Below are 288,358 nucleotides of genomic sequence, written 5' to 3' on the forward strand. Positions count from 1 at the left end.
AAACAAATATAAAAGAAGTGTGAAGGTTCTGTCTTCTGAACATTGCAGAATTCTGACAAAAAGTCCAAGCGTTGAAACTGACCTTGCTCCTCCACCAACCCACCCCTCTAAAGTTCTAAGAGGGTAGTTTTGCAGACAGATTTTATTTACATGGTTGGTTAACTTTTGGGAATGTTGTTTTCCATAATGTTCCCATGTTATTGTTGGTTTAATGAGCAATGAGAATGAAACTGCATACAGTTACGTTGAGTGGAGTGAGATTAATCATTAACTTTAAAATATAAAAAGGAACTTGGGTTTAATTTTAGATAAAAGAAGAGATCTCTTCCAAAGCCGTTATGTCTGAATTTCAAGGGTCAGCTTGTCCACTCTTTAAATTCGTTTTAAATGAAGTATTGGGTCCATTCATCATAAAGGTAATGCAGGAGATATCATAGATATCTACAGTTTATCTTTCTCTCCCAATGTGGCTCGCTGTCCCCATACACTAGTATTGGGACCTAAATTCATCAAGCTCTAACAATACAATATTTTCAGAGCTTGACTGTGGGATAATTCGCCATCTTCAGATGGTGTTTGCTTCCGTACACTGTTACTGCACATCCGTATAGGAAGGAGTCCTGGGTTGCAAATATGGATCTTTTTGGATCCCTCTGCCCCTCTCCGTCTCCTTACACCAGATACTGGGGCTTTGTGCGCCTGTGTGAACTCTAGTTCATGCAGGCACACTAGCACTGCGAGTAGACTCGGCAGTGCTAAGTTTCACTGCTCTAAAAGGAGCAGTGAAAACATTTGGGGAGACAGCTGATTTCGGGTGAATGATGAATTGGTGCTCGCCGTAAGTGAGATTGTTAATTATCGGGGTCCGCCTGGACCGCAATAATTAACATAATGAATAGACCCCTAAAAGAGCTAAATAAAGGTGAGAATATGGTACAGTAGTTAGTAAATGGTTGACACCATAGTAAATCAATTGCTGATAGGAATTGGTACAATCATTTTAAGGGGTCAATCCAATTAGATACGAGTTGTGACTTGTGAGTTTGTTTCATGAAACTCACAGGGCCAAATGTAATAGGGTGAGCGTTTAGAAAAATGTGAGAGTTTAGCAGTAAACTCTCACACTATTATTAATAATAATAATCATCATCATCATCATTTTATTTATATAGTGTTTTTCTCACATAGAACTCAGAGTCACTTTACAGACATTGGTCGAGTTGTATTTTCAAAATGGGAAAGCATCTGGATGGGAGTTTAAATTGTGAGAGCTTTTTGGGTCAAATGTAATAGCGTGAGAGTTTAGAAAATGTGAGAGTTTTGTAACACTTTTTAAACTCGGCCAATGTAATAAAGTCCGAGAACAAAGCAACAGAGCAAACTCACATATTTTTCAGACTCAAAAACTCTGACAATTTAAAATCTCACCTAGATGATGTCCCAGTTTGAAGATAAAACTCAACCAATGTGAGAGATTCCTGCTAATCTCTCACATTTTCTAAACTCTAGCCCTATTAAATTTGGCCTTTTTGAGCCTGAAAAACGTGCAAGTTTGTATGTTCTTGGACTCTATTACACTGACCGAGTTTAAAAAGTGTGAGAAAACTCTCACATTTTCTAAACTGTCAACCTATTACATTTAGCCCACAGACTTCGCACGAATGTGCACTCCCAAGAATTCTCAAATCCAATTAAAAATACCTGTAGTATTTGCAGAACTCACAGCGGAGATTTGCGAATTGCCAACCAAATACGATGTGAGAAAAGTGCATGAAAAAGTGGGGTGATGTTCCTGGACTCCACAAAACTGACAATTTTGTTAGCAGAATCATATAGATGGCTGTTAGCTGGCATAAGGAAAGTACTGGAGTTTTTAAACGGTATTAAATGGCTGATTTGTTATTTTTTTTTTTTAAAGTATAAAATATGATAAAAAGCAAACTTTTTTCATTTACTTTCATACAAAGAAATGCAACGAAAAGTAGGAAAAAAGATGCTTTCCAGGTACCTTGAGGTGACTAAACATGAAAAAATATGTAAACGGCAATTATTGAAAAATAAAATATATATACTCTAATTAAATTTGGGGTGCATAAAGAAACGCACTAGTTGATTTTTGGGTAATTTGAGCCCATTTTTTTACACCCCAAAATTTACATGTAATTATTGGACTAATTAAGATAATTGTTAACTTCCAATTGCCTAATTAGTCTTTGGGGGAGTTGTTCTGCATGGTGTTCTGACATTTTAACCTTGAAATAAAGATTTTTCCTACCAACTCCCACCCTCAGGGAAGCGTGAACAGAAATATGCTAGTTTACTCTGACTGGTTCAATGTGAGTTGCTAATTGGATTACAAAATTAATTCATATAGGGAATTCTCAAAGAAAATGGAAACCTCACATCTCCCACCTAATTGGACTCACCCTTAAGTGTCAGAGAAATCATAAGAGGACACCACTATATAAATATAGGGCCTGATTTTAACAGCTGTGGATGTGTGAAGATACGCTAATGCAACAGCGGGTGGGACTTGTACTGAGATGCCCACCTGGGCCATCGCAGCTGTCCACACATACGCAGCATCGAAGGCAGATCATGCAAATATCAACTTCCTGAGTGAGTAGATGGTCACTCAGAATGGCTGCCATAACTGAGACACTGGAGCCATGATTACAATGTACAGGATTGCAGTCGCCGACTGGTAATGCCCCGAAAACACTAAAAAATTTTCTCTCCACTCCTTGGTACCTCTCACAAAACATCCCCGGCCTGTCAATCACTTGCTAATAAATTCTCTAGGCTAGTGTACAGTATCTGCAATTCAATCCCTGCACCTGCGCTTTGTGGCTGTAACGCATGTGCAGATGGCTGGTAATTGTTCAACTCCGTGAACTTTGGCTTAGCATACAGCTCTGAATCAGGTCTATAGACAGGCAATCATTTCTAAATTTTCAAAGTAATCTTTCTTTGCACATAATAAGTAATAAGGAGCAATAACAGTAAAGTGGTCACATAAAGTCATAATGTTGTAGAATATATCAGCCAACATAGCTTAAATACAAAATCAAATTGAGATGACCACCACAATATTATGGAACGTTGAGCATAGAATAATCTTCTCACATCCACCTCTGAAAGCAAACCTTCATACATAGGCGGTGAGGTGATTTCCATACACAGTGTAATAGGAAAACCAACATGACCCATAATATATCCTTGTGTACATCATGACTATAGACCCCTACACTTGGAACGATATTTTAACCGATATTGCCATTTCCGACCGATTGGAATGACAAATTGTGTAAAATCTGCCATGTGTAGTCAAGATAACAATGCATATACATGCTCCCTCTGGTCGTTGGTAGGGGTCTGTGATCTTTTGAACATGCAGAAAAATCATGCCCTGTTTTTAATGATTTGCCAGACATCGTTCCGTATGTACACACGATGAACGATTTCATGGACAATGAACGATTTGTCGTCACTTTTCCTGGTAACTCCCCTCCACCATTTTGTGCCAGCCGATGGAGAGAGAGAAGATGCATTGTGAGGATGTTTGCTGCCAAACGATGTATCACTAACGATTTGCTTGTGTTAACAGCCCAACTATGTCGTTTGATCGTTTGTACAATCGTTCCATGTGTATGCACAATATCGTTTGATCGGTGGTGTTCAGGATTTCAAGGGAAATCGTTAACGAGATCGTATCATTGCCTACATCATTCCATGTGTAGAGGCCTTAAGAATGTGCAAGGACTAAGACACCCACAGTATCCATACACACGGTAATACCGATTGCTCAGTTCTTAGATACCACCAATGGACACACCATCAAAAATTGCACCAGCCTATGGCAGGTATAGTTTCGCCATCTGAGTATGGCCTCCTATATGAGCAGTAAAACATCTGTGTACACAACCACTTTTTCCGGAATGCCCGCAACATTACAGTAACTGCATTTTTTGGGGGGGGGCAGCATGTCACATCTGTATTTACATTTGGCAAACGCATCCAGCTCTACTTGAGCCACTCAGTTTATAGCATCATAACAAATGGATATAGCATTACATTAACAGATGCAGCTCAAACCGCTATGCTCTGTAAGTTTAATTTGACTAACATGAGGTTTGTTTATTAACATGGTTAAAATATAACAAGTTTGCTATTTGTCCAGGAAGTAAAAAATCGAAAAAACATTAGGAAAAGCTAATCATGTGTAATAACATATACTTCACTGCATAACACGACTATGTTTCAGCCCTCTGATTTCACGGTCACAAGGAACACAGACATTAAATGTGACACAAGAGGCTGGTTAATCTGAGACAGTAGCAGAGTGCTGATATTATCTCACAGAAGCACCAACAAATTAAAGATCAGCTGTCAGAAGACTACACAGGTTAAGCAAAATGTGAGTCCATCCCGATCATAGTCTTATATTTTTTAACATTTTTATTTCTTAGGATAAAATACACAGAACTGCATGGTGAATACTGTTAAATTCGAAAGAAATATATATATATATATATATATATATATATATATATATATATATTTCTTTCTTTTTTATTTTATTTTATGATTGGCCATTCTTCTAGGTATGTAATTTTTTAATAACTACAAAGTTCTGTTTCTCATACTTCATAAGTTTGATAAATGTTTATGTATTGCCTACTTGTTCTTCTATATAAAGAATAGTATCACTTTGTTTTGTGTGCTAGACATACAGTAATCTACAGGTCTGGTTTTTATTACATATACATAATCATATATGAGTATATATATATATATATATATATATATATATATTTATTTATATACCGACTTATAAATTACACATTTTTTGTGGTCACACTTTCTACGGCACTCTAATTTCCCATATGTACAGTACAGTAAGTCAAATTTTGTCAGCTTACTACCCAAGTGCTCATTAACTGATATGCTTGGGTATCATTCTGTCACTTTAAGCCAGTATCTAAACCCATGGAAGATACATACTTTGTATTTAAAATCTGTGTGATAACTGCAGTCAAATGAGGCAGAGCAGTGCTCATATTTTGAATGTAAGTGTAGGGAGTAACCTTGACAAATTAGCTTGACAAATTATTGCAATATTTTGGAATTTACATTTCATGAATTTAAATTAATTTTTAAGTTAGAGATGTGAACCGAGCCCCATGTTTTGGTTTTGGAACTATATTCACCTTTATGTTTTTGTTTTGGATCTATATTGAACCGCAGGAAGATCCAAACCAAAGTGAGACTGAACTCGGACTTGGTTCGACTCAGAACCCCTAAATTTGGTTGTTGCCAATTCTTTGAGAACCAGACCTGCATATCTCTAATTATTTTTTTAATTTAAATAGTGTGGTCACATACCAAAGGCACTACAGATGGTTGAGTGCTGTGGACTGTTTAATATATATATAGCAATTCTCCGTATGATTTGACTCTGTAACCAAACTAACTTGTGTTTATTTCTGTATGTGGTCCTGATGACGGGGTCTTTACCCTCAAGAGGTTTGACCACTACACTGGTTTGTTGCTACATGCTGTCTTCGAGTACCATTTATTTTGAGTATATATATATATATATATATATATATACATGTCCCATTGAGTGCCCTCTCTCTGTTTTCTACTTATTTAACCCATGGTTGACTGTGGCACCAGGGCTGTTGATATTTTGAAGGAGAGTGCCGGACTATTATTCTTACATATATATATTTAGTTCAGTACAAATGTCCACACTCTGCGCAATGGTGTCATGTTAAATCCAGACTTTTTCTTCCTTTTCTCTTAAGATGTATTGCTGCTTAATCCCAGTCCTCCTTATGCTTGAGGAAGGTATACACAGACTAGAATGCAATTACAGAGGGAAAGCGCAAACGTGAGAATAGTAAAAAAAAACACAATGTTTAATAAATCATCATTACCTATACTCTCACTCTGTAAATTCGTAGTTAGATAATCATTAAAAACTTTATGACTATCCTCATATCGTCTAATCCTCTTTTCATCTCTAAACATATTTAATTCAGAGGTTATTCACACACTGGACAGGAATGTGAATACAATAAAATCAAAAATACCTATAAAAAAATCTCCTAAAGGAGATACAATATATACCAAATCCAGACTCCTGCAGCAAGTAGACGAATAAGCATAAATGATAGTTCAGGAGTTACAGGAGATGGAAGTATTAGACAGCCCATGGAATTTAAAAAGAAAGATAGACCATGTAAAAGAGGATGGATAACATTTGCACACATTCAGAAAGATTAGCCATCAAATAAATTAAATTAAGCTGGGAAATCACAACATTGGAGAACTATTTAGAAGCAAAAAGAGTCCCTAGAGGACTTAGGGCCTGATTCAGACCCACTCGCGAGCGGCTGTCCGCTCGCAAGTGGGTCGATGTTCTGGACTGAGCATGCGCACGACGGAGGGAGCTCCGTCGTGCGCATGCGCCAGACGCGACGAGCGAAGGAAAGTCCTTCGCTCGTTGTGTCTGATCAAAGGGGGCGTGCTGTCGATGTTGATTGACAGCACGCCCCCTTTGGTGGGCGTGCTGGGGGCGTGCCTCCCTGATGGGGGCGTTCCCATGGGAACGCCTCCCGTCAGAAGCCGGCCCACTGACATCACTAGTGATGTCAGTGGGAGTGATTTTGGCTCTGATAGAGCCAAAATCACTCCGGAGCTTGCGGTTGAAAACCTCAACCGCAGGCTTCGGCTCGCAGTTTCGATGGTCACGACCATCGCGGCCATCAAAATGCACGCTCGTATAGCCTGTGGGTGGTGACCCACAGTTATACGAGCGTCCAGGAGGACGCTCTGAATGAGGGCCTTAGACTTATGAAAAATCCCACTTTTGGTAATGATAGAAAATAATTTTTAGATAATTGGTATGGAATTTTAGAGAATTGCTCGTTGGAATTAATGAGACTGATTATATGTAAAAGGAAAAGAGAAATGATGGAAATAGATAAAGAGATCTGTATTTTGGATGAAAAAATAGAACCTATCAAACTATTACCTGAGTTTGTTGAGATTAAAATGGAAAGTAATAATAAAGTAAAAAGATTGGAGGAAGAAATTATAGTAATGAAAGTTAAAAAATTTAAGCGTGATGCTTTGGATTATAGAAATGGGCAGGTCAGAAGTTGGCCAAAATTTAGGAGAGAGCAAAGAGATAAATATAGGGAGAACAACTACCCTAGATTAGAGACTTGGCAAAAACTACCATTTAATAACAATAAAAATAAAAACCGATACCCTACCCATAGACCAAATATATCAATTCAGAATAGGTATGACACATTTAGATCACCAGATATCAGGGTTAATAAACCATTTTTTTTTTCAGAGAAGGGAAAATTGGAGAGACAGGAAAGGATTACAGGAGATGGAAGTATTAGACAGCCCATGGAATTTAAAAAGAAAGATAGACCATGTAAAAGAGGAGGAAAAAAGACCAAAAATTAGAAAAAAGAGTTAAACTCAATTACAGGTATTTTCAATATATCAGATCATAACCTGGCTAAAGATGAGATAAGATTATTATAACATGGACTTTCTTTTGCTCCAAATATTGAACCAAAACCTTTTGAATTATTTATAGATACCAATAAATATGTAAGGAATTTAACGTTAAAACGTAATTTTGCTAAAACTAAAAATGAACTGGCAGACATAGCAGCATTAGATAATGGCAAATATACAAATTTAAAGAAGAAGTGTAATTTCTATCCTGTGGAATCTAGGGGTAGCTATATAGATACCTTTGCTAGCCTTATAAAAAAAAGATTTTGAGGAAATGTGTAGTAAAAATCAGAGCAGATATAAGGAAAATTTGAATAGAGGGGAAAGAGGTGCTATTAAAAGTTTGGAAAAAAATAGAAATATTGTCATCAAAATTACAAATAAGGGTGGGGGATTGGTCATATTAAATAGAAATGATTATGTAGAGGAAGCCCATAGATTACTCAGCGGTGAATCTACTTATAAAAAACTAGATCATGATCCAACTGATAAAATAATAATGGAAATCAGAAAGCTATTGGAAGAGGTTCTTCAAAAGGGCAGTATAAATGAAGCAGGATTTAACTACATATTTAACTCCCATCCAAGAATTCCAATTTTTTATAGTTTGCCCAAGATACACAAACGATTCCAAAAACCCCCTGGACATCCGATAATATCGGGCATAGGATCAGCTATTGCTAACATGTCAGAGTTTGTTGATATATATATCAAACATTATGTGGTGAAATTGGACTCATATGTTAAGGATTCAACACAGATCTTGAGGGAAATGGATGACCTCGTGTGGAGTGCTGGTTTTAAATGGTGCACCATTGATGTGGAGGCACTGTATACCAGTATTCCACACAAGGGAGGTCTAGAAGCCGTAAAGTGGTTTTTGAATGATGATTCTAATATTGAGATGCATAAAAAAATGTTTATATTAGAATGTATTAGATTTATTTTGAAAAATAATTATTTCAAATTTGAGGATGCATTCTATATCCAGCAATGCGGAGTTGCAATGGGTACTCCGTATGCACCGAGCTTGGCTAGCTTATACCTTGGTAGATGGGAAGCTAACAACATACAGAAAAACAATCCCTTCATTCAGCAGATTAAAATATACAGGAGATATATAGACGATGTGCTTATTGTATAGGATGGAGATGAGAGTTTATTTTTTGAATTTGTGGAATATCTAAACAAGAACGATTATAATTTACAATTTACGGCTAAATGTGATCAATTTAGAATAGAATTCTTGGACTTGGTAATGGATTCTACAGGCTGTAAGGCTGGTGAAAATTAACACTTACACACATTTTAAGAAAGTGGACAGCAATATTTATGTACATTTTCAGAGCTGTCATTATGACAAATGGATCCATAATATTCCACACTCACAGTTTATAAGGCTAAAGAGAAACTGCTCGATTGATACTATGTTCAATGAACAGGCTAAAATATATGAACAAAGGTTTTTGCAGAAAAAATATCCATCAAGAATAATAAATAAGGGCAAGGTGAGAGCAACTGATAGAAATAGATCAGAATTGTTGGAATATAAAAATAATGACAACAATTTTGAGTGTAAATTACCGTTTATTACTACGAATAACACCAAAGCAACGGATATTAAAAAGATTCTGGCAAAACACTGGAACATATTAAAACTTGACCCTTTTAGTGTTTAAGAGAGCATGTAATTTCAAAAATAGACTGGCACCTAGTAACTTACCAAGGATAAAGGGAGAAAACTGGCTTAGCCAAATAAGTGGTTTCTATCCATGTAATATATGTAAAATGAGCAATTCTGTATGCAAAGACGATAAGATGTTTTATAACTTGCAACAGGATGAACCCTGGGAGATAAAGTGGAAACTTGGCTGCCAGACTACACATGTGATATATATGCTGAAATGTAGGTGTAACAAGATCTATATAGGCAAAACAAAACACCAATTGAAATTGAGAATATTAGAACATACCAGAAATATATTACATAAACTGAAAAATCACAATTGTGTACCTCGACATTTTGCTGATTGTTGCAATTCGGATCTCTCAAATTTTAGTTTTAAAGCTATTGAGGAAGAGAGAATGGATGAAAGAAGGGGCGACATTCTAAAACAGCTATCAAAACATGAGACGTTTTGGATTTATAGGTTAAATAGCCTCGCACCCCATGGGCTCAATGAGAATTATGACATCACTCCTTTCCTGCCCGACTAGCCCTGAAGGCTGGGACCCTTGGATAGCAATTGTTGTTGGAAATTTTTTTTCCCTTTTGCTCTCTTACATGGTCCTGAGCTTTTAGGAGCAGGGTGTGGGAACATGATGTATGTTTCTCTGAACTTATGAGGTTAACAGTAATGAGACTCCTGTGTGTGTATATGTATATATGTATATATGTATATATATATATATATATATATATATATATGTAAAGAATCAAGGTTGGCTTGGGTTAAGTAATATCTATAACAAGGAAGGGTGGAATCTTTCTCTTGTCTTGAGCTGTTAAAATAAATTGACCCTGTTAATACGAATACAAAAAGATCTTCTGTGAATCCCTTAGATAGTTTATTAAGGGTTAACCTTGATTCTGTGACCAAGCTATGTAATGAAAATGTAGATTATATGAAGTATCTATTCTGATCTCTTCTTCTTTCTCTTTTTATATTAGGATTTTAATATATATTAAGATTATTGCTAAAGTCTCTGTTCTGGCTGTTAATTAATAAAACTGTTTATTAAGATATAGACCATTTAGGTTGAAATTTTGTCTGTGAAGTGTGCTAATTAATAGATTAATTGAAAGACATCTGAATGTGATATATGATTGTAATGATGTATTTAATGCTATCCTCTTTTATATTCTGTGTAATGTAATTTTTAAAAAAAATATATGTTATGTATTTGTATAAGAGCTAATTTTACTAGACTGGATCGATATAGAAAGCTATTATTGTAAGCCAGATATGTGTATTAGATGTGAGCCAATTAATGCAGGATTAAGTAAGTATAATAGAAGACCAGTATAAATAAGTGCTGGTAGAGGTTGCAAACCACACCCCTTGATGAAGTCTCTGACAAAACTAGTTGGGCGTGGCCAGGAACTGTGAGACTGTGGAACAGTCATCTGTCTACTTCAGAGGCAGTGCGGTGTGCAGCTGGTCGCTGAGTATAGAAGATGTCTTGCTAAGTTTACAGACCCACCAGATCACACGTGAAACTTCTAACTTTGATGTATGTGAGCAGATTTTATTAAATATTGTGGTTTTTTTTTACTACTCTCATGTTTGCGCTTTCCCTCTATGATTTTATTTATATATATATATATATATATATATATATATAATCCAAACGGTGGAATCCAGCACTCAGAAATAAACAAACTTAGGTTTCTTACCCCGTTGCCCTCTGATGCAGGTACACAGCACATATACCACAGACAATCGTAGCATAGACCGCGGCACTTGAGGATTGAAAAAAGAAGCTTGATAACAGTCAAAGTCGTCGTTTCAATGCAGAAGCAGTTTCATCAGGACATAAAATATTACACAAATACTGACCTTAAATAAGTGATCCCCATCACCATCTCTGCGTGCTTCTTCCGGTTGAAGCCATGCTGGTACGCGCACCACGATGACATCACCAACGTGCACCCATCACCCTAACAACAGCTGGATACAATAACCAACAATACAAACAGTAATCAGCCATATGCTGGATACAAAAGGCACGGTGGAAGGAATAATATATAGCATGGCATACAGACATATAAACATGTGTACAAAGATGAAAACAAAAAAGGAATAAATGAATAATGTATACACAGACACACAGCACTAACACACACGTAACCAGCCTTCAATAAAGATGGTATTTAAACTACTAGAGATCGCAAGACTACACAACTGCTTATAAATAAGACCAAACAAAAAAAAGGAAAAAGAGCAGAAAATACAGCATCCTGCTCATAACCACATAGCCACAAGCCAAATATATGTAAACAAACAATTTATAAAAAACAGTGCAATTCCATTGTTTCATTAAGGCTCATGCTGCCTTGCATAAAGATCCACTTAGCCTCTTTTTGGAGGAGGATCTTAGATCTGTTACCACCCCGAGTCAGGGGGGGAACATGGTCAATGACCATGTGTGCCATTGCTGTCAATGAATGTCCTGCACTGGCAAAATGTCTGGCCATGGGTTGTTCACCAGTCCCGGAGAGAATGGCAGCATGGATAGATGATCTGTTCAACACCATTCTCTCCTTGAACTGGCGTTCAGTTTTCCCAATGTAAAATTTACCACAAGGGCAAATCAAAACATATACCACAAACTTGCTCATGCAGCTGAAATGGTGACAAATTTTAAATGATTTGGCAGTATGTGGATGTTTGATTGCCAGAAAGCATATACCAACAAGTAACACAACATGAACATTTAAAACATCCCTTTTTTAAGGGTCCCAAAAGTTTCTTGAGACAGGTTTACCAAAGTTGGTCAAATCAGAGTGTACCAAGAAATCGCGAATATTGCGACCACGAGAGTAACATGTAAGGATGTCAGTTGATTTGACAAATAATGACACACGGATCTGGTTTCCAGTCATACTAATAGTAACATCGAGAAAGTCAATACTCTCAGTCTCAATCCTGTAAGATGATTGAACAGGGCCCTGTTTCTCATTATGTTTGTTAAGGATAGAACAAAGGAGCTCCCTACTACCAACCCAGAGCAGTAATACATCATCTATGTATCTGGTATAATAAAAGATATTCATAGAAATCACATTATTTAGAAAAAAATAGATAATCTTAAATGCCAAATATGAATGCGTTCACGTAAGATGGGGCCACAGTGGACCCCATCACGCATTCAGAGATTTGAAGATAATGACAGCCATCATACCAAAAGAAAGTCCTGTTTAAGACTAGTTCAAGTAATTCACAGAAGAAATCAATGACAGGCCCAGTATAAAACTGGTTAGCAGAGATCAACTTCCTCGTGGCATTAATACCTAAGTTGTGCGGAATACACATGTATAAAGAGTTTACATCAATACAGCATAATAAACAATTATCCGGAATTTCACCAAGCTATCCAAGGCAATAAGTAAAGCTGTAGTATCTTTTAAGAAATAATTTTTAGCTTGCACACATGGCTGCAGATATTGATCAAGGTATATAGAAATGGGTTGGAATAATGACCCCTGGGCAGGTGACATTGCAGGTACCTGTGAACCTTGAGTAAGGTGTACAGTAGGAGTTTGACTGGAAAATCCATCGTCAGATATTTTTTAGTCAATTGAGAGATGATACCAGAGTCACAAGCATGTGGTAGAAAAAAATCAAGCTCCTTCTTGAACACTGGTGTAGGGTCAACAGACAAAAATATGTAGGTGTTAGTATCGGCTAATTGTCGGGCAATCTTGACCTTAAAATCAGATAGATCCTGAACCACGATTGAGCCGCCTTTATCAGCAGCTCGAATGATAAAGTCCTGTCTTGCACTAAGTGATTTGAGAGCTCTAAATTCGCCAGCAGACATGTTGGAAAATTTTTGTGGAGTTCTGGAATCCTCATTATCTACTTCCATATCGATCATCTGTATAAATGATTTGATAGAGGAGTTATTCAATGCAGGGTCAAAAACAGATCATGAAGTAAGCTTTTTTAATTTTTCTGGAATCAACTCAGTAGTATTAGCACTAGGGTGAGAAGAAAAGTATTCTTTGAGTTTAAGTTGTCTCTGTAGCTTAAAAATTTAAGTTTTCTAAAGGAACAGATCAAATCTTGTAGTTGGTACAAAATTTAAACCTTTCTGTAGTACACTAAGGCCCTGATTCAGAGCCGGACGCTCTGACCAGAGCGCTCGCTCTGAATCAGGGCCCACCTCCATTAATATGGAGCGTCCTCCTGGATGCTCGTATAGCTGTGGGTCACCACCCACAGCATATACGAGCGTGCAAAATGATGGTCGCGATGGTCTTGACCATCGCGACCATCGGAACTGCGAGTGGAAGCCTGCGGTTGAGTTTCTCAACCGCAAGGCCAGGAGTGATTTTGGCTCTATCAGAGCCAAAATCACTCCCACTGACATCACTAGTGATGTCAGTGGGGCCGGCTTCAGACGGTAGGCATTCCCATGGGAACGCCTCCGTCTGGCAGGCCCGCCCCCGGCACACCCACCAAAGGGGGCATGCTGTCAGTCACCATCGACAGCACACCCCCTTTGATGAGACACTCTGAGTGAAGGAAAGTCCTTCGCTCGTCGGGTCTCGCGCATGCGCACGACGTAGCTCCCTCCATCGTGCGCATGCGCAGTGGGGAACATCGACCCACTTGCGAGCGTACTGCCGCTCGCGAGTGGGTCTGAATGACCCCCTAAGTTCATTCTGTGTCAAAGAAGCAGAAGAGATGTTAAACACTACTTCTTGGGCACTGGGGGTTTCTTTTGATGGGTTTTGTCTTTTCCATTGTACGCCTCTGCGGGTGAATTGGCATTTTGTGTGGTAAGCTGTGCCCTGGTGCGCATCCCTAAAGGGAGAGTACTATATTTTTTGCCATGTCATGATTTGTTATCTGACTCAATGGCAGAAGTGCCGGAGTCATTAGAGGAGTCTCTTGCTCACTCGTGTTGTATTATATTGAGTACCACCAGTAAGCCAGCAATAGACATTGTGTGTCTCATAGTCTTGAGTTACTTTAAAAAATTTCTCACACTTGAATTTAATAAGATCTGATCGATAGGACTCAATTTGGTCCTTAAATTTACTTAACCAATCACAGGTTTTATCATCTGACAGAGTTTTCTTATTACAGCTTTCAAAGGAGGAGATCTTGTCCTTAGTCACATTAAGCTCCCTGGTTGACTCCTCAATAATGAGGAGCATCAAATCCAGGGAGCATTTGTTTAGGGTTGCAACCCAACATTTACAAAACTGAATGTTATGTCTGCCGATGGTGGGTATATTGCGTACCCTAAACCCCTGTGGGAGATATATATATATATATATATATATATATAGTACTTTTTGATAGATAGATAGATAGATCTGTTGGGAATGCTGAAAGATTTTTCATGCCCTACAAGGCAAAAACTGCTTCTTGACCACGGCCATACACTGCAATATTCGGCCTTATCAGATGTTAATTGGGCATAGTGTATGACCGTATTTAGAGTAGGTTAAAGTATAAATAATCAACAATAGTGTTGGCTTCAAATAATTTATTGTGTATACAGTACATATACTGTATATATTCTTCTTTGTATCATTCTAATAATTTTTATGGTCAAGACTTTGGTTTAAAAAGTCTATAGAAGGGGAGGCACTGCCTCCCCTGAGAATTTTTTCCACACATCACTGTTCAAAACTCACCACATTTCCAGCACTATATACTGCTGCACCTTTGAATAATACCAACATGAACCCTCGGGTTCATATATGTATGTTTAAATCTGGCTCAGATACTAGCCAGTGCCTTCTCAGCTATTTACCTGGCTGGGGAGGCACTGCACATCACTGCTGCCTACCTACTGTATGCAGGGTCACAGGCATGTGGTGGGAGCAGCTGTGTCTCATCTTCATATTGGGGCTAGTCTGTCTCCTCCAGTGGGTGCCCAGTCAGCTGCATGCTGCCGGAATCCTCTTTCTGTAGACCCTATCTAGAGTATGTGTTTGACAAAGAGCTGTCCTGTGTCTCTTCCTCTTGGTACTACCACAGCACCTCTGTGGCTCCTGCTGTTTCCTCATGTGGAGGTGCTCAGCAAGCTGTGGATGGGACCAAGCAAAACCCTCACTGTGCACATAAGTTTCAGAAATGTCAGTGGGTGTTTCTGCGATGGGTGGATCATCCACAGCCTAAGAGGTTGGGGTGGGGGTGGATGCCCAATCAGCTTCCTGCCACTTCTAATGTTGCAAATGTTAGGGCACACTGCAGTGGAAGGTGCATGTCAGGATTTGGAAATGTTAGGGATGTTGATGTCTTTGCCATTAATTTTACAGTGGGGGTATGGGTGCCAGCTGCCTGCTGGCACTTAGCGTTCCACAAGTACCAAAGGGCTGGCATGCTGGGACCTGTAGTCCCACTGTAAAATACAATACTTTTATTCTATTTTTCACTTTATTATCCCACGTACCCACCGCTCTAGGGGCGCAGGGAAGAGACCCTGGCTTCAGACCAAGCCTGGGATTCAGGAGAGGGGTGAACCTCTTTTTTATGGGGTCCCCACCTCCCCTGAGAATGCTGGCTTTGTCAGAGCAACTTGGGGTGAGAGTGCTTTGGCCCTGGAGACCTCCGGGCTCTGGCATTACACCCCAGTTGTTTTGGGTCCGGTGCTGGTTTTAAATATAGGGGTCCCCTACGCAATTTTTTCCACCTATATTTAAAACCAGGACTGGCCCTGCAGCCTGGTGCTGGTTCTCAAATTACAGTGGAACCCTACTCATTTTGTTCCCCATAATTTTAGCAACCAGGACTGGCAGACAAGTCCACGGCTCTTTAGGGCTTTTGTGGGGGGACCCCACATAAATTTTTTTTACCAAAATAAACCCTTGCAACACACTTTACATTCATAAACATTCACAAATCACACTGATTTGTGTATGTTGGATTGCAAATCGCAGCTCTGGAGGTGGTGATTTTAAAAATTCAATTGAGTCCCTGATTTGAGTGTAAAACGGACAAAATTTGTAAAACGAATAATGGTAAATTCCTGATTTAGAAGAAATTAATGAAAAGTACTTCTGAATTGAGCCGACCCCCATGTTTTGGTTTTAGATCTGGATCTCCCCTGGTTTTGGATCTGGATTGGTTTTGCCAAAACCTCACTTATGTGTTTTGTTTTTCAGTTTTGGACCTGGATTTTTCCTTAAACAATCATAAAAACAGCTAACATCACATAAAGTGGGCCTGTTTTTGTTCCTACAGTATTATTAACCTCAATAACATTTATTTTAACTTGTTTCAAGTCAATTTTGACCACCTCACAGCTCACTATATTGTTTTCATCTAGTTTAGGCCCAAAATTTGCACCAAGCTAGCTGACTGACTAAGCTATGTGGCAGTAGTGGGCGACACAAATACATGGCAGTTCAACTTCCAACATGGCACATCAGGAAACAAATGTTTTTATTATTCAAGAGAGATCTGAGGGAGTTGGAGTATGTATGTAGTTGAAGCAGGGACAGGAAGGGTTTGGTAGTAAATTTTATTTCATTTTTATTCTGAATTGAATTTATGAAGGAGAAGGGGAGGGGAGGAGGCATTTACAAAAAATATTTGACTCATTCACATCAGTCCTTGCCCCAGGAGAATCCTTGAGGACCATGCTTGCTGCTGCTGCTGAGAGTGGACTTCTCATCCCAGAAGGGGACCAGGAAGACTTCTAAGTAGTGCTTTCCACATGAAAAAGCATTTCCCAACCTGTAAAGGGACATTAAAAAAAAACACATAGTTAGTGGCCTCAAAGTGCCAGTTAACCAGCACAGATATGTGGACAAGCATAATATCTATGATTTAAGGTAGGGGTAGCCCACTCTGGTCCTCAAGAGCTACCAACAGTGGATGTTTTCCAGGTCTCCTCACAGAATCACAAGTGTAATAAATAATTAACTCCAACTGTGGATCTTTACAAATATGTTGGTAAGTAATGAATACACCTGTGCACCAGTTAGGTGGTCTGGAAAACGTGAACTGTTAGTAGCTCTCAAGGACCGAGATTGGCTACCTTTGATTTAAGGCCTTACGTTGTATCTTTCTTAAGAATCCTGAGCCTGCTTCTGCGGCTAGTAGTGGATTTTCATCCCCGAAGATGAACAGGAAGAGGAACAGGAAGAGTGCTTTCCAAAAACAATTGACTTAAATAATCATTTGCAAACCTTCCATAAAGGCATTTCCCAACCTGTACAGGGACATTGAAAAAAATATACCGTAGTTAGTTAGTGGCCTTCAATTCAAACTGCCATTGTAACCACTGTCCACTTAACTGGAGCAGATATTGTGGACAAGCGGAACAGAGTAGCAATGCAACATTTAAGATTTAAGGTTTAAGTCTTATGTTGTGTCTTGAGTGCCATGCCTGCTGCTGGAAGTGGTTTTTTCTTCCCAATGGACACAGATCTTAAGAGATGTAAATAACTACTGACAGGAAAAAGAGGCAATTTGGAGGCCCTTACACAAAACTGCCTTTGCTTTACTTGAGCTGCCCACCTTCCAGTATGTACTGAGAGTTTTCTATTTCAGCACAGCCGGGAACCTTGTCAGTGATCGGCCTGAGACTACTTCCCCAAAATGTGAAAAAGATGATGCCCATCAAAATGAACTACAAATTCTTCAAGAAAGACCTTTACTGTCAATTACAGTATGTGCAAAAATTACAGAGGCACCTGTAATGGTGGATTCCAGTGGGGACAAATTAATATTGTGTGAAGAAGATGATGTACACCTTCCCTGGTGTACATCCATGCATCTGAATGTGTAAGGCCTGGGACACATATTTTACTTACCACCTCTTTAGAAGTAACAATCCTGCTTGGTGCATCTTTAGGTGCCACCATCACTTTGCACCATAGAAACTTGCACCAGCCCCAGCCTAGGTGCAGAATCTCTATCAGAGTACGGCTTCCAGTGTAAGTGATTAAGCATCTGATGGCCTAATTCAGAGATGGATGCTAATGCCGCCTCAGCTGCGAATGTGTATGCTTCAGTTGTGCGAAAATATGCAAATGCCACGGCCACTGGGATTTGTATTCAGACTCCCACCAGCGGCTTCACAAATCCATGCAACTGTGCAAAAGAGCACAACATCAGTCGCAGATCAGTCAATAATAGTCATTCTGAGCAATCCTATGATCATGCAGAATGGCCCTGAAAATGGTCGCGGAGCGCCCAGAACATTACCACCCACAAAGTCCCTGATTGCAAATCACTTTGCAAATAAATCCTCAATGTGAGCAACATCAGTAATGCAATTTGACAGAGACACCAATAATGAATAAAAACTGAATAATGAATAAAAACCCTTTTACACCCAGGACTGGGTGTAAAAGGGTTTCTAATTGACTCTATTTGTTCACTATATTCAAATGTGTTTAATCTATGAACATTGTTTCAATGTAGATAATAATACACACTAGAATATTATTGTTTTCAAGAGTATTATACAATTTTTTATCTATTTACCAATTTATTTCATTTATTCATTAATTTACTTTGCAATTGTTGGTAAAAAGTTTTTTACTTGATATATGAATTTTCTATAGAATAAAGGAAAATAAATATTATATACTATATAATTATTTTTGGAGCCATGACTGATTTTTACATATGAGTGGATTCTGCTATTTCACAATAGGAGCATAATTAGCGCAGTCTGAGTTTTTATTCAGTATTGTTCGTTTATGGGTATTCACAAATCCCAACTTTAAAGACTTGCTGCTCTATACTAATTAGCTGAAGCTAATTGCACATTCTAATTTATTACATGTTAAATTAGCGCCAGGATCATTATTTAATTTGTTGAGAGACACCAATAATGGCAGAGATTACCAATAACCACTCAACTGTGTAACCATCGGCATTGCGTCCATACCTGAATCTGGCCCTGCCTGCAACACTCACGTAACATGCCCATAAGCTGGTGCATCTCTGTGCGCCTGAATAGCGACTGTGACTCTCTATGCACTCACTGTGAGACCCATGAACTGTGCGACTTTTTAGCTACTCAGACACACGCTCAGTTGAAAAACAAGGACAATTTGAGTGAATATCGGCTTTACTCCAACTAAGAATCAGGCACTATAAGACAGTTCATTAGCAATTTAATAAATAAAAGATGGTAAATACTTTAATGATAATGAACACAATTTTAGATTTATTGTAGTTGCTCAGTTTCTAAGGCCCAATAGCATGTAATGATTTCTTTTCTCTCCCAGTTTCTATCATGTCATCGCATGCAATCAATGAAGCCACAACATACGAAACGCTAATTCATGAGACTTCATCAGAAACAGCCTCTTACCATGATGTCAACCCTACACAACTTGAACGTAATGTTCCTTCTGCTATACAGGAAAGGAATGTTCCTCCTGTGGAGACACAGTGGATTATCACTGCTGTTGTGCAACAAAATAAAGATTTATTGCACCAATTTTACACGACATTTCTGAAAGGCAAGCCTAAAGCTCTGGGGGTAAGTTCTTAAAGACAAATCATGACAAAAATGTATTTTTGAGTAAGCAACTTTGTGTATAAAACATAAGGAAAACCAAACAATTAATGGCAGCACCTCTAATGTATGATAAAGAAAATAGCAATAAACAGTCACAAATAATTAAATAAATTAGAAATTCTAGTAGAATTCACGGGACACCACAAAAAGACAGTACTGTACATTGGGTCTGATTCATTGGTGGATGCTAAACGCAATGCCGATATACTGTACACGCAGTTGACTGATGTTTTAAGTCGTCTGTAGAACAAATTTGGATGCAGGGACTATTCATTTTAGTGGGCAGTAACAGGAGGAATAGCTAGGCAGATGTGGAGGATTCACAGGCATGTCACAGATAGTGGCTGCATCTAAATACGCAGAACTGCTTTCACAGGTTGCTATGTTGAAACAGAGAAACTGCACCATCCATGAGGCTGATGCAAGTTTTGATGGGGCATCTGATGGTGCACCGATGGTGCGTCTAAAAATGCACCGAGATGTATTTGCGCCGCTACAAGTGGGCGTCTCACCATTAAGAAAATCAGTTGCGGCATTAGCATAAAGACGCAGACATGCCTGTGGCAAAAGAGGCAGCAGCCACCACATCTGCATTGGACTCTGAATCTAGCAGATTGTGTGTTACCAATATAGAAAATGTTTACATTTTCATTGAAACCACACTACACATACACTAGCAAGGGAATCGCATGGCCGGCAGTTCGAATCCCGGCAGCATCAGGCCGACAGAGGAACAGATCCCGGCAGCAGCAGCCTGACAGCGCTGGAAATCCCGATCGTCCCCAGGTAAGTACTAACTAACCTAACCTGCCCCCCTAACCCTAACACTCCTTTAGGGGTGCCTAACCCTAACCTCCCCCCTCCAAGTGCCTAACCCTAATCCCCCCTCTAAGTGCCTAACCCTAACCCCCCTTCCCCGCTGCCTAAGCCTAAGTCCCCCGGGGGGATGCCTAGCCTAACCTCCCCCCGTGGGTGCCTTACCCTAATCCTCCCTCCCCCTAGCCTAACCCTCACCTCCCAGGGGGGTGCCTAACCCTAAGTCCCCCCCGGGAGCCCTAAACCTAACCCTCCCGCCCCACGGCTGTCTGCTCACAGCGCCCGGCATCCCTTCGATCGGGATGCCGGGTGCCAGTCTCCTGGCGTCGGTGAAATGAGTGGCAGTCATTTCACCCTCACCGGGATATGACAGTCGGGAAGCCGGCTGTCGGTATAATGTCAGCCGGCTTCCCGATTGCATCCCCTAGCAAGACAATCCAGTAAGTAACATTACTAGAGAGAAGGCTCCTTAAGCCTGAAGGAGTTTAAACCCTGAGTCTCAGAAAGTTTTTTTTATGAGGTTATGGTGTTCTTGGCTCCTTTCATGGTCGCTTTGGGTTCACCAAGAGTCTAGTATTTCCCATCCTTGTTTTCTAGCGATGGTGGATTCACAGTGGATGAATGCCAGGACTAGAGATGTGCGCCGACACTTGTGTTTTGGTTTTGGATCTGGATCCCCCTGGTATTGGATCTGGATTGGTTTTGACAAAACCTCACCTCTGTGTTTTTTGTTTTCCTGTTTTGGTTTTGGATCTGGATGTTTTTCTTAAAAAACCATATAAACAGCTAAAATCACTTAAAATTGGCCTGTTTTTGATCCTACAGTATAACTAACCTCAATGACATTTATTTCGAGTAATTTCCAATCAATTTTGACCACCGCACAATATTATTTCTAGTAAGGCCAAAAGGTTGCTTAAATAAGCTAAGTCTCACTGTGGGTGGCACTATCATGTGGCAGTTCAGCTTCTAATTTCCAACACAGATACAGTGTGTTATACAGTGTGGGTTGGACAAACCAATAGTGCACTTACTTTGACAGCAATGTCAGCAGAGCGGGGTTGCTGACGGTGTCCTCAGTACATGGAATGGCAGTTCTGTGGTGCTGGCAGTGTCCTCAGTGAAGGGTACTGGTGATGTCGGCAGTCCAGGGGTGCCAGCGGTGTCCTCAGTGCAGGTTTGCTGGCTGTATCGGCAGTGCGGGGTGCCAGTGGTGTCCTTAGTGCAGGTTTGCTGGCTGTGTCGGCAGTGCGGGGATTGCTGGCAGTGTCCTCAGTACATGGAATGGCAGTGCTGAGATGCTGGCAGTGTTCTCAGTGAAGGGTACCGGCAGTGTCGACAGAGCGGGGGTGCCAGCAGTGTCCTCAGTGCATGTGTGCTGACAGTGTTGGCAGTGCAGGGGTACTGGTGGTGTCCTCAGTGTGGGAGTGTCGGCAGTGCTGGCAGTGTGGGGGTTGCTGATGGTGTCCTCAGTACATGGGGCAGCAGTGCAGGGGTGCCGGCAGTGTTGGCAGTGGTGGTGTTGGCAGTGGGGGATGCTGCCAGTGGGGGTGCCGGCAGTGTCAGCAGTGGGGAGTGCCGGTGGTGTCAGGTGGTGTGGGATGGCAGGCGCCATCTTCTTTTTCTTCTGTGTGCATTTTCAATGGGCTTAACACTGGTTGGCTGAGAGCTGTGACAGATGGCTCTCTAAGCCAATCAGCACTAAGCCCGCTCAATACAAAACCTCGAGACCCGACAGCAGTTCATTAGGTTTTGCCTCTGTCATGGCTACACTCTTGAGACTCCTGAGGAGAAACAGGCTTAACAGGTGGTACAAACTAATATAACATGTTAACATTTGTAACAAGTCAAAAATAACGGCATGCAATGTTAAAAGTAAACAAGATTTATTCAAAGACAATACTGTGCTGAAAAGTTCTAGATACTTAAGCATGAAGTCTCCATAAGGCAAAGTTCAGATTATCACAACAAGCAGGTGTCAGGATAGTCACGCAAGAACTAAAGTTCATATAACACAAACTTCACATCATACCAACTAACAGGTGTGGAGTTGAACTCCGTAAGGTGACAAAGATACTGTATGGGGCTGAGCCCCAAGACGTGACAAAGATCCGGTATGAAGTGGTGCGGGGTTGAGCCCCAAGACGTAACTGAAAATCCAGTATGGAGCACTGCAGGGTTGAGCCCTGGGACGTGACTGAAATCCGGTATGGAGTTGAGCCCCAAGGTGCAAAGGAGATCCGGTATGAGGAGGTGCTGGGGTTGAGTCCCAAAGTGTGACAGAGGTCTGGTGTGGAAAGGTGCAGGGTTGAGCCCTGAAGTGCAGTGAAGATCCAGTATGGGGTTGAGCCCCAAGACGTGACGGAGGTCCGGTGTGAAGAGGTGCAGGGTTGAGCCCTGAGATGAGGTAGAAGTCCCGAGTGAAGAGGTGCAGGGTTGAGCCCTGAGATGAAGCAGAGGTCCGGAGTGAAGAGGCTTTTATGATGCAGTTGACAACTGTTAGTTGAAGGTAAACATGAATAGACCATGAAACGGCAGCAAAGCTAGGCAAGTAATACAGCGGAGACTACCAGCAGAGTTAGGTTTAGTATTGCAGCAGAGAGTTCAGTAGCAGCAGAGACTTCAGTAGCAGGGATCTGTAGTGTAGTATTTGTAACAGAACCGGGCAAAGAGAGTCCACAGCATATATCAAGTACAGCGAGGATCTGGCAGGAGTCCAAGGAAGAACCTGAAGGTAAAGTTGCACAGACAACAATGCTCAGTTAGTAACAGACTTTTATACCAGATGCATGAAATCCATTGGAAGTGTTAAAGCATGTGACCTAGACAGAACCAGGTTTAGAAAACCAAGTACTCACAGACCCCAGCAAGCAGATGATGCCCAAGGAATAGAGGATCACTTTAAGTCTCTGTATACTCCATGCAATACACGCCAGCAGCCCGGAAGGATACTCCAGCGACAACAATGGAAACTTGGCAAGTGTAGTTTATCTTTAAACAGGGATACAGTTCAGGTTCTGACAGCCTCGGGTGAGGGATCCGGGGCAGGCAGGGAGATCCGAGCTGCGCTCAGATCGCCCTGGATCCCCAAAATTCAGGTGGGTTTGGATCTCTGAGATCCGAATCCGCTCATCTCTACCAGGAACCTTTCAGATTGTGCTGCCTCCTGCTTGTTGGTTGAGGAATAGCCTGGGAGATCTGGTGATATTGCTGTTGGGCTCCCTAATGATTGGGTTCAAGAGGATTGTTCAGCACACTCTGAAGGTATCCATGAAGGATATTGATAAAGGGCATTGTGCCCAAAGGCCTTGTAGCTATGGTAGGAATAGTGTTGGCAGCAGTGGCAGTACCAACACTAGGATTTACTATTGCAACAACACATCTGTATTTAGGGACAAACACCCATTGTTTCGGGCTAAGATCAGAGCTGGCAAGAATGTATGTGTTTGCCATTATGGTCAAGGGCAAATAGGATCTTGCTGTGGCTAAGGTCAAAGGAAGCATTGGTGAAGAGGTGTACCAGTCCAAAAACACTTGGCTGGATAGCATGTATGTCTTCATGGCCTGCTACCTTGAGACCCATCTAGAATGCACCAACATAATCTGGTATCTTCACTTTCCAATTCAAGTCTCATCCGGGCCCAGACACGTCTACTTTCTCAGATTCTAGATGGATTAGATGAAATGGGTCTTTGTTTGGACGCACTGAAAGACAGCTTGATAGCAGGGGCCATTGCTTTTTGTGTCTCCAGGATAATTGTAGTAGGACATCCTTTGACTTGAGGGTGACAGTTACTCATGATCTATAGTGGCTTATAGTGCTTTTGCCTTGGTGTATGGTGCTGCGGTCAGATATTGTGCCCCAACAATTTTGGTATTACCATTACAGTGGGGTAGTGATAGATGTGGCTCAGCACAAAAGTAAATGATGCTATTGCCCAATTTTGTAGTAAAAAGAAGGTTTTGTGGTCTATTATGATTTTGTATGCTTTTGGGATGATCATTTTTTTTTCAACCAGATGGTGTTAATCTTACTTAGTATGGTGTAAGTGTTTATGGGCCTGATTCAGATAAAAAGACATTGCCAATGTTTTTGCAATTGACCAATATTTTTTGTACTGTGCATGTTTCGTAGTCACACTGCGCATGTGCCACGATGGTCTTGCGATGGTGGTCGCAAAGAGGATTTATTTGCAAAGGGATTGACAATCAGTGGTGTTTGTGGGTGGTAAAGGGGGTGGCGGTTCAAACGCAGGTGTGTCACAACCATTTTGAAAGCGTGACACAGCCTACAACTGCAATACTATATGCAGTTGTTAAGGCGCCAGTTGTCTGTGTTCTGTTGGTTATTCTGCATGACCATAGGGTCACCCAGAAGTCCAATGATCAATCGATGTGCATCCGATGGCTGTGACCTTGTCTGCAAGCGGTGGATCTTCGAGGCCGCCGGTTGGTGCCTCAAAACAAATTTCAGCAGCCTCGACATCTGTATATTTTTAAATCACCATTCATGTATAGGATCACAGCAGCAATGGAGTTTGCAGGATGCTAATGAATCTGCTAGCTGCTGGCTCCTCCATTGTGGTGGGCGCTGGTAGTTCTGCCTTATACGATAATGACGCTAACTCATAATCTTTGGAACTCTGGCATAGAAGACTAGGTTATTTTAGGAATAACAGTGTTCAGAAACTTCTTGATGGGATGGTTACAGGAATATCTGTGAACAACATTGAAAGACCAATGTGTGAAAGCTGTGTAATAGGCAAGAAAAGCTGTTTCCATTTTCAAAATCAGCAAGCAGAGCAGAGGAACTTTTGGAATTAGTGCATACCGATGTGTGTGGTCCAATGGAAGCAAAATCGATTAGTGGATACAGATACTTCATTACAGTCATTGATGCATTGTCTATGTGTATATTCCAAAAGAGAAAAGACATAAGTTGGATCCCACATCTGTGAAGTTTATCATGCTTGGATATTGCCAACAGAGAAAAGGATTTAGACTCTGAAATAATAAAAGAAGAACACTCATTAAATCAAAATATCTAATATTCCAAGAAACAGCATTACTTCAGACATAGCTGTAATTAAAGTTGCAGAGTAAGTATGTGATATTAGATATGCCAGCAGATGGAGACATGTCTTAACCAGAAATTACCAGCATGGACATCCACCTAAGGAAAAGAACTTTTGTAAAGCCAAAAACCACCTAGAAGATATCATGAGGAGTTTGCAAATTTCACATTGTGTGAACCCCAGAATATCCAAGAGCCAAAGATAAGTAATGACTGGTGTGAGTGGAAGTCAGCAATAGACAAGGAAATTACATAACCAAATGTCAACAATACATGGACTGTAGTTGAAAGGCCATTACACTTTAAAGAGACTTTACATGAACTTACTGCCTGATTTGGGAATAGAGTAAGATATAGCAAGTAACTATACATCTTGGTAAAACTATGCTGCACTGCAGGCGGGGAATTGTGTGTCCAAACTAAAATCTAAACTGCATTGTAAAAATAAAGCTGTCCAGCATTTGTGGGCTACCTGTAAAAGCAGCAAGTATTTACACCACATGAATTAAACATATGTATGTATTTGCACCTCTTGCATTATAACATGGTTTGTCCAGGTACAGATGGCCTGATTCAGAGCCGGACGCTCTTTGAGAGCGCTTGCTCTGAACCAGTGCGTCCCTTTTTTTTTTTCAAAGACGGCCCCCTGGCCGCTCGCATAGCTGTGGGTGACCACCTACAGCTTATGCGAGCGGCCAGGTGATGGTCGTGATGGTATCTCAAAACAGAAAAAAATCCCAAGACTTGAAACGAGACCCTTGTGGTAAGGTCTCGTGACCGCAAGCCCCAGTGGACTTCCCGCTCTAATAGAGCAGGAAGTCCACCTACTGACATCATGAGTGATGTCAGGAGGGCCGCCCACAAACGGCAGGCACTCCTTCGGGAACGCCTCCATTTGTGTAGCCACCCCCCTGTCCACAAAACCGAGTGAGCTGTCGATCAACATCGACAGCCGCCCCTTTTGTAGTGAGTCCCGGAGCGAGAGAATTTCTATGCTTTTCACCTTGGCTATTCTCTGTGAGCTGTTTCAATTTGATCCATGGTACCGCTTTGTCCGTCTGGTTCTTACTGACTTGTCAACTATGTTTGTACACCTTCATTGTCACTCCACTCCATTATAGAGTACACCAGTACCTGTACTAGGGAACCAAGTCTGAGGGCCGCGACCTGCGTGTTGGATTCAGCTTAGTCCAAAAGTCCTCAAAGTGGCCCCTGGTGAATACCGCCGGCACACTAGACTTTGCACCTCAGTACTGACTGTCGCCAATCCCGAAGTATGGGCTAGCATCTACTATCTATCCGTGAGTTTGCTACAACTAGATAATACTGCACACATCTCAACATCACTGACTAGTGCACATACACACACATATATGTATATTGGGTAGCATGGTGGTACAGTGGTTAGTATGTTTGTATGGGCCATCTATGAGCATGTTACTTTCCTCCCACACTCCAAAAACATGCTGGTAGGGTGTTTGGGTACACAATACAGCATAATTTGTAGTGATGATGATAATGATTATAATAATTTGATAAGCTCTATTAAAGGGTATCGATTCAGATGATAACAAAAAGTGCTTACGACAAGGTCTGTACGGGCAGGATGCTGTGAGTAGAAAATGTGTGTATGATTGGTTTGCACGCTTTCGCAGTGGCAAGGAATCGGTGGAAGATGAGCAACGTTCGGGCCGGCCGTCCACAACCAGGCAACCAGACATGATTGAACGTGTGCGAATGTTGCTAGCAAACAATCGGCGACTTACCAAATTTGAAGCAGAACTTAATGTTGTGTCGTTGCTCCATTGCTGTTCGACGCACTCTGCTCGAGACACTGTTGAAATGAATGCAATGGCAGTGCGGTGGCGGCCTCGGGCAAACCCTGACTGGGGGCAGGTCCAGACATGTCCATGCATGTCAGCGCGCATGAGCGACCTTGTTGCGAGCGTTGTATATAGATATATTACACCATTCACTAAACTTTTTAGACAAACCTCATATACCCTTTGGATATGGAAACTTGTACACTGTAGGCAGGGTTTGCCTAATGAAGCTATAATGATTTATAATGCAGGTTCCTACTAAAGGAATAAAACACAGAAACGTTTGATGTCTATTGTGATATACATATATTATACAAAGAGAAGGTCTTTACTGTCTCCCAATACATATATAAAACAGCTTTCATAAATATTACACAATTGGCCTAATCCATATTGGCCGTTTATGTACAATAATATGCATGCAGAGTTTCCTATGATGCCAGTTCCCTTTCAACAAATGCAAATGATTCTTGCACAGTGCAAATTCTACTCTGGTGATTCTTACATATTTGCCGACATTCTGGCTGACCCCTCCGCTTTAGCGCCATTTGTTAGCCTCTCTCTTGTGTACAAGTGTGCACATAAATGTGCAAGGACTGAGACACCCACTTTTTACGTCTTAAGACTAAACAATCAACTTGGTGCATGTCTAGAAGCAGTCATTGCTTGCACCATGCTATGTACAGATTTTCCACCAGAATATGGTCTCCAATATAAGGGGGTATATTTAATAAAGTGCGTTTTTTTAGAAGTGGAGATGTTGCCCATAGCAACCAATCAGATTCTATCAATTATCTTCTAGAAGGTGCTAGATAAATGTTGTGTAGAATCTGATTGGGGCAACATCTAGGAGTATATTTACTAAGTGAGAGTTTTTAGAGATGTTGCCCATAGCAACCAATCAGATTCTACTTAACATTAAATAGCACCTTCTAGAAGATAATAGCTAGAATCTAATTGGTGATGGGCACCATCTCTTCTAAAACTCACTTCTAAAAACTCTCACTTTAGTAAATTTACCCCCTAGACTTTTAAAAAAACCCACTTTAGTAAATATATTCCTAAGTGATTAAGCATCTGAGTTGGCAATCCGGTATATATGATACACCTCTTACACTCCCATAACATAGCCACCTCCCAGTCATTGCCGAGGAATGCCCAATAGGATTCCAATACATTTCTGAGACTAATAGTCTCAATCGCTACTGCAATACACACCATGGGTCACGTGTGCTCTGCGACCTTTTAGCAACTTAGATGCAAGCGCAGTTGAAAAACACTGACCAAGTGCATGAAAATCGGGCATTGTGTACACTTCACTCAGACCCATAGTGCTGGCTTGTTATGTATGAAACTGAATGTAGGATTTCTTTAAATAAATCTAAAAGTCTTAACTTTATTATCTTATCTTCCCTTAGATTGTGCTGATTGTTACAGCCATCTTGGAAATTGCCATGGGTATTGGACTGGCTTTTAGCTCGTATTATTTCTTATCTGAAATAGTTGGTATACAATTTTGGGGGCCAGTGTTTGTAAGTACTGAAACCACTGTCAAAAATGAATCCTGAATACTTTGATTATAAAGCATTTAATAATGATACTTTAATCTTGTTTAAGTAGTTATCAAAAAATATTTCAGTTAGGTATTTCAAGCAATTGGGGGAGATTTATCAAAGTATTGATAGATGTAAATTTGAGAGAGATAAAGTACCAACCAATCAGCTTCTAACTGTCATTTTTCAAACACGTCCTATTAAATGGCAATTAGGAGCTGATTGATTGGTACTGTATCTCTTTCCAAGCTTGATAAATCTCCCCTATGTTTGATAAAAAAATTTCAACATTAACTTGTCTTTCCCATTCAGGTACTGTAGAATGCTTATTAAGTACATTATGCTGAAGGGAAGCATTAATACATAATGATGAATGCACTATTATAGTTAAGGAAAAGTTGAAATGCTTTTTCCACACTTTTAACTAGAGATGAGTGGTTCAGTTTCCCTGGAAACTGAACACACCTGAACTGCGTCATTTCACATAGCTGAGCAGAGGGAGAGAGTGTGGTACTGTAGGCTGGAGAACTGTAATATAAATAAATTCCTTTAGCACACCATCAGGACACAAAGATGGCACCATTAGGATTGAAGTTGGAGTCTGTGTAGGACTAGGACAAAGTGGATTCTGGGAAGGGTTACTGTTACTGCAGACATCATTGTCAGTGTACTGTATGTGTGTTTGTTGTTTGTCAGTCACACACACTGACTATGAACTCACACACAAGCTATTGTCTGTGTGTAGTTTTGTTGATTGTTTTTTAAGTCACCCATTTGATTTATTACCTTTTATTAACTTAACTTAACCTAAACCTAGAAATAATCACAACGACACGTAAATGGAATTTATAGAGGTCACAGCCAGAATTGAATGATCTAATTGAAATTTAAATCTGAAAATAGGTGGCAGAAAGAAAGCAGTGCTCCGAGGCTATGGCCCGCTGGATACAATAACTATATAATAGGGGCAGATCCCCGCTCCATGCAGACCGACCTGAGGCAGTACCATTCCACCTTTATTGTCATAGCCTTGGCTCCTCCCTTGGATGGAGACCAGGCTGCCCCTTAGGCGTTTAACCAACTATCCAACTCTCAAAGAAAAGATGCTACCCAGGCACTCCTGAGTATTTACATGCTTTTTTGTTTGTTAGTGCACATTTTTATTCCCTTAGGAAATATATCCCTGCGGAATACTATTATATAATATATATTGTTTATCTGTCCAAAAAATCCTCTACTGTGTTTGAGGCTGCTGTACCTCTTTGTTATGATTTTTTTCCCAGTTAGGCCATATTTAAAAAAAATCCAAAAAATTGTCTAAAACAAAAAACCTGTAGTCTTTTCTAATTGAATTTAAAAATAATATTGTGTATTTCAAGAAGTGTGTGTTCAGACAAGTGACAGTTTGTATATTACTGTTCTGTGTGTGGTTGTGTAACCCCATCAATTGCACCCAAAAACAATTCTCACAAAGACCTGTTCCTCCAAGTATGTGAAAACAATCGCCAGTGTTGACTGTGTCTGAAAAACAAAGACATTAGTGCAAATACATTTCCATAGTGTGTTATCCTTCCAGTATAAGCAACAGTGTGTGTGGTGGTGTCAACCCATCATCTTACACCCCAAAACAATTCTCACAATGTAAGGTATGGTTGAGTGTATCTGGGCACAATAATGGGTATAAATAGCAGCCTAATCAACACTTTAGCCTCCCCAAAACAGGAAAAGTAACTAGTATAAAGGATAAAATAAGTGAGGATCAAAGGTGCTTTACCTCAATAGCAGCCAAAAACGAACAACATTAATACAAACAATAAAAAAGCCCCAAAATTCAGAGATGGTCACATGGAAGATTTCTTCTTATATGAATTCCAGACCCCAATTCCACTTCCTTGATTACTTTTATCCTCCACAGTAGGTGACTTCTAAAGAAGTGTATTTATATGTATAACACAGTTTCTCTAACACCCGGGAATGTGACGATATTCAATCCCAGCACCAAAAAGTAGTAAAAATTAGCATACCTTACTCACTTGGAGCAATTGTATCAGAAGCTTATAAATGTTTCCTTATGGCTACTGACAAAACACGTACCCTACTCACGTAAGGGTAAAGCAGATCTCTCACATCTGGGTTTCTTTAAACCTTCACTGTGATGTCGCTGACTCCTCAATAATCAGTCCATTATATCCATAGTGGAAACAATTTAATTAATATTTAAAAATATAAAATATAAGACAATAAGACCACAACAGACAAACAAACTCTTGACACTGGTGGTAAAGGTCTAAAGTTTGCTCAATGCAAAGGTCCGGAACAATATAGAGCAATATGAATACCTCCAGTGAACAGGATGGTGAGGGTCCTCAATAGATAGATCCTACAGCTCAAATGCATTTCGATCATTAGATTTTTTACGTCACCTTCATCATTAATCTCCTTATAATCTGAGTTATAACTCCTGCAACCAATTTGTAATGACTAACTGACTCCTCCCCTATCCAGGATTCCCAAGAAGAATCCTTACACACTAGGGAGCTCATTCAGAGCCGATCGCTCGCATCCAGCGTATGCAAATTCAGTAAAAGTGACGCCATGGCAGGTGCTTGCTCGGAAAGGTATTAGCACGCCCACTTTGACTGTGCAAGCAATCACTTTGTATATGCAGACACCCATAATCGTATGTTGAGACACCCACTAGAGCACATCATCTCCAGGAAGTGTTTTAAAACATTGGTACATCGAGGACCATCGGAAGCTAACACAGTGCTTGTGGTTGCCTTACCATACCGCAAGCACTACGAGGACTTCAGTGTAAAAAACAGGCATGTGACATGTACTATGATGGTGCCTGTTAATTATGCACACCTTTGAAATGGCATTGGTACACTCAGGCATGCCTGCGTTCGCACCTCCACTCCCCCGTTATTAGTGTCCTGTCCCTGTTACCACCCACAAATGACCTCTCCTGTCACTCATTTCACTGGGCTGTCTTTGCTTGGCGAGCAAGCGGTTTGCGATCGCATATAGTAGTTCGCGCACATGCAGAATGAAGAGTGCGCATGCGCTTTTGCATACCATCGGGTCGCTTGTGAGCGCATAGTGCTTGCAAGCGGCTCTGAATCAGGTCCTAGGGCTGCTGCTGGGGGTAAATCTTCATCCCAGAAAGGGACCATGAAGACTAGTAGTTTCAAAGAACTATTGACTGTTAAACAATAATTTGCAAGATAAAGCAGCAGTAGTAGCTTACACATAACACAAGCTTATTCACAGACAGGCTACTCTCTGTATCAACATCTTGACTAAGAGGCATGCCATTGTCAACTTGTTGAAAAAACTCAGTGATGTGATAGCAAAATAGCTTACCCTACTAAGACTCTCATAAGGATTTGTCATTTCCAATAATGCAAGTAACATTATGCAAGCATTACAACTGGGTGAATTTGAACAAATACCATGTATTGCCCACACAATAAACTTGGTGGTTCAGATATATTTTTAAAAATGACAGGTGTGTGCAGGACATGCTTTTTGTGGCCCATAAAATTTCTGGGCATTTTCACCATTGAGCAACAACATGTTAAAGATTGTAGCAATTGTAAGAATAGTTCACTTTGCCATTCCACCAACTGAAGCAAAAGGTAGTAACCAAGTGGAATTCCACCCTTTATATGCTTCAGTGACTGAAGGAACAACAAAAATTAATCCAAATCTACACTACAAGCTATGTAATAGGGAGAGGAGGGGGGATAATCCTTACTCCAGCATAGTGGAGAATACTGTCCATTTTATGCAAGATATTGAAACCATTTAAAATACTGTAGTAACCAATGAAGAGAGTTCAGACACTGCCAGCCTGAGTCAAGTGATTCTGTTAGTTAAACTCCAGAAAAAGCAGCAAGAGAAACTAAAAGAGGAGATGAAATCAAGTGATTCCACTATGCATGTTGGATTTCTAGATAAAGTTCTTTATTCCCTTCATCAGGACCAAAGGGCAATCAATCAATCGCATTTGGATTTGTGTTTTTTAATGGTTTGTTCCATTTACATTTTTTTTATGTATAGTTATTTTCTGTAATAAACCATTTAATCAATTAGTCAATCAAATAAGTAATCAATCTACGTTTTGGAGAAAGATTAGTACATAATTAATTAATCAATGATGCACTAAGCCTTGGAGAGAGATACAGTAGAGAGAGAGAAAGTACCAACCAATCAGCTCTTAACTGTCATTATTCAAACACAGCCTGTATAGTGATAATTAGGAGTGGATTGTTTGGTCCTATCTCTCTCCAATTTATCTCTCTCCAAGGCTTATTACATCTCCCCCTTGGTCTTTATACTGTTATGCTAGTGTCTAGTAGCCAATCATGAACAAAACATGATCTGGCTACTAGGGTATGTCCCAGAAGGTGGGAGAAAAAAGAAGATAATCATGGAAAACATAGAAACATATAAAAAAAGGTTTTATATGGTGCTAAGACTTCATAAAGTTTAAAAAGTATATGAATGTGTCTAAAAGTAAAATACCACAGGAAATAGTCAGAAAATTACAGGTATGGATTCTATTTTTTTCCTCACAGCTCCTGAGGCTAATTGAATTCCCCCTACATTGTTAATAGCAAATGGAAATAAATGAGGAGGCATTTGTAAAACATCCTGCATTTATCAATTTGAAGACTGAATTAATATAGAAAAAATAAAGATTAATATATACACCTCATCATAAGAACATACATTAAAGTAATAGCAGTGCTGATATTTGGCAAAACATTGTAAGCTTCAAAATATTGGATCCCAACTCTTAGGACTAATGGTACCCACATTTCTCATGCTGACAATATTTTCTTACATTTTCTTGTGATTTATAAGAGAGATGAATAAAATTATTGCCTCATTGCAAAGGGTGGCAAAAATTCCAAGGGACCACTAGGTATAAGTCTGAAGAGAGGACTGAAAGATATTTTGGTACAGTCGTACAAGGAAAATTACAGGTATTGGTGATATTAAAATCCCCTCCAACATTAAGGTGGTGTCCATCCCCAAATGATCAATTTCTAGAGCATATTCCATTGAAAATATAATAAAGGGAAGATGGGGCATAAAAATTGTCTAGTGTGTAATTCACGTGGCAAATAACAATATCTGCAGTAATAAAACCTTTATCTGAATCCAAGCAGAATCTTTCTGATGTATATTGCAATGACTTACTGAAAAGCCCTGCAACACTTTGCTTCTTTGTATGAAATGATAAGAGGCTTCCTTCTTGTCCCAACAAGCAAGTCAAGGTGGTCCTGTAGAGACTAAGTCAAATCATGTGAATAAAAAAAATAAAATCATAACAATTGGTGAAAAAAGAAAATGAAAAAATAATGTGTGGTCAAAGGGTGGCCAATTATGAGGTACAATGATCTAAGTAAACAATGGAGATGGAAACCTCTAATAGAGAATTACCTCTAACTGGAGTGACAACAGTAAAGCCAAGTGAAAAAATTAATGGCACATAAAAGTAAGGACTGTGGAACTAGATACATAAATTGTCCTAGAAGAGCTTTGCATTTTGTTACCTTTTTATTGTGCACAATGTGCAACTTGTCAAGGAACAACAAAGATAATTTAAATTTGTTTTCAATGTTCTGTTTGCAAATCAGATTAAATTCCCCACATCTGTTAGCAATTACTGCATATTTTAGAAGTCTTGAAAAAATACCTTGATAAAAGAGGTTAGAACATTTGCATTAGCGTTCCTAAAGATTTACTTTCTTGGTACAGTTCATGATTCTCATAATCACAGGACAAGGACCCTCTTGCCCAACATGAGGGAGTGATGAAGGGGGGAAGCATTCAGTGAGAAGGACCTGAATGGTTCCATGTAAACTTTTCGAGGATTCCAGCTGGTTACAGCAAACATGAAATATGTGCCTATGATAGGCATTTGCAAAAAGTACAGTTCATCAAGCATTTGGGGCAACCTACTAAATGTGCTGAGATTGTGTCTCAATAAAATAATTGGCAGATTTTAATTCAGTTTCCATTTGCAAAATGCGATGTCCCTGATTAGTTGATCTATGGATTTTTTAATTACTGCAAGTTTACCAACCAGAATTGATCTAATTAGAGTTTAATGATCCTCCAATTGCCCTGTACCAATTTATAGGCATCAAATTTATTAATATGCAAGGGATTACAATATTTTGCACCTTTGAAATGTTCTGATTTGGCATGGCTGGTTAGACCTTTCTTAACATTTCTAGGATACTCAGCAGATCTTACATTTAGTGGCCTTGATGTCCCCACACACACATTCAATAAAATATAAAGCATTCTATAAGTTGCAGTAAATACATTAATTGATTTTTTTATTTATGTTTATAAAAACTAACTTCAATAATTTTCTTAGTGCCTTCCTTTTTATTTGTACACATCAGACACATTCTTCATCTATAAAACTCTTTAGATATCATTGTACTTGATGTAGTGGTAGGTTTCATGGCACTTTTAAATAATTTAGTCTTTAAATTTGTAGCTTTTCCATAGATAAAAGCTGGTTTATCTGTTAAAGTGGATTTAAGCATGGAACGTCTTAAAAAAATATAAGGATGTTGTTGTTTAAAAGCTTTCTCTACATATCAGTGCTAAAAATTTAAATTAGAAATAAAAGTAAAAATTAAAAAAAATATAATATTTTTTTACTTTAGGGATTATCAACATGCTTCTATATATCTAACTTATTTCATAAAGGGTCTTACTCAATGTCTTATTCAACTTCCTTATAAACACTGATTTTAAATAGCTTTTTCATTTCTACCGCTTGATGTTAAAATTTCACGTAATTATTAGAGTTAATCTTTTTAATTGGACTTTGGGGGATAGATCCTAGAAAATTGTTATGATGCCATCTTCTTATATCTGTAGGCTCCTGTATCCATGGGTTTTGTGAAATTATTTAGTTTTAATAATAATCACTTTCATTATGTATATAAGTCAGGGAAATTAAAGCAGGGTCATTAACTTCAAATACAAATTTATTATTAAAATAATTGTTTTTCAAAAATTATTTAAAATATTTTAAAATTCATAAACCCCATTCAAGATAAATAAAATATAATTTATGTTGTTATTCCAGAACACCAGGTTTGCTTCATATGTGTTATAATGAAGGGAGAACTGGTGACCATTGCAGCAACCACTTTCTGTAGGTATAAGTCTTCCTTAAAATTAAAAAAAATATGTTAGAAAGAATAAAGAAATGCCTTTTTAAAGAATTATTTCAAATTGGTAGTAAGGTTACTTTTGTCTAAAGATTGTGTCAATGTACGTTCAATTATTGTATATAAATAATAATTAGTCATTACTAAAAGCTAGCCATTATTCCATTAAATTTCTTTCAAAAGATTAATTACATTACTGGTATCTTTTAAATGAGACTTATTCAATGTAACCAATGATTTCAAAAAAATAATCTATGAATTGAGAAGATTTGCAGTAATAAAATTCACCCCAGCAATAATTGGTCAGTCTAGGGGTTTATTAACATTTTATATGAACTTTTTGTACCAAATATATTATAGGGATTGTTGGATTATTATTGATTCAATTATTTATCAGCACTAGTTTTTTTAATATTTTTGAAGTCTTCCACCAGAGACTCTAATTTAATAGAAATAGTTTATTTTGGGTCCCATCTTAATTTCCTTTAAGTGACCTTATCATCAAATTGCTTTAGGATTTCATTTTCCGAATTACATAATTTATCCATAAGGAGAATACCACGCCCTTTATCAGCAGGTGTGATGATCAATTCTTTATTATCCCTTAAACCATTCAAAGCCATTTAAACTGTGTACAGGATCACAGTTGCAGGCAGAGACAGAGCCAAAAACCTGTCACTACATGCTTGCATCTGAGTTGCCACTTCCCCGCATCTGCCCACAAATGGCTCCTGTCTGTCAATTACTTTGCAAATAAATCCTCACTACGGTTGACACCATAGTGCCACTGAGCTTCATGAACAGACCACAATAATCTTTTAACACTTGATGCATGCGTAATGCCACTCAGATGCATGATAATCTCTTACAGGCATAAACATCAACACTGCATCCATCTATTAATCAGGACCATAATGCGGGCAGTGTGTAGCCAAACAGTTAATAATCAGGCTAATTGTGCTGGTATTGTAATACATTTATATAAAATATGCCTTTCAACAGCACTTTGAAGTAAACCTGTTAAATTAATAGAGCCTATTTAATAATACCCCATTATAGAATTTATTAATAAATATAAGAAAATCAGTATTAATAGTTTGATATAATTGTAAAAAGTATTTAGTATGTGGCTGCAGAACCCATGTGAGCCATTGACCCAACATAATGAAATAAACACTGAAACATCTGTTTGTATACTGACAGTTTGGAGATAAATCCCTTTAGAATGGTAGGATATCTTACGTGTTAAGTTATCCTCAAAAGAGTTCAATGAAATGTAATGAGATTGGCTGTATTGTTATCATGATAATGAATTCAGCATGACAACATGGTAAGCTGCTGGCATATGGATCACAATAATTGAATAAAGCACACAACAACAACAGTAAAATAAAGCTTTCTCTAATGTATTATAGTAACAGGTCCCCTAAATTATCCTACGCAGATTTTGCCTAATGCTCCCTTTCTCTCTATTATTAAGATCAACTCAAGGACCCACCAGGGGAGAGGGTATTGTGTAGAGGGCTGGGCAGCTGCAGTAGAATGGCAGGAGAGTGGGGAGGCAGACTAAGTCTGCTGAGGGGCAGGGAGACCATCAAGAAGAGCAGGGTCTGGATGGGACTGCTGACAGACCTGCACAGCCCCATTCCACATCCACACCCGAGAGTCAGGCAAGTAAAGGGGGAGCCAAGATTAAGGCAGAATGCTAAAAAACAATAGCAAACGAGAGGGAGGAAGAGCTGGAGGCATGCTAGAGCAGCCCCAGCAGCAGCCAGATTTTGCCCATACTGGTGTAGGGGACTGAGGCTATCCCAGTGTTATGAGGGGGGTGATTTAAATAAGCTAATAGGGTTAAAATTACTGACCAGAGAGAGCAGAGCCAGGTGGTGGAGTGAAGAGAAGAGGTGGGAGGGATGAGGGAGGGGCATCAGTGTAAACAAAAGAAAAGAGGAGTGGAACTCCAGTTGAAGGGCTGTGAGGAAAACTAGAAGAGGAAAAAGAAGAAACAGGGAATGGAGCATTGGGAGAAGGGGAGGCATGGAGGGAGAAGGGGTGGAGTTGGAAGCCAGAGTAGAGCAGAATCAACTACCAGCAGTACTGATATGATGGCAGATGTAGGAGGCATTAACATGTGCCAATCCAGGGGCTGCTGTGTCCATCCAGGGGCTGCCACAGCAGCCATTGCCCCTAGATGGACACAGTATCCCCTGGATGGACACAGCAGCCACTGCCCCTGGATGTACACAAGCCCCTGGATGAACACAGCAGCCCCTGGAGGACACAGCAGCCCCTGGATGGACACAGCAGCCCCTGGATGGACACAGCAGCCTCTGCCCTAGATGGACACAACAACCAATGGATGGACACAGCAGCCCCTGAAAGACACAGCAGCCCCTGCTCTAGATGGACAGAGCAGCCCCTGGATGGACACAGCATCCCCTGGATGGACACAGCAGTCACTGGATGGACACAGCAGCCACTGCCCCTGGATGGACACAGTAGCCCCTGGATAGACACAGCAGCCCCTGGATGGACACAGCAGCCACTGCCCCTGGATGGACACAGCAGCCCTTCTTGGATGAAGCACAGCCCTGACAGCATGGGACTAAGCAAGCAACTGGAGATGATCACCGCAGGGAGGGACTTTTATAAAATCCAAAACCTGCGAGAATCCGATAGCAGGATGATGGCGTTTTTCCTCACATTGAGATCCGAATAACGCGGGAAAACCCGAGCCAGACTTGGTTCCCACCTCGGAACTGGAAGTTCGAGTGGGTCCAGTTCTCAGGGAACTGGACTCTCTCATCTCAAGTTTGTACCCTTGACCTTATTCAGTCACCTTAGTGTGATTAACATGTTACAACAACAGTGCACCAATCTCCCATGCAAGGTACTTCCTAGCCAGGCTCAAACCCGTCACATTATAATTGTGATAGCTCTTTTTCTAGCTGCAGTAATAAGGAATAAAGAATATGCTGTCAACAGACACAATATGTAATAAATTGGTTATCTGTTCACAGTTTTCATAAATGTCCTCCAATATACAGTATGTATTTAATGTATGATATACACTGTGTATTGTGTTTTTGCAGTACATCATTGCAGGATCTCTGACAATTGCAGCTCAGGCTAAACCCAACATCTGTCTGGTGAGTTCTCAGAAAAAATGACCCTAAAATATGACTTGGAAAAAAATCTGGTTGAATGGTAAGAGCTGTGTTGTCTGCATATGCATAAACACAGATTTATTTGTGTAGGAAAAATATTTGAATATAATCTGTTTTGTTCACTTTCTATGCAAGACACATTATAATGATCTGACTACATGGCTGCCTATTAAAAGTATATTATTCTTGCTTAGTATACTAGACAATATATTAGACATTAGCAACTATACTCACATGCCAGAAAAACGTACATTCCCAATTCATTTCACCTCATTCCTGCATTTTCCGCAATGGAACTACAATACATGTCCTCCAATCTCTGCAATCTATTGTAATACAGTTTGCAATGAAGATAGCAGCATATTATGATTTAAGCAACTTTGCATGAGGTTTGATAGTAGATGCCAGAGAGATTGGTAACTCCGTCTTTAAAATCAACATGAAATTTGAAATTTCATGTACAATAATTTCAAGGGTGTACTGTGACTGAACAACATCAGGGAAGACATCTAATACCACACCACTGTGGCAGATGAAAAGCTCTGGAGGATAGTGGACAGCATAATCTAGTTTGCACTGCTACCGAGCAGTGTGCAACATTGCCGCAGATAATAGCAAATAAATGCTCTAGTGGAAATTGACACTGTTACATCAAGCTATGCATATATAACATTTCAAAACATAACTTATAATAAGAATAATGACACTGGGACAGAATGTGGTGTTTCAACTGGTTGGCCTTTTTATTAATAATCAGTCAATAACTTAACTATGATGGCAACCAAAGAAACAGCAGCCATCAAAGGTCAGTGACTACCAATTCGGATGACTAGAAAAACATGCAGGACCAACTGCCCATCCAGTCCAAAGGTCTCATGAGACACCCCCATGTTTGCGAAGACTGGTTAGCCAACCAAAGCTGCTGACCCCAGTGGGGACAATCAGCCAAAAGGTATGTCAAAGGGGAGTGACCTATTAATCAGTTCACTGAACCCCTGGCTGCAGTTATTTCCCATCACGCAAGGCACTGACCAGGAGACAAGCCCACCACCATCAAACTCAAATTAAACTGTCTAAAACTCTCCAAAAACACTGTTCAAGAAAATACAAACACCCAAGTCTAACAAAACAGACCTCCTCAGCCCATTAAAGGTGCCGATCAGAGAAATGTATGCAGGGATGCAATACCACAGATCCACCTAGAGCAATCACTGGTCTAGCAACAAAAGAGTTGACCATGCACCTAGCCTTGTCCACTACCACACCAGTGTGACCCCCACACCACTGTTGTTGCGGGATGATGGATGACCAAACCAATGAGCACCAAGGCCACCACTGAGTGACCAAATCTAAATCATGAACAATTGAGAACTGCAAGTCAAGAGACAACTGGATTTCCAAATCATTCCCATGAAGTGTATCACCAACACTGCTGACAGACCAAACTCCTCTGCCAAACTATGCAGTCTAGGCAAAAATGAATCCCAATGCATACCCCACTGACCCAACCAGCTCACCATAAGGACCACTATGGACAAAGAGGATGAACAGACCAAAACAGGTCTAGCAGCCCAAAAAACATAGGTGTGCCCTATGAACCTCACAGCACAATCATCCTAAGTGCCACCTGCAACAAAATGAATAAAAGGCATTGAAAACCAAACAAGAAAGAAAACAGCTAACCTAGAAGGAGGGGGGGTGACATTGGCTCCAGGTAAAAACCTAAAAACCTGCCTGGAGTACAATAGCCAAGCAAAATCCCTCTGGGCCCCCACCAGGAAGGATGGCAAATGACAAACATGCACCCAAGTAAAAATAAATATACAACAAATAACCAAACAAAATCCCCCTAAATCAACATATACAGTCAGGTCCCTAAATATTGGTACATTGACAGAATTTTCAGATTTTGGCCTCTATTCACCACCACAATGCCTTTGAAATGAAACAAACAAGATGTGCTTTAACTGCAGACTTTCACATTTAATTTGAGGGTAATTACATCCAAATCGGGTGAACGGTGTAGGAATTACAACAGTTTCAATATGTGCCTCCCACTTTTTAAGGGGCCAAAAGTAATGGGACTATCAACTCAAAAGCTATTTCATGGACAGGTGTGGGCTATTCCCTCGTTATTTCATTATCAATTAAGCAGTTAAAAGGTCTGGAGTTGATTCTAGGTGTGACATTTGCATTTGGAATCAGTTGCTGTTGACTCTCAATATGAGATCCAAAGAGGTGTCACTATCAGTGAAGCAAGCCATCATTAGGCTGAAAAATCAAAACAAACCCATCAGAGAGATAGCAAAAACATTAGGTGTGGCCAAATCAACTGTTTGGAACATTCTTAAAAAGAAAGAACGCACCGGAGAGCTCAGCAACACCAAAAGACCCGGAAGACCATGGAAAACAACTGTGGTGGATGACAAAAGAATTATTTCTCTGGTGAAGAAAAACCCCTTCACGACAGTTGGACAAATCAAGAACACTCTCCAGGAGGTAGATGTATATGTGTCAAAGTCAACAATGAAGAGAAGACTTCACAAGAGTGAATATAGAGGGTTCACCACAAGATGCAAACCATTGGTGAGCCACAAAAACAGGAAGACCAGATTAGAGTTTGCCAAACAACATCTAAAAAAGCCATTACAGTTCTGGAACAACATCCTATGGACAGATGAGACAAAGATCAACTTGTACCAGAGTGATGGGAAGAGAAGAGAAGGAAAGGAACTGCTCATGATCCAAAACATACCACCTCATCAGTGAAGCATGGTGGTGGTAGTGTCATGGCGTGGGCATATATGGCTGCCAATGGAACTGGTTCCCTTGTATTTATTGATGATGTGACTGCTGATCAAAGCAGCAGAATGAATTCTGAAGTGTTTCGGGCAATATTATATGCTCATATTCAGTCAAATGCTTCAGAACTCATTGGACAGCGCTTAACAGTGCAGATGGACAATGACCCGAAGCATACTGCAAAAGCAACCAAAGAGTTTTTTAAGGCTAAAAAGTGGAATGTTATGCAATGGCCAAGTCAATCCCCTGACCTGATTCCGATTGAGCATGCATTTCACTTGATGAAGACAAAACTGATGGGAAAATGCCCCAAGAACAAGCAGGAACTGAAGACATTTGCAGTAGAGGCCTGGCAGAGCATCACCAGGGATGAAACCCAGCGTCTGGTGATGTCTATGCGTTCCAGACTTCAGGCTGTAATTGCCTGCAAAGGATTTTCAACAAAGTATTAAAAAGTGAATGTTAGATTTAGGATTGTTTAGTTTGTCCCATTACTTTTGACCCCTTAAAAAGTGGGAGGCACATATAGAAACCGTTGTAATTCCTACACCGTTCACCTGATTTGGATGTAATTACCCTCAAATTAAATCCAAAAGTCTGCAGTTAAATCACATCTTGTTTGTTTCATTTCAAAGCCATTGTGGTGGTGAATAGAGGCCAAAATCTGAAAATTCTGTCAATGTCCCAATATTTATGGACCTGACTATCATTTTTTTATGCATTGAACTTCCAACGTCCAAGATCCTGGATCTCTGGACAGCAAAAGTCCATGAGAAGCTGCAGCAGTGGCAGCACCTATTTAAAATAAAGATGAACCATAATCTTGAGGGGACAAACCAGATGCAACTCTGAAAGACTCATCGAAAATGAATGATGGTAATCGTAGAGCCATCAATATGCATCAACCATGAAACTCTCAACCGGTAGTCAGGTCAACACATAAATCTTTGGAAGGCGCACCAGGCACAATGTGGTGTCAGCACAGGGACCAAACAGCCATGTCCAGCTAATCAGTCTTAGAGTGAAGCATCCAGCACAAAACCATATTGGTTATAAACACATGGGAATGCAATAACAAGGGAAGTGCTAATTTAGAGCTAGCTACTAGCTCACCAATGTAAAAAGCCCTGTGAATGGCTATCACAAAGGCAAACTAGAATAGACATGACTTGTAGGAGGAAGAGGAAACTGACAGAAGGGCCTACACCAAATATAACAGGAGTGCAGGAATAATTGGGCACCTGTATCAAAATATATTGGAGCCATGCCTGCCCACTCCTTCAGAGCCTGACTTAGCAAAAAGCTCGTACTGATATCATGCTACCCTTGCAAGTGCAAAAAGAAGGAAATACCTGCCAGCTGACTCCATGCTACCCTGGAGTTCCCATAGCAATAGAGTGAACCGCTAAACCCTCCAATCCAGTGAGATGACTTGCCAACAGTGAGAGGGGCATAATACATCAACCAGAGCAGCAGCAGGGGCAAGGTACCTACAGTAACTCAGTACCATTGAAAGCAGGACAATTCATAAGATACAGTGAATTCTGTACCCCCGGAACATGGCGCACAATAAAACAGATGTTACAGTCTAGGCATCATAGTACCAGTTGCAAGATGTCAGCAGGTATGTCGTCATACACCAAGGACTTCTCCGGATAAGACAGATACTAATGTAAGCACTATTTCTCTGATGTCTTTTTAGGCACCACACCTACAGAGAGTACCAAATCAGAAGAAGTTGATATGGTGTGAAGCAACGTGTGGCAACTCCATATCAGATCATCACCAAACCAGAAACTGAGAGCCAAAACCCCTCAGAAAAACTGTGCAACAAAAAGTCAGTATAATCATGTACTGGATACCACTTCAACCACTAATGCAATTATGGCAACCAGGACCAGAGATGGAGTCTTACTTAGCTCCCCCCTTGCTTGCTGGCTTAGGGCCTGGTGCAGAGGGTATGATTTTGGGACAATCAAGGACATGTTAGGAGGCACCCAAGTGGAGATAGAGTTGACAAAAACAACACTGCGCCCTGCTGAGCAGGAGCTATCATTGAAGGCATAGCAACAACCCTTACCCGAACCAGAAACCACAGCTTTAGAGCAGCAGTAGCCATAATGGCAGCCCGACATGCATCAACCCCATCAACCAGAGAAGAAAACTGCTGGGTGATTTCTAATCATACCTCCACATCCCTGCAGCCTGGAGCCATAATCTGATGACCATTCTGTATACACAGGAACTCCTCATCATACCGACACCATACTGGGCCCACGAAGAATGGAAAAAACAATAAATCAAGTGCAAATAGCACACCACATTCATGGCCTTCCCTGGACATGGCTTCAAATAGCAAGCCGCGAACTTATAGAATCCCTGAAACCAGCCCATATGGAAGCTGTAAACATCCTCCTCCACTCCAACTTTATTTTTAGCAGCAGCCAAGGATTTATAATATTTGGTAGTAAGGGTAAAAAACGTCAGCATATTTACCCTTATGAATAAATTCCCTAATGAACTAAAGTGGGAGGCAGGGCAGTAGAGACAGACAGTTCACACTTACTACTTAGCTACATGACTAAGGAGCAAACTGGGAGAGAACGTCCTCAGTGAGAGATGACAGAGATGCCACACCCCTAGCCATGCCCCCATGTGACTGGGTAGAGAGAAAAGGGGTCAAGGCCCTGACTACCGAAACTAGAAGCCCAGCAATAGCCCCACATTCGGGGTAGCAGAAGGAGCCACAGCAGCTGCTCCAACCCACTGCGCAGGACACAGAGAACCCCCCCAAAATTACCCCCAACTTCACCCCGCACCTTACCCCCTAAGCACCCATGTCACCACGAGCAATGTCAAGGCAGAGCAATGGCAGAATGGGATGACTCACAATCCTGCCAGCTCATGCCACCAGCCACCACTGGGGACACTTGATGCCCTTGAAAGGGCTTGCGGACACTACAATGCCCTTGGCCAGCATCCAAGAGAAGTATGGCTAAGCCATGTCCCCCACAACATGGACTTTCATTGAACATAGCCACAGACTCAGTGCAGGTGCCTGGTACATCACCCGCCTCCAGTGAGGACCTGCACCGAGTTCCCCTCTGCTGTTTTGGCCATGCCTAGCACGATGTATGCCAGAGCCAAGAGAGCCTCCACAGTGCCAGCCACCAAAACAGTCCCAAAGGACACTCCGTGCTGGTGTGCTTTCGTCATGCGAATGGACGCTTGGAGGCACCAAGCCGCAGAAACATCCGCTGTCCTAGTCCCTAGAGACTCGACAAAGCAGGCCGGGACTAGGGCTGAGCACCATGTATGCAGAGTCATCAATGTAATAAAAGGGGTAAAGGAAGGAATAAAACAGATATGAAGTATGAATTGATATAAGAAAGAGATGAAGAGTAAGGAATGAGTAATAGAGAGAAAGAAAAGGCAAGAGGAATAAAGACAAGGTAAAAGCACAAACACAATCAGCACAGATTTCAACAGACCTGGTCCAGACACTGAAAAACCTGAAAAGGCAGATTCTTGTTAAAGCTGGCCTAAGTAGCCTGTAACTCCACCCATAAGCCCACCCTATAACTCTACCATTGGCTAGTTATGGAAACCAGGTAACCCTCCACTATCCATGCATCTGTATGCAGGGCTGTAGGGAGGGTGGTGCGACCGGTGCCTCCACACAGGGCAGAAGCCTGGATGGTCACCGGCTGCTACCTGCAGGGCTCCGGAGGTCTGCAGTAAGAGACCTCCTGGAGTGCCAAGCGGCAGAGGAGAGCAACGCAAAAGAAGTCCCCGCCATCCACCCGACGGTCGCATTAAAAGGTATGCCCTTACGGGTCAGGAGGGGGCGAGGGGGAGTCAGAGGGGCGGCAGTGCAGCACAGAGCGCACTGCCATCCTGCTACGGTGCTGGCTGTATGTACTACTGTCCTGTAGCCTAGGGGTTTAAGGTCCATTTTGCACCCATGGGTGCCCTTCGTCTTCACAAAAAACACACATTTTGAACTTACTGTAACCCTTTATTTAATGCAATATAATTATTCCATGCACGTCATTCGTCATTCTACTTAATTGAATTGGTTCTGGTTTATGCAAATACTATAAGGTGTATGCAACTTTGGCAACATTTAATTGCTATGTTATTGCTATATTTAACAACCTGCTATTGTGAAAAAGCTTTTATTATCGCAGCAGGGCACCTATCGCACTCAAGGAGGATCTTGTCAAGATTCCCCCTTGTTAATTAATATATGTTTAATGTATGCCCAACCCAATTATTACACAACAAGCAGGCCCCCAAACAAGAGTCTTCTTTCTCTTTCTTTTGTCTATTTGATCATCTTAGCATAACTAATTATTGGTGGAAACTGTGACATTATCCACAATCCCTAGAGCTGTAATGTCAAACATGGGACTGCTGATAGATAAAGTACTGTATGCATTGTATTTATTGTATTTTCCCTTCTCTCTCTATACTGTACAGGTGAGAGGTTCCCTCTCCTTGAACATCATCAGCATAATTATCAGTTTTATTGCAATGATCCTACCTGGCATTAATATAGCAAGGGATTACAATATGAATGACTACAATTGCAACTCATGCCTTTATAACAACTATAGCTACTACAACTACTATTGCACATGCTATGGATATTTTGTAAGTTGTGTCAAAGGGATAATTATGTTTTTTTATTTAATGAAATTCTGTATTACCCATTGGAAATTAGACCATTGTAGATTTCTGTTACATGAAATTGTGTATCCAGACAGAACACAGGTTCTCAAACTCAGGCCCTGATTCAGAGCCGGACGCTCTGACAGAGCGCTCGCTCTGAATCAGGGCCTTCCATCTTAATTTTTAGAGAGGCCTCCTGGCCGCTTGTATTGCTGTGGGTGACCACCCACAGCTATAGCGAGCGGCCAGGAATATGGTCGCGATGGTAAAGACCATCACGAACATCGGGCTTGCGACGAGACCCTTGTGGTAGGGTCTCGTTGCCGCAAGCCCCGGAGTGCTTTTGGCTCTATCAGAGCCGAAAGCATTCCCACTGACATCACTTGTGATGTCAGTGGGGCCGGCCCCAAACGGTAGGCGTCACTCAACATCGACAGTACGCCCCCTTTGGTACGAGACCCGGAGCGATGGCTTGCCCGTCGCTATCCGGGTCTCGCGCATGTGCACGACCGAGCTGGCTCATGCGCACTGGGCCAACATCGACCCACTTGTGAGCGTTCAGCGCTCGCGAGCGGGTCTGAATCAGCACCTCAGTCCTCAGGACCCCAAACAGTGCATGTTTTCCAGGTCTCCTTATAGAATTACAAGTGAAATAATTAGCAAGAGCCTGTATATATTTTATAATGTGTCAGCGAGTACTGACTACACCTGTGCACCTGCTGAGTGACCTGGGAAATGTGTCAGTGAGTAATGAGTACACCTGTGCACCTGCTGAGTGACTTAGAAAATGTGTCTGTGAGTAATGACTACACCTGTGCACTTGCTAGTGACCTGGGAAATATGTCAGTGAGTAATGAATACACCTGTGCATCTGCTGGGTGACCTAGAAAATGTGTCAGTGAGTAATGACTACACCTGTGCACCTGCTAATGACCTGGGAAATGTGTAAGTGAGTAATGAATACACCTGTGCACCTGCTGAGTGTCCTGGGAAATGTGTCAGTGAGTATTGAGTACACCTGTGCACCTGCTGAGTGACTTGGGAAATGTGTCAGTGAGTAATGACTACACCTGTGCACCTGTTGATTGACCTGGAAAATGTGTCTGTGAGTAATTACTACACCTGTGCACCTGTTGGGTGACCTGGAAAATATGAAATGTGTGGGGTCCTAAGGACTGAGGCCCTGATTCAGAGCCAGACGCTCTGACAGAGCGCTCGCTCTGAATCAGGGCCGGGCTATTTTTTTTTTAGAACGGCCTCCTGGCCGTTCGCATAGCTGTGGGTGACCACCCACAGCTATAGCGAGTGGCCAGGAAGATGGTCACGATGATCAAGACCATCGCGACCATCGGGCTTGCAACGAGACCCTTGTGGTAGGGTCTCATTGCCGCAAGCCCCAGAGAGATTTCGGCTCTAACAGAGCCGAAATCTCTCCCACTGACATCACGAGTGATGTCAGTGGGACTGCCCCCAAATGGAGGCGTTCACATGGGAATGCCTCCGTTTGGGCAGCCACTCCCACCGGCCCGCCCACCAAAGGGGGCATGCTGTCACTCAACATCGACAGCACGCCCCCTTTGGTACGAGACCCCGGAGCGACGGATTGCCCGTCGCTATCCGGGTCTCGCGCATGCGCACGACGGAGCAGGCTCCGTCGTGCGCATGCACTCTGGGCCACCATCGACCCGGTTGTGAGCGCTCAGCACTTGCGACCGGGTCTGAATCAGGCCCTGAGTTTGAGAACCACAGAGATAGAAGATCGACAATAAAAAGGTTGACAGACAATAGGTCGAAACCAAATGGTCGACATTCAATCAGTCGACAGGGACAAAGGTTGACATGTACAAAAAAGGCAGAATGACAAAGGTAGACAGTGCAAAAGGACGGCAGGGTTAAAAGGTCAACATGTTCAAATGGTCAACACGTGTTTATATATTGTTTCAATATTTTTAAGGTTAGGGTGAGGGGTAGGATTACGCACTTATGTGCTGTCCACTTATAGGATCACTATCACTTCATTGCAAGCTCTGACGATGCACATTTGCGGACATAAAGTTACGCATGAGCGGAACTTTTTTACTGAAGTGACCGTGTTAATGGATGGATTGTAAGATCCCATTTTTTCATTCATTTCTCCACAAGTACAAATCAGCTAATGCCATATGAAGATATGGAGCCAAGCTGTAATCTGCCCTATTAGTTATCCTAATACAGGAAATATCTCTGATCCAGGGGCGTAGCTAAGTATTTGAAGGCCCCATAACAAAAGTTGGTAGGGGTCCCTATGTATCACCCAATGGTAAAAAATATATGTAACACATGCAACTGACTAGGAAGATGCCCCCCCTAAGCTCTGGGCCCCATAGCAGCTGCACCCCTTGTAGTTATGCCCATGCTCTGATCTTTCTTACGTTAGACTCTTACTAAATAGCCCTGATACATAAATTTGCTGTTTCCATTTGCTTGTTAGGTAAAAAGGACTTGATAAGAAGACTACCTAGTCAAACATAGGGTCTGATTCAAGGAGGTGCAATCAATTCAAACGCAATGTTGATGTTCACATAGTCATTCGAATATTGACATGTGCGAAGAGTTCAGAAAACATTACAACGCATCAAGTGAGACAGTATCAGAAATGGGGTGGCAAAGTGATGGCCATTCCCGAGTGAATGTAAAAAATAATATGTATTATGGGAGTGTTATGGGACTGTCGCAGGCGTGTCAATGATAGCGGCTACATTCTCAGATGCACAGCCACAGAGGCCATGTACAGGCAGAGAATCTGCACCTGTGCTGGTGCAAGTGTCGATGGTGCATGTGATGGTGAACCGATAGTGGTGTGTTAAGAATCTGGTCTTACAGCGTGCATAGACTCTAAAAGTGGACATCTCATGGCTTGGATATTTAGATGTAGGCTACTACACCAGGGGAAGACTGATACTACAATTTTCATATTATTACAACGGCGACTCCAGCAGCAACACAAAAGCAGCCGCAGCAGAAAAATAAAAAGAATACGATGAAATATATCAATTTGGGTGCCCTGCTCACTGCCCTACCATGTGTCCATTCTGATGGCACCTATGCTCTGCATCATGCGTGTTGCTTGCAAGCTCTGCTGGTCAGGGGCATCCCAGGTTCTAGTAATGGCAGCAGGTTCATATGGAAGCCTTGTACAGCTCTGCACAATCATGTTAGGAGCTCTGTGATGTGGCTGCTCTAAGTCACTGATTGGCTGGGAGCACACCACACAGTGATGATGTCACCATGCAGTGCGCTTCCATCCTATCAGTGACTGAGAGCAACTGCATCATGGGACTCCATCAAATCTATGGGTAGCTCAGAGGCCTGGATAATGCGACCAGAACCAATAAAGTAAGTATTATTAGTATATATCCCCAATCCACAGTGTGTTTTGATTTAATGATTATAATCCCGGGTAGTTCTGGGACTCAAAAATGTAAGAGTTCTCAGCTTCCCCAATGCTTCACACTCCTGCAGTTTTAATTGCAGCAACTGTAAAACATTGCTTTACCCAGGGACAATCACAGGATTTACAGAGGACTGTTTCCAGATACATGACTCTAAAAGCCTATTTAATAAGCATTGCAGCAATACTTGTACCACCACAAGCCATACTTGCCTACCCTCCTGGAATGGCCGGGGGCCTCCCAAAAATTGGATGGAACTCCTGGCTCCCCGCAGGGGCAAACACAGGATTTTTAAGGGGGGTTTCTAGTATATACACTGACATATATATACGGGATGCAGTCATGTGCCTCCAGTCACAATACCCATGGTAGAATGCCGGCTAGGGATTATTGATAGATGTTGAAATACCAACGCCTATCATAATCCCGATGCCGGAATCTAGAATGACGCGGGACCGAGTGAGGTAAGTACGGTTTAGGGAATCCCAGGGGGATTAAGGGTTAGGCACCACCCCCGGGAGGGTTAGGGCTAGGCAAGGGGAAGGGGGGTTAGGGTGAGGGGGCTGGGCTTAATAACATGGCGGTGGTTGCTCTCCCCTCTGTCAGAGAGGATGTCTGGGTACTCAGAAACCCCCTTTGCGTACGCTACTGCCCAGAAAGGTGGACAAATTTCCCAGTCAGCTTCCTACCCTGGACCCCCCGCCACAGGTGGGAACGCCTCCATTTGTGAAGCCACCCCTCCTCCCCGCCTACAAAACGGGGTGAGCTGTTGATCAACATCGACAGCCGCCCCTTTTGTAGTGAGTCCCGGAGCGAGAGAATTTCTCTCTCGCTCCAGAGCTTGCATGCCGCGCGTGCGCAGTACACCACCATCGACCCGCTTGCGAGTGCTGTGCACTCGTGAGCGGGCCTGAATCAGGCCCTCTGTCCTCAGGACCACCCACAGGTCATGTTTTCCAGGTCACCCAGGTGCAGAGGTGCAGTCACTACTCACTGACATATTTTGAAAGATCCCCCAGTGGAACCAATTATTTCACTTGTGATTCTGTGAGACTGGGATAACATGCAGCTGAGGACCAAGTTTGAGAACCTGTGATTCAGATTGATTTTAAATCGATTAAGATCAAACTTTAGTAAATTTACTCCTATATGCCCAGCATAAGACTGGTTATTGAGTTTTATTGTTTACTGTAGCACTTTATTACCTTTTTTTATGCTAGTTTTAAGCTATTTTTGGTAATCTGCTGCACAGGGGCGTCTTTAGAGAGGAGGAGGCCCATGTGCATCCCCCGACACGGGCCCCCTCCTCTCACACCAGTGGCCGGCAGCAGACTGACGTGGCTAGCCAGCCACAGCAGAATCAATAAACCCTGGGCACTAGAGTGTGCCCAGTGTCTATTGCGCATGAGCAGATGGCCGGGGAAATGGCGAGGCCGCCATTTTCCCGGCGATTTCCTCACAGCGGTGGCCATTTTCCGGCCTTTGAACAGCATTGGGAGACCCAACGCAGGACTTCGGAGAGGTAAGTAATACAAAGTATGGGTGCAGGGTGTGCGGTGCGGGCCCCCTTTGGACCTGGGGGTTGGCACCCATTATAGATACACCCCTGCTGCTGCATCTATTTTTACTACGTGTAATGTTTCGGTACAGTTAGAGAACATATTGTGGCATACAGTAATTTTGTGGAGTTCAGAAACCAGGTGAGAAAATAAATCTTATATTGACTGCTGTGGCAGAGAACATTATAAACAGGACTTGTGAGATTTTTAAATCCTTATATTTGTCAACATGGATTACATCTCAACCAATAAGCAAGTCTAATATGACCAATGAGTATTTTTATTTTGTGTTCACAGGATGCTGGAACTATTCTTAATTTTCTTCTCCTGGTGATAAATCTACTGCTGTTCTGTGTGTCCTTTTCAGTCTCCATCTTTGGATGTTGTTCCCTATCGCATGTACCAACAAATAGTACCCAGGTAAGAGACAGATTAGCTATTGTTTAGCACAAAGCTATTACTAAGCTGTATAAACGGTATACAATCAGGAAACCGGCTGCCTTAACACCGGCAGCTGGCTTCCCGACTGTCATATCCCGGCGAGGGTGAAAACTTTGGTGTTCAGAGTTGTACCTAGTGCCAGCTCGGATCACTTTGGGATTTCGAGTAGAACCGAATCCCGACTCGGGTCTTCACGCAAGTTTGGAACTTAGGGCTTGATTCAGAGGCGCACGCTATTTGCGTGCGCTCACTCTGAATAAGGGCATTCCTAATTCTTTTTTTTGACCGGCCTCCAGGCTACTCGCACAGCTGTGAGTGACCACCCACAGCGTATGCGTTTGGCCTGGTGATGGTCACGATTATCGCGACCATCGGGCTTCCGACGAGACCCTGTGGTAGAGTCTCAGGTCTCGCAAGCCTGAGTGGACTTCCTGCTCTAATAAAGCAGGAAGTCCACTACTGACATCACGAGTGATGTCAGTAGGGCAGCCCACAAACAGCAGGCGTTCCTTCGAGAACGCCTCCATTTGTGCAGCCACCCCCCTCCCCGCCTACAAAACAGAGCGAGCTGTCGATCAACATCGACAGCGGCCCCGTCTTGTAGCGAGCCCTGGAGTGAGTGATTTCTCACTCGCTCTGGGGCTCACGCACGCCGCGCGTGCGCAATGGCCCACCATCGGCCCGCTTGCGACCGCTATGCACTCGCGAGGGGGTCTGAATCAGGCCCTTAGATCTGAAAGCCGGATCTTGCATATTTTAGATTGCATTTAAATCCCTCACTCATGGTTTTAGATGCTGTTAGATGGTCAAAATTAACTGAAAATTACTGTAAATTTATGTTATTGATGTTAATAATACTGTAGGAACAAAAGCAGGTCCAAGTTACATGATTTTAGCTGTTTTTATCATGGTTTAATGAAATCCAAAACTGAAACAAAACACTTGAGGGTGGTTTAGCCAAAATCAAAACACGATGAAGATCTAGACTAGAACCAAAAGCAAAACACGGTGGTCTGTGCATATCTCTATTTGTATCAGTAACATGAATTCTATAGAATTGCTGTTGTAATAAAGATTACTCTGCCCCAGTCTTTACATTTTAATCCAGCCATGGAATAGTCTCTAGTCTCATCCCCTTGATTGGCTATAACCAGCTAAAACTGTGTGCAGGGCCATAGAGGCAAAAATCATTCCCCCTCCAAATACAACTGATGGAATGTAATCCAACCCCATTCTGGCACATTTTAGCCCTGGATTTATTGCATTTCTCTGTTTGATACACCTGACCCATAGTACTCTATTGATGTCTCTCTGATGTCTCCTACATTCTGGCATTCTCAGTTTAGTAGCAATTTAGTATGACAGCCTATAGCTTGCTTGTGCCTCCATTCCTGCACTGCACATGTCATTGGGCAACAGGGACGGACTTGGGCTTGTGATCAGCCCTGGCACTCCCCATGTGATTGCGCCCACAAGAGGGGTGTGGTCTCACCACAAAAGGGATGTGGATAAGTATCACAGGCGACGTGCCACGAGTAATAGCGCCCTGGCCTAGCGGCATGCCCCCATATTTCAGAGTGCCATAGAGCTGCTCGGCCAGGTTTTGAGACCAGACTGGCCCATCAGGCCTTCGGCCATTCTAACATTTGCCAGAAGTGCCAGGTGGCCAGTCTGGCCCTGGTGGGCAATCAGACTACTCTTTCTCTTTCGCTCTCTTGCACCTTCTGGGTTCTGGCTCCTCACACTGGTCTTCATCTTGGCACTCAGGAATCTGTACACTTTTCATTATTTTTATCACTTATCCAACCCTATAGACTACTGGGCAGGAAAGGCTTTGGCCCTGAAATAAGAATTAAAATTTGATTGTTAAGTCCTTGACCATACGGTTAGGTTGTAGTTATTCTCATCTTTTTAACCTAATTTATGTAAGATTATTTTTCCTGGACACCAGAGGGGACATGAAAATGGTTCTGTTCCACAGTTACAAATTAGACTGCCCTAGAGGTTGTTCCATTCATATAATGTCATGCTACCACATACTGTGAACATTACATTTATGCAGTTATTTTAGATGGAATTAATTCATTTCTCAGTTATTTATTGTTGACTATATTGTGTTGTGTTTACTTGCAGGTGTTTATGATGCAGAAAAATGACATGGTCACCACAAACCCTTCCACAGTTCCAGCAACATCTTTATTTCCGCCAACACCTGCTATCCAATATTTCAAGACTATCTAATAGCTTTAAATCATAATGGAGGAAGCTATTTTATTTTTTATGCTTTAAGATTAAAAATATGCTTAAAAATAATTTTGAATGTGAATAAACAGTCATTCATCATTTTTTTATGTTTAAAATTCTGCTAACAGATTAGTTTATTAAATAATTCTTAACATAAATAACACACCTATTATCTAGTAAATCAGACTCAGACTATTTTGTTAGTGATACAATAAACTTTTTCTTGGGATTGACAAAATTCAAAAAAAATATATTTTGAAAGTTAGTGTTCTTATGAATTTCAGTATTTTGTGCCTAGTTAATAAGTTTATGGAGGACATTATGAAATAATTAAGAATTCTGTTAAGAATAAAATACATTTTCTAATGTTGTTTTTGAGTAAGTTGACTTAAAATTAAATTTGAAAAAAAAAAAAAATATATACATATATAGATATATATATATTAAAAAGACTTTGAGTAACTGCTCTATGTAATTGACCTTTTATACCCTAAGTGCCTGATTCTGAAATGGACACAGTCTCATCCGTGTTTGTGTCTTTTTCTGCAGTCTTGTCTGTGTCTTTATGCTAACATTAGTATAAGCCCTTCCCTGGTGTACATCCATGTGTCTTGATGTCTAAATGTGACGCACGGCAGTTAACTGACCAAAGTAAATATGCTGACACATCCATAAGGTTAGGCCTCGCTGCTGGAAATGTAAGTGGTTTGGATGTGTGTGGCAAGGACTAGGAGGCTGGGCCAGGGGTGGAGACATGGCTTACAGCATCCCTGGCAAACCAAGATTAGAGGCCACATGGGGAAGTTGCAAATTGCAAAGCAATCCCAGCAACCCCTGCACTGGCTAACGGAGGTGCAGCATTGTGCACCGTTATTGGCCGCGCACTGCACCTGAGGGAAGCCACAACAGTGGTGATGAGAGGTGGGAAACGGTAAAAAATCTTGAAGCCGGCTGCCTTAATACCGGCAGCCAGCTTCCCGACTGTCATATCCCGGCGAGGGATGAAATGCCGGGCATCTAGATGTAGACGCCTGACATTTCCCTGATGCCGGGAGACCGGAGCCCCGCATCGCGATCGAAGGGATGCTGGGCGCTGCGAGTGGACAGCCGCGGGGGGGAGGGTTAGGTTTAGGGCTCCCGGGGGAGACTTAGGGTTAGGCACCCTCCAGGAGGGTTAGGGTTAGGCTAGGGGGAGGGAGGGTTAGGGTTAGGCACCCCCGGGAGGACTTAGGGTTAGGCAGCGGGGAAGGGGGGGTTGGTGTTTGGCACTTAGAGGGGGCAGGTTAGGGTTAGGCACCCATAAGGAGGGTTAGGGTTAGGGGGTTTGGTTAGGTTAGTTAGTACTTACTGGCGGTATTTCATACCGATTCTGCGGGAAACCTTCACCAAACGTGAAAGTGATGCATTCCTATGAGGTTGGGTCATGACTGGGGGGGATCTGGGAAACTAATTAAATATGAAAAGGGCAATGAATTAATGGTGCTGGGAAAGCAAACGTATAAGATAGAGAAAATCAAGTATAAAAAGAGAAGGGTGGAGAGCAGAAAGGGAGAAAAATCAAAGGAATAATTACAATATAAACAGGTGACAGGTTAAACTATTGACATTTATAACACTTAGCCTCTCGTTCCCTGGGGATCACAAACTGGAAAAAGGGAAATGGATCCTCTTCCAGTATATTTAATTATATTTATATGAATTACCGAACCCCTTGAAATCTGATAGACTGTCTAAGTGATGACAACCTAAAAAAAACCTGGGTGTTTATATAACCTCACAAATAAGTATTTGGATACTTTAACTAACAGTGTCCAACATTGTTATAGTTGCTACATAATCCACTCACAGGTACAACTCTCCCCATTCTACGTGTTGAAGCGTACTGTACAGTTCAGTTTAGGAAATGTTGTTTTATAAGGAGAAAAGAGAGGTTTTATATCCTTTTTTTTGCTTTTTGTATTAAATCTTAATTTTTTCTGCTATTTGTACAGTATATATATATATATATATATATATATATATATATATATATATATATATATATATGTAGTCTTTTTAGTGAATAATGCTAACAAAAGTATTATTTTTTGATCTTTTTTTTTTACTCTCACTTATGTTAATCCATAGCATAATTTATGTTCACACATTATACAGTACCATTGGCTGGAATTGACTTTTCATTTTGCATTCATCTTTTGGCACTAATTTTAATACTGTACCATCAATTTTTACACAAACTGCTCCTACAGTATATTGAGTAACTAAAACTGAAATACTACTGCAAACTTTCCATCTGGCTTTCAGATAAATACTGTATGGTACACAAAACTGACAACATCAGATTTTAAATGAATGTCTAATGCTGATAAACATCTACTCAAAGGTGAGTACTAAAAACTTGTGAGTTCCTCCAAACAAGTTTGCTTATTGTTGCATTTCTTGGTTTCATATCACATTGAGGATGACACCATGAACACAAATTGAAAAATCAAAAAGAAAACCATCTGTTGCATAGCAACAACTGGCGAACAGTGGTGGGAGTCTGTTCAATGCAATATTGCAAAATAGAAAAAAGAGAGACCAGATGCACCATACAACTATCAATAATTATACATTATATGCAAGATTTTTGGCATAAATTTGGCCAAAATTATGAGCTTACCCACCAGTGTCATAGCAACCACTGGCGGACAGCGGTGGGAGTCTGTTCAATGCAATATTGCACCTGAAACAAGTTCGGTGTGATATCGTGAAGCACTTTACCAGATTGCACTTACTCTGCATTCCATTTTATTATTTTGTTTTCCGATAACACCTTACAGTGATAAAGTGATTCTGGAGAGTGCCTGCATACACTTTAATTCCCATCAAATGAGGCTTAGAGATAGTGAGGGCCAATTAGGTATTAGTGTGTTTAAGCCACTAGTTTTGTGGATAGGAAAATGTTACCATTGAAGATGATTGATAGGTGGTAAGAAGTTGGTAGAACAATAGAGGCTAATGAGGAGTGATTTAGGGTCTATTTACTAAGCCTTGGATGGAGAAAAAGTGAACAGAGATAATTACCAACCAATCGGCTCCTAATTGTCATTTTTCAAACACAGAAGAAGCTATACACTGGATCCAGATCGGTGTGCATCTAACTGGCATATACTGATGTCAGAATGGCATCTGAAAATCTTTAAGCCAATGTAACAAATATGTGTGGCCATTTGCAGTAGGATGTTAAGATTGCATTCTGTATAAAATAGATTTGACATAAATTGATGATTGTGAAACAAATAAGCAACACTATCACTGAGCATATTGAATCACTGTTCAGCAGTTGTTAATGATGTGGTAGGGATTACAATTTTTGCAATGGAACTTATATGTTGCCACATGGAATTAGATACATACTGTGACTAATGTATGCTAGATGCACAGACCTAAGCCGCATATCCACTTGCCGATATAAATGAGCGATTCAACGATTATGACATCGTAATCATTCAATCACTAATTAATTGTGCATTAATCATACACTATAATTGTCGTAAACGACTAGCGATACATGCTCCCGCTGGTCGTTTCCGGCATCAATCATTGCCTGAACACGCTGGTCAATCTGATGATAATGACAGATTGGGCATGTTCGGGGATGAGGGCGGGTGCCTGCACTGAACGACATATTTTTCAGTGTAGGCACTAAAGGGGATGAGGAACGACTGCACGATTACAATGTTGTAATCATACTATCATTCCTCCATCGGCATGTGGATACGCACCTTAACACTATACTACATATTGCATAAACAGCCATATCTGAATGACTAGATTCTTGCAATTAATATAAGGGAAGGTGTATATCCACTATAAATAGAAGTATGTACACAAGAATTTATTTAAAAAAATGTAATTAGAGGAATGATGCACACTGTATTACTATGGACATGCTAAGAATAATGTGTATTAATATGTATCTATATTGCATGTCATAATAAGCATAAGGAGAATAAAGATGCCTTATATTTAGGCTTCTCACACCTTTGTTGCCATGTCAAGGAGCATCTATAAATATTTCCTTAATTATCTTATATATTTCACTATTTTAAATAAAACAGATATATTAAGTAAATCCAATAAAAGTTATATTTTATTCTTCAGCTTGTGTGCCATATACAGATCCTTTTGTTCTTTAATCTAATTTTCAAACACAGCCTGTGACATGGCAGTTAGGAGCTGATTGTCTGGTACTTTATCTCCATCCAAGGCTTAGTAAATAGACCCCTTAGGCCACTGGCCTCCAAACCCGTAGCTCGCGGCCGTAATTTGGGTAGCTCTCCTAGCTGCAGTACTACTGAGTCAACTAGGAGGAAGTGACCTTTGACCAGGTCGTGGGTGGAGCGACGGGGAAGCACATCAGGTGATTGGCATAGGGCGACACAATACGTGACAGACATCACAGGAGTAGACTGCATTTGGGGCGAGTGGCTCCTGCCCAACCTTGCAGAAAAATCACACAGCAGCCCTGCCTATATCTTTTTCTCCTGTACTGTACTTACCTCCTTGAAGCCGGTAACTAAAAGTGAAATGTGCGACAATATCACAGTATAATGAAATGCATTGTTGTTTTCTATGAAACATTTTTTCTTTTTAATTAAATGATCTTTAATTTTTTGGTTATTAGCCAGATTTTTTTATTTTTTTAAATGTTAGTAGCTCTTCAGGAGGTTTCATTTCTCTCGAGTAGCTCACATCCCAATTAAGGTTGGCGACCACTGCCTTAGGCTTTCATAAAGTATGCACACTGGAAGGACTGCCTCTTTTCCTATTGGATCTCCCTCCGGTCTTCCCTGATTTTTCATTTCTATGTCTTTGTTCTATTTGTTGTTGTTTATTTGTTAACCCATTAACTTTTTCTTCCAGCCAGGACAGAGCCATCTTTTCCATTGGGCTTGTTGGGGAGTTGCCCAAGGGCCCGAAGCTTGTAGGGGCCCACCAACCTGCCCCCCTGCAGCCCGGCCAGTTGGTAAATTTGTGATATTTTTTATAAGCCAGCCGCCGGTGCACTGTATTCTGATCTAACCTACCCCACCCGGTGACAAGTACTCACCTCAGTCCCAGTTTCACTTCATCTGCCGGCTTCAGACAGAGTCTCTCTGCTTGTATGGGAGGTCTGATGGGCATAAAGGAGGGTTTAATTTTATTGACCATTTACATTTTTTTCCCATGAATGGATGGGTAGGGGCCCCAGTGCATTGCTTTGTCCAGGGTCCACACTACTGTTAAGAAAACCCTGAGCCAGGAACAGTTAGATGGAAAAGCATTGGTCACCCTTGTTTCCCTTTGCTCCATGGTAAGTCTTTTGTTTAGACCAGAGGGGTGGGGTGGTTACTTTTTGAAGAAAAGGTTGGGGATCAGGTCCAAGAGGAAGAGTGGTACCCTGGCATACCCAGGTAACATTGGGGGGTTTATGGATCCACCCCTATTATTTAATACAATGTGAGATTTGCTGTTGCTGGCAGCTTTAGTGCTTTCATACCATCTAAATTTCAATTACTTCTAGTTTGAATAATTACTGTGCCCAATTTCACGCCAATCCTGTTGTCAGTGTCTTTATTCATTATTATGGATTATTAGTTAAGTGTACATTATTTGGGTTTAAGCAACCTTGTAAGATAGTTAATTAATCTTTAAATAGAGGTTTTTCTAAACATCAAACAATAGTTTATAGTTTATTTGCTGTTTTGTAGTAAACTGTCCTTTATCAGTGTCTGGGCGGGATGCATGACGCATCGCATTCGGGATGTGATGCATCCCACCACTCTCTGCATGCATGCTGGCATTAGTTATGTTGGTATGTATGAACAGAATCACAAGGAACAGCTCTCTTGGTAAGAGCTGTCCTTTGTGAATGAGGGACTTCCTGGTCTATTACCCATTAGTCCCTTCGGTGTCATTCTGTGCATGCGCAGAATGACAAATGCATCACAGGGGGTGCTGGGAGGGGTCTGATTAGATCCCTCTCACAGCACTCTCTGAATATAAGCCCTATAGGGTAATGTGATCAGAAGATGGCGTTACTTACCGCATCCATGTCACATTCTGAAGCTAGGAATTCCTCTGAGGAGGACAGGGAGATGGGGGGTTAGGATGGTTAGGAGGCAATGAGGGGAGGGACAGTGCTGGAGTCCTCAATAATGGTCAGTCCCAGTTGTTGGCTAGACCTAACCAGAAGCGTGGAGTCTAACTCACTCTGTGGTCTTCACCAGTGACCCTTCCTCTTGGGATATGGGTTTTGCCACATCAAGTGAGAAGATCGTGGCCCTCTGGTTAGGCACCTGGGAGTGACAAGGAGACTAGAAAATGTCACTGCAATAAAAAGTGGAATGTTGCACTGGTATGCACTATGAGACATTGCTGGATACACCAAGAAGTGACACAGGAGGACAGGCACAGACTAGTTGGGAGTGATGATGAATAATGGAAGGTCAGGTACTGGATGCTTTGGGTAACTCTGAAGATCTGGACGCAGGTTAGTGTACTTGGTGTACTGTAGATCCAGACATGGGATACAATTAACTTGTGCAAGGAACTTAGACGCAGGTGAGTGAATTTGATACACTGCAGAAACAATCACAGAGGATATTAACTGCAGGGAACTCAGACACTGCTGAGTGTACTTGATACACTGCAGAAACAATTAAAGAGTACAAGTGGCTGGGCAGGGAACTCAGGTGCAGGTAGTGAACTTGATACACTGAAGATTCAGTCCCAGAATGCAGTAGCTGTGCAGGGAAAGCTACTGAATCTAGTGCTTGGGAACAGTACAGGAGGAGACACAGAAAACTTAGTAAATGAACCAGAGCTGGATAAACACAGGAGGATAAACTTACAGCAGTGCTGGAGGTTAACTAAAATAAGACATTAGGAATCCAGACATGGATATGCTCAGGAAGGCACAGGGGACAGAGACGTGAGCTGGCTCCAATGGTGCTAAAAAGCAAGACGCCGACTAGTTGTGGGATACACTATGAAAGTAACCTAGAGCATACCAGGACTACCATTAAGAGAGACCAGTCAGGTGATATGGACCAATATGGCTGCGCCCATACCCGCCACCACGGGAACAAGGACTCATGCACAATAGCCCTAGCAGACCCTGGGGAGAATACTCAGCCGCCACTCACCTCCACTCCCAGTGACTGAACACCTAAGACCAAGGACGCCGATCCCAGGCCGAATCCTATCAATCCAAGCATATGAGAAAAGCAGTCAAATCCGCTTTTTGGGGGTTTGACCGCATCATTTCTCCTGATGCTGAATTCCGACCTCTGTCTTCCCTTTTTAATAACGGTAAAACTCTTACTTGCCTCTTTAATACATGGGAAAAGAACAGTAACTGTAGCGCTAAGAGCAAGATATGTACATAGTAGGGTTATTCATTATTTGGATAGTCACAATATCATTAATTAAAGGAATTACTGGAGGACATATAGGAGTAAGGCCGGGTGCACACTACAATGATATCTGCATGATTTGTCATTTCTAGACAAATTGGAACGACAAATCATGCACATCATGCAGTTTGTATGCACAATTGTGCACTCCCACAGGTTGTACATGATATCTTTTGGTTGGCCGTGCTGCAAGACCAATCAGAAGATATTGTGTATGAGATGGTTCAGTTTAATGAACAACGGAATGAGATATCGTTCCGTCATTCATTAAATTACACAGTGTGTATGGGCAATCACGGATGGTCCAGGACAAAGGGAATTTGCCCCAATTTGCCCATCATTGTAATGTGTACCCACCCTATAAAATGAGACTGATTTCTGTCCATTTAATGTGGGTAATGAGCAATGACAAGTCTCATTTAATATTTTAACTGCTTGTTCTTTATTGAATTTAAAAAAATAACATTTTAAAAGACAAAAATAACAATAGGTTCAGCATTATGTTTTTTTTATTGCAACATTTTGAATTGATTTGCTTTCAGTAAAACATGGATATTTGTAAAAATACTAAATTGTAATTCTAACATTTCAATCATCTAACTGCAATGTAGAATCTAATTTTGAAGTGAAGTGAACTTGCAACTCATCATTTGTAACTTAAAATTTGTCACACTGGGTGCCTGCACAGTACACTTGTCAGGGCAAGACATGTCATCTGGCAGTTCTGGCAAATACCAGAAAGGCCAATGCCCAGATGGGTGTGGATTTGTTGCAGATCACAAGCCAATAGGAGCTCGTGGACCGGCAGCCAATCAGCAGTGCCTGATGGTCTGCGAGCTCCAATTGGCTTATGACCGGCACCAGATTTAAAGTACCGCTGGCTCTGTCTCTCCATGGCTTCTGCTGTCTGCTGGAGGCCCACACCAGATCCACATTGCTGATGGCACATAGGGGAGATTTGAGGCTGCTGGAGGGACACAGGAGGAGGTGAGCTAATGAGGGAGGCATAATGTGTAACATTTCTGTATTGAATAATAGGGGCATTACTGTATGAAATAATGTGCATAGGGCACTGCTTTGTTTTCATTATGTGTAAAAAGGGGCACTTATACTGTGTAGCATAATTTGTAAAGGGCATTACTGTGTGGCATAATGTGTAAAACACATTACTCTGTATGGCATAATAATATGTAAGGGGCATTACTGTGTGTGGCATAATGTGTAAGTGGCATTATATGTTATAAGGTACATTACTGTATAAGGCACAATGTGTAAGGGGTATTACTGTGTGTGGCATAATGTGTAAGGGGGATTACTGTGTGGCATATTTTATAAGGGGCACTACTACTGCATGGCATAATGTATTATAAGGGGCACTAATACTGTGTAGCATAATGTGTATAAGGAGTACTACTATGTGGCATAACCTGAATGGGCTCAGCATAGTGTAATGTGAATGGGCTCTACTGTGTGAAGTAACATGAATAAGGGGCACTACCGTGTGGTGTAGTGTGAGTAAGGGACCCTACTGTGTGGTGTAATGTAATGAAGGGGCACTACTGTGTGGTATAATATGATGAAGGGGCACTACTGTGTGGTATAATATGATGAAGGGGCTCTACTGTTTGCTAAATTTTAATTGAGGGTAATATTGTGTGGTCACGCCCCTTTCAAGCAAGACACAACATGTTTTTTTTGGCATGCGCTCTCCCTACTTTAATTCAGGATGGGGGCACTAATGCTCTTAATGTACACAAGGTACAAAAATGTGTAGTTATGGCTCTTTGTTCAGTACTCCCTGCCCTAAAAAAATCCTACAGTGAACACTATCTAATCCTGTTAAACTGCTAAGCTAGGGCTTGGTCAATTGGGAAAATGCCTTCCCTTTTCTTTGTGTGTGATCTATACCAATGAAGTGCCAGATTTATTTAACAGATTCAACCAAATACCAAATGTCTGACTATGGCACATGTCCTGCATTATGAGCTCTGCTGTGTGTTTTAATACAGATAACGCTGTACACTTATATGTTGTTCTAATATTAATTATATTTGTAAGAACATAGACTAAGAAGTGGGAGGAGTCAGTAATAGTAAGGGGAGGAGTCTATGCCAGGAGCCAGATGCTGATGCTAGGAGGGCCTGTATGCTTTAAATGTCTGGGCCTATTTTCAGTCCCAGTCCGGCCCTAACACTTGTTATGCACGTACTAAATTTAGCACGTTACAGTACATCCATACAGTATTTAAAGCTCAGATATGGCTGAGCAGAATATTACTGTAAATACTGGGGTGACATATTTATCATGCAACTGTGTATAATTGCTCAAGTGCAGTTTTGCAAACATACGTGAACTCTAATGGGTATATTTACTAAAGGGCAGGTTTTTAGAAGTGGAGATGTTGCCCAGAGCAACCAATCAGATTCTAGTTATTATCTTATAGAAGGTGCTAGATAATTGATAAGTAGAATCTGATTGGTTGTTATGGGCAACATCTCCATTTCTAAAAACCTGCACTTTAGTAAATATACCCCTAAGTCTCAACCCAAGTGAGTAAGTTAGGTAAACATTTACTAATGTGCTTGAAGAGTGAATCATTGTAAAATAACTGTTTATGCAGATATTACCTGCTGTCTACATGCAATTAAGAATGCTATTGTGTAGCTAGACCATTGTAAGCATTATAATAGTAAAGAGAATGCATCATACAAATTCACTATAATCTAGTAAACTCTGGGCCTGATTCAGAGATGGACGCTACTGCGATCACAGCTGCGAAAATATGCTAATTGTTCTAAAGCTTACCCGAGCATAAGGACGCTCATTGCTGCCTTCTCATATGTGTACAACACAGGGCCGGCTCTAGGGGTGTTCAACCAGTTCGGTCGAACAGTGGCACCACCCATAGAGGGTGCACCTCTCCCCAATATCCCAATTTCAGCAGGACAGTACTGACCCACTGTTCCACCTGTGGGCCGAAGTGGCCCATGGGTGGTCAAATCGGGAGGTTGGGGACCCCCACCGCCGCACAGCCAGACCCCAGAGTCTGAATGGATGCTTCGCGCATGTGCACAACATCCATTCAGTTACAGAGAGGGCTGGGGGAAGCCCAGCTAGTGAGGCTTCCTCCAGCCTGATGTTATTTGGAGGTGTGCCATGCGGGCACGCCTCCAAATAACGTCACATAGGGAGCGTGGCCTATGGTAATTAGGTCACACCCCCACTTTCGGTTGTGCGCGGCTGTGATGCACTGTTAAGAGCCGGCACAGGGCACTCTGACCCCTGGAGCCAGCCCTGGCATACAATGTAATTTACCTGCGTAAATATCAGTAACATCGATGCACATTCTACTGTGGCTTCTTTTGCTAGAATCGAGGCTGCATTAATATATGTGCCGGAATATGCAAGCCCTAAGATGTCCACAACCACTGCCTGTGCACACTGCAACATCTCTGGTGGTTCTGGAGACACCTCCATTGACACACTATCACATGCACTTTCGACACTTGTACCAGCTATATGGCAGATGCAGTTTCGTCATTGCGTGTGGTTTGTGTACTCCAAATCAGCACCAATGGCTCATACTGAGTTTATAGGCTGTGGCTTTGTAAACATTATGGGCTTGCTTCAGACAAGCACGCAAACCACATGCAATGCCGATGTTCATATAGATGAGCGATAATTTGCTACTGTGCATGTGAGAAATATTCTGAACACCCCTATGGCGCATGCGTTTCCGAGTTCATGCACAAATGTTCTGCTGTGATCGGGACCGATGGTATCAGAAATGGAGAGGCTAAACCATGGGCAATGACTGGGAGGTGGTCTGAAGTGAATGCCAAAAAATCCATCTCGTGGGCATGTTATGGGAGTGTTATGGGTGTGTCAGTGAAAGCAATTATGTTCTCGTATGTATAGCCGCTTCCATAGAGGCCATGTTCAGATGGAGAAACTGCACCTGCCATAGGTCAGATACAAGTATTAATGGTGTATGTGATGGTGCTCCGATAGTGTTTTGTCCAGAACCACCAGTAATGGTACTGCATGCACGGGCAGAGAAAGTGGGCATCTCAAGCCTTGTACATTCCAGCGCATGTTAGTACACCAGGGAAGGCTAAAACTAGCATTTGCATATTAGCATTGCTGACACTCTGGCAACATACCGTATGTTAGAGAAGATGCAGCAGAATCCACCTCTGAATCAGGCCTATATCCAGTCACAGACTACTCGCCACTCCTGTGTGCTGTATTCATGTGCATTATACAATCTAAAATGCAATTCTGTTATTTGTATGCGTTGTCTTATTGGGCTCTATACTGTGGAGGTGGTCCTGATTGAGCAAATGGTGGGAATGTTCTTGGAACTGTAGAAGGGTCCATGGTAACCAAAACATCATTCTGCAGCACAAACACCTGTAAGTAGAGATAACACAGTACAGCAACACATACATAAGTTAGGAATGTACAGTATTAAAATTAAAAAGCAATGTACCATGGGAACCTAAGGGTAAATTTACTAAGACTCGAGTCTGATCGAGTTTGTTCTTTTTTAAACTTGATTAACATTTCCGAAACTGAGGTGATTTGATGCTTCTGAATCTCACAAATTTACTAAGAAGTGAGTTCAGCTGTGACCGAGTTGGGCGATGATGAAGCAGATCGAGATTGTTCCCCTGAGTAGCAAGTTTAGATGATATTACTCATCTGAGATTGCAGTGTCTTCTCTCTGCCAAACTCTCATGAACAAGCGGCTTGCACATATGAGTGAGATATGTGAAGGCTGCTTGTGTGTTATACAGTACCTGTCAAAAAAGGGTTAAATGTGGAAAAAAAAGATGTAGGGTCCACTCCAAAAGAGCATAACCAGCCCCGGACTGCTCAGCCAGTCCTGGTTCCTAAAAATATGGGGAAAAAATGATTAGGGTTCCCCTGTATTTTTGGAACCAGCACTGGGCTACTGAGCCAGTCCTGATTGTAAAAAATATGGGGGAAAAATTTGTGTAGGGGTCCCCCTATTTTTGACACCAGCCTCCACTCCAGCCGTGGTGTAATGCCACAGCCAGGGGATCCTATCACCGGGTCTCCCAGGCCAAAGCATTATCACCCCAAGCCAGTCAGCTAATTCCAGGGATCTCAGGGGAGGTGGGGACCCCCCAATAAAGGTGTCCCCCCACTACTGAGCACCCCAGGCTTAGTCTGAAGCCCGGGGCTCATCCCTGCACCCCTTGAGCGGTGGGTGAGGGGGTAATAATGGTGTCAAAAAACAGCAACTATTGATTTTTACTATGGAACTACAGATGCCAGCAGGAGGCGCACCAGTACCTCGGCAAGAAAACCCACAAAACACACACCATAGAAAGTAAAATATTAATTCACACCTACCTTTTACTCAGTCACACATACCTGCTTCCCAAAGTTTGGTTCACTTCTCCACGTAGAATTCCGTGGGTGTACCTGTGAAAAAAGATCCTAAACCGACCTCCGTCCTTGGGCTAATAATGCTTTGGCCGGGGTGACTCGGTGATAGAGTCCACTAGCTGTGGCATTACACCCGGGCCGGATTTCAGACCAGTGCTGGTTTTAAGAATAGGGGGACCCCTACTCATTTTTACCCACATATTTTTAGGAACCAGACAAGGCTCAGGAGCCCAGGGATGGTTATGCTTTTTTGGGGGGACCCTACATCAGGGGCAGGCTGGGCCACGTGGCATCTGCCCCCCGAGCTGGAACTATATCAGTCCTAAGGGGCCGCCAGCTGCCTGCAGCTGAACACTGCATGAATGCCTGGCATTTTTCTTATTTTATTTGTAGTGCATACTGCAGCATGTCAGCCCTGTCATGTACGGCCATACAAAACACCGCTATTATGCAGGAAATGCACCACTGAGCAAGACCCAGGTTGCTCGGTGGCATGACAGTTCCTCCTACCTGCTGACTGCAGGACTGCTGGGAGTGGGAGTGTAATGCTGACCTTGTGATGCCTTGCTCCCAGTCAATGCCGCTGCAAAGGAGCCACCGGCCACGTGGGAGAGGAGACCAGGCATGCAAACGGTAATTGTTAGGTAACCTCGATCTGTAAAGATATAGGGGGCTGCAAAGACAAGGGGGCACAGAGTCTGTAAAGATAGGAGGGAATAAGGAGGCTGGAAAGATATGGGGCAGGAGGCTGGAAAGTTTGGTGGGGCAGAAGGAGGCTGGAAAGACAAGTGGGCACAGAGTCTGTGAAGAAGGAGCAGGAGGCTGGAAATACAAGGGGGAAAAAGGAGGCCGGAAAGACATGAGGGCACAGAGACTGTAAAGATAGGGGGCAGAAGAAGGATGGAAATATAGGAGTCAGGAGGTTGTAAAGATTGGGGGGCAGAAGGAGGCTGGAAAGACAAGAGGGCAGCAGGAGGCCAGAAAGACAATGGGGCACAGAGTCTGAAAAGATAGGGATGCAGGTGGATTGAAAGATAGGGTTGCAGGAGGCTGGAAAGATAGGGGGAAGGAGGCTGGAAGCTCAAGTGACATGGGGCAGGAGTAGACATGGATCAGGAGGTTAAAATGACAGATTAGTAGGTTTAAATCACACAGTGAGTTGGAGGTGAAATGGAGTTGGAGGCAACAAGGGTAAGAGGGCCGGAGAGATAGGAGGCTAGAGGGGACATGGGGCTGGAGACTAGAGGGGACATGGGTCCAGAGGCTGGAGATGACATAGGGAGCTGGAGGGGACATGGGGCAGGAGGTGACACAGGGAGCAGGAGGCTAGAGGAGAAACAAGGCAGGAAGCTGGAATGGCACAGGCATTTGGAGGAGACATGGGGTAGGAAGATTGAATGTTGCAGGGATCTTGAGATGACACAGCGAGCATGAGGCTGGAATGATGAAGAGATCTGGGGGAGACACAGAACAGGAAGCTGGGGAGACAGGAGGCAGGAAGCTGGAATAGCACAGGGATCTGGGGGAGACACATGGCAGGAAGCTGGAATGACACAGAGATCACAGGGAGTAGGAAGCTGGTGGAAAAATGAGGCAGGAAGCTGGAATGGCTCGGGGATCTGGAGGTGACACAGTGAGCAGGAGGCTGGAATGACACAAAGATCTGGGGAGACACAAGGCAGGAAGCTGAGGGAGACATGGGGAAGGAAGCTGGAATAGCGCAGGGACCTGGGTGTGACACATGGCAGGAAGCTGGAATGCTGCAGGGATTGGAAGGTGACACATGGAGCAAGAGGCTGGAGATGACACGGGATATGTAGCTGGAAAGACATGGGGATAGATGAGACACAGAGCAGGAGCCTGGAGTGGCATATGGACAAAAGACCAGATGGGACACAGGTAGCCAGATGGGAAACAAGTGGCGAGTCTGGTAGAGCCTGTGTAGAATGATAATGACATTAGTTATATTCCTACACAAACAGGCATCTTCTGGACAATGGGATTTCCTACATGAATAGTGAATACCGACTGAAGACCCAGTCTGCCCAGGGAGAATCTATTTCTTCAAAGGTTCCCCATTGCAGACAAACCTCCATAAAGGTAAGGTCAGGTGTACTTTTATTTCATATTCACACGCTGTGCCTGTGCCAAATATATTAGAATTGCACGTAGTTATATGTACTGGGATTTTGGTATTGCAGAGAGTGTCCAATGAGGTGCAAAACAAAAGATGTGGAAATGCAATCCCACAGAAGACAGTCCATTGCTCTGCTCTCTCTACAATTCCAAAACCCCAGCACATGTACTATGTGCAATTTTATTTGGCACAGGTACCATGCAAACAGTCCAGTCGCAGTGATCCCCCCTCCCATCCCTTTCTCACTGCCCCCTTCTCATCCTGCCCAGTGCTTTCCCCATCCAGCCCAGTGTTCCCCAACATCTCAATGACTCCCCATCCCAGTGTCTACCCATTCTTTCCCCAACCAGCCCACTGCCTCATTCAAAATGCATCTTAGCAAGACACCCCCAGCCACTCCAGTCACAGTGTCCCTCCATCATTCAGCCTAGAGTTCCCCTATCCCACCACCAGCTCACTGCCCTCTTTCCATCTAGCCCAATGCCTCCCTATATATCACCCACTGCCTCTCCCCATTCTCCTCTACCTGTCACCCAGTGCCTTTCACCCTCTACCTGGTGTCACCCACTGCCTCTCCCTGTCACCCACTGCCAGTCACCCACTATTTCTCCCTGACTGCCTAACCCAGAGGTCACCCACTGACTCTCCCTGTATCCCTCTCCCTGGCATCACCCACTGCCTCTCTCTATCACCCTCTCCCCATCACCCTCTGATTCTCCCCATTGCCCTCTTCTGTCAACCTCTGCCCTTTACAAAGCATCACCCTCTCCCATTCACCCTCTGTTTCTCCCTATCACCCATTGCCTCTCCCTGACACCCTCTCCCCATCACCCTTTCCTGTCACCCACTGCCTCTCCATCTCCCACTATCTCTACCCTTCACCCATCTCTGCTGTCACCCACTGCCTCTCCCCATTATCCTCTACATCACCCTCTGCCACCCCCTGGAGACACCTTCTGACTCCCCCTGTCACTCATTCCCTGGCATCACCGACTGACACTGGGGCACACGCAAAATAAGCTGTCATGGTACCACCCTTTCATTTTGGTCTGGATCAGCTGTGGCTGGAGACAGGCAGAGGATGCAGCCGGGCCATTCTGTTTGTGTTACACACATAATTGGAGCAAATGATAACCATCTTCTGGCTGTCTCTCCCAGCCGCAGCATGTATATGGTGATACCGCCCACCCATGCTCATAGGCTGCTGATTGGAGGAAGGCTCTGTTCATCCACCAGTCACAGTGGTGGGGATTTCCACCAATCAAAATGCATGAGGCTGCAGATACAAACTAGGGACGGAGAAGGCTGCTGGTAGGGTGAGTACCTTGTGTGGGCCGCCTAGCAGGTTAAATTTCAGCAATGTTACTGTTATTGTACTGTGTGTTTGTATACAGATGTGTCCTCATACACCTCTCCGTTTTTGCTTCATTTGGCATGAGATGCCAGCACAGCTAAGACACTCCACAATGAGTAACAATTGGATTGATCCCAAATTTTGGGGGGTCTGCAAATGTATTTGCAAAAAGTAGCAGATTAAACTACAAATTTTGAGAAAAATCCCAAGGCGTGGCTAATTTGCAAATTTAAAGGCACACCAAATTTAGCCATATGGCTACATTTTAGAAAAGGTGTATGTGGAGTTGTGGACACATCTGTATGTGTGTGTGTGTGTGTGTGTATATATATATATATATATATATATATATATATGTAAACAGAAGTCCGGCACTCAATGAACAGGTTTCTGTTCCAGGGTGCCAGATCCATCCATGTATTCCATGACTGAATCATCTAATAACCTGGAAAAGCATTTAAAGGAAGCATTGGCATTGGGAGGGTCTAACTTAGAAGAGATGCGAGACCTACAAAATTGTTCCACCCGACTAGGTGGTTCATCCTGTTGTGAGGATGCTTGGTTGGAAAAATGTTCCTGTAGTTGCAGTTTTCTCCCAAACCTGTAGAAATTTAAATTCCAGTCAAAATCTGAATGTGCATTTGTTGGAATATATGAAAGTCCTCTATTAAGAACACTGGTTTCATGTTTGGTAAGGGTTCTGCTAGACAAATTGAAAATTACTGGCGTTGTCTCAGTGGGGGGCAGCCTACCCCTCTTCTTTTGGCCCCCTCTCCTCGTGTAGCCTCTCCTGCACCTGGGACCTGAGGTCTGAAACCGGTCCCTAAAGGGATCTGTGTACTTCAATTGCCTTCATCACCATCCGATTTCATGAAATCACTGTCACTCTGTGGTGTATACCTATCCACGTTATCTCCCCATGGAGGTGTGTTGATCTAAAGAATCTTCTCTCATATCTTTTAGGCTCTCTGTATGTGTCTCCTCCAAAGGTCCACCGGTAAACCCGGTTATCCTCATAGTCCTGAAAGACTTTGGTCAATTTGAGTTTTTTAAATTTAATTAACTCCTGCTGATAACTGTCGCATTGGGTTTTGTTACTTGGTTATTCAATTGGTGGCGGTGTCTGCACCCGATGTTAATCTCCTCAAAGAATGTAATTTTTTGTTTGACCAATTCCAACTCCCTGGCTGATTCCTAAAAAACCAGGAGCATGAGGTCAAATGAACATTTGTTCAGTACCGCCACCCACCTGTGGCAAAACTCCTATTTGGTGATCGTAAAAAAAACCCTTCTTAAATTGGAAACCAAGTGGATAATGAGACTAGATACGGTTTCTCCTAAAGGCCTGAATGAGAAAGTTTGCTGGAACAGTCTGATTTAGTATTTTTTCTGCTCAGTATTATCATGTGATACTTCCTGAATCAGTAACCTGTTTAGTTATTGTCCTGATTATGTATCTTTTATTCTGGTATAGTTCTGACACTGTAGCGGTGAAGGTTCATATGTACTACGGTGGTTTATTTATTTTTTGTTTCCATAGTTTCTGCATCTCGAAAAAGGTGTTTGTTAACATATTTATGTATATATATATATATATATATATATATATATATTTACACAAAAAAAATAGCCCTTGTCAGGTGTTGCTCTTAATTAAGTTATGGCTGCTCCACTATAATTTTATGTCACTTTTTCTTTTTGGGAGAAAACCTGGGGGGACTCACTTGGGTTTGCCCTCAAGCCTGAAAGTTGCCAGCCAGCCCGTGCCTTAAATTATTATTTTTTAAATATTAACCCTTTAGATAAGGTTTACATGCAGAAACATACACAAATCAAACTGAGCTGCGTATGTTTCTGCCAAAATCGTAGATCAGGAGGTGGTCTATTTGAAAGGTAAACAAATATTAGTGGTGCGCTTTGGAACAATGCAAATGTGGCTGATTGAAGGATACACTGTGCTGGTAATTAGAATGCACAGTGTCCCGTAGTTAAATTCTAAAGTCCCAACTCTCAAACTGTAAAAATCTCAGACTGTAGGCAGGGTGTTCTTAAAACTGTAGAAAATGACTTGCTGGATGATATACGTTGTCTTTTCCCTGACCGGGTTAAAGTATGTCTGAAAAATACTACTGTCTCTCTTTAAGAATTGTCCTTAAATAGTCCCAGTGATTGACAAAGTGTAATATCTGTAGGATGGGCGTTCTTACAGTAAGGTTCCAGGTACTGGAAGTGCCTTTATCTCCTCTCCACCTCAAATATAATATAATATAATAGCACAGTATCAGGGACTAGGTACGCTATAATGCAGGTAGGTAAGGTTGGATTGTACTTACCCCATATGTTGTGTCGCTCCTGCTGGTTCTCCTTGTCCCGGTGCTTGTGTGATGCTTATGAGGGGATGTTCTGGGTAGGAATGGCTGCCGCACATGGAATCATACTGTGAACAACTACAGACTCTGGTCTGATTAAACTGCTTTATTTGCAAGTAGGATGGATACTCAGAGGAGTCCTACCATCTATAAAACTTCCCATACATAGGGAACATAAGCTATACACATAACAGTGTTAATGACTATTTAGAATAAAGTCTCTCATAAAAGTCTCCCATAAAAGTCTTTCATAAAAGTTCTGTCAATGGGGGGCGTGGCCCAACGCGTTTCATCCGGTTTTCGCGGAAAAAGTCCTTCAATCAGCCGCATTTGCATTGTTCCAAAGCGCACCACTAATATTTGTTTATTATTGCTCAGAGAGGATGGGATACCTCTACTAGTGGCGCAGCTAGGGACAATTCACAGATAAGACTAAGAGCGCTGTAAACCCCCACTTGTTTATACTATTTGAAAGGTAGTTTGCTACAATTACACCCAAGATTGTAATCTCATTTATTAGTAAATTCCAGAGTTATATCTTTTTCATGAAAAGCACTTCAGAGTTTGGCCAATGATGAGTTTGTTCGAGTTTGCAACCTAACCCGAGTTTAAAAAAATGCCTAAACTCACCCAAGATTGCAATCTCGACCAAACTTGAATCTTTAAAATGTACCCCTTAGTCAATGAAGGAAAGGAAGTTTAGAGCACTAGTTACCCATAGTGCTGATTGAATTTTATATAATATTCATACTAATTTAGTTTATAGCAGTGGAGGTGCTGCCTGAGAGACAGGACAATATGTTAATAAAAAGGGCACTCTTGAGGTTGGGGCACTTGGCCTCCAGCTGCACCTACTGCGTCATATCGCCCGAGCCTTCCCTGTCTTTCTATTGCTTTCAAGTCCATTCCTTCCGTGTTTTCTACCTATGCTACTTTTGTATTATGGTCATCTACAGTCTCTTAGGCTCTTCTACCTACTTTCTTGATAACCTTCATGCCTCTTCTCCTCCCTTCCTTATCCTTAGTGACATCACATCCCCATTGACAACCACCCTGACACTGCTGCCTCCAAACTTCTCTCACATCCTCCTTTGGCCTATCCCAATGGTCCTGCTCCCCCACTCACAAACTTGGTTACTCCTTCAACCTAGCCTTCACCTACTCTGACAATTGCTCTGATCTCTGTAACTTTTCTTTCCTGCTTACAGACCACTACTTTTTCACATTCACTCTTTACTCTCCTCCTGCTCCCAAAACCTCTTTCATCAAATGCAATCTAGACAACCTTGACCAAGCTTCCTTTTATTCCTTGCTTGAATCATTGTTATTCCCTATGTTACGATCTGCGGTTAAGCAGATAATTTTTATTGCTACTGAGACACTGCATTTCATTTCAATGTCTGTCTGTGTACTGATCTCATGTGTTCAGTAATTGCTCTCTGTCTCTGTACAGTATCAGCTGCACACTAATTGATTGCCTTGTCTGTGTGCACAGGCCAGGTGCAGGAGTCTGTCATTAGGGAGGCTTACAGGGCATACTCGGATTGGGTCCTGTATCTGTTAAACTGCAGCCAGTCCTTCACTCCTTGCCGGTGATAGAGTTTCTCATACTTCCAATTGTTCCAATCTCCTGATTGCAGTCGATTTCCTGAGCAAGTTTACTGTGTTTCTCACCTGCCGTTTATATCCTACTGGCGGCACAGCCTGCATTCCACCTGCATTCCATCACTGCCACCACCCTCCCCCCCTCTGAGCTAATATCATGTATCAGGTGGTGTGGGGAGGATGGCGGGGACACTTGAGCCAGCCCTGAGGCCATCAACCCTTCTGGTATTTGGCACAAGGTGTCAGATGGCCAATACAGCCCTGCCCAGAGTCTATGGCGCATGCACAGGTTACCCGGAAAATGGTGCAGCAGCCATTTTCATGGCAATTTCCCTACTGCACATGTGGAAAACGCCAGGAAAATTACCGCAGCTGATACCGCCAATGTGGGATTCCAGGGAGGTAAGTATTAAATACCCTGCACCCATTATAGATATGCCCCTGAATATTATTAGTTATTTGTCCGCTACAAACTCTGCAGAGCACGTACAGTACTATACTTTGCGGAATTTATCTGAGGTAACATCCAAAATTCTCTTACCTGGGGAACATTTGGTGTTTCATGTGCTAGGGACTGACATCCAAAAATGGAGACAGAGAGGGACACACAGAACAGCAGCAGATTTGTTATAAGGAGAATAGACAGAACGGCATTCTGGCTGTTCTGCAAACACAAAATCAAAAGAAACACTATATCATTGGGTACACAATGGAGATGCTTATTGGTTATCATGTAATTAATGTGACATTTATAAAGTGGGGCTTAAATTCACACCGTTATTCCCTGCAAGACTGGCTCTTTTATGCAGCGGCTTCTCTACCTCCCTGTTACACTGGGAATCTGGTGCTGTGGCACAGGTAAGGTGCTACTTTTAAGAAAATGGGGTACTATTTGCAGGAATGGGGAGGCAGTTCAAGTAGATACTTCCATCTTTATCTTCTGATGCAACAATTCAAGAGGAAGTTGTCACAAATCCTTCATCATCCTCAGCACCAAGTGGCCTAACATGGAGTCTGTGTCTTTGAGTAAAGGTTCACATATTTGGACAAAAAGATGCAGAGTCATTAAAACTTCTGCAAGACTTATTGGGTGCTGATTCAGCAGAGGACAGAATTGCAAAGCCACACACAAGCAGCTTTGCAATTCCGTCCTTGCTAAAATGCAAATGCAGCAGGAGGTGTCCGACACCCCTTGCTGCAACTGCCATCCAAGTGCTGCGACTAGTGGTCGCAATGTTAAATGGCACCGGCCAGCTGAGTAAGCCTCAGCTTATACAGGCTGGACGACATGCAAGGCCTGTGTACACAGACCATGGCCTTGCTACTCCCGGAAAAAGCAGGCAGTCCCTACACGCAATCATGCAGGACTGAATCTGCATTCAGCACTGCTAAATCAGGCCCATTAAGCAGATATGACTCCTAATTTACTGTATGAAACATAACTTGTTGTTCTAGAAGGTTTTACAGTTTCACGTGTTTTCGGTTAATGTTTATGTGATGTCAGAAATGTTCGTTGAATGTAACTACATTTAATTTGTCAAAAACAATAAAGTACACACACACAGATATGACAACAATGTCATGGGCCATCGATGGTAGTAACCTTTGCTATGCCATACAATTGAAGTTTCACACATGCGCAGAGGTGATGCACATCCATCTCTACATACTGTATGAGCCATAGCTGTGAAGTTAGATAGAAAGACCAATGAAGGCCACCAATGGAGAGAGAATGGGATGGGCCATCCATTTTGGATGGCACACTCACTGCTTTATATGAGACTGGGGCAGGGCTAGTCTACTGTTGAGCTTAGCCTGTCAAGTCAGCAAGGCAGATCAGCCCATCCCGGTACATACACTAAGTTGTGTGTGTGTGTAAGCCGGAGCCAGGGGGCTGTGCAAGGCTTCTGGCTGATAAGCTAGTAACCCTGCGCAGCAGCTGCAGCACCCTGTCTGCAAGCGTGAAAAGCAAACCATCAGGCCCATGGCTACCGTCAATGGTGGGAATCCATTTGTATCTCCACCATTGATGATAAAACCGTCAGCCATCAGTGGGTGGCCGATTTAGGGAGAGAAGTAGAACAGCAATGAGGAGATGATGATGCCTGTGTCTACCTGTAATAATGCAAGTATTACCAACAAGAAATAAAAATGCATATTCAACATGTGTGATTCTTCATTGCTATAACAAAAGTGAACATTAGAACATAACGGGGGACATCTGATTACCTGTGATGCTCTCAGCCAAAATAAAGTGTCATTTGCTTGCAAATTTGTTATCAACTATTACCAATATTAGATATTTTATGTTGCCCTTATACATGGACATGACCACAGCTTCTGTATAACTGTATTTACCTCACTGCTATCATCATTTCCATTAGTTAGCTATTATACATATTTTCTCTTTCATATACAGTATATATTAGGGGTGTGCACCGGCCACTTTTCGTGTTTTGTGTTTTGGTTTTGGATCTGGATCTTTCTTTGTGTTTTGGATCTGGATTGGTTTTGCCAAAACCACCCTTCCGTGTTTTGGGTTCTGGGTTTTTGTGTTTTGGATCTATATTTTTTTTTTAAAAGAGCATAAAAACAGCTAAAATCACAGAATTTGTGGGTTTTTCTGCTCCTATGCTATTATTAACCTCAATAACCTTAATTTCCACTCATTTCCAGTCTATTCTGAACACCTCACACCTCACAATAGTGTTTTTATGTCCAAAGGTTGCACCGAGGTAGCTGGATGACTATGCTAAGCAATACGAGTGGGCGGCACAAACACGTGGCCCATCTAGGAGTGGCACTGCAGTGGCAGACAGGATGGCAGTTTGAAAAACTAGGCCCCAAACTGTACATAATGCAAATGAAAAAAAAAGAGGTGCAAGATGGAATTGTCCTTGGGCCCTCCCACCCACCCTTATGTTGTATAAACAGGACATGCACACTTTAACAAACCAATCATTTGAGCGCCAGGGTCTGCCACACGACTGCGGCTGAAATGATTGGTTCGTTTGGGCCTCCACAAAACAAGCTGGCAATTAATCTGTCCCTCCACAAACTGGCTCTACGGAGGCAAGATGTCGTCCTCATCCTCTTCATCCTCTTCAGTGTTGTGTACATCCTCATCCTCACAGAGTATTAATTCGTCCCCGCTGGAATCCACCACCACAGGTCTCTCTGTAAACTCTGGAGGCTGGTCTCCCTGGAAGAGTTGATAATTCATTTTTATGAACATCATCTTCTCCACATTTTGTGGAAGCAACCTCCTACGCCTTTCGCTGACAAGGTTCCTGGCTGCACTAAACACTCTTTCGGAGTACACACTGGAGGAGGGGCAACTCAGGTAAAATAGAGCCAGTTTGTACAGGGGCCTCCAAATTGCCTCTTTTTCTCGCCAGTACAGGTACAGACTGTCTGACATGCCTACTTGGATGCTGTCACCGATGTAATCCTCCACCATTCTGTCAATGGTGACAGTATCATATGCAGTGACAGTAGACATGTCAGAAATTGTTGCCAGGTCCTTCAGTCCAGACCAGATGTCCAAACTTGGTCCTGCGTGCCCTGCATCACCGCCAGCAGGTTGCTTAGGATACCTAAGTTTTTTCCTGGCAGCCCCAGTTGCGGGAGAAAATGAAGAAGGAGCTGTTGACGTGTAACGTTCCGCTTCAGCTGACAGTGTGTTCACCAGCAAGTCTTTGCACCTCTGCAGGCTTGTGTCGGCTGGAAAGAGAGACACCACATAGGCTTTAAACCTAGGATCAAGCATGGTGGCCAAAATGTAGTGGTCTGATTTCAACAGATTGACCACCCTGGAATCCTGGCAAAGCGAATGAAGGGCTTCATCCACAAGTCCCACATGCTGAGCGGAATCGCTCCATCTTAGCTCCTCCTTCACTTTCTCCAGCTGCTTCTGCAAAAGCCTGATGAGGGGAATGACCTGACTCAAGCTGGCAGTGTCTGAACTGACTTCACGTGTGGCAAGTTCGAGGGGCTGGAGAACCTTGCACAACACGGAAATCATTCTCCACTGTGCTTGAGTCAGGTGCATACCCCCTCCTTTGCCTATTTCATAGGTGGATGTATAGGCTTGAATGGCCTTTTGCTGCTCCTCCATCCTCTGAAGCATATAGAGGGTTGAGTTCCACCGCGTTACAACCTCTTGCTTCAGGTGATGGCGGGGCAGGTTCAAGAGTGTTTGCTGGTGCTCCAGTCTTCGGCACGCAGTCGCTGAATGACGAAAGTGGCCAGAAATTTTTCGAGCCACCCAAAGCGTCTCCAGCACGCCCCTGTCGCTTTTCAGAAAATTCGGCACCACCAAGTTTATTATGTGAGCAAAACATGGGACTTGCTGGAATTTGCCAAGATGTAATGCCCGCACAATATTGGTGGCATTGTCAGATATCACAAATCCCCAGGAGAGTCTAAGTGGGGTAAGCCACTGGGCGATGATTTCCCTGAGTTTCTCTAAGAGGTTGTCGGCGGTGTGCCTCTTACTGAAACCGGTGATACACAGCATAGCCTGCCTTGGAATGAGCTGGCGTTTCTGAGATGCTGCTACTGGTGATGCTGCTGCTGTTGCTGCTTAAGGTGATACATCTACCCAGTGGGCTGTCACAGTCATATAGTCCTTCGTCTGCCCTGTTCCACTTGTCCACATGTCCGTGGTTAAGTGGACATTGGGTACAATGGCATTTTTCAGGACACTGAGGACACTTTTGGTGACGTTTCTGTACAGTCTTGGTATCGCCTGCCTAGTGAAGTGGAATCTAGACGGGATTTGGAACCGTGGACACACTACCTCCATCAATTGTCTAAATCCCACTGCACTAATGCCGTATACTGGACGCACATCTAACACCAACATAGCAGTCAAGGCCTCAGTTATACATTTTGCTTCAGGATGACTGCTGTCGTACTTCATCCTCCTCGCAAAGGACTGTTGGAGGGTCAATTGTTTAGTAAAAGTAGTGGTGTTCCTACTTCCTCTCCGGGATGATGAACGACTCCCAGCAGCAGCCACAGCAGCAGCGGCAGCAGGAGGCGTAGCAATGCAGGATCCTCCGGAGGAATCCCGGATAGGAGAGTCAGTCATGCCAGTGACATGGCCTGCAGGACTACTTCCGATCCTGACTAAGGAGGAAATTGACGAGGAGGGAGTTGACGGTGTGGTTTGCAGGCGCTTGGATACAACAGGACAACGGGATTTAGGTGTCCCTGAACTGCTTACGGTCTTAGCCAAAGTTTCTGAACTTGACAGTAACTTTTTATGAACACGCTGCAGGTGCCGTATAAGGGAGGATGTTCCTAGGTGGTTAACGTCCCTACCCCTACTTATTTCACCTTTACATATGGTACATATGGCAAGACAGTTGTTGTCCGGATTTGGATAGAAATATTGCCAGACCAAAGAGGTGGAATGTTTGGTCTTCTGCCCAGGCATGACCGTGATGGTCTTTTTCGTCCCACGGACAACAACTGTCTCCCCCGGAGCCTGATTTAAACAAACCACATCACCATCAGAATCCTCCTCGCCAACTTCCTCCTCAGCGCCAGCTACACCAGTATCCTCATCCTGTTGTACTTCAACAGTGACATCTTCAATTTGCATATCAGCAAGTGGACTGTGGGTGCTCCTTTCAGCACTTGCAGGGGGCTTGCAAATGGTGGAAAGAGCCACCTCTTCCCGTCCAGTGCTGGGAAGGTCAGGCATCGCAACCATCACCACACTTGGACTCTCCTTGGGGATTTGTGATTTCTTCTTAGAATGCACAGTTCTTTGCTGTGCTTTTGCCAGCTTAACTCGTTTTATTTTTTTAGTGGGAGGAGGGCTTCCATCGTCATGTGAAGCTGAACCACTAGTCATGAACATAGGGAAATACCTTAGACATTCCTTGCCACTCTGTGTCGTAAATGGCATATTGGCAAGTTTACGTTTCTCTTCAGATGATTTAAATGTTTTTTTCAAGGTCATTTTCCTGAACTTTGTCATTTGGGATTGTATGTGCCCTCTACTATGACATTGGGCATCGGCCTTGGCAGACGACTTTGATGGCATGTTATAGTCTATGTCATGACTAGTGGCAGCAGCTTCAGCACTAGGAGGAAGTGGTTCTTGATCTTTCCCTATTTTATTTTTATCGGAGAAAGTTTGGTCCTCCATTTATGTTATATTGATATATACGTGCGGCTAAGGCGCACACAAACACAGAAAATTATTTTTTATTTTTGTTGGAGACTAGTGCACTTTGGGGGTTACACCACCCTTTAAGAAATTAGCCAGCCGGCCCTTTACTTATGGGACACAGGCGCACGCTTGGCGCTGCTCCTTTGTTGATGTACGTGCAACTACAGCCCACACAATTCACAAACACAGAAAATATTTTATTATTTTGTTTGGAGTGCTCTTTGGGGGTTACAGCACCCTTTAGCAGTCAATCCAGCCGGCCCTTTAATTATGGGACACAGGCGCACGCTTGGCACTACTTTGTTGATGCACGTGCGGCTACTGCGCACACAATTCACAAAAAAATATATTTTTTTATTTTGTTTGGAGTGCCCTTTGGGGGTTACCGCACCCTTTAACGGATGGCCTTTTACTTATGGGACACAGGCGCACGCTTGGCTGCTGCTCCTTTGTTGATGCACGTGCAGCCACAGTGCTCACAATTCACAAACACAGAAAAAATATATATTTTTTAGCACTTGGGGGGAGCACCCCTGACGTACGGAGCACCCCCAGGACAACACTACAGCACCCCTTTAGGACTGGGACACTGCACAGGACTTTGGAGTGGACACAGCCCCTATGGACAACTGACTGCACAACACAGTCCAGCCAGCCCCTATGGACTTTGAAGTAGTGGACACAGCCCCTATGGACAACAGCAGCACAGCGCAGCACAGCACAACACTACACTGCACTACACTACACTACACAGCCCAGCCAGCCCTAACTCCCACCCACCCTCTTCACTGTCCACAGCCGAGTGAGAAAATGGCGCCGACGCGGGTACCTTATATAGGATCCAAAACCCGCGAGACCCGGAAGGCGGGATGATGACGGTTTGCCTCGATTTCAGATCCGAGTCAGGAGGGAAAAGTCGAGCCTGACTCGGATCGGCCTTGGATCGGGGGGGGTTTCGGATTTCAGAAATCCGAACCCGCTCACCCCTAGTATATATATATTACGTTGGGGTCGAAGCGAGTCCCGTTTTGGGTCTTGCCGTGGTTCGGAACTTGGATTTTAAAGGCAAACCCAGGTTTTGGATTTCATGTAAACAGGTAAAAATGACATAATTTTAGCTATTTTTGTAGTTATTTTTTAAAAAAAATACAGATCCAAAACCAAAACACATGAGGGTGGTTTTGCAAAACTCAAATCACGCAGCCTAACCAAGCCACGATGGTTGCAATGGTGATCCGAGGAAGCGTCTTTGGATGCTGCACTCGAATTACAAATGCAATGTAGTATAGGATATGTCTATTTCTTATTGACAATTCCTGCTGCATTTACATGTTCGTGGCGGCTGTGCAGTATCGTCCATCTCTGAATCAGGCCCACTGATGAGTTTGGTCACACACACTGATGGGGGGGGGCACAAACACTGAGGGATGGTCACACACACTGTCAGGGTTGACAGGGGTTTTACACACAGGAATCCCATCATGCACTGTGGAATACATTGGAGGAAGACTGAACTTCTTCAGCATATCGGGGATGCTTCTCTGAATGACAGTGCTGCCGGAAGGTAAGCATTTATTGGACTTAGTTAAGCCGATTGCCTAATTAGTCATTCAGGGGGATAGGATAGGATCAGAAGCAAGTCCATACAATGTTTCTTAAAAATAATGGTTTCAGGAAAAATTAGACTTGCTCTGAAGCTGCGGAAAAAATGTACATTCCCCACAAAATAAAAATAAATATCTCTCACCAACAATCGTGCACCTACTGTATGGGAAAAACCCTGCAGATGTGAGATTTTTGGTAAATTTGCACTGAATTGAATATGCCCAATAGACTTCTTCACTGTGCATTCTGGCTGCCTTCCCACCAAAACCACACTCTGCAGGCTGTGCCCAAGGATGTCCTCATGCCAGCAAACTCACAGGAGGGTACTCTCATGTCCACCATTGCTGTGCGGGCTGCTGTACATAGTCTTTGACCCCCAATGGGAGAGCATTTAGGAGCTGGGATCCCTGTTACTCTTGTGGGGGTATGGAACCCCCAAACATTTAATAAATGAAATGGCTGTAATACACTTATTATACAGTGGTGGCCAAAATTGTGGCCACTTTTTGAAATTTTAATGTTTTTCAACTTCAAATGCTTATAAAAACTGTTACACATCACGCAGTGCAACGATTCATATATCAAATGAAAGGAAATTTAATGCTGAATTCAACACAATAAACAGAGGTCAAATATTTGCATTACAAGGGAAGTTATGCTGTGAAATCAACACTTAGGGTGAAAATCCCTGTGTACTTATGATGTTACTGTCCTATCATTATTTCGTTGGGTATCCTTTATTTTTCAAGACGGCAGCACAGCGATGGGTCATTGAGCCAACCCATGTTTGGAGCTCTTCCTTCTTTTTTATGTGGTGCCATGAGACAATTATATCCTCAATTTATTGTCTTTTATTGGATGGACACCTCAGATGTACCAGTTTTTTCAAACAGAACCACAAATGTTCTATGGGGTTCAAGTCTGGGCTGTTTCCTGGCCATCCCAGCACTTGTATGTCATTCTCTGTGAACCACTGTTTGCATATCCGTGCATTATCGCAGGGAGTTGAATCCTGCTGGAAAAAAAATGGGGCATTAACACCACAATCCTGAATCACGTCGCTGTGCTGCTGTCTTGAAAAATAAAGGATACAAAATGAAATACTGATAGGACAGTAACATCATAAGTACACAGGGATTTTCACCCTAAGTGTTGTTTTCACGGCATAACTTCCCTTGTAATGCAAATATTTGACCTCTGTTTATTGTGTTGAATTCAGCATTAAATTTGCTTTCATTTGATATATGAATCATTGCACTGCATGAAGTGAAACAGTTTTTATTAGCATTCAAAGTTGATAAACATTCAAATTTCAAAATGTGTCCGCAGTTTTGGCCACCAGTGTATATGTATGGCTATCCAGGGCCATTTAGGTTCCTAGTGGGGTACCATACACAAACACAATACATACATGCACATATAGCAATGTTCTGTGAATCTATCTACTGCGTGCGTGCGTGTGCGAAAAAAACGGCCTGTAGTGAAGGGGCAGTGATCCTCTGAATATTAAGAAGCTGAAGCTATGTTTAAACAAAAATATACATATATTTTATATAATGCAACGCAATATCTGAGAAGTCCTAGTTTCAAGGATACAATGTTTCATTCACTAGTGTAACACTACTTCATTCTTTAACTTGTTGCAAATAAACAGTTGAAACAAACTTACAAGTATTTTCTGATAGTATTCATTCTCATAGCCATTGTTATGGATGTAGTAGTAGCTGTAGCTAACAATCGGAACAAATGATAGATCAACGCAGTTTAGGATGAAAGCAATAAAGCTGAAAATTGAGCTGATGATGTTCAAAGAGAGGGATCCTTTCACCTGTACAATGAAAGTTGAATAACAATTACTAAAACACATAGTACACATAGAATGATATAGTTGAGAGCTTGGTACTGTTTGTAGAGTTATGAAATATTTTTGTATACTCCAATAAGATTCACTCAGTGTTGTTTTATGCTAATGATGTAACTAATGCCAGTAATACTGTAACTGTGTGCAGAGGCATATCTATGATATGTGCAGGGCATGCAGTGTACACGGACCTCTGCTCCGCACACACAGCACCCAAAATAAACCTCATAGTTTCTGTGTAGTGGCTTCCCCTCCCCCATGTAAAATGCCCCATCTTTCTGGTGATATCTGTGGAAAGATGGCATCGCACAGTGACAGCAAATGTGCCATTTCCTGAATATCACTGGGAAGGTATCACTAGGCCCGCCGAGAGCTGCGCCGGGCCTGGGTAAAAGGGGGCGTGGTCTAATCACAGGAGGCATGGTCACACCCCCTTAGGAGATAAAAAGAAAAGTTTTTCAGCGCCGCTTCGTCGAGTATTTTTTTATTATTAAATTGGGTCAATAACATCTATTTAAAATGTATCCAACATGATTTTATTAAAAAAAAAATAATAATTGAAACACACAACATTAGTCTGTATATTAGTCATCGATATATTGGGCTATTGATGATTGGAACATCTTGACCATTACAACTTTGAGTTTCCCAGCAGCTGCTTCTCTGAGCCACTGCCAGGTATACACTGGGGGGTTGAGGAGTGGTGAATTTGCAATTCTCCGGTGGCTGCTCCTCTCTGCAGCCGCCAGGTGGGAGGTCCTGCCATGCTGATCAGCAGTGATCAGCAGCACATCAGACACTGGGGTAGGGTGCAGGGAGGCAGAAGGGCCAGGAGGTTAACTGACATAGTCGCAAATAATGCAACCTGTCAGTAATATACAGTGGCTGGCAGTTGTAAGATAAGCTTAATAATAAGTGATTAAACTCTTTCCGGTTCTGTAAACAAAATGCTTAATACATTTTTGTATATAATTTATATACTGTAAGTACAGTATATAATGCTCCTCACATGTCATTCTGAGCTACCTTATTAAATTGAACAGAGCTGTGACCTAGGCACTTTGGATGAGAGACCAGATTGCCTGATGTCAACCAACTAGGGTTGTTGGCAGATTACTACACACATGTGGAATTTTTACAGACATTCATGACAAAATTTAATATGACTGTTTTAGTATAATGGTGGTTTTTGACATTATTGCTGTCAAACAGTTGTATCTAATTAGCCCTGAACATTGTTCGAGCGCTAGTGGATCACCCCGGGGCTATCCAATTAACCCTAAAGTGCCACCTGATGCTGGCATTTATAGTGTTTTTTTATTCAGGACCTGATGTGTCCCGAGAAAAAATCCTTGAAAAGTGCATTTTTTTCGCCACTTCAAAGTCAGAAACACATAGATCCATGAACTGAAGTGCATTGCTTTGCCCAGGGCATAATATGCTGTTAAGACGATTCTGCCCCACTCGTTTCCTGAACCCATAGCCTTTTACCCATTACAATGGAGGTAGATATGCCTCTGTCTGAGCTGATGTTCTGCCATCCTTTTTGAAAAAATCTCTGTATGTATACGAGGTTCTTTTTTCATAGCAATAAATAAAGTTGTGCATGCAAGTTAATTACATGCAAATTGCTGATATTGGGCCTGACTCACTTAGCTGCAGATGTTCTTGCTTTGTTTGCACAGTATATTTACCTGTATTCAGAGTCGCATACAACTTTGTGACCAGACAACCTCGTATCTATATGCATCATTCGATACATATCATCATCAGTGCACAAATACTATACACCACCCTACACTTATTTTAAAAAACATGTCTGAAAACAGGCGTATTTATGCTTCCACCCAAATCTGTAAAGCCACCAGATGAGTTGAAACACTCCCACTGAACATCGCCTCTGTAAAACCCCTTCAATACAGCTTGTCGACATTCTGGCTGTCTCCTCTGGGAGGTATAGTGGGGGGGTCATAGCTGCATGGGTGTTTGTGTTATGGTTCGGGGGTTCCAGTGATGGTGCGGAGGTGGGGAGGGGGAATACCAGATTGCCCACCTCGTTCACTTTTTCTGGGTGGCTGGTAGTGCCACATGATTTTCAGGAGCCTCCCTGGCGGGAGGGTAGGCGAGTATGCATTACGGACCAATTTTGTCCCTTCAGTCACAAGTGGAGATGTGTAAGTGAAATATGTACCCTTGGTTCTGACACCCTTGGTTCTGTAAATGGCCATATCTCCAACCCTGCATGAGGCCCACAGTACTTCTGCTGCTAAAACCAGGTTTATGTTTTTTTTACACAAATATCTGCGTGTAAATAATATGTGAATTCTTATAAGATAACTCACCATGCAGATGTTTGGTCTAGAATACGCTACAATTGTCAAGGCTCCTGCAATTATGTACTGCAAAAAAAAAACCTTATTAATATCACACATACATACTATACTACAGTATATCACACATTGCCTGCTTCAAACAACCCTAGGGGGTAAATTTACTAAAGTGAGAGTTTTTAGAAGTGGAGATGTTGCCCATAGCAACTAATCAGATTATATTATCTTCAAGAAGGTGCTAGTTAAATGTTAAGTAACATCTGATTGGTTGCTATGGGCAACATCTCCACTTCTAAAAACTCTCACCTTAGTAAATGTACCCCTAGGTGTCTGTACACACTGTGATCAGGATGATCAGCTTGTGGTGAGTGGGCATGAGAGTTAACCACAAGCGTACAGTATCCTCACAATAATCACTATTTCTTTTATTTTGTGAGCCCTGGAAAAGACGCTGTAAAAAATAATAATCAAACAATTGACTTGCACCAAACATCTGATTCTCAATGTTGCATTCCAATGGGGAGTTCTCATTTAATTAATCTTTGAAGTTCCCCAGTTTCAACATACTTTATGTATTTTGGAGCTGTGGTCGAGTTGGTAGCAAAATAGGTGTAAATAATAGTTAAAAAATCAAACATGCAGTAATAATAATTCAGGAGCCTATTCATCATCGAGGGTCTGGTGACCCCAATAATTAAGTAATTAACTTGCTATGAGTTGCAGTGTTCGATATTGAACTAAAGTACTAGAGCAATTCAGTATTGCCCCCAAAAAGCAGCTGTCCCCTGGATCCCTACACCTGCCGATTTGGTTGGCTGAGCATGCGTGACCTGAGTTCATACATGCATATGGTTGCAGGGCACACAGGAGTCTAGTTACTAAGCAGTGATAAGTGACAGAGTGAAAAGTGATTAGTGCCAGCCAATCAGCTTCCAACTGTCATCTCTCAGGCTGTGTTTGAAAACTTACAGTTGGGAGCTGATTTTCTGGCACTTATTACAGACATCACTTTTCACTCTGTCACTTAACACTGCTTAGTAACTAGACCCCACAGTGTGCTGGCGGCACAGGGATCCGCTCAGATCCCTCTTCACAACCCCAGACCACCTCTCCATGGGAACCAATATCATTTGAAAATGGCATTGGTTCCTGCAAGCAAACGCTAAAAACATTGAGGTATCAGAGTTAGCTGAATACTAGGTAGCTCCATTGTGCTGATACTAAAACTAGCATTACTAAAAGCTATCGTATCCGCATGTGTACTGGGAAAGGCCCCTTAGACCATAGCAGCCTACAAGCCAAATATATTCATCACTACCAGCATGTATTTGGAAGTTGGCATATGTGCACATAACTGCTGGTTTGCACGAGCCACCCTTACTGAACTTAGCCTATATTAGACTGTTCCTTCTCTCTCCCATTCCTCCTCTGTAATGATAAGGAGACATACAGTAAGTGTCAGATGCATGCATGTCTGTAAACGTACGTGCAAATTATTATAACCCCCGGGTTAGTACTTTGTTGGGTCACCTTTTGCCCATAAGATGGATTGAATTATTTTAGGTATGGATTCTACTACTGTACCTGTCCACATGAATCAAAGGGCCCAGGTTCTCCCTGGCTGAAGAGTCTTCACAATGCTAGAATTATCCATGCTTTTGTGCTAGTCTATCCATATCCTAACCCTACCATCTACACCAATGGTGTAATTGCAAAGGTGATTCATCAGACCACATGACCCCATTACCAATCATTTACTGTCCAATTTCAGTGTCCTGAACAAACTGGAGGCGTTTCACCTTGTTTGCAGCAAATAGCAATGGCGTGGGACAGGCCTTCTGCTTCTATAGCCCATGTAATGTGAGGCATAATGTTCATTGAGAAGCCATTTGAATTGGTACCTGATTCAGGTTATCCATAATGTAATGCTCTGCTGCCCACCTGTGGGACTGAATAAGCCTGCCCACTCTCCATTTTGCTCAAGTATCCAATAATCATTGGCGACCATATTTGCTAATGCTAGCACCACTGCTGTGAGCACCAACAATCATTCCATGTTCAAAGTTCATCAGATTGCATCATTTACCCACTATTTAACATCATTAGTCTTGCATACCATCATCTTTGCTTTCTTACATAGATTCAGGCATCCTACAGCAACCAACTGCCTGTAATACTTTGCTGACTGGAATGCATCTTAAGCTCTGCAGTTTGGAGGAAATACACTATTTGTGCTCTGCTATTTTCATGTCACCCCCTCGATGTTGTGATGAAGTCGTCAGTGTGTCTTGTCACTCACCCGTGCATCGGGTGTCTCTCCCTCAGGTCGCACAGGTGTCTCTTCCTCCTCTTGGTCAACTTACTCGCCGTGCTGAGATGGTACCTCCAGTTGTCAGGAGATAGGATTGCCGGGCTAGGGCACGTGATAATGGATGATGTTTCCTTCTCACCTGTGGATTCCATTAATCACCTGCCTTGGATTTATTGGGTCAGTACCTTTCTTTAACCTGCTGGTCCATTGCTGGCTTGCCGGCTATAGCTTGTCTGTACATGTCCTTCTGGTTCCTGCCAGTTGTTGTTTTTCTTATCTGTGCATGTTGCTGCTCTATTTCTCAGTACCTTAATACTACACTCTCACTACTCCATCTAGAGTGCATTATTTTCTGTTGGTATTTCGGAGTTAAGCTGTCCTTGCGGCTTACAGTTTATTACTGTCAGCCTGTTACCATCTTGCCTTTCAAAGCCACATCCCAGCTACATAGCCGCACCGCTGCACTCTAGGCTACACCTCAGTCTGTAACCATCTCGGTTCTCAAAACCACTTCCCGGCTGTATTGCTGCACCACGGCCTATTAGGCCGCACCTCAGTCTGTTGCCATCCCAGCTCTCAAAGCCACATCTCGGCAATATAGCCGCAGTTTGGGCCTCAAGGCCGCAACACAGTCAGTCGCCTAACAGCTTGCGGCCCTAGGTATACCATGTAAGCCTCTACTATTGCGAGTTAAGTCAAGGCGGCCACCTAAGTACCGTTGAACATGTCCTGTTCTAAAGGAACAGTGGGTTGGTGTTATTGGTGAAGACCTCAACTTATTGATTCTAGAGGATGGTGTCACAGAGTGGCAAGCAGCTGTAATGGATCAGGCATGCATGGGCTCATCATCCATTCCACACACCCCTGTGTCTGGAGAGACTGGGGGCTTCCCATCAGCTCCTGGAGGGCATGATGTGCAGACAAGCACCCAAAATGGGGCAAGAAAGGGGCGTGGCCTCAAAAAGTGCCCGTGTGCTACCACCTATAGTGACACCTCTGTTCCTACCACAAATTTATATTCCCTTCCACATGTGCAGAAACACATATACACTAGGCATACTTGCTCCGGGAGAAGCCCGGACCACAGACGCAGCTGGCTACTTTGGGGGGTGGGTATCCCACTTCATTAGGCCCTGTCCCAGCTGCTGCAAAATGCTGCAATTCATGGGTATGTAGGAGGCGATGATAAAATTACATGTTTGCAAGTCATTTTAGCCCTGCCCCCTCCATACGGACCTGCGATTCCCAGTTTCACCTCTCTATCCTGATCACTTCACTAGGAAGTGGACAATGTGGGAGATGCACCTACTCTTCCTGGGGTGTGGGGGGCTATCCAAAAAATCAGGAGCCTCCTGCACCTTCTGGGAGAATAGGTAAGTATGACAGAATCCAATTAACCTACCACTATGTTTTTGGCTTGTGAGTGGAAACCGGAGTACCCAGAGAAAACCCACACAAGCATGGAGAGAACATTCACACTCCACACAGTTAGGTGAATTGCACCCCTGACCTCAGTGTTGTGAAGCAGTAATGCTAACCATTAGACCAACCATGATGTTTACCTCTGACCTCATGTTTCTACAGTGGAGGCAGAGCATCTGGTATATTCAAGTACTAGATGTTGCAGCAGTTTGATATTATATACTTGTGTTTTTATTTCATTTGTTTTGCCACAGAATAGGCCTATTGAAACTGCACAAAACAATTTTTTAGTTTTTTTTCCATAGAAGCTGCAGATGTCACTCAGTGGCATCATAATGGGGTTGGGGGGGATGCGGGCCGCAAAAGAGTGACATCCTCGGAAGAGGTGACACCAAATTCCCAGTTCCTCCTTGGTGATAGGAGCCGGGTGCTGCAGTCTGACATCCAGGGCCAGATTATAGGAGGTGCAGTTGACCCTGGGCCCCCACACATAAGAGGCCCTTACACATTGTCCCCGGCCACATCCCCCTGATGAACCAATTTTTTTTCTTTTACCGGAGCCGCCTGACATGGCCCGCGATTAAGCCCCACCCCTCCCGGTATTTATCTCCGTACCCTCTTCAAGACTCGCAAATTGTGCCAGTGACCTGGTCTATGTGTATATGTGTGTGTATATATATATATATATATATATATATAATATATACATAATGTAATCAAAACCAGCATATGGCAGATATATATATATATATATTTTTTATACTGTAAATATGTGTATATATATATATATATATATATATATATATAAAACACATATATACAGTATAAATATATATATATATATATATATATATATATATATATAAAACTTTGATAATTTTATTGATAGGCGCCCCCAAACATTTGTTGCCTAGGGGTCCCCACATACCTTAATCCGGCCCTGGTGACATTGTCTTGCAGCAATTAGCTCCTGTCAAAGAGGAGTAGCCAACAATGCAGGCACAGGTCTCCAGGTGCAGCTCAGCATCTCTTGGGATGCTGGTCACACCCCTGTAGTAATGTAATTGAGATTTCCCTATAGGCCATGCCACATTAAGTTAGACAACATCTCCCTTTCGGACACGTGCAGCAGAGATGTATGATGGGGACTATGGAGTGAGCACCGGGTGTCACCAGACCCAGTGTCGCCTCTGATATCACGTCTGTTCTGAAGCTTCTCTGCAGGGCCAGCTCCTGACACGTTCTGTCAGTGTGGCTGCACAGGGGCGCTGGCTCTGGTTGAAGAAAATCCCCGTCCTCTACCCACCTGCTGCAGGTATTATTTTATGGTCAGGGGGAGGGCGCAGGGAAGGAGCTGGCGGAGGGGAAGCACAGGATGGCGCTGGGTGCAGAAACACCTAGCGCCGACCCTGCTTCTGAGAAAGGAAACGAATGGAAAGATGGTATTAAAAATAAGGATAAACTAAATACTTGTCACCCACTGAGAAATATTGATTCACAGAAATGTTACACATGGTAGCAAAGCAATGTTTTCAGTACTTACAAACACTGAGCCCCAAAAAGGGATACCGCTGAATATAGAAAAAAGAGGAAATATGAAGATCAGAGCAATACCCAGAGCAATCTGCAAGACGGCTGCAACAATCATCACAACCTGTGGGAATAAATAAACATGAGTTAGTTTAAAAAAAACAACCTGCAACCTAACTATGCATGCGTATTGGACATCGGGCCTGATTCTGACCTACTGTAGATGCATCTTCTGTTATGGCACATATAGCAAATTATATCATATAGTGCATGTGTATAAGAGCATTTATGCATTCTTACATACAGTACCTACGATCAATTCTAAGTCGGTCAGATCTTTGCTGGGTCTCGTGGCAGGACCATCTCATCTGGCCAGTGGGCATTTGGTTTCAGGGGGGTAGGTTCATAGTAATTTATAAGCTGTAATAAGTATATTAGATAGCTAGAAATAGTGGATGAAGTATGGTTTGAAGCCTCTGTGCTGGGCAATTATGCCAGCTATTTCTCAGGATCAAGCTTATAGCTGCTGGCAGGGACACAACTAGCTATTTGAAAGCACCATAGCAAAAGTTTGTAAGGATTTCTATGTACCACCCAATGGTGGAAAAAGTTTTTAACGCATGTAACTATGACAAGGAAGATGGGCCCCTCTAAGCTCTGGGCCCCATAACAGCTGCACCCCTATCAACTATGGTCATTACACCAATGGCTGCTGTTAAATATTCTGAGGTGGTAGCCTTAATATAGATCTGTTTAGCAGCTAAAACTGTCAGGTTTGATAATATGAGGAATTATATTAATACGTTACCAAATGGTCATACAGATACAATAACTGAGCACATAACATGAAGATTTAGGGGTCTATTTACTAAGCAGTGTCAGGAGACAGAGTGAAAAGTGACAAGGTGCCAGCCAATCAGCTCCCAACTGTCATTTTTCAAACACAGCCTGTGTGATGGTAGTTAGGAGCTGATTGGCTGGCACCTTATCACTTTTCACTCTGTCTCCTAACACTGCTTAGTAAATAGACCCCTTAGTATTTTTCCTGAAAGTTTTTCTCTCTCTCAGTCAGCAACTTTGTATAAATGTTAGTTTATTAACGACTGAGAGGCTTGCAGGTAATTGTGTAGCCCAGCTACACCTTTAATCGTTCCCTACACACTGCACTTACAATAGGCAAAAATAGTTTATCCAGTGTTAAGTGATAAGCTAGTTATTAAAATGTGTAGGACTCCCCTGGGATAATTAAATTCTTTAGTGAAAAGGCTGTACTTTGAACAGCTGTACAGCCTCCATTTATGGTGCTGTTGTTACCTTGAGTTCCTCCAGTCACCTCAGGATTTCTCTACACATTCAGCTGCACACATGTACTGCTCAGCTTAGGGATGCATGGCTTATTTCATCACCAAGGACAGCTCTCCCACACAGAGCATCTTCCCTTCACTGTCACAGAGCTGATGTCTATGGGGTAAAGTGTCCAAGAAGCACTTATGCAGGAAGGAGCTTCCTGGATAGTAGTGACGCTCTCTACAGCATGTGGCAAAGGCGCCCTGAAATCGCACCCAACCATAATGCTTCAGATACCCTGCACAGCGTCAGCCCCTCTCCTCAGACTGCAGACCTCTTCTGATGACTCCAGCGGGAAAGTGGGGCTGGTACTTATCCCTCTCCAGTCAGAGCCCTGGATATCTGGGGGGTATATTTACTAAATTGCAGGTTTTTAAGAAGTGGAGATGTTGCCCATAGCAACCAATCAGATTCTTCTTAACATATATCTAGCACCTTATATAAGATAATAGCTAGAATCTGATTGGTTGCTATGGACAACATCTCCAGTTATGAAACCCGGACTTTAGTAAATATACTCCCTGATCTCAGCTTGCACCTCAGCCACTGTATAAAACCTGTTGTGTCTAGGGGTGCCGATAATTACTAATTACCTGGGTCCGGGCTTGCTCTAGAGGCCCGGCACTGCCCCCCCTCCCTCTTACATCAAAGCACTGGAATACTGCTCACGGCTGCTAAGCAGCAGCCGCAGCAGTCCCCTGTTCCTGCAGGGAGAGCGATCACAGTGATCACGCCCCCCACTAGCTTTGCATCGTGCTGAGGGGCTCACAGCACCCCCCTCCCCAGCATGCAGCTTCGCAGCGCTGCAAAGAAAAAAAAAAATGTTCCCCTCCTAAGAGGACGTGGCCACTCCTCCCATGATTAGGTCACGCCCCTTCCCCCAGGACCTGCACAGTTGTCTGTGCTCCTAGTTGTGTGAGGGGATTCGCAAAAACATCTATACAGTACTGGTGCCCTGTCCCCTAACAGCAACATCAACACCACAGTTTTCAAATAGTCCCAAATATCAGCCACCATTTTGTCCATATTACCACTTAAAGTAGTTAGCACTAGTTTATTTTTTGTGTATAAATAAATGATAAATGCAAATAAACTGTTTGAAAGTACATTAAGAATTACTTATTAATACATAGAACCAGGGCCGTAGCTAGGGTAGTGCGGCTGGTGCCATCGCACAGTGCACCACAGGGCAGGGGGCGCTGTTTGGGCCTGTCAAATTTCTTTTTATTATCATTCTCACTTGCAGCTTCCTCTTATTTCATCCCCAGCATCTCCTGGCCTCACCCATCTCTTCCCTGGCCTTCCCACATGAGGCCATTCCCCTTTTTTGGGTGCATTATGTCCCTTTGAAAAATGAGGGGGGCGTCAATGCTCTTTCTGGCACAGGGCACCAAAAAGTCTAGTTACGGCTCTGCATAGAACTATTATGAACACTGTATAAGCGCCTATAGCCTTCTATAATCTTCTTTATTAGTAACAAGGGGTTACATAGTAAATCAGCAGCTTCAGACAAAACCAGACTCTTTGCTTCTGACTCAGAAACTGGACCATTATATTTGTATGTTTAGATCAGGCTGACACTTAAGATAGGTAAGGAACCCAAGCTTCATTGAGAATGGTTGTTTACTATTATAATCCTGTCTTTTCTTTTAAGGTTGGTTGATATGGTCCCTCCTGTGATAATCCTTTTACTTGTGTTAAAGTTCCTCTGCTAAAATTGGGTCCCCACAAAAGGGAGGCAATCGGGAAGCCGACTGTCTAAATACAGGCAGCCGGCTTCCCGACTGTCTTATCCCAACAAGGGTGAAATGCCGGGCGTCTAGATGTAGATGCCCACATTTCCCCGATGCCGGGAGACCGGCGCCCGACATCACGATCGTAGTGATGCCGGGCACCGCGAGCGGACAGCCGCGGGGGGAGGGTTAGGTTTAGGGCTCCCGGGGGGGACTTAGGGTTAGGCACTCCCCCGGGAGGGTTAGGGTTAGGCTAAGGGGTGGGAGGGTTAGGGTTAGGCACCCCCGGGGGGGACTTAGGGTCAGGCACCCCCGGGGGGGACTTAGGGTAAGGCACCCCCTGGGGGACTAAGGTTTAGGCAGCGGGGAAGGGGGTGGTTAGTGTTAGGTACTTAGAGGGGGGGTTTAGGGTTAGGCACTTAGAGGCGGAAGTTAGGGTTAGGGGGGATATGTTAGGTTAGTGGATACTTACCTATCCACGATTGGGATTTCCAGCGCTGTCGGGCTTCCGCTGCATCACACTCTCCTGTCGGGCTGCCGCTGACGGGAATCGAACCACCTTTGTGGGGGGATTTCATACCAATCCGTCACAAAGGAAGACCTAATGAGCAGCGCTGCAGAGTGCAATGTTGGATCCACATCACTCAATGAAAAACTTTTGCTATCGGCTTAACAATAATACAGTGCAAATCTGTGTGTGTCTAGCAAATAAAAGCATGGGGATTTTGTTCATGTTTAGATCAAAGCATTTAAACTTGCAGCCTGTCGTCAAGTGTAGCCATTAAGTAATTATTCATATTTTAATAAGATTAGGATTAGAGACAGTGCCTGAATTAAAATACCATTAGTGATTGAATGTGATTTACACCATAGTGAATAGTATATATATATATATATATATATATATATATATATTAGGGATGTGCAGGCTCGGATAGGTTCGAGTTTGCACGTGGAGTTCGGATTTTTCCCTCCAAAAAAACGGAACTCAGAACGAGGCAAAAAGTCATTTTACATGGACGAACATCATCATTCCTGGACAAAAGACAAGGAATGATGATGTTCGTCCATGTAAGATGACGTTTTGCCTCGTTCTGAGTTCCGCTTTTTTGGAGGGAAAAATCCGAACTCCACGTGCAAACTCGAACCTATCCGAGCCTGCACATCCCTAATATATATATATATATATATATATATATATATATATATATATATAGTAGCAAGAGGTTCGGTAGATGTGTTACATTAGTTTATAAGAGTGTGCATACATGTATCAAATAGGGTATTATTTAAATAATCAGGTTTATATGTTTATTTGTCTGATGTACATCAAATGTATCACTGTTGTTAGGTGAGTTTGAACAAGTGTTCCTGCTTAGACCATAAAATAATGAAATGGGCTCTAGTATACTATGCACAGGTGTGTAGGTAATGCATACAATTAAGAATCAATGTGTAGCAGACCTTGGGCAATCATAAAACCAGTTCATCCATTGTCCAGGCCAGGGGCAATGAAAACAACAGGGGCAATTTAGTTATTAAACCACCAAGAGGTCATAATTCTTGATGCTAGCACCCAGGCAAACAAATATAATTACAGATATATTAACAAATATATTTACACATCAAACACAACCAAATGAGGATTATTAATGAATAGAAGTTCTACATTTTATAACACCATGCTTGCTGGGGCAGAAAAATCCAACCTGGTCCAGCAAACTTGTTTTACAACTCCTTGGAGTTTAACTGGCGAAGCTATAGTTACCTATTACATTGAAAGCTATGAGGATATGCCAGTTAATGGATAAATTAGTAGTATAAATATTAGGCACTTGGAAATATAGGTCAGTGCAGTGCAGTCCAGCGGGACAGAGGGAGAGACATGGATGTGATAACATCAAGGGGGAAGGAGAAATGAATAACGATGTTTAGTAGGGTAACTATAGCAAGCATGCATTTCATGTTAGTAATTGTCTAAGGGCCTCATTCAGACCCACTCGCAAGCGGCTGTCCGCTCGCAAGTGGGTCGATGGTGTGCACTGCGCATGCGCACGATGGAGGGAGCTCCGTCGTGCGCATGTGCCAGACGCGATGAGCGAAGGACTTTCCTTCGCTCGTTGTGTCTGATCAAAGGGGGCGTGCTGTCGATGTTGATTGACAGCACGCCCCCTTTGGTGGGCGTGCCTGCCAGATGGAGGCGTTCCCAAGGGAACGCCTACCGTCAGAAGCCGGCCCCACTGACATCACTAGTGGGAGTGATTTTGGCTCTGATAGAGCTAAAATCACTCCAGGGCTTGTGGTCGAAAAACCCGACCACAGGCTTCTGGTCGCACTGGCGATGGTTGCGATGGTCAAGACCATCGCGACCATCATCCTGCACGCTCGTATGTGCTGTGGGTGGTGACCCACAGCTATACGAGCATCCAGGAGGACGCTCCATTGTTATGGAGGATGGCCCTCATTCAGAGCGAGCGCTCTGGTCAGAGCATCCGGCTCTGAATGAGGGCCTATGTTTGTTAAATTGTTAAGCTTTGTGTCTTAAAGAAGGATAAATATACTTAGTATATATATCACTACTGTGTATAGCGTATTCTGTATAATTTGACTTGCCTGTAAATAAGATAATCAGAGCTTGAATTTCACGTTTTCAGAATCATAATTCAAACGTATGCATGTATTTGCAAATATATATATATATATATATATATATACACATATATATATATATATATATATATATATATATATATGATAAAATGTATGTTAATTGAACTTTATATTTATAATTATATTTTAATATAGTATACACATATTATTACACTGCATCTTCAATAATTGGCACCCCAGTATAAATAGAATATAGAAAAGATTCCTCAACACAAGGGACCCCAATTCTCTGCAAGTCCTACATTAGTATATATGCCCCACACCATTACATTGCAATTACATGTACTTGCAGAGAATTGGGGTACAGGCATGATGTCCAAGCATGGACATCATGCGTGTACCTTGGATGACCCCATCACTTTGAAGCTTATCATGGTCGTTTAAGCCTACTACAGTGGTGCCGAGCTGCTCTGCCCTGGACTTTTCTGCTTTTATAAGCACTAGACCACCGCAGAACCAAAACAGAGTGAGATTACTAAGGAATATACAAAGAAGTGTGCAGTATTTATCGTATGGTCTGTTCATTTATTGTTTTAATGATTTTCATGTACATATATTTTACGTGAAATAAATCTGTGCACTTTACCTGTCCCACATTGTTCAATAGACTCAGTTTTTATATGAGCATCTTCATGGTACCCAGCTCCAATCACAAATACACTGCATTTTTTCCTTGTATGAAGGGGATGTAGTTATTAGACCATCGGATGAGATGCCGGCGGTCTAAATGCCATCAGATCCAGCCTGACACTGTCACGATTCCAGGAGGGAATCGATTTTGAATAGTGCAGGAGGAATGTGACAGAAGATGGGATGGTAACAAAAAGTCCAGCTACAGCCTTGCAGGCTGGAGTACTTGGCTAGTTGTGGCCATTACTGCCCAGAGGACTGGTATGGTGTTGCAGCCTTGGGGGCTGGTAGGCTTGAGTAAGACATAGCCTTTGGGCCCGTATACACGATGCGGCCTTCGGCCGTGTAGCAGCCTTGAGGGCTGGAAGCCTTGGCAAGGAGCAGCCTTTGGACTGAATGCTAGGTGCAGCAATAGGCTGTGTAGCAGCCTTGGGGGCTGGAAACCTTGACAAGGAGCAGCCTTTAGGCTGAATGCCTGGTTCAGCCATAGGCTGTTTAGCAGCCTTGAGGGCTGGAAACCTTGACAAGTAGCAGCCTTTGGGCTGAATGCTAGGTGCAGCCATAGGCTGTGTAGCAGCCTTGAGGGGGCTGGAATGTGGCTTGTGCCACCTGGTTGACACAAGGGATTGTTCACTGGTTTGTGTACACAAGATGCAGGGATGCGACTTGTACCGCCGGGTTGACACAAGTGATGGTACACTGGTTTGCGTACATGGGGTGCAGAGATGTGACTTCTGCCACCAGGTTGATACCAGTGGTAATACACAGGATTGTGTACACAAGGTGCAGAGAGACAACTTGTGCCGCCATGTTGACACAAGTGGTAGTACACAGGTTTGTGTACACAAGGTGCAGAGATACGGCCTGAGCTGCCTGGATGACACATGCAGCAGGGGAATGAAATGAAGACCATGCCACCTGGATGACACAACAGCAGGTAACTGGTATGCAGACCATGCCGCCTAGATGACACAAATGGCAGAACTCAAACAAAGCAGACGTGGAGACTGGATACTCAACTGGACACAGGTGACTCACAGCTGAACCGGAAACACGTAGAACGCTATCACCAGTATGGAGTGAAGGGCTGGCTGGAATTTAACAGATACATGGTCCAATCCGAACAAGCCCTGCAAGCCTCCCTAATGATAGACTATTGTGCACATGGACAAGACAATTAATTAGTGTGCAGCTGATACTGCACACAGACAGGCAGTTCATTAGTAAGCACATGAGATCAGCACACAGACAGACAGGAATGACAGGCTAAAGGCCCCCATACATCAGCAATTGATTGCAGGAATTCTGCAATTTGCAATCAATTGTGTATAAAAATATTTACCTTTTTCAATCAATTGTAGATTGCAGAATTGCCAATAATTGATTGAAAAAGGGAAAGATTTGTATACACAATCTATTGCAAATTGCTGCAATCAATTGCTGATGTATGGGGGCCTTAAGAGCTAAACACAGACAAGACAAGATATAATGCAGTGTCCCAGTATCAACTGACTGGAAACTGTAACCAAGATGATCTGCTAACCGCAGATTCTACCAGACACTGGATTTAAGATAGCCATCAAAATACAGACACCTATCTTAATCCCAGTGCCGGAATCCAGAAACAACACCTCTGGCACATGTTTTAGTTAACACATTGTTGTTGATATTTGCACAGCTGTAAGGGAGCTAATAGCACATAAGTATTGGGGTGTTCTATACAACATACTGTAGGTGCCTTATAATTCAATTGACAAGAGAGCTGCAAACTAATCAGGAATTCTTTAACAAAACCTGCAAATATTTATTGTATTCATGTAATCATATTACCGTATAAACAGTGACGGCTGATATTCTGAAGTGATATGGCTTAAAAACATAGGCCCTCATTCAGAGCCGCTCGCTATTTGCGGTCTTTCGTTCTAAAACAAGGGGTGGCTATTCAAATGAACCGTTCACTAATTGCGGTCTGTTCACGCCTCTAAGTCTGAACGAGCGAGCAAAACTTGCGGTTGTAATTTTGAAAAATACGCCCCTTGCCGCTCGCACCATACGTCATGTCCGCTATTTATTAGATTAATCGAGTACATCGAACAGCGTATGAACTGCTCGCTATTCTTGTGGATGGTTTTTTCAACCACTATTTTGCGAGCAGTTCTGAGTAAAAAAAAACCAAGTGACGTGGTCAATGACGCTGCTGTATTAATTATGCACTCCCTTAAAATGCCCGTTTTGACCTTTAAGCATGCCTGCGTTCGAATTCCACACCCCCGTTTTCAAGCACCTTCCCCTGTTACCACCCACATACGCCTCCTTCTGTCACTCAAAATAGCAGGCATTCGCTATATAGCGAACAAACGATTTGCGGCCGCACTGACTGGTTCGCGCATGCGTATTACAATCCGTACGCATGCGCAGATGTGCGAACATCGGTCAGAACGAACGAGCGGCCGCTTACGAGCGGCTCTGAATCAGGGCCATAGTGTCTTATTCAAGGTTTGGGGCATAGCAAATAAATGAGCAACTTGCCCCTGGAAAGAAACATGTTGCAATGCCTTTTATTTTAATATTTCTTTGCTCCGAACTCTGAATCTGTCCCATAACGCACAATATGCTGTTTCGGAAAATGTTTGTGTGATAGTTTTACACCAGTACAAAATCTGAATGAATCTGTAAGATAAACAAATGTTTGATTTGCCTGTGCAGGCACTTACCCCCAGAGCTTTTGGCTTGCCTTTCAGAAATGTTCTGTGAAAATTAGATGATGAATTTATATTTTGTGGTACGATGGTAACAGGAAACTGCTGTGGACCAACAGGAGGTCCATACCACACCTGTGTAGCAGGAGACACATTGTACGCAGGGGGAGGTTGGATGACATTCTTGTAAGGTACATTTGCTGATGAATTCATATTGACATTATCTGGGCTCTCATAGATATTTGTTGGAGCTTGATCAGCTGAATACATGCTGGAGAGAGAAAACAAACATTAGAGCTTTGCAAAATAAATGACCAAGCAATTAAAATAACATCAAAGTTATGTTCATGAGTATTAAGGATTTAAGTATTTTTTCAGATCCATTAGGATGATTCAAAGAGAAGTGAAGTACAAGGATACAGAGCCGTAACTAGACTTTTTTGTGCCCTGTGCCAGAAAGAGCAGTGGCGCCCCCGTCCACATTTTAAAAAAAGGGACATAAGATAGTGCACCTGAAAAAGGGCCATGGCCTCATGGGGAAGGGCCAGGGAAGAGAAAGGAGAGGCCAGGAGATGCTGGGGTTAAAAGAAGAGGAAGCTACTGGTGACAATGATAATAAACATGAACATTGACAGGCCCAAACAGCGCCCCCTGCCCTGCGGTGCCCTGTGCCATGGCAAGGGTCTCACCAATCTAGGTAAGGCCCTGCAAGGATACATCTGTACACTATGGGGTATATTTACTAACGTGAGAGTTTTTAGAAATAGAGATGTTGTCCATAGCAACCAATCAGATTCTACTTAACATTAAACTAGCACCTTCTAGAAGATAATAGCTAGAATCTGATTGGTTGCTATGGGAAACATCTCCAATTTTTAAAAACTCTCACTTTAGTAAATATAACCCATGATATTGTGTTTATGTATTAGTTGGAACTTTCAAAAATGGAAACTCCATAATCATAAACTTTCACAATAAATATATATAGTGGGGGTGCTACCATTATGCAACAAGTAATCCTATGTATAGAAAGGCAAGGAGAAGGTGTTATCTTTTAAGAATGATCTCAAATATGTTACAAACCCATTTGTGAGTGTATGTATGGAATATAAAAATTAAATTTTATTAAATATCTTATCTAAAAAATCATAACCCAAAATTACCTACTCAGGACCATAAGGGGTAAAACCAGCAAAATATAAAAAACATATAGAGAATATGTAGATTAGAATAAGAGGTGCTATAAGAAAAGAAAAGTGAATACAATGGATTGAATTATCATACTTTGTGTCTCTATTTATTTGTGTCATTTTATTTCACATACATATTAACCATTCATTGGTATCAATTTTGTCCAGATCATTCTGACCATTTGGTAATATACTGTATTTTTTTAGTTTATTCTATTATTTAATTTGGCCTATGTAAATCCTGCTGTCACTCCTATTGGCAATAGTTTAATTGAGGTCACTTACTTAATTGCAATAACTTTATTAATGCTGCTTATTCTCAGTTTACTATGATTCCTACAGCTGTTGGATTACTATCATAAAAACAAATGTTGCCATTTGCTAACAATGTTGCCAAGATTTATTTTGTATCCCGCATATGATATTGAGAAGAAACAAAGGCTGGCCATATACTAACGCGATTTCAGGCTGATTTCACGATTTTAGACGCGTCGTGCAATGAATTGTGTGGAAATCGTGTAGCATTTAGGTAGGATACAATCCGATGCTCGCTCCCGTCGCTCTTAAATTGTATCGTATGACCAGATGTGCAGCCCATATTATCTATCGTAATAGTATGCAGATCTTGTGTGAAAAAAGCACCAAATCGTGTGACCGGGACTGCAAGGGAGCTGCCGGGGAAATTGTAAGATGAATCACTTAGCTCAAATCATATGGTCAGCATTACTAGTCTAGTGGCCTGAGATAAGGTGAACTTGGTGCTGTATGGTCGGTATATTGATGATCTATTTATTATTTGGGATGGAGTTTCTACTATTTCTTCTTTAATGACTTATCTTAACACTAACATATTCGGGCTTAAGTTTACACATAGTTATCACTCTTCTCACATTACCTTCCTGGCCATTGCTCTCTCCATCAGGAATGACCGAATTTGGACTAAAATCTTTAGAAAGGAAGTTGATTGTAACAACTATTTAAATTATGGGAGTTGTCACCACCGGAAGTGGAAGAACAACATACCCACAGGTCAATGCCTACGTTTAAAATTAAATTGCACTAATTATTCAACTTTTTTGGAGCAGGCCAGTGATCTTACTCAAGCAATCTTGGATCAAGGGTATCCGAAAACCCTTTTAGATGAGGCCCTGAGAGAAGCAGTCATGAGAGAAAGGAGTTCCCTCCTCTCCATGACTGACCAATCAGTTAATTATCAAAGAAATTGAGATACTTTTGCCCTGTCTTTCATCACTAAATATAGTACATGTGCTAAAGATATAATAAGAATAAGAATTTAGAAATTTTGGTGTTAGATAAATTTCTCTCTCCATGTCTGGGTGAAATACCATCAATAATATTTCAGAAGGCTAGAAATTTAAAAAATCATCTCTCTCCAAGTTTTTTTTAGTAATAAGACCAATACAGCTATTTTTTTTACAAGGAGATACTAATTGGTTGAAGAAAACAATAGGCTGTTTTAGATGCGGAAAGACTGCCTGTATCACTAGTAAATTTATTAAACATAGGAGTATGAACTTTTCCTCTTTGTCAGGAAACTCCTCTTTGTTGGAGTTTAACATTGAAAGTTTTATAAACTGTCAGTGTAGCTATGTCATTTATCTTTTAAGCTGCGAATGTGGAAAACAGTATGTAGGCAGAACTAATAGAAGCTTAAATGTTAGATTTTTAGAACATAGGAGGAACATACTAAAGAGAAATTTGAACCACTGTGCTTCGAGGCATATGGCCCAAAATCATGAAGGTAGCATTGATAGTTTAAAATTACAGGGTATTGAGGTGATTAACAGTACCCCTAGAGGAGGGGATAGATACATTCAATTATGTAAGCAGGAAGCTTATAGGATCTTCACCCTAGCCACATTGATCCCTAATGGCCTTAACGATTGAGTTGAACAATATTAAGTAATAACTACATTAGTTTTTGCTGCAGACTGTGTTCATCTTTTGAGCTTGAACTGTTGTAATTGTGCCTTATATTTTTGACTACTGATTATACCTTCTAAGTGTTCTATTCTAGACTGTCTTTCTAAGCATTCAGATAATCCGGTTATAAATTTAATAATAAAAATATGAACGCCAGATTATGAGTAGAGGGTAAGAGCGGAATTACTCACCCCTCCCCTCACTCCAGCTAGCAGTGGCTAAGAAAACAGGAGGTTGAGCAATGCGCTGGGACTTTTAGGTATGTGGCCTGCCGTCCTCCCTCCCTACATTAATTAACAAGTTGTAGCGACTAACAACGGTTTAGAGAATAGGAGGTCGAGTACAACACCGGGACCTCTAAGTTTGAGGCCCGCCACACTCCCTCCCTTCATTAAATAACAAGCTGTCCATAAAGACTGAAGCATAGCGCTAAAGACTAAGGAATAAATACAGCTAAGCGCTCTCCCTCTTTTTATGCTTAATTTCCGATGGATACAAAATTACCTGCATCATGTGAACCTACTAAATATCGACACCACTCATCCGTGACTGTGTAAATTTGGCAGTGTGATCGCTCAATGTTATTTTAAAGGGGAAATGAGGACACAAGTGTCTGTTTTTATGCTTGGCCTTTTTTATTACCTGTTTTAACAATCAGCTGAACTGGAGTTTATTAATCAATTATTTGTTGATGTTATTATATTTTTTGTTTCTTATTTTTATTTTAATAAAATTATATATTAATTGTGCTCCCTTGGTGGTACTTCTGTACTTGATTATATTTATATTTTTTGGTAATAACAGTTTTGCCAAAGCTGGGAGCTGCATTTTTAATACAATTTATGTGGATACATAATTTTTATATGGTGGCATAGGTTATATTGTGCTAGGGTTTAATCTTGTTGTAATCTTCACTTTGTTCATATCAAATGTGAGTTTAATTTTATGAGTCACAATTCTCTTATAATGTCCATATTAAACATACATGCTTTATCCCCAGTGGAATTGCTACATATATTTAACCAGCGGTACTGAATATATGTTTTAAACACACCATTTCCAACATTTTCTTTATGCACAGTATTTTCTTATATCTAATTTTTAACTTTTTTCAAATATTTTACCTAATTGATAACCCTGAATGATACAATTTTAACTATAGATTAATAAAGAATATTGAAGTTTTCAACAGTAATTTCAACACTCAGGGCCTGATTCAGACCCGCTCGCGAGCGCTGAGCGCTCGCAAGTGGGTCGATGGTGCCCTAGTGCACATGCGCGAGAACCTACTAACGACGGGGTAGCCGTCGTTATGGGTCTCGCACCAAAGGGGGCGCGGCGGGGCGTGGCTGACAGATGGAGGCGTTCCCATGGGAACGCCTACCGTCTGGTCCGTCCCCACTGACATCACTAGTGATGTCAGTGGGAGTGATTTTGGCTCTGATAGAGCCAAAATCACTCCAGGGCTTGCGGTCACCGAGACCCTACCGCAGGGTCTCGTCGCAAGCCCGATGGTCGTGATGGTCTTGACCATCGCGACCATCATCATGGACGCTCGCATAAGCTGTGGGTGGTCACCCACAGCTATGCGAGCGGCCAGGGGGCTGCTCCAAGTTTAGGTAGGAGGGCCCTGATTCAGAGCGAGCGCTCTGGTCAGAGCGTCCAGCTCTGAATCAGGCCCTCAGTGTGATCTGAATGAAGTGCACCATAATAATTACTCTACTTCCCTTTGGTTACTTTTGATGATGTAAATATTAGAGTATATGGTAGCACCTCAGTAATAGGAAGTATTCAGACATATATAATTCCCTTGAAATATTCTTGATAGGATTATTAACTAGGAGAATCTCTTTCAATAACTGAGTCAGCATCACACATAAATTCAATGAGCTGATAGTAATTATTTACTTCACCGTAACTATTATTACTGGTGCGGGACCAAACATAATCTTTGTATAAGACTTCACCTACCTAAGTGCTACTGCAAGCTTTGATGGTGCAGCTGATGACACACCAGGATGGATTAGCGAGCCTGAAAATGGGCATCTTAGTGTGATCAGAATAGGCTGTGGCATTAGCATAAAGATGCAGGTGCATGTACATCCACCTTAGAATGACCAGCACTGTATGTGGAGGTCCCTGAGATCCAGATTCAGAGGTGGATGCAGTGTCGATGTCAGACACAAGTGGCCGATGCTTTCAGTCTGCACAAGTGTCCCGTTGATCCCACAGTATTACACAGCTGTGTAGTACATAGCTCCTGCATGACCCCATTGTTTGTACCAGTTACCGCTGTTACTGCAAGACCGGATGGTCCTCTCCCGATTGCCACTATTCTCCACTACCTGATGCTGTGAGTATGGCTTTATTGCTGGATACTTTAATAAACCTATAACTCTGGTTAAAGATAACTGTGAAGCCTGAGATTCATGATACACATTCTCCTGTTGTCTATTACTAACCTCTCCGGTTCTACACCAAATAGGAAACATATACTGTATCAACAGGACCAAATGCTCTACTCCTCATGTATTACTTCTCCATGTGTCTCCTTTTCTTATCCTCTATACTGAACGGAGGTGCCTGAGTTCCTCTATTAGATTATACTATCTTTTCTGCCTGAGAACTGACAAAATCAAATGGCACTGGCGCCATTTTACCAGAGATTTGTACATGGATACAGTCTGCTCGGCACATGTGCTGATGAGAGAAAGGGTGAGGTCCTGCCCGGAGACTGCATACAAGCTCATTTCTACCTTGAACTTCCCCTTGCAGCCTTGTTTACAGATGTGTCCTCCAGTGGCGTCACAAGGGGGGTGTGGGCCACACCCAGGTGTCACGCGCCAAGGGGTGATACTAAAGTGCAGACTCCCCCTCAGTGACAGGAGCCAGGTGCTGCACTGTAGAATTACGTGCATCACTTGCCTCCTGTCACAGTAAAGGAGCTGGCACTAAAAGTACAGTGGTACATGGCGGCAGTCCGCACCTCTCGGACCCCCTTGAGAGACTTAAACTGGGATTCGGGTGTGTGGACCCACCCTCAAACATGAGGCCACACCCCATTATCATGAGGTCCTGTCCCCTTTTCCCCGGCATGCCGCTGCGCCATACACACTGCTCCGCTGCCTGCACCGGGTGCATCTAAAGATAGGGACATCACTGGTGTCTTCTTCCATTTTGGTGCCTTGACAGCAAACATGCACACCTATCCTGCCATGCATGCGTGTGCCATTGTATGCCAGACTGCGGCAGCATTCACACCATTCAAAACTATGGAAACAGGTGTGAATGTAGCATGTGTACCATTTGTCAGTGCCTGACTTGTGCCATACGTCGCATGATTTGCCGCATTAGCAGCAAAGATACAAGAGGACACACCTGCAGCTTTTTTGTAAAAAATTACAAAATCAGATTGGCACCCCAAATCGTTAACACTATACAGTACCTATAAGCTGACATTCCAATGCATGGGACTGTCATGCATGACAGGACCTTATTGAAAGTAGTAGTATGTAATAAATGTGTTTATTTTTCCAAGATTCCAGTTAGAAGCAACAGAATGCAGCTTGCGCTCCCCCCTCCCCCCCCCACACACACACACATGCGAGAGGCGCCAATGTGCAGGATGAGAGATGTGCAGTTAGGTGAAAGACCGCACATTACACCCTTCATGCAGTTCAGGGATTAGTACTGCTACTGCAGCAGCCTTTTAATGTCGTATAATATGCAACCTGACCCCTCCTACTCCCTGGTGGTCCCGGCAGCCAACCTCACCTTTAACATGATTAAGGTGCTGGCTGCGGTCTAGGCTACTCCTCCCCCAATTGCGGTGCTGCCGCCTCTGTCCATGGGACTCTCTGCCTCCTCCTCACCATGGTGCCAGCTCCCCATAGTACCGCCTCCTTGTCCCAGTTGGCTACACCCCCAGGACTCCTTGAGGACTACTCACAAGGCAGGCAGAGATCTGATTTAGGGGCGCCTAAATTATGTTTTCACCCATCCCCTCAATTTAAAAAACGTTTTGATACCTCTGATTCTAGTTATGCCAAAATGGAATGAAGAAGACCCTTGCCCCATAGATATAAGTGTGTAATAAGGTTATGAATGATGGTGTATGGTGGAGTGTTCATTTAATTAACATTTTTTTTTACACTGTGCACATTGATATTTTCTTACATTTTTTTACAGGTGCTCTACAAGCGGGCATGCTGGCAATTCTAGTTCTCCAAGTACCAGCATGTTTTAGCAAGAGCTAGCCTTGGCCTGTCATAGGAATTTAGGTATGAATGTGATTTATGAATGAAAATATATGTTCAAGTTATGCTATGGGGACAATAAGAAGCTCTATATTTAAAAAGCCTATAAAATCTTACCTCTATATTCATATTTTTATGATTCCTGTTATCTTGCTTTTTAACACAATGTTTTACTATGAAAATAGAGTCACCATGTGTGTCACAACAAGATGATAATGGCTTTAAGCTCTGGGTAATATAACTATCGTCAATTTCTGAAAGTGCAAGAGTGTCATTCTGTGTGATACTCTGTGACTATTTATGCATGTACAATATGCACCATTTGCTATGGGAACATGTCTGGATTTGGGGGACAATGGCCCTCATTCAGAGCCGCACGTTAACAACAGTACGCTCGTTGCGTTCCGATGTTGACTAACCGCGCATGCGTCGGTGTTACACTGCGCATGTGCGTACGGCAGATTGCGTTTTTTTTTTCTCTCGTTCCTAAAATAGCGTACAGGAAGTGACATGTCAAATGTGATTGACAGAACAGGGCGTTTTTGGGTGTTGACGGGGGTGGAGATGAAAAAACGCAGGCGTGGCGAGGCGTTTTTGGGGCGTACATACATTAGCAGATGCGAACGTCAAATGTGTTCGGACCGTCTCATACGTCACTGGAACATCCGCTTTCCCTTCAAAATGCTCGCACAGCTTAGGGTCAGGATTACTCGACCACATTGGCGATGGCCTTCTCCTCCGTCCCGGGACTCAACGATGGTGCTGCGATTAATCGCGGCTGGTCAGTAAAGTAATTAGTGTTGGATTGAAAACCGGCTTGGTATGTGTTTGGAAAGCAGTTTATTGGGATAGCACAAAAGCATACGCAGGTGGAAATCAGAGCTGCTAATGTCATGATTACACAATCAATTAGCGTACATTTTGGGTGTTTTATTTTGGCCACAATTTGTTGGTTATGGCCTATTGTAACAATAATGTCATCATGTTTTAATTAGCTCCCCTTTTTTTTGGTTTACTGTGGAATTTGCATCGCTATGTGATTTTTTAAACGTTCCTTAAAGAGGCCTTTTTTTTTTTTTAAGAGGGTCAGTTTTTGCCTTTAGGGCCAGGATTAAATGTAACCCATTTGTACAATAATGTCACAATACAATGTCAGTTTTTTGTTTTAAATTTATTGTTTAAACACAAACAAATTGGCCTAATATTTTGTTGCCTTTTTTTTGTGGCAAAGATATTTGTTAAAAAAAAAAAAAAAGCCATAACTGGTAACATAAACGTAAATACCAAATTTTAAAAAATTTCACAAGAAAGGAGAGGGAAGTTTTGACCAGAAAGGAATATGAGCCAAGCACAGAAGGAGTGTGGGAAAAGTCGCCATTGCTGTCACCGTTTTCTCGCCCGTTTGGCTGGGTGAGGGTGGGCGCCAGACTGGGTCCGGGATGCCATCGGGCTGGCCTGTCCAGAGGCAGATGTTGTGGCCTCTGGACTAGGCACAGGGCTAGGCACATTTGGAGGATTGGCTGATGTTGTGCCAGAGGTGGAGGATCCGGATGTTCCGGCAGGAAGGGAGGTCGGCTCCACCATGTGCTGGCGAACGAGCTGCTCCAGGGCATCGGCGATGCGGATGTTGGCCCTGGTATTTTCCGCCAGGGCCTGAGCAATGGTCACGTTGGCCGCAGCATTTTGCTCCAGGGCCTCAGCCACCCGTATCAGACTGGCGTCCATCCTCTGCAGAATCTCCGTATGGAAATCCGATTTAAAATTGAGTTCTGTGAGGAGGCCCACTGCCTGCGAGGGGGCACGCCCTGGACTGGCTTCTGCAGGGTCCTCAGCCGGATGTACTGGTTCCTCCCCTGCAGAGCCAGCAGAAATTCTGCGGCCAAGGCTCCCCTCTGGAGCAGACTCATCCGCCTCTGTCTCTGTTAGGAAAAATGCGAAAAGACTCACATTAGAATCTACATATTGGCACAATAGCATTTCAGAGTTGGTGACATCACAAGACTTACCTTGGCCAACATGAGGAGCCGCAAAGTCTGGCATGTCCGTATCCATGTTGGACACGCCAAACACCTCCACAGCCTGCACACACCCCTGTGCCAGCTCTTCTAAGTCTGTCAACTCCAATGACACAGGGGTGGGACCCCCACCTGTCCCCCTTGCATGCCTAGCCCTGTCGGCAAGTTTTTGCTTGAGACGATATTTGAAGTCTGCCCATCTGTGGAATGAAATTGGAACCATTATCCTTTTTTTTACAATGGGGTTTGTTTATAGGATGGGAAAGTGTTTACTTACCGCCGTTTGACATCCCGGGCTAGACGGACATAATCACCCACCCTATTGACAGCAACGGCGACCTCCTCCCACATTCTCCACTTCTGGCTTTGGCTCATATTCCTGGCTGCCTGGGGCAGGATGTCAACGCACTTCTGGATCAAAACCTCCATCTCCTTGCTTGTGAAATGTGGCTGCCTTTTTTTTTTGGCAGCTTTGGCGGGTTGACTGGGGCCAGCAGTCTCTTCCATGTCATCCTCCTCACCTATTTGGGTAAATATGCAGATTTAGCCACTTCACTACTTGCACAATATTATGTTTTAAAAGAATCATTGAGACAAAATGCATGAAGGCCTTACCGCCGGATTTTTGGCCATTGTTTCCCTGGTCTGAAGCCATGTCTCTGCTTCCAGAATGAAATCAACCAGAAATTAAATGTGATTTCGTGACGTATTTATACATGCGTCCTTAGTTTGCGGCCGCATCATTGATTGTGCGTCCCTATGATTCATCCTTAATTTGTGCGGGAAAATAAACACTATTTATGGCTTGGTGTGTGTGGAGTCGAGGTTGCGTTGTTGGATTGTTGGCGGTTAAGTTGGTTGGATTTGGTTGTTTGCGGTTGGAGGATTTGGCGGAGTTTGTTTTTTTTTTGTTTTGCTACAGTTGTTTTGGTTTTCCGTTCGCATTTTTTTGGTTTATTTTTTGCCATCGTTTCCTGATTTGGTAAGTTTTGTGCAGTCTAATTTGTGGCCAATTGGTGTCTACTTCTGGTTTTTGGTTTTATATATTTTTTTTTACACTAATTTCATCTATTTTAGTTTGTTTTGGCTTTCGGACCCAAAGACCTTTTTGTTGTAAATCTTATATATTCGAGTTTGGTAAGTCCATTATTTTTCTTGCATTTGCGAACTAATTAACGCATTTTTGACTGTTGGTGTAGTGACTTGCATTTGCGAACTAATTAACGCATTTTTCGAGGCTTATTCATCATGTAAACCAGTTTTGCTTTTCCCTTTTCCATTTTTGGGGTCCATTTGACCCCTATTTGACGTACGGTGTGCAATGTCATTTTCATCGATGGCCAAATGTGTGTTTCGCCTATTTTATGTGTTGGCTTGCACCAATTTGACAAACATAAAATCACCCTCTAAATTTTTGATGTCTCATTTTTGGCTTTTTTACAGTTTATACGTATCATGACAATACCCCGGCATGTAAGCAGCTATGGATGGTATCATAAAGCTAAGTTGTTTTATGTTACTTTTGGGGTGGCTCAAAAGCCTTACATTGTAAACTTTGAATTTCAGGTAGATCTGGGGCGAATTGTTCTGGCCCTGCTCCCGGAAGACGACCAACCTAAAACTCGTCCCAGGCGTAGGCATCGTAGGCATGCAAGGCCCCAGATATTTCGAACACGTGTCACCCTTTTTGGAATGCCCGATGATGAGGTTTTAAGACGCTACCGTCTACCTCCCAAAATCATCATAGACACTCTCTAATTAATAGAAAGTGATCTTGAGCGGCAAATTGACAGTCCAACAGCAATACCACCACTGACGCAATTTATGGCGGGGTTACATTTCTGTGCTTCAGGATCGTTTCAAACAATGGTGGGAATAGTGGCGGGCATCTCCCAATCCTCCTTTTCCCGGATCCTGAGGGCAGTGATGGAGGCACTTTTCAAGCACCTCCATCATTTTATTAAAATGCCTTTGGATATGGGTGCCCTTAGTGTGGCCAAGGCCAATTTTTACCAAATAGCTGGCTTCCCACACACCATAGGGGTTGTGGATGGTACTCACATACCACTTCAGCCTCCAGCACGGCTGGAGGCAATATTTAGAAACAGGAAACACTATCACTCCCTGCATGTAATGGTGGTATGTGATGCCTCCCTCCAGATCCTGTCCCTGAATGCTAAATTACCAGGAAGTGCTCATGACTCCTTCGTCATCCGGCAATCAGGGATATGGCAGAAATTAACCAACCTACAAGCTGGTGATGCGTGGCTCCTGGGTAAGTGGAGACCTTTAGTACATAACAATGTTAAGCTTGATACACAGTGTTCCTGATGTTGTCTATTTTTTTTCACATGAGAGACAGTGGATACCCTTGCATGTCCTGGCTGCTCACTCCTTATTTGGCTCCCACACCAGGGCCACAAAGTGCGTATAATTCCGCACTTACAGCCACCAGGCAAGTGGTGGAGCGCTGTATCGGCCTTTTAAAAGGCCGATTCAGATGCCTCCACCGCTCTGGTGGCGAGCTCATGTATGTGCCGGATATGGTGTCTAAAATTGTGGTCCTGTGTGGGATATTTCACAACATTGCCATAAGGAGTGGTGTCCCAATGCAGCCAGAGGATGCCTTACCTGAGGATGGCCCCCCCGAGGTTGGTCGGAGGTCAGTATGTGGGGGGGCCATACGCGATGAAGTGGTGGCCAGATTTTTTAGGTAAGTTGTAACAAAACTACAGTGTTTATACCTAATGTGTTTGTGTTTGTTTGCGAACATCTAATTTTGTGTTTTTTTTCTCACCATCTTCTGTTTGTTCACATAATCTTTGGCACTCCAACGCTCACTACTTCCTGCTACCCTTACCAAACCTGGATCTGGTCCTTTTGGGCATATATTCTGGAACCCATATTGCAACGCCATGTTTGTGGAATCATGTTGCCATGGTCCTTCGTCAACCAGTTCTTGATTTTTAGTTTTTATTTAATTATTTCTTGGTATGTGTTGTATTTGAATTTATCACTGTGTTCTTTTTTTGGGAGTGACAACTTTGTTTTCTCTGTTATGTTGTGAATAAATGTTTGGAGAGTGAAATGGTCTTCCTTTTTTGGGACGTTAACAGCAAGTGTAACCAGGTTAACACAAGTTACATTTGACTAAGGGGTAATCCAGTACTGACGCCAGTTGAGCTAAACTGAAATATGTTTTCAGCTTCCCAACCCACACCAAAAGGAAGCCTGGCCCAACCTTGGGATTTGTAAGATTGGCCTAAGCAGCTTGCGCACCAACTAGGAACCTGTAAAATGTAGAAATATGTAATTGACACTACACCCAAAAAGGGAAATGACATTGTTACTGTTATGTGTTTCTTGTGTCTGTTTGACATACAAAGACAAAACACAATCTAACTTTTAAAAAAGGGAAATCCTTGCAGGAACAGTCTACTTATGTCATGCTAAACTATCTTGGTTTTGGATGTAAAAAATGAGCCAGAACGTATATTTGTCTGAATAAATTTATTTGGAAACGTTAACAAAAATAAAAAAACTACTGGCGAAGGAGGCCAGACAGCCGGTCGAGAGCCACCAGAATGCCAATTACATGTTGGCGCATCTGGCCAACACAATCCGCCACCTCTTGCCGACGCCTCTGTTCCTCTGTGGGTGAGAAAAGTGTGTGGGTTAATACAACAATAGGGACTCCACATTATAAAAAAAAAAAAACAACGAAATCACTCCTAAACCTAAAAAAAAATTAAAAAAAAAGGGGGGGCTGCCAAACATACAAGGCCTATGTACAAATTCCCACAGGTGTGATATGTGTAGGTTGATATCACCAGGAAGAGGTAAAGGCAAACTGCAAAATCACCAAAAGTCAAGCCACAAAAACACGAAGAAAGGCACGACACATGATTACATACAAACAGTTTGTGCTTTAAAAAAAAACAAAATAAAAACATACCGGGAGCCAAAACGGGAGCTCCGGAAATGCCTCCATGATCCTCCTCGGAGGATCCGTCATTCCCCAAAGAATGGGGAGGAGTTATGATGGACTCCGGGGAGGGGGTAATTGGAAGAGGGGTGGGTGGAGGAGAGGGGGAAGTGGAACGGAGGGGAAGGAGGCCCGACATTTCCGGGAGAGGGTCTGGGAAGGATGGGGAGGAGTGGGGAATAGGGGAAAGATTTGGGGTGGAGTGTTGGCTGGGGGTTGGGGATAGTGTCCGGGAACGCCGTCTGGACGGACGGTGACGGCGGAGTCTTGGCTGTCCCCCTAAAATATGTCAACGAAATTGCGGTTAGTTTATGGACAAATCCGGGGACCAAAACTAAAAAAAAAAAAAAACCCCAAAAATAAGCCAAATAGGAGTAGAATGAATAAATCAGAAAGAGAGGGAAAACATGCACACGCAGATATGAGTACAAATAATAAATAGGACAGACAGGAAAACATGCACACGCAGATATGAGTACAAATAATAAATAGGACAGACAGGAAAACATGCACACGCAGATATGAGTACAAATAATAAATAGGACAGACAGGAAAACATGCACACGCAGATATGAGTACAAATAATAAATAGGACAGACAGGAAAACATGCACACGCAGATATGAGTACAAATAATAAATAGGACAGACAGGAAAACATGCACACGCAGATATGAGTACAAATAAGAAATAGGACAGACAGGAAAACATGCACACGCAGATATGAGTACAAATAATAAATAGGACAGACAGGAAAACATGCACACGCAGATATGAGTACAAATAAGAAATAGGACAGACAGGAAAACATGCACACGCAGTTTGCCCCACAAACACAAACATTAAAACCACAATACATAACACTTACTTTCCAGGATCTGCATGCGAAAGCATGCCAGCAAGCGGGGCGTTCGCCGTTGCAGGTCGGACCACCTGCGCTCCAGCTGCCCGATGTTGCGGCGTGAGCCGAAGGACCGCAGGCGGGACCGTGCCTCCGCATACGCGGAGCGCTTCTGCCGGTTGGTCATGGGTTGAGGTTGGCTGGTGATCCGGCGATCCATGACCTCCGTAAGCACCAGCAGCTCGCGCCTGGTGAATGCGGAGGCTCTCATGATGGCAATGGTGTTTTTCTTAAAAAACATTTTTGATAAAGTGTGTAAAAGTTTTCTGATTGGCTAATGTATTTTGGAAATTAACAGGAGCAATTTTATTGGTTAGTGTATGAGTCATGTGTTCGACAGGGCCAGAAATCTCTGGAGAGTTATGATAGGCTTGATGCTGTGACATGCGTAAGCAAATTTAAATAAAGAAATGAACCCAGGGAAATATGCGGGGATCCACAGCAATAGAACAATTGTTTAATTGTGGTTCACATGTTTTTTGAACAATAAAAGCGAATGTTTCATCCGTACGTATTCTGCGGGTAAACACAAACACGGACAAGAGTAAAGTTTCTTGCATTGTGTTGAAAAAAAAAAAACAATTAAGCTAATTGATACATTGATTGGCATGATACGATTGATGGAGGTAGGCAGAATAAAGGAGCAGGTAATCGACATCTGACAAGGCCACTTCCTGTTTATACTTGTGCGTGCGTTCCTTTCAAGCCATTTCGGGGATGTACGCTCGCTATTTCGTACGCTCGTTAGTTAGAGGAGGGGTCGTCAGAGTTTAGGGAGGAATTTTAGATGCGAACGAAAATACGAGCGAGCCATTGAATTTAAATATTTTTGTACGTACGCCTAACGTACGTGCGCCCGCTTGCGTGTGGGTCTGAATGAGGGCCAATGTTTCTTCTTCTGATGTGAGAAGCTAAGATAATTGGGCAGATCTTTGCTGAGTGCAGACATGGTGATTGAGTACAGAATGCCTAGTTATGACTCAAAGCACCAAATAGATATGGGATGAGATGAAATGCAAGTCATTGAAGTAAACAGGCACATATAGGGAGTGTACTTGTATAGTGATGAGCCTCAAATTTGCTTGAGACTGCTTCTTGGCACATAATTTCAATTGGAAACCTTCCTGGTGCTCTTTATACAAGAAAGCACATTTCCATGTACAACAATGTAATAAACACATTAAAATACATAAAACTGACAGATGTAATAAATGCAGGCTTGATGTCACCTCATTCACATAGTTAAGCATTTTATGAAAAAGGAAAAGTTTAAGGGGGTCTATGTACTAATAATCGTAGACCAGCCGCGATTATTATCTATCCATATCGTCGGGGATCTTTTAATTTTTAATGAAAATATCCCCTCTATGTACAAACTTGCAGGGACAGCGGTTGCGGTAACCATTGTCCCTGCGAATGATATCCTCGGCAAATCGTAGAAGTCTTTCACAGAAGTTCACAAAGTGTCAGAATCTGGAGTCTGCAAGAGAGAGAGATCATAGTTCTCTCTCCTACTCCTGGAGACCCATAGGCTTACAGTAGTTTACACCATCTGAAGATGGTGGAAACTCTTGGGGCTAAATTCTGAAAAGCTGTCGCTTTTTGGAGTTTAGTACATAGAGGTCAGATCGTAGTCCCCATTGATAATAATGGAGGCTGTGATCTGAAGTGCTAATTCGCACTCTGCTGGAAATCTCTTGCATTGTGCCATCAGTACATAGGAACAATACATAAAATATATGCATATTTATGTAAAAAAACAGCTTGATACATAAAGTAAAATAGTTTCATAAAATCAACTATCCATGCAGATCGGTGTTACTAATCAACTGTCTTCATTTAATACATAATTAAATAAAGTAAATATGTGAAGCTTGGCAATAAAATTAGTAACAAATTATTGAAAATAAACTGGAAATTAAAAATTCAATAAATTTAAGAGGCAACATAAGCATTCACACACCAGCTGCACTATCCAGTGATCACAAGACATGCAGAGGTCTGAAAGCATACAGGTGTATCTCCCGCACACCAAGTGTCTCCTCTTGGGTTGTAACACAAGCCATATGTTAGTTAAAGAGTCTGCAACTACCTTATGTGTCACATGTACTGTATCCTCTTTTGGTAATGCTTTTCCGCCCTCAACACAAACACACAACTGCACACTCTCCATACTCCTACTATATAAAACGAGTTGGGTATGAGATCCCAGCAGTCGGAATCCGCGTCCTTCTCCTTCAAATCACGATGCTGCACAAGATGATGATTGAGCGTCTACAGGGATCTGTTAGTCAAGTTACGGGACATCGATAAATCGTGAGTAAAAAGTACTCACAATCTGCACCACATCGTGTACGAGATTGTCAAATCTGCCCTACAGCACGGCAGATATGAAAATGCGATGTACGGCCTGCGGGGACGCGCATCGGCATCGTGAGTGGACACTCAAGATATGGGCATATTTTACATGATTTGTCATCACGATGCATCGGAATCAGGCAAATCGTGTAAAATATCGCCAAGTGTGTAGGCACCTTAACTCTTTCAAACTGTAAAATAATACAAAAGGCCAAAATAACAAACTTTTCCAAATACCATCAATAGTTAACTCCACAAATCTCCATACCTAATGGCCTTGGATCTTTTTTTCTGGTCACAAATAAAAAAAATGGAAAAAGAAAATGCTTTAAGTTTAACATACAAGCAAACAACACTGACAGTAGTAACTTGTGATACCATAGATTCTTCCTTATTATGTATTTACTAAATGTCATTCTATATTTGTATTTTATATACCTATTTTGTTTAAACATTAACTTTTAATATCCATAGAATAAGACCGAGAAGAAAGAGGGCATTCCATCTGACACACAGACTAAATGACGTACAAACATTTTGAACCTGGGATAGTCACTGAAGATTACAAGGTCATAATTGGCAAAACATTTTTGGAATGCCTGTTCTAACATCCTTATATTGAACAGGGCATTTCCCTACAGTATATGCTATGGGTGCAGGCACAAATAGTTTATGACAGCTCAAAGCATATAGAAGGAAGGTGTTTGTATTGTCTAGATAGAGAAATTAAGTTAACCACTTGCCTGGCGTGAGTACATTATTCCTACATTTTGAACTCAGGGGGATCAGGGAAGCTGCGGCTTCCCCTCTCTGTCCTGGCCACAGTCACTGCTGGTGAAGGGCAGGGGGGCGATTGTGATGGGTGAATCTGGTAAGATCACCCACCCGCCTGGGCTTACTAACGGCAATGCAGCAGCTGCTTTCTCCCTCCCCCAGCCAGCAGTGAGTCATGGGAGATTCTTAGAAATGCCCTCCCCCTGCTGCTGGCTGCTCTTCTTGCAGGACTGTGAAGCCCAGTAAGAAATATATGGAATATAATCTTTTATATAGTTTAAAAAATTAAGAGATGAGCAGGTTTGGTTTCCAGGAACCGAACCCACCTGAAATGACCCAATCCGAGTGGATACAAGCCGGGACACAGTTCTCCCCGCCAGTTACGGAATAAAAAAATGAGGTAAAATGTCATCTTCCTGGCATCGGATGTCCCGTGTTTTGTATTCGATATGTCCCCCCACAGTGATTAGGACGCCATTTTACGCAGGACCGTAAGACGTCTTGGACTTGGATGTTAGGAGGAGTGAGGACTGGTGAGCTAGTTCTTGATGTAGGCAGTTAGCAAAACATTGTTTTTTATTTTAATAGTGCAGCAATATATATAATTCAAATTAATATAATGCTACTTACACTAGTGTACTACTATTTGTTGTCAGTGCCACTGGTGCTAGCCCTGAGCTTTAACCATTGGTGTACAACTGCACACTGTTAATTATCTGTCACTGCCCATAGTGCAACATTAACCCTTATTAGTGCACACTGTTGCCCATCATTACAATAAGTAATTCACAGCAGTGTGCAAAAAAATATAAAAAAAGCCAAAAATTTTTATGTGTGTTCAAAAAACCTCAGGCCATGATACAGTGTTTAATAACACTAATGGTCAGTAGGTCAAGGGCCACTGCCTTAATATTATCTGTGCAGTGCCTCGCAGTTGTTGGTTTTATAAAAATAAACAACTTTTTTGGTGTGTGTTCAAAAACTTCAGGCCGTGATACAGTGTTTAAGAAAACTAACAGTAGTTCAGTAGGTCAAGGGCCACCACCTTAGTTATTTGTTCAGTGTGTCTGAATGTATCGCAACGATCAATTGAAAGAACAACGGGAGCAGCAACCAAGTAATAGTGCTGTAGCTGCTGTTACAACTCATGGCTATACTAGTCCTTTAACATCATCTACGAAAGCCAGTGCTCAGGGGCATAGGAGGTTTAAGTTGGGCATCTGAAATTAAATCAATATTTCTTCTTTGGGGTCCATAGGGATCAAAAAGGATACCATGGGGGGGGGTGGATATTATGGTTGGAAGAACAGGCACCAAACAGTTAAAGCTTTGGCTCCCAGAATGCCCTGGGTCCTCCTCCATATATACCCGACCCTAGCCATAGGACTTCAGGGCCTGATTCAGAGCCACTCGTAAGCGGCCGCTCGTTCGCTCCGAGCGATGTTCGCACATCTGCGCATGCATATGGGTTGTAATGCGCATGTGCCAACCAGTCAGTGCGGTCGGAAATCGTGTGCTCGCAAAATAGCGAGTGCCTGCTAATTTGAGTGACAGAATGAGGCGTTTGTGGGTGGTAACAGGGGAAGGTGCTTGAAAACGGGAAGTGGAGATCCGAACGCAGGCGTGCCAAACAGTCAAAACGGGCGTTTTAAGGGTGTGCATAATTAACAAAGCAGCGTCATCGACCTCGTCACTTGGTTGTCTTTTAGCCTGAACTCGCATGATTGCGGTAGGAAAATGCTACCACAAGAATAGCGAGCAGTTCATACTCCTTTCGATGTACTCGATTAATCTAATAAATAGCGGAGATGACGTATGATGCGTTCGGCCAGGTGGCGTCTTTACAAAATAGCGAGCACATGTTTCTTTCGCTCGTTCAGACATAGAGGCGTCAACAGACCGCAAAGAGCGAGCGCTCTATTTAAATATCCGGACCCTTTTTCTGAACGAGTGAGCGCAAATAGCGTCCGGCTCTGAATCAGGCCCTCAGTTTGTTGTTTGGTGCGGCAGGACTCAGGTGCACCTTTGTAACAGGAGGACTGCTTAGAGCAGTCCTAAGCTTTTATTTTATGTTTTATTTTGTTTTAAGTTTTTTGAGTTGGCAGTACCAAGCGTCTCTATTAAGTAGGGGTGTGCACCGGCCACTTTTCGTGTTTTGTGTTTTGGTTTTGGATCTGGATCTTTCTTCGTGTTTTGGATCTGGATTGGTTTTGCCAAAACCACCCTTCGGTGTTTTGGGTTCTGGGTTTTGTGTTTTGGATCTGTATTTTTTTTAAAAAAGCATAAAAACAGCTAAAATCACAGAATGTGTTGGTTTTTCTGCTCCTATGCTATTATTAACCTCAATAACCTTAATTTCCACTCATTTCCAGTCTATTCTGAACACCTCACAATAGTGTTTTTATATCCAAAAGGTTGCACCGAGGTAGCTGGATGACTATGCTAAGAGATACGAGTGGGCGGCACAAACACGTGACCCATCTAGGCGTGACACTGCAGTGGCAGACAGGATGGCAGTTTGAAAAACTAGGCCCCAAACAGTACATAATGCAAAGAAAAAAAAGAGGTGCAAGATGGAATTGTCCTTGGGCCCTCCCTCCCACCCTTATGTTGTATAAACAGGACATGAACAATTTAACAAACCAATCATTTCAGCACCAGGGTCTGCCACACGACTGTGGCTGAAATGATTGGTTCGTTTGGGCCCCCACAAAACAAGCTGGCAATTAATCTGTCCCTGCACAAACTGGCTCTACGGAGGCAAGATGTCGTGCTCATCCAGCGATTCCTCACCCTCTTCAGTGTTGTGTACATCCTCATCCTCACAGAGTATTAATTCGTCCCCGCTGGAATCCACAACCACAGGTCCCTCTGTACGTTCTGGAGGCTGGTATCCCTGGAAGAGTTGATAATTCATTTTGATGAACATCATCTTCTCCACATTTTGTGGAAGCAACCTCCTACGCCTTTTGCTGACAAGGTTCCCGGCTGCACTAAACACTCTTTCGGAGTACACACTGGAGGGGGGGCAACTCAGGTAAAATAGAGCCAGTTTGTACAGGGGCCTCCAAATTGCCTCTTTTTCCTGCCAGTACAGGTATGGACTGTCTGACATGCCTACTTGGATGCTGTCACCGATGTAATCCTCCACCATTCTGTCAATGGTGACAGTATCATATGCAGTGACAGTAGACATGTCATAAATTGTTGCCAGGTCCTTCAGTCCGGACCAGATGTCCAAACTTGGTCCTGCCTGCCCTGCATCACCGCCAGCGGGTTGCTTAGGATACCTAAGTTTTTTCCTGGCAGCCCCAGTTGCGGGAGAAAATGAAGAAGGAGCTGTTGACGTGTCACGTTCCACTTCAGCTGACAGTGTGTTCACCAGCAGGTCTTTGCACCTCTGCAGGCTTGTGTCGGCCGGAAAGAGAGACACTACATAGGCATTAAATCAAGGATCGAGCACGGTGGCCAAAATGTAGTGGTCTGATTTCAACAGATTGACCACCCTGGAATCCTGGCAAAGCGAATGAAGGGCTTCATCCACAAGTCCCACATGCCGAGCGGAATCGCTCCATCTTAGCTCCTCCTTCACTTTCTCCAGCTGCTTCTGCAAAAGCCTGATGAGGGGAATGACCTGACTCAAGCTGGCAGTGTCTGAACTGACTTCACGTGTGGCAAGTTCGAAGGGCTGGAGAACCTTGCACAACATGGAAATCATTCTCCACTGCGCTTGAGTCAGGTGCATACCCCCTCCTTTGCCTATGTCATAGGTGGATGTATAGGCTTGTATGGCCTTTTGCTGCTCCTCCATCCTCTGAAGCATATAGAGGGTTGAGTTCCACCGCGTCACAACATCTAGCTTCAGCTGATTTCGGGGCAGGTTCAAGAGTGTTTGCTGGCGCTCCAGTCTTCGGCACGCAGTCGCTGAATGGCGAAAGTGGCCCGAAATTTTTCGGGCCACCCAAAGCGTCTCCTGCATGCCCCTGTCGCTTTTCAGAAAATTCTGCACCACCAAGTTTATTGTGTGAGCAAACCATGGGACGTGCTGGAATTTCCCCAGATGTAATGCCCGCACAATATTGGTGGCGTTATCAGATATCACAAATCCCCAGGAGAGTCTAAGTGGGGTAAGCCACTGGGCGATGATTTCCCTGAGTTTCTCTAAGAGGTTGTCGGCAGTGTGCCTCTTACTGAAACCAGTGATACACAGCGTAGCCTGCCTTGGAACGATCTGGCATTTCTGAGATGCTGCTACTGGTGACGCTGCTGCTGTTGCTGTGTAAGGTGATTCATCTACCCAGTGGGCTGTCACAGTCATATAGTCCTTAGTCTGCCCTGTTCCACTTGTCCACATGTCCGTGGTTAAGTGGACATTGGGTACAACAGCATTTTTCAGGACACTGAGGACACTTTTTCTAACGTTTCTGTACAGCCTCGGTATCGCCTGCCTAGTGAAGTGGAATCTAGACGGGATTTGGAACCGGGGACACACTACCTCCATCAATTGTCTAAATCCCACTGCACTAATGGCGTATACCGGACGCACGTCTAACACCAACATAGCAGTAAAGGCCTCAGTTATACGTTTTGCTTCAGGATGACTGCTGTCGTACTTCATCCTCCTCGCAAAGGACTGTTGGAGGGTTAATTGTTTAGTAAAAGTAGTGGTGTTCCTACTTCCTCTCTGGGATGATGAACGACTCCCAGCAGCAGCAACAGCAGCAGCGGCAGCAGGAGGCATAGCAATGCAGGATCCTCCGGAGGAATCCCGGATAGGAGAGTCAGTCATGCCAGTGACATGACCTGCAGGACTACTTCCGATCCTGACTAAGGAGGAAATTGACGAGGAGGGAGTTGACGGTGTGGTTTGCAGGCGCTTGGATACAACAGGACAACGGGATTTAGGTGTCCCTGGACTGCTTACGGTCTTAGCCAAAGTTTCTGAACTTGACAGCAACTTATTATGAACACGCTGCAGGTGCCGTATAAGGGAGGATGTTCCTAGGTGGTTAACATCCCTACCCCTACTTATTCCACCTTTACATATGGTACATATGGCAAGACAGTTGTTGTCCGGATTTGGATAGAAATATTGCCAGACCAAAGAGGTGGAATGTTTGGTCTTCTGCCCAGGCATGACCGTGATGGTCTTTTTCATCCCACGGACAACAACTGTCTCCCCTGGAGCCTGATTTAAACAAACCACATCACCATCAGAATCCTCCTCGCCAACTTCCTCCTCAGCGCCAGCTACACCAGTATCCTCATCCTGTTGTACTTCAACAGTGACATCTTCAATTTGCATATCAGCAAGTGGACTGTGGGTGCTCCTTTCAGCACTTGCAGGGGGTGTGCAAATGGTGGAAAGAGCCACCTCTTCCCATCCAGTGCTGGGAAGGTCAGGCATCGCAACCACCACCACACTTGGACTCTCCTTGGGGATTTGTGATATCTTCTTAGAAAGCACAGTTCTTCGCTGTGCTTTTGCCAGCTTAACTCTTTTGATTTTTTTAAGTGGGAGGAGGGCTTCCATCGTCATGTGAAGCTGAACCACTAGTCATGAACATACTAGGGATCGACCTTAGCCGTTCCTTGCCACTCCGTGTCGTAAATGGCATATTGGCAAGTTTACGTTTCTCTTCAGATGATTTAAATGTTTTTTTCAAGGTCATTTTCCTGAACTTTGTCATTTGGGATTGTATGTGCCCTCTACTATGACATTGGGCATCGGCCTTGGCAGGCGACGTTGATGGCATGTTATCGTCGATGTCATGACTAGTGGCAGCAGCTTCAGCACTAGGAGGAAGTGGTTCTTGATCTTTCTCTATTTTATTTTTATTGGAGAAAGTTTGGTCCTCCATTTATGTTATATCGATTTGATATATACGTGCGGCTAAACACAGAAAATATTTTTTTATTTTTGCTGGAGAGTTGTGCACTTTGTGGGTTACAGCACCCTTTAAGAAATGAGCCAGCCGGCTCTTTACTTATGGGACACAGGCGCACGCTTGGCGCTGCTCCTTTGTTGATGCACGTGCGGCTACTGCGCACACAATTCACAAACACAGGAAAAATATTTTGTTATTTGGTTTGGAGTGTACTTTCAGGGTTACAGCACCCTTTAACGGTCAAGCCAGCCGGCCCTTTACTTATGACACAGGCGCACGCTTGGCACTACTTTGTTGATGCACGTGCGGCTACTGCGCACACGATTCACAAACACAGAAAATATTATTTTTTTTGGTTTGGATTGGAGTGTACTTTGGGGGTTACAGCACCCTTTAATGGTCAAGCCAGCCGGCCCTTTACTTATGACACAGGCGCACGCTTGGCACTACTTTGTTGATGCACGTGCGGCTACTGCGCACACAATTCACAAACACAGAAAATATTTTTTTTGCATTTGGACTGGAGTGTACTTTAGGGGTTACAGCACCCTTTAATGGTCAAGCCAGCCGGCCCTTTACTTATGACACAGGCGCACGCTTGGCACTACTTTGTTGATGCACGTGCGGCTACTGCGCACACAATTCACAAACACAGAAAAAATATTATTTTTTTAGCACTTGGGGGGAGCACCCCTGCTGGACAGAGCACCCCCTGGACAACACTACAGCACCCCTTTAGGACTGGGACACTGCACAGGACTTTGGAGTGGACACAGCCCCTATGGAGAACTGACTGCAGAACACAGTCCAGCCAGCCCCTATGGACTTTGAAGTAGTGGACACAGCCCCTATTAACAACAGCAGCACAGCACAACACAGCCAGCCCCTATGGACTTTGAAGTAGTGGACACAGCCCCTATGGACAACTGCAGCACAGCACAGCACAACACTACTCTGCACTACACTACACTACACAGCCCAGCCAGCCCTAACTCCCACCCTCCCTCTTCACTGTCCACAGCCGAGTGAGAAAATGGCGCTGACGCGGGTACCTTATATAGGATCCAAAACCCGCGAGACCCGGAAGGCCGGATGATGACGTTTTGCCTCGATTTCAGATCCGAGTCAGGCGGGAAAAGTCGAGCCTGACTCGGATCTGCCTCGGATCGGGGGGGCACGGGGGGGTTCGGATTTCAGAAATCCGAACCCGCTCACCCCTACTATTAAGACACATGTACTGTGACTCCATCTACCTCCGCCGGGCTGCAACATCAGTAATTGTGCTGGTGATTTCGGCGAGTCGTGGCTGAGCTTAGCTAGCAGTGAGGCTGCAACCTGGACTGCACTGCATGCTTGGAGATGTCAGGTAAGTTGATTCCTTGCTTATGGGCAATAACGTGTGGCAGTCCTTGCTTCTGGTGTCAGAGATGCACCAGAAGCCACTGCTGTAAGGACCAGGGATTGTCCTCATCCTTACTACACCTGCTGGAGCCATGGCATCTCCTTCCCCGACCCATACAGAGTTCCTAGAACGGTTTTGTGCATCTGGGTTACTTCGCCTACCCTCCACATGTATGTGATGCTCATGGTCCATGCAGTACACCCGGTAGCTGTGGTCTCAGGAGGGCCTAGGTCAGTCTCTCTGTATACCTCTTCCTTGGTTAAGGTATACAGTGCTCTGTGTCCTACCATTCATTTGTGTTGCTGTAGCTGATTTAGAGCCAATTGTAATTATATTACATGTGCATTGTATGTGGCTGTTTGCTAGCTGCTGACTGATACTGTCTTTATTATTATCTGTCAATTATAACTATTACTGTTATTTCTTTCTGAAATACTTTACATTCATTGAGATTTTGTGAAGGCTGTCACATAACTTTGTGATTGTACCTTTACTTCGAATATGTCAAAAGATAAATGGAAACAGTAGGGGGAGCCACCTGTGCTGGTTTCATGTAATTCATGTAAGGTTTGTGTGTTCTCACAGGACATAAAGGAGGGTTTTTGTGTTGACTGTTATAAAGTACCACCTTACCAGTCCTTACCTGTTGTTGTGGTGGATCGTTTGTCTACTCCATTGATGCTTCCTTGGATGGGGTGTTCACATATGTTTTCACCTCATATGCATTCCACAATAAAGGCAGTTGATGGCCATCCTAATCAGAGTGTGGCACCATCAAATGTTGATAACAGACCAGTAGTGACTTATGCGCCTAACGCAAGTTGTCTTTATCTCAGTCTGCCCCACATATGGACTCAGACGCATCATCAGAGGAATCTGATGATGCACACGATTCCTCTGTAGGATCTACTTCAGGGGAGGAGGATCACCCATCTACTGAGAATGTTACTTCTTTGGTGAGGACAGTTAGATCAGTTCTAGATATTCAGGATGATGAACCTGCTCATAGTAAGAAGACTCCGGTGTTTAATCCCTAGCGAAAGGTGGTCAAAATGGAGTTCCCTGTGTCTGAACAGCTCACTGAGCTGTGAGGTACCTCCTACTGTGGATGCTCATGTATCACATTTAATCAGAAATGCTACATTGCCTATTCCATCAGCATCTTCTCTGAGGGATTCCACAGTTAAAAAGATTGAAGCCTGTCTTAAGGCAATATTCTCATCATCTGGAGCTGTTACCCATCCGGCTATAGTTGGAGCCTGGGTAGCCAAGGCTGTTGAAGAATGGATTGAGGCATTGGAAAATTTTCTTCCAAATGCTACCAGAGAAAAGATGATGAATATCTCCCACATATGGGAAGCAGCTTCCTATCTGGGACGAGCTGAAGTGGATGCTGGAATTTTAGCTTCTAAGGCATCAGCAGCATCCATAGCAGCACACAGGGCCCTTTGGTTAAAATTTTGGAAAGCTGATACAGGATCAAAGAGGGTGCTGGAAGTTTTACCTTTTCCTGGAAATGTACTTTTTGGAGCAGAATTGGATAACATAATTTCTACTCTGGCAGCTTCATTGTCAGCAGGTCTGCCATCTACGTCATATAGTAGAGCTAGGCAGGTTTCTTTTCAGTTCTTCCATCCTCAGGGAAGAGGTTAGGTACAGACTTTTTCTAGGCCGACTAGTTTTTGTAAGTCAAAACAACAAACTAATGAAGGACGGAACACAAGCCCTCAAGCCTGATGGAGCGGGCCTCCTCCTGGGGGATCCCAGGGTGGAGGGCTGACTTCTTCAGTTTGTGGATTATTGGCATCAAACAACTACAGATGCCTGGGTCCAAGAAGTGGTCTCTCAGGGGTATGCCCTCACTTTCAAGAGATATCCCTGCCAGAAGTTTTTGCCACAAAGCCTCAATCAGATGTGGACAAGGCATTGGCTTTTCAGGAAGTCATTCATTCCCTGATACAGGCAGGGGTAATAGCCCCAGTTCCTGTGTCTCAACAAGGAAGGGGTTATTACTCAAATCTTTTTCTGGTCCAGAAGTTGAATGGGGCATGTCGCCCTATATTGAATCTAAAAATCCTCAACATGTTCCCAAATTACACATGGAGACTCTCCACTCAATTATTTTGGCTATGGATCCAGGAGATTACTTTGTTTCCCTGGACATTCAGGATGCGTATCTGCATATTCCAATTATCCCATCCCACCAGCAATTTTTATGATAAGGGTGTTTCTGACAAAGGACAAGATTGGGGCCTTATCAAAGCTGATATACATGCTGCTATGCAAGCTTAGAGTATCCATTCTGTCAGCAATGCAGGTGCTGGGATCAATGATAGTGACCTTTGACATTGTGGAGTATGATCAGTTCCATTCCAGGTATCTGCAAAGGTTGATTCTCTCCCAATGGAACAGACAGCATCATTTAATACCATCCCAGATGATCTTTCTCACTCCAGAGGTTTGTTGCTCCCATCTGTGGTGGCTTAAAAAGGAGCATCTCAACCAGGGGCGACCGTTCTAGGTTCCAAATTGGGTGCTTCTCACCACAGATGCCAGTCTTAGTGGATGAAGGGCAGTGACAGGTCATCACACCTTCCAGGGGAGATGGACAAATCAAGAAAGGCATCTGCCAATAAACTTTCTGGAACTGCAAGCAGTATACAAAGCACTTGCCAGGACACAGGACATGCTCCAGGACAGGCCTGTCCAGATCCCATCCGACAACATGACTAAAGTGGCCTACCTCAATGATCAGGGTGGCACAAGGAGTTATGCAGCCATGAAGGAAGTGACAAAGGTTCTCATTTGGGCAGAACATCATCTTCCAGCCATCTTGGTGATATTCATTCCGGGGGTACTCAATTGTGAAGCAGACTTCCTAAGTCACCAGGACATACACCCAGAGAGTAGTCTCTCCATCCAGGAGTGTTTCAGCTCCTGGTAAACAAATGGGGTCTACGGTAGATAGATCTCATGGCATCATGTCACAACCACAAGGTCCCCAGGTATGGGGCCAAGTCCAGAGACCCATCAGCAGCCTTCATGGATGCAGTGGCAATAAGATGGGACTTCAAGTTGGTGTATCTCTTTCCTCCAATATCCCTGCTCCAAAGAGTTCTCAGGAAATTCAAGCAGAAAGGTGAAACAGTAATACTTGTGGCTCCGGCTTGGCCCAGAAGTCATTGGTTCTCCGACATACAGAATATGTCATTAGACAGTCCATATCCTCTTTCTTGGTGGCAGGATCTGCTAACGCAAGGTCTCTGCCGACATCCAGACTTGCCTAGTCTTGCTTTGATGGCATGGCTCTTCAATCTTCCATCCTACAAGTGAATGGATTTTCCAGTTGTGTAATTCAAACAATGCTTAGAGCACAGAAGCCTGCTTCTGTTTGCATCTATTACTGAGTTTAGCATTCTTTTGGTCAATGGTGTTCTCATAAGGAATATAATCCTAAGGTGTTTAGGATTTCCAGGATACTGGCTTTTCTGCTGGCAGGGTTAGACAATGGTCTCCACCTGGCCACTTTGAGAGTGCAGATTTCTGTACTGTCAGTCTGATTCCAGAAGCATATTGCTTCATTACCAGATGTTAGAATTTTTTTCCAAAGAGTCTTGTGAGTTCAGCCTCATTTTGTTCCACTGGTAGCACTGTGGTATTTATCTTCCTCATTTGAACCTTTAGACTATGTAGATTTGAAGTGGTTGACAGCAAAGACACATTTTCTTCTTGCTATTTCTTCTGCTCACAGAGTCTCGGATTTGGCAGTGCTCTCTTTTCGCTCCCCATTTTTGATTTTTACCAGGATAAAGCTGTTCTTCATACAAGGAAGGAATACCTTCCTAAGTTAGTTTCGTGTTAATGTAGAAATTGTTGTACCGGCTTTTCAGGTTCCAAACCTTTGTGTAGGTGAAGCCTCCCTAGATGTAGTTCATGCTCTCTGCATTTATGTGGAGCATACAAATTTGAAGTAGTGACCTGTGAAGTGAGTTCAGACTGTGCCAGCTTGAGACATGTGATTCCCATAATTAGACTTTTGGAAAAGCAGTGGAAAAAACTAGAGATGAAACAAAGCAAATCCACTAAGTATGTTAGACTTGTAGATCATGTCCTTAATTCACTTTGACAGGAACCAAGGGTTGTCAACATCTTGAAAATAGATCACTACATTTTGGAAACTGTGTGTGATCCTAGGATAAGCCATACATCATGTCTTTCTTTCCAACTGACATAAATCTTAAGAGATGCGAAGAGCTTCTGATGAGCAAGTTGTCAGCTCAAGTGGCACATGACACATCGTCTTCTCTTTCAGTTATTCTGGCAACTGTGACTTCCTGGGAAAAAAGAACTTTCCCAAGAGACCCACTGATAATGTGGATAAGTCAACACAACATTTCAACATCTGGTCAGGTCTAAAAGAGTTATCCAAAATTAGTTGCCCAAAAATAGCGGTAGGAGTGTAAAAGACTTACTAGTCAAATCTGACATTTCAGATATGAAAAAAGCACAGTTAGCCATGTAATAAAGAAATGCAAACATGGCTGTTTTAAATGTAATGGCTACTAGAAACTATATACAGTATGTCACCTGTATTAAGGTAAAAATTGTAACATTAAACACCATTTATCCTGCTCCAGCAGCTTTGTTATATATTGAATTTAAAATCCCTGTGGATTTTATTATATGGGCAAAACAGAGCACAATTTTAAGGAGCAAATAGCACTTCACAGATCAGCTATAAAAGCAGCTATCTAAAAAGGCCACAGTGATCAGCCTGTGGCCAGGAATTTGCCCTAATACAGATGTTCCCAAATGCTGTGCTCAAGGCACCCTAACAGTTCAGGTTTTAGATATATACATAGTTGAGCAAAGGTGGTAAAATCATTGCGACTGAGGTAGTAATTAAGTCACCTGTGCTCAAGCATGAATGTCTCTAAACCCTGACTGTTGGGGAGCCTTGTGCACTGCGTTTGGGGACCTCTGCCCTAACAACACATATTTTAGCTACTGTACATTAAGACATAAAATATTGGATCATGTGCCACTGTCTAATAGGGAAGGTAATAAATCTAAATGTCTAATACAACTTGAGTCCAGGTGGATTTTCAAAAAGGTTTAAACAAAACATTAGGACTACATTTTCTCTTGTAAAGTAGTTGTTTGTAACAATTTCTAACTAGACTTTGCAACTCTGTTTCGATCCTGGTTACCTGATTGTGAGAAAGTCTTGTTTATTAAAAATAATGTTCCATGCTGCTACATATTTTTTATATTGAGTACATTATTTTGGATGTGAATATCTGTATGTTTTGATCCACACAAGCTACCATACATTACACTTACATTGTTTACTAGTATCCATGGTGATGGACGCAATTAATTGACGTCTTTGAGCCGTGCCTGCTTGATTGCCATCATGCGTGGAAGACACTGGTTTGCTTCACATGGGGGTTATAAAAGGTATGTAAAATGTATTTGTTATTTGTATCCCTGTGGAAAGGACATATTTAAAGGTCCAGACATGTTGGAATAACTTTATGGAGTTTCTGTGTGTTTGTTACAGCTGAAAGGGGCATCCCTTTTTACATGTACATTATCAGCTGTGGCTGAAAATGTACATGTAAAAAGGATGGCACTCTTGGCTCTAACAAACACGCTGAATCTCCGTAAAGTTATTCCAAAATTTCATAGAAATAATAGGTTTAATTCACGGCTCTATTTTGGAATTAAAATTACTTGAATTTAAAGGAATTACAGTTTGAGTAAGTGCCAAGTTTGTATGATTTTTTTATGTAAATGGTGCGGTCACATACCAAAGGCACCACAGATGGTCGAGTGCTGTGGATTAAGTTTGTTATATATATATATATATATATATATATATATATATATATATACAGTACATATAAATATTTTGTGGTCACACTTTCTAGGGCACCCTGATTTTCCAAATGTAAGTCGCATTTTATCAGCTTATTCCCTGGTACTCATTAACTGATGTCCCTGGATGTGGTTCTGTCTCTATAAGCCAGGACACATACTCATGGAAGAAACATAATTGTACTGTATTTAACTTCTGTGTGATACCTGGAGCCAAATGAGGCAGAGAAGTGTTCATATTTTTGTGAGTAGTGTAAGGACTAACCAGATGGGAAGACCCTGACTTGGTTGGTCAACTGGACAAAAAGGAAAGGTACACACAGAAAGAAGCCTGAGCGCTATTAAGCCAGAGAGTCAATTATCAGTGCAGCAGTAAAACTTAGAGGTGATTGCCAACCTCTCTTACAAGAACAATATGAAAAAAACACTGCACTTTGATAATTAAGTGGGAACATATGAGTAACACCTTAGTATATTAAACTCAATTTATTATCTATAAAAAATATATGAAAATAATGATAGGACACACATATAAATGACATACGAACACATAATAATCACATAAAATCAGCTAAGGAAGCTATATAGATTGTGAACAATAAAGGATAATTAAGATTGTGAATACAGATAGGAAGGAAAGGTGCACCATAATGATAAGCCCAATGGCTGTTTCAATCAAATGATTTTCTCAGGAGCATGAAAAAACAATAATTTTTAATTAAAATAAATACTTTCATTAAATTTGGGGTACATTATTTAGCTTAAAAGCTTGTGGTAATTTTAGGCTATTTTATTTTTTTTTCACCCAAAAATTATATGTAATTATTGACCCAATAAGGTTCATTGAACAGTTCCAAATGTCTACTTAGTTAATAGAGTGGGAACAGATGTCCAAGGGTTGCAAACAAAAACAGGCAAATTTGCCCTAGAATTCGCCTCGCTTCTAATTTAATCCCTCCCCTGGTGTGAGTGACTGACCAGGTCCCAGGACTTCAATTGCAAATGTGGTTGTGTGTAATTGCTTCATAACAGCGAAATGTGACCACATTGTTTGTAGTACTAATATCACAGTTCCATCATATTCCCATAGAGACTCAGGGCAAAATTTGCTACATTTTTTTTTAGTTAATTTTGGCTTTTTCTGTGATACCCCCCAATTAGGCAAATCAGAGATTTACTAAAGGCAAATCAGAGATTTACTAAAGGCAAACTTGCATTCAAAACACAACTTTAGATGACAAACTTCATTAGACCATCCAGTGGCGGAACTAGATAGTGGTGGGCCCAGGTGCAAGAATATGCTTTTGGTCACCCTATGCAGTGCCCCCAGTAGTGGTCCCCCTATGCAGTGCCCCCGTAATGCCCCATATAAAGTGCCCCCAGTAGTGGTTCACCTATGCAGTGTCCCTTATGTAGTCCCTCCTTCGCAATGCTCCCAGTAGTAGTCCCCCCTATGCATTGCCCACAGTAGTAGTCCCTCCTATGCAGTGCCCCAGTAATAGTCCCCCCTATGCAGTGCACCCAGTAGTAGTCCCCCCTATGTATTGCCCACAGTAGTAATCTGCCTTATACATTGCCACCAGTAGTAATCCCCCCTATGCAGTGCCCTCAGTAGTAGTCCCCCTATGCATTGCACCCAGTAGTAATCCCCCTATGCATTGCCCCTAGTAGTCCCCACTATGCAGTGCCCCCAGTAGTAGTCTCCCTATGCAGTGCCCCCAGTAGTTATCCCCCTATGTATTGCCCCCAGTAGTAGTCCCCCATATGCAGTGCCCCATATAAAGTGCCCCCAGTAGTGGTTCCCCTATGCAGTGCCCCTTATACAGTGCCCCAGAAGTAGTCCCTCCTTTGCAGTGCCCCCAGTAGTAGTCCCCCCTATGCACTGCCCCCAGTAGTAGTTCCCCCTATGCAGTGCCCACTGTAGTAGTCCCCCTATGCTGTTGCCCAGTAGTAGTCCCCCCCTATGTATTGCCCCAAGTAGTAATCCACCTTATGCATTGCCCCAGTAGTAATCCCCCCTATGCATTGCACCCAGTAGTAATCCCCCTATGCATTGCCCCTAGTAGTAGTCCCCCCTATGCAGTGCACCCACTAGTAGTCTCCCTATGCAGTGCCCACAATAGTTGTACCCCCTATTATTGCCCCAGTAGGAGTCTACCATATGCAGTGCCCACAGTAGTAGTCCCCCCTATGCATTGCCCCAGTAGTAATCCCCTTATGCATTGCCCCCAGTAGTAGTCCCCCATATGCATTGCCACCCCATAGTAATCCCCCCTATGCAATGCCCCCAGTAGTAGTCCTCCTGTGCATTGTCCCCCAAAATACAGTGCCCCTAGTAGCAGCCACGCCCCTATACAGTGCCCCTAGTAGCGACCCTCCCCTATGCTGTGCCAGTGTTAGGTCCTGTGCCCTCTTACACACACACACACACAAAAGCCCATAACTTACCTGAATCCCCGCTCCTGGTGCGACCGCCACTGTCCACTCCTCCCAGCCCCCTCTTCTGACATCATGACATCTCTCCCATCACCCACTGTGGGGGGGAGCCGGAAGGTGGAGCTCCTGAGTGAGCTCCATTCGGCTCCCTCCGTGGACCCAGCAGCCAATGAGAGTCTGTCTGACTCTCATTGGCTGCTATAACAAACACACCGCCACCACTGGTGGCAGTGTGTTTGTTACTGTGTAGTGCTGACCGCTCTCACTGTGGTCTGCACTACACTTGTGAGGCCTGGGGTACATTAACGGCAGGTGTAGTGGTTGCTATGGGTCCCTGCACCACAACAGGCCTCAATGAAAGCCACCGGCTGCACCGCTGGTAGTTCTGCCACTGAGACTATCAGAAAAATATATGCTTTACATAGACAAGAATAGAAATCACAGATTTACTAAGAAACAAGTTGTCAAACACAATCAAAATCACACCAAAATTGCATCGGAATCAAATAAATAAATAGATGCCTGTAAGCTGCTTTTTTGGTGTTAAAGTGTAATATTTTTTAAAACAATTGCATGGGATCTCCTTGCCATACTGTTTCACCAGCCCCAAATTGGTCAAGCTCAGGACTGGATATCGTCAGAAAGTTTGGACCACAAATAAAATGTGGGAGCGGAGTTTTCAACCAATCAGAGCTTCCCCTATTGACTTTTATGGGAATGATCATCAGTGACCCAGTCACTTTGTGTAACACACTGTACAATGTACAGTGTGTGTCCATGGTTTGGGATATTGTTTATTTGTTTTATGAAGACCATAGACTTCTAAGTGGACCCAATAGGATCCAAATTATTTAGTTAACACAGCAGGGGTTGTTATTTTTGGTTTATGTAGGAGGGTCAGCAGCACATATTCAGAGTCATCTAACTACTGTACCAATAGTAGGCTAAGTCCAGAGTCCCAACTGTCCCATGAAACTCCATTTAAGATTCCTAAATTGTCATCCTTTTATTACCACACCAGTGGAACTATACAAATAAGATCCAATAACATATCTACTAAATGTGGAATGTCTGAGTGAAGAATATAATTCCAACCTTAATTATATGCAGATTTTTTTCTTTTATATGTACATTCATTAATAATATATGCTGGTTTATTTGAATATATTATTTTTACCTGAAAGTATATTATATGTTAATTTATAGTTAATAAAGTGTTGAAGACATTTCTGAGATATCTTTTCTTTTTTATAGTACTACCCGAGTACTAGTAGCACAGGCTTATTTTTTCTAGTTTATTGTCTCTAGTCAGTAGCTTAATGCAATTTGGTATATTTTTTCTTTCATATATTTATATAATATCTACTATCTAATATCTATTAATTGGGTATTCAAAATCAGCAATTTTCTATTTGTTAACTAACCATTAATATTCTTATTCTATGTTCAAAAAAGTGTTATGAGATGCTATGTGTCATCAGGCCCTTTTATATATTCAAAAGTTGTTTAATAATTATTTTTTATTGGTCCAAAAGTTTTTCACACATATAGGATGCAAAAAGTACACTCCAACAAATAAATTAAAAAACTACGGTTACAAATGATGTTATGATGAAATGTATACATTTTGTTATCTACTTTTAAACTGAAAACATTGGTTTTAGTACTTGGGGTACTATAAAGGTTGATTTTAATCTATTTAAAATCTATTTAAAATCAATCAATGTCGGGGTTGTTTTTCTGGGGCTAAATCAGTGTTTCTCGAACTCATTCCTAAGGGAGCATGTTTTCCATGTCTCCTCACAGTTTCACAAGTGAAATAATTAGCTCCACCTGTGGATCTTTTAAAATGTGTCAGACAGTAATGAATACACCTGTGCACTAACTAGGAAAAATGGAAATCATGAACTATTAGTGCTCCCAGAGGAATGATTTTGGCAAACACTGCGTTAAATCACAGTTACTAAAAGACAATTTTTGATTTGGTTTTTAATGATCATATTAAATAGATTAAATAGATTAAAATTGACTTTTAGTAAATATACCCTTTGGAGTTATTTTGAGTTTTGAATTTTAGAATTATTTAAAAATATATAGATATTTTAGAAGACATGCTAATATTTTATTCTATTTAATTGTAGCCATCTAAGAATTGTTATTGGTTAGTAATAAAAATAATAATATGAACGTGATCAATTACATCTTTTTGTTTCCTTTGGGTATCTTTACTCTTAACAAAATGTTAAGGTGACCCTTCTCTTTCCTTGGAAGAAAGAAATCTTTTAAAGACCTAATAGATAACCGTAAAATCATAAAACAAGCTGACAAGGGAGGAGCTCTGTGATTAAGAATGCTGAGCAATAATTATAGAAGACAATTTATTTTTTTGGGGGGTGAGAAACATAATAATAGATGTTAAACTTTGACCCAATTTAAATAAAAACTTAGTTAAATGCGAACAAATTCTTTAAACAAATCAATTATAGGTAAAAATTCATTTTAATTTATAAGTAAAAAATCATTTTAATTTTTTTAAAATAATGAATCCAAGGATACCCTATCTTATAATATTTCCTAAACTATACAAGAGTCCATTAATCCTCCAGAGTGGCCAATTATATGAGGGCATCAGTTCTTTGACAGCTGGATTCTCCCATTGTGTTAAACATTGTAGGACATCTTCTTTCATTGTTAAAGTTTTCAATGAGGCAATCATGGTTTTGATGATGGGAGGATACATTTATTTTGGGTACAAATGATGTTCTTCATTGCATACCACACCCTTTTAATATGTATCTTAAATCTATTTGTATGTTGAGTGACAACAACCACCGGCGTTAGGGGGAAGACCAGGCAAAAGAAACTTTCAACAAGGATCAGGGTAATACAGGGATAGACACCCGCAGCATTGCACCACAGCTGCTGGCACCCAACTGCCCGCAAAAGAGCTTAAATATTTCTATATTTTTATATTACCACATTTTTGTTACACTGCTGCTACCCCACTATTAATAACATGTTTAATTATTGATTTGGTTTTATTTGATTTTATTTGTTTATTTCAAGTGATCAATGTTTCAATTCCATTTTTCATACATACATATATATATATATATCTATATTCAAATAAATTTGTATTCTTTATAACAAATATAGTTCTTACCACATTAAAATACCACTGTAGTTTATGCACATTCTACAAAATCTACACACAAAGTGCTTCCCTGACATTAAATATTTTCTACTTCCTATTTACAATAAGAAGCACAGAAGCAGCTCAGAAACATAAGGTGTGCTTATATCATTATTTTTTATTTGCATATGTTGACAACAGATTGATAATGTAATTTTAATTAGGAAAGGTGATTCCTACAATTTGAATGTATTTTTAAACATTTTCCATTGATAAAAAATATTACTTATAGTTAAATAAGTTTTTGCCACTTATTAAATATTTAATTACCATTTGGATACAGAATAATCTTTCCCTTAAATAATATTATATTTATTTTATTTTAAATAGTTATATTATTGGTTAAAATGGACACTACTAATATAACAGATTAACATTTGTAACAAATCAAAAATCTTATTTTTTTTGACAATGCAGGATTTGGCTGACAGTAAATGTATATGATATTGCAGGATAAAACTGAGTGGGAAAGAATTTAACTGTTTTTTTTCTAGTCAAACAATATTAGGGAAGTGTTGTCACAAATTTAAAGATGGAGCTTTATTATTTAAAAAAAAATTATATATATTTTACTCATTAGCAGTAATATTCCTGAACATTTAATGTTTTATATTTTGTATTACTTCCACTGGAATATCATTACCTGTATTCAAGTGCAATTGCAAACAAAACATCTATATATTTCAAACAGTACACTAGGCACCTAATTTGGAGTCAGCCGCAATGCTGATCTTCACTCAAATGGCCAATGATTTTCAACTCTGTATATGTCTAAGTAGCTAAAAAGTTGCACAGCATACCATATGCATTCATGGTATGTGTACAGAGTGACAGTAATGACTAAGTTGCATTATATCAGTAATGTTTTGGAAATGTGGAAATGTACTATATTGGGCACTCCTGGGCAGTAGCTAGGAGATGGCTAATCAGATGCATGGAGATCCACTGTGTGTGGACATGTTATGGGAGCATTGCAGGCATAATCGCTTACATTGGAGGCCATACTTTGATGGAGAATCTGCACCTAGTATGGGACTGGTACAAGTTTTGATGGTGCTACTGATGGGCTTTAGCTGGATTGTTGCATCTCAGGATGCAAAGAGTGGGCATCTTAGTCCTTGCACATTCAGATGCACACTTGTATACCAAGGGAATGGTTTTTAATAGCATTAGAATAAGATCACAGGTGCAACTACGGCAAATGACGCCAAATTGGTAACAGCAACCTGTCTCTAAATTCTGTTTCTTCTACAGCAATTATCATATCTAGTAATTTAAATAAATCAATCATTTAGTGCAGCACAAAGAAAGTCATACAGTAGGTTATACAGCTTAGACGATATTGAGAGAAGTACACATGTGGGAATGAAAACTCACTACAGAGTGTTTTTAAATGGACTGAGTTTTAAGGTGCCAACAAAATAAGATGATTCTCTCATTCAGTGTTCAAAACAAAACTTGATGTCAACTAAAATCACAACCGCTGGTGTCCCACTTTAGGAAGTATACCGTGTGATCACACTGTACAAAAGACCTTATACTATTAGTGCATATATATTGTACTGTACAACTATAATGGCAATTCATTTGAACACCAATGTGTGACAATATTAAAGATATTTTGGAAAAACTAGAACACATGTTGAATATTATTTAATAGGATGGAGGATGGACAGAGTATCAACACATTTATTCCAATATTTCATAAAGTACACACAAATATAATTATGTTGTGGCACCTTGGAATAATCTTTAGTATGTCTGTTGTACTGATTAAATACTCATTGAGCTATTAAATTAATGGACATACATTTTTTTAATGTTATGGCATACCATTGTTGATCACCATTCAATATCTTATGATGTTTTCCAAATATAATCAAATCACATATTAAATACTTTACACTAAAATGTAGGCATTGCAAATCATGGTATTGATGTGGCTTACATTAAAAAGTTTTACTATTTCTATCCAAAACTTTTCATATTTTTAACAAGATGGTTTCATCCCTGTATCCCTGATGCACTGAAAACATAAGTCTCTGGGCTTCTGATTACTTCTATTATTATTATTATTATTATTATTATTAGTATTATTATTATTTATATAGGGCAAACATATCCCACAGAGAATATTTGTCTGTTCACAATATCAACCTATTTGCTGGCATAATCACTTAGGGTCATATTTATCAAAAATATTTGCAGGCTATCACCCAAGAAACAGCCAGAAATATTAAGCATCACCTGGATGTATGTAATATGTATGAGGGACCGCAGCAGATATCTCAGATATTGTATCTACTGTGGTCCCCGATATTCGATCAAAAAGCAGTTTCCAAAGGTTTGTATAGGGGTTGCTAAAATTGCAAAGTTACTAAGGATGGCCCCAGTGGCTAACACCACCTTCAGATGGCATTAGCCATTGTAGACTATAAGCTACACTTTGCAAAATGTTCAGGGAGATGGATCCCTCCACAGCAAAGGCCACCCACACATGCACAGTAGCACGTCTGGTTTCAGAACCCAGAAATAAAGTAATTGCATTTGCAATCACTTTACTTCTAATACATCGCTTGGATGGGCGCCTATCGGAACCCCTGATTCCTGCATGTAAATATTATTAATACATTTGAGCATTATTATTTTCTTATTGCCGCAATAGGCAGTGATAAGAAATTATAATTATCAAGACTAATTCCTGATAATTTATATATATAATATATATATATACTCCTGTGGTGGTTAAGGTGCTTATAATACAAAACCAATAGTTTAGTTGTTGTTTGATTACTAATTTTTCAGCACATCTACTAATAAGCCATAATGATTTCTAGAAGAGTAACAAGGGAACATGATTAGACACAATGATCAGGATATACTTACATTTTACTGTACCTGGACAGTGTCTACTGAGTTCACGTTCTACTGTACCAAAACAATATCTACTGTTTTACTTTATCTCAGCTTTACCAGCCTCTCTTTAGTTTCAATAAACTTCTGGATGACTTGCAGAAAGAAATGTGACTTATAAACAGATGAGTTATAGAAGAAATACCAGTCTTGCCACATATTTTACTGTTCTTTATGTTTACACCTTCTGTTTCCTGGTGTCCTTGTGGCACAAGTTTCCATCCTGTGTCCATTTGGTGTATTCTATTTAGTTCTGTCTAGTATGCCTTTAGAACATCACTGTCTTTCAAGATTTGTGCATTGTTACATCTTATAATTTGGTGGATGGTTTTGATGTTAGTGGCTGTATTCATAATTGTGAATCAATTCAAAGTAGTTTCCAAATACCTTTTTTTATGCTAATCCAATGCATGTAAGGATTCCACTGGTGCTACAGTATTGCAAAAATGAGGGTCACTACATTCCCTATTATGTTATGTTTATAGATATTAAATCTAACAGAAAATCGTTTTTTTTGCATTTTAAATACTCCTTTTGAATAAAAATTAATTTACAAGGCCCAGAAAATACAAATATTGGTAAGAATTGCATGTAATGTGGGAAAATCAGAAATTATATTGAATTTTTTTATTCAATTTTCAAGGTATAAAATGTCCAGGGATATTTCTTTAAATTCTGACAATATCCCTAAAAATTGGAAAAATATTCACTTTACCATTGTAACCTTGTCATTCTGAAACTGAATATCTCTAGGAGGATAATCTAATAGGTTATACAAAATACAGTACAGTATGTTATGTGTGAGGTTCTGATGTTGTTGTGGACCCGAGGTGGTGATAGGAGCAGACACAGAAGCAGAAAAAGTGGAGTTTTTAATAAGTGACTTAGAAGTCATGGGAATGGCAAACGAAAAAATCCAGGTATAGCACTAAAGTGCACTTGATAATTGTAGTGGGGGTTAATGAGAAAATGTCCAGATAGTGACGGGCAGGAAAAGTCCAGTAAACAAATATGGTGAGCTGAAAACAGAATGCAGGAATGATGAGCTGTAACTGATGGAGGCAGAGGTAGTGAAGTCCAGCTGGGTGTGAAATGAAGCAAAGTGCAGGGAAACAGCAGGTTCAGGTACTCAGTCAGGTGAGAAGGTATATGGAGGGTGTAGGGTAAGTCTAGCTGACACAGGTGCTCAGGCAATAGGGAAGGTAAGTGGAGGAGGCAGGGGAATCCAGCAGGGTTGGAGCAGGTCAGGTGAAGCAGGCTTAGGCAATGAATCCAACAGACAGGTGAAATCACAGGAACTCTCTCTCTCAGCTCTCGCTGAGAAACACGTTGCACTGGCAATGCAAGGGAGCTCTGAACTCCCTTAAATCCCCAGTGCTCAGCCATCTCTGGTCAGAGAGGAGCACGTGACACACCAGGATAGGGAAACTAAATCACATTTCCGGAGGCAAAATGGCGGTGCCCATGCCAGAACGGAACGGAAGCACCACCAGGCCTAACCAGACCAGAGTGACAGTATGCCCACACAGAACCATGCACAGCCAATGCTCCCCACCAGGCTCCAGCGCCACCACCAGATGCCCCCTTGCCATAGCGTCCTCACAGGTATCACCCGCCAACCGCCATGCCGAGAAATCCTGGTCGTGACATTATGCTATCTGGAATTGGTGCCTCCAACCAAACTTCTACTCTGGTACTTTACATCTTCTACCGAGTGCTTGCTTGGGAAAACCCTTAAGTCTAAGGGTATAGGTCTTATTGGTGGAGAAATAATTACCCACTATATTCTATTTCTTCTTAGGGGAATGAAATTCCAGAAAATGAGTAAGAGTGAACACATAAATACAATTTTTATTATGCAGGATAAAAGAGAGTTCTTCTCTATAATGAACGTGAATTAGCTTAAAGATATGAATTTATATATTACATCACATCCAATGTAGATTGGAAGGAATGTGTTATTCTATTTTCTTTATAGGTAATAATAGTTATTTTTGTTAGTAAAACATTTTGAAAACAGCATAACACAGTAAATGCTTTTCACTCAGGGGCCTATTCATAAACACTAAATGGCCCAGTAACCATGCAGAAATGCTAGTTTCTGCATATTTTAGTTACCGGGCCATTGATCATGGGTCCCAAATGGACCATCTGATATTCTGCAAACTCCAAAAACTGAATGCTTTTGGTATTTTGCTTATGAGAACAAGCGCCATTTTCAGATGGCACTTGTCCTCGGATCCCCGCACCTTCCTATTGGAAAGTATACCGGGGATGTGACGAGGGATCTAAGTGATTCCTCCACCACCTCCTCAATACCTCCCCGGTGGCTTTGCACATGCATGACTTCAGGTCACACATGCGTAGCCACATCAACAGGGGGGAGGTAAGTAATGCAGCTACATCTGTACACCTGCAATTATAGAAATTAAGTTATCGGGCCATTCATCAAGGAGGTAAAGCAGGAGATATTACAGATATCTCCTAGCTACCATTCTTATGCGGAATGGCCCACTGTCACTATACACTAATATGGGGGCAGAGTTCTTCCAGTTTCGAAAATACAATATTTTTGGAGCTTGCGTGTGGTAGTATTCGCCATCTTCAGCTTGGGGCTCGCAATTCGCTCCTTTCCTATGGGAAAGAGTCCTGGGTTGCAAAGAGGGATCCTTTTGAATCCCTCCACCCCTGTCTGGCTCCTTCTGCCGGACTTTGGGGCTCTTGTGCGCATGCGTGACCTGTTGGTCAAGCATGCACACTGTCACAACCCTGACTAGTTTTTACCTTTGCTTTGAGACCTCTGCCAGCTGCTCCATGGATCTGTGTTTGTAGTTCACCTGGGAGATCTGTTCTGAATCATGCTGGTTGTAACATTTCTGTGTGTGCAGACTGCTCTCCTTCCCACAGTGATTTGCCACCTAGACTCTCCTCTATCTGTGAGCATTGCTAGTCTTAATTGGAATCGCAGGTGTGTTCCTGATTCTCAAGGGCTGCAGAGATGATTACTCCCTCTGCATGTTGTGCCTTCCACCACTAAGAATACTACTGCCAGACCACTTGTCCATATCCTCCAATTGCTGCCAGACCAGGGTATATATATCCTGCCCTGATAGCATTCTGAGCCTGAACATCTCATTATGTTCCGTGGTGTACAGCCTATGCTATCGCTGTACCTCTGAGTACAAGTGTATACCAGGCTCCTGCTGGTTCCTAGACCAGTTCTATCTGAAAACCTGCTGTGTCCAGCAATCCTGCTACCGCCATCTCCATTCGGCTTCCCAAGCCGTAACCAGTAGCTTCCATGCTACCATCTATCAACTATGGCTCCCAGGCCGCAGCCAGTGGCTTCCATGCTGCCATCTACCATCTGTGGCTCCCAAGTCACAACCGGTAGCTTCCACACTACCATCTATCATCTACGGCTCTCAATCACAACCAGTAGCTTCCACGCTACCATCTATCATCTATGGCTCCCAAGCCGCCACCAGTAGCTTCCACGCTACCATCTATCATCCATGGCTCCCAAACCACAACCAGTAGCTTCCACACTACCATCTATCAACTATGGCTCCCAAGCCGCAACCAGTAGCTTCCACACTACCACCAACCACCTATGGCTCCCTAGCCACAACAAGTAGCTTCCTTGCTACCACCAACCATCTACGGCTGCCTAGCCACACCAAGTAGCTCCCGTGCTACTATCGCTCACCTCATGGCCCCCTACCTGCTCCAAATAGCTTCTGAGCTACCATAAGTCTCCTTATGGCTACCCAGCCACACCTAGTAGCTCCTGTGCTACCACCGCTCACCTTACGATTCCCTAGCCACTCCACATAGCTCCCATGCTAACATAAGTCTCTACACAGCTTCCCAGCTGCACCAAGTAGCTCCCGAGCTACCACCGCTCACCTTACGACTCTCTAGCCACTCCACGTAGTTCCCGTGCTACCATCAGTCTCTACAACGGCTTCCCAGCTGGACCAATTAGCTTCCATGCTACCATCCATCTGCAAGCCCATCTACTGGTATCCTGTCCAGCTCAGTAAGCCTTCCTGCCGGTCCCAGTCCAGTTCCTCCAAGTTCCTTCTGGTCACACTCCAATGTTTCGTTTCCAGTTCCAGTCATTCATCATCAAAGGCAGTTCTCACTGCTATCCAATTCTTATGTTAAAAGAGCTATTCACGTTACCCATGGTTCCAGTCAAGTCGGTCTCCGCTGAACCCAGTTCATCACCAGAGTTAGGTAAATCACAAACACCAATTGTGACACACACTTGAAACACTTCGGAAGGCAGCTGGGTTTTGAAACAGCTGTCTCTACATTGGAGCAATGAATAATTCCTCCAGCATACGCATCCAATACCAATAGTAGACTCAGTCCAGAGTCCCAACTGTCCCATGAAACTTAATTTCAGATTCCTAAATTGTCATCCTTATATTACCACACCAGTAGAACTATACAAGTAAGATTCACTAGTTGATTATTGAAATAACATCTCTACTAAATGAGGAATGTCTGAGTGAAGGATATTATTCCAACCTTAATTATATGCAGATTCTTTTCTTTTATATGCAAATTCATTAATATTATATGCTGGTTTATTTAAATATATTCTTTTTACCTAAAAGTATATTCTATGTTAATTTATAGTTAATAAAGTGTTGAAGGCATTTCTGAGATATCTTTCCTTTTGTATAGTACTACCCCAGTACTAGTAGCGCAGGCTTATTTTTTCTAGTATATTGTCTATTCTCTAGTCAGCAGCTTAATGCAGTTTGGTATATATTTTCTTTCATTTATTTATATAGTATCTATTAATTGGGTATTAAAAATATGAAATTTTCTATTTGTTAACTAATCATTAGTATTCTTATTCTATTTTCAAAACAGTGTTTTGAGATGCTATGTGTCATCAGGTCCTTTTCAATATTCAAAAGTTGTTTAATAATTATTTTTTATTGGTCCAAAAGTTTTTCACACATATAGGATGCAAAAAGTACACTCCAACATGTAAATTACAAAACTACAGTTACAAATGATGTTGTGATGAAATTTATACATTTTGTTATCTACTTTTAAATTGAAAACATTGGTTTTAATACTTGGGGTACTGTAACGGTTGATTTTAATCTATTTAAAATCTATTTAAAATCGATCAATGTCGATGTTGTTTTTCTGGGGCTAAATCAGCCTTTCCCGAACTTATTCCTCAGGGAGCATGTTTTCCATGTCTCCTCACAGAATCACAAGTGAAATAATAAGCACCTTAAGAATTGTTATTGGTCAGTAATAAAAATAATAATATGAACATAATCAATTACAACTTTTTGTTTTCTTTGGGTCTCCTTAAAATAAAATGTTAAGGTGACCCTCCTTTATACTTGGAATGAAGAAAGAAAGCTTTTAAAAGATCTAATGGATAACCCTAAAATCAGAAAACAAGCTGACAAGGGAGCAAGCTCAGTGATTATGAATAATGAGCAATGATTATAGAAGACAATTTAATTTTTGTTTGGGTGAGAAACATAATAGATGTTAAAATTTGACCCAATTTAAAGAAAAACTTAGTTAAATGCTAAAGCTGCATACACACACAACGATTTAGTTAATGAATGATTTTAGTAAACGATTTTCTACCTTGAAAAAATTAACTAAAATCGTTTACTAAAGTTGTTCATTTACTATGTTCATTTAAATGGAATGAACGATTTTTATGAACTACAAACGATTTTTGCATATTAACTTAGTGAAAATCGTTGAGTTGACAAGTCTGACAGAACTACAAACGTGAATGCGCACGAACAATAATCGTTTATCGTTAGACTCAGAAAGTGAACGATATTTTTCAAACAATTATCGTTAAATGATATCGTTTAATGATAATCATTCAAAAAATCGTTGTGTGTATGCACCTTTACAAATCTTTTTTGCAAATCAATTATAGGAAAAAATTTATTTTCATTTTTTAATTATAGTGTATCCAAAGATACCATTTTAATTTTACCTAAACTATGCAAGACTACATTAATCCTCCAGACAGACCAATTATTTGAGGTCATCAGTTTTTTGATAGCTGGATTCTTCCACTGTATTAAGCATTGTAGGACATCTTCCTTCATAGTTAAAAGTTTTCAAAAGTCAATCCTAATGTTGATGATGGGAGGATAAGATTATCTTGGGTACAGATAATGTTCTTCTTTGCATACCATACCCATTTAATTATGTAAGTTGAACCTATTTGTATGTTGACAACAGATTGATAATGTTATTTTTATTAGGAAAAGTGATTCCTACAAATTGAATATATTTTTAAACATTTTTCATTGGTAAAAAAACATTACATATAGTTAAATACGTTTTTGCCACTTATATATTTAATTACCATTTGGATACAGAATAATCTTTCCCTTAAATAATATTTTTTATATTTATATTATTTTAAATAGTAATATTATTGGATAAAACGGACACTACTAATATAACAAGTTAACATTTGTAACAAGTCAAAAATCTAAATTATGTTAACAATGCAGGATATGGCTGGCAGTAAATATATAGGATATTACAGGATAAAACTGAGAAAACTAGTAAAGTGGGAAAGATTTAACTGCTTTTTTTCTAGTCAAACAATATTAGGGAAGTGTTGTCACAAATTTAAGATTGAAGCATTTTTATTTAAAAGAAAATTATATATTTTACTCCTTAGCAGTAATATTGCTGAACGTTTAATGTTTTATATTTTGTATTACTTTCACTGGATTAATATTACCTGTATTCAAGTGCAATTGCAAACAAAACATCTATATATTTCAAACAGTACACTAGGCACCTAATTTGGAGTCAGCCGCAATGCTGATCTTCACTCAAATGGCCAATGATTTTCAACTCTGTATATGTCTAAGTAGCTAAAAAGTTGCACAGCATACCATATGCATTCATGGTATGTGTACAGAGTGACAGTAATGACTAAGTTGCATTATATCAGTAATGTTTTGGAAATGTGGAAATGTACTATATTGGGCACTCCTGGGCAGTAGCTAGGAGATGGCTAATCAGATGCATGGAGATCCACTGTGTGTGGACATGTTATGGGAGCATTGCAGGCATAATCGCTTACATTGGAGGCCATACTTTGATGGAGAATCTGCACCTAGTATGGGACTGGTACAAGTTTTGATGGTGCTACTGATGGGCTTTAGCTGGATTGTTGCATCTCAGGATGCAAAGAGTGGGCATCTTAGTCCTTGCACATTCAGATGCACACTTGTATACCAAGGGAATGGTTTTTAATAGCATTAGAATAAGATCACAGGTGCAACTACGGCAAATGACGCCAAATTGGTAACAGCAACCTGTCTCTAAATTCTGTTTCTTCTACAGCAATTATCATATCTAGTAATTTAAATAAATCAATCATTTAGTGCAGCACAAAGAAAGTCATACAGTAGGTTATACAGCTTAGACGATATTGAGAGAAGTACACATGTGGGAATGAAAACTCACTACAGAGTGTTTTTAAATGGACTGAGTTTTAAGGTGCCAACAAAATAAGATGATTCTCTCATTCAGTGTTCAAAACAAAACTTGATGTCAACTAAAATCACAACCGCTGGTGTCCCACTTTAGGAAGTATACCGTGTGATCACACTGCACAAAAGACCTTATACTATTAGTGCATATATATTGTACTGTACAACTATAATGGCAATTCATTTGAACACCAATGTGTGACAATATTAAAGATATTTTGGAAAAACTAGAACACATATTGAATATTATTTATTAGGATGGAGGATGGACAGAGTATCAACACATTTATTCCAATATTTCATAAAGTACACACAAATATAATTATGTTGTGGCACCTTGGAATAATCTTTAGTATGTCTGTTGTACTGATTAAATACTCATTGAGCTATTAAATTAATGGACATACATTTTTTAATGTTATGGCATACCATTGTTGATCACCATTCAATATCTTATGATGTTTTCCAAATATAATCAAATCACATATTAAATACTTTACACTAAAATGTAGGCATTGCAAATCATGGTATTGATGTGGCTTACATTAAAAAGTTTTACTATTTCTATCCAAAACTTTTCATATTTTTAACAAGATGGTTTCATCCCTGTATCCCTGATGCACTGAAAACATAAGTCTCTGGGCTTCTGATTACTTCTATTATTATTATTATTATTATTATTATTATTATTATTATTTATATAGGGCAAACATATCCCACAGAGAATATTTGTCTGTTCACAATATCAACCTATTTGCTGGCATAATCACTTAGGGTCATATTTATCAAAAATATTTGCAGGCTATCACCCAAGAAACAGCCAGAAATATTAAGCATCACCTGGATGTATGTAATATGTATGAGGGACCGCAGCAGATATCTCAGATATTGTATCTACTGTGGTCCCCGATATTCGATCAAAAAGCAGTTTCCAAAGGTTTGTATAGGGGTTGCTAAAATTGCAAAGTTACTAAGGATGGCCCCAGTGGCTAACACCACCTTCAGATGGCATTAGCCATTGTAGACTATAAGCTACACTTTGCAAAATGTTCAGGGAGATGGATCCCTCCACAGCAAAGGCCACCCACACATGCACAGTAGCACGTCCGGTTTCAGAACCCAGAAATAAAGTAATTGCATTTGCAATCACTTTACTTCTAATACATCGCTTGGATGGGCGCCTATCGGAACCCCTGATTCCTGCATGTAAATATTATTAATACATTTGAGCATTATTATTTTCTTATTGCCGCAATAGGCAGTGATAAGAAATTATAATTATCAAGACTAATTCCTGATAATTTATATATATAATATATATATATATACTCCTGTGGTGGTTAAGGTGCTTATAATACAAAACCAATAGTTTAGTTGTTGTTTGATTACTAATTTTTCAGCACATCTACTAATAAGCCATAATGATTTCTAGAAGAGTAACAAGGGAACATGATTAGACACAATGATCAGGATATACTTACATTTTACTGTACCTGGGCAGTGTCTACTGAGTTCACGTTCTACTGTACCAAAACAATATCTACTGTTTTACTTTATCTCAGCTTTACCAGCCTCTCTTTAGTTTCAATAAACTTCTGGATGACTTGCAGAAAGAAATATGTGACTTATAAAGCAGATGAGTTATAGAAGAAATACCAGTCTTGCCACATATTTTACTGTTCTTTATATTTACACCTTCTGTTTCCTGGTGTCCTTGTGGCACAAGTTTCCATCCTGTGTCCATTTGGTGTATTCTATTTAGTTCTGTCTAGTATGCCTTTAGAACATCACTGTCTTTCAAGATTTGTGCATTGTTATATCTTATAATTTGGTGGATGGTTTTGATGTTAGTGGCTGTATTCATAATTGTGAATCAATTCAAAGTAGTTTCCAAATACCTTTTTTTATGCTAATCCAATGCATGTAAGGATTCCACTGGTGCTACAGTATTGCAAAAATGAGGGTCACTACATTCCCTATTATGTTATGTTTATAGATATTAAATCTAACAGAAAATCGTTTTTTTTGCATTTTAAATACTCCTTTTGAATAAAAATTAATTTACAAGGCCCAGAAAATACAAATATTGGTAAGAATTGCATGTAATGTGGGAAAATCAGAAATTATATAGAATTTTTTTATTCAATTTTCAAGGTATAAAATGTCCAGGGATATTTCTTTAAATTCTGACAATATCCCTAAAAATTGGAAAAATATTCACTTTACCATTGTAACCTTGTCATTCTGAAACTGAATATCTCTAGGAGGATAATCTAATAGGTTATACAAAATACAGTACAGTATGTTATGTGTGAGGTTCTGATGTTGTTGTGGACCCGAGGTGGTGATAGGAGCAGACACAGAAGCAGAAAAAGTGGAGTTTTTAATAAGTGACTTAGAAGTCATGGGAATGGCAAACGAAAAAATCCAGGTATAGCACTAAAGTGCACTTGATAATTGTAGTGGGGGTTAATGAGAAAATGTCCAGATAGTGACGGGCAGGAAAAGTCCAGTAAACAAATATGGTGAGCTGAAAACAGAATGCAGGAATGATGAGCTGTAACTGATGGAGGCAGAGGTAGTGAAGTCCAGCTGGGTGTGAAATGAAGCAAAGTGCAGGGAAACAGCAGGTTCAGGTACTCAGTCAGGTGAGAAGGTATATGGAGGGTGTAGGGTAAGTCTAGCTGACACAGGTGCTCAGGCAATAGGGAAGGTAAGTGGAGGAGGCAGGGGAATCCAGCAGGGTTGGAGCAGGTCAGGTGAAGCAGGCTTAGGCAATGAATCCAACAGACAGGTGAAATCACAGGAACTCTCTCTTTCAGCTCTCGCTGAGAAACACGTTGCACTGGCAATGCAAGGGAGCTCTGAACTCCCTTAAATCCCCAGTGCTCAGCCATCTCTGGTCAGAGAGGAGCACGTGACACACCAGGATAGGGAAACTAAATCACATTTCCGGAGGCAAAATGGCGGTGCCCATGCCAGAACGGAACGGAAGCACCACCAGGCCTAACCAGACCAGAGTGACAGTATGCCCACACAGAACCATGCACAGCCAATGCTCCCCACCAGGCTCCAGCACCACCACCAGATGCCCCTTGCCATAGCGTCCTCACAGGTATCACCCGCCAACCGCCATGCCGAGAAATCCTGGTCGTGACATTATGCTATCTGGAATTGGTGCCTCCAACCAAACTTCTACTCTGGTACTTTACATCTTCTACCGAGTGCTTGCTTGGGAAAACCCTTAAGTCTAAGGGTATAGGTCTTATTGGTGGAGAAATAATTACCCACTATATTCTATTTCTTCTTAGGGGAATGAAATTCCAGAAAATGAGTAAGAGTGAACACATAAATACAATTTTTATTATGCAGGATAAAAGAGAGTTCTTCTCTATAATGAACGTGAATTAGCTTAAAGATATGAATTTATATATTACATCACATCCAATGTAGATTGGAAGGAATGTGTTTATTCTATTTTCTTTTATAGGTAATAATAGTTATTTTTGTTAGTAAAACATTTTGAAAACAGCATAACACAGTAAATGCTTTTCACTCAGGGGCCTATTCATAAACACTAAATGGCCCAGTAACCATGCAGAAATGCTAGTTTCTGCATATTTTAGTTACCGGGCCATTGATCATGGGTCCCAAATGGACCATCTGATATTCTGCAAACTCCAAAAACTGAATGCTTTTGGTATTTTGCTTATGAGAACAAGCGCCATTTTCAGATGGCACTTGTCCTCGGATCCCCGCACCTTCCTATTGGAAAGTATACCGGGGATGTGACGAGGGATCTAAGTGATTCCTCCACCACCTCCTCAATACCTCCCCGGTGGCTTTGCACATGCATGACTTCAGGTCACACATGCGTAGCCACATCAACAGGGGGGAGGTAAGTAATGCAGCTACATCTGTACACCTGCAATTATAGAAATTAAGTTATCGGGCCATTCATCAAGGAGGTAAAGCAGGAGATATTACAGATATCTCCTAGCTACCATTCTTATGCGGAATGGCCCACTGTCACTATACACTAATATGGGGGCAGAGTTCTTCCAGTTTCGAAAATACAATATTTTTGGAGCTTGCGTGTGGTAGTATTCGCCATCTTCAGCTTGGGGCTCGCAATTCGCTCCTTTCCTATGGGAAAGAGTCCTGGGTTGCAAAGAGGGATCCTTTTGAATCCCTCCACCCCTGTCTGGCTCCTTCTGCCGGACTTTGGGGCTCTTGTGCGCATGCGTGACCTGTTGGTCAAGCATGCACACTGTCACAACCCTGACTAGTTTTTACCTTTGCTTTGAGACCTCTGCCAGCTGCTCCATGGATCTGTGTTTGTAGTTCACCTGGGAGATCTGTTCTGAATCATGCTGGTTGTAACATTTCTGTGTGTGCAGACTGCTCTCCTTCCCACAGTGATTTGCCACCTAGACTCTCCTCTATCTGTGAGCATTGCTAGTCTTAATTGGAATCGCAGGTGTGTTCCTGATTCTCAAGGGCTGCAGAGATGATTACTCCCTCTGCATGTTGTGCCTTCCACCACTAAGAATACTACTGCCAGACCACTTGTCCATATCCTCCAATTGCTGCCAGACCAGGGTATATATATCCTGCCCTGATAGCATTCTGAGCCTGAACATCTCATTATGTTCCGTGGTGTACAGCCTATGCTATCGCTGTACCTCTGAGTACAAGTGTATACCAGGCTCCTGCTGGTTCCTAGACCAGTTCTATCTGAAAACCTGCTGTGTCCAGCAATCCTGCTACCGCCATCTCCATTCGGCTTCCCAAGCCGTAACCAGTAGCTTCCATGCTACCATCTATCAACTATGGCTCCCAGGCCGCAGCCAGTGGCTTCCATGCTGCCATCTACCATCTGTGGCTCCCAAGTCACAACCGGTAGCTTCCACACTACCATCTATCATCTACGGCTCTCAATCACAACCAGTAGCTTCCACGCTACCATCTATCATCTATGGCTCCCAAGCCGCCACCAGTAGCTTCCACGCTACCATCTATCATCCATGGCTCCCAAACCACAACCAGTAGCTTCCACACTACCATCTATCAACTATGGCTCCCAAGCCGCAACCAGTAGCTTCCACACTACCACCAACCACCTATGGCTCCCTAGCCACAACAAGTAGCTTCCTTGCTACCACCAACCATCTACGGCTGCCTAGCCACACCAAGTAGCTCCCGTGCTACTATCGCTCACCTCATGGCCCCCTACCTGCTCCAAATAGCTTCTGAGCTACCATAAGTCTCCTTATGGCTACCCAGCCACACCTAGTAGCTCCTGTGCTACCACCGCTCACCTTACGATTCCCTAGCCACTCCACATAGCTCCCATGCTAACATAAGTCTCTACACAGCTTCCCAGCTGCACCAAGTAGCTCCCGAGCTACCACCGCTCACCTTACGACTCTCTAGCCACTCCACGTAGTTCCCGTGCTACCATCAGTCTCTACACGGCTTCCCAGCTGGACCAATTAGCTTCCATGCTACCATCCATCTGCAAGCCCATCTACTGGTATCCTGTCCAGCTCAGTAAGCCTTCCTGCCGGTCCCAGTCCAGTTCCTCCAAGTTCCTTCTGGTCACACTCCAATGTTTCGTTTCCAGTTCCAGTCATTCATCATCAAAGGCAGTTCTCACTGCTATCCAATTCTTATGTTAAAAGAGCTATTCACGTTACCCATGGTTCCAGTCAAGTCGGTCTCCGCTGAACCCAGTTCATCACCAGAGTTAGGTAAATCACAAACACCAATTGTGACACACACTTGAAACACTTCGGAAGGCAGCTGGGTTTTGAAACAGCTGTCTCTACATTGGAGCAATGAATAATTCCTCCAGCATACGCATCCAATACCAATAGTAGACTCAGTCCAGAGTCCCAACTGTCCCATGAAACTTAATTTCAGATTCCTAAATTGTCATCCTTATATTACCACACCAGTAGAACTATACAAGTAAGATTCACTAGTTGATTATTGAAATAACATCTCTACTAAATGAGGAATGTCTGAGTGAAGGATATTATTCCAACCTTAATTATATGCAGATTCTTTTCTTTTATATGCAAATTCATTAATATTATATGCTGGTTTATTTAAATATATTCTTTTTACCTAAAAGTATATTCTATGTTAATTTATAGTTAATAAAGTGTTGAAGGCATTTCTGAGATATCTTTCCTTTTGTATAGTACTACCCCAGTACTAGTAGCGCAGGCTTATTTTTTCTAGTATATTGTCTATTCTCTAGTCAGCAGCTTAATGCAGTTTGGTATATATTTTCTTTCATTTATTTATATAGTATCTATTAATTGGGTATTAAAAATATGAAATTTTCTATTTGTTAACTAATCATTAGTATTCTTATTCTATTTTCAAAACAGTGTTTTGAGATGCTATGTGTCATCAGGTCCTTTTCAATATTCAAAAGTTGTTTAATAATTATTTTTTATTGGTCCAAAAGTTTTTCACACATATAGGATGCAAAAAGTACACTCCAACATGTAAATTACAAAACTACAGTTACAAATGATGTTGTGATGAAATTTATACATTTTGTTATCTACTTTTAAATTGAAAACATTGGTTTTAATACTTGGGGTACTGTAACGGTTGATTTTAATCTATTTAAAATCTATTTAAAATCGATCAATGTCGATGTTGTTTTTCTGGGGCTAAATCAGCCTTTCCCGAACTTATTCCTCAGGGAGCATGTTTTCCATGTCTCCTCACAGAATCACAAGTGAAATAATAAGCACCTTAAGAATTGTTATTGGTCAGTAATAAAAATAATAATATGAACATAATCAATTACAACTTTTTGTTTTCTTTGGGTCTCCTTAAAATAAAATGTTAAGGTGACCCTCCTTTATACTTGGAATGAAGAAAGAAAGCTTTTAAAAGATCTAATGGATAACCCTAAAATCAGAAAACAAGCTGACAAGGGAGCAAGCTCAGTGATTATGAATAATGAGCAATGATTATAGAAGACAATTTAATTTTTGTTTGGGTGAGAAACATAATAGATGTTAAAATTTGACCCAATTTAAAGAAAAACTTAGTTAAATGCTAAAGCTGCATACACACACAACGATTTAGTTAATGAATGATTTTAGTAAACGATTTTCTACCTTGAAAAAATTAATTAAAATCGTTTACTAAAGTTGTTCATTTACTATGTTCATTTAAATGGAATGAACGATTTTTATGAACTACAAACGATTTTTGCATATTAACTTAGTGAAAATCGTTGAGTTGACAAGTCTGACAGAACTACAAACGTGAATGCGCACGAACAATAATCGTTTATCGTTAGACTCAGAAAGTGAACGATATTTTTCAAACAATTATCGTTAAATGATATCGTTTAATGATAATCATTCAAAAAATCGTTGTGTGTATGCACCTTTACAAATCTTTTTTGCAAATCAATTATAGGAAAAAATTTATTTTCATTTTTTAATTATAGTGTATCCAAAGATACCATTTTAATTTTACCTAAACTATGCAAGACTACATTAATCCTCCAGACAGACCAATTATTTGAGGTCATCAGTTTTTTGATAGCTGGATTCTTCCACTGTATTAAGCATTGTAGGACATCTTCCTTCATAGTTAAAAGTTTTCAAAAAGTCAATCCTAATGTTGATGATGGGAGGATAAGATTATCTTGGGTACAGATAATGTTCTTCTTTGCATACCATACCCATTTAATTATGTAAGTTGAACCTATTTGTATGTTGACAACAGATTGATAATGTTATTTTTATTAGGAAAAGTGATTCCTACAAATTGAATATATTTTTAAACATTTTTCATTGGTAAAAAAACATTACATATAGTTAAATACGTTTTTGCCACTTATATATTTAATTACCATTTGGATACAGAATAATCTTTCCCTTAAATAATATTTTTTATATTTATATTATTTTAAATAGTAATATTATTGGATAAAACGGACACTACTAATATAACAAGTTAACATTTGTAACAAGTCAAAAATCTAAATTATGTTAACAATGCAGGATATGGCTGGCAGTAAATATATAGGATATTACAGGATAAAACTGAGAAAACTAGTAAAGTGGGAAAGATTTAACTGCTTTTTTTCTAGTCAAACAATATTAGGGAAGTGTTGTCACAAATTTAAGAATGAAGCATTTTTATTTAAAAGAAAATTATATATTTTACTCCTTAGCAGTAATATTGCTGAACGTTTAATGTTTTATATTTTGTATTACTTTCACTGGATTAATATTACCTGTATTCAAGTGCAATTGCAAACAAAACATCTATATATTTCAAACAGTACACTAGGCACCTAATTTGGAGTCAGCCGCAATGCTGATCTTCACTCAAATGGCCAATGATTTTCAACTCTGTATATGTCTAAGTAGCTAAAAAGTTGCACAGCATACCATATGCATTCATGGTATGTGTACAGAGTGACAGTAATGACTAAGTTGCATTATATCAGTAATGTTTTGGAAATGTGGAAATGTACTATATTGGGCACTCCTGGGCAGTAGCTAGGAGATGGCTAATCAGATGCATGGAGATCCACTGTGTGTGGACATGTTATGGGAGCATTGCAGGCATAATCGCTTACATTGGAGGCCATACTTTGATGGAGAATCTGCACCTAGTATGGGACTGGTACAAGTTTTGATGGTGCTACTGATGGGCTTTAGCTGGATTGTTGCATCTCAGGATGCAAAGAGTGGGCATCTTAGTCCTTGCACATTCAGATGCACACTTGTATACCAAGGGAATGGTTTTTAATAGCATTAGAATAAGATCACAGGTGCAACTACGGCAAATGACGCCAAATTGGTAACAGCAACCTGTCTCTAAATTCTGTTTCTTCTACAGCAATTATCATATCTAGTAATTTAAATAAATCAATCATTTAGTGCAGCACAAAGAAAGTCATACAGTAGGTTATACAGCTTAGACGATATTGAGAGAAGTACACATGTGGGAATGAAAACTCACTACAGAGTGTTTTTAAATGGACTGAGTTTTAAGGTGCCAACAAAATAAGATGATTCTCTCATTCAGTGTTCAAAACAAAACTTGATGTCAACTAAAATCACAACCGCTGGTGTCCCACTTTAGGAAGTATACCGTGTGATCACACTGCACAAAAGACCTTATACTATTAGTGCATATATATTGTACTGTACAACTATAATGGCAATTCATTTGAACACCAATGTGTGACAATATTAAAGATATTTTGGAAAAACTAGAACACATATTGAATATTATTTAATAGGATGGAGGATGGACAGAGTATCAACACATTTATTCCAATATTTCATAAAGTACACACAAATATAATTATGTTGTGGCACCTTGGAATAATCTTTAGTATGTCTGTTGTACTGATTAAATACTCATTGAGCTATTAAATTAATGGACATACATTTTTTAATGTTATGGCATACCATTGTTGATCACCATTCAATATCTTATGATGTTTTCCAAATATAATCAAATCACATATTAAATACTTTACACTAAAATGTAGGTTTTACTATTTCTATCCAAAACTTTTCATATTTTTAACAAGATGGTTTCATCCCTGTATCCCTGATGCACTGAAAACATAAGTCTCTGGGCTTCTGATTACTTCTATTATTATTATTATTATTATTATTAGTATTATTATTATTATTTATATAGGGCAAACATATCCCACAGAGAATATTTGTCTGTTCACAATATCAACCTATTTGCTGGCATAATCACTTAGGGTCATATTTATCAAAAATATTTGCAGGCTATCACCCAAGAAACAGCCAGAAATATTAAGCATCACCTGGATGTATGTAATATGTATGAGGGACTGCAGCAGATATCTCAGATATTGTATCTACTGTGGTCCCCGATATTCGATCAAAAAGCAGTTTCCAAAGGTTTGTATAGGGGTTGCTAAAATTGCAAAGTTACTAAGGATGGCCCCAGTGGCTAACACCACCTTCAGATGGCATTAGCCATTGTAGACTATAAGCTACACTTTGCAAAATGTTCAGGGAGATGGATCCCTCCACAGCAAAGGCCACCCACACATGCACAGTAGCACGTCCGGTTTCAGAACCCAGAAATAAAGTAATTGCATTTGCAATCACTTTACTTCTAATACATCGCTTGGATGGGCGCCTATCGGAACCCCTGATTCCTGCATGTAAATATTATTAATACATTTGAGCATTATTATTTTCTTATTGCCGCAATAGGCAGTGATAAGAAATTATAATTATCAAGACTAATTCCTGATAATTTATATATATAATATATATATATATATATACTCCTGTGGTGGTTAAGGTGCTTATAATACAAAACCAATAGTTTAGTTGTTGTTTGATTACTAATTTTTCAGCACATCTACTAATAAGCCATAATGATTTCTAGAAGAGTAACAAGGGAACATGATTAGACACAATGATCAGGATATACTTACATTTTACTGTACCTGGGCAGTGTCTACTGAGTTCACGTTCTACTGTACCAAAACAATATCTACTGTTTTACTTTATCTCAGCTTTACCAGCCTCTCTTTAGTTTCAATAAACTTCTGGATGACTTGCAGAAAGAAATACGTGACTTATAAACAGATGAGTTATAGAAGGAATACCAGTCTTGCCACATATTTTACTGTTCTTTATGTTTACACCTTCTGTTTCCTGGTGTCCTTGTGGCACAAGTTTCCATCCTGTGTCCATTTGGTGTATTCTATTTAGTTCTGTCTAGTATGCCTTTAGAACATCACTGTCTTTCAAGATTTGTGCATTGTTATATCTTATAATTTGGTGGATGGTTTTGATGTTAGTGGCTGTATTCATAATTGTGAATCAATTCAAAGTAGTTTCCAAAGACCTTTTTTTATGCTAATCCAATGCATGTAAGGATTCCACTGGTGCTACAGTATTGCAAAAATGAGGGTCACTACATTCCCTATTATGTTATGTTTATAGATATTAAATCTAATAGCAAATAGTTTTTAGGCATTTTAAATACTCCTTTTGAATAAAAATTATATTACAAGGCCCAGGAAACACAAATATTGGTAAGCATTGCATGTAATGTGGGAAAACCAGAAATTATATTGAATTTTTTTATTAAATTTTCAAGGTACAAAATGTCCAGGGATATTTCTTTAAATTCTGACAATATCCCTAAAAATTGGAAAAATATTCACTTTACCATTGTAACCTTGACATTCTGAAACTGAACATCTCTAGGAAGATAATCTAATAGGTTATGCAAAATACAGTACAGTATGTTATGTGTGAGGTTCTGATTTTGTTGTGGACCCGGGGTGGTGATAGGAGCAGACACAGAAGCAGAAAAAGTGGAGTTTTTAATAAGTGACTTAGAAGACATGGGAATGGCAAACGAAAAAATCCAGGTATAGCACTAAAGTGCACTTGATAATTGTAGTGGGGGTTAATGAGAAAATGTCCAGATAGTGACAGGCAGGAACAGTCCAGTAAACAAATATGGTGAGCTGAAAACAGAATGCAGGTTTGATGAGCTGTAAATGAATGCAGGAATGATGAGCTGTAACTGATGGAGGCAGAGGTAGTGAAGTCCAGCTGGGAGTGAAATGAAGTAAAGTGCAGGGAAACAGCAGGTTCAGGTACTCAGGCAGGTGAGAAGGTATATGGAGGGTGCAGGGTAAGTCTAGCTGACACAGGTGCTCAGGCAATAGGGAAGGTAATTGCAGGAGGCAGGAGATTCCATCAGGGTTGGAGCAGGTCAGGTGAAGCAGGCTTAGGCAATGAATCCAACAGACAGGTGAAAGCACAGGAACTCTCTCAGCTCTCTCTGAGAAACACATTGCACTGGCAATGCAAGGGAGCTCTGAACTCCCTTAAATCCCCAGTGCTTAGCCGTGACTGGTCAGAGAGAAGCACGTGACACACCAGGATAGGGCAACTATGTCACATGTCCAGAGGCAAGATGGCGGCGTCCATGCCAGAACAGAACGGAAGCACCACCAGACCTAATCAGACCAGAGTGACAGTATGCCCACACAGAACCATGCACAGCCAATGCTCCCCACCAGGCACCAGTGCCACCACCAGATGCCCCTCGCCATAGTGTCCTCACAGGTATCACCCACCAACCGCCATGCCGAGAAACCCTGGTCGTGACATTATGCTATCTGGAATTGGTGCCTCCAACCAAACTGCTACTCTTGTACTTTACATCTTCTACCAAGTGCTTGCTTGGGAAAACCCTTAAGTCTAATTGTATAGGTCTTATTGGTGGAGAACTAATTACTCACTATATTCTATTTCTTCTTAGGGGAATGAAATTCCAGAAATTGAGTAAGAGTGAACACATAAATACAATTTTTATTATGCAGGATACAACAGTAAAAGAGACTTCTTCTCTAAAATGAACGTGAATTAGCTTAAAGATATGAATTTATATATTACATCACATCCAATGTAGATTGGAAGGAATGTGTTATTCTATTTTCTTTTATAGGTAATTATAGTTATTTTTGTTAGTAAAATATTTTGAAAACAGCATAACACAGTAAATGCTTCTCACTCAGGGGCCTATTCATAAACACTAAATGGCCCAGTAACCATGTAGAAGTGCTAGTTTCTGCATATTTTAGTAACCGGGCCATTGATCATCATGGGTCCCAAATGGACCATCTGATATTCTGCAAACTACAAAAACAGAAAGTTTTTGGTATTTTGCTTATGAGAACAAGCGCCATTTTCAGATGGCACTTGTCCTCGGATCCCCGCACCTTCCTATGGGAAAGTCTACCGGGGATGTGACGAGGGATCTAAGTGATTCCTCCACCACCTCCCCGGTGGCTTTGCGCATGCATGACTTCAGGTCACACATGCATAGCCACTTCAACAGGGGGGAGGTAAGTAACGCAGTTACATCTGTACACCTGCAATTATAGAAATTAAGTTATTGGGCCATTCATCAAGGAGGTAAAGCAGGAGATATCACAGATATCTCCTAACTACCATTCTTATGCGGAATGGCCCACTGTCCCAATACACTAGTATGGGGGCAGAGTTCTTCCAGTTTCGAAAATACAATATTTTTGGAGCTTGAGTGTGCTAGTATTCGCCATCTTCAGCAGGCGAGTGTTCCTGCTTGGGGCTTGCAATTTGCTCCTTTCCTATGGGAAAGAGTCCTGGGTTGTAAAGAGGAATCCTTTTGAATCCCTCCACCCCTGTCTGGCTCCTTCTGCCGGACTTTGGGGCTCTTGTGCGCATGCGTGACCTGTTGGTCAAGCATGCACACTGTCACAACCCTGACTAGTTTTTACATTTGCTTTGAGACCTCTGCCAGCTGCTCCATGGATCTGTGTTTGTAGTTCACCTGGGAGATCTGTTCTGAATCATGCTGGTTGTAACATTTCTGTGTGTGCAGACTGCTCTCCTTCCCACAGTGATTAGCCACCTTGACTCTCCTCTGTCTGTGAGCATTGCTAGTCTTAATTGGAATCGCAGGTGTGTTCCTCATTCTCAAGGGCTGCAGAGATGATTACTCCCTCTGCATGTTGTGCCTTCCACCACTCAGAAAACTACTGCCAGACCACCTGTCCATATCCTCCAATTGCTGCCAGACCAGGGTATATATATCCTGCCCTGATAGCATTCTGAGCCTGAACATCTCATTATGTTCTGTGGTGTACAGCTTATGCTATAGCTGTACCTCTGAGTACAAGTGTATCCCAGGCTCCTGCTGGTTCCTAGACCAGTTCTATCTGAAAACCTGCTGTGTCCAGCAATCCTGCTACCACCATCTCCATTCGGCTTCCCAAGCCGTAACCAGTAGCTTCCATGCTACCATCTATCAACTATGGCTCCCAGGCTTTGGCCCGTGGCTTCTACGCTGCCATCTATCATCTGCGGCTCCCTAGTCGCAACCGGTAGCTTCCACACAACTATCTATCATCTACGGCTCTCAAGCCACAACCAGTAGCTTCCACGCTACAATCTATCATCTACGGCTCCCAAGCCACCACCTGTAGCTTCCACGCTACCATCTGTCATCCATGGCTCCCAAGCCACAACCAGTAGCTTCCACACTACCATCAACTACGGCTCCCAAGCTGCAACCAGTAGCTTCCATGCTACCACCAACCACCTACAGCTCCTTTGCCAGGACACGTAGCTTCCTCGCTACCACCAACCATCTACGGCTCCCTAGCCACACCAAGTAGCTCCCGTGCTACTATCGCTCACCTCACGGCCCCCTACCCACTCCAAGTAGCTTCTGAGCTACCATCAGTCTCCTTATGGATACCAAGCCACACCTACTAGCTCCTGTGCTACCACCGCTCACCTTACGACTCCCTAGCCACTCCACGTAGCTTCCGTGCTACCATCAGTCTCTACACGGCTTCCCAGCTGCACCAAGTAGCTTCCATGCTACCATCCATTTGCAAGCCCATCTACTGGTACCCTGTCCAGCTCAGTAAGCCTTCCTGCCGGTCCCAGTCTGGTTCCCCAAGTTCCTTCTGGTACCACTCCAACGTTTTGTTTCCAGTTCCAGTCATTCATCATCAAAGGCAGTTCTCACTGCTATCCAATTCTTATGTTAAAAGAGCTATTCACGTTACCCATGGTTCCAGTCAAGTCGGTCTCCGCTGAACCCAGTTCATCACCAGAGTTAGGTAAATCACAAACACCAATTGTGACACACACTTGAAACACTTCGGAAGGCAGCTGGGTTTTGGAACAGCTGTCACCACATTGGAGCAATGAATAATTCCTCCGGCATAAGCATCCTATACCAATAGAAGGCTCAGTCCAGAGTCCCAACTGCCCCATGAAACTTCATTTAAGATTCCTAAATTGTCATCCTTTTATTACCACACCAGTGGAACTATACAAGTAAGATTCACTAGTTGATTATTGAAATAACATCTCTACTAAATGTGGAATGTCTGAGTAAAGGATATAATTCCAACCTTAATTATATGCAGATTCTTTTCTTTTATATGCAAATTCATTAATATTATATGCTGGTTTATTTAAATATATTCTTTTTACCTAAAAGTATATTCTATGTTAATTTATAGTTAATAAAGTGTTGAAGGCATTTCTGAGATATCTTTCCTTTTGTATAGTACTACCCCAGTACTAGTAGCGCAGGCTTATTTTTTCTAGTATATTGTCTATTCTCTAGTCAGCAGCTTAATGCAGTTTGGTATATATTTTCTTTCATTTATTTATATAGTATCTATTAATTGGGTATTAAAAATATGAAATTTTCTATTTGTTAACTAATCATTAGTATTCTTATTCTATTTTCAAAACAGTGTTTTGAGATGCTATGTGTCATCAGACCCTTTTCAATATTCAAAAGTTGTTTAATAATTATTTTTTATTGGTCCAAAAGTTTTTCACACATATAGGATACAAAAAGTACACTCCAACATGTAAATTACAAAACTACAGTTACAAATGATGTTGTGATGAAATTTATACATTTTGTTATCTACTTTTAAATTGAAAACATTGGTTTTAATACTTGGGGTTCTGTAAAGGTTGATTTTAATCTATTTAAAATCTATTTAAAATCGATCAATGTCGATGTTGTTTTTCTTGGGCTAAATCAGTCTTTCCCGAACTTATTCCTCAGGGAGCATGTTTTCCATGTCTCCTCACAGAATCACAAGTGAAATAAAAAGCTCCAGCTGTGGATCTTTTAAAATGTCAGCCAATAATGGATACACCTGTGCACTAACTTGGAAAAATGAAATTCATGAATTGTTAGTGCTCCCTGAGGAATGAGTTTGGGAAACACTGGATTTAATCACACAGTTACTAAAAGACTGTTTTGATTTGGTTTTTGATGTTGACTGGTTTTAAATAAATTGACCTTTAGTAAATAAATTCCCTTTGGTGTTATTTTGAGTTTTGAAGAGTAAACTTAATTAAATATATATATATATTTTTTTAGAAAACATACTAATATTTTATTTTATTGTAGCCATCTAAAGTTGCGTATCCACTAATAGATGGAGAAACGAGAGCACGATTATGACATTGTAATCGTGCTGTTTCTCACCCGTGATGTACCTACACTGAATGTTCAGTCGTTCAGTGTAGGCACATCAATCATCCACGTACATCTTGAACCTGACGTGATATTCAGGTTGACCAGCAGGTACGGGCGCGTGCATCGCTGGTCGTTCCCGACATAAATGTGCCTGATGCATGCACGACTTGCACACGATTGAACGATAATGACGCGTTATCTTTCAATCGCCTACAAATCTCGGTTAGTGGATATGCACCTTAAGAATTGTTATTGGTCAGTAATAAAAATAATAATATGAACGTGATCAATTACAACGTTTTGTTTTCTTTGGGTCTCCTTAAAATAAAATGTTACGGTGACCCTTCTTTATACTTGGAATAAAGAAAGCTTTTAAAAAATCTAATGGATAACCCTAAAATCAGAAACAAGCTGACAAGGGAGCAAGCTCCGTAATTATGAATAATGAGCAATGATTATAGAAGACAATGTAATTTTTGATTGGGTGAGAAACATAATAGATGTTAAAATTTGATCCAATTTAAAGAAAAACTTAGTTAAATGCTAACAAATATTTTTTGCAAATCAATTATAAGAAAAAAATAATTTACATTTTTTAATTATAGTGTATCCTAAGATACCATTTTAATTTTACCTAAACTATGAAAGACTACATTAATCCTCCAGACAGACCAATTATATGAGGTCATCAGTTTTTTGATAGCTGGATTCTTCCACTGTGTTAAGCATTGAAGGACATCTTCCTTCATAGTTAAAAGTTTTCAAAAAGTCAATCCTAATGTTGATGATGGGAGGATAAGATTATCTTGGGTACAGATAATGTTCTTCTTTGCATACCATACCCATTTAATATGTAACTTAAACCTATTTGTATGTTGACAACAGATTGATAATGTTATTTTTATTAGGAAAAGTGATTCCTACAAATTGAATGTATTTTTAAACATTTTTCATTGGTAAAAAAACATTACATATAGTTAAATAAGTTTTTGCCACTTATTATATATTTAATTACCATTTGGATACAGAATAATCTTTCCCTTAAATAATATTTTTTATATTTATTTTATTTTAAATAGTAATATTATTGGATAAAACGGACACTACTAATATAACAGGTTAACATTTGTAACAAGTCAAAAATCTAAATTATGTTAACAATGCAGGATATGGCTGGCAGTAAATATATAGGATATTACAGGATAAAACTGAGAAAACTAGTAAAATGGGAAAGAGTTAACTGCTTTGTTACTAGTCAAACAATATTAGGGAAGTGTTGTCACAAATTTAATCTTTCTTGAGAGATTGTAGGTCCTGCGCATGTGGTGTAGATGGTACTGCTTGCCACAGGTATGCTGCTGCACTGGGGGATGCCTGACCTCATCCAGTGGGTAAATACATAGAAACGTGGGGACCAGATGCTGCGCACAACCTATTTCCTGAACTCTGTATAATCTAAATATATTCTAAAGTAGTAGAACCCAAAATGATGAGAGGGTACCAACTAAGAAACAAATGTTGCTTTTACTGATAAAAGTTTCACAATAATAGTCACTACAATTGTAATGCAATATAATATGGTGACTGTAAACCATTGGTTATACACCAACAGAATAAACAAACAAATAAACACAATGGACAATGCTGCAATATGTCAAAATTATAAGAAGGAAAAGTAAACAAATATAAACAAAAATAAACAAAATATAGACAAATGTAGACAAAATATAAATAGCAAATGAGCCGATCTATTTGTGAATAGGCACTGGTACTGGTCTCAACCTTAGATGCCGCCAACTGAATAGTCAATATGATAGAGATGGTTAAAGTATAGTGTTTAGTCAGGGAGATCTAGCGGTGTCCCGCTAGCTCCAAAGGGGTACCTCGGTGGTATGCTGTAAGTCCTGTGGATGTCTGTACGCTGCCCGGGATATTCTCCGTGTAGTGTAGGGGAGGCTGGCTGTGGTGAGCGCCGGGGATCACTCTGCGTCACGGGCGCCCTGAGTGCCGAGATCACGGACACTGTCCCTGTTGCCAGGGGGCAGGTCCGTGCACGTGCACAAGGTGCCGGACAGGGGAGAGGGGTGCCTACGGTCCTGGCTTGCGCAAGCCGGGGGCCGCGTACGACTCTACACCAGAGGATACTTACCCGGATGCCAAGCTGCCGGTCACGGCGGTCTTCTTCGTCGGCGGTGATGGCGCGCTTCTGTTGCTCGCTAATAGATTCAAGTTCCGGTAGTGGTAAGCTGAAACAGTTGGACGGCAAATGTGGTACTGGAGATGCTGTTAGATAGGGATTGCAGTGTTTCCTCCAACGCGTTTCGACCTGTCAGGTCTTCTTCTGGGAGTTGAATTGTTCTAGTACTGCTGCTTGAGCCTTCAAATACAGCGACAATGTCTGTGATTGGTTCAAATTGTTATTGACAGGAGGGCGGGTCACCTTGGTGATTACATCCTCCTGAGAGTGCTATCTATAATGTGTAGCTGATAGGCTGGATAATAAGGTTCCACATACATAGATGAATAGGTATTATATTGCTTGTATAAATGTATCTATATATATATATATATATATATATATGTATATATATGCAAAGTATACATATATATATATATATATATATATATACACACAAATAAACACAGTAAAGAAAAGATAAAGTAAAGATAAATAAAAATAAAAATAATATTAAATAAAAAATTAATTAATTAAATAATTAATGAAGAAAATAAATAATTATAGAAAGAAAATAAATGAAGAAAATAAATAAATAAAGAAAGAATAACTAAACCAAAAATACTGAATAGAGATGAAATTAATAAACGAGTGGAGATATATCCCTAGGTGTCACCTAAGGTGTAATTGATACATAAAGGTGAATAAGAGTTTTCCTTATATTATTGTCTAACGGGATATAGATAGCTCAAACCTAGATCTCAATAGTATATTATCATATTGTATATTGTGTATATGAGAAAGTGAAGCAAAAAGAAGTCAATACTTCTGTAATCATATCTGAGTAGGGGTATATGGGGTATACGGTCTGCATAATGAATGGAATAGTAATCTAATCTTTAACATATTATGGATTTTACCACATTGTCACGATTCAGACCTTTTGGATGAAAAGTTTGTAATTTATACATCCATTCTAGTTCCACTCTATTTATGTAGTTATCAAAATTGCCCCCTCTCCAGTTTGGTTCAACTGTCTGTAATGCTATAAAACTCAAATGTTTTGGGTTATTATCATGATGATCATTAAAATGTTTGGATAAATTATGGCTGTCCAATCCCTTATTTATGTTTCTGACATGTTCCATAATTCTTACTTTCATGGGTCTAGTAGTTCTGCCCACATATTGTTTCGGACATGTACATTGTAGAAGATAAATGACATTCTTATGGTTGCATGTTAATGTTTCCTTGATATTGTATGTATCTCCTGTTGAGCAAGATTCAAATGTCGTAGTTGGTTTAGTGCTTGTTGCTCCTGTGCTTCTGCATCCGGAGCATGAATGGCAATGGAAGAAGCCATTTGATGGTGTACATAAAGTGGTCTGTATTGTTTTTTTAGGCGGAATATGGTTCGTTATCAATTTAGACCTCAGGTCTGGTGCCTTCCTATATGTTATTTTGGGTTTGTTGGGTATTAATCCTGCCAGCATATCATCCTCTGAGTATTCCCCAATGTTTTCTTAGGATATTTTCTAATTGTCTACTTTGTTGTGAATATTGTGTAATGAATCTGACTTCGTCATTCGATGTTCCTTCCCGATTTGTGCCTGATACTTTATGAGTCAATAAATCAGCTCTGTCTCTATCTTGTACTGCCTCTAGTGATTGAAGTATTAGGGTTTGGGGGTACACTTTCTCTTCAAATTGTTTGGTAAGATCTTCACTATGTTTCAGAAAATCTACTTGTCTGGAGCAGTTTCTTTTTAGACGTAGGAACTGTCCTTTGGGTATGGCTTTAAGCCAGTTTGGATGGTGCCAGCTTGTTGAAAGAATAAAGCTATTGACATCTACAAGCTTTTTGTGAGTATTGGTGTATATCTGTCCATCCTGTATGAATATATTGAGATCCAGGAAAACGACAGTAAGACTGACGTCGTTTTCCTGGATCTCAATACTTTACTGACTCATAAAGTATCAGGCACAAATTGGGAAGGAACATCGAATGACAAAGTCAGATTCATTACACAATATTCACAACAAAGTAGACAATTAGAAAAGATCCTAAGAAAACATTGGGGAATACTCAAAGAGGATGATATGCTGGCAGGATTAATACCCAACAAACCCCAAATAACATATAGGAAGGCACCAGACCTGAGGTCTAAATTGATAACGAACCATATTCCGCCTAAAAAACAATACAGACCACTTTATGTACACCATCAAATGGCTTCTTCCATTGCCATTCATGCTCCGGATGCAGAAGCACAGGAGCAACAAGCACTAAACCAACTATGACATTTGAATCTTGCTCAACAGGTGATACATACAATATCAAGGAAACTTTAACATGCAACTATAAGAATGTCATTTATCTTCTACAATGTACATGTCCGAAACAATATGTGGGCAGAACTACTAGACCCATGAAAGTAAGAATTATGGAACATGTCAGAAACATAAATAAGGGATTGGACAGCCATAATTTATCCAAAAATGTTAATGATCATCATGATAATAACCCAAAACATTTGAGTTTTATAGCATTACAGACAGTTGAACCAAACTGGAGAGGGGGCAATTTTGATAACTACATAAATAGAGTGGAACTAGAATGGATGTATAAATTACAAACTTTTCATCCAAAAGGTCTGAATCGTGACAATGAGGTAAAATCCATAATATGTAAAGATTAGATTACTATTCCATTCATTATGCAGACCCTATACCCCATATACCCCCTACTCAGATATGATTACAGAAGTATTGACTTCTTTTTGCTTCACTTTCTCATATACACAATATACAATATGATAATATACTATTGAGGTCTAGGTTTGAGCTATCTATATCCCGTTAGACAATAATGTAAGGAAAACTCTTATTCACCTTTATGTATCAATTACACCTTAGGTGACACCTAGGGATATATCTCCACTCGTTTATTAATTTCATCTATATTCAGTATTTTTGGTTTAGTTATTCTTTCTTTATTTATTTTCTTCATTTATTTTCTTTCTATATTTATTTATTTTCTTCATTAATTATTTAATTAATTATTTTTTTATTTAATATTATTTTTATTTATCTTTATTTTATCTTTTCTTTACTGTGCTTATTTGTGTATATATGTATACTTTTCATATATATATATATATATATATATATATATATATATATATAGATACATTTATACAAGCAATATCATACCTATTCATCTATGTATGTGGAACCTTATTATCCAGCCTATCAGCTACACATTATAGATAGCACTCTCAGGAGGATGTAATCACCAAGGTGACCCGCTCTCCTGTCAATAACAATTTGAACCAATCACAGACATTGTCGCTGTATTTGAAGGCTCAAGCAGCAGTACTAGAACAATTCAACTCCCAGAAGAAGACCTGACAGGTCGAAACGCGTTGGGGGAACACTGCAATCCCTATCTAACAGCGTCTCAAGTACCACATTTGCCGTCCAACTGTTTCAGCTTACCACTACCGGAACATGAATCTATTAGCGAGCAACAGAAGCGCGCCATCACCGCCGACGAAGAAGACCGCCGGGACCGGCAGCTTGGCATCTGGGTAAGTATCCTCTGGTGTAGAGTCGTCCGCGGCCCCCGGCTTGCGCAAGCCAGGACCTTAGGCACCCCTCTCCCCTTTCCGGCACCTGGTGCACGCGCATGGACCTGCCCCCTGGCAACAGGGACAGTGTCCGTGATCTCGGCACTCAGGGCGCCCGTGACGCAGAGTGATCCCCGGCGCTCGCCACAGCCAGCCTCCCCTACACTACACGGAGAATAACCCGGGCAACGTACAGACATCCACAGGACTTACAGCATACCACCGAGGTACCCCTTTGGAGCTAGGGGGACGCCGCTAGATCTCCCTGACTAAACATTATACTTTAACCATCTCTATCATATTGACTATTCAGTTGGCGGCATCTAAGGTTGAGACCAGTACCAGTGCCTATTGACAAATAGATCGGCACATTTGCTATTTATATTTTGTCTACATTTGTCTATATTTTGTTTATTTTTGTTTATATTTGTTTACTTTTCCTTCTTATAATTTTGACATATTGCAGCATTGTCCATTGTGTTTATTTGTTTGTTTATTCTGTTGGTGTATAACCAATGGTTTACAGGCACCATATTATATTGCATTACAATTGTAGTGACTATTATTGTGAAACTTTTATCAGTAAAAGCAACATTTGTTTCTTAGTTGGTACCCTCTCATCATTTTGGGTTCTACTACTTTAGAATATATTTAGATTATACAGAAGAGTTCAGGAAATAGGTTGTGCGCAGCATCTGGTCCCCACGTTTCTCTGTATTGTCACAAATTTAAGGATGAAGCATTTTTATTTAAAAGAAAATTATATATTTTACTCCTTAGCAGTAATATTGCTGAACATTTAATGTTTTATATTTTGTATTACTTTCCGCTGGATTAATATTACCTGTTTTCAAGTGCAATTGCAAACAAAACATCTATATATTTCAAACAGTACACTAGGCACCTAATTTGGAGTCAGCCGCAATGCTGATCTTCACTCAAATGGGCAATGATTTTCAACTCTGTGAATGTCTAAGTAGCTAAAAAGTTGCACAGCATACCATATGCATTCATGGTATGTGTACAGAGTGACAGTAATGACTAAGTTGCATTATATCAGTAATGTTTTGGAAATGTGGAAATGTACTGTATTGGGTACTCCTGGGCAGTAGCTAGGAGATTGCTAATCAGATGCATGGAGATCCACTGTGTGTGGACATGTTATGGGAGCATTGCAGGCATAATCGCTTACATTGGAGGCCATACTTTGATGGAGAATCTGCACCTAGTATGGGACTGGTACAAGTTTTGATGGTGCTACTGATGGGCTTTTGCTGGATGTTGCATCTCAGGATGCAAAGAGTGGGCATCTTAGTCCTTGCACATTCAGATGCACACTTGTATACCAAGGGAATGGTTTTTAATAGCATTAGAATAAGATCACAGGTGCAACTACGGCAAATGACGCCAAATTGGTAACAGCAACCTGCCTCTAAATTCTGTTTCTTCTACAGCTATTATCAAATCTAGCAATTTAAATAAATCAATCATTTAGTGCAGCACAAAGAAAGTCATACAGTAGGTTATACAGCTTAGACAATATTGAGAGAAATACACATGTGGGAATGAAAACTCACTACGGAGTGTTTTTAAATGGACTGAGTTTTAAGGTGCCAACAAAATAAGATGATTCTCTCATTCCGTGTTCAAAACAAAACTTGATGTCAACTAAAATCACAACCGCTGGTGTCCCACTTTAGGAAGTATACCGTGTGATCACACTGCACAAAAGACCTTATACTATATTAGTGCATATATATTGTACTGTACAATGATTTCTAGACGAGTAACTAGGGAACATGATTAGACACAATGATCAGGATATACTTACATTTTGCTGTACCTGGACAGTGTCTGCTGAGTTCACGTTCTACTGTACCAAAACAATATCTACTGTTTTATTTTATCTCAGCTTTACCAGCCTCTCTTTAGTTTCAATAAACTTCTGGATGACTTGCAGAAAGAAATATGTGACTTATAAAGCAGATGAGTTATAGAAGAAATACCAGTCTTGCCACATATTTTACTGTTCTTTATATTTACACCTTCTGTTTCCTGGTGTCCTTGTGGCACAAGTTTCCATCCTGTATCCATTTGGTGTATTCTATTTAGTTCTGTCTAGTATGCCTTTAGAACAGTGGTTCTCAAACTCGGTCCTCAGGACCCCACACAGGTCACGTTTTCCAGATCACCTAGCAGGTGCACAGGTGAACTCATTACTCACTGACACATTTTAAAAGATCAACAGGTGGAGCTAATTATATCACTTGTGATTCTGTGAGGATATCTGCAAAATATGCACTGTTTGGGGTCCTGAGGACCGAGTTTGAGAACCTGTGCTTTAGAACATCACTGTCTTTCAAGATTTGTGCATTGTTATATCTTATATTTTCGTGGATGGTTTTGATGTTAGTGGCTGTATTCATAATTGTGAATCAATTCAAAGTAGATTCCAAAGACCTTTTTATGCTAATCTAATGCATGTAAGGATTCCACTGGTGCTACTGTATTGCAAAAATGAGGGTCACTACATTCTCTATTATGTTATGTTTATAGATATTAAATCTAACAGAAAATACTTTTTTTGCATTTTAAATTCTCCGTTTGAATAAAAATTACATTACAAGGCCCAGAAAATACAAATAGTTTGTAAGAATTGCATGTAATGTGGGAAAATCAGAAATTATATTGAATTTTTTATTACATTTTTCAAGATACAAAATGTCCAGAGACATTTCTTTTAAAATCTGACAATATCCCTAAAAATTGGAAAAAAAAATAACTTTACCATTGTAACCTTGTCGTTCTGAAACTGAATATCTCTAGGATGATCATCCAATGGGATATGTAAAATACAGTATGTGATGCTATCTGGAATTGTTGCCTCCAACCAAATTGCTACTCTTGTTATTTACATCTTCTACCAAGTGTTTGCTTGGGAAAACCATTAAGACTAAGCGTATAGGGGATAAATTTACTAAGATGAGAGTTTTATTTTAGAAGTGATGTTGCCCATAGCAACCAATCGGATTCTACTTCTCATTTATCTAGCACCTTCTAGAAGATAATACCTGGAATCTGATTGGTTGACATGGGACACATCACTACTTAATAGAACTCCCATCTTAGTAAATTTACCCCTAGGTATTATTGGTGGAGAACTAATTACCCACTATATTCTATTTCTTCTTAGGGGAAAGAAATGCCAGAAACTAAGTAAGAGTGAACACAAATTTTTTTTTTATTATGCAGGATACAACAGTAAAAGAGAGTTCTTCTCTAAAATGAACGTGAATTAGCTTAAAGGTATGAATTTATGTATCACATAACATCCAATGTAGATTGGAAGGAATGTGTTGTGCTATTTTCTATTATAGGTAACTATGGTTATTTTTGTTACTAAAACCTCTTGAAAACAGCATAACATAGTAAATGCTTCTCACTCAGGGGCCTATTCATCAAAACTAAATGGCCCAGTATACATGCGGAAATGCTAGTTTCCGCATATTTTAGTTCCCGGGCCATTGATCATCAGGGATCCCAAATGGACCACCTGATATTCTGCAAACCTCAAAAACTGAAAGTTTTTGGAGTTTGCTTGCGAAAACAAGAGCCATTTTAAAATGGCACTTGTCCTCGGATCCCCACTCCTTCCTATGGGAAGGAATTCCGGGAATGTCAAGAGGGATCTAAGCAGATCCCTCCAACACCTCCTCACTACCTCCCCGGTTTGCGCATGCGTGACTTCAGGTCGCGCATGCGTAGCCGCATCGATAGGGAGGAGGTAAGTAATGCAGCTACTTCTGCAGCTGCGATACTAACCGAGGGGACAGCTGCTTTTTGGAGCAGCTGTCCCCGCACCGGAACAATGATTCATTACTCCTGGAGTGTCAAGTTTCCCCCTCTGTGAGTTGGATACTTATTAATTATGATGAAGATGGCCCCTCTGTCCCTTAATAGTGAACCCCATTACTATCAATAACATCTCAATTTACATACTTTAATCCAATTTCAGATAATATCCTAAATACCATGCTAATAAAAACTAAACATTTCCTATTTGCCAGTTATCTTGTTGGTGCACATGGTAACAGTTGCAATCCTACTGTAGGTTTGTGTTGGCTCCCTTTAGGTTGCATTTTAAATGCTATTCCTTGATATTTGGTTGTCCTTTGGATATAGTAATGCTAACTCCTGCATTATATACTTGTCAGTAATAGGAAGTAGTTATTGTAGCTACAGTCCTTTTGTTGCAGTTGCTTTTAGATGGGTAGAAACATTTAGTAGTAAGCTTCATTATACTTCCAATACCATAGTCTAATGGATAGGAGTGGATAGGATCTTTTCTGTTTGATTTGATATTAGGGCAATTCCTCCTACGCACAGACAGAGGTAATAGTCTCTAATTTGTAATGCTAGAAAACCTCAAATGTTTCTAGTTACAGCAATCTTCTGACTACACTTTACTGGAGTAACTCCAACAGTAAATGGCTGTAAAAGTCACTTCTATTGTATGTAGCTTCTTCTATTTTGAGGCAATATATCTTGCATTAATGTATGGTGATTTACTTAGTCCTATGCTGCCAAAGCAATTAGTGGTAAGATATAAGAAAGAGGCAGGCAATATCCCTCTTCTAACCATCTTGATGAAGTATGAAGACTATCAATCACTCACAATCCTGTACTTGTCTGACTGGAAATATACCTCTCACAATCCAGATGAAATGCTGTAATCCATTTACTAGAATGAGATATATGTAATAGTCTAAATAGGAACATGCAGTAGTCCTTTATTAAGATCAATGATTTCCTGTGGTGTAAAGGAGTTTGATCAGTGAATTGGTGCATTTTCAGCAATTATTACAGACCTCCTTCTCACCACTGTCTCCCCACCTGCCATCTGCTGCCTACATCATCACTTAATTTCTACAATTGCAGCTGCTTTTGTAGAAATTAAGTTATCGGGCCATTCATCAAGACGGTCACAGATATCTCCTACTTACCTCTCTTTTGCGGAATGGCCATCTGTCCCCATACACTGGTATGGGGACAGAATTCATCAAGCTCTGAAAATGCAATCTTTTCGGAGACTGAGTGCGGGAGCATTCACCATCTTGAAATAGCGAGTGCTCCCGCTCAGGGCTCGCAACCCTCTTTTGGATCCCTCCATCAATGTCTTTCTGATGGATGTCGGGGCTCTTCTACACATGCGTGACCTGTAGGTCAAGCATGCGCACTTGTCTCACTGTTCCAAAAGGAGCAGTGAAACACTTCGGGGAGACAGCTGATTTTCGGGTCAGCGCCAAAGCAATGATGAATTGTCCAGGCAATTGAATCGAGTTAGATTGTTAATTATTGGGGTCAGATAAATAACATCATGAATATACTCCTGGGACTCTTTTCACACTTCTCATGAGTGCTGGGGGCTGCTTTCCTGGACCTTAGAGCCACCTCAGTCCATCAGATAAGGTAAGGAACTCTCTGTCACTGCGATGGGTCTCTCACATAAGGAATAGCACTGTCTTTCATATGACTATCCATCTAATAGTCAGCTACTGCTGGGAGTATGACTCCTCTCACAATCTCTGCCTCTACTCTCTTTTGACTACAGGCAGCCGGGGGCCCAGTTGTACTTCTCCTTTCAGGAGAGCACATGCTTATTCACAAAAAAAGTAATTGCACTGCTGCGGCTTCTGTCGAGCACCCCTGTCTCTTCCCACCAAGGGTGCATGGCATTCTAGCCCTGATGCTTGGTGCCTACAGAACCTTGCTCAGCTCGCTGGGACTCCTGAATGATAGGTTTCAATACGCTGCCACCCCTGCAGTTCTAGTAATTGAAACAATAAATATTATACAATGCTGCATATAATAAATTAATTTGTATACATAAAGTGTAGTTAACCCTTTCAGGGTTACACCATATACAGTAAACTATTAATTTTAATTTGTTTCTGTACTGTATATTCCCAATGTGTCAGGTATATTCAGTGTGCAGTCACTAAATCAACATTTAAAAGGTCAACATTCATAATAGCAGCACCAGAATGACTATAGATGTGATGTTGACATGGTTAAAATGTTGACATCATGAATGTTCATACTTGTAAAATGTTGAGAAAATGCAGATGGTCAAATATAAAATGTTGGAATTGAAAAAAAGAGTCGACAAGGCATTAACTTTAGTACTAGGCTTAGGTTTATGGGTTAGGGTAAGGATTAGGGGTAACAGTTCAGGTTAGCAATAACCTGAACTGTTAGGCTTACCTTAGGCTTTTAAACAGACATGTCGACATTCTGACCATGTTGAAATTTAATCAGTGTCAACATTTAGATTGTAAAAACACAAAAGAAAAGATAAGATATAGTGTCCAGTGCACTTTCATGGGACCACTATGCCCATTTTTAGAATTCTGAATGGTCAATAAAATATAACCTTTATTATGTTTATTAAAATATGATACATAAATATATTTGGCGAAATATAAAATAGAGATTAGAGAGTGAAAAAAGTTTTTAAAGAAAGGTGATTAAAACACTTCTGGTGCTGTCAGTCATTCGGATCTATCTAAATCATTTAATAATTGTATAATATGGTTATGCTACAATGTCACAAAATTCTCCAATATAACTTTTGTATGTTATTTCAAAGTATCTCGTCAGAGACCTCAGAGTAGGACAAAGTTTCAATAGTAACCCGTAATAGCAGCTTTTATGTTAAATGTCATATGTATTCTGAGTCTTCTAATAACATCAGGACATCCAAATTTCTATGCTGTTATAAATAGTTAAATATATAGGTGGTATGTCATAACTCTGTCTCTAAATTGCTGCTGCCAGTTAAACATATAATAACAAGAATGTGTCATGGCAAACTATGATGATTTGGATCGTATGTTACAATATTCTCTCCAGGATATAATAGTCCTGGAGTACCACTCGGGTATATTGACAAGCTAGGTGGGTACACCAGTGCTCTCTCCCTATGTAGGTAATGATCTCCACGTGCTCTTTATAATACACATCTCTTACATTTTGTGACATAACAATGAAATATATAAGATCCTATGCCGCATTCAATTGTGCGTAGACCGGCAGCACTCAGGGAACGCCGATGCGCATTTCACCTGTGGCAGCTTTATCGAGGCACTGTAAGAGATGTGTATTATAATGAGCACGTGAGATCTGGGGTCTGGTGTGCTCTCAGCTTCTCTACAGGGGATGTGGGTTTTATGCATCAGGGGGGTATTTTCTGGTCTTTCCTGGCTGTGACTTTCATTGGTAGGGTACTGGTTCGTTTCTTCAGAAGGCATCTCCTTCATCCAGACAGACTCTTGTGTTAACATGCCACATTTTTTTTAATACACATGGTCAGGTGACCATTGACATCAGACTGCCTGCCCAATGCAATCACATCTCCTAAATAAAGTTGGTTTGGGCCTTCCCTTATTGTCAGAACTTTGGCTTGTATTGCTTGCAGTCAGACCATTTGACTCTTTGGGATCCTTGTGTTTCCATTCTCGAAGTCTGTTCCTTTGACATTCTGGAGCTTCACTGCAGTCAGTTGTACTAGAGATATGGGAATAAAACAGTGGTCTGTACAGTAGGTTTTATGCACCAGGAGACCAGAGGAAAGCACAGTAGACTAAAATTAAACATGAGGCATCAGGAGGTCTGAGGATAAATAGCTGAGTGTAATGAGTCACAAGAAACCAGGAGGTTTGAAGATACTGTAGTACAACTGACTGCAATGAGGTAGAAACCAGCAAGTGTTATGTTAATGGGATAGTATATCCATTAAACTTAATGGAGAGTAACATTTAGATGCCCTGTACACTTCTCTCCAAGTGCCGATGCTGAGATCTTGGAGAAATGTGTTAGTCCTGTTCTTTATTTACTGCTGCTAGGACTCATTTGCGATCAAGCCTGATTATGCAGCCTGCTGCAGACCATCTCTATCTAGTGCCTCAGCCACAAGATCCTGTTGTCGGCACATAGACATAAGTACCATACCTGGTGATTTAAACTTTACTCTTGATGTATATACTTAACAATTAACAGTAATTCTCATAATATGGGAGAAAAAATATTTTGCGTAACTTTTTTGGCTAACAATGAGCCCACCTATACTTGTTTTCATATTAGATGTAACCTCTGATTTACTTATGAGCTAAAGGTACACATCTTGACATAAACTGTAGTTTTTTTAAAGTAGCTATAACCTTTGTCAAATTTCATGCATTCATAGTGAAAGGGGGTTTGCAAGCTTCTGTTACCAGGACTGGCAACATCACTAAGCACAAAAATGTGATTGCCTAAGATACCAAATTTTAGGGACACCTAATACACTGATTTAATGAAATAATGAGCCCGAATAATTGTTTTTATTTTCCCTGTGTTGGTTCTCCTGTGGTAAGTTACTGGAGTTGCAGAAGATTTTGCATAGGGTGGTCACTTACTTTACTAAACAGTATTTATGTTATATGCACGTTATTACTAGAGATTTGCGGTTCGGTTCTCCAGAAACACAAATTCACTTGCATTTCATGAATCTGGACAGATCTGAGTCTTGGTTTAGATCTACTGAGAAGATCCGGACAGATTCGAGTCGTGGTTCTGATCTTCCAGTTCTGAATTTGGATTTTAAATCCGAACTTCAGGTTAGGGATTGCAAAAATTACATGATTTTTACCAGTTTTTACAAACTTTTTTATAATTTTTATTTTAAATAAACCCAGATCCAAAACCAAAACACTTGAGGGTGGTTTTGCAAAACTAAAACCAAAACACGAAGGGGAATCCAGATCCAGATCCAAAACCAAAGCACGGACATCAGTTATTATCACATTGAACCTACTAACTAATATATTTTTTATGTTTTAGAGTATATTCAGTTCAGGTAACCGGGTGGCATATTTCAAATCCCCGCTATGGGCCGTATTCAATTATTTTCGCAAACGCAACACTTATTTGCATGCCGGACTTTTTGCTGACATCACCAGTTTTGCTTCCAAAAAATTATCGCGCGCGCTCCCGCTATTCGCCGTATTCAATTCCAAAGGACGCGGAAATGCTTCCCGGCGAAACTCTAACAGGCAAAAAGTGCTGGAAGAATTGGTGAAATCGGCCTGTCACCCCTCAAAAGATGCACTAACATTGGGGATCATTCTAGATGTCCCCGCTTAGCCCTACTGAAGCTATTTGGGGTACTTAAGTGCTGTCAATTGCTCCAAAATAGCGGCTTTGCACAAGTGGTGAAGAATAGAATTAAGCAGTTTTTTATGGTGAAAATAAGTAGTCCTGTCAAATTTGGGGTACTTGAAAATTGGTGCAAGCATAGTTAAAAATCGCTAAAGCCAAGTTTTAAGTGCCGTCATAAAACGCAACTTCAGCAAACACCTGCAATAAAAAAACACCTCCCCCAAAAGTCTATTTCACTAGTTTTTGCATTTGTACCCCCACTTTGTACTTTTTTGCCCCCATTTTCAAAGTGCTTTCTTGGGGTGTTGCTTTTTTTGTGTTTTTTTTATGCAGTTATCCTTTGGGGGGCTGTCCAAAGGATGCAGAGTGGTTTCCGCACCTTTGCCCCCCAAACTGCAATTCTGCTCTTTTTTCCGCCGTGTATTCATAGGCAAAACTTTTTCGCCTATTACATTGCATTGACATTCCGCATACGCGAATAGTCTTTGCAGTTGAATACAGCAAATGGTTTCCGCCTGGCGAAAAGATGCAATCGGCAAAACTTTTTCTCCGATCACGGCTTTTCGCACCTAATTGAATATAGCCCTTTATAGGGCCAGACTGGCCATCGGGCACTTATGGCATATGCCAGAAGGGCCGATGGCCAAATGGGACGCTTTGGCTCAGCACAGGCTTACCCGGTAGTACAACCTCCCGAGCGGCGCCTTGCTCAGTAAGCAGATTGCAAGAATGCGTGGCCGCGTCATTGCGTAATGATGTCATGATGCTGCGTCATGATGCGGCCGCGCGTTCCTGAAATCTGCTTGCTGAGCAAGGCGAGGTCCAGGAGGTTGTACTGCCGCGACCAAGCCCCATGGCAATGGGGTCAGTGGGAAGGAATCTAGGGCTGGGGGAGCGCTATGCAGACAGTCTGCTGCCCGAGAGGCGGAGCCGCACAAGGAGTAGACGCCATTCAGAGAAGCCGCACTTCCGGGTTCAGGGCATCAGCTACAGTACAGCAGGACTCTGCTTCACAGGGGACTGCATATGGTGACTAGGTAAAACCTCTGCACACCAAAACTACATCAGGTATCTCTGCCATCTCCGCCATTAATTTCCTTCTCACCTTCTCTTATTCTCTCTATAACTCTGCTGCCTGCCCTTATTCCTCCTGTCTCCATTCTCCCCCTATTCCTACCCTCTTTCTCCCATTTCCCCCTATTCCTCCTCTCTCTCCCAGCTCCCCGTCTTTCACCTATGGGCTCAATTCAATTCAATATGAATTGAATAGCGCAGAGAATGAGTTCCCGGAGCTATTCAATTCTGCAAGTTGTTAGGTTGGAGAATGCCCTTCTCCCGCCCCTCATGCCTTAAACAAGGTGTTTAGTCGCGAGAACGGGCATTCTCTGACTAAACTTCCTGGCACAATGCTGTTTCTGCCACGCTAACGTCAGAAAACAGCATTGCGCATGGACTTTTGTTGGATTTTTTCTTGCTTCCCAGGAGGGATATGAGAAGAAATTCTTAGTTGGGCTTAGTAGCGCAATGGATTGAATAACCCAGGGAGCTCATTTCCGGCGCTATTGAATTTGCGTTGAATTGAATCGAGCCCAATGTCTCTCCCGTCTCCCCCTATTCCTTCTCTCTCTTTGCCAGGTTTCCCTCTTTCTCCTAAGTATGCCCCTCCCATATCCCTCTCTCATCTCCCTCTCCCCCTCTCCATCTCTCCCATCTGTCTCCCTCTCCCCCTCTTCTATCTCTGTCTCCCTCTCCCCATCCCATCTCCCTCTCCCCCTCTCCCAGCTCTGTTTCCCTCTCACCCTCCCGCCTCCTGTCTCTGTCTCCCTCCCTCCCCCAGTCTCACTCTCCCCTTCTCCTGTCTTCCTCTGCCCCTCTCCCATCTCCCCCTCTTCCATCTCCCACTCTTTCGTATCCCCCTCTCTCCTCTCCCTCTCCATCTCCCCCTCTCCCATCTTCCTCTCCTCCTCTCCCATCTGTCTTCCTCTCCCCCTCTCACATCTCCCCCTCTTCTGTCTCCCTCTCCATCTCCCTCTCCCATCTCTGTCTCACTGTCCCCCTCCCGTCTCTCTCTCTCCCCCTCTCCCATCTCTGTCTTCCACTCCATCTCTCCCATCTCCCCCTCTCCCATCTCCCCTTCTCCTATGTCTCTCTCATCTCCTTCTCCTATGTCTCTCTCATCTCCCCTTCTCCTATGTCTCTCTCATCTTCCCCTATTCCTCTTCTCTCCCAGCTTCCCCTCTTTCTACTATGTGTCTCCCCCTATTCCTCTTCTCTCTCCCAGCTTCTCCTCTTTCTTCTATGTCTCTCTCGTCTCCCCCTATTCCTCTTCTCTCACCCAGCTTCCCCTCTTTCTTCTTTGTCTCTCTCGTCTCCCCCTATTCCTCTTCTCTCTCCCAGCTTCCCCTCTTTCTCCTATGTCTCTCCCATCTCCCCCTATTCCTCTTCTCTCTCCCAGCTTCACCTCTTTCTCTTATGTATCTCCCATCTCCCCCTATTCCTCTTCTCTCTCCCAGCTTCACCTCTTTCTCTTATGTCTCTCCCATCTCCCCCTATTCCTCTTCTCTCTCCCAGCTTCCCCTCTTTCTCCTATGTCTCTCCTGTCTCTCCCTATTCCTCCTCTCTCTCATCTTTCCCTATTCCTTCCTACTCTCTCCCAGCTCCCTTCTATGTTTTTCCCAGCCTCCCCTATTCCTTCTCTCTCTCCCAGCTTCCACTATTCCTTTTCTGCCAGCTCACCCTATTTCTTCTATGTCTCTCTAGCTTCCCCAGTTCTTCCTCCCTTTGTCTCGGCTCAACCTGTTCCTTCATTCTCTTGCTGCTCTCCCTTATTCTGCTCTCTCCCAGTTCAACCTATACCTTCTCTTTCTCTCCTGGCTCTCCCTATTTCTTCTCTCTCTTCCCACTCCCCATATTTCTCCTATGCCTTTCCTGGCTCCCAATATTCTCTCTGTCTACCCCATTTCCTCCTCTTCCTCCTCTCTCTCTCCTGGCTCTCACTAATTCTCCTATGTTGGGTCCCCTCTTTCCTTCTCTCTCCCCAGTAGGCCAAATTCATCCTCTCTTTTTCTCCTGGCTCCCCCCTTTCCTCCTCTCTTTTTCCTGTCTATCTACTCCTTTTAGTATGTTGCTATTTCAAACCTGCAGATCCATGTAGTATTAATATTAATTGTATAAAATATATTGTTTATTATATTTCTATTTTATAATATTTGTTATGTGCAAATATTCATATTTGTGTATGTGAATAAGGGACACTATTGTATGACATAACGTGAAAAAGGGACACTACTGTGTGACATAATGTGACTGGGACACTACTGTGTGACATAATGTGAAAGAGACTACTGTGTGATGTAACGTGACTATGGGGCACTGCTGTGTGATGTAATGTGTAAAAGAAACACTAATATGTTTCGTATTGTGAAAAGGGACACTACTGTCTGACAAAAGGTGAAAAGGGGCACTAGTGTGTGATGTAACATGAATAAGGGACACTACTGTGCAGTGTAGTGTGATGAAGGGACATTACTGTGTGGTGTAGTGTGACTAAGGGACACTACTATGTGACGTAACATGACTATGGGGCACTACCCTGAAACATAATGTGATAAAGGGACACTACTGTGTAACGTAACGTGAAAAATTAGGTGGCTACACCCCTTCCCAGCAAAGCTACACCTGAATATTTTTGCGCGTGCTGTAGGATCTCCCTGCTTCCCCTATAGATGGCGGCACAAATGCTCTTTTGTTAAAATGTGTAGCTAAGACTCTGCTTTGGTGTGCACAGAGATGTCCTCTGCAGTCAGCACCCCTGCCCTAAAAAAGTCCTACAGTGAACACTATCTAATCTCCTATAACTGCTAACTAGGGCTTGGGAAAATGCCTTCCCTTTTCTTTGTGTATGACCTATACCAGTGAAGTGCTACTTTACCTATAGATATCTGTCCAATCTGCCAGGTGGGACTGAAAATCTGGTCCATTTTCCAGCATCTGGGAGCAAATTTCTATTGTTATTTGCTCCTATACATTCCCAGATTTTCTGTCCCACCACACGAATTGGACAGATATATCTATAGGTGTCTACACAACTTAACAGAACCAACACAATGCCAAATGTTTGACTCCCATGCAGGATGTGCTCTGTTGTATGTATTTTAATAGAGAATGATGTATACTTGTCTGTTGTTCTAATATTAATTATATTTGTAAGACATAGACTAAGAAGTGGGAGGGTTCAGGAATAGTTAGAGGAGGAGTCTATGCCAGGAGCCAGATGCTGATGCAAGGTGGGCCTGTGTGCTCTTTAAATGCCAGGGCCTATTTTTAACAGTGAATGGAAAATATATTTTTTTTTTCATGGGCCCGTTTCGTGTTTTGGAGTTTGTGAAAATATTCAAAAATATTTATACTCAACTTGTGCTGAAAAAGATGATGAAGATTTGCTGTTAGAAGCTGTTAAACTATTAATCATTCCCTTAGCCAGTTTAAACATAATATTGGCTTTCATAATTTGCTACCCATGCAACTCAGGTAATTAACACAGACTAAAGGATTTGAAAGCTTTTTACTGCAGTCCACCAATCTTACATAAGTCCAATACCCTCAATAGTGAAATATTATGCAGAGTTCAGGATGCCTGAGGGGAAAAAATAATTCATAGTTTAGTAGAAAATAGAAAACAATGTGAGTTTCACATTCTGGACAACCTTAAATGTTACTTTGTCGAAGATATTTAAAACTCATAAGAAGCCTGTGTATATTTTAGAGATGTTGCAATAGATTACTAGAGATGAGCTCGTAAACATTCAGATCTGAAAAACTGCATTTTATTTGCTATCCAGTTCTCACATGTTTTGAATAGCCAATAAAACCAAACCGCTCATCTCTACTTTTTACATGTTTTAATCTGATTTCTGTTTGCTGACTAAGGAATTGCTTCTGCTGGGTAAAGTTATTATCCATTACTGACACTGGGCCTGATTCAAACTGGCTTGTGAGCGCACAGCGCTCCCAAGCGGGTCTATGGTCCATCACTGCGCATGCACACGCCGGAGCCGGCTCCGGCGTGCGCATACGTGAGACCCGGCCAGCGACGGGTGCACCGTTGCTACGGGTCTTGCACCAAATGGGGATGGCTGTCGATTTTGGATTTACAGCTAGCCCCGTTTTGGAGGCAGGCAGGGGGGGGGGTGGCTGGCCAAACGGAGGCGTTCCTGAAGGAACGCCTGCTGTTTGGGGGCGGCCTCAGTAGTGAGCTTCCGGATTTATTAGAGCTGGAAGCTCACTGGGGCTTGCGATGCACAAGACCCTACCACAAGGGTCTCGTCGCAAGCCCGATGGTTACCCACAGCTTAGCGAGAAGCAAGGAGGCCGGCTCACATAAAAAAAAATGCCGCCCTGATTCAGAGCGAGCGACTCTGACACAGGGCCTCTGTTCATGTGCTAAGAGAAACAGCTCCAGATAAGAGCATCTGAACTCCATTTTATGAGGGAAACTAGACCATATTTCCCTTGCAAAATGTCATAATAATATCCGTGTCCAGATCATAGGAGTGAGGAATGTCCTCCCAAAGAGCATTATTTCTGAAAGTGCTGTGGGAGACAAAGGAGGAGCATACTGGTAACTCATGTAACATGAGCCCCTGCAGGTTGCATACCCAGAATATCAAAGTCCACTGGCATTTTGCCTGAGGCCAACCAGACATCAGTTTTATAATTCTAGAGCTCATAAATTCAACTTAGCTTTATTTAGGATATGTCGCTATCACTCTCTAGTGACTGAAAGATATGGTTGGAGAAGGATTGCATTATTAGTGGCTTTTGTCTGTCCCAATGTGGATAAATATCCAGAGGGGCTCCATTTATAATGGCCACCACTGCCAACATCTTCAGTGTTCTCACACATTGTCCTGAGGATTTGCCACCTTATCATTAATCCCATCTTCCTTCTGGTTTACCAGAAGAAGAAAATTATTGAAGAGAATAAAAAAATCAGGGATGGGACCTTTTTCCAATTAAAAAAGGTAAGGTAATAACAGCTGTGCGGAAATGAGGTATCCAGACTTTCCTAACCATGGTACACCTTATCTAGTATATGGTTCCTCACAGGAAACAAAGCTACTACTGTATATGGGATGAGCTCAGTTTAACCCTTAGCTCCATGTTTTCCACATGTTTTCCATGTGTGTTCAGAAGTGGGTATTAAATATTGCTAATAAAGTTTGAGCTCATACAGGATGTCCTATAAACAATGGCTAGAGTCATGAATTTCATGGTGTTTAAATGCTCCTGTGTTCAGTTGTATATATGTTTTAGGCAGGGGCCGTTTAAGAGAGGAGGGGGCCCATTTGCAGACTATTCCATATGGCCCCCCTCCACTCTGTGGTGTAGTAGACTTTAGAATTGTGCCTGAGTCTACTGTGCATGCGTAGGGTTAGAGGCACCTCTGCTGTACATACACAAATATCTGGGAAAATGGTCAACATGCCTCAGAGTTGGAGGGATGGTGTGTATCCACTATTTGAGGATACATTTTTTGCTACTGCTGAGATTATAAGCAATAGTGGTCACTGAGAGATATCCTCCTAAGACTGCCCATTTAGGCGATAAAGGTACATAATTGGCTAAGTGGATAAATATAAATTGTTTGACCAATAAGATGCAAAATTGTAAGAAAAAGCACCTTTCAGAATGTCACGACCAGGGGTGACAGGCTGCTGAGATCGCGGCGCTTACCGCTCCGGGCGCTGTGGCATGGTGTTTCCAGCAGAGGTGCAGGTTCCTGGAGAATAGCGCTGGGTGCTGTGAGTCTCCGCAGACCAAGGGCTTCCATCTGGAGGCAGGTGAGAGGGGCTGAGACTGGCAGAGCTTCCATGCTGTGACCACTGGGCGCGGCCATCTTGGATTTGGGTCACATGTCTTTTCTGGCCAATCAGGTTCAGTCTGGGCTGGGGAGGCTAGCAACCAATCCTGCACTACCTGAGGGTACTAAAGGGCTGTCCAGAGGCTCTTTAGTTGCCAGTGCAACGTCTATCACAGCGTATGCTGTGAGCTAGTTCTCTGTGCTCCTTTGCTCATTTAAAGTGTCAGTACCAGTGTGTTTCTGCAGACTCCCCTCTCAGCCTTGGTGCAGTTTGCTCCTGTTACTACCTGTCTCCTGATCCCGTCTACCTGCTATACCCAGCCTACCCCGGGTCTCTAAGTTCCACCAGTGTCTGGTTCTGATCCCGTCGCGTGCCACTGCTTCATGAGTCATACTCCCCTAAGGCCGGCTGCCTTCAAGTACCAGCAAACAAGTCCTCATTCCTCATCCGACTCCACTCCGGGTCCAAGCGCACGCCAAGCCGTGACAGTTTGCACTGGCCAGATGGATTCGGCCAGTGGACAGGATCTGAGGGCCGACTTGCTCCAGGGTATCGCCAGTCGCCTAGAGGGACTAGAGGCGTCTCAGCGCCAAATGGCTCAGTTCCTGCAGGAAATGTCTCTTCGTCAGGATACGCTGCAAGCTTCCCTGGTTACTGTTAATTTGCCTGCCGCCACCAACCAGCCAGCAGCTCCAGCTGTTCCTGTTCCACCTGCACCATCTCATTTGCACCTTCCGACTCCCAATAAGTTTGACGGGAACCCCAAGTTGTGCCGAGGGTTTCTCAACCAGTGTGACGTCCACTTCACACTACAGCCTGTGAACTTTCCATCTCCAAAATCCAAAGTGGCATATATAGTGTCTCTACTGACCGGTTCTGCCCTGGACTGGGTTTCGCCTCTCTGGGAGAGGTCCGACCCGTTACTAGACAACTACTCTGGATTCCTCACGTCCTTCCGGAGGATTTTCGACGAGCCCGGCAGAACAACCTCCGCGGCGACGGAAATCCTGCGACTTCGCCAAGGGAACCGACCAGTCAGTCAGTATATCATTCAATTTCAAACGCTGGCTTCGGAACTAAAATGGAATGAAGAAGCATTGACTTCCACCTTTTGGAATGGATTGACAGATCGCATAAAAGATGACCTCGCCACTCGTGATCCGCAGGCTACCCTCAATGAGCTTATCTCCCTTTGCAATAAAGTGGATTTGCGGTACAGAGAACGCCAGAGTGAAAAAAGTAGGGGAGATCGCTTTAGGTTCCGGCCGACCACTACTCCAACCCTCCCTCCGTCTGAACCTGCGGGTGACTAACCCATGCAGATTAACCGGGCCCGCCTCACGGTAGAAGAACGGCAAAGACGCCGACGAGAAAATCTAGGCATGTACTGCGGGGAGACCGGTCATATGGTTGCAGCCTGCCCACGTCGTCCGGGAAACTCCCGATCCTAATCTGTGCCGGAGACACCAGGTTAGGAGTGATGTCTCCGTCTCCGTCAAAAAATGAATCTACCCTCTCCATTACTTTTGAGATCTCCACTGGTTCTAAAACTGTTCTTTCTCTCCTCGATTCAGGGGCCGCTGAAAATTTTATCACCGCTGAACTTGTCCAGAGGCTCCGGCTTCCTGTCTCCTCTCTCGACCACACCATCACTCTATCTGCTGTAGATGGCACTCAGATTACCAACGGAATCGTCTCTCAACGTACCCTTCCTGTGCCAATTCGTATCGGAGCTCTCCACACTGAAACTATCCGATTCCTAGTAATTCCCAAAGCCTCCCATGAGGTCATCCTTGGATACCCCTGGTTACGCAAGCACTCCCCCAATATTGACTGGGGCACCATGCAGATCTTGTCCTGGGGAGAGACTTGTCAAGTATCCTGCCTTCCTCAAATCAAACCCGTCAAAGGTAGCTACATTGCAACCACTACTCCAATTCCCTACCAGTATCGCTCCTTCTCCGATGTCTTCTGTAAGACCAGAGCCGATATTCTGCCTCCTCATCGGGAGTGGGACTGTCCTATTGAGTTGATTCCTGGCAAAACTCCTCCGCGAGGTCGTACTTACCCACTCTCCCTACCCGAGACTGAAGCCATGTCAGCATACATCCAGGAGAACCTGCAAAAGGGGTTCATTCGACCATCCTCCTCACCGGCAGGGGCAGGATTCTTTTTTGCATCTAAGAAGGATGGAAGCCTGAGTCCTTGCATCGATTACAGGGGCTTCAACGATATAACCATCAAAAATCGCTACCCGATACCCCTCATTACTGAACTTTTCGATCGAGTAAAAGGTGCTACTATTTTTACCAAGCTGGATTTAAGAGGAGCCTACAATCTCATTAGGATATGAGCCGGGGACGAATGGAAAACAGCATTCAATACTCGAGACGGGCATTTTGAATGCCTTTTGGTCTCTGTAACGCTCCTGCTGTGTTCCAAAACTTTGTGAATGAGATCTTTCGGGACTTATTATATATCTCTGTGGTAGTATACCTCGACGATATTCTGATATTCTCCTCCAACATTGTCAGACATCGATCCCAAGTCAAGGAGGTGTTAACTCGCCTACGAAAGAACCACCTGTACTGCAAAGCTGAAAAATGCATATTTGAAGTTCCCTCTGTTCCCTTTTTAGGTTACATCATTTCAGGTGCCGGCCTTGAAATGGATCCCAAGAAAGTTCAGGCAATATTGGATTGGTCTCGTCCGAATTCTTTGAAGGCAGTACAAAGATTTTTGGGCTTCGCAAATTATTATCGAAGGTTTATCAAAGGATTTTCCACTCTCATGGCACCCATTTCCGCCCTAACTTGCAAGGGGGCAAATCCATCCCGATGGCCTCCAGAGGCTGAAACTGCCTTTCAGCTCTTAAAGCAAGCCTTCATTTCCGCCCCCGTGCTGAGACAACCCAACATTAACTACCCATTCTTTCTTGAGGTAGACGCCTCTTCTGAAGCGGTAGGGGCAGTACTATCCCAGAAACTCGAGGATAGCAAGTTTCATCCCTGTGGCTTCATCTCAAAGAAATTTTCCCAAGCAGAAAAGAATTATCCCATTGGAGAGCAGGAATTATTGGCTGTGAAACTAGCTTTTGAAGAGTGGCATTATCTTCTTGAGGGCGCGATGTATCCCATCACCGTTTACACAGATCATCGGAATCTCCTATACCTAAAAAATATTCAGTGCCTGAGTTCCCACCTGGCTCGATGGTCAATATTTTTTTCTCGTTTCAATTTTACTTTAACGTTTCGCCCAGGCTCACTAAATCAAAAAGCAGATGCCCTCTCTCGATCACTCTCCTCCGACACATCTTCCGAAAGTCATAAGGAAACTCCAGTTCTAGACTCCAGAGTATTCACTACCACTTGCATTCAACCTCCTCCCGGGAAGACATTTGTGGCCTCAGATATGCGCAAGCAGCTTTTGAAGTGGGCTCATACCTCTCGTTTTGCCGGACACCCGGGCATACGCAAGACCTTGGAATTCCTGCAACGATCATACTGGTGGCCTGCTATGAAGTCGGAAATTGAAGCTTTTATCGCCTCCTGTCCACAGTGTGCTCAACATAAAACATCCAGACAGGTTCCTGCCGGCACACTCCTACCTCTGTCAGTACCAACCCATCCTTGGACACACCTTTCCATGGACTTTGTAATGGATCTACCTGTTTCTAATGGGTTTACCACCATCAGGGTAGTAGTGGATCGTTTCTCCAAAATGGTTCATTTCGTTCCCCTCAAGAAGTTGCCGTCTGCTCCAGAGTTGGCTCAGTTATTTGTCGACAACATCTTCCGTCTCCATGGACTTCCAACTGAGATTGTTTCTGATAGAGGGGTACAGTTTGTAGCCAGATTTTGGAGAGCTATATGTTCTATCTTTCAAATCAAACTGAATTTTTCAACAGCTTACCATCCTCAGTCTAACGGTTCTACAGAGAGGGTCAATCAAGACCTTGAGACTTTCTTTAAGAATTCACATGTCTTCATCACAAGACAACTGGGCGGACACCTTACCCTGGGCTGAATTTGCCCATTACAGCTCCTATCATTCATCTACGGGGCAAACCCCATTCTTTGTAGTTTTTGGACTGTATACCAGAGTACCAGAGTTTCAAGAATTGCCAGTCTTCGATGTACCAGCAGTGACCTCCACCCTACAGAAATTGTCTCAGATTTGGACTCAGGTCCATTCCTCCTTACAAAAAGCCTCTCTTCGATATAAATTAACAGCGGACAAAAAAAGGAGAGCGGTGCCCAATCTAAAAACAGGTGACTTAGTATGGCTATCCACTCGGAATCTTGGCCTTAAAGTGCCGTCTATGAAATTTGCTCCTCGTTTCATCGGTCCTTTTCCCATCGTTCAAGTGATCAATCCAGTAGCCTATAAATTAAAACTTCCGTCCTACCTCAAAATACCAAATTCCTTTCATATTTCTCTGCTGAAACCTCTCATCCTGAGTCGCTTTCGCAAGACTCTGCCACGCTCCCCCAAAGTCTTGACTGAGCGGGGTGTAGAGTTCGAGATCAAACAGGTCCTGGACTCTCTTTTTCGTTATGGGCACCTCCAATATCTACTGGATTGGAAAGGTTACGGTCCCGAAGAACGTTGCTGGGTGAAAGCTGAGGATGTCTACGCTCCTCGCCTAGTGCTTAAGTTTCACTCTGAGAATCCTGGTAAACCCAAGAAGTGTCCAGAGGCCACTCCTAAAGGAGGGGGTACTGTCACGACCAGGGGTGACAGGCTGCTGAGATCGCGGCGCTTACCGCTCCGGGCGCTGTGGCATGGTGTTTCCAGCAGAGGTGCAGGTTCCTGGAGAATAGCGCTGGGTGCTGTGAGTCTCCGCAGACCAAGGGCTTCCATCTGAAGGCAGGTGAGAGGGGCTGAGACTGGCAGAGCTTCCATGCTGTGATCACTGGGCGGGGCCATCTTGGATTTGGGTCACATGTCTTTTCTGGCCAATCAGGTTCAGTCTGGGCTGGGGAGGCTAGCAACCAATCCTGCACTACCTGAGGGTACTAAAGGGCTGTCCAGAGGCTCTTTAGTTGCCAGTGCAATGTCTATCACAGCGTATGCTGTGAGCTAGTTCTCTGTGCTCCTTTGCTCATTTAAAGTGTCAGTACCAGAGTGTTTCTGCAGACTCCCCTCTCAGCCTTGGTGCAGTTTGCTCCTGTTACTACCTGTCTCCTGATCCCGTCTACCTGCTATACCCAGCCTACCCCATGTCTCTAAGTTCCGCCAGTGTCTCGCAGCCTGGTTCTGATCCCGTCGCGTGCCACTGCTTCATGAGTCATACTCCCCTAAGGCCGGCTGCCTTCAAGTACCAGCAAACAAGTCCTCATTCCTCATCCGACTCCACTCCGGGTCCAAGCGCACGCCAAGCCGTGACACAGAACTTATCAGTCATGCCGGGTGTCTCGCACTACTGTATTTGGCGTATTGCTGCTAGGCGTATGCGGACATAATTAAATGGATTACAAAGGTAAATGGTATATTTATATACAGGTAGAAACTGGTTTTGATGCAATTCAAGATTGCAACAAAATGGAAATAAGTAAGGTACTGTATGTGTCTAATGCCAGAAATGTCACATATAAAAAAATTTTTTTTCAAATTTAAGCAGAAATTATGTAAAAGCACTAGCAGCAGGCCAATATGATCAGGGAGGTATTCGACGGGTTGCAGGAGCTGCTCTAAAACCAGTCCATCATCTTAAGCCATGTCCCTCGCAGTCACAATTTTATTTTGGTTTTGGTTACATTTCAGATGTTTACATTCAGACAGTAATTATGTGTAGGTATCTGTAATGTGGCAGGCATTAGCATATTTTCGCAGCTGCGTTGTATGCAATTTTGAAACTGTGATTGCAATTGCAATCCATATTGAATGACGCCCTATGTGCAGTGTTCCACAACATTGCAATCAGGGCCGTAACTAGGGTAGTGCTACCTGTGCCATGGTACAGGGCACCGCAGAGTAGGGGGCGCTGTTTGGGCCTGTCACTTTTCCTGTTTATTATCATTTTTACTTGTAGCTTCCTCTTCTTTTATCCCCAGCATCTCCTGGGCTTCCCTATCTCTTCCCTGGCCCTTCCCCATGAGGCCATGGCCCTTTTTCAGGTGCACTATTTTATGTCTCTATTTAAAAAATAGGGGAGGAGGGCGCCAATGCTCTCTCTGGCACAGACCACCAAAAAGTCTTGTTACGGCTCTGATTGCAATAAGGAGCCAGGTGCCCTGTGAGCACCCTACTGTCGAGCCAGAGAATGAGGAGATTGTGGGCAAATCAGCTAGTTGGCCAATGGGTAGGGATTTCTGCCAATCTGTCATCCACCTTTACTTTTCATAAGTACAAACTGATGTGGTTTAAATATACTTACTACTGACCTTCCAATAAATTAGAAACTAACATATTACTATTATTTTCAACTCACTCAAAGGGCGGGTTGCAGGTGAAAATTTAAAATGGCACCTGTCCTGTGCTGCACGGTCACCCCTTCCCTGCTCCCTCCCCCTGAACATATACCAATAACACCAGCCGGTGGTTGTAGGGTAGGTTTTTCCAGAGCCGGGCAGTAGTGACCACTTCTAAAATAATGTTTAGGCAGGGAACATGGCTGCACCCTTCAAGCTATGGTGCTCTGGGCGATGGCCCTGCAAGCCAGTACCTTGAACTGCCACTAAAGCCAAAGCAGGGGCACTGTGTCTGTGTGGAGTGGACTCAGGGAGGGATCATTGTGTGTTCAACTTCAAACAATGGCAGTAGGTACTTTGTGTTTGTTTGTAAAAAGCCATTAGGAGACTAAAGCACATTGTGTGTACACTGTGTATTGTCTGTGTACTCTTTAATTACAAAAAACGTTATTTGGAGCAGTGATCTACTGTTTGTGGTCACTTATTAAAAAAAACTAGAAAGAAAACTTTAAGTGAGTCACATTGGGTGGTCACTTGTTTAAAAAATATATTTATATTTTTTGTTTTGTGCGAATTTCATACAACATCAGGCAGACAGTGATACTGTGTTTAACAACCCTAATGGTCAGTAGATCCTCTGCCTTAATATCTGCACAGTCACAGTTTAAGGTCACCTGTAAAAGAACAACAACTTTTTTTTGTTTAAAGTAATGGTCTGAAGGTCAAGGACCACCACCTTAATATTTGTGCAGTTGGTGTGCATCTGCTTACATTTGTGTGTGCACTATTCATCAAACTTTATGAGGAAGTGCAACAGGATTAGGTGGATATTTCTGTAAATGATTCCATTAATGAGGATGTTGATGATGAGGATTTTATTTGTGTAAGTCAGGCACCAGCAGAAGCAGTTCATCCCCATGATAAGAAGATGGCTATTGTCATGCATGGGCATAAAACAAAAAAAATCCACATTTTATGTGTGGAATTATTTGTACCCAAATCCTAACAACAATTGTGAAGCCATCTCTAGCATTTGTAAAGTCAAAGTAAGTAGATTTAGGGATGTTAACCACCTTGGAACCTCCTCCCTATTACATCATATGCAGCAAGTAATGAAAAGTTTTTGTCAAAATCTGAAAATTATGCTAAATTAATGACAACAAGCAGTCCAGCATCAGCTAGCTCCTTTCTCTGAACTAGATCCCAGCACCTGCAAATTCCACTGCCCACACCTTCATTATTAATCTCCTCATTAATGATCGGAGGTTGTCCTGCATTTAATTTGCTAAGGCTAACTGACTCCGCCACTATCCTGGATTCCTCAGAAAAATCCTTGAGGGCTAGGCCTGCTACTGCTGCTGGGATAGATCACCGAAACAACAACTAGTAGTAGTTTTAAAAAACAATTGACTCAAACAATCCTTTGCAAAAGGGAGCAAGTATGAAAGCTGTCACCAAGTGGATCACTGAAACCATGATGGCTATGCTGGTATTAGATCTGTGTCCAATATCTGCCATTAATGCATCTGCTTTTAGACAGTTAATTTAGGTCTCTGTCCCCACTACCAAATTCCATCTCTGTTCGATTTCAATAGAAAAGCAATTAACAAAAAACTAATTATTGGCCTGCAAAATGCCTTTGTACCCACTGTCCACTTAAGCTCAAATATGTGGACAAGCGGTAATGGTCAAACTAAAAATCACATTACTTTGACAACCCACTGGGTGGGTGTAAAGCCTTCAGCAGCAGCAGTAGGTAAAACAAAACACCAGTTCATTACCAGGCAGGCTACTCTCTGTATCACCGGCTTTACTAAGAGGCATACCGGTGTCAACCTGTTAGATAAGCTAAGGAATGTCATAGCAAAATGGCTTACCATGCTTAGACTCTTCTCAGGATTTGTTATTTCTTAGTAAAGCCACAAAAAATGTGAGAGCATTACAGCAAGGTGAATTCAAACACAATCCATGTTTTCATCAGACAATCAACTTTAAAACAATGACAGATGCATACAGGAGATGTTGTCTGTGGCCTGAAAAGTTTCAGGACATTTTCATTATTCAGCAGTTCAATTTGCCATGCCACCAACTAAAGCAAGAGGTAGTAAAAAGGTAGCATGTACGCTTACGAGCAGGGCCCTCTACCCTCTTGTGCTTCTCCCTACTTTAGTTTCATCTACTTCTTACTCACCACTAGGGCACCTAACACTTATGCTTATGCTCTGTTGCTTATCTGGGTGTTATGGTCGCTAATGTAGCAATATATATTATCCATGTCCTGGTCCTGTATTGTATTGTTCTGTAAGTCGCTTGTCTACAACTTGTTTATGTACTTTGTAAGGCACTGCAGAGCATTTGTGGCGCCATATAAATAAATGATAATAATAATAATAATAGCATTCTGCATGCTTAATTGAATGGAGGCACACCAACTAGTCATCCAAACCTACACAACAAGCCATGACACAGGGAGAGGAGGAGTTATGTACTTTAGTCTAGCACAGTGGAGAATACTTCCTGTGTTGTGCAAGGTGCTGAAACCATTCAACCTAGTCACCCATGTAGTGAGTTCAGACACTGCCAGCCAGCTTGAGCCAGGTGATTCCCCTAATTAGACTTTTGGAAAAGCAGCTCAAGAAACTGAAGGAAGAGATGAATCAAAGCAATTACACTAAGCATTTTGGACTTTAAGATCAAGTAATTTATTAGTTTCACCATAATCCAAGGGTTGTCAACATATTTAAATTGGAACACTACATATTGTTGACTTTGCTTGATCCTAGGTTTAAGATGTATGTCATGTCTTTCTTTGGCACTGATACAGATCTTAAGAGATGCAAAGAACTCCTGGCAATCAAATTGTTAGCTCAAGTGGCATAGGACACAAAGAGGACTTCTGCTTTAGTTTCTCCAGTTACTGCTGTTACTAAGAAAAAACTGAGCTTTTCCAAGAGACCCACTGATAATGCAGATAAGTCAAAACAATATTTTGACATTTGGTCAGGTCCAAAATAATTGCCCAAAATTAGTGACACATCTATCGTAACTCAATCTTTTACAGTTAGCATACATAGAATTGTGGAGGATTATTTTATTGATAGGAGGAAAAGGCAATTTGGAGACCCTTGTATAAACTCACTTTGCTTTATTTAAGGTGCTCACCTCTAGTGGGCACTCGGAAAGAGTTTTCAGCACAGCCAGGAACCTTGTCAGCAATCGGTGTAGAAGGTACTTCCTCAAGATGTGAAAAATATGATGTTCAACAAATTTCCATGAGGAAGACCTTTCTTTCCAATTACATCAAAGTACTCAGACTTTTGTAATGGTGGATTCCATTGGAGATGAGTTATTATTGTGTGAAGATGATTTTAACACTGATGAGAGTGAGGAGGATTATAATAACAGCATCTTGCCACTATAAAGATCATTAACAGCTGTTAGCTGCCTTAAGGCCATTGGTAGCTTGTTTTTTGGGAGCGCAAACAAACCAAGCACTTCAGGCAAAGAAGTGGCAGTCCCTATTGCTGAATTGCTTGGTTTATTAAACTGTGCATGTCCTTTTTAATATACGTCATAAGGGTGGATAGGAAGGCTCATGGACTATTCCATCTTGCCCCACTTTTTTTTCCATTATGGGCAGTATTTTTAGGGGGGATTCTGGATGGTCTTTTTTGCATAGACAAACATTTTTGTTTGTTATTTCTCTAATATACAGTATTAGAATCAGGCCACTAGATAAAACATTTTTAACCTGAAAAGAATACAATGTTAATCTTCAAGGATTGCTGACAAGATTAAAAAAAGCCAAGAAATGTAATAGTTGCACTGCAAAGTTGCAAACTCCAAATCAGCCTGTCTTAAACCAACAGATATTAGGGGGCTGTCCTGCTGGTCATAATACACCCCCCCTCCCTCCCGCCTTTGTAATTGGGTAACACACCCATGTAGCACATTTAGAAGGTGCACCAGATAGTCTGAGTATGTGGGATAATAATACCATGTTTTTTCACCTAAGTAAATCTAGTCCACAAACAGAAAGATTTTCTGCTTATCCATTGTCAACAAGCATTTTTTTTGGCTGCAATAAATAATTTCTCTAGTGTATATTACTGAATAACACCATATAAGCTCCATAATTCTATTTTTTCTTACATTTTCTCCATCAATCAAACATTTTTTTTTATTGACTGAGAAGCATTTTAAACATAGAAACTTTTTACAGTGCAATACAATACACTAACCAACACATTATTTATTTATTTTATTTTATTTTTACCAGTTATTTATATAGCGCACACATATTCCGCAGCGCTTTACAGAGAATATCTTACCATTCACATCAGTCCCTGCCCCAGTGGAGCTTACAATCTATATTCCCTACCACATGCACATACACACTATGGTCAATTTTGTGGGTAGCCAATTAACCTACCAGTATATTTTTGGAGTGTGGGAGGAAACCGGAGTACCCGGAGGAAACCCACGCAAACACAGGGAGAATATGCAAATTCCGCACAGTTAGGGCCGTAGTGGGAATTGAACCCATGACCTCAGTGCTGTGAGGCAGTAATGCTAACCATTACACCGTCTGTGCTGCCAAATGTATATGCTATGCCAACACATAGCAATGACACAAAAAAACACATAGGACTTTAAACGAACAGAAGATAAGTCAGTGATGTATTAACACACATGAATACAAAATTACATTGCACATGTCCATTCAATAATATCTGTCACTGAGTGGATTAGGGAACTGCTCCCCTTCAGTATTGGAGGATTGTTATCAACAATTCTTAATTCAAATCACGATGTGGAAGAAAAACATTGATGAAGTAATTTCTATGTTCTCAAGGGAAGAGTAGTGATATAGCTTTCCAATACCTCAAAAAATTCCCAACTCTAGATTCCTTATCCTGGATGCCTCCAACCAGTCTATACTAAAAAGGTTGATGTTATAAAAAATACCTGCCTATTTATCTACACAAACCCTCTAGAACCATATGCTGTGGTCTTCTGCCTATAACAACTGGCCTTATTTCCTTAGAGATATATACTCTCACCGGTACTGATATGTGGCCAGGACTAAAACTCAGAGTAGTAGAAGTTTATGCAAAAATATAGATAATCACATGATAAGACTGGAGTAGTAGAAAACTACTTGTAATGCAATGATACTGAATGGTACAATAGGTGCATAAATAATCACAGCAGAAATATAAACAAATGATTGTTACAGGTGATAGCAAACAACAATGTCACTGTTCCAAAAGTAAGTAAGGAGATATGAAAGGGCGATCAGACTGGCTATTCTGATAGTCAGGGTGATGTGTAAAGGAGCAAAAAATTGTTTTATTGGCATTTAAATGATCTTTGTGCATCGAGTTAGGCCATAATCTTCATGTGTTCCAAAGAAGGGGGTTGACCTTCAATAAATGAGAGACGTCATGCTCTGGAATATGCAGAAAAGAAACTACACTGCAGTCAGAGAGAAAACTACCTTCAAGAGTAGTCAGTGAATATGTATGAGTTATGCAGCATATCACAAAGATGGCGCAGTAGGGCCGCATGATTGTTGTGGGTAAAATTTGGAAAGTTAATGCCCCCATTTGATTTATTCTGTTGCAGGTGGTAAAGGCCAATTTTTTGGGCATTTATGGTTCCAAATAAAGTTATTAAATTCCCGATTAATATCCTCCAAAATGAGGAGAAGGGGAAGAGACTGTAGGAGGTACATTTTCCTCAGGAAAGACACCAAAGGTGGGAGACAGATGACAGTGGTGCATAGAAAGACTAATAGGGGCATGATCTGAAATGACTATGTCACCTAAGGTCACATCCTGTACATACAGATGTGTCCTTACTCATCTTTGCTGCAGTTGCACCAAACAGTCCCTCTTGATGTTCCTGACCTGTGAGAATCTGCTAGCGACAGGAGTCTTTTTTGCACCTTTTTGTGTCTAAAATGCGTCTAATGTGACTAGATAGCACCAGCAGACTGTGCTGGTTCATTTAATTTGTGACACTTGTACCGTATATTAGTGAAATGCTTTCAAACACCTTTGTTACAAAAATATGCCACTAGGTGGCACTAGACTGTCAAAAATTTTAACAGCTGAATCGTCTCAACCTAAGGAAGAGTGTAGAATGATATTAAACACCACATATAATACACATACGAGACCTAGATGTAAGAATAGGACTAGGGGCCTGATTCAGTATGGATTGCAACTGCGATCGTGGCTGTGATTACGCATGCAGTCTCACTATGATGATATGCTAATCCTCTGCAATCGCTGTCATCGCAGCCCAACATAAGGACGCCCACCTTATCTTACACACATCCATAATACTTAGCAAGACTGCGAAACCAATGGTAACATCACGTACCATCACAGCCTCGCACACTTGAACAAGGTCAGACCTTACTCAGAAATTGTTAACCTTCTGGTACGCAGTGAGTACACAAGCTGCGTATGGCATCACAGTGGATAATTTATGCATGGCCCTGTCAGGGCCGCCATCAGGGGGGACAGTCATGACTGCTGTCTTGGGCCCGGACACTCTGACAGAATAAGGGGTCCCGGCCTGCTCCTTCCACCCACCCACCCCCCAATGCCACCGCAACTTCCAGTGCGAGTGAAGGGGTCCTCGTTCTACTCCCGTCCACCGCCGTCGCTACTGCCTGTGCAAATTAATGGGGTCCCGATGCTACAGGAGCCAACTGTCCCCCTCTGTCTCTGTATAATAAAGTTTATTATCGGGCGCGCGTGACGTCATGACGATACGCGCGCCGGATAAAAACTTTATTATACAGAGGTAGAGGGGGACTGACAGGCCCAGCTTTCATGGTGGATAGCAGAACTGAAGAGAAGAGAGAGGAGCCGCAGAGACTATGGAGCAGCAGCCTGGAATAGAAGCGTAAGGAGATTCATATGCTGCCTGGTTGAGGCAGAAGGGGCTGGTACAGCACTGTGTGCAGGGCTACAGAGAGTGAGGCAGAAGGGGCTGGTACAGCACTGTGTGCAGGGCTACAGAGAGTGAGGCAGAAGGGGCTGGTACAGCACTGTGTGCAGGGCTACAGAGAGTGAGGCAGAAGGGGCTGGTACAGCACTGTGTGCAGGGCTACAGAGAGTGAGGCAGAAGGGGCTGGTACAGCACTGTGTGCAGGGCTACAGAGAGTGAGGCAGAAGGGGCTGGTATAGCACTGTGTGCAGGGCTACAGAGAGTGAGGCAGAAGGGGCTTGAGAGACAAAGTATACTGTATCTGTGTACACACACACAATAAAATATATAGATATACAGGGCCATAAGGAGTGGTGTATGCGGCTGCACAGGATGGGATAGCCTGAGGGCGGTACTAGCCGTACCTGTAGTCGGCTGCGGCCTGAACCTCTGACTCACGGTTTCTGTACTGGGCCTGATTCAGATCCGGACGCTAAGCTGCGTTCGCTCACTATGGGCGATTGTCGCCCGTCTGCGCATACGAATGCATCGCAGTGCGCGTGTGCGCAAGCCAGTCATTGCGATCGGGTGCCGTTTGTGGGTGGTAACAGGGGAAGATGCTTGTGAACGGGGGAGTAGCGGACGCAGGCATGTCTGGGCATCAAAGCTAAGTTTTATGGGTGTGCATAATTAGCATGGAAGTGTCATTGTACACATCACTTGGTTGGATTTCAGCCTGCAGTGATCGCAGTGCTTGCGGTGGGGTAGGGGTTACCTCAAGCGCTGTGTGCAGCTCCAATTGCTCTCGATGGTTCTGATTAATCATACACTTCCTGGAGATGACATGTGTTAAGAAAGGAAAGGGGGGGTCTATAGACACCTGCGTTCACTCACTCTGCCATCTCTAAGACATAGAGGGCGTCCTTACACCACACAGTGCGATTGCGGAATTCGCATACCCGGCCCCTTTTGGCCGCCAGCGATTGCGGCGTAGCATCCGGGTCTGAATCAGGCCCTGTGTGGGAAGAGGTAGGGGGCCCTGCCTATTTACTCAGCCCTGGGCTCCCCAATTCCTGATGGCAGCCCTGCCCCTGTAACTGTGTTCAAACTCCCTGGCACGCCTGCGTTTCGCTATCCACACCCCCGTCACCACCCCCAAATTGTACATCCTGTCTATCACTCTGTGATGGGTCTGCATCGCCACTGCGATCACAGTCCCGATCGCCGTGAGGCATTTGCACAACCGCACTGCAATGCATGCTCATGCGCAGTATGTAAGAATCGGCCGTCTGCGTACACTGTTGCAGTTGCAATCCGTGCTGAGGACCTCATTCAGAGCCACTCGCAAAATGGGAGCGCTCACTCTGAATGAAGGCGGCCGCTTCTCTGTAAAGACCATCGCGACCATCGGGGCTTGCGACGAAACTCTTGTGGTAGGGTCTCGTCTGCCGCAAGCCCCAGTGAGCTTTCGGCTCTAATAGAGCAGGAAGTCCTGCCCCCAAATGGCAGGTGTTCTTTCGGGAACACCTCTGTTTGGCCAGCCACACCCCCACCCCGCTACAAAATGGTGCGAGCTGTCGATCACCATTGACAGCCGCCCCTTTTGTAGTGAGCCCCAGATCAAGGAAATTTCTGTCTCGCTCCAGGGCTGCGCGTGCACAGGGCCTCAACATCGACCAGCTTGTGAGTGGGTCTGAATGAGGCCCTGAATCAGGCCCTAAGTGAGGAGATTGATATCCCGATAAATAAATTGGTAAATATCTAGTGACACACAAATATTGGAAAGTGTTACAGGAAATACTGAATGCTGGATTTATAAAAAAATAATGTTATTACATAAAAGAACAACCAGATGTCAGGGGAGGCTAGGAGAATATAGCAAACTATGGGCCTGATTCAGCACGGATCGCAGCTGTTTAATCGCACGCAACAAAGCTGCAAAAATATGCTAATGTTTGCCACTGCTCAGCCAGCATAGAGTTGCCCTTTAATGCTTTCTCACATCCGTAATACCTCGCAGTCCTGTGTATACCTCAGTAACATCGGAGAACATCGGCTCGTCACACACAATTACAGCATGTCTGACCCATTGTAGAAATTGCAAGTCTCATCACACGCAGTGAGTACTCATGCTGTGTATGCAATTGCAGTGGTTAATTTATGCATGCCCATGCAGCGGCATTCACAGGCACTCCTGCGTCACTACCCCAAAGACTCCCAGCCTATCACTCAGTCTGCGATGGATATCTGCAAATGCCGTGCATGTGTAGTGCAGTGCATATGCATGCACAGTACGCAACTATTGGCCAACCTGCGTACGCAGTTGCAATTGTGATCTGTGCTGAATCAGGCCCTATGTCTGCTCAGGTATAGTAAGAAGTCTTCCAAGAAGGTGAAGAAAGCAATCAAACTTCATACAATATATGTATATACAATAACAACACACAATGATAGAACATGGAATATATTCGAAGCTGGTGGAAAGACTGCTGTTAGATGCTATATTATGGGTCTAAGGGGGTCATTCAGACCCGGTTGTTAGCGCCGATGCGTTCGGACCGGGTCGATGGCCCCCCACAGAGCATGCGCACGACGGCACCAGCAGCGTCGTGTGCATGCGTGAGACCCGCTACGACCGACAGCGCGGTCGTAGCTGGTCTCGATCCAAAGGGGGTGAGCTGTTGATGTTGATTGACAGCTCGCCCCGTTTGGAAGGCGGGGCGGGGGGTGGCAGCCCAAATGGAGGCTTTCCCATGGGAATGCCTACCATTTGGGGGAGGCCCCACTGACATCACTAGTGATGTCAGTGGAGAGCTTCCGGCTCTGACAGAGCCAGAAGCTCTCTGGGGCTTATGACAAGGGAGACCCTACCCTAGGGTCTCGTCGTAAGCCTCTGACCATAGCGACCATCACTGGAGCGGTTGTTAGAGCTGTGGGTGTTAACCCACAGCCTAACAACCGCAACAGAGGTGGGCGGTCAGGATGCAAGCGGCCGCCCAGTTTCTGAGCGACCGCTTGCATCCTCCGACCGCCTCTGAATGAGGCCCTAAATGTGTATGTGGCTCACTTACATAATCAGACCACTAGATGGCATATACAACTATTATACTGAGAATTAGAACAAATATATATGTCACAGCTAAAATAGATATAGCGCGGTGAAGTAAATTATAGAGGGAGTGTGAAAATTCCAAAAGTATTAATCCAACTGTAGTTTACTAAATTCAGTTATAAACTCTTACAATAGCAACAAACATATGATTATAATATAAACTAAAAGTCTGTTCCAGTGGTTGTCCATTTAAAGACACTGGTGGGCTGTAACTCTGCAGGTAAGTGGATGCAATATGTGCCAATGGTGGTAAGCAGTCCCAAATAATAAACAGTCAAACATCACCCACAATTAAATTCAATTTACTAAACGAATCAATCCTTCCTTCTTTTACCTGCCTCCCACTATATACATACTCCACCTCAATTTCCCAGTACTGCCCTCAAGCCTCTGATCTTGATTAATTAATACATTATTGGTTTCTATGGGGTCACATAGTTTATTAAACTGCCATCTTGTCTTCCACTGCTGTGTGGCAATGTTTCATAGAAGTGCTACAGTCTTTTAAGCGGATGTGTGTTTGTGCCACTGCTCTGTTGATTAGTTTAGCCAGACAGCTTTAGACAATTTTGGTGAACAGTATTGTGAGCTACAGTATAAGTTGGTCAAAATTGACTGGAAATAAATGTTATTGAGGTTATTAATACTGTAGGAAAAAAAACAGGCCCAAATTACATAATTTTAGTTATTTTTATCAGTTTAAAAAACAAAATATATGAGAGTGGTTATGGCAATACCAAAACATGACAATGAATTAGAATCAAAACCGGAACCAAAACACATGGGTCGGCGCACATCTCTAATCCATATTAACCACACAACCACTGTCCTCCATGCTGGACCATTCCTTTGGGAAAATCACTCCAATAGCTCTAAGAGCCTTATATATGGTTCTGTAATTAAATTTTTCCAAAGAGTAGTTCCTGTACCCTTAAATGGAAATGCAGTTTTGGACACTTAAACCTCTGCAAACTTGTACTCTTACCAAATGGACCCTAGCTTATGTAACATATCAAGGTTCCTGATTTGGCAATGTTGTTTCACAGCCATACAGTAGATGCTTCTTTGGGTTACCATGGTTTGCAACTGTCACAGCTGGTGACACAGAGTTACCCATCTCTGGCATCGGGGTAGGATCAGCAGCAAATGATCACAACAGGAACCGAGGAGGCAATATATAGCTCTGTCTCATATAGATTTGGATAGCTGTAAGAACTGCCTTTAAAGATAGATAACAGCAATGGATAGTTTAGATGCAGCCAGGAGTAACCTGACCAGTCCGACTGGAGTAACTTGCAGAACTGGACTGGAACTGGTAGAACCGGACTGGGACCGGTAGGAGAAACTATGATAATGTAACTGGCTAGCAACAATGGACAGACAGAACCGGGCTGGACTGGCAGGAGTAGCTTGCAGAACCGGACCGGGAACAGCAGTAGAAACTTGTAGAACTGGACTTGGCCCAACAGGGGAACTTGCAGAACCAGACTGGGACTGGCAGGAGAACGTGCAGAACTGGACTGGGACCAGCAGGAAACCTTGCAGAACCAGAATAGGATTGTCAGGAGTAACTTGCAGAACTGGACTGGGACTGGCAGGAGTAGCTTGCAGAACCGGACTAGGACCGGCAGGAGAACTTACAGAACCAGACTTGGAACCACGGGAGCCTAGAACAGTAACTTGCATGCTGGGAGAATGCAACAGCATAACCTGTTGCACCGCAGGAAGTAATTGATTGTTCATTCAATGACTGGGTCTGTGACTGGGTGAACAGGGTCATGTGATGCAGACCCGTATGGCGGCGACCATGGAAGGAGTTGCGGGATTGCTTCGATCAGAGACAGGGCTTGGACTCTAAGATCAGGACCGCTGGATGCATGCAGCATCTCCCCTAGCGGCCCTGAAACCCCCTCCAACATCCTCGGACAGGTAAGCATGCAGACCAGTGGTGGCACCAGTGCTGCACTCTGACAGCACCGCCTCTCTTTTTAGGGTGGCCACTGGACACCTATTAGGCTGGTGAGGAAATCTTCGATGAAAACTTTTGACCAGGTGAGGGGCATTTACATGCTTGGCATTGATCCAAGACCTCTCCTCAGGCCCATAGCCATTCCATAAAATACAAGTGGAGCACTTGTTTGAAAAAGTTGACCACAATTTAAAAGAAAATTAAATGTTTAATAGATCAAAGTAAAAAGGTAATACACACATATATAATCAATAAGGTGCATATGAACACTAAGACTAAATGTATTGGTGAGAATGAAAATGCAATACAACAGAAGGCCCTCTCTTGTAAAATATGTCCGTGGATCGCACTTTTTAATAAAGTCAATACTCACTGTCCAGATAAAGTGCCAATAGTCCCACCCAAATAAATGATTTATCTCCTGCCAACTTGGTATACAGGATGAGGTAAGGTGCGTGTATATATTAAGCTGTCCCCGTATCCACTGCAACGGGGCCACCTTTAAGCAGTGTTTGGATTTGCGGCAACTTAAGAGGAGATGGCTGAAAGCGGTTCAAAACCAGACGTCGCAACAAAGAGACATGGAATGTATTTGAAATGCGGAAGTGACCAGGGAGTTTGAGTCTTTAGGCCACAGGATTGATTAGTGAAGACTTTATATTGTTTGGAAGCTTTCTTTAAAGACATATGAATGTCCTTCACTACTTGAGCAAGGTGTTTTACTCTAGAGACCACTGAAGGCCAAAAGTAAACAAAATTTGTGAATTCACGGTTGAAGACCACAATTTGCAAAAAACGGAGTGGTATCAGTTGCCGTGATAGCTGTAGTTGTGGGCGAACTCAGCCGAGGGTAAGTGCTCCACTGAATTATCTTGTGAAGAGGTTATGTAAAGGCGGATAAAGGTTTCCAAATCTTGATTAAACTCTCTCTACCTGACCGTCAGTTTGTGGATGGTAAGCAGAAGAGAATTTTAGTTTGATTTGCATGGCTGCACATAAGGCTTGCCAGAACTTGGCAACAAACTGGACTCCACGATCCAATAAAATTTCCCGAGGTAAATCATGTGACTTAAAAATTTCATGAAAGAAGATCTGAGCAAGTCTGGCAGCAGAGAGGAGCCCAGTAAGGGCAATGAAATCAGCCATCTTAGTGAAACTATCTACCACTACTAAAATTGTGTTATAACCTTTCTCTTCAGGTAAGTCTGTGATGAAGTCCATGGCTAAATGAAACCAGAGCCAAGTTTGTACAGGTAATGGTTGTAGTAGTCCTGTAGAAGAACCCCAAACAGATTTATGCTAAGCATAATTGAAACAAAATTTGATGAAGTCTTGTGCATCCTTCTACATGGTTGACCACCAATAAGATTACTGCAAATATTTATAAGTTTTAAAGGATTTGTGTGCCTGGCAAACCGAGATGCATGCTCCCATGTCAGAAACTTCTTCCTTAATTTATAGGGAACTTTGGATTTACCAGGCAGGGGAACTTAAGTAGTGGTAGTAGTTGTGGTAACAAAGGTGAGAGGATTGATGATGGGCCCCTTGAAACTATTGTTGTTCTCTTCCAAATTCAAAGACCTGGCTAAAGCATCCGCTTTTGTATTCATAGACCCTGGACGATACTTGATACTGAAATTGAACTGAAAAAAGAAGAGTGTACAGCAAGCCTGGCAGGGTTTAAGGCAATGGGCTGTAGACAAGTAAAGCATGTTTTTATTATCTGTATAAATTGTTCGATGTTGGGTGTTCTCTAGTAGATATCTTCACTCTTTTAATGCAAGTTTGATTGCCAGGAGTTCTTGATTGCCGATGGAATAATTTTCTTCGACCAGGGTGAACTTCTTCGAAAGAAGCCCCAATTATGTAATTTCTTATTGTCAGCGTACTATTATAGAATATCCCCAACCGCCACAGCAGCTGCATCAACTTTGAGGATAAATGGTCTTTCTAAATCAGGTTGCAAAAGTTTTGGTGCAGAGGTAAATTCCTGTTTCAGACAATGGAAAGCAGCAAGTGCTTCCAGAGACCAGTTGGCAGGATCTGCACTATTCTTTGTCAATGCTGTGATAGGTGCCATGATGTAGGAGACATTTTTAATTACTTTTCTATAGTAATTTGTGAAGCCTAAGAACCATTGCACCACCATCAATGTAGACAGTTGGACCAAATCCTGAATGACCACCAACTTTTCAGGATAAATACGTAACTCAGTACCTGAGATAATATGACCTAGGAATGAAATACTGGAGACTTCAAAGGTGCACTTAGAAAGTTTGCCATACAGGTTATTGACTCGCAAGCATTGCAACACTTCCCGAACTTGCTGACAGTGACTCACTAGAGGTTGTGAGAATATTAAGATGTTGTCCAAGTAAACAAAATGTTGAAAGACCGCGGATGCAATACACAAGCCAAAGGGCATCAGCAGATAATCATAATGACTATCCCTGGTGTTAAAGGCCATCTTCCAATCATCTCTTTCTCTTATTCGAATAAGTTTGTATGCCCCTCTCAAATCCAGCTTAGTGAAGATCTTGGCATCTCGTACTTGGTCGAAAAATTCGGTAATCAAGGGTAACGTATAACGATTCTTCAGTGTGATATCATTCAAGCTGCAGTAGTCAATGCAGAGGCATAACCCTCCATCTTTTTTCATTACACAAAAGAAAGATGTAGAAGGCCGAATTAATCCTTTTTTCAGATTACCCTTTAAATACTCGGTCATGGCTTTAATCTTGGTGACTGAATGGATATAGGTGTAGCCCCTGCAAGGAACTTTTCCTGGAATTAACTCTATTGGGCAATCCCAAGGATTATGGGGTGGTAGATGGTCGACTGCTTGTTCAGAGAAAACATCAATATAGTTTGATAAGTTTCAGGTAAAGAGAACTGAGATACCTCACAAAAGAGAGCATTCAGTGGAGAAACAACTTTGTTTACAGGTGGGAGGGACCACAGGTTACAATTTGAGAGGAAACTCAATTGATTTTTGGATTATGGTTCTGTAACCAGGGCAATTCTAACACTAGGTAATGCATGTCCTGTGACAGCACGAGTAATGATAGTTGCTCTCGATGTGAGGACTACACTTGAAGAGTAACAGGCACTGTGGCATACAAGATAGTCCCTTCCTTGATTCAAGTTCCATTAACTGCTGTGAGTATGATGGGTTGTTCCAGCAACTTGACAGGAAGGTGTAGGTCATGGACCAAGGATGAAGAAATTAAATTACCAGCAGCTCCGGAGTCTAGTAAGGCAGAAAGATTTTGAGAAACTTGACGACATTTTAAAGTAACTGAAATTAGACAGTCCGACTTAGGAGGATGTTTAGTAGAAACCTGACTCCTCCGGAACAGGTTAGGACTGCTGGTTTCCCGGACGAGAGTTGCAATTTCCCAGGAAGTGGTCTGGTGATCCACAGTAAAAACATAACTTTTCCTGGCAACAATAAACATGTTCTTCAGGTGAAAGTCATGAGCGGCCTATCTGCATGGGCTCCTCCATAGTGGGAGACCTGGGGTGAAATGCAGGAGTCATCCGTAACCTAGAGCGATCCCCCCTGCTTCTCTCAAGACCATGCTCACATAAGCGAAGAAAATTTTTTACACAAACACAAAACAAAATTAGTCTTTAAAAGACTCTGGTAAATCTTGTGTATCCAATTTATCCATTAATCTCTCTGAAAAGCCATTTAGAAAAGCTGCATTAAGGGCATCTTTTTTCCATTGTAGCTCCAAGGCTATGGTTTGAAAATAAACTACGTACTGTCCAGCCGAACATGAGCTGGCAGGTCTACTTGTGGAACCAGCCTAGGACTGGCAGAAGTAACTTGCAGAACTTGACTAGGACCAGCAGGAGTAGCTTGCAGAACCAGACTGGGACGAGCAGGAGAATTTGCAGAATCAGACAGGGGCCAGCAGGAGAACTTGCAGAACCAGACTGTGACTGGCAGGAGAAGCTTGCAGAATTGGAATGGGACCGGCAGGAGTAACTTGCATAACCAGACTGGGCCTGTCAGGAAAACTTGCAGAACTGGACTTATACTTGCAGAACCAGAATGGGACCGGCAGGAGAATTTGCAGACCCAGGCTTGGAACTGCAGGAACCTAGAACAGTAACTTGCACGCTGTGAGAATGCAACAACATAACCTGTTACATCGCAGGAAGTAACTAATTGTTCAGGCAATAAGTGCATGCACCCACACCACTTTTATACCTCCTGCTGGCTCTTGATTGGTGGAGCGCTGCAGCTCTTGTAGGAGAAATAAAACAGCCTACCTACTCTAATGAACACATTACAATATACAACAATATTAAGAAACTGTGCTACCCTGCTGATAGCTGAGTACATGAATCCAACTTACATCAACTTAACCAGGATTTTGTACTCTCTCCTTATCAGGTCACAGCTAATTGCAGTTAACGGTCAACAGCAGAAATAACAAATCTTTTCCTCTAAACGAATGCAGTAAACTTAGCAAGGACAGATCATTATGAGACACAGAATGCAATTAAACCCTTTCTATTTTCAGCCGGCAGGCCTTAAAGGCACAGCTATTAATCACAGGTTATACCTCTGTATAACCTGAATAACACAATGATACCCTCAAAGTAGAGGCTGGACCAACCCTTTCACCTTTATCCAAACCTAAATGTGGACAATCTCTATAGTGGGGCCAGACAGCCCTTCACACTGTACCTGGAGGGTGCAACTCACTCACACCACAAATAATTTGCAATAGCTTACAGAATTCTTGTGAGCCTATCACTGAATCCTCTTGCCATGAATATAGTTTGGAATTGATCTAATGGGCATGGACAAAGGACTTGGGCCTATTGTGCCAAGACACTTTATGTTAGGGCTCAGGCCTCTGTCCTGCCTACTGGGGACCACACTCTACTGACTTGGGCCTATTGCCCAGAGTCACTACACCTTTGGGACCTACTTGTGGCTTATTCCTGTCACTATACCTAGTTGTTTAAACTATAAGGTGTGTCTGATATCTACACACTGGCCTAAAACCCGCCTACTCTTCCCTCAGTCGCTTGGAGAGTCTGCAGTGGAGAGCTTCGTTAAGCTCTTTTGCTCCCACCACTGCAGAGCTTTCCGGGCCTCAGCTTCGGCTCTGCCCACAGCCATCTGTCGCCATCTCCTCAGTGCTGAGCCACTGCACTTCAACCTTCTCCTGTTGATCACTGCATCTTCTGGCATTTTTCTGTGCCGCTGGAGCTCTTCCCTCTTTAAGGAGATCCTCTTCTCTTGATCTCCACCGACAGACTGACTCACCCCACTCGGCAGCGCCTAATGTAAGACACCACAAGGGGGTGGAGCCATGATGCAGCGAGCTGCGATTGGCTTGCCGCAGCTAAATCTGATTGACTGTCCACCCATGAGCGAACGTTGCCAAATTCAAAACTGACACTTTCTAGTGTACTAGCTTGAATCCTTTCATATGCAAGCTCATCCAGGCTCACCCTTCCTGCCACACCATGTCGCCCCTATCGAATTCCCCTGCTTCTGACCTGGGCCCAACCCTGCACTGGTAACCCTGCTCATGCACTACTCACTGAAAATACTACACTAATGGATGCATTTACTAAGATTCATGATGGTCCAAGATTGCAAACTCAGGTGAGTTTAGGCATTTTTTTCAACTTTCAAATTCAGGCAACCTCAGGTGAGAAATTTCTCTTTTCACTGATAAACTCGGGTGAGATTGCAAACTCGAATAAACTCACCATCAGCCAAACTCTGAAGTACTTTTCATGAAAAATATACAACTTCGAGATTACAATCTCGGGTGTAATTGTAGCAAACTTGCAGCTAAATTGGAGTTTCAAATAGACCACCCCCTGAGCTCAGGGCTGTCTTAACAGCAGTGCAGGCCCCTGGGCAAAGCAATGCACTGGGGCCCCTATTAAACAATCCACTGCCAGGGATGGGATGCTATCGGTGGAGGCTCTCCCGGGTGGAGGGGGGGTGGGTGTTGGCTATCGGCAGAAAAACAGAAGTAATTTACAGGAAAAAAATAATGTTTGATCAGTGATGTGTCTTTGTGCGCACATTGATGTATTTGTGCCGTGGCTTGTGGGCATTAGCATAAAGACGCAGTGGTACTGCAGATCCATCCACCTCTGAATCATGTGCATTATTACTACTCCTTGGTGGCAGTGTGTGTGTGTGTGTGTGTGTGTGTGTGTGTGTGAATGACGGCGCTCAGCACAGCAGCAGTGCGGCCCACCCCTCTTTCCCGCTGCGCTGGCTTTCATGCTGCATTCGGAACATTGTGGTGGGTGGCCGGTTCCGCCCTCAGGGCTGTTCCGATCTGTGCGATGGCACCGGCCGCACCACCCTAGTTACGGCCCTGCTATCGGCCACGGGCCCTTGGAATCCTGGGGCCCTTGGGCAACTGCCCATTTAGCCTATAGGTAGAGATGGCCCTGCCTGAGCTGCGAGTTTGGCAGAAACATACACAGATCAGTGTGATTTGTGTATTTTTCTGCATGTAAACACTATCTAAAGGGTTAATATAAAAAAAGCATAACCAGCCCCGGACTGCTCATCCAGTCCTGGTTCCTAAAAATAGGACTGCAGCTATGCATGTTTTGTCACCACTACCCAGCTAATTAGCAATTAGCAGCTGCTGATTGGCTGTCTTGTCTGGCTTCTGACAGTTCCCACGTGGGGGGTATCCAGTCATTGATACAGTGTGTTTGTTATTTTGCCAAGACCAAAGGATGCTACGGAGACCGGCGCCAGGATGGAGGTGAGAATAGGATCTTTTTTCACATGTAACCCAGTGGATTTCTACTTGGAGAAGTGACAGACCAGCTGGCAGCAGGTAAGTATGTGCGAGTGTGGTAGGTGTGAAATAAAATTTTACGTACTATTGTGTATGTGTTTTGTAGTTTTTTTAACTATTTTTTTTTCAGTGGGAGTATGGGTGTCAGCCGCCTGCTGGCACTTGTAGTTCCACAAGTGCCAAAGGGCAGGCATGCTGGCACCTGTAGTTCCATGGTACAAAACAATAGTTACTATCTATTTTCAGCACTATTATCCTTGTACCCACAGCCCAAAGGTGCGGGGAAGAGTCCTGGGCTTTAGGTTAAGCATGGGGTGCTTGGGAGAGGGGGGACCCATTTATTGTGGGGGTCCCTATCTCCCCTGAGATCCCTGGCTTGGGCTGACAATGCTTTGACTAGGGAGGCCCGGTGAAAGGGTCCCCCTGGCTGTGGCATTAAAACCCCGGCCGGGTGTCTGGTGCTGATTTTAAAAATAGGGGGAAGCCTATGCATTTTTCCCCCTTTATTTTTTAAAACCAGGACAGGCTCAGCAGCCCAGTGCTGGTTCCTAATATACTAGGTAACCCTACTCGTTTTTCCACCCATATTTTTAGGAATGCGGACTGGTTTCAGAAGCATCAAATCACCTGAATTTCGGTGATGCAACTTGAGTTTAACAAAAAGAAACTCAATCAGACTCGATTTTTAATTAATTTACCCCTAAGTTCCAGGCTGGGCACTATGGGCCTGATTCAGCAAGGAATGCAGTTGCTAATATGCATGCAGTCGGTCGATTGTTGCAATCTGCGCATGTGTATGCATCGCAGTGCGTGAGAGCGAACTAGCAATTGTGATGGGAACTGTATTTGCAGAGGCTATGCAGACCCATAGCAGAGTGATTAACAGGAAGTGCCATATATGGGTGGTGACTGGGGGTGGTTGGGCAAATGCAGGCATGCCAGTGCGTTGCAAAGCCGTTGCATGGGTGTGCATAAATTGTCCACTGCGTGCAGGGCCGGCGCTACCACTAAGCAATCTTAGGCAGCTACTTAGGGGCGCCGGCCACTAGAGGTCGCTTCTGAATCCGCCTTACTACGAAGGGTGCAGGGTGTGTGGTTGTTATGGGGCCTGGCGGCTTAAGGGGCCCGCCGGCCCAGCGATCGCAGCCCCTGCACCCTCCATTTGCCAGGCACCCGCTGAGACGCCCGGCTCCTTCTCACACCCCCCCCCCGGCGGCAGCGGCAGCCAGAGGACAGAGCTCCAGCTTCCGGGTCCCGCAGTGCACTATGGGACTGACATCATGATGTCACTCCCATAGTTCCGAGGAGCGGGTGACGGGGACAGATGGCAGCAGGCACTGGAGCGGGATTTTAGGTAAGTTTGTTTTTGTGGTGTGTATGTGTGTGCGCAACTGGGGCACTACAGAGGCATCATATGGGGGCACTATTGGGAGCATTACAACTGGGGGCACTGCAGGGGCCCTTACTACTGGGGGGCACTTCAAGGGGCATTGCTACTAGGGCACTGCAGGGAGCATTACTACTGGGGGCACTTCAAGGGCATGACTACTGGGGGCACTGCAGGGAGCATTACTACTGGGGGCACTGCAGGGAGCATTACTACTGGGGGCACTGCAGGGAGCATTACTACTGGGGGCACTACTACTGGGGGCACTGCAGGGAGCATTACAACTGGGGGCACTGCAGGGAGCATTACTACTGGAGGCAATATAAGGGCATTACAACTGGGGGCACTACAGGGGCCCTTACTACAGGGGGGCACTGCAGGGGGAATAATCCCTTTAATTCGGGTAATGTGAATATTATTATGGCGCTGTGTATGTGTCTGTGTGCTGGGCGGAGGGTTTGAGGGAAAACAGGGGTGGCATTGTGAACCTTTGCCCAGGACGCCCTGAAATCTTGCATCGACCCTGGCCATAAGCAGACATAGCATTGAAAGCATGTGTGTCTGTTAGCCGTTTCTGAGTAAAGGTCAGGGCTTGTGCAAGTGTGCTTATGGGTCCGATGTTACCGATGGTTTTGCTATGTTGCCCTAGTATACGGATGTGAGTAAGGAGAAGTTGGCGTCCTTATGTTAGGATGCGATCACAATGTGAATGCACACAGTTAAATAGCACCGCTGATATTAGCAAATGTGGAGTGTGCGTGTAAGCAGAATAGTGAATCAGGCCCTATGTACTTCAAGTGCCAGCATTCTCTCCTAGCAGTGTACTACAATATACACCACAAACTATTACAGCTATTCCAGTCAAGTGCCAGGTATATCCATACCTTCCATCTATCTCTAGCTGTGTATGGTCCATGCTAAACACTATTTACAGTACCTACAAATAGAGCACCAATCCTGCACCAGCCATCTATTTTGTAATTAATAGTTTACAATTTTGTTTGTCCTCTCTCCAATTAGCTGTTAATCAATTCATCTGTATCGACAGGATAAATATAAAGCTTGCTGAGGTGCTACCCACTTCTTAAACATTATAGAAATCACATATACAAAGAAGAAAAGTAAGTAGCTTTAATGGGTGCACTGGGACCCACGTTGGTAATTTAAAATGTAATATTTTTAATAGGTATGCATTAAAATCTCACTATATTAAATTTACCAAGGTGGTGAAATATAAAAAGATAGAACTGTGCAAAAGACATGAAAATTAATGTGTACAATAAAATATGCAAAACAAATCCGTTATCAAATTGTCATTGTTTCAATATGATCAGTGTTTAGTAGCACAGTGGTTCATTACTTATTATAATTTATTCTGTTATTTATGTTGCAAATAATTATTTCTTAAGGTTAAATGCCTTCATCTGCTCTTAGAAGGAAGTAGCAAATTGTATCAAACAATACAGTGACTAATATTGTGTATAGTCAGTTTTCCAAACTGATACAATGTATTCTCTTCCTATACTTAGATGTCTTATCCTTATGTATTGCCATGCAATGCTTATAGTGAATATTTGTTAGCTATGCAGTATACACAAATATATGTTGTAGCTCTGAGTCTTAGCTGTAAGGTTAAATCCCACACAACAGGTATGTGTTAGTTTATAATTGTTCAACACACCTAGTATTAATGGGTCTCCACTACATGTGATATATAATAGTAGTAGTTCCCATATCATGTGTGTGAATCACATACCATAAAAAAAAAGATTGTATAGGTAAAAATGTTAACCTTTGCAGCTCTGGGTATTCATGTATACAATAATGTAGCTGAACCTTTAGGCAATTGCAATCATTCCCAGCACTGCGTATAGTACATGTATTATTTTCTACATCAGTAGCTGGAGCATAGGCCTCATATATTTAGCATAGCTTTCACTAATTGTAGGCAATCACAATTAGTCTCAGCACTATGTATAGTGCATATATCATTTTACTTTGACATCAATGGCTGGGATTTATATCCATTTAGCAACATATTTAACATAGAATTTAAGTTACATGACATTGACAATCAGTTACTACAGCCTTTTTACCAGTCAGGCTTTCTCAAGGCATCACCTGTCATGTCATTTCCTTTTCCTTAAATCCCCTTGCCTAAGTTCTGATTGGTTGTCAGCAAATCAATCATGTTTGGCATTATTAGAAAAGTAGTATAGTCTTAATAGTAATCCACCAACATCCACTTCTTAAAACATAAATATGAACAATTTACTTCATTATATTAAGTATAATGTTAAAACACATACTCTGATGTTTTTATTTGTTATTTCTCAGACAGATATCCTATATAAAATTTGATTTTGAGTTTATCCATTATAAACATATAAATTATTCCTTTATGTCAGATCTTCTATATCTTTCCATTTGATGTCCAATTTAATCAGACATTATTTTTATATTTATACATATCTCTCATAGGGGTGATGATATTCTATCATGATGAAAAGAAGTATACATAGGGACAGTGACATATGAGACACATACACCAATATATATCCAAGGTATATCACAATCCATCTCCATCCATCTAGCATTATCATGGTACATTTTATAACAATGTTCAACATTCATTGTATTTGACTTTTAGATCACTTCATTTCAGTATTATTATCTTTTAGGTAGTGATCACATTATTAGAATGGTGGTATAGTCTTAATAGTAATCCACTAACATCTACTTCCTAAAACATTTCATCACCTGAAATGGTAATAATACTGAAATGAAGCGATCTAAAATTCGATTATAATAAATCTAAATCACTGTTACTAAATCTACTATGATTATTGGTAACAATAGATGGATGAAGATGGATTGTGATACACCTTATACATATGTGAAATGTATGTCACATATGCCATTACTTTTTCTCATAAGATATATCACCACTCCCTGTGATATTAATTAATAAAAGATACATGATTGGATATTATATTAGACATCAAATGGAAAAGATATAGAAGATCTGGTTAATTCATATAGATATAATGGATAACTTAAAAAAATATTTTATAAAGGACATCGGGCCGTTAAACAACAAATAAATACATCAAAGGATGTGTTTAATGTTACTTCCAATATTATGAAGTTAATTTACTATATTTATGTTTTAGGAAGTAGATGTTAGTGGATTGCTATTAAGACTATACCACCATTCTAATAATGTTATCACTACCTAAAAGATAATAATACTGAAATGAAGTGATCTAAAAGTCAAATACAATGAATGTTGAACATTGTTATAAAATGTACCATGATAATGCTAGATGGATGGAGATGGATTGTGATATACCTTGGATATATATTGGTATATGTGTCTCATATACATAGGGACAGTGACATACTTCTTTTCATCATGATAGAAATATCATCACCCCTATGAGAGATATGTATAAATATAAAAATAATGTCTGATTAAATTGGACATCAAATGGAAAGATATAGAAGATCTGACATAAAGGAATAATTTATATGTTTATAATGGATAAACTCAAAATCAAATTTTATATAGGATATCTGTCTGAGAAATCACAAATAAAAACATCAGAGGATGTGTTTTTACATTATACTTAATATAATGAAGTAAATTGTTCATATTTATGTTTTAAGAAGTGGATGTTGGTGGATTACTATTAAGACTATACTACTTTTCTAATAATGTCAAACATGATTGATTTGCTGACAACCAATCAGAACTTAGGGAAGGGGATTTAAGGAAAAGGAAATGACATGACAGGTGATGCCTTGAGAAAGCCTGACTGGTGAAATGGCTGTAGTAACTGATTGGCAATGTCATGTAACCAAAATTCTATGTTAAATATGTTGCTAAATGGATATAAATCCCAGCCATTGATGTTAAAGTAAAATGATATATGCACTATACATAGTGCTGAGACTAATTGCAAGTGCCTACAATTAGTGAAAACTATGCTAAATATATGAGGCCTATGCTCCAGCTACTGATGTATAAAATGATACATGTACTATATGCAGTACTGGGAATGATTGCAATTCCTTAAAGGTTCAGCTTCACTATTGTATACATGAAAACCCAGAGCTGCAAAGGTTAACATTTTTACCTATAATTATTTTTTTTCATGGTATGTGATTAACACACACATGATATAATGGGAACTACTACTATTATATATCACATGTAGTGGAGACCCATTAATACTAGGTGTGTTGACCAATTATATACTAACACATACCTGCTGTGTGGGATTTAACCTTACAACTAAGATACTCAGAACTACAACATATATTTGTGTTTACTGCATAGCTAACAAATATTCACTATAAGCATTGCATGGCAATACATAAGGATAAGACAGTTAAGTATAGGAAGAGAAGACATTGTATCAGTTTGGAAAACTGACTATACACAATATTAGTCACTGCATTGTTTGATACAATTTGCTACTTCCTTCTAGGAGCAGATGAAGGCATTTAACCTTAAGAAATAATTATTTGGAACATAAATAACAGAATAAACTAAAATAAGTTAAGAATTACTGTGCTACTAAACACTGATCATATTGAAATAATGACAAATTGACAACGGTTTTGTTTAATATTTTATTGTACACATTAATTTTCATCTCTTTTGCACAATTCTATCTTTTTATATTTCACCATCTTAGTAAATTTAATATAGTGAGATTTTAATGCATACCTATTAAAAATATTACATTTTAAATTACCAACGTGGGTCCCAGTGCACCCATTAAAGCTACTTACTTTTCTTTGTATATCTGATATTTACAGTACCTGCCTTCTGGTGTTTCAGTGCCTGTTGTATTTACCAGCCTGATACTGTCTATAATATGTACACGTGTATCAGGCATTCCTGTTTCAGTTCTGTGCACTCCAGGCTACAAGGCAACTTTCCAGCCTGCACCATATTCTGCTTCTCATATCTCCTAACTGCATGAGAAAGAGCTTCATCAACCCACCTAACTTCATACTATCACCTCAACCTGGAGACAACCCTAGAGTCCCTTATCTGGGTCAGACAACCCTAGAGTCCCTTATCTGGGTCAGACAACCCTAGAGTCCCTTATCTGGGTCAGACAACCCTAGAGTCCCTTATCTGGGTCAGACAACCCTAGAGTCCCTTATCTGGGTCAGACAACCTTAGAGTCCCTTATCTGGGTCAGACAACCCTAGAGTCCCTTATCTGGGTCAGACAACCCTAGAGTCCCTTATCTGGGTCAGACAACCCTAGAGTCCCTTATCTGGGTCAGACAACCCTAGAGTCCCTTATCTGGGTCAGACAACCCTAGAGTCCCTTATCTGGGTCAGACAACCCTAGAGTCCCTTATCTGGGTCAGACAACCCTAGAGTCCCTTATCTGGGTCAGACAACCCTAGAGTCCCTTATCTGGGTCAGACAACCCTAGAGTCCCTTATCTGGGTCAGACAACCCTAGAGTCCCTTATCTGGGTCAGACAACCCTAGAGTCCCTTATCTGGGTCAGACAACCCTAGAGTCCCTTATCTGGGTCAGACAACCCTAGAGTCCCTTATCTGGGTCAGACAACCCTAGAGTCCCTTATCTGGGTCAGACAACCCTAGAGTCCCTTATCTGGGTCAGACAACCCTAGAGTCCCTTATCTGGGTCAGACAACCCTAGAGTCCCTTATCTGGGTCAGACAACCCTAGAGTCCCTTATCTGGGTCAGACAACCCTAGAGTCCCTTATCTGGATCAGACAACCCTAGAGTCCCTTATCTGGGTCAGACAACCCTAGAGTCCCTTATCTGGGTCAGACAACCCTAGAGTCCCTTATCTAGGTCAGACAACCCTAGAGTCCCTTATCTGGGTCAGACAACCCTAGAGTCCCTTATCTGGGTCAGACAACCCTAGAGTCCCTTATCTGGGTCAGAGAACCCTAGAGTCCCTTATCTGGGTCAGACAACCCTAGAGTCCCTTATCTGGGTCAGACAACCCTAGAGTCCCTTATCTGGGTCAGACAACCCTAGAGTCCCTTATCTGGGTCAGACAACCCTAGAGTCCCTTATCTGGGTCAGACAACCCTAGAGTCCCTTATCTGGGTCAGACAACCCTAGAGTCCCTTATCTGGGTCAGACAACCCTAGAGTCCCTTATCTGGGTCAGACAACCCTAGGGTCCCTTATCTGGGTCAGACAACCCTAGAGTCCCTTATCTGGGTCAGACAACCCTAGAGTCCCTTATCTGGGTCAGACAACCCTAGAGTCCCTTATCTGGGTCAGACAACCCTAGAGTCCCTTATCTGGATCAGACAACCCTAGAGTCCCTTATCTGGGTCAGACAACCCTAGAGTCCCTTATCTGGGTCAGACAACCCTAGAGTCCCTTATCTGGGTCAGACAACCCTAGAGTCCCTTATCTGGGTCAGACAACCCTAGAGTCCCTTATCTGGGTCAGACAACCCTAGAGTCCCTTATCTGGGTCAACAAAGCCCCAGTGACCTAACAGCTTACATGCATTTATGTATCTATATGATAGGGAATTTAAAAGCTCCAATGTGGAAGCAAGAGTTTGACAGAAATCAGCTGTATATGCTCCTTTATTGGATACACAGAAATAAATGAATATATTTGCCCATACACAAAGTTGTACACACCTTGCCATGCACCCATATATATACTACTTTTCCTACTAGTTATCATCATCAGTGCACCTACGCTTTACAGTACTAGGTGCAAATGATAAACCTGGTAACAGGCATATTTCCGCTCATGTCCAGCTTTGCATTGCCCACAGTGTTATCTACATTCCCAGAATGAACTTTGCCCACAAGAGAATGCCAGCTTACAACCCAGTTCACGTGTAACTGTAGATGTGGTCAAAATATGTACATCTACATCACAATCACCTGCATGTGCTACATAATTCCATCAATTCTCTACAAATAATGATGATCACATTTAAAAAATGAAAACACCTCAAACACCTTAATTTGTCACTTTGTTTCTCACCTAAATCCCTTATTGAGATGATCCTTAGCTTTCTTTCAGCTTGTAAGTTAATTTGAAAAAACATAACATTTAGAGTTGTGTGGGTTTGGGGCCTGATTCAGACCTGCTCGCTAGATGCGTACCCTAGTTAGATGTGTATGCAAATTCGGCTAACTAACAGCAAGACAGGCGATCGCACGGCAAGGCATGAGCATGCCCACTATGTCTTAGCATGCGATCGCGGTGTGTATTTAGACGCCCACCAGCCTGTCTTAAGACACATCATCTCCAGGAAGTGTATGCAATAATCGGTACCATCGGAAGCGAACGCAGCGCTTGTGGTTGACCATACCCTACCACAAGCACTGCGAGCACTTCAGTGTAAAATCCAGTCAGGTGATGTGTACTATGACACGGCATCTTAATTATGCATGCCTCTGAAATGGCGTTGAGACGCTCAGGCAAGCCTGCGTTCGCACCTGAACTCCTCAGTTTTCAAAGACCAACCTCAGGTCACCCACCCAGAAACGGCTTCTCCTGTCACTCACTCAGCTGGACAGTCTATGCGCAGCGAACCGAACGCTTCCCGATCGCTCGGACTGGTTCGAGCATGCGCACTGCGATGCGTATGCATGCGCAGATAGCAAACATTGGCTGGCTGCATGTGAACGCATCCTAGCGAGCGGGTCTGAATTGCGCCCTTGGTTCCCAGATTACCGAGAACAACCGAATTTAGGGGGTTTAAAGTTGAAGTCCGAGCCCAGAATCACTGTGGGGTACCAAGTCGAAACGAGTCCTGGTTCGGATCTTCCCGCGATTCGTAACTCGGATTTTAAAGCCAAATTCGGGTTTTGGATTGCAGGTAAAAAGATCAAAATTACATAATTTTAGCTGGTTTTTTTTACATTTTATTTCTTTTTAAAAACACAGATCCAAAACCAAAACACAAGAGGGTGCACATCTCTAAAAAAAAATAAAAATAAAACTCCCAAAAAGATCACATTCCCCAAAATGAAAACTTGCTGTCTTTCATTCTAATCAATTCCGGGCAGCTTCACTCTGATTGGTCAGAGTGTGGAAATGCTGCTTTTGTATTGGTTAGTAGTACTGCAACCCTGTGTGGACTCTCAGAAATACTGTAGTTCAATAACCTACATTGATACAAGGTACAGTAGATCCGTGGTACTATGTTTTTTTTATCTGCAATTCTTTATGTACAGTATACTACAGTATGACCATTTTGCAAGCAAGTTTGCCTCAGACCCATAATTTATAACATAACTCTTTGATTTGACAGACATACTTTCCAAAGGTCATGTATTTTCTAACACCCATACTGTTTTCATGGTATCAGACAAGGAACTCATCTGGTTTAATTCTTCCAAGGTAATAAATGAAACCTGAGAAGGTTGTTAGCTGGTTACAATTAGAAATAAATACTTTGTGTAAGGTAGAACTTTAGCCTAAGTAACTAGAAAGACACTGCAAAGGTACGGTATGATATGATTATATGCTATCACTCTGGTTTATCGAAAATAAAAGAAAACATTGGAGTAATGAAAATGAACAGTACTCTGATTTATAATGTATGGATTGTTTGGTAGTTTGTTAGGTGTCTATTTACTTGAAATGATTTGATTGTTTACTACCCTGTACTATAGGTTTCTGTAAAATCTATGCTGATTGCTATTCTAGTAGATCATTTTGTTGTGTGATTATGTATCAGATTGTGTCATTAGACATCTGAATTATTCTCCACCTGTGTATGTGATCTAAAGGTACACCACATAAAAATCAGTTGTTTTTGTTTGGGCATGGTGGATAACCAAACTATATAAGATAGTTCACATTACTGAGAATGTTTCCATACTGAAGTACAAAGTATTACAATCTTACGTATCGCTTTGATCAAGTGCCCAAAACACTTGAAGATTGCAACTTGGTCAAACAAATGCAGGGTGAAATTGATAACCAAATTGGTCATTTGGTAACTGTAAACAGCCAGATCAAACTATACTGTGTATTGTCAATAACATTACAGCGATGATGAATGTGCAACAAAACTCATCAGTGCCTTATTTTTAAACTTGAACCAGAAATGGGAACCTGTTTAATTTACATTTTTGTACCTTATGAACAAATATTTGCATGCTATTGTAGAGTAAATGTTTTCAGCATCATGCTCATATTTTGGTGTTCATTTTGGCAGGACCAAGCAAGTGTCTTGGTTATAATTGTCACCAAACTGCAACAAAATTCATAGACTTGTTTGAACAGCAGATGACTGTGCGGTACCTGGGGCACTGCAGGCTGTCTATTTCCTTTATTATAACTTCCAATGTTTATTTTGTATTGCCGTGCATCCTGGGCACTTGCAGTGAAATGTCTTTATACTATCATCTCGGTACTGGGATCATACTGTGCCCTGAGGCCACTGGGGGAGATGTAGCAAGCTTTGCAGAGAGATAAAGTGGAGAGAGATAAAGTACCAACCAATCAGCTCCTGTCAGTATTCAAACACAGCATGTAACATGACAGTTAGGAGTTGATTGGTTGGTACTTTATATCTCTCCACTTTATCTCTCTCCAAGGCTTGATACATATACCCTAATATCTTGTTACTCCGATATGAACATTGCAGTATCCAACGTGCCTGCATACACACTATCCAATTTTCAGGCATTATTGACATATCGGCCCAATAATGCCCGATAATTGTATAGTGTGTACCTAGTTTTACCCTGAACACTGTTTTGTAACCTAAGCCTGCTAAGGGCGCCATTTGGACTGAATTCCGCTTATGACCCCGATTCTACTATAGAATGCCAACTGAACCAAACCTTTCTTGTGACCCAGATTCTGCTGATATATTTCACATTGACTAAACTTTTATTATATTTCCTGAATTTAATTTTGCTTCTTGTACTGTATCATCTCACGTTAGCGCTTCTTACATTTGCTGTACAGTAGTTCAGACAGTGCTGCTCTCTATCTCTGTACTGTGCCTGTTGGTTGCCTTTGGTACATCAATCGTTACCTGGTAATTTAGAGGCTGATTTGAGAAATTACCCAGCGGCTGTGTGAAATGATGCAAAAGCCACAAGTCTTATGTACAAAGATGTCCTTTGCCGGCTTCTGGGATCCACTGCAGCATCTGAAGACGCAGCATCAAATCAACAGCGTGAACATCAGACATATGAGTAACACTCAGGTTACTCAGGGTATTCAGTGAAATCACGTAGCAGAGGCCAGAGCAGCTGTGGCCAAGGATGCAGCAACTCACTTTGGAACGCCCAGATAATGGGGCTGACACTCTCACATTTTCTGTAACGCTCCCTGTCGCCTCACCTAAACACCAGCAGCTTACCGCACCTGCACAAATATTGTAGATGTACATCTCTGAATTAGGGCAGGGTGTACTAACATTGTGCTGTACATCCTGCCAGACATCGCATCTCATTCTCTACTGATCGCATACAGTATGTACTACTAACATATACGATCAGTACCGCAAAGGACAGCTCTTCCAATAAGAGCTGCCCTTTGCGATCAGCGCTGCTCCCTGGATTTCTGGGTTTATGACAGGGAGTCCACCTGCGCATGCGCAGGTGGACACGGCAATCACGGGGCATGCTGGAAGGAATCTGATCAGATCCCTCATACAAGCACAATGCGGTAGAAGCCCATAGACTTCTATAGGGTAAATTCAGCAAAAGCTGGCGTTACCCTCAACATCGGAGCCCCGGCGGCCAATAGTACATATGGAAAATGCAGTAAAACCCTGAAAACGACTTTTTATCGCATTTTTCATTTAGTACATCCCACCTTCAGTTCCTTAGAGTGGTGTTAATTTTCCTGTAAATTGCATTTTACTTTGGCTCTGTCATTACTGTTCTCTACTGCTGAACTGTGTCTGATGGTTGCCTATGAACAGTAGTATGATCATCATCTGCTATTCACTCTTGTGCCTAATCTCTCATTTTAGTGAAACAATGCTTGATAATCGGTCACTACTTTGAGTTTAAGTTTAAGTTGTCCAGACAACGAAGAACTGGCTAATTCATAGCATTCCATGGGACCAGTTTAAGTTGTGCAGACAACGAAGAACTGGCTAATTCATAGCATTCCATGGGACCAGTTTAAGTTGTGCAGACAACGAAGAACTGGCTAATTCATAGCATTCCATGGGACCAGGGGTTCCTATAGGTGATGACCTCTCCTACTGTACTGTAGGTCAAATCTGATAATTTATCAAGTTGATGAGTTTTGAAACATAAACCATGACATTCTGATCTATTTTTGGCCTGGTCACAACAAAAATGGAGATATACAGTAAGGGGTACCCCTGTCCTAATGTGATGCATGCCCCAACCTGGTCAGCATGGAGCACAGTTCTCTATCATTGGTGGATAGTGCCATGGGGCATATAGTTATTAGCATTACGTTTGTAGAACTACAAGTTACAGTAAGCCCCTGACAACCAGTATGGACATGGCTGCCAGTGTTTCCCTAGGAATATTAAGAGCAAGTTGTTCCACAAACCAAGCAAACATAATAGAAATACACACTGACTTTAATGGATTTAATTTAAATAAAAATACCCCAATATCTTGTTTGACATTTTATAAACACCTAACTCACACTTGGAGGTATATTTACAGAAGTGCGGGTTTTTAAAAGTGCAGATGTGGCCCATAGCAAACAATCAGATTATACTTATCATTTACCTAGCACTTTCTAGAAGATAATAGCTAGAATCTGATTGGTTGCTATGGGCAACACATCCACTTCTAAAAGCCCGCACTTTAGTAAATATACCCCTTGGAGTAGTACATAGGGAATTTTTATCCACAATGTAATAAATAATATAAAATAACAATAATAACCTTCATTCTAATATCCATTAAGTTCAATGGGATCTTGTGGGGAAAGTGTTTTCAGTATAAATGGAAATATGGGAATATTCATGGGTTAATAGATGTTTCCTTGGAGTGTATAGTTTCCCTTTAACCATTTGTTTCCTTTACAACCTGTATTCTTTTATTATCATTATTTATATGTTCATATTAGTTTCTATGGTTTTTTTATTTTTACTGTTTGTAACATGAATTGGGTCTGTTGGAATTAGTTTTCTGAAAATGGTGACACAATGGTAGTTGGCAAAAATGTCCTTCAGATGGCCACCTCCATACTCCAGGTTTTCCAAAATGTTCAGAAAAGGAGCAACTGGATAGGATTACCCAAATAAATGTGTAACATTGGGACATATGAATGTCCAGTGCTTGCTGCAAATGTCACTGTGCATAATTGCAATTGGTAATCTTTTGTAATCAAATTTATGTTTCTATTGTTGCAAGCTCTCTGTCTTCCTTATCCAGAACACTCCTTTCTTATCAACTAAACCTCTTCTGCCTGTATGGCAGTGTAGCTCTGAAAGCTTTTCAGATACTTATGGTGGTACTTTCGTGGCCTGGCTACCCATTTCCTTCCTCTCACCTTCCCACCCTTCATCCTTAGAGACTTTAACATCCATTTTGAATACCATTGAGACACTGCTGAGTCCCAAACTGTTACCTCTCGTGTCCTCCTTTGACCTGTCAAAATGGTCATCTTCCCTTACCTACAGCCTCTGCCACCCTTTGACATTGTCTTGTCTCACTCCTGCATCATTTTTTACAGTACTTCTCTAACTCTCCTTTCCCACATTGCAAATACCTCCTCCTCTCCTTCACCCTCTCCTAACCTCCTGCCTCTGCTTTTAAATCCTCTTTCATCTAGCATATTCTCAATGATATTCCCCTTGCCATCTTTTGTTCCATTTATTGATCACTCTTCTCTCTTATCACTACATTGTACAATTGGGTCTGAATCAGGCCAACTGTCCATTATACTCTACATGAGGGGAGAGAGGTTAATGACACTAGGTTTGGGAAGGTAATGCCACTGAGAGATGTATCGTGGTGTGCAATAATTCAATGAGGGAACACAGACCCTGGAAGCATGGTGCGTTGTGGGTGTCATTATTGTTAGTATCGCGAGGTGAATATCCAGAATTAAGTAATTGTACAAGTGAAATCTAAAGAGTCAAATTCAACTTTAATTGACCTCTACAAATTCTCTATTCTGTTTCCTTAAGCTCTCATTTGAGTCATCAGGTTGCTGCCTGATAAGAGAAGGACTGAGCTTTATTATGGGGGGTTGGAAAAGTCTTGACCTAGTCACTCTTGTTAATAATATGTAAATTATGACAAGTTAATCCATTCCCCAATTCCTTGAATCTATGAAATATTACAACCTTAGATCTTATTCAAAATACCATACCATTACAAAATACCATTCCAGTCAGGTTAAATACCCTTTAGGAAAGATGAATAAATAGGGTAATTTCATAACCTTTGATTGCAACATTGTTCATAAGGAGATGCTCTAATTTTTAATGTTTTATTATCCTTATCTGATATACATGTGCAGGGATAAAATCTCAAAAGTATAATAATTTGCACACTGTGGATCACATTGGGTGTGTATTGTACTTTAGATAGCAGCTGCACGTATAGGGGACCAACCTAAAGTGCTGTGCTTATCTTATGTGTGTTGTAGGTCTGTCTTATTAGTAGGAAAATGAACAGCTTAAATAAATTAATATAACTAGTCCAGAGTCAAACTAAATAGTATTTTACTTGTAGTCGCATAAAAATAATAAGAACAAGGAGAGTATAAACATCAATGAATTAAAACTCATAGCATGCAATAGTGAACAAGTATATAACATACGTATATACAATAGAATCTACCGGCTGATTATTGGAATTAACAACACGCTGGTATTGTGCACGGATACTCAAGGTAAGTACAGTCTAATAATGTCTGTACAGTACTCTGTATATGTTGTTCTTGTCTTGCTACATGTTTCACTATAGTTTTACTGTTATTACTTAGTCTCCAATTTACCTTTTATACCAATATAAGAAATGGTATAAGCTCCTACTACAGGGCAACTGAGTGCCAGTGAACATATCACACTTCATGGGAAATGAGGCTGTTAAAGTTGAACCCACGTATATTTGTCATTATCAGTTTCAACAGCTTATTGTAGTTGTTCTCATCCATTTTCCACCTACAGTAGATAGCTACTAGCAGTCCATTACCATTATTTTTATTCACAACACCCACAACACAATACTTTTGTAATGAATATACTGTAACTGCTATTGGATAAAACAGAAGGTGCTGACTTATAGAAGCCAATTCATTTACTAGAAATAAAATGTTAAAAAATACAACACAATAATAGATAATTATTGTATATAAATTTCTCACATATTACAGTTTACAAAACTTTAAAATTGATAACAAACTGTAGTCCACATAAGCTTCTGACACAAGGATTCACTTTTTCAGTTCGTTTTCGGTGTCCAACTGCGATGTACGAGACTAGAGATTCCTGCTTTCCCTATGGGTATAATTATCAGCTGGATGTTTCACCCCACAATTGGGGGTACTAGTACCCCTGGTATAGTGTAGCACAATATTACAAGGATTATAATAGATCACTAATGTTGCATTGTAGCACAGCACAGTGTTGCATTTTTCTAACACATGACAATAATATCAATAATCTCAAATATCACAAAAACGATCAGTGATGCGTGTGCCCACTGGTTGTTTAGACATCTATCATCATGCAAACATGCTGGTCAACCAGACAATAATGTCAGGTCCAGCATGTTTGCAGATGATTGATGACCCCGCACTGAAAGTCTGCTTGTTCAGTGCCGACACATCACAGACTGACAAACGACTGCACAATTACAATGTTGCAATCGTACAGTCGTTTTCAGCTCTGCAAGTGGGTGGGCACCTTTAGGCTCTGCGCGAGGGTATTTGGTTTTGCACATTCCACCTATTTGCATTTATTATCTGTGTATGTGTGTGTATTCTGATACATTTAACAGTTTGTTTTGAGCTTCAGGGTTATTGCAGTTTACTCTGATTACAATTTACTCAGTGTATCTCATTACATGCTACATGCTGTTCCCACAGTGACAGCCTATACGTGTATCTCAGTGCCTGCTATAATCTGTCCAAATGGTGCCAACACCTCCGTATACCCAATTGCATGCTATGCACTGTTTGAACAGTTCCAACACTTCCTTGTACTTTATGCTTACTATGTGCTGTACAAACAGTGCCAACACATCTCTGTACCTTGTTGTATGCTACACACACTGCTCAACTAGTGCCAACACCTCCGGGCACCTTATTGCATGCTACACACTGTACAAACAGTGCCACCACATACTGTATGTATATCTTGTGGCATGCTATCAAAATCCCACACTTTGTGTTCTCAGCTGTACCTTTGACATTTGTGCCAACTGTGTTAAAAATCTTAGGGTATTCCATGGATACCACCTCTCAGAATATTGCATCTATACTTCTTTCAATGTTTTCCCCAGTAGAAGCAAAATTCCAACGCTTCATAGTAGCATGTGCATCTTGTAGGATAACATCAGTCCCCATAGGACTAAATGAGTTCAAACCCTGAGGCAGGACTGGACCTTTTGAATGGGCCAGGCTTTCTTTGCATTAGCAGTGACTATTTTCTGCTAAACCAATCAGATGTAGCTAAGGGGGAAGAATGTCTGGCCTGTTGAGGCCTCTCCTCCCCAGTAGTACTTAACTGATTTACCCTATCTGGAGGTCAGCGACACCATTTAGCTGGATGGGTCTTGGTTGTTTAGCATGATATGAAGGAATTGTTGATCCAGTGAACTATGCTCCAAGGTCAGGAAACTGCCCTTTCTTGGGTAAATTTTAGGCCTCTGCATGTAGTCTGATTCTGATCTTTGCGCCCCTCTTTCCTATCACCATCTCTTTTCTATCCTCTCTATAATATTAGTATAAATGCAAATATTTTAAATGCCAACATTTCTGTCGTGTTTTTATTGTTTCATGGTTGAGTTTGTTACAGGGCTGACCTAGTTAAACTTTCTTCTGCCATTAGGGAGTTTATACTTCTAGTCCTCAACATCGGTGTGCACTTGCACCTGACCTATAGTAGAAGCAAAATACACCTTCTGACAAGCACAGTACATGAGCATGCACAGTACATATTTGCAGAAGATTTGCTATGTATACCGATGTGCTTAATACCCTATAGATTGTAAGCTTGTGAGCAGGGCCTTCCTACCTATATATCTGTCTGTTATTACCCAGTTTTGTTCTATTAATGTTAACAATTGTAAAGCGCAGTGGAATATGCTGCGCTATATAAGAAACTGTTAATAAATAATAAAATAATAAATAAATACAAGCAATAAAAATCATATACATCAATATAAATCATACCCTGGTATTTATAATTTGTTTAGTACAGGGAGTAATGCACATTATATCCTGGTATTTAAAATGTGTTTTTAAGATGGGGAGTAAAGCATATTATAACCTGGTATTTATAACGTGATTAGTGCAGGGAGTAATGCACATCATACCGTACCCTGGTATTAATAGTGTGTTTAATAAAGTGAGCAATATACTTGTATCTATAATCTATTTAATAAAAGGAGCAATTAAAATTATACACTAGTATTTTATTAATGGGTTTATACAGGTAGTAATGTAAATCAAATAATGATAGTTATGCAATACAGTATATATTAAAGGGAGAAATTTACACTGCATTTAATCCAGAGAGTAATGCACATCACATCATTGTATTTATGTTAAGGTTTGGGCAATGATAGTAGGGAATAGTCTTGCAACAGCCTTGAGGACTGGTATATCTTGGCTGAATGCGGCCATGCAGCAGCCTTGAGGGCTGGATTGATTTGAGTAGTTGCTGCCTGATGGCCGAGGATGTGATGCAGCCTTTGGGCTGTGGAGGCAGCCTTGAGGGCTGGAATGCTGTGGTTAGTTGTGGCCTGATGGCCGAATATGTGATGCAGCCTTTGGGCTGTGGAAGCAGCCTTGAGGGCTGGAATGCTGTGGTTAGTTGTGGCCTGATGGCCGAATATGTGATGCAGCCTTTGGGCTGTGGAAGCAGCCTTGAGGGCTGGAATGCTGTGGTTAGTTGTGGCCTGATGGCCGAAGATGTGATGCAGCCTTTGGGCTGTGGAAGCAGCCTTGAGGGCTGGAATGCTGTAGTTAGTTGTGGCCTGATGGCCGAAGATGTGATGCAGCCTTTGGGCCGTGGAGGCAGCCTTGAGGACTGAGAAGTCTCTGACGTGAAGTGCCCAAAGGCGAGAAGGAGTTGCCAATGTTGCTGGGTTGACACCGGTGATGGTGCGCCGGGTTGCGCACTCTAGAAGCTAAGGTGCGGCCTATGTCGCCAGGTTGACACTGGATCTTGTACACTAAATAGCATACCCTGGATGCTGGAATTTGGGCACTTTGGACGCTGAAGTGTGGCCTATGTTGCCAGGTTGACACTGGTGCTGGTATACTAAATAGCGTACTCTGAAAACTGGGATTTGCGCACTTCGGACGCTGAAGTGCGGTCTATGTCGCCGAGTTGCCACTGGCACTGGTACACTAGGTAGCATACCCTAGAAGCTGGAATACATGCAGTGTCACCAAGATGACACAAGTGCAACAACAGATGATATGTAGACTGGGCCACCTGGATGGATCAAACGGTAGTGGGAAAACACAACAGGACTGGACTTGGAAACTTCAACAGATCAACAGAGGACTTGATACCACTGGAGACATCTTAAAAGAATGTAAGCTCTTATAAGCAGGGACCTCTTCCCTCATGTGCTTCTCTTTACATTTTCTTCTACTCTCTACTCCCCATTAGGGCACCTAACACGGGACTGCCAACTCCCGGCAGCTTATTGTGAGTGCTTTAATCACTATTTCAGCAATGTATATAAATTGTGTCCTTGTCCTGCACTTTAATGTACTGTAAGTTACTTGTTTCTTGTTCACCTATTAGTTCTATGTACTATGTAAGGCACTGCGGAACACTTGTGGCGCCATATAAATAAAGGATAATAATAATAATAAATGCTATAACTGGCATGGAGTGAAGGGCTGGCTGGAATTTAACAGAAACAGGGCCCAACCAGAGCAAGCCTCCCTAATGACAAACTAATGTGCAGCTGGGCTGTGCACAGACAGGAGAATCAATTAGTGTGCACCTGTTACTGCACATAGACAGGCAGTAATTAATGCAGAGCCTCAGTAGCAACTAAGGCTGGAACTGCAAACCATATGCTGCAACCACAGATCCTAACAGGTAGAAGGAGGAGACTTCAGTGAACATTTGCCCAGCATTCACCCTGCACAGCATTGGCAGCTCAGCGGTTTGTGACAATTTAAATGTGTTTAACCCATACACTGCAGCTGATGTGTGGGAGTTGTCATCCACATATGAGTTGTCTGCTTAGATGGAGTTCCTGTCCAAAATATAGGTTTCCCCATCAGTCCAGAAGACCTGTGGGGACTAGCTTCTAACTGTGGAGCCAGTTCCAGGTACCTGACATTGGTGAGAATGTGCTCCAACGTTTGTTTTGTAAAGAAGAAGACAAACTAAGAAAATTAATGAAAGTTTGGGGGGAGGAACTGTAAGTCCCTTTATCTTCCCAATCCTGACACCTACAAAGATGAGAGTACACTCATTTGTAAGAGGGGAAAAAAATAATGGAGCCCAGGAATAGGGGAAGATTCCCCCCCCCCCTGCAAATTATGCAGTCCTTTATTGTCTGTTTATCATCTATGATACAAAGCAATGTAAATAATTCAAAACTACCCTTGTCTGCATGCACATACTATGGAAAGTATAGATGTGCTCTGACCCCATGTTTTAGTTTTGGAACTGGATTCATCTTTGTGTTTAGGTTTTGCAAAACCACCCTCATGTGTTTAGGTTTTGGCTTTGGAACTTGATTTAAAAAAAAAAAAAGATAAAAAGTTTTTAAAAACCGCTAAAATCATGTCATTTTTGCATTTCAAAACCCAAAATTCAGATTTAACACCCGAATTCGGAACCGCTGGAAGATCAGAACCATGACTCGGATTTATCCAGATCTCTTCAGGAGATTAAAACCATGCTTCAGTTCTGTCAGGATTCAGGAAATTCGGGTGGAATCGGAGTTCTGGAGAACCAAACCGCACATATCTACTGAAAAATTCTATCATTTCCATATTTAATCTGTGAAACATATGTATTCTGAGTATAGTTATATGGTCAAGAACATAAAACAATGAACATAAATGCCCTGGAATGTCTCAAGATTCCGTAGCTAATGTTTGATATAAACAAATGTTTAACATACAGTAATTACAGCTAAGTTAGGGGAAGGACAGAACGTATATTTTTTCCTTATGGAGCAGCAGTTATTTTATTCTCAGCTTCCTTCACTTGGAAGAGGCTAAGCATGTCTCTGACGTTAGAGCCATATATTTTTACAGCTATGCTGCTAAATCAGTAACTGATTAAATGACCGCTAGTGTTTTAGAGATACAGACAATTAAACTACAGTCTGAGTAGAGTAAAATAGACTGCAATTCAGTCAGTAATTGCAGCTGCATTGCGTGCACGGTACTAAATCGCTGAGTTGTACGTATAGATTATACAGGTATATGACTGCATTGCCCCAATCCATATATTTTATATCATAGCTGCCATCATTATTAGTGTACACCTGCACCTGCCTTATCCCTGCTGCAAGTGATCCATCTGAACACAGGTGTAACGTCATGTACAGGTGTATTTTTGTGCACATACAACTCCGCTTAACTCCCATTTAGCTTAATCTACATGCCAGCCATCCCATTAACACTCAGTTATGGCCTTTCAACTGCCAGTGGAGATTGAGTTGAGTAGGAATCAGCATTGCCCATAGCTGTGTCTGTTTTGCTCAGGAACATTGTAAAAACACAAGATCCATCTGTGCGACATACTTCCTTGTAAATTGGCTTTGACCCCTAAATGGTACACATTTTGTACTGCATAAAACTGAGCAATGGTCAAAGTATATAATACATTATATTGTGGTAAGACATGATAGACACTTCCTTTTGAAAAAGTACTGTGCTTTATATGTCAATATACAGTAAAATTCAAATGTTATTTCTGATAAAATGCTTTGGGGGATTATTAGACTAGTTATAATAAATATCTGATTAGGACCCTATTAGTTTCAGCTTCTAGGTTATGACAGTGCTTAGCAGCTCATTATCTCAAAAAGAAGTTGAGAGTACAACAATATTCAAGCAAATTGTGTGTATTCAGAGAAAATCTCTTACTTAACTGTCACCATCGTAGATTTCTGTTTGAATAAGTGTGGTTACTGTAGCTTTTATGACACTTTTTAACTATGTAATTTTTCCTTTTATGGTTAAATATGTTAATTTGAAACATATGTTCTAACTATATAATTCTTAATTCCGTTATGATACAAGGATCATATTTGTACATTTGTCTAGAACATGACTGCAATCTGTCAATCCTATCACTATTTAAAATTGGTTTTTATTAGAGATGTGCGGGTTTGGTTCTACTTGGTTCTTTTTGCCAAATTAGCATAAGTCTTGGTTCTTTTCGCCAAATTAGTGCAAGTTCAGATTTATCCTATTAGCTATCCAAAACACGTGACAGCCGATAGCCAATAAGATTCGGCTTTCAAATCCGAATGTAACCGAGCAGAACTGAACCCGCACATCTCTAGTTTTTATTCATTTTCAAAACATGAAAGAAGGGATGGGTACAGAGTAAAGATGAAGGGGCAGGGAGAAAAAAGGGAGGAAGAGATACAATCATTTCAAACAGAACAAATATATGTGTGTGCACAACACATATATATGGAATACACAGCATGTTATATAAACAGAGAAAAAGGAGGCAATAAAAAACTTCTGAGATCCAAGTCATTTGCAATCCGAACACAAATTCCTAAGCGGTGTAGAGGCAAAGGACATAGAAGTTCTCACCATCTGTTTAAACCATTTGCTTAAAATTGTAAAATTTGTGCTCAATAGGGAATTATATAAGCACAGGGTTAGAACATTACATACTGCAAATAGTGGGGGACTACTGTACATACTAGATAAACAAATTAAGAATATGACATTGGTCAGGCCATCCACAAAAACCAATCTTAATAATAATGTAATCAAAGAACAAAACAGGTAATTGGCATTTAAATGATCATCAATTTATTAATAAAATTAACTTAAGATATGAAAACATATGGTGGCAAGAAAAAAGAGGGACAGATTAGAAGCAGGCTATAATTGGCCAAAATCTAGTGCATATCAAAATGGTATCTGCCTACTCCTTCATATCATGCCTAATCAAAGACCCACATATCAGGGTGATGTCTCTGACTCTTGGACCAATGCCATTATGGGAAGAAGAGTGTATCAGCTATGCAGCACAATATCCGCTCATTTGACAATCTCTCCTGCCCAATACACTAAGACAACAACAAACAATAAAGAAGAAAAAAACATAATGGAAGAAGAGTTAGGATGACCCTAAAAAAATGGCCTCGGTCTGGGCAACAACTTATCAATAAAAGCTCCTGATACCTAAATGCAACCATCCCTCCTTGGGAAGGAGAGCAGGATGGGTCTTCCTCATCGTGTTCATTGAGTTCCATGGTAACCATTGGACCTTTTGTCTGACATTCGAGAAAAGACCTGTGACCATTGATTGACCTGGATAGATGACAGTTGTTTTAGAACAGAATTCTGACTAAGGATAATGCATCGGTGTGGTGATTATTTATGTGTATAGTTCTGCTGGAAGTACCTTGGATGTATGTGCCTATACTGGGCAGTCCTCAAAGATACTCATATACGCAATTATTGATATTGTACAAAGAACATGTAAATTTTACATTTGTCTCTGATAAATGGGTATAATACATGGTGGGTGCTCCTTTGTTTTTTTGTTTTTCTTTTTAGTTTAAAATGGAAACCATTGGCAGTTATTTGACTTCACTGGAAGCAGCTTCTGTCAATAGCAATGTATAAAACAAAGTCTTTGTTAGGGCCAAGCAACTGGTTTTCGCAAATCCACTCTCAAATATTATGGTTTTGGTTTTGGCAAAACCACCCTCAAGTATTTTGGTTAATTTTTTGTTTTGAATTTTTTTAAAATTGATAAAAACATGCAATCCTGAACCTGAGATCTTTTTTCTTAGATCTGAACTTACGGGTAGACATGATCCAGGACTCAGTTTAACTCTGGACCCCATTGTTTGGGTGTGTTTTCAGCAAAACCGAACCGTTTATCTTTAATATACAGGTTGAGTCTCCCATAACCAAATATTCCGAAATACAGAATTTTTTGAGCATGACTCAGATAATGACTCCTTTGCTTTTTGATCATTCAATGTACACAAACTTTGTTTCGGAGCGAAACGTTGTTTAATGTACTAAATTATGTAAAATATTGTATAACATCAACTTCAGACAATGAGGCATATTTAATTAGAAGCGAAAAGTCCCATACTTTTCGCATGCCGGATTTTTGGCTGACATCGCTGGTTTTGCATGCGAAAAAGTATTGCGCGTCCCCACTTATCCCCCGTATTCAATTCCAAAGGACGTGAAAACGCCTCCCGGCGAAACTCAAACGGGTGAAAAGTGCTGGCAGATATAGGGAAATCAGCCTAACACCCCCAAAATTATGCACTGACATGGGGGATCACTGTGGATACCCCCAAATAGGCCTGCTGGAGGTATTTGTGGTGTTTAAATGCTCTCAATTGGTGCTATTTTGCATCTTTGCACAAGTGGTGAAAAATAGCACTTTGCAGTATTTTTGGGACAAAAATAACTAGTCCCAGCAAATTTGGGGTACATGAAAATGGGTGCAAGCATCGTTAAAAATTGCTAAAGTGAGGTCTTAAAAAGCATAAAAAATGCACCTTCAGCAAGCACCTGCAATCAAATAAACTCCTCCCCATACTTACAGACCCCCCAAAGTCTATTTCGCTCGTTTTTAAGTTTGTACCCCAACTTTGAATTTTTTCACCCCCTTTTTCAAAGTAATTTTTGGGGTGTTCTTTCATTCTTTTTTTAATTTGTTTTATGCAGTTTACCTTTTGGGGACCTGTCCTAAGGGCCACCTTTGCACCCCAAAACCGCAATTCTGCACTTTATTACACCAGCTTTTCAGAGGTGAAACTTTTCCAACGGGTACATTGCATTGCATTTTCGCACTGGCGAAAAGTCTCAAAAATTGAATACGGGGATAAGTTTCCACTGGCAAAATGACGTCATCGGCGAAACTTTTTTCCTTGCAAACAATGGATTTTCGCCGCTAATTGAATTTGGCTACATGTGTATAATAAGGTGTATATGAATCATAAATTAATTTTGTGTATGTACACAAGCTTTGTCTGAAGTACAAAATTATTCAAAATATTGTATAAAATTACCTTCAGGCTAAGTGTATAAGGTGTATATGAAGCAAGAAACATTCTGTGTTTAGATTTGGGTCCCATTCCCAAGATATCTCATGGTATGCAAATATTCCAAAATACGGAAATATCCGATATATTACTTCTGGTCCCAAGCATTTTGGAATGAGAGACACAACCTGTATATTGCAAGTAACAAACTTCGCACACACCAATTTCTTCAGCAATATGAGTCATCGATCATTACTGAATGCCTATAAAATCTACGTGTCACATCTAGAATGGGAAGTGGACCCGGACTGGGTGCAGGGAAGTCCTTGCGAGCAGTTTCCTGATATTGGAATGAAGCTGGACATAAGGGGTATTTGTTCATGAATGTTTCAGCAATCGCAGGATGATGCAGAGATCCAGGGAAAGGGGGAAACCGAACCCCCATCGGGTATTCTGAGTATGACTCCTGGAGATGCTGGGGTACAGGAATGAAGTATTGGTGCTGACTAAGGTTGCAGTAGTGGTTAGGATACCAGAACCGAGATGGCTGACCAGCTGGCAGAGGCACAATGAATCAGAGGAGGTAACAATGATTTCTGCAACTGGATATTGCACACTGGATACAAACGAGACAAGGGAGCACAGAGAACTAGCACACAGACTAGCTGTGTAAGACATTGCACTGGCAACCTAAGGACTCCCAGGAAGCCCTTAAGTACCTAAGGCTTGTGCAGCATTGGCTGACAGAGCCCACTGTGATACATGCTGACTAGATTGGCTCTTTCCTGACATGTGAGCAGATCCAAGATGGCAACACCCAGCATTCAGCAATGTTTGTGCAGACTCCCAGCGACAGTAGCTCCAAAATGACAGAGACTCAGCGGTGCCTCTCAAGGACCTGCCCGCACCCTGCGGTAACCGCCAGCAGCCTGCACCCCCACCAGATGGACCCTGCCAGAGTGCTCAGATAGGTAAGCCCTGAACCCCCCGCACTGCAGCAGAACGGTTTGTGACACTATGTATGCAGACCTTTGTGGCTTGGTTCTAAATCATCATTGTGTTTTGGTTTTGGCAAAACAACCATCACATGTTTTGGTGTTGGATCTGAATTTATTTAAAATGAATAAAAATAGCTAAAATCATATAATTTGGACTTGTTTTTGCTCCTTCAGTATTGTTAACATCAATAACATTAATTTCCCGTTAATTTTAACCACCGCTCACAATATTGTTTTCACCAATATTAGCCAAAGGCTGCAGTGACCTGGCTGCCTAAACTAGGAAACATAGCAGTAGCACAAACACATGACAGTTTAAAAGAATATACAGTAGCACATCTATAAAACATAGTGGCACAGCAGTGGTAGACAGGATGACAGTTTAATAAACTATATGACCATAAAGGATGTTTTCATTAATCAAGAATTAATAGTTTAAATGTAAATTCCTAGTACAAAAAATACATAATATATTACCAACACACTCCACAAAACAGTAAATCACAAGCCCCAGGCCAATACAAATGATTGGAGGTTGAATATTCCGTATTCAGTTGCCTGGAAAAAAACTATTAAAAACAAGCATCCAAATATGAATTTAAAAACACACTAAATACAACCAGCAAATCACAGACCTCAGGCCAAAACAAGTGATTTGAGGTGGAGTACTAAGCATTTAGTGGTGTGGAAAAAAAATATTAAAATCAAGCATCCAATGTGAGTTTACACACAAATTGAATCCAACTAGTAAATCACAGGCCTAATCAAATCATACAGATACAAGATACAAAATATAAGAAACAAAATCTAGAACATCAATGCCTGTGAGAAGTGGGTGTCCAGAACGAGATGTATTCTACTGCTGTAACCTCTAGAAGAGAGTTGACAAGCTGGAGCTGATACTTCAACATCCACCGAAGGAGGAAAAGCTGAAAATGAGCAACTTGGATTACACTGCACAACAATGAAAATGTTTCCGATGTGAAAATAGTTACTTCTAATTGATTTCAGCATGCAAAGAATGAATATGACATTTAAAACTCTGTTAGCTCTGAGTTCTGAGATATAGCCCATTTATGACGATGTAGGGGTATTCCTAGTGAAGTGAGCAGAATGGAGAGAATCTTGCTAGCAATCTATGTTCCGCGCAGAGGGGGCAGGGCCTAATGACCCAATTAAACAAATCAGTTATTTGTCCCCTCCCCTATTCAAATATATGCGATTCATGGGATTACCCACACAAGATAACCGTGGTGCACTGAGTGACAAGCATAGTGAGCGATTCCACCAAGACATTTCAGCAATGGAACAAAGATATCAGGGTAAGTGAATCACAACTGTAGGACAGTGACAAGAGATGCCCCAGAAGAGGAGTACAAGAGACAAGCAAAGAGAAAGCACCCCCATGAATAGGCCGCTATATTAGATAGTACTTTCGTATGCTGTATGTTTGTTTCGTATGTTGTTTTGTTTTGTTTTGTGTTCTTATTTGTGATTGAATTAAAACAACTGTTATTTATTTTCTATCAAGAAAATATCAGATTATTTTAAAATAGCTTTTCACTATGACTATATTACTAATGTACATACAGTATAGTGCAAGTAGTGTAGCTCAAAAAATAGAGCTAGTAAAAACATTCTGAAATCATTTTAGTTTTTATTGACCTCAAATTAGTAATGTATGATTATTTTTAGAAAGGAAACAAATTAAAAGTATTAATTTGTTGTACAGTGTTATCTGTCCTCATAATAGTCAATTAGATGCTGCCTGTCAAACTTCAAGGATGATAGGGAGGATGATACTACTCTGTATCTCTGGAGAAGCTGCAGGAAATGGAGCCTAGTATATGTCTGGATGAGAAGCTGGTGATGTATGGTCTTGCAAGATACAGACAACTATATTGTCCTTGGGCCCTCTCACACCCACCCTTATGTTGTATATTATAGGACATGCACAGTTTAACAAACCAAGCACTTCAGTGACAGGGACTGCCACTATTGTTGCTGAAGTGCTTGCTTTGTTTGGTCCCCCACAAAACAAAATATTTTGTGAGTTGGTTAAACAAAGCTACCAATGGGCTTAAGGCACCTAACAATGTTGTTAATCATTCTCACAGTTGGAAGATATCATCATCCTGTTAATCTGCCACATCACTGTTGTAAATAACATCATTACAAAATATTAGCTCATCCCCATTGGAACTCACAATTACATAAGTCTTTAATTGTTCTAATTGGTGACAATTGACTTTCTCACAGAATGTGAAGTAAATTTTTATGAACATCAGTTTTTCTACATTTTTGGAAGTAGCCTTCTATGCTGTTCACTCATACGGTTCCCGGTTGTGCTAAACTCACTTTCCAAGTACACACTGGATGGTGGCCAGCTTACGCACATCTTAGCTAGTTTGTACAAGCGGCTCCAAATTGTATTTTTTCCTTCCAAGCATTCATAAGGACTGTCTGAGGTGCTAATATTATATTATTGTTACTGTAATCCTCCTCCAATCTTTTGATGTTTACTGTATCATATTGAGTAATGGTAGAGGTGTCAATACAGATATGTCCTCTTGCATCTTTGGAGCTTGTGCAGCAAATCACGCCATGCATGTCATGAGTTGTGCACTCCTATGGAGTTGTGGGTGCAAGCACAGCATGGCATACCATGGCATGCGCAGCTGGGGCTAAATGCATGGTGCGATGCATGCACACGTTTGCAAGAGAACTCACATCTGTATATGTTGGCAAATCTTTTAAGCTTAACCAGATTTCATAATGTTTTAACCTAGTTCACTGAGTTGACTCATCATCATTACCAGTGGCTCTCTTAGAAAAGGTCAGTTTTTTTCCTGGGAGAAGTATTTGCAAGAGAAACTGAAGCAGGAGACATCATTGTGTCAAGTGCCACTTGAACTGACAACTTGCTCACAAGAAGCACTTTGCATCTTTTACAATCTGTGAACCCTTGAGTCCTGGCAAACTGAATAAAAAATGTTTTCTGCAAGACCAGCATACTTAGAGGAATACATTTATCTACTCATTCAGTTTCTTTAGCTGCTTTCCATTAGCATACATTAAGAGTAGGTCCTGACTCACTGCATTGGTTACATTTTCAAATGGTTTCAGTATCTTGCATTAAACAGGGAGTATTCTCCACTGTTCTAGAGTAAGCTACATTTCCATTCTTCTCCACATGTCATATCTGGATGTGTACATTTGGATGGCTTGTAACTGCTCTTCCAGTTGCTAAAACATATAAAGGTTGGATTTCAACCTGGTTACTACCTCTTCCTTCAGTTGGTGGCTTGGCAATGGAACTGTCCTTGTAGTATCTGCAATCTTCTTCGTGGAGTTTCTGAATGCCTAAAGTGGCCAGAAAGTTTATAGGGTACAGTCAGCATGTTCTGCACGAACATGTCATATTTTAAGAAATTCTGAACTGTGGATTTTATTGTGTACACAAAACATGGTACATGTTCAACCCAGTTGTAATGTCTGTGCACTGTTACTTGCATTATCAGAAATAACAGATCCTGGGGAGAGTCTTAGCGGGGTAAGTCACCTTGCTATCACATCCCTGAGTTTTTCTGACAAATTGACATCATTTACAGGTGCCACAAAATTTTTCAAGTGCTCATATTGTTTTATTTTGCATATTATTTTATTTTGACCAGCTAAACACTGACTTTAGGGTGGAGATACTACTTAAGATTTACTTTTGTCTAGGCATGATGATGTGCTACATCTTATCATTGTAAAGAACTGCTGCCACTGGTGGCTCACTAACTTTGACACAATCAACTTCATCCTCCTGAATATTTCCTTTTTCTTGTCCAACACATTCATCATTCACATATTCATTAGTGTCAGATACACAGTTGTCCTCATCATCCTGTTGCATTTCCAAAGTAGCATCCTCAATTTTTTCTAATCCATGATTATCATCACTTTTACTATTATTCTCATATTTGCAGATGGTTCAGCAATAGTGGAATAAGGCTTCTCTAGGACTACAGTGTCAAAAATGTGAGACTCAGACATTTCACGTGTAGACACCCTTAGACTCTCCACAGAAATCTGTGAAGTTAGTGAATGCATAGTTTGTTCTTCAATCTTAGTATTCTTTTTGTGCACTGATTTGCCTGTTTTAGAGCTGACACATCTAGACTATGAGTTAGAAGGTGTTGCATGTGAGCTTACAAAATATACCTGACTGTGTTTGCTCTGACTTTCACAATATGTATTTGTATGCATGAAAGAGCAGTAGCAGGAACACAACTTGCAAAGAATGGCCATGGTCTGAGCCTTTCCTTGCCATTGTGTGTGGTCTATGCCATGTTGAAAATTTAATGTATTCGGCAGTAACTTTTACCTTCATGAAGATTATGTTTTCTTAAAGAATGTCAAACATTGTTTATTGCCCTTTCTTACACCTTCCTTCTGCTTGACATTGTTCAAAAGTAGATTTTGAAGAAGTACTATGACTGCCAGCACTAGTACTGAGTTGTTCCTGTTCTTCTATAGACTGATCTTTGATTGTTTTTATTTTTCATAGTAGGACAGGAGTTAAGCTACTGTGGTTGAAATTTGATGCCACCAAGTAAGTTTTCAGTAAAATAGGGAAATGAGGGACTGTTACCTTTACCATGCAGTTTTATTAAAAAACTGGAGATTTCTTTTGACACCGGAAATTTTTTTTTTTTCCACATTAAGTATTTTGGGGCACAGCTAACAGGGACACAACAACACCTAGTAAGTACAGTAAAAAATGCTGCCTCTCCAAGGCACACATTCTTGTAAAAATATGACTTAAATTATAAAAGACTACAGATTTTTTTACACCAAATAAAAAGTATTTTTTCCCACTTAAATCATTCCGGGGTACAACTAACAAGGACATGACAACACCCAGTAAGTACAGTAATATATGTTACCTTTCCAAAATACACACTTTTGAAAAAATACAATTTAAATTGAATTCTAAAAGACTGCAGATAATTTTGATACAAAAATAATATTTTTTCAATTTTAAAAGACTAAAGATACAAAAATGTTTCTTTTGTTGTTGCAATTATTATTTGTTTATAACAGGAAAGATGTATTCTTTGGGGTACAGCTCATTTAGACACAGCACAGTAGTTTGTGTACAAATAATCTTGAATTCAAACTCTCTGCCCCATACACAAGCGACAATATATATACTGCAGTGTAGATAGTCCTTGTAAAAAAAACTGTGCAACTTCACTTTAACTAACATACAGAACAAACTGTTTGCAGCACTAGATTGCAGGTGCTACTATGTCTGACAAACAATCAAGGCACTGCAAACAATCCTGTTTGCACATTCGGTATGAAATACCGGTTGACGCATGGCCAGCAGTTCGATTCCCAGGAGCGGCAGCCCAACAGATGCAGAGATCCCGACAGCGGCAGCCCGACAGCGCTGGAAATCCCGATCATCCTTAGGTAAGTACAAACTAACCTAACCTAACCCCCCTAACTCTAACACTACTAGGGGTGCCTATCCCTAACCTCCCCCCATGCCTAAACCTAACCCCCCCTTCCCCGCTGCCTAAACCTAAGTCCCCCGAGGGGGTGCCTAACCCTAACCTCCCCCCAGGGGTGCCTAACCCTAACCCCCCCTTCCCCTAGCCTAACCCAAACCCTCCTGGGGGGGTGCCTAATCCTAAATCCCCTCCGGGTGCCATAAACCTAACCCCCCCCTGCACTGTCTGCTCGCGGCGTCCGGTGTTGGAAAAATGACAGGCATCTAGATTTAGAAGCCTGTCATTTAACCCTCGCTGGGATAAAGCAATCGGGGAGCCGGCTGTCGGGCTTACGTCAGCTGGTTTCCCAATTGAATTCTTCTGTTTACAGTGCACTGCAGTTGCAAGCTAGTGTGTCTGACCAAAAACTGACACATACAGTACATAGTGACAAAGATGCTTGCAGTCACACTTCTCACCTACTTTATCTACCTAATACATGTCTCTGTAATCTAATGGTGTCTTTTAAAGAGCAAAACTACAGCCTACACCATCTCCTTACACTCTCCTGTTTGAATTGGCGCCTATTCATGAGAAAGGTACTCTTATACCGTATGCAATCAAAAACACACGAGAGCCGAGATTGCAAATTATGAAAATTATGTTTTGCCTTGTTTTGGGAACCAAACTTGGTGCGAAACCCAAGCCAGGACTCAGTTCTCCTCAGAAATGGCAAGGTTGGGTGTGTTCAGTTTTTGGCTAAACTGAACTGCTCATCTCTAGTTTGTATATGCTCATACTCATTAAAAGATGCTCATTGAAAGATGAATCTTCCTGCTTATAATTGGTATGAATTTGTATAATTCTCTTTCATCATTTCCTTACTTTTCCACCATCATTGTACATAATTGTATATCTTTTCTCTTTCCCCATTGGCTATGTAAAAAGCCTTTATTGGTGCCTACACACTAGATGACACACAAAAGATGTAATGTCATCAACGATTTCCCTGCAACTCCCCTGCACTCACAGACAAACAATATCCTTCATAAACTGACAAATGATCTGACCAATGACCTTAATCTTGTTAATGAGATTGGCAGAACTTGCCTGCTGTAGACAAAATCTGAAGATGTGATGTACGACCCGTGGGGATGCGCATTGCCATTGTGATCTTGAGTGGACACTCTTTATTTGGACATATTTACATGATTTGTTCCATTGCATCAAAATTGGGCAAATTGTGAAACATATTGTCTAGTGTGTAACCACCTTAACACTCTCAACCTTGGTTGCAGTTTGTTTCTGTTACAGATAAAACAAAAATAATGATTGCAATTATTTCAGCTTAATACAAGAGTACAAAGAGTGAATTCAATATTTTTTTAAATAATTTTTATCTAATCGCATAGAGCATAACCATCCATTTTTTCTTCTTCAGGGTCCATAGGGTCCACAGGATCTACCTTGGGTTATGTAGTTGGAGCAATCCAATGCACCAAACAGCTTACAGCTTGCACTGGTCCTCCTCCCTATATACCCAGCCACAGGCATTGTTTTCTTATTTGGTGCGAGGCAGGACCAGTCGCACCTTTTATACAGCACAACTGCCTAGACAGTCCAAGGCTTTTTTCTTTTTTAGGATTTACTGTACCTTAGTTTTGAAACTTCAGAGTTTAGCGGTACCAGCACCGATAAGGACGCAGTACCATGACTCCTTCTACCTCCGCCAATGCCAAAATGCCAATACCGCTATATGCCCTGAGGTTCTCGGCAGGCCTCAGCATCGCTTAGCTAGTGGCTTTTGCTGAGGTCTGGACTGCAGTTGGGTCACGGAGATGTGAGGTATCCTCAGAAATCATGCACAGCAGTCCAGGCCTCTGGTGTAGAGACGCATCGGCGGCAACTGCAGGTGAAGGACTCATGTTACGTGTCCTCACTAAGGCAGCCGGGGCCATATCATCTGTTGCCAGGGTTGGATGGTAAGATGCACTAGAGCACACTAGTCAACATCTTACTACTGTGAGGTCAGAGTACCCTGCCATCAAAATCACAGCCATAGGGTGATAGGTACTCCCCATGCCGGTCCTCCCGCCTGACTCAAACTTCCAGGTACGGATTCCCACATCTGGTTCACTATATCTGACCACATAATGTAATGAGATGCTTGCAGTTAGCATTTGTGTGCAGTACTGCTGTAGCTGTTGGTCTCAGAGGTTTTGGTCTGTCTCTCTGTATGCCTCTTCCTTGGGTTTGGTATGTAGCACTCTACATCCTACCACAACCCCCTTGGGGCTGGTTAGTTGATACAGAGTCCATTTGCAATAGCAATTGTTAGTATTTATGCATTTGTATGTGACTATATGCTAGCTGCTGTGTGTATACTGCCTGTTTTTTCAAACTGTCAGTTATATCTATCACTGTGTTTCTCCTTAACCCTCTGAAGAGGTGTGTGGGGAGTTTCATTGATAAAAAGTCACATTGCATTGTACACCTTATACCATTTACACATTTGTCATGTCTAAAGCTGAAGGTGAGAAAGATGAGCTGCCAGTGCTGAAGACATGTAAGTCCTGTGCAGTAGCCCTGTTGAAGCAGGATGTTATACAAGATGGATTGTGTAGTAACTGTGTAAACAGACACCTGGGCCATCAGGTACACCAGCACTAGAGCCACCCTGGGTGGCCATATTGCCTCAGGCTTTGTCATACTTAGTAGACAAGGCTGCAGATGCACGGGCTCCTGCTGCTGCTGTATTACCTCATGCTATGGGGTGTTTACAGCATGTATATCCTTTTATGTGTATGCCCCCCATGAATTCCTGTTGGGTTATTTCTACTGCTCACTCTAGTAAGAGTATGCGCTGTCTCTAGCCTCTCTGCAGGTAGATAGACCAGTGACGGTAAAGCAGGTGGCATAAGAGAGGTTCTTGTCATTTGTTGCCTCAAGCGTCTAACTCGGCCTCATCAGCAGACTCTAATATGCAGAGTTCTGGGTCTTACTCAGTGGATGTCCCCTCTCTGGTGAGAGCGGTGAGGGCTGTCCTCAGTATAGAAGAAGAAAAGGTTTCACTGACATCTAAGACTCCAGACATCTATAGACATCAGAAAGTGGCTAAGGATTATTTCCCTCAGTCTGAGCAACTGTCGAATCTCATGTCTGATGCATGTGGCACTCCTAGTAAGCATTTTCATGCTACAAGGAATATAACCTCTCAATACCCATTTGCACTTGGTGAGTGTAACAAATGGGAAGTTTCCCCAATGGTAGATGCTCAAGTCACAAGATTGATTAGGAGCGCTATGTTACCCATTCCGGCAGCATCCTCTTTGAAAGAGGTTGTCAATTATTTAAAAACAATGTTTTCATTATCTGGTGCTATTACCAGGCCAGCTACTGTATGGCTGTAGCCTGGGTAGCCAAAGTGGTGGAAGAATGGACAAAGTCTCTGGAAGATATTATGCCTGATGCAACCAGAGAACAACAATCTCTTCTTGGTCAAATGCGAGAAGCAGCTGTGTATATGGGGGAAGCAGTTATTGATGCAGGTATTTTGGCTTCTAGGGTCTTGGCAAACTCAGTAGCATCCCAAAGATTCCTTTGGCTAAGGACCTGGAAGGTGGATGCAGGGTCCAAGAAGGCTCTGGAATCTTTGTCGTTTGAGAGGTAGGTACTGTTTGGACCAGAGCTGGAATACATAATGACTTCTTTGGCAACACCGAAATCGTCTGAATTGCCATCCACTGATACATCTAAATGTAGGCAGTCATCATCTCGTTCCTTTCGCCCACAGGGTGGAGCAAAGAAACAGTCTTCCTCCAGACAGAGTCATTGCTACAGGAAACCACAGGCCAAGAAATCTTGGTCAACCAAATGTCCTGCTTCCAGGCCAGATGGTAAGCCTATTGTCTAATGGGGCGGGCCTCCCCCTAGAGGATATCAGGGTTGGAGGCCAACTCTTACTGTTATCCCAGGCCTGGCATCAGACAACTATGGATGCCTGGGTTCAAGAGCTGGTCTCTCATGGCTATGCCATCACGTTACTGAGGCATCCCCCTCAGAGGTTTGTTGACACAACCATGCCTTTGGGCCTGGTCAGAGCTTCGGCCTACTGGGAGTTTATTGGGCCCTCCTGAAACCAGAAGTCATAGTCCCCATCCCTGTGATGCAACAGGGAAGGGGTTATTATTCAAATTTATTTTTGTTTCAAAAATCAAATACCGGTAGGTCACATCGCCCTATCCTGAATCTGAAATCTCTCAACAGATTCATCAAGGTGCCCAGACTCTGTATGGAAACCCTATGGTCAATTGTACTGATTATGGAGCCTTGAGATTTCATGGTATCCCTGGACATCTAAAATGCATATCTGCATGTTCCGATTGCACAATCCCACCAAAGCTTTCTGAGATTGGCGGTAAATCAGCAACATTACCAATTTCAGGCTCTACCCTTCGGTCTAGCTATAGCCACTCTGGTATTTACCAAGATAATGGCAGTCATGACAGTGGGTCTCAGATGGCAGGGAGTCAGGATACTGCCAAATCTGGATGACCTCTTGATATTAGCACAATATCAGGAGATGTTACAATGTCATCTGCAGATAACTATTGTCTGCTTACAAGAGCACAGCTGGGTAATCAATTGTAAAGTCTCAGATGATTCGCATCTCACCAGAGGTCCGGCTCTCCCTCACCTGGTGGCTGGAGATGACTCATTTAAACAAGGGTTGTCCGCTATGGGTACCGGATTGGGTACTTCTCACCATGGAAGCAAGTCTGCGAGGATGGGGAGCAGTGACAGGTCACCACACCTTCCAGGGAAGGTGGGCAATGCAGGAAAATCACCTACCAATAAATATATTGGAGCTTCATACAGTGCACAGAGAGCTCATATAGGGCAGGCGTGTCCAGGTTCAGTCTGAAAAATGTCAGTCTGCAGTGGCCTACATCAATCATCAAGGAGACACACGAAGTCTGGCTGCCATGAAGGAAGTGGCAGAAATTCTGCTGTGGGCAGAATTCCATCTTCCAGCAATCTTGGCAATATTCATCCCTGGTGTTCTCAACTGGGACGCAGACTTCCTAAGTCACCAGGGCACCAGGACATACAATCCGGAGCTCTTGGGCTCAATGGGCTCTTAAACTGGACCTCTTTCAAATCCTGGTGGACAAGTAAGGATTACCGGACGTTGACCTCATGGTGTCACGTCACAACCACAAGGTCCCCAGGTATGGGTCCAGAACAAGGGACAACTCAGCTGCCTTCATGGAAGCTATGGTGGTGAGGTGGGACTTCAGGTTGGCATACCTTTTTCCTCTAATCTCGATCCTCGTCAGAAAGTTCAAGTAGGAATGTGGCAGGATAATACTAATAGCCCCTGCCTGGCCCAGGAGGCATTGGTTCTCCAATCTGACATGTCTATCCATAGACAGTCCACTTCCACTAACTCTATGGCCAGATCTGCTAATGCAGGGTCCCTGCCTATACCAGGATTTACCTTGGCTGGCTATGCGGCATGGTTCTTGAGTCTTCCATCTTAAAGGCTAAGGGTTTTTCTGCTTCTGTGATCCAGATGATGCTGAGGGCAAGGAAGCCACAGAATTTGGCATTAAGTTTTTCTTTGGAATTCTCACAGAAAATATGACCCTATGATTTTTCAAGGTATCAAGAGTACTTTCTTTTCTTCAGGCTGGATTATACTTAGGTCTTTGCCTGGCTACCTTGAGAGTCCAAGTTTCTGCTTTTACAGTTTGGTTCCAGTGCAAAATTGCCCCTTTGCCAGATGTTAGAACATTCTTACAGGGGGTTCTGTGGTTTCAACCTCCATTTCTCCCACCAGTGGCACTATGGGATTTATCCTTGGTTCTCAGGGCACTGCAATCTCCTCCCTTTGAACCCTTTGATACAGTGGACTGGCGATGGCTGACAGCAAAGACACTTTTTCTCCTCACTATTTCTTCAGCTCACAGAGTGTCTGGCTTGAAAGCACTGTCATGTCGTTCTCCATATTTGATTTTTCATCAAAAAAGAGCGGTCCTCCGTACTAAGGCAGGTTACCTTCCGAAGGAGATTTCCCGTTTCCATATAAATGAGGAAATTGTAGTCCCAACCTTTCAGTCTTCAAACCTGTCTACAGGGGAAGCATCCCTGGATGTGGTTCGAGCCCTTAGTATTTACATGGATTGTACAAACTCTATCAGGCAATCAGATTTGCTCTTTGTGTTATATGGATTTCGCAAGCGAAACTGGCCAGCAAACAGACAAACTTTGGCTCATTGACTGCGTATGATTATTTCTCACAAGCTGGTCTCCCTGTCCCTAACAAGGTGAAAGCACAATCCACTCGGTCTGTGGGACCATCATGGGCAGTTAGACATGGTGCCTCAGCTGAACAGCTGTGCAAGGCAGCCACTTGGTCTTCCATCCAGACTTTTATCAAATTCTAAGCATATGATACTTTTGCCTCCCAGGATGCTTCCTTTGGGTGGTGGATTCTCCTCTCTGTGCAGGAGTGTCCCCACCCTTAAGGGAACTGCTTTAGGATGTCCCCAAGGTAGATCCAGTGGACCCTATGGACCCTGAAGAAGAAAATAAGAGTTAGGCTTGTTTACAAACTGAATGCCTGTGGCTAGGGGCTGGGTATATATGGAGGAGGACCAGTGCATTCTGGGAGCTCCAAAGCTGTAAGCTGTTTAGTGCACTGGATCTCTCCTACTACATACTTTAAGGTAGAACCTGTGGACCCTATGGACCTCAAAGAAAAAGAGTTAACCAAGGTATGTTATACCATAACTCTTATTATATCTATAACTCATCAACACATCCAGATAGTGACTTACTGTATTATTGTGCGTGGTAGTAAATGAATGCAATATTTAATGCAGATTACATTTAAAGATAAAATACGGTAAAAACAAACAAAACTGTCATCCAATATCATGTACTACTTTTAGACAATTATTTACAGTATTATGTCTAGAAACCAGTATAATGTTGTTTACATTCATCATGCTAACAATTTTCTTTCCTAGTAAGTTTCCAAGATGTCCACAACTGAAGATGAGCCGGAGACCCCATATTACACTTCTTCTGCGTCCCAACAGGGTAGGAACAGCCCCGAGTTTACACATTTAGCTCTCTATCAAGCAACATTTTTGAAGGGTAAACCAAAAATTCTGGGGGTGAGTATTACAATTTCTATTTTGCTGTACTTGCAAGTACTGTATAAGGTAAACACGTGTGTATTTGTCCTCAATAAGCTACACTGGCGCGAGACACCCAGCATGAGTGAGCTGCTCCGAGAGGTGTGCACTAGAGATGCTGCGGTATGACTTTAACTGCCCAATAATTGGTTTTAAACATGTATAAATGCACAAATGAAGCAAAATGGAACTTGATATGTAAATAACACATGGATGCTGCATCGTAGTACTTTGTATACAGATCCAGACTCAGGGCCTGATTCAGAGATGGACGAAGCAATGATCGGTGCTGCACCTTCGGCCGCAGCAGATCTGAGATGTTATGTTAATCCAGCAGGAGGCGTCTTTTTTAAAACGAATCTCACTGCCGGCTTCTCAAATCCACTGCCTGTGTCCAAAGACGCAGCATTGAATCACCATGATGACCATCAAATCACCATGACGACCATCTTCTAGACCATCGGGCATCTGCGCAAGTCTAGGGTTGCTCAGAATGTCAAGCTGCAGCGGCCAGTGAAGCTTCATTCGACTACGCAGTCGCTGGCTTCGGACCTCTTCTGAAATTTGAATCATTCCCATTCTCAGGCAGCTGCATCTACAGCTGCATCCTGGCACATTCGTACTGTGGCTCCAGTGCATGCGCAGTAACAAAAACATTGGTCAATATTGGCTAAATCAGCCCCTCAGTCACAAATGTTGCACATTAAATTGATCAGTACAATCTAGTTATGTTTTATTTGTGTGAATACAGTAAGGAGCACATTTTGAGCAAAAGAGACCATCGTCGCGGTCGAGTCACACAGAATCTGGAGCGCCAATAGGGTCTGTTTGGCGCGACTGAAGCTGCACTGTTTGTGGATACATCTGTAGCTTTGATTACGCCAGGGAGCTAAAAACCAAGGGCAATTACATATCCGGTAATGATATGATTATCAAGAGCCCTTTAATTCACTGTTGACCGTGGTCCATAAATAAAATTGAAAGAGGGGAAAATAAGTTATTTTATACATGAGCAAAAGGAACACAGATAAACATCACAAAGCAGCAGGTTCGTTAATAGTGGTCTGGTGATTAGTATGGATGCTTGGATGAGAAGAGGACCACATCACTGAGCAGGATGCCGAGCCATGCTTAGAGCCAAGTTTGGGACTTCAGTAGATATTGGCCGGTGTTAAAGCAAAGTGTTTGAAGGTTTTCCTTGTACATTATAGAGCTGGCAGAACTACAGTATTGCATTTAAAGTAGGGGTGAGTGGGTTCGGATTTCTGAAATCCGAACCCCCCCGAGCCCCCCCGATCCGAGGCAGATCCGAGTCAGGCTCGACTTTTCCCGCCTGACTCGGATCTGAAATCGAGGCAAAACGTCATCATCCCGCCTTCCGGGTCTCGCGGGTTTTGGATCCTATATAAGTTACCCGCGTCAGCGCCATTTTCTCACTCGGCTGTGGACAGTGAAGAGGGAGGGTGGGAGTTAGGGCTGGCTGGGCTGTGTAGTGTAGTGCAGAGTAGTGTTGTGCTGTGCTGCGCTGTGCTGCTGTTGTCAATAGGGGCTGTGTCCACTACTTCAAAGTCCATAGGGGCTGGCTGTGTTGTGCTGTGCTGCTGTTGTTAATAGGGGCTGTGTCCACTACTTCAAAGTCCTGTGCAGTGTCCCAGTCCTAAAGGGGTGCTGTAGTGTTGTCCAGGGGGTGCTCAGTCCATCTGGGGAGCTTACCCCAAGTGCAAAAAAAATAATATTTTTTCTGTGTTTGTGAATTGTGTGCGCAGTAGCCGCACGTGCATCAACAAAGTAGTGCCAAGCGTGCGCCTGTGTCATAAGAAAAGGGCCGACTGGCTTGACTGTTAAAGGGTGCTGTAACCCCCAAAGTACACTCCAGTCCAAACCAAAAAAATCTATATTTTCTGTGTTTGTGAATTGTGTGCGCAGTAGCCGCACGTGCATCAACAAAGTAGTGCCAAGCGTGCGCCTGTGTCATAAGTAAAGGGCTGGCTGGCTTGACCGTTAAAGGGTGCTGTAACCCCCAAAGTACACTCCAAACCAAATAACAAAATATTTTTTCTGTGTTTGTGAATTGTGTGCGCAGTAGCCGCACGTGCATCAACAAAGTAGTGCCAAGCGTGCGCTTGTGTCATAAGTAAAGGGCCGGCTGGCTTGACCGTTAAAGGGTGCTGTAACCCCCAAAGTACACTCCAAACCAAATAACAAAATATTTTTTCTGTGTTTGTGAATTGTATGCGCAGTAGCCGCACGTGCATCAACAAAGTAGTGCCAAGCGTGCGCCTGTGTCATAAGTAAAGGGCCGGCTGGCTTGACTGTTAAAGGGTGCTGTAACCCCCAAAGTACTCTCCTGTCCTAACCAAAAAAAAATAATATTTTCTGTGTTTAGCCGCACGTATATATCAAATCGATATAACATAAATGGAGGACCAAACTTTCTCCGATAAAAATAAAATAGAGAAAGATCAAGGACCACTTCCTCCTAGTGCTGAAGCTGCTGCCACTAGTCATGACATAGACAATAACATGCCATCAACGTCGTCTGCCAAGGCCGATGCCCAATGTCATAGTAGAGGGCACATACAATCCCAAATGACAAAGTTCAGGTAAATCACCTTGAAAAAAACATTGAAATCATCTGAAGAGAAACGTAAACTTGCCAATATGCCATTTACGACACGGAGTGGCAAGGAACGGCTAAGGTCGATCCCTAGTATGTTCATGACTAGTGGTTCAGCTTCACATGACGATGGACGCCCTCCTCCCACTAAAAAAAATCAAAAGAGTTAAGCTGGCAAAAGCACAGCGAAGAACTGTGCTTTCTAAGAAGATATCACAAATCCCCAAGGAGAGTCCAAGTGTGGTGGTGGTTGCGATGCCTGACCTTCCCAGCACTGGACGGGAAGAGGTGGCTCTTTCCACCATTTGCACACCCCCTGCAAGTGCTGAAAGGAGCACCCACAGTCCACTTGCTGATATGCAAATTGAAGATGTCACTGTTGAAGTACAACAGGATGAGGATACTGGTGTAGCTGGCGCTGAGGAGGAAGTTGGCGAGGAGGATTCTGATGGTGATGTGGTTTGTTTAAATCAGGCTCCGGGGGAGACAGTTGTTGTCCGTGGGATGAAAAAGCCCATCACGGTCATGCCTGGGCAGAAGACCAAACATTCCACCTCTTTGGTCTGGCAATATTTCTATCCAAATCCGGACAACAACTGTCTTGCCATATGTACCATATGTAAAGGTGGAATAAGTAGGGGTAGGGACGTTAACCACCTAGGAACATCCACCCTTATACGGCACATGCAGCGTGTTCATAATAAGTTACTGTCAAGTTCAGAAACTTTGGCTAAGACCGTAAGCTGTCCAGGGACACCTAAATCCTGTTGTCCTGTTGTATCCAAGCACCTGCAAACCACACCGTCAACTCCCTCCTCATCAATTTCCTCCTTAGTCAGGATCGGAAGTAGTCCTGCAGGCCATGTCACTGGCATGACTGACTCTCCTATATGGGATTCCTCCGGAGGATCCTGCATTGCTACGCCTCCTGCTGCCGCTGCTGCTGCTGGGAGTCGTTCATCATCCCAGAGAGGAAGTAGGAACACCACTACTTTTACTAAACAATTGACCCTCCAACAGTCCTTAGCGAGGAGGATGAAGTACGGCAGCAGTCATCCTGAAGCAAAACGTATAACTGAGGCCTTGACTGCTATGTTGGTGTTAGACGTGCGTCCGGTATCCGCCATTAGTGCAGTGGGATTTAGACAATTGATGGAGGTAGTGTGTCCCCGGTTCCAAATCCCGTCTAGATTCCACTTCACTAGGCAGGCGATACCGAGACTGTACAGAAACGTCAGAAAAAGTGTCCTCAGTGTCCTGAAAAATGCCGTTGTACCCAATGTCCACTTAACCACGGACATGTGGACAAGTGGAACAGGGCAGACTAAGGACTATATGACTGTGACAGCCCACTGGGTAGATGTATCACCTTACGCAGATACAGCAGCAGCGTCACCAGTAGCAGCATCTCAGAAATGCCAGCTCGTTCCAAGGCAGGTTATGCTGTGTATCACCGGTTTCAGTAAGAGGCACACCGCCGACAACCTCTTAGAGAAACTGAGGGAAATCATCGCCCAGTGGCTTACCCCTTTTAGACTCTCCAGGGGATTTGTGATATCTGACAACGCCACCAATATTGTGCGGGCATTACATCTGGGCAAATTCCAGGACGTCCCATGTTTTGCTCACACAATAAACTTGGTGGTGCAGAATTTTCTGAAAAGCGACAGGGGTGTGCAGGAGACGCTTTGGGTGGCCCGAAAAATTTCTGGCCACTTTCGCCATTCAGCAACTGCGTGCCGTAGACTGGAGCGCCAGCAAACACTCTTGAACCTGCCCCGCCATCACCTGAAGCAAGAGGTTGTGATGCGGTGGAACTCAACCCTCTATATGCTTTAGAGGATGGAGGAGCAGCAAAAGGCCATACAAGCCTATACATCCACCTATGACATAGGCAAAGGAGGGGGTATGCACCTGACTCAAGCGCAGTGGAGAATGATTTCCGTGTTGTGCAAGGTTCTCCAGCCCTTCGAACTTGCCACACGTGAAGTCAGTTCAGACACTGCCAGCTTGAGTCAGGTCATTCCCCTCATCAGGCTTTTGCAGAAGCAGCTGGAGAAAGTGAAGGAGGAGCTAAGACGGAGCGATTCCGCTCGGCATGTGGGACTTGTGGATGAAGCCCTTCATTCGCTTTGCCAGGATTCCAGGGTGGTCAATCTGTTGAAATCAGACCACTACATTTTGGCCACCGTGCTCGATCCTAGGTTTAAAGCCTATGTGGTGTCTCTCTTTCCGGCCGACACAAGCCTGCAGAGGTGCAAAGACCTGCTGGTGAAAACAATGTCAGCTGAAGCAGAACATGACACGTCAACAGCTCCTTCTTCATTTTCTCCCGCAACTGGGGCTGCCAGGAAAAAACTTAGGTATCCTAAGCAACCCGCTGGTGGTGATGCAGGGCAGGCAGGACCAAGTTTTGACATCTGGTCCGGACTGAAGGACCTGGCAACAATTTCTGACATGTCTACTGTCATTGCATATGATACTGTCACCATTGACAGAATGGTGGAGGATTACATTGGTGACAGCATCCAAGTAGGCATGTCAGACAGTCCGTACCTGTACTGGCAGGAAAAAGAGGCAATTTGGAGGCCCCTGTACAAACTGGCTCTATTTTACCTGAGTTGCCCCCCCTCCAGTGTGTACTCCGAAAGAGTGTTTAGTGCAGCCGGGAACCTTGTCAGCGAAAGGCGTAGGAGGTTGCTTCCACAGAATGTGGAGAAGATGATGTTCATCAAAATGAATTATCAGCTCTTCCAGGGAGACCAGCCTCCAGAACGTACAGAGGGACCTGTGGTGGTGGATTCCAGTGGGGACGAGTTAATACTCTGTGAGGATGAGGATGTACACAACACTGAAGAGGGTGAGGAATCGGTGGATGAGGAGGATGAGGATGACATCTTGCCTCCGTAGAGCCAGTTTGTGCAGGGACAGATTAATTGCCAGCTTGTTTTGTGGGGGCCCAAACGAACCAATCATTTCAGCCACAGTTGTGTGGCAGACCCTGGTGCTGAAATGATTGGTTTGTTAAAGTGTGCATGTCCTGTTTATACAACATAAGGGTGGGTGGGAGGGCCCAAGGACAATTCCATCTTGCATCTCTTTTTTTTCTTTGCATTATGTACAGTTTGGGGCCTAGTTTTTCAAACTGCCATCCTGTCTGTCACTGCAGTATCACGCCTAGATGGGACACGTGTTTGTGCCGCCCACTCGTGTCGCTTAGCATAGTCATCCAGCTACCTCGGTGCAACCTTTTGGACATAAAAACACTATTGTGAGGTGTGAGGTGTTCAGAATAGACTGGAAATGAGTGCAAATTAAGGTTATTGAGGTTAATAATAGCATAGGGGCAGAAAAACCTACAAATTCTGTGATTTTAGCTGTTTTTATGCTTTTTTTCAAAAAAATACAGATCCAAAACACAAAACCCAGAACCCAAAACTCGGAAGGGTGGTTTTGGCAAAACCAATCCAGATCCAAAACACGAAGAAAGATCCAGATCCAAAACCAAAACACAAAACACGAAATGTGGCCGGTGCACACCCCTAATTTAAAGATGAAAAAAACATAAGTAATATTGATAGAAGAAGCCTACAACCCTTGTGGGCCTTGTATGAGCTGCACTATTAGCTTCCATGGTAGCTCTACCTTTGGTAGCGACTGTTACACTCCTTAAATGGCAGTCCTGCAGTATAAAATGACACCGGCACTTAACTCATAACTGTGTCAGCAGTGCCCTGGATGTACTGAGGACATTGTATTGAAAAATGTGTAAATACAGTGTAATTCCCTATGGAGACTCAGCTGACCATCAAGCTCAGGGGCATTTCTAGAGAGGAGAGGGCCCGTGTGCAGTTTGCGTCATGGGCCCCCTCCTCTCAGTTCGGCGGCCGGCAGCGCACTAAGGGGTTCGTGGCCAGCACCGCACTGATAGACTCTGGGCTCAATAGTGTGTCCAGAGTGTATACTGCATGCGCAGGTCACCGGGAAAAGGCCCCGGTGGCCATTTTCCCAGTACTGCACATGTGTAAACGACAGGAAAATGGCAGTGGCATCCATTTTCCAGCCGTTTTTACAGTGCAGACACCGATGCTGATGTGAGACTCCAGAGAGGTAAGTATAATATGGGTGAGGGTACCCATTATAAATATGCCCCTGCATCAAGCTTAGTACTCTTTTCTCTTACAAGAAAGGGAAAGTCCACATGGGTCCGAGCCAATGAGCGGCCGCTAATGTTAAGCCACCGCTGATTGGCTCGCGGCCCGGTACTAATGACAGCTCAATCCCATGAGCTGTCATTCGCAAACTGTAACAACATGTTGAAGCATGTTTTATAGGATACTTTATGTTGAGAAGGGGATGTGAACATCTGGCAGCAGGTGAGTATGTGTGAGTGTGTATGGATGTAATAAATCTTTATTTTCACGGTGTCTTGTGTTTTTTACACATTTCTTTACAGGTGAACAACACATACCAGTGGCCCCTTAATGTCCCGCATGCTGTTACTTGTGGTTCTCCAATACCAGCATGCTGGGGAGGCTTGCTGGGACCTGTAGTTCCACTGTAAAGACAATGTGAGTAATTAACATTTTTATACACTACATGCACTATCAACCCCACACCCAATGCCCTGACTGCTAGTCAGCCTAGGCCATGGGTGCTCTGGAGAGGGGGACCCCTTTATTTGGGGGGTCCCCAACTCCCCTGGGATCCCTGGCCTGGGCTGACTAGCGGTCAGGGCTGATGCTGATGCTGGGGGACTCGGTGAAAGGGATCCCCTGGCTGTGGCATCAGTCCCCTGCTAGAAAGAGTTTGGAGCTGGTTTTAAATATAGGGGGAACATCACGCATTTTTTTCCCCCTATATTTAAAACCAGGTCTGTCCCTGCAGCCAGGTGATGGTTCTTAAATTACTGTGGAAGCCTACTCATTTTGTTCCCTGTAATTCTAAGAACCAGGACTGGCTTGCAAGTCCTGGGCTGGTTAAGCTTTAGGGGGGGACCCTATGTAATTTTTTTTTATATTATTTAACCCGTTTCTTACAGGTCTTAACACTCAAGCAGCCAGCACATATCTCACTGATATGTGCAGGCTGCTAGCTCGGGAGAGATTTGCAGAGAGAAAACACTGCAATCTTGGGTGAGTCATCTCCTGCAAAACCAGCTATTCGGGGGAGATATCTTGTTCTGCTTCACCATCGGACATCTCACTCTCAGCTAAACTCGCTTCTTGGTAAATTTGAGAGTTTCAGGAGCCTCAAATCACCCGAGTTTTGGCGAAGTTAATCGAGTTAAAAAAAAGCAACCTCTCCCAGACTCGATTCTTAGTAAATTTAACCCTTAGACTCTCCTCAGGGATTTGTAAAGTTTGTGAACACAGGGCCTGATTAAGCAAGGATCGCTATTGCGATGACAGCTCTGTAATCGAATGCAGGTCTGCTGTGAAAATATGCTAATGAATGTTATCTCAATGCCATCACACTGCCAGCATAGAGATGCCCACTGCCTCCCACTACAACTATCTCACATCTGTAATTGCAGTTCTGCGTACACATCGGAAACATCAAATGTCATCGGCCCCTCATGCACAATTACAGCAGATCTGACCTTACTCAGAAATTGCTAACCTCATTGCGTGCAGTAAGTACTAAAGCTGCGTATGCCATCCCAGTGGCTAATTTATGCATGCCCATGCAACTGTGTTCAAACAGACAGGCACGCCTGTGTTTCTCCTACCACTGCCCTGTCACCATCCCCAAAGGTTGACTACCTGTCACTCACTCAGTGGAGCCTTGGCGCATGCGCGCTGTGATGCATATGCATGCGCTGTGCGCAACAATTGGACAAATGCGTACGCTGTTGCAGTTACGAACCATAATCAGGCCCACAGTTTGTTCTTCAGTCTTAGTTTTGTTTTGGTGAATTGATTTTCCTGTTTTAAAGGTGACACATGTAGACTTAGGGGTATATTTACTAAAGTGCAGGTATTTTAGAAGTGGAGATGTTGCCCATACCAACCAATCATATTCTACTTAACATTTATCTAGCACCTTCTAGAAGACAATAGCAAGAATGTTATTGGTTGCTATGGGCAACATCTAGACTTCTAAAAACCCGTACCACTCACAAAGCAAGGCCATGGCCTGAACATGTCCAGCCACTGTGTGTGGTGTATGGAATGTTGGCAATTTTAAATTTTTTGGTAGTAATTTTCCCTTTATTATTAGAGGTGATGCACTACCATGAGAGTAGATGAATGTTCTGCATCAAGTCAACATCCCCAGTGAAGTGGGAGGTCCAGGTGCTTGTTTAGGCAACAGATCATGTCATCATAGCCTCACCGCCCACCCAGTACACAAATCCGTAAATAGTGGCATGGCACTGTGGTGCTGGACAATGATGTTATTTCTGGCACTATTGGGTATATTTACTAACGTTTAGAAGTGAAGATGTTGCCCATAGCAGATTTGATAAATTATAAATAGACTATGATTGGTTGCTAAGGGCAACATCTTAGACTATGATTGGTTGCTAAGGCCAACATCTTCACTTCTAAAAACCCATGTTGCATATAAGGTCTCATAAGATGTCTGTGTTTTGATCCAGCTTCTGCAATAGGCATTTTAGTGCATTAAACATCAGTTGCATGACCACCACTCACAAAGAAATGCCATGACCTGAACATTACTAGCCACTGCGTGTGGTGTTGGCAATTTACATTTTCTGGTAATAAATTTTGCCTTTATTTTTAGAGTTGATGTTTACTTTAACATTGTGTAATATTATTTAGATTTCAGGTGCCTTTTCCTAAACTTTATTTCCCCTGGAGCACCTTTAGTAGATGTTGAAGTGCTGGCAGCAGCCGCAGCACGAGTACTGGGTTGCTTCTCCTGCTCTTCTATCAACTGATCCATAACAACTTACAGCACTTTTAGTATAAAGGTGGCACTTTAATGATGTTAGATTTTTCAACACACTAGTTTTATTTTAATTTTTATAACAGTGCCTGAACACACAACACAGTGCCTTTTCAGCGCTCCTTGAATTGATGGCATCATAATGACATTTTTGTTTAACATACAAGTTTTACTTATTTATTGCTTATTTTTTTTTAACAGTGCCTGAATACACAATACACTGCCTCACAGCGCTCCTATTACTTTTTTAATATTATACAGTGCCTCATAGTGTTGCAGTTCACAGTCGACAGTACCTCTACATGCTGTGGCCCTTTAACACAATTCTTCCAATCGTTTTTTTTTTATGACAAAGTGCCCCTGTAGTCATATTTTAACACGGTGCTCTAGTCAGCTCTTCCTAATGGCATTTTTAGTGCCTCACAGTGATGCAGCCCAGTCTCACACCCTCTCCCTCCGGTCTTCTGTGTGAAATGGCGATTGATCACGAGGGAGGGGCTTTTATATGTAATCCAAAACACATTAGATCTGACTCTGGGAAGCTGACATTTTGCCTCATTTTTGGATCCAAACATGGTGGAAAGATCTGAGCCCCAGCTCTTTTCAACTCAGAACCCTTAAGTTTGGGTGTTGGGTTCCAGGAAAGCACATATTTTTAACACATAACAAAGCCTGCTCAGATCAAAATGTGCTTTTGGCCCACCCACAAAGATAGAGGTGCTTCAAATAGTAATCGCAAGTAGGAAGTATTATTGGAATATGATGGGGAGGGGCTGATATGTGCAAACCATGTGAGATGTGACATTATCCAGATTAAGACATTTTGCCTCATTTTGAGACATGAATTTGCTGAGAGGAACTAAGCCATGTCTCAGTTCAACTTGAAACCCCCAAATACAGGTGTTTTTGGATGTCACACAATACAAAGTACTCATCTCTAGTTATAACTATTCCAATGATTTGATTGGCACCAGTTTTTTTGTCTATGCTCTACCACTTCAAAACAAGGGTGCATATGGACAAGTGGGAGAGGAAGAACTACAACAAAATATTCCCAGACCATTGTCAATCACATATTAATAAGCCATACTACTCTATTGCCATCACAATTAAGCACCCACAGCACTGCAGGACTGATCTGCAGAACTAATAATCAATAACATATTCAGGACCACTTATTAATATATTATTTTTTTTATTTAGATTGTGCTGATTGTTACAGGCATCCTGCAGGTTTGTCTGGGCGTTGCATCTGTGTTTACTACAGTTTCTGCAAACTTCGTAAGCGGCCTTCCATTTTATGGACCTGTGTTTGTAAGTACCAAAACCTTGTGTGAAGTGCATTTTAATATTTTTATGCACAGCAATGCCTGCGAATTATAAATTACTATTATTGTGCATGTGTTAATAAAAAAATATATATATATATATATATATATATAGGTAGTTACGTAAGAATATACATGTATATGCAGGTAATCATTTAATGGTAGTGTAGAATTTGCTATCAGGCTTTCTTGGCTACTGTCCTAGAATGCCCGGGAGACTTCTGAATTTTAGGAAGTGGTCCTGCACTCCTATGAGAGTAGATGAATGTTCTGCATCAAATCATCTGAAGTGGAAGGTCCGGGGGCTTGTTTAGGCAACAGATCTTGTCAGAGGCGTAAGTTCATCCCAGATGCCCGGAGGCAAGTTATAATTTGCTGTCCCCTACCCCCTACCCCCGTCACAGATGCTGACACTGTAATGTAGCAATTTGCATGCAGACAGGCTATAGATAGATGAAGGCAGCAGCTGATGGTCTGACATGAAGCTCTCCACTAGTGTATGGTGGCTTTTCAGGTGCCAGGAAGGGGTGCCATGTATTTTTCGGCCATGACGGTACACTCCAGGGAAATAGTTACAGCCCTAAGTGGGGTGAATGTTGTGGACAATGGAGCAGGTGCCCCTTCAGAGCTGGAGCCTGGCAGCAGGCGTCTCCATTGTACACAACTCCAAAAGTAGTGGCATGGCACAGCGGTGCTGGACAATGATGATGTGATTTCTGGTGCAATAGGGTATATTTACTGAAGTGCGGATGTTGCCCTTAGCAACCAATCAGATTTTAGCTGTTATCTTCTAGAAGGTGCTAGATAGATGTTAAGTAGAATATGATTGGTTGCTAAGGGCGACATCTACACTTCTAAAAACCAACACTTTAGCAAATATATCCCCATGACTCCCACATCTCTCACCTTTAACTCCCCCCTGGATTCTCCCCAAGGTAGGATTTAAAAGTTAGAATTATGGGCCAACATTACACTTAATTATTATACCACCTAGCTATTATGTTTCATAATATTTAAATCTGATATGTTTTTTTTGCAGTATATCGTTGCTGGGTCTCTGACTCTAACTGCACATTTTAAACTCAATTTCCTTCTGGTAAGTTATCAACAAACAAACTATATAACAGTTACTGTATATGTCTGCCTTACCAACCACACCATGCAGTCTACATAACAAACTAATACATATTTTCAAAGTGTTTTTATCGTTTGAGATCTTCAATTTTTTTAATGTTCAGCTACACTATTTAAGCATTAGGTATGTGCCGTGTTAATACTGTATAATTAGCCATCATGGTCACAATCCACTGTTAGAAGTATGATAAATAGTCCAGCCCATTGCTTAAATACTGTATTTGTTTAATTTCTCCTTTTGGCTGGCTCCACCTTCCACAGAAAAATGGGAAGATACAACTCATTGTATAAAATGTATTTTGATTAAGAGTGTAGCCCGCCTGAAGTGTATTATTGTAAATGCAAAAAGTGTATGAAGATACCACCAAATCACAAATCACATGCAAACTAGCTTTTTATCTGAGCCAACAAATAGAGAAGGCCTCACCTTGACAACTGCATTCCTTCAATCCTCACTTCAATCATCTTCTCATGTTATCAGCAGTGGTGGGCTTTTCATGAAACTTGATCGCAGACCTCTTATCCATAAGTCCTTTCTTCACATTGTAACCAGCAAGGTCTGAGTGACTGGGAAATCAGTGAATGGGTCATGACATAGTTTCACTAGAGACCAGCTAATCATGCATAAGCATTCGCTCTGTGTGGTTGTACCTAGAACTCAGTTAAATGTCTGCATCATCACTATGTCCATAGAGATGTGGTCACAGTGGGCCAGTCACCATTTTGGTCCTCCTTACTTCTTGGTTGATTTTCAGTGTAATGTCAAAGTAGCAATTTCACATGACATATGTACGATATCATGATGAACATCTGTCTCTCTGCTATCTCTTCCTGGATGTCCCAGCAATTTCTTAAATGTAATGTCTAAAATTGAGCTTATCATCTTCCCACCGTCCCACATAACCTCAATTCCCACTATTTCTTTATAAATTGATGGCACAACTATCTCCTCTAGCCCCAAAGTGCTCTGTCTTGGAGTTATACTGGACTCCTCCCTCACCTTCAAACCACATATGCAGAACCTCTTGCAGTCCTGTCATTTTCATCTCAAAAATATTTCCAAGATCAGACCCTATCTCACCCAGGATGCTACTAAAACCCTCATCCACTCACTGGTCATCTCCAGCTTGGACTACTATAACCTCCTCCAATCTGGCCTTCCCAACTCCATCTCTTTCCTCTCCAGTCTGTCCTCAATGCTGCTGCTCAGCTCATCTTCGTCTCCAAATGCTCTTCCTCTGCCTCCCCTCTCTTACAAACCCTCCACTGGCTCCTCTTCAGGACCCAAGTCAAGGTTCTCACACTCCCCTCACCCATTCCTCTCCCATTTATATCTCTGACCTCATCTCCCTTCGCTCTTCTGCTCGCCCTCTTCATTCAACAAATGCACGCTGCCTCTCATGCCCACTGATTACTTCCTCCCACTCCCGCCTCCAAGATTTTGCCCGTGCTGCTCCCCGCCTTTGGAACTCTCTCCCTCTACCCATCAGACTATCCACCTCTCTACAAACATTCAAATGGGTTCTCAAGACCCACTACTTCATCAAAGCCTTCCAGCTTTCATCCTAACTTGCTGCTACATGCTCCTTCCTCCCTGCCTACCCCATCTGTGTCATGACTGTTTGTCTGCCCCTCCCCTTTAGAATGTAAGCTCTATGAGCAGGGCCCTCTACCCTCTTGTTTTGTCCTTACTTTACTTTCATCTACTTCTTACTCCCCAGTGGGGCCCCTAACATTTGGTTGTTTATTCTCTGTTGCTTATTTGGGTGTTATGGTCGCTAATGTAGCAATGTATATGGGAAGCAGTCGGTAAGCCGACAGACGCAATGCTGACCGCCGACTTCCCGACTGCTTAATCCCGGCAAGGGTTAAATGACAGGCGTCGAAATCCCGACACCTTTCATTTTACCTACACCGGGAGACCAGTGCCCGGCATCCCAATCAAAGATTGGGATGCCGGGCGCCGACTCGGACAGCTGCGGGGGGGGGAGGGTTAGGTTTAGGGCTCCCAGGGGGGACTTAGGGTTAGGCACCCCCCGGGAGGTTAGAGATAGGCTAGGGGGAGGGAGGGTTACGGTTATGTACCCCAGGGGGAGGGGGTTAGGGTTAGGCATCCCCCCGGGGGATTTAGGCTTAGGCAGCGGGGAAGGGGGGGTTAGGTTTAGGCACTTAGAGGGGGGATTAGTGTTAGGCACAGGGGGGAGGTTAGGGTTAGGCATCCTAAAGGAGGGTTAGGGGGGATTAGGTTAGTTAGTACTTACCTTAGGGATGATCGGGATTTCCTCCTTTGTCAGGCAGCCGCTGTCGGGATTTGAGTCCGGCGGTAAATCATACCGATTCCATGTATATTATCCATGTCCTTGTCCTGCATTGTATTGTATTGTACTATAAGTCACTGGTCACTTATTTATGTACTTTGTAAGTACATGTGGCAAAACACTTGTGGCGCCATATAAATAAATAATAATAATCCTGATTATATAGTAGTGAGCTCATTCTCTATGTGGGTGTTAAATAGAAAACATGGAATGTTAGATCAAAAATGCTGTTCTTGAGCGCTCCCTAACTTTCACAGCTGCCTAATTGTTGCAAATTATACAAAGAAATATACAGTAGAAGTGTAATGTGCACTAATGATAAACCAGTTATTTTACAGTTTTCTGTAAATTGTCCTTAAAATCAAATCTTAAATCCTAAAGCTACAGTATTGTGTTAAAATCTTTCCTGTTTCTAAAAGGAAAGGTCTGCTCTCACATCTACCCATAGAAGAAATAACTGCACATGAGCATAAACCATTGTCCAATCAAGCTTGTCTCACTGCAATGACCCAGATTGGCCATACTGCTGAAATCATCCTCTGGGAGTATTCTGTGTATCCTATCTTGGAATCTTGGATGTATCATTATTACCACTTAAAGATGTTTAACTACCTTCTAAGGGCCTCATTTATCAATGAGTTTTATAACTCACAACGAGTGATAAAACTCGTTGCGTATGATAATGGTGCTCCAGCCAATCAGCTCCCAACTGTCATCTGTTTGAAAAAATTACAGTTGGGAGCTAATTAGCTTGCGCACCATTATCATAAATAGGCCCCTAAATTCTGCATATGGTCAATAAATACTGGTCGTCTTACATGATCATGCACAATGCCCACAATCTGTTGCACTCCCGTCATATACAGATAACAGCTACCATACATCAATTGTCACTATATGGGAAAATAATAACATTTTGTCTATGTTTAGTTTAAAAATGTACATTTTATTTTATAGTAAATGATTTGTCGAGTTTCACTGCAGTTTTTAACAGGGCACTAAATATAACATAATAGGGTGCCTTCAGCACTTACTATATCTCCTTCTGCCGGAGTCACAAACTGCAGCAAAATACGTAAGGAAAATAATATTTGTATACGCTCCTATTTTGTTCAGACTACTATATCAGACCTAATTGTTGATTTGTGTATGGAACTTAAGGAAGTGTCAAAGGAGTTTCATGAGTGAGTGTAGTTGGCATGTTTCCAAAGTTCTGGGATAATGCCAGTGCAGGCACTAATGATGAGGATTGCGGAAGCAGAGGTAAATTAATGGGCGGCATGGGTTTTTGCTCACAGATGCACAAACTCCCGCATTAGCCCTATGGATTCTCGCCTTAACATAAGGTAGTAAAGCAGGCTTTCGCAGCTGCCGGCAACTACAGCTACTTGGCAAGTGACTCAGCCCTAATAATGTGTTGTATAAATAATTCCCCTAGATGTTATCCTTTCTTAAATTTACCCCTAGCAGTATGAATGTCTAGTCTGGTGGTCAGTAGGAGTTGTCAGTAATGGCTGGTTACTGTCAACTATAGATGCACGATTCAGTTTTCCTGAAATACAAACACACCCAACCGAAGGGGTTTATAGTCTAATCGAGTCCTAGTTCGAAATCAGTTGGGGGTTCCACATGGAACCGAGTCCCTGTTCGGTTCTGAAGTCAGTTTGGAACTCAGACTTAAAAATTAAACTCTGGTTTTGGATTGCATGTAAACAGGTCCAAATTTCTATATTTATAAAACATTTTATTGTTTTTATTTACTGATTTTCATAGATTTTTAAGGAATCCAAAACCAAACCAAACCAAACTCTTGACGGTGATTTTACCAAAACCAAACCAAAGCATTATGATGAGTCAGAACCAAAACCAAAACATGGAAGTTCATGCACATCTTTACTGTCAACCATCGAAATCCCAAGACAAACTGGCAAAACCATTGATGAAGGGAAATGTTTTCTTATTTGCTGTCTTGGAGGGTAGCTGAACATCTACAAACAGGAACTGAAAATTTAATACATACTGTAGACTTCTGTGCGTGTTAAGGCTTGGGTGTAATGTACCCCCATCTTCCAGCCATAAACTGAAGTAAGGAGGTATAGTCTTCATTGCCCACAGGTCTCTGTCCCTTTAACTTGACCATCTTGGCAGAAAGGTTGTAAGATACTGATGTAAGATGCAGATTCAGGATACGGAGAATGGTCAAACTTAGCACGGGTTGGGTATGAAATAACGCCAGTTGGGATGCCTACTGTCAAAATGCTGACAGTGCCATCCCGATGCTCGGTATCCCAACAGGGGTCGGGTAAGTATACTAACCCAACCCCCATCTCCCCTCAACCCTCCCTTCTTGCACCCTAACCCTCCCCACCCCTCACCCTAGCCCTAACCCTCCCCGTTAGTGCCTAAACCTAACCCTCCAACCTTGGTGCCTAAACCTAACCATCCCCCCTTAGTGCCTAACCCCCTTCCCCCAAAGACTAAGCCTAACCCTGCTGTAGGGCCTAAACCTAACCCTTCCCAACACGGCTAACAGCTAAGACACTCCATGCACCTTCGATTGGGATGGCAGCTGTTAAGATTCCAGCATCAGGATTTAGATAGGTGTCAGGATTTCAATGACTATCTTTAGTCCCGGGTCAGGCTTACGACATCAGGATTTCGACAGCTGGCATACTCACTACATCTTATGTAGTACACATTTGATGACAGTAATATAGACAGATTTCAGGATCAAATAGGATAACATTAAACACTGGAACAAAGAGTAAACTTCAAATAGGGAGTGCCTGATTTGAAATTGGAACCAGTGAAGACAACGGTGATGGTTCTGCAACTTTATAAACTATAGTAGTACTGTATACCTGCCATGAGGGGGAGGCATCAGCAAAAAGATTAACTTGACCCCAGAGAGCCAGTGAGGACAAAGCTGAAAGCAGGGCCGTAACTAGGGTAGTGCGACCTGCGCCGTGGCACAGGGCACCGCAGGGCAGGGGGTGCTGTTTGGGCCTGTCAATTTTCCTGTTTATTATTTTTCTCACTTGTAACTTCCTCTTCTTTTATCCCCACAATCTCCTGGCTGTCCCAGGAGTACCCCTATCTCTTCCCGGCCCTTCCCCATGAAGCCATGGTCCTTTATCAGGTGCTCTATCTTAAGTTCCTATCTAAAAAATGGGGGGGGGAGGCACCAATGCTCTCTCTGGCACAGGGCACCAAAAAGTCTAGTTATGACTGGCTGAAAGCATTGAATGGAGTAGACAGCAGTAGACTGGCAGGGCACGGCACAGGCTTAGTCCATGCTAGGGGATCCAATTTTTGGGCTAATGCACACATTGTAGTTGCAGTAACCACCTGCAAGTATATGCATTGCATTACATTTTTGTGCACGTTGACAGTACTTTGATTCATTGTAAATGTTATTTGTGTCACTGTCTCACTGATATTCTATGCTTTATAGCTGCATAGATAATTTTTCATTATCCATTTAATCACTATTCAAAAAGATTTTGCATGTTATTATCCTAATTAAGCATTCAGGAGTAACACAGCAACAGTAAGCTGCGTAGAGGTGTTACAGCAGCTTTACCATACAGTTCGAAGCAGTGCCAGATTACCAGCGAGGCAGCCAGGGTGGTCACCCATGGACCCCACACATTATACACACAGAAATTCACCAGTAAAATTACATTGGGAGGTCAATGTAACAGTAATTGTAACATTGTTTCTCCTAAAACTGGCAATTTAAGTATGAGGGACATTAAACCTTGTGGGGTTTTGAGTGTTGCCACTTTAAAATGTGCTGATTCTGTTTCCCCTTCAAGGTAGTTCAGCTTAGTTTAGAAGCAGCCAATAGCAGATAAGTTGAGGAGGAGTTTTAGTAGAGATCCCCGTGTTTTCATTTTGGTTCTAATTCTAAATTATTGCCATATTTTGGTTTTGGCAAAACCTCCCTCAAGTGTTTTGTTTCCGTTTTGCTTTGGTTTCCTTTAAAAAATGTATAAAAAGAAGATAAATCATGTAACTTGGACTTGTTTTTATTTCTATAGTATTATTAAAATCAATACAATTAATTTCTAGTCATTTCCAGTAAATTTTGACCAATTTTGGCACCTGAAACAATGGAGCGACTTCAAAAACACACAAGTTACGATATTCAGATGCAAGATCTGACTTGTCGCAATGCCTGAGACTCGGTTCAACTTGAAACCCCTGAAGTGACCCTAGCTGAAACCTGGTTCGACTCGGAACCTCAAAGTTTGGGTGTGTTCGGTTTCAGCAAAGCCAAACCGCTCATCTCTAGTATATAGTGGTTGTGAGGCAGACTAACTGCCTCATTGTTCTGGTTTTCCCGCCTTCCCACCCTTTGTTATGCATGGAGTGTTAGTTGTGCACGTGGCAGTAAAGAACGCTAGTTGGGTTGTGTGAGTTAAGTTTTAGGCTTGGTGGGTGCAGTCTCCTTGCATTGGGGTATGTCGTGAACCAATTGTCCTGAACAGGAAATAATTACACTAGCTGAACAGGTGGGTTGTGGGAAATGGAGAGTTGAACACCAACATTTGGTTCTGTGTGTGTGTTTGGTTGTCCTGTCCCTTTTCTATTGCTGCCATCATTAAAAATGTAAAATGAAAAATGTAAAATATATCATTTGTCAATAATTCTTTACAAAAATGTTAAACACCGACACTGTTGTCCATGTTTTTATTATTAGTAGTTAAGTTATATATGGTGATGTGCGCTGACCCCGTGTTTTAGTTTTGACAAATCCACCCAAAGTGTTTAGGTTCGAATTCAGTTTTGGTTTTGGATTTCTTTAAAAATTTATAAAAACAGCTAAAATCATGCAACTTGGACCTGTTTTTGTTACTATAGTGTTATTAACATAAATAACTTTAATATACAGTTACTTCCAGTCAACCTCCTGACTACTTCACAGCACCTGAATTCTCAAAAAACAAACTGCTCATCTCTAGTTATATATATTAATTTCAGGATAACATTTGGAGAGTAACACAAATACACACTATTCGAGTTTACAGGTTTGCAGGGTTCTACACAACTAACTGTTTTTTTTAACACTTGTGTTGCAGATCAAAATCTCTTTACTGCTAAACATCCTAAGCATCATCTTCAGTTTTACTGGTTTGATAATGGTCAGCGTGGATCTATATGTAATTGATAATATGGCTGTGTCTGACTATGAATACTACACCAAAACAGCACGTGTAAGTTTTTACATTAATCTATGAAATACTTTTTATTTCTATTTTATTTTTCTAACGTGTACAGGTCGAGTCCCCCATATCCAAAATGCTTGGGACCAGGGGTATTTTGGATATCGGAATATTCCATATTTTGGAATATTTACATAAAATAATGTAATATCTTGGGAATGGGACCCAAATATACACACAGAATGCATTTATGTATTATATACACCTTATACACACAGCCTGAAGGTTATTTTATACTATATTTTTAATAATTTGTGCTTTAAACAAAGTTTGTGTACAACCATCAGAAAGCAAAGGTTTCACTTTCTCAGTCATGCTAAAAATATTCCGTATTTTGGAATATTTGGATATGGGAGACCCAACCTTTATTGCAAATATAAATCCTGGATTCTCTTTGCTGGTCTCAGGAGTGAATTTTCAGCTTTGTTCCTAATTATTACTAATTTTGCTCCAAAAAAGATACTTTGGGCCTGATTCTGCAAGGATTGTAATTGCAAAGCTGCACCCAGCAGCTTTGCAGTTCCGTCCTTGCAGAGGCATCATGCCCCCTGTGCATTACTTATCCGAGCTGCATTGTCCAACACAGCATCGGATAATCTGCGTATCATCGGCCGGCTGCGGTGACCCATGTGGTCCCGCACCCGGCCACCACAATTTAGAGGAAGAGGCCAGGAAATCTCTATCAGCCAATGGAGATCTTGGCTTCTTCTCTCCCCCACAACGGTCGTGACACGCCCTCATTTTGGGAAGCTGAGGCTGTCGCCGCCCCCTCCCCGCCCCCAAGCCGCAGCAGACTGTCAATCACTGCCAGTCTGCTGCCAGTCTGCGAGCTAGTTAGCAGGACCCATTCTGCACACTTGCAGAATGGGTCCTGTGCCTGCTTTGATTCCCAAACATCGGGAATCTGTACTCACTGCTGAATCAGGCCCTTTGTATGAATCCCAATATCTCTTCTTGTTGTGACAGAGAACCTGATTCAGAGGTGTATGCTAGTCCCGTTGCAGCTGCATCTTTGCATGCAGCAATAGTGAGAAGTTGTGCCAATACCGCAGCCACTGTCATTAGTACAGATTGGCCCACCAACTGCTAATCTAATCTGCCGCTTGCATAACAGACACACCACTGATTGCACCATTAAACTTCTGAGCAACCCTATGATTGAGGTAGGCCGCCAGGACCAATGAAGCTATGCACAGAGACACAGTAGTTGGTTGTGTCACATCCACAAAAAGCTCGTGACACACCCTCATTTGACTAGACCCTCCCCCCATTATCTCACATAAATGCACACTGACTGTCAATCGCTCTATGTCCAAATACTCACTACAACCTCCATAAGTAAACCATTGTGACACATACGCAGTGCAACTCAGATGCAAAACATCGACCAACTGTGCAAATATCAGTAAAGTATCCACCTCTGAATCAGGCTCAGTAGATCTATATAAAGGTCCACGATTTTAATGTCATATTTTGCTATGCTGTAACAAACATACTGTATGCTACCACATATAGTGGTCTAGGTACTAAGCCTTGGAGATGGATAAAGTGGACTGAGATAAAGTCCCAACCAATCAGCTCCCAACTGCCATGTCACAGGCTGTGTTTGAAAAATGACAGTTAGGAGCTGATTGGCTGGTAATTTTTCTCTGTTCACTTTATCTCCATCCAAGTCTTAGTGCATAGACCCCAGTATCTGTTATCTGGCATTAAGTATACTAAATACATTTAAAAATGCACCTGGCTGTCTTCCTCAATTAGTGCCTAATTTTGAGCCGCAGACAACACCAATGTTTATGGAGTTGAGTGATTTCTTGCTATTGTGCATGCACAACACCTAAAAACTCATATGGCGCATGCGTTACACAGTGTGTATGCACAAAGCTGCTCTTGTGACTGAGAGGCTCAATATCAGAAATGTGCTGGGCATCCCTGGGCGGTAGCTAAAAAGATACACGTTGATGTATTGTCCTCTGGGCCTGATATGACAGTGTTGCCGGCTTGTTGCTGAAGTGTTTCCGTACACAGATGCTCTATCGATTATATTGGAGGCTAAACTCAGATGGAATATTCGATGGTGTGTCTGATGATGACATTTAAAGATGCACCACTCGGTATTACAACATCTACAGACTCTCAAGGTGGGCATCTCTATCCTTGCACAATTATACACATGGATGTACACCAGGGAAGGGCTTTGTAGAGAAAGATGCAGACGGCGACTGCCAAAAGACGCAGCTTCCGGCAGGTCTCTGGGGCCGATTCAGACCCGGACCCTAAGCTTCGATCACTCGCATCCAAAAGGGGCCGGGTATGCAAATTCTGCAACCTCACTGTCTGGCGTAAGGACACCCTCTATGTCTTAGACAGTGACGGCAGAGTGAGCGCACGCCGGTATAAAGACGCCTTTACTTTCTTAGCAGACGTCATCTCCAGGAATTGTGTGATTAATCAGTAACATCGAAAGCCATCGGAGCTGCACGCAGTGCTTGAGGTAGACCCTACCCCACCGCAAGCACTGCGATCACTGCAGGCTGAAATACAACCAGGTGACGTGTACAATGACATTTCCATGCTAATTATGGACGCACATTAAACACCATTTTGACGCCCAGACACGCCTGCGTTCGCACCACCACTCCCCTGTTCACAAGCACCTTCCCCTGTTACCACCCACAAACGGGGCACACTTGTACAAGGTCTGACTCAGCATGAATCATCTCTGGTTTGTAAGAGCCTTCTCATATTAATCCATTCTGGAAGAGAATGCACATATCAGTAATATGGAGTGCCCGATTTGGTGCGGGAGGAAGTAGATTATGTGCTTCTTCATATTGTATTTTTACAAAGAGTGGATGAATTTTAACAGGGGAGACAGCTGTTTGCAGCTACACTTAAATATCTGCTAAAGTCTAGCTCAAGCAGACTGATATGTACACTTGCCATAGACAACGATACCATCTGAAAAAACACGCACTATGTGTTCAATATAGTTGATTTATCTTGAATCCTTCTCCTGCAGATAAATCTCTAAAATAAATCTAATTATGAGCAAAGGCTTATTCAACATACAAATAAGAAGGGGAGATATTGCCCATAGGAACAAATCAGATTCTAGCTATTCTCTTCTAGAAGGTGCTAGATAAATGATAAGTAGAATCTGATTGGTTGCTATTGGAAACACTTTCACATCTATTAACCCGCTCTTTAGTAAATATACCCATATATGTTGCAATATCCACCCATTCAAGTGGCAAACGCAGGATTTCTAGAGGGGGGTTTCCAAATGCTCGATTTTAGAGTGAGTGTGGCCAGTCCAGAAAGAGGGCATAATTAGTACTTATCCAGCTTTAATATGTGTCATACAAAGTGTATTATGTGTCATAATCCCAGCTTATACAGGACCAGCGATCACAGTAACCCATTAGATGTGGCAGTAGGTCCATTCTGTCTGAGCTGAATGTTTTTATTTTAGATGTGGGCACCACTCCAAGAACATGCAGCACTAGTAAAATTCTATCATATTACTATTTCTATTGTGGTAATGATGTGGGCTGGGAAGGGGGGTTTCCAGGCAGACGGAACCCCCCCCTGCGTTTGCCTATGCATTCAAGATGGTTTACGGAGCTTATTTATTATACACACTACAGTGTACTTCAAGAATCACCCACTAGAGGGCACTAATAGACTGCCAGTATATCTGTTCTCTAGCATTGACATTACTTCCTAAAATCGCTTTTTTTTTTTTTAATGTGTAGCCCAACATGATGGTAAATATTTACCATTAACTTCCTAAACTGTATTCATTTATACTAAGAATACACAAATTTGCTTCCATTTATTAGAAGTAAAATCAAGCCACAATGTATGCATTTTCAATATTTAATTGAAGAAAAATAATTGGTTATGTGTCTTTTATTTTTTAATAATATACTTTATGTCATAAATAAAATAAATACCAGGAGACATAAGTATGTCGACAAAAGGGTTGAATTTTATTACTGACAACTGGTGGCAAAGAAAGTACAATCGATCAGCTCAGGATCAAAGATGTTTCACTGCCCAATCAACAAAAAAAAGGCCATAGCACTCCACTGTGCAACATGGCCATCACCTCCTTTCAATTTTAACTCCGCATAGCAGTCATGAGTGGGTGGTATCAACAAGCCCCAACAAGAAACTATATATTGCAGCCAATACAGATGCTGATTGCAGTGATTTACCAACCCAACAGCAAACTCAACAACACATAAAACAGATGGTTGGTTGGTATATTTCAGAAGGACAAAGATGCCTTAAGCTAGTGAACATCTACTAGCCTAGCATTCCCAAGAAATCCTCCTTCAAACCAATTTGGCTCCATGCCACCACAACACTGCAATCTTTAACTCCATCTAAATGGGCCAATACACTACCGATGGATTGCCGCGATGTTGCGATCCTGCAACCCTCCCATTGCAGGATTGATGAAATCAAACATGTTGGATTTCACTGATTTACCGATCACGATCAAAATATGATCGTGATTGTCACATCTGTGAAATTTAACATGGAGAATTTCACAGATCCACCGACAGATCATGGAACATCAATGGCCACCGGTTGCCATTTTCGACTGGCGAATCAGAATTTCCATGTTAAATTCATTGGGCACAACCTCAGTATCTATTTACTATCAGACTAAGTGTCACGACAGGGCACTACGAATACCTCTTATGAGGTCAAGAACCGGGGGGTTAGGATAGCCATGAAGTAAATGATGGGAATGACAGTTACTGAGTCTTCTAATTGCGGCCAAACCAAGGTTTGACTAGACCTGCCCAGAGGCGCGGAGTCTAACTCACTTGGGGGTACTAAGCAGTGTTAGGACACAGAGTGAAAAGTGATAAGGTGCCAGCCAATCAGCTCCCAACAGTCATCTCACAGGCTGTGTTTGAAAAATTACAGTTAGGAGCTGATTGGCTGGCACCTTATCACACTTCACTCTGTCTCCTAACACTGCTTAGTAAATAGACCCCTTGGTGGTTTTCTCCAGTGGCCCTTCCAATTGGGATTTGTTTTTTGCTGCACCAAGTGAGCAGGTTGCGGCCCACTGGACAGGTACCTGGCAGTGACAGAAGACCATAACAAATATAATGAAGAATCACTAACACTGGGAACACTAGAGATAACAGAGGGACTTAGAATGGATTAACTGAAATACAGAAGCACTAGAAACACTGGGAGAGGATGATCCAGAGAAAGGCTTGCACAGAGAAACACAGGGAATAACCTCGGAGATGCACTTGAAACTCACTGGAGCTCTTGACACAAACTGGTAAAGGTACATGGGAGTGAGTACATGGGAATACACTTGAGATGCACGGGAGGAGCAGATATGAACTTGTACTGTGATCCCGGTAGAAAGAATACAGAGGTGTGCTTGAGACATACTGGAGCTCTTGACACAGTCTTTTACAAATACACAGGGGTGAATACTCAGGAATACACTTGAGATGCACCGAAGGAGCAGATATGAACTTGTACTGAGATCCTGGTAATTACTAATTAGTACACAGATGCACCGGAAATTCAGGTATAAACTTGTACTGAGGTCTGGGTAATTAGTACACAAAGATGCACCGGAAATTCAGGTATAAACTTGTACTGAAGTCCGGGTAATGAGTAACACAAAGATGCTACTTGAGACACACAGGGAGTGTGAACATAGATGTACTGCAACACAGGAACTGAGTACACCAGAGTCTTTGCCATCTTTTGTACTGGTGTCATGTTTCCAAAGACATCACTGCATACCTCCCAACATTCTGAGTCCCAGAGTCGGGACCTCCTCGAGCCAAAGGCGCGAGCGGCTGAAAATGGGGTGTGGCCTGGTTGTAAAGGGGGCATGGCCTGATGGCACACCCCCATTTACATCACTAATGGGGTTTGCCCAGCATCTCCGAGATGCTGGGCTGCCCCCGGGCTTCCCCCATACTGTGAATAGATGCTGTGCGCATGCGTACAGCATCTATTCTCGCTATGCATACCTGCTGCTCTGCATAGCAGAGCAACGGTGTATGCTTCCCCCAACTTCCCCCCCACCGCAGGACACTAAGACCCGTGGGTGGGACAGCGAGACAGTCCCAGAAAAACGTGACTGTCTCGCTGAATGCGATAGTTGGGAGGTAAGTCCCTATAACAATGGCACCCCCAGCAATGGGTATATAAAGGAGAAGGAGGGATGCTGCTCTACTGCACAGTATTTCTTCTGAGTATAGGGGGCATGACATTAACCCCTCCTCCACCCGTCCCTTAACACACTGGCCTGTGTGAATCACACATCCTGCACCAATTGCTTTCTTTGGTGCCATCTTTCCGAAGACCTCATTGGATGCTGGTACCCACCGATTACATGTCCTGTTTGCCTCTTGTGTCCTGTTAGAAATAATGACAAAATAGGTGCTTTGACTCTAGTAAAAAAAAAAAAAACTAAATAAAACTTGATATGGACAATAAATCTATTTGGAAACAATAGGCCCTTGTATGTTATCACTCTTCCTCGCTATTTCCTCTGTATGCGCATCACTTGAATTGTGATCTGTAGATGTTATATAACCCATTAACAATGGATGTAGCTTCAATTTAAAGCAATTTTGTTAATTTAAGTGATCGTTGTTAAATAAAATTAATTCATAAAATAAACACTGCTTAACAAATTAGAGATACAAAATGGGATATACTAATGATCAGTAGGTACAGTTTACAGTATCAGACTTAAATAATGATTTGCACATGAACCCCCTACACTCAGAGTATACACAGGGTTTCTACTGTAAAGATAGACCTTCGATGGTAGCTCAGATCTCCATGTTCTTTTAGTCTAATAGTCAGGTCATATTAATGTGTCACTGACACGCTGAATTGAATTCTGAATATGTTTAAAGTTATCCTGGATCTTATTGTATACCAGCAGAATTCAGGGACTGGGATGCGATAGAGGACGTCATCTATCCTGGTCACGTGTCGGCATCAGCTCTGCTACTTGAGCAAAGGGGCTTTCCTGTGTGTCTTCATTTTCTGGTGGAAAGGGTTGGATTCTCAGCTAAATCAGAGCTATATGACATTGCACACAATGTATTGCAGCTACACATAAAAACAGGATTTCATTTTATTGGATAGGAGTATGTGAAGAGGAAATAAAATGCACAATTATATGTACAAATTCTAATTTATTGAGTGTTTACCAAAGTCATGCATCTTTTTATTGGTGGTCCTGCACTTATTGCCTGCTTGTGAACATCAGTTCATTCACAATTCTTTATATGCAATTTTTATTATGTTTGCTTGTTTTTCTTATAGGCTGGTGGAGTCGTTGTTCTTGTCTTGCTTCTGATAACCAACCTACTGATATGTTCTGTGGCTGCTACTCTTTCCTTCTTTGGACTTAAGTCTTTGGGTGATACACCTATTTCAAAGGTAAGAGACAGCTGTAAAGAGCACAATGCAACTGTCAAGACGGAACCTTATCTGGTTTGAGACAATGGTTAGGTTTCCATATATCCCAGTTTGCCTGGAACAGTCCACCTTTTTTCCAATTCAAACTTTTAACTCACAATAGATATTTTATCAAAACTTAAACTCCTGATGAACTATTGGCAGCAGCGGCACTCACCTGTCATTGCTGAGGGGTCAGCTCTGCCAGTCTGAATGTGTAACTTGTGCACATGTGTGGGATCGCGAACACACTTATGTGCATAAATTAAAGAGCAGGTCAGGTTTCTAGAGACCCCTACAAGCAAGATAGGGCTGTCATTATAGCAGGGAAGTGGCTTCCCATTGGAAGTGCTCTTTCTGATAATAGCAATCTGGACTGGAAATCCCAAGGGGAGAAAACACCACCACCTGGGACTGCGCTGTCCAGCTGTGAATAGCAGGGAACGCTTTTAATGGGAATTCACTACCACGGATAGGCAGCCTGTCTCTGGGGTTTTAGATTTTACTTGGTAAGGGGATGCTGAAGCCCTGTAGACCCTAGGTAAATCTGCCATTGGATGCAGGTAATATGCTGTGCAATTTTAGATTATTTGAATTTCCTCATTGTCTTCTGTGTGGATAGTATAAAACATGGTCCCATTTTAAAAATCAGTTTCCAATACTAGTGTCTGACTGTGATGAGCCCTTTGGTGGTTCTAGGCATGGGCTAGCAGGGCTGTCGCCCGGAGTGCCAAAGCCTAAAGGGCACAGCCCTGCATCCTGCCTGATCTCACCCTCCCACTGGTGTTAACAGGTAAATGTTCAGGGGAGGGAAGGGGCATGGCAGTGCAGCTCAGGATGGCACTGGGCGCAGAGAAGCCTAGTGCTACCCTGGATGAGCCTCCTATATTACAGCTAGAAATTACTTGCAGTACTAAATAGAAGTCCCATGCAGACATTTTTGTACTCTTTTTTTTCATGTAAAGATACATAATTTGTACTATAATGACCACATGGCCAAATCTGTAGAATTATTATGTGAAATGTCTATACTGATTATGGTGCTCATTTTGTGTTGGATGCTGCTGTGTCTTTTGCTGTTGCCAAGTCTGCAACTCTATGCTAAGGCTAGGATTAGCCTTCCCTATGGTATACAGCCATGCAAAGCCGTAACTAGACTTTTTGGTGCCCTGTGCCAGAAAGAGCATTGGCGGCCCCCTAATTTTTCAAACAGACATAATGCACCCAAAAAAGGGCCATGGCTTCATGGGGAAGGGCCAGGGAAGAGATAGGGGAGGCCATGAGATGCTGGAGATGAAATAAGAGGAAGCTACAAGCAAGAATGATAATAAAGGCCCAAATAGCGCCCCCTGACCTGTGGTGCCCTGTGCGATGGCACCGGCTGCACTACCCTAGCTACGGCCCTGCAGCCATGCATCTGAAAAAGGAGAGGCTGGAACACATATGCAGTCAAGAAAAATTGCCAATTTATGTGAACATAAGCATCTAAATTACAATCAGCAACTAAGTCTTTCCACAACTGGATGAGGGGATTGAGAGCCTGATTCACTATGGATCGCAATTCTGTTTATACGCGCGCACCGCAGTTACTAGTATCAGCGGTGATATGTAACTGTGTGCATTCACATTGCGATCGCAGCCTGACATAAGGACGCCCACTTCCCCTTACTCACATCCGTATATCTGTAGCCAGGGAGGAACCACACCTTTACCTCAATTAAGACCAGCTAAGGTATAAAAACCTGGTAAGTTTAGTTATACCCCTTTTACACCAGAGCAAAAACCTGGGTTTTTGCTGGGTCTACCCAGGTCGCAGCTCAGTGTAAAAGGGTCCCTGAAAAATAACCTGGGTCAAGTGACCCGGCAATCGAACCCAGGTAGCTACCAGGGTCGGACCCAGGATGGACCCGAATAATGGTGCAGTGTAAATGGCGCAACCTGGGTTATCCGACCTGTGTCATGCCTAAAATGAGCTGATTGGTTGCTGTGGAGCAGTCACCTTCCACTTTTTATGACCTCACAAGATTAGCAGGGCAGACCCAAGTTCAGTGTGAATGGCGCTGATCTGAGAATAACCCAGATCGATGGTGCTGTGTAAATGGTGTCTGACCTGGGACTGACCTGGGTTGGAACTATGGGCCTGATTCAGACCTGCTCGCAAGTGCTATGCGCTCGCGAGTGGGTCGATGTTTGGCCACTGTGCATGCACACGCCGGCTCCGACATGCACATGCGCGAGACCCAGATAGCAACGGGTGCTTCGTAGCTCCTGGTCTCACACCAAAAGGGGGCGGCTGTCGATTTTGATCGACAGCTCGCAACGTTTTGGAGGCGGGCATGGGGGTGGCTGGCCAAATGGAGGCATTCCCGACTGATCGTCTGCCGTTTGTGGGCAGCCCCACTGACATCATGAGTGATGTCAGTGGTGAGCTTCAGGCTCTATTAATGGCCAGAAGCTCACTGGGGCTTGCGGGACTGAGACCCTACCGCAAGGGTCTCGTCACAAGCCTCGATGGTCGCGATGATCGAGACCATTGCGACCATCACCTGGCCACTTGCAATAGCTGTGGGTGGTCACCCACAGCTATGCGAGTTGCCCGGAGGCCGCACCAAAAAAGAAAAAAAAATGGCCTGATTCAGAGCGACCGGCTCAGAATCTGGCCCTATGTCTGAAAACCCAGGTCGGACCGGGGTTTTTGGTGGAAAAGAGGTATTAGTCAGTGGTAATGTGGGGGAGAGATTGCACCTTTAGCAGCTCTCCCTATGCTGGACAATTCTGAACCATGACTGTGCTGGGAATACTCTGCTTGTTTGACCTGCTGTCGCATGTAAGCTGTATTATTGTTCCTAAACTGTGTTTGCCTTATACAAAGTATTAGGATGACTGAGCGCTAAGTACTATTGTTAGGTAATTCCTATTGATCTATGATGAAAAATAGTAAATAAAATAAGTAAAATAGTAAAAAAAGAAAACAAAAAAACAGCTTTTAAAAAAGCCTGGGACTCTTGCAGCATGCGATCTTCTCCTCCTTTGCTGTCCAGAATACTCTGCGGGGAGCCAACTGGAGCATGCCACAGCGGCTGGTGATGATGTCACTTGCCGGCGGCTTGCTGCTCTCACGGTCCTGCTTGGAGTTGCACACTGCTATGCTCCAATGTTTCACTTCATTAAAGACGCTTTGTCAAGGATAATTTCTTAATGAACGGGTGTTGTTTAAATAACAAACTTTATTGAAATTAAAAATGGTGGCGGAACAGGAAGTGACCTATATTTGACGGTAACCATATGTTCCTATTAGTCACATCATTAAGGTCTCTTAGAAATGAAAAGGGTCTTGCTGGCGCATACTGTTTTTATTAATTAATTAATTTATTTATTTATTTTGAAGAAAAAATAAATAAATAAAGTGTTTGTTTTTTTTAAAAGCTTTTTTTTTATTATTTTACTTATTTTATTTACTATTTTTAACATAGATAAATAGGAATTAACTAACAATAGTACTTAGCGCTCAGTCATCCTAATATCTTGTCTAAATCGAATTACACTGAGCTGCTTACATATACACAGCGCAGCATACTATTATCTACCGGTGTTTGCCTTATGTAAGAAATAATTACACTGGCTCTATCTTTTTAAGCCTGGAATAAAAAGCTTACCTGTTTGCATCATCTCAGTCTCCCATTGGTAATCTGAATTTACACGCTACATCATGTGTCACATTTAAATTCACTTTATCTTTCAGATGTTTCTGGTAAATGAAAATGAGGATTCAAAGTCTCAAACAGGTAGTCAAACAACTGGTTATAGGGTTGAAGGAGATATCGGAGGCGTTACAAAGGCATAACTTAATTCTCATCAAAGACGACTGGTTATCCAAATGAGGAATGTATTTTCAATGTAAACTGTGTAGTAATTGCAAATGATTGGTGTCAAATTATATATCCATTTAGACACCCTCTTGTATGTATCCAATGATTGTGCTCTACTGTATAATGTGGTAATTGTGCTTACAAATAACCACTCATAATACTTTGCAATGCACTGTGATGTATGCTTTTTCTCACTGCTAATACTGTAAATGTATAAAGATTTATTCTTTCATCAAGAAGCTCTCATAGATAACTGCACCTTCAGCATTAATTCACAAAAAAGCACTGGACCAATGTTTCCCAACCGTCCCCAAAAAATAAAAACATTAATGTTTGCAGACAATGTTCAGTTGGCACCCCCAATCTATGGCTAGATGCCAATGGCGTCCCACCATTGATGCCAACATATATGATAACATTAAGAGCCTCAGTAATTTTTAACGGTGTTGTTCTGTACTCAAATGTGTTCTATGGGTTACTCTAATAACAGCAACAGACTGATCAGTAGAGGTAAAGTAATCTGGAGGAAGTGAGGAAACAATTTAATGTACAGTTAATGTACAATTTAATGTACAGAGGGAATGTCCACTTATGTCCTTGCGTATACAGAGGCTGATTTGTAAAATTATTCATGAAGAGCTATTGAAGCATTATTAACACCTGATGGGTTTACATTCTGCATGTTATCAATCCAATGTAGTTCCCATTTTAAGTAGATTGTAAAAATAAGACATACATCGTATGGTATAGAACTGAACAAAAAGATAATAAAAAATATATAAAAATATTGCCTACGTTTTCACATCTTATGGAATAATGAGTAAACTATATTTTCCCGGGAAATAATTTTAATAGGTTAGAAGGAATAGGTTGTGCTTACTAATAACCATTTGGTTATATGTTAAAAGATAAAACATGCTACCTGCTTTATCAGTGAATGTTATGCAATACATTTTCCATTGTCCGAGCAACCAGTCCTATCCATTACACGACTTTGTGAACAATCCGATCAAAGCCAGGAGGTTTTGGTTGCATTGTTCACAAAGTCGGGTAATGGAAGGACCAGCGATGTGCGTGCACGCTGGGTCCTTGCCGACCCCGACTGTCTACTGAACATGCCCGTCAACCTGACGACGCTTGTCAGGTTCGGCATGTTCAGAGATAGGAGGTCGGACTCCTGCACTGAATGATGTTCAGTGAACACCGTTCAGTGCAGGCACCACACCTCGGCGATCTGAAGGTCTGAACCCTAGACGTTCAATCTTTCAGGTCGCCTAGTGGATAGGTGCATAAGGGGTCTCCAGCATGGAAGAGTTATGGAAAATTAATTAGGGCTCCATAACTGATTATATTTGGCAAGAGTATCATTTAAAAGGTAGGTAATATATTCCATAGATTAAACAATTAACAGCTTATTGACTAGGACATGACAGGTGGAAGATTGATGGAACTTCCAAAGTTTAGCTACTAATAGTTTGAGTCATTACACATATGTATGGTTATTTTTTTCCCAGGCTTGGGTGCTGAATGCAAGTAGAAGCAAAGTGCAGGAGGTAACCTGCATCATAAGGTTTACTACCTCAAAATATTATTTTGGAGGATGTGTTGGGGCTAGGATAGAGTATATACCGTAGCTATAGAACCCTCATGCCCCACGGCATACAGGCACAGGTTTTCAAAGGATAAAAATCTACAAAGTGTCTGGGAGCGACTTTGGGTATGTATGAATGGACTAATCTGTAAATAGGGATAATGGACAGTTGAGGTGAGGCAGTAATGGTCCTGTAAGTCAGCTAATGTGACAGGGGCAAACTGGCCAGAGACATGCAAAAATCGTGTAACCCCAGTCAAAAGCCACAGTGAGGCCATCCTATCAGAAAATCATGGGAGGAATAATGGATGCTTCCATATGTGTGATAAAGGGAATGGGTAGGTCATTAGCAAGAATTACTTGTTCGCTGCATCTGTGGCTCTCTTACCCACATCATATTATCTATCATCTCACATTGAATACCAGGACTTTGGGCTTAATCAGAGATAAACTCAATTGCCATCATGACTGAATCTTAGTGCGAAGTAGCTGTGCAAAATATGCAAATTTTGCAGCCGCTGGAATTAGTATTAAGATGCCCAATGGCAGCATCACAGATCTGCCACTTGTGTATTAAGACACAACCATAAGATGCACAACTGTACATTATTGGACTTCTAAGTAACCCTATGGTCTTTCAGAATGTCTGACGGAACTAAGACGCCAGAGCCATTTGACTGCGTACGTGATCGCAGTTGTATGCTGTGACATACCCCCAAATTGGTCATCACAAGCCTGCATTTGAGCCGCCGCCTCCAGTTGCCACCCACAAATGGTCCCTGCCTTTCAATCACTTTGTAAACAAATCCTCACTGCAACTGTTGTTTCATGACCATCACAGCACATGCATAGTGCGACTCAGATACATGCACGGTAGTAAAAACATTGTCCATTTATGAAAACATTGGCATTGTGTGCTTCTCTGAATCATGCCATTTAACAACTAAAAAGGGTAGTCAATTTCAACTGAGTCACATGACCTATTTTCCCTAGGGAGAAAGAGCTAGATATAACTGAATTATCCACTTGCTAATGGAGATAGGTTTTGGCATTGCTAATTAAGTGAGACATCTCATTTTATCCCCTCCCAGCAATAGACGGTCCAGCTGATCACCATTTCTTATAGGAAAGGAGAGCCTGGGGAGGGGAATGAGGTAGACATACTATACCAGTGGTACTCAAACTCTGTCATCAGGACCCCACATAGTTAATGTTTTCCAGGTCACCCAGCAGGTGCACAGATGTAGTCATTACTCACTGACACTTTTTAAAAGATCCACAGGTGGAGCTAATTATTTCACTTGTGATTCTGTGAGGAGACCTGGAAAACATGCACTGTTTGGGGTCCTGAGAACCGAGTTTGAGAACCTGTGCACTATACAATCAAAACATTCTCAGGAAGTGTACCATCTATGTTCTTTTCTATCTAGACTGAGACCCACCTGGCATATTTAAGAAACACTACAATGAACCATCACACTATTATTAATATATCAAATATATTGCAAGCCATTTTTATTTCCACAATTTTTCCGAAATTGGGTATATATCTGTCCTATAGAAAAAGTACATTTATGAAATCTGTATTACAAATGTCTGTAAAAATCAGAACTACATTGTACAATACACATAAATAAATGCAATCTAAACCATAGTACAAAACAAAGATCACAGTCTCAAACAGTAAGTTCCATTATGGGCAACTGTTCTTTACCATTGACTATATACTTAAAAAGAGGTTTCCCCAATAATAACTAGAGATGTGCACAGACCACTGTGTTTTGGTTTTGAATCTGTATCTGTTTTGAATCTGGATTTTTTTTGTGCCAAAACCGCCCCTTGCATGTTTTGGTTTTGGATCTGTATTTTTTTTGTGCCAAAACCGCCCCTTGCATGTTTTGGTTTTGGATCTGTATTTTTTTTTTACATTTATAAATTCTGCTAAAATCACATAATTCCTTTTTTTTTGTTCCTACAGTATTATTAACCTCAATAAAATTAATTTCCACTAGTTTCCAGTCAATTTTGAACACCTCACTGCTCACAATATTGTTTTAATCCAGTTTAGGCCCAAAATTTGCACCAAGCTAGCTGGCTGACTAAGCTAAGTGGTAGCAGTGGGCGGCACAGACATGTAGCAGTTTAACTTCCAACAAGGCACATCAGAAAACAAATGTTTTTATTATTCAAGAGACCTAAGGGAGTTGGAGGCAGGTACAGGAAGGTTTGATTGGTAGTACATTTTATTTCATTTTTTGATTCTGAAGCAAATTTATGAGGGAGGAGGGGAGGCATTTACAAAAACAATTATACTCATTCACATCAGTCTTTGCCCCAGAAGAATCCTTGAGGGACCAGGAAGACTACTAATAGTGCTTTCAAAAACAATTGACTGTTTAATAATCCTTTGCAAAGATTCCACTTCACTAGAAAAGCATTTCCCAACCAGTACAGATTCATTAACAAAAACATAATTATTGGCCTCCAAAATGCCATTGTACCCACTGTCCACTTAACCACAGATATGTGGACAAGCCGAACAGGGCAAATGCAAGATTTAAGATTTAAGTCTTACGTTGTGTCTTTCTTGAGAATCCTTGAGCGCTATGCCTGCTGCACTGCTGGGAGTGGATTTTCATTCCAGAAGGAATGAATACATTGTGTCTTTCTTCCCAATGTACACAGATCTGAAGAGATGCAAAGTGCTGTTTGGTAAGCAAATTGTCAGCTCACGTGGCACGTGATGCACCAGTGACTTCTTCAGTTTCTCGGCAAGTGCATCTGCCGAGAAAAAATTAAACTTTCTCAAACAAACCCACTGGTGATGCAGATGAGTCAACACAACCAAGTTTTTTTGTCTTGTGCCCAGGCATGACAATGAGCTTTTTCTTATCATGGGCAACAACTGTTTTATCCACTGGAGCTTAATTTACATAAACAGCATCCTCATCAACAACATCTTCATCATCAACATCCTCATCAGCATCAGCTACACAAATATTTTGCTCATCCTTGTGCACTTCCACAGAAGCATCCTCGATTTCTATGTCAGCATGTTCACTTGTGCTTACTCATCATTAGTGGCAGAACCATCAGTCATAAAAAAGGCCAATGCCTTAGCCTTACCTTGCCATGTCTTGTGGTGAAACTGGCATATTGCCAATTTTATGTCTTTCTGCAGCTAACTTTCCCTTTGATGTTTTCTTCTTTACCACTGTAAAAGATTGGTTCTTGATTTTAGATGCCCTGCCTTAAGCCCTGTATGCCCTTTGACATTGGCTTTAGTAGATGATGTAGATCATGGGTCTTCAACCTTTGGCCTTCCAGCTGCTGTGGAACTACAGATCCCAGGTGGCAGGGCATGCTGGGATGTGTAGTTCCACAGCAGCTGGAGGACCAAAGGTTGAAGACCCCTGATGTAGATGGACTATTATTGTCATGACTGGTGGCACTGGCAGCAGCTCCAGCACTATTATGTGATTCCTGCTCTACTCTTAAGTCTCAACTAATTGTTCTCCATATCAACAAACATGAATGAAGTGGGGTACAGCACACACGTCAATATGTACCAAATTTAAATATTACACTGCAGCAGGGGTTAGTTGGTGAATTTTATCCTGGGAGGCAAGCACACAGCACCAGCCCTTGAGCAGTGATTCATCCTTCCACCTCTCCATACACTATCTCTAACTCTCCCTCCCTGGTGCCTAAACCTAACCTCCCCCAACCTGCACTCTAAACCTAACCCTCACCCGTTTGGTGCCTAACCATAATCCCCCCTGGTCCCTAACCATAACCCTTAACCCTCCCCCTAACCTCACTACTTAACTTTGGGATGCCGGTGGTGGGGATGAATGCGCTGGGATTCTGACAGGTGTCGGGATCCAGCACCGGTACCCTAAGCGCTGGTCTCCCATGTGCCGGGATTGTGACCATATCCCTACTCCACACATTACAGACACATACCATACACACTAGACATACAAATACAAACACCACATCATACATATACCACATTACATTTCACCAAAACACACCACACATACACATCACAGAGGCACACACATGCCCATCACATACACATATAAAATAAATATCACACATATTACAAGGCTTAATAACTGAAAATTGTGCTTACCTGGCTTCCTTGGGTTCAATCATGTGGTGTTGAACGTGGTTGGGCCTTCGTCAGTCTTGCCTCTTCTGATCGGCAGCCAGCAGCCATTGGGTGAAGAAGCAGAATCACAAATGCGAAGAGGCACACAGGGGAAAAGGGGACATGGGGCATAGGCACAGATATGATGGGGGGACAGAGGCACAGATAAGGAAGGGCAGAGACACAAAAATGGGAAAGGGGCAAATGTACAGATAGGGAGTGGTCAGAATAAGTGAGATGGTAGTCTGAGTAAGGCACAAATATTGGGAGGCAGCAGAGGCACATATATGGGGAATGGGCAGAGGAAAGATGGTTAAGAGCACAGCAACATAAAAGGTGGGGGCAGAGACACAGATATGGGGAGGAAACAGCCAGAAATGGTAAAGAGGATGGTGGGAAAGACTGTATAGGAGGAAGGGCTGGGCATGGCAGACATTGTAATCTTCTCTGCAGTGCATGCACACTACAGTATACCCTGCCACTGGGAGCAGGAGAGGAGAGCTGACAGCTGTAGATGCATAGATAAGAATATGGAAGCTTATCCAGATGGGCCAGAGAGGAGGGACAAGCATGTGAGAGGGGAACCCTAGGCTCCTAACTTCCCATAATCTAGTGGGGGGGGGGGTTGTGGGATGTGGGAGAAGCAGGGCCTGCGGTTTGGGGACAGGGCCTCGGGTGCCCTGGGCAGGCTGCTGCTGTAACAGGAGTCTGCAGCACTAAGCCAGCATGTCCAGGAGGGGAGGCGAAGCCACGGGCATGGCTCTTCTTCCCAATTCTCTTCCACGGTGATGAGGTGACAGCCACTCGGTGATGAGGTCACAGCTCTGCATGTGTATGCACTAGTCCGCCGCTGCACTGCGGTATCAATGACCTACAGTGTCACAAGATTTATTATGAATAAGAAAATAATAACACACTGCGCTACCACTTACAGTGTCACAAGAATAATTATTTATGAATAAGAATAACACACTGCGCTACCACTTACAGTGATGTCATTATGTTTTATATATAACGCAAGTTATTTAGCACTTTGTTGTGATCTTGTAGTCGGCATGTAGAGTAATTATTTATTCACAATTGAGGAAAGAAGTGAAAAGTTGAATATTAGACTGTGCTACTACTTACAGTGTCACAAGATTAACTATTTATGAATAAGAATAATACACTGTGCTATCACTTACAGTGTCACAAGATTTATTATGTATGATTAAGAATAACACACTGCGCTAAGACTTATAGTGTCACAATACATGAACGATAAGCTGCAGTCTGGCCAGCAGTGTCACTAAAAAATAATAGCGCAGCTAAGTTGCTAACGCACACGCACAAAAAAATTTTTTTATTTTTTATTTTTGTGGATTGATATTGATATTATTAATTTCACTTTGGGGAAGAGGACCCCTGAATGAGCACCTAGATGAACAACATAGACAGCACCCCTTTTTGAGGAACAACAAAGCACCCCTGCCGAGTGCAGACAGACCACCTGCAGAGTAACAAGTACGTGGACGATAAACTGCAGCAGTGTCACCATACAATAATAGCGCAGCTAAGTTGTTAATGCACACACACAAAATTATTATAATTTTTTTTAAACTGGGGAAGAGCACCCCTAATTGACAGAGCATCCCCCCTGGACAACACAGCAACCCTTTAAGGACTGCAGCCCTGGACAGGACAGAAACATAGCAGCAGCCACAGTTAATTGACAGGACAAATGACACAGCAGCTGCAGCACCCACTAAAGGAAGCTCCCCTTTATATACTGCAGCCTAAGCCCCTTTATCGACAACACAGCAGCAGCCTTTAGGCCAAGACCCCAACTGGACACAAACACTGAGTGAGTGACAGTGACTGAATACATCTGCTAGCTTCTCTCTCTACAGCCGGAGTGAAAATGGCGCCGATCGCGGGAATCTTTAGATAATCCAAAACCCGCAAGAATTCGACAGCGGGAGGATGATGTCTTGTCTCGTATTGAGATCCGAGTCAGGTGGGAAACCTTGAGCTTAGCTCAGTTCAGGAAGTTCGGGTGGGTCCGGTTCTCAGAGAACCAGACCCGCTCATCTCTAATAGCAACATTAATGGAAGATATGGCAATCCTACTCTTAATGCTAGACCATTCCTCACTATGCAAATCCAAAACAAGATCCCGTTCCCATGATACAGCAAAACATTGTTTTGGAGGATGTGTTGGGGCTAGG

At 42.0% G+C, this 288,358-nt stretch overlaps 3 protein-coding genes across 5 annotated transcripts; 2 read left to right on the forward strand and 1 right to left on the reverse strand.

Annotated features, from left to right (window-relative positions):
* Positions 1-4,263: 4,263 nt before the first annotated feature.
* LOC148522942 (membrane-spanning 4-domains subfamily A member 4A-like) lies at positions 4,264-54,581 on the forward strand. The gene is made up of 7 exons (XM_088473581.1): positions 4,264-4,417; positions 19,481-19,737; positions 28,908-29,021; positions 39,346-39,402; positions 46,705-46,878; positions 52,184-52,306; positions 54,461-54,581. The coding sequence occupies exons 2-7, from the start codon at positions 19,489-19,491 to the stop codon at positions 54,566-54,568; spliced, it is 825 nt and encodes a 274-aa protein (XP_088329707.1). The 5' UTR covers positions 4,264-4,417; positions 19,481-19,488; the 3' UTR covers positions 54,569-54,581.
* A 9,943-nt stretch (positions 54,582-64,524) lies between these two features.
* On the reverse strand, positions 64,525-171,683 carry LOC148522943 (membrane-spanning 4-domains subfamily A member 4A-like). 3 transcript variants are annotated; one of them, XM_088473582.1, is made up of 7 exons: positions 171,603-171,683; positions 101,237-101,492; positions 92,156-92,266; positions 86,892-86,948; positions 84,358-84,516; positions 75,438-75,560; positions 64,525-66,426 (listed from the first exon to the last, which is right to left on the reverse strand). In XM_088473582.1, exons 2-7 carry the CDS (start codon positions 101,489-101,491, stop codon positions 66,316-66,318), a joined length of 816 nt encoding a protein of 271 aa, XP_088329708.1. In that variant the 5' UTR covers position 101,492; positions 171,603-171,683; the 3' UTR covers positions 64,525-66,315. The 3 variants fall into 3 exon arrangements, with proteins under 3 accessions (XP_088329708.1, XP_088329710.1, XP_088329709.1); XM_088473584.1 differs by lacking the exon at positions 75,438-75,560; XM_088473583.1 differs by lacking the exons at positions 64,525-66,426; positions 75,438-75,560 and adding an exon at positions 83,355-83,703.
* A 44,826-nt stretch (positions 171,684-216,509) lies between these two features.
* On the forward strand, positions 216,510-280,844 carry LOC148522944 (membrane-spanning 4-domains subfamily A member 6B-like). The gene is made up of 7 exons (XM_088473585.1): positions 216,510-216,589; positions 249,352-249,501; positions 260,255-260,365; positions 261,419-261,475; positions 268,916-269,050; positions 276,401-276,517; positions 280,278-280,844. Exons 2-7 carry the CDS (start codon positions 249,364-249,366, stop codon positions 280,377-280,379), a joined length of 660 nt encoding a protein of 219 aa, XP_088329711.1. The 5' UTR covers positions 216,510-216,589; positions 249,352-249,363; the 3' UTR covers positions 280,380-280,844.
* The last annotated feature ends 7,514 nt before the right edge of the window (positions 280,845-288,358 follow it).

The sequence above is a fragment of the Taudactylus pleione genome, unplaced genomic scaffold, assembly GCF_031769625.1.
Source record: "Taudactylus pleione unplaced genomic scaffold, aTauple2 ptg000136l, whole genome shotgun sequence".
In the NCBI taxonomy this organism is placed as follows: domain Eukaryota; kingdom Metazoa; phylum Chordata; class Amphibia; order Anura; family Myobatrachidae; genus Taudactylus; species Taudactylus pleione.

Excerpts from the sequence above, each read along its gene's own strand:
- LOC148522944 (XM_088473585.1), top strand. The coding sequence starts at position 249,364 with ATGTCCACAACTGAAGATGAGCCGGAGACCCCATATTACACTTCTTCT. Across the intron at positions 260,366-261,418 it reads CATTTTATGGACCTGTGTTT|TATATCGTTGCTGGGTCTCT; the intron begins GTAAGTACCAAA and ends TTTTTTTTGCAG. Across the intron at positions 269,051-276,400 it reads ACTACACCAAAACAGCACGT|GCTGGTGGAGTCGTTGTTCT; the intron begins GTAAGTTTTTAC and ends TTTTTCTTATAG.
- LOC148522943 (XM_088473582.1), bottom strand. The coding sequence starts at position 101,491 with ATGTATTCAGCTGATCAAGCTCCAACAAATATCTATGAGAGCCCAGAT. Across the intron at positions 75,561-84,357 it reads AATACTATCAGAAAATACTT|AACAGCCAGAATGCCGTTCT; the intron begins GTAAGTTTGTTT and ends TTGTGTTTGCAG. Across the intron at positions 66,427-75,437 it reads AAACACCAAATGTTCCCCAG|GTGTTTGTGCTGCAGAATGA; the intron begins GTAAGAGAATTT and ends CTCTACTTACAG.
- LOC148522942 (XM_088473581.1), top strand. The coding sequence starts at position 19,489 with ATGTCATCGCATGCAATCAATGAAGCCACAACATACGAAACGCTAATT. Across the intron at positions 19,738-28,907 it reads GCAAGCCTAAAGCTCTGGGG|ATTGTGCTGATTGTTACAGC; the intron begins GTAAGTTCTTAA and ends ATCTTCCCTTAG. Across the intron at positions 29,022-39,345 it reads AATTTTGGGGGCCAGTGTTT|TACATCATTGCAGGATCTCT; the intron begins GTAAGTACTGAA and ends GTGTTTTTGCAG.